Raw genomic sequence first — 288,358 nt, 5'->3', positions numbered from 1 at the left:
CTTATCTGATTGAGAATGGGTTTGATAAGTGTGATGGTGAACCCACACTCTACATAAAAGAGAATGACGGTAAGATTCTTATAGTTGTTTTATATGTAGATGATTTGATTTTTACTAGCAATGATGCTTCTCTCATTCCTAATTTTAAAGAAGTCATGAAAAGTGAATTTGAAATGACTGACTTGGGCTTTTTAAGATATTTTCTTGGAATTGAAGTAGACCAAAGTGAAAATGGTGTTTTCATTTCACAAGTTAAATATGTATAAGCAGTGTTGAAGAGATTTAACATGCAGAACAATAAGGCAGCTGTGACTCCAACTATAATGGGGTTGGAATTGACCAAAGAAGACAGTAGCAAAGATTTTGATCCAAAATTGTACAAGAGCATAGTTGGCAGTGTTATGTACTTAACTGCAACTAGGCCAGACATTATGCATGATGTAAGTTTAATCCCCAGATTTATGGAAAGACCGAAAGAAACTCATTGGTAGGCAGCCAAGAGGATTCTAAGGTATGTGAATGGAATGAAGGGGTTTGGTATTTTATACTCCTCTTCTGAAAGTTTCATGTTGACAGGTTACATTGACAGTGATTGGGCTGGAAGTATTGATGATATGAAAAGCACATCGGGATATGTGTTTTATATGGGATCGGGAGCCATCTCATGGGCTTCCAAGAAGCAACCAGTTGTGTCTTTGTCAACAGCAGAGGCAGAGTATGTGGCAGCAACAGTAGCAGCATGCCAAGCAGTGTGTTTGAGAAGAGTTCTGAGAGATTTGTGTCATGAACAAGAAAAGGGCACAACCATTTACTGTGACAATAGCTCGACAATAGCATTGTCTAAAAACTTTGTTTTTCATTAAAGGAAAAAGCACATAGACACCATATTTCACTTCATACGTGAATTGGTTAACAATGGTGAGATTTTTTTACAACACTGCAGAACAGAGGATCAATTAGTTGACATCTTGACAAAACCATTGGGAAAGAAAAGTTTTGATCATTTCAGGAAATGCCTGGGTATGCAGAAAAACCCAGCAGTTGAATTTAAAGGGGAGTGTTAGAATGATAATTTCAACCTGCCAGAAGCTGACAGTTGAACAACGACCCAGCTTATTCAGAAAATGGCCATTGGAGTTTCCCGGCGATGCGATATGGTCGCATATCGCATTTTTCCCTTGTTTCATTTTTTGTTACCTTTTGTTTTCTGTGATTGCGATCTTGCGATGCGATCAAATCCTGGATCGCAGATCGCAAACATTAAACTTCTGCGCGTTAAGCCCTTTGCTCCTTATCCGCCGATGCGATGGTGCGATACTGTGATAAGCCATGCATTAAATTTCGATAAGATATTTTCAGTCCTTTAATTAATGATATTTATTGCGGTTGGTAAATATAGGTAAGATATTTTTATTATCTTATCATTTTAAAATCAAATATGTTTTTAAACATATAAATGTAATGAACAACAGTTCCTTTTTCCAAAAAATGTTAGAAGAGTGAGAGAGAGTTTTGTGATTTCTGAAACAAACAACAGTGCTGAGATAGTGAAATCAGATGCTGGAACTAAAGCATTCCTGATGTAATCCCTCTGAGTAGAGGAAGACTATTTTGTAACAGTTTTTTTGTTATGATTCAGATCCTGTATAAAAACACAGCGTTGTTCTCTATGCAATTTCCTTTGTGTTTGAAATCAACAGAAATTTTCATCAATTTTTTAGCCAAGTCTATCACACAACTGTAGAATCTTTGTGTAGTTTGTATACAACTCATGAAAGATAGTGAAACCCCCTATGAATTCTTGAAAGGTTGTATAAAATCTTGGTTCATTTAAAATAGCCATCATAGTCATGTCGTTCATCCTCCATGCTTTGCATCTAGATTAGTAGGGTGGTCTTTGAAAATGCAAGTAAATAATGTATTTCCTTTTCCTATGATAATTTTAATATACCCATTATCAATTTCAATCACTTCCACCTCAATCCGTACTTATTCTCAATCAATTAAACTCTTATGGGTATAGTAAATTAACAACACATCAAATATCTGAACACTTGGTGTTTGACATATGTGTATTTAATTGTAGCTAACGTTTGAGAATGAGCACATTTATGGGCCGTTCCACTTGAAAGTTGTGAGGTAGGGTTTGTATACAGAACTCACGGCAATTTTTGGACTCTAGAAAACAAACAAAGATGCTTTGTCATTAATTTCAAATTTCAATGTAAAGAAACAATGCCAACTATCACATTGAATATTCAATTCATAAGATTAATTTAGAACTAACCTTCGTCTGGCATTCATGAAACTCATCATAGAACTAGATTCTATTTTCTACATTCGCAATGGCACTTGGGAACATGAATATAAACTTGTGATTTGTACGTGAAATTTTCACCTGTAAATGATTTCCGAAATAATTTCAAAGAACAAACCTGACTCCTTCTCCCAGTTGGCTTAACGTTTAATCAACCATGATACATGTAGCGTGAGGCATGAGTTTGCATGACTGCTCAAGCATTCAATTACAGGAAGTAATGTACTGTGAATACAACCTTGCCTGATTGTGTGCTACTGAGAATTTTATCTAGAAACAAATCGATATCATAGACTACCTAGTATGGGCTAACCTAGAATATTTGTCAAAAGATCATAAATATTAATGTAGTACGGATCCATGTAGCTTTCATCCCCTCCAAAAATAATTCATATTGGAAAACTTTGTTCTAGATGAGGGGGAAGGTGTGACCGCTTCTCAACATATGCCACAATCAAATCTGGAGTTTTTTCCACTTTAATTCCTTCATATAGAGCTAGTGACCGATAGGAACACAATCATCCATGATCATATGGATCAAACAAAACTAGGAAAACATTAAACCCTTTTTCTCCGATGCCATTGTGTCCATGACCAATAAACTGGGTACACCAACACTAAAACAATGTTATATATAGCTCCTTCCCACCATTGTATGCTGCCAAATAGTTAATCTCATCAACAGATCTATTGAAAGCACCTTCATACACAAGGTGCATAATTTGATCAGGTGGTGAGTGAGGCAGGTGCTATGGTTCCAAAAACTTATTTAGACCCGTAAAATACATCCTGTGAGCATATCATTCCACAATATAAACCACAAAAAACTATAATTCCCACACAACACATAAGGATCTAATGCCACCTTAAACCCTTCTTTGTAGATTAACCTCTACGTTATCCTGAAAACACTAGTGGATTTAAGAGGGGACCGATTATGGTAAGTTGTTTTGCACATGGCGGAATGAAATGCTCCAAATGATGCAACATGATCAGAAATGGGTTTTGTCAAAACAAGAATTCAGACCCCCTAGCTGTTAAAGATCATATGACCTTGGGGGGTCTGAAATGAAATAAGAACTGTTGATTTCATAGTGATAATCTCTGCCACTAAAATCTGCTTGACGTTAACCTTGCCCTTCCTTATCTCAAAGCACGTTTTTTATATTTGTCTTTGACTTATCCATTTCATCATAAAGGAAAAATACATTGAGGGATGTTCCCGTGCTTTGATGTCAAACTTAGAAATTGGGTGACAAGCCCAACAATTTTCCTTTTCAGATAATTTTTAACTTTAAATAAAAATAATTCTAATAAAAATACGATTTTATATTTTTAATACAATTACATATTTAAAATATTCAAAATTATTGGAAATTAGTTGAGAAACCATGTTTCCATGAAATTTTATATATGCCCAAAGATATTTAGCTAACTAGTAAACTGGATGTATTTAAAAATTTGTAATTTTCTGGGGGTTGGAAAAAGTTACAACAATAGTAACTCACACTCCCTCTCACCTATGCACAACTCTGAAATTGGTTACTCCTCACCTCCCAGACGTGAACATGAAATTTTGCATCAACACATCTGCTTGCTCCATCCCATAACTCGTTAGTTTTCCAAAGCAATCAGACTGATCCCAGGAATACAAGATCATCCTTATGCATCAAGGAAGCCAAAGACCACTCCCACAATAGTTGTTCTATCATCAGTCGAAGAAGCAGTTCTTGCCACGCTAGAAGGTCTCGTAAAATCTGTTGAGAACAGAGAGGACCCTCTAGTCTTTCGATGGGGAGAATAAGATACCCTCATGATCTTGGGCTCAGGCTCTGATACAAGAGATGGAGGGGAGGGAAATGAACGAGGTGGCGGTGAACCAATAGACTTAGAGCCGAAACCGTCAAATTCTTAAGAAGAGGAGGAGGATGAAGAAGTAGAAGACATGCTCGACAAAAAATTGGAATGCATGATTTAGGGACCATTGGCTCTCCTTGGTGCTTTGCATAAGATGCCAAAGCATTCGGAGAGGATGTTGACAAAGTATGACCCTCACAGAACAATGAAGGTGGGAGATGACTTGGACAACTTCTACCTGCAACTGCAGACACTCAAGGTACAACATGATGACTTTGTAGGCAGATTGTTTCTATGGAGCTTGGATGGCCTTGTAGAAGTATGGTATCACAGCCTTCCTGCTAATTCAATCCATAGATGGGGTATGTTAAAAATATTTTTTTTGGAAAATTTTGTTGATGATAAGACCCCTGCCATGTTTCTCAAAGAGTTGGGCAGTTTGAAGATGGAGTTAAAAGAGAAAGTGAAATATTTTAATCAAAGGTTTTTTTGCATATTGAAAAATTTTGTAGCAGACAAAAAACCTCATGACTCCTTCTCTGTACACTATTATACGTCTGCACTACCAACCAGTCTTGCGCAATTCGACAAGGGAGATGTGAAACCAGCATTACTAGAGAACTGCGAAGATGCGATCATTGTGGAAAAAGACCTGCATGTAATTACAGTCATCAAGGATGATAAACCAACAAAAGAATCCAAAGATGCAAGCGAGAAGCCCCAGGCTATAGCGAGCAAGCGTAAATAGGATGAAGTAGGTGAAATTTAAACACTTACTCATCTTGTCAAGAAATTGACAATAAAGGTGTCTGAGCTAAAACGATGAATGATCGAGACATATGCAAGCAACCAGCCTCCCGAACAACAGAAGGGGAGCATGTCATCAGGAAACAACCAATTCCTAGCTAAAATTGCGCAAATCTCTAGCTTAGTGTTCCAAACAAAACTGTGCGCGAACAAAGATTGTTTCTCATTCCATGAAGAGCTCCACCTGGAAGGGACTTGTCTAGAATGGAAACGAGTTATAGACTCGGTATGAAGATAATGAGGAAAATGTTGCATCTGATGAGGCACCTAGTACTGCGCATGTGATGAACATGTATCAATTCTCATAAGAAGCACAAAAAACGAACACCGACAAGCAACCCCCAAAGCAAAGTGGTCGATACAATCTCAAAATTCAAGGGGCTCCCCCTATGATTGGGGAGTTGAACAAATGAGTTGAATTATGAGCAAGACTATGTCCATGATCAATAAACTTCAAAACACTCCACTCGACAGTATGAACATGAGTCTAACCCTAGATATGAAGAATATTGTGGAAGATATGAAGAAAACTCGTGCAAACATCTCTTTGTTCTAGTTAACTAAGATCTAGGGTCAGAGGGATATCCTACTTTGCACATTGGGCCAAACATCCACAGACAACACAACCTCTACTAGCAAGGGAGCAAGCACATCTCCTGGTTCATGCACAACTGTGCTCAACATACTCCAAATGGAATAAGAAACTCTGTTTTCCCTCCATTCTTGCTTTCATTTGAAATTTTTAACTGCAATATTCACAATTGTTTGGTTGATTCCAGTGCATCATCCAACATCATTCCACTTTCCATTGCCAAGTGGATCATTGCGCAATGGATCAAGACATATACACACATCATCCAACTAGATCGAACATGTGTACCACCCATTGGTGAACTTCAGGACGTGATCATCTGATTATTTCATGATGACTGAGTTCACCAGTGCATCAACATTGTCATTGTGGACATACCGCAGGCATATGGCTTACTAACCAGTAGAGACTGGTCTAAGAAGCTGAATGGGTAATTTGCTATAGACTAGTCACACTTATGGCTTCCATATGAGGGAAAAAGAAATCAGATCTGGGTGTTATCTGAGAGGTACATCAGACACAATGTCACTCCCATCAATGGTGAGAACTATTGGCTTTCGCAGAACTCATGCTCGAAAACTCCCTCTTGGAAACACAACTGCGGTGTTATCATGCACAACCAGCTCCAATCCCACTAGACATTGAGTTGGGTATCCTTCCTTATGCAAGAGATGGAAATGAAACTTGTACCATACATTGTAACACTAGTAGCAGTAGGATTAGTAGTAGGAGTAGTAGTATTAATGGGTCAAGCAGTCTGTGTGCAGATGAGTTGTGGACCATGTATTTTACTGGATCAAAGACACATGATGGATCTCGAGTCCGGTGTGTCTTGATAGAACAAAAGAATAGGAAAAATTTGATCTCAATTCTCTTGTAGTTTGAGTGCATGAACAACACTACTGAATAGGAAGCACTCGTATTGGGCTTGCACAAGGCCATTAGCCTCAACGTTGCTTCGCTCAAAGTGGTAGGTGATTAAAAAATCGTGGTATGATAGGTTTGTAACACCATACGTTGTTTATCACCTCATCTCAAAAGTTACCAAGAAGATTTATGGTGACTAATCTCGAACTTCCAAGCATTCAATATCATTTCTATGCCAGGAATGCGTAATGAAGCTATCGATGCCTTAGAAAATACAACTACTAGGATGTCACTACTTAGGGATAGGTTTACTATTGAATTTTTTTACAGGGCTTCTATCCCTGATAGCATAACTAATCTACTTGTTTTTTATGACGATCAATAGGTACTTCACTTAATGGCCAACGTTGATGTCTTCAAGGACATAACGATTGACGAAGATGAGCACAAGCAGTCTCTATAAGCTGTAGCTGATGAAAAGAAAGGCAACCTCATACCCTTGATTGTGGTACATCTCCATAATCTTTATGACTTGTAGAACCTATTCCAAGGGTCAGGAAAAAACAAAACCCACATTTCCACAATGATGTACGAACAAGTCAACATAGGAGCAGGTCATGATCCAAAGTTCATCAGTCTTAGTATGTGTTGCACACCGTAGGAGCAACATGTTTTTGTCCACTTGTTCAAATAGTATTGGGATGTGTTCGCATGGACATATAATGATCTGAAAACATACAAGACACGAGTAATCTAACATGTGATTCCAATCAAAGAAGGGTTCAATCCATTGCAGTAGAAACTAAGGAAATTACATCCATCACTTGAAGCCCTTATAGAGAAACAACTAACTAAGTTGTTGGAAGCTCAGGTCACTTACAGAGTTCATCATTTTACATGGGTTTCTATTTTAATTTTTGTATGTAAGCAATCCAGGATGTCTGCTTATCCATTTATTTCCAAAACTTGAACCATGCCCTAGACAAAAAAATCACCCCATGCTATCAATGGAACCTATCTTACATGCAATATCTGGAGCAAGAATATTGTCTTTGCTCAGTGGTCTTTTGGGATACGACCAGGTTCTAGTAGTGGAACTGGATAGTTTGAAACTGTTTTAGAAAAATCTTGACCCACACACGTACCCTCTACAATCACTTGAAGGGAGGATTGAAAACCCCCCTGTCAACGACCAATATCTCAAACACTACTTTCAGTAAGTCAAGGCCGCGCCTCACACCATGTACATAATCTATTTACTGCTTGTTTCCTTTTTGCTTTTCTTTATTATTTTTGTTTTGTTTTGTCTTTTCTGCTCAGTATCATGTTATTTTTGGTTTGTCAATAACTCCTGTCCTCTATTGAGTTCTTTCTTTTGAATGAGTATGTGGCTGAGATCGAAAGAGTCTTGTGATAATGCAGCACTTGGCCAGTCCTACATCCATCTTCTCTATGCTTGGTTATAACCTTCGACTGATGAAGTCTTGACAAAAAATATAAGTTTTCCACAAGGGAAACTTGGGTTCAACCATGAACCTGTGTCCACACTCGGAAACCCCATGCCTATAGTCAACCTTCTTCTCTGTGTGTTCAAGCTCATCCAACTAGTAGAAATGGAGAAGGACAAAATCTAAATGAGAAAACCTATGTCAGAGGTCTTACATGCTTCTTTGAAGGAAAAAAACTCTTCTATTCTAAATACGTCATGATCCCTCTTCCGACCCAAAAATAAATAAGCTCCTATGCACAGTCCTCTTTTAAGATACAAAGGCAAAAGAATAGAAAGGCTTCATGTGTAGAGAGGTGAAACATGAAACTCCACCAAGGTATTGGCCAAGCTCACTAGATGATTTGAATTGGATCCATGAAGAATAATAAAAACACCGAGACTGTATCAAATCAGGAAAAAACTTCCAATTCAAGAGCACAGAGTGATCAGGAAGACCTCTTAACAGTGGTAGTTGGCAACCAACGAGGAACGATAAGGATGTTTGTCAAATCACGCTAACTGAGGCCCATGGAGACCGTGCAAGAGGCAAAACTAGCACCTGGGAAGCTCGGATCAGGAAAAGGAGGCAGTTTCTGATGCGCGATTAGCGTTTAGTGCTAATCGTGCATTGCTGGCAAAAAACCCTCAAGAAGGGGAGGCCCCAAGCACTCGGTCACATGAGAGTCGAGAAAACCATGGGGAAAGCGCTAAAGGCTAAAGGCAGGACCCGCGCTCCAAAACCGGTAGTATATCGGGGGCACCCTTGGGCGGTAAGTGGATTTGTAGAAAAACGAGCGATTCCACTCAGCGCCCAATGCATGGCAGGCGGAGGAGAGCGAAAACTGCCACTCATCGCGTGCTAATGCTTGAGCAAGTCAACCGCGCAAAATGAGCGAATGACGTCAGATCTAGGGGCTCGATATCTAATGGAGGGGAACACGCTTAATGAAAAAACCAAATTTGACACGGGATTGAGCCACGATGTAAGGATTTGAGGTCCGATTTGACCGCTAAGGTGGAGGACGAGTCATTTCCTGATGTAACCAAAGAACTGAATCGACAAAGAAAAGCTAGCGCAGTACGTAGGAGGACAAGTGGCCACTCCCTGTGAGCCGTTGATGAAGACGCAGAGATAGGGAACTCCAAGCGAGCAGTAGTGGGCAACCTGATGGGGGACTGAAGAGGAAGTGAGCAATCATGAGCTAGAGTGGCTTTAAATCCATGAACAGAGAACAAAAGACAGAGAGAGAACAAAGAGAGTGGACACCAAGAGGAAGAGACAGAAGAAGAAGAAGACAACGACAGAGAACGAAGAGACGGTAAAGCAAGAAGCAGAAAAATAGAGAGATGAGCTTACCTGTAGCATAAGGCAGCATCGAGCCATCCCTGAGAGGATCTGTCGGGGAACTGAGCACCACATTGGGCTCTTCCCATTAAAGACTAGAGAGGTCAAGAGCTGGTAAGGAAAAGAGTCTGTGCACTCTAGTAGCATGGGGAATCCAAGAACCACCCTGCTAAGCAATTTTGTTTCAAGAGACTCAGTTTGAGCTCCTCATTGTAATTCTCTCCTTTAAAGACACAATTAAATAAGCCACCACTAAAAGCTGGACCGGAGATGTAGCCCTGGAGGATAGGGTGAACTCCTTATTAATTGTTGTATTCTTGTTTTTTCTTACTGTGTTTCTCTGTTGTTTTTTATTTACAGTGTTTGTGTATTTTGCAATATGATCGGTCCATTGCCTAAAATAACATAGAGACACACCAGCGCATGAGTCTGTAATACCTTCATTCATTAATTAATTAACTTGGGTCACTCAAGGGTGATTTTCAGATGAAGTGGTATCAGAGCTCTAGGCTGTAAAGGTTAGACAAGCTTGTGTTGGTTTAGCTGTTGAATGCTCACTAGATCAAAGCTCAAGTTAGGAGAAGGAAAGTTGGTTGAAAGTAATTTTGAAATTGGGAGAGTCTATCCTTAGAATACAATGTTAGAACAAGGTTTTGTAGGACCAGACCTCAATTCATGGATAGTTTCCTAGCCATAAATTCCATGGTAGAAGAAATTTATAGGGAATTTAGAAAGCATAAGGAGGAAGATTCATCAGACTTCAAGCAAGACAAAGGAGAAGATGAGTCCCACTTCCATGACCACTCCAAAGGAGAACGTAAAGTGGAAAGCTTTCTCACACCTCCTAACAGCCCTGAACACAAAAAGAAAGCATCTTTGATCAAACTATGTTAAATTTGATTTACCTATATATGATGGAGAATTGAATGCAAAAAAGTTGAAAAATTGGATTAGACAAATTGATGTTTATTTCGGAGTGCAGAGTATTGATTCCGACAAGAGCTAGATTCAGCTGGAAAGCTTATGCCTAGGAGGCACTGCCTTGGTTTGGTGGGAAGGCAAGACCCAAGCTGATATGAAAAGACATGGTAAGAATATCTCTGTCTGGAGTGAATTTGTTTCTGCAATCAAAAAGCAGTTCTATCCATTGGCCTACATGAAACAAGCCATGATGAGTTGGCAAACTCTTCGACAATTGAAAGGGCAAAGTGTGCAAGGGTACACTCAAGAATTCAGAAAGAGAACATTGATTCTAGGCATCTCACTAGACTCACCAGAAACTCTTTTGAATTACATTGCTGGTCTACACAGCTACATGCGACATACCATCCTCATATTTAATCCCACTAGTATAGATGAGGTATTTGTAGAAGATACTCATCTAGAAGCTAGAGGAAAGAATGGAAATCGAGAAGTTGGGGGAGCATCCCAACCCATTGCAAGAAAGAATAAGGAGAAAATAAAGCAAAAATGGAAAGCAAGGAAGGCTAATACTGCACAGAAGAGAAAAGCTTCATGCACTCACTGTAAAAAGGATGGGCATGATGATGAGCACTATTGGATTCGACATCCAGAGCTGAGACCTAAGAAGTTCGAGGGCAAGAAGAAGAAGACTGCTGCAGCAATTCAGAAAGATTTGGGGTCAGACTCAAGAGATGAAACAACTATTGCAGCCACAGGTATGAAAGGTAAGAATTCTGAGGCATCTACTAGTAATTCTACACAATCTATTATTGATGAAGAAAATGAGAGAAAAAGACATGAGCTTTTCCATATTTGAGTTATTTCCAAACATCAAAATATTGATACTTTGTTGGATAGTGGCTCACAAGTAAATCTAATTTCTGAAGCAATTGTAAATAAATTGGGATTAGCAACTACACCTCACAAGAAACCATACCCATTGGAGGGTTGAATGATAAAGCACAACTACAAGTGACTAGACAGTGCAAACTCAAGTTTTCTTTTGGGTCAGCATTTGTAGATGAGGTTGAGTTAGACATAATTCCTTTGGATATATGTGGAATTATTTTAGGAAGTCCTTACTTATATGATAGAAAAGCTATTTTCTATAGAGCTGAGAACAAGTATCAACTTGTTAAAGATGGAATCAAATACTTTGTAAGAGCTCATAAGCTGAAGAATAATTATACTCTCATAAACTTAGGGCAGATGAAATGAATGATAAATTCATGTAAACAATTCTTACTGATGGTTGTAAAGGAAAAGGAACTTGATAAAACCAATGTATTTGAGGGCTGTAATGCTGAACAACAAGATAACTTAGAAAAGATTGTTTCAGAGTATGATATCTTGTTTCAAGAACCTAAAGGTTTGCCACCCAAAAAGGAAATAGTACATGATATTATTTTGCAGCAAGATGCTCCATTGCCTAACATTGGAATGTACAAGTTGTTTTCTTTAGAGAATGCTAAAATCAAGAAGCAGGTGCAGGAGTTGATCGAGAAAGGGTTCATGATGTACTTAGACCTTTTCTTGATGATTTTGTTATTGTGTATCTGGATCACATTCTGATTTTTAGTAAAACATCAGAAGAACACTTAAAGCATGTTAAGCAAATACTTGATGTTTTGAAAAGATAAAAACTTCATGTTAAACCCTCAAAATGTGAATTTGGAAAACATCTCTAAATTATTTGGGTCATATAGTATGGGGTGGTGAATTGAAAATAGATCCCTCTAAAGTGGCAGTCATTGTAAACTGGCCTAAACCCAAGTCTGCTACAGAAGTGAGAAGCTTCTTAGGGGTAGCAAAGTATTGGGGGAAGTTCATTTCTAACTTTTCCTCAATTGCAGCTCGCTTACATGCTTTGACAGGATTGAACAAGGTGTTTCAGTGGGGAGGCAAATAGCAGAAAGTCTTCGACACCTTGAAAGAAAAGATTAGTACAACACCTGTACTAGCGCTACCTGATCTTCAAAGAAAATTTGAGATCCAAATAGATACCAGTGACTATGCCATGGGATTAGTGTTGACACAACACGGTAAACCCATATGTTATCATTCTGAGACAATTAATTCTGCAGTAGTTAACTTTCTTACATATGATAAAGAATTGTATGCATTAGTTCAGAGTGTGAAAAAGTGGAAACATTACTTAATGGGAAAAGAGACAATAATACATATTGATCATCAACCACTTCAATATCTACACTCCCAAACTAAGTTGCAGCAATCAAGACACTACAGACGGATGGGTTTTCTACAACAGTTTCATTTAGTCATCAAATATAAAAAGAGCATACATAATAAAGTTGCAGACATGTTATCTAGACCCATTAAAAATGCATCTACTATACTTAAGCATAATTCTATGTTACAGGAAAGTTACATGGAAAGATATGCTCAAGACATAGACTTTAAAGATATATATGCAACTTTAAGTCAAGGAAAAAGAGTATAAGAACTCGATTATCATGTAAAGCACGGACTCTTATACCATTATGGGAAGTTATGCATTCCATAAACTGAAAGAGTAAAGATCATTCAAGAAGCACACACTTCTCTGATATCAGGTCACTTTGGGGTAAGTAAAACAATTGCACAGCTGCAAAGATTTTCTTATTGGCCAAAAATGAATGAGACAATTTCTAGATATGTAAGAGGGTGTACTATGTGTTCTAAAAGCAAGCCCAACAATAGAAAACTAGGCTTTTACACTCCATTAGCAGTTCCTTCTCACCCTTGGGAAAGTGTCTCCATGGATTTTGTTGGAGGACTGCCTAAATCTAGGAAAGGTCATGATTATCTATATGTTGTTGTGGATAGGTTCAGCAAAATGTGTATTTTGATACCTTGTAATAAATAGATTATAGCTAAACAAACTGCAAAATTGTTTTAAACATGTATGGGTTCATTTTGGACTACCCACTTCCATTGTCTCTGATCGAGACATCCGATTTGTGGGAAAGGTTTGGTCAAGTCTGTGGGAACTGATGGACACCAAACTGAAGAAGAGCACAACTTTTCATCCACAAACTAATGGCTAGACAAAAGTAGTTATCAGGATAGTGATCTAGTTACTTAGAGGATACTGCAGCAAACATCCTAAGCTTTGGGATGAACAATTGTGTTATGTGCAGCATGCTTACAATAGATAAAAACATTCTTCTACATAGAGATCTCCTTTTGAGACCTGTTTTGGTTTCACACCAAGGTCTCCTTTGGATTTTTTCTTTGGTAAAGATACCACAGTTGATGGACACAATGATGTGGATAAGGCAACTACGTTCATTAAACAAATCCAGGAGATCCGCCAAGTAGTACTGGAAAAGCTAGAGAAGAGCCAAGCCAAATACAAGGCAAGGCATGACAAGCATCGAATGGAGCATAGTTTCCAAGTTGGTGACCAAGTCTAGCTATACATTAGCGAGGATAGGATGTAAGGTGAAGGTAAGAAGTTAAAGCCTATCAGGTATGGACCTTTCAGGATACTTCAAAAGATTGGTGAGAATGCTTTTCACCTTCATCTACCAGCTTACATGCACATCTACTCAGCCGTAAATGCAGATTGCTTGAGATTGTTTGAAACCTGACTGATTGAGGATTCTGAAGAGCAAAGTCAATTGCCTTCTATTGATTACCTGCTACCTAAATATCTTAATTAATTATATGAAGACATAGTTTTAGACAGGAAGGTGGGAACAACACGCAAAGGAGATGTTCAGTACCTCAGAATTGGGCCGAAAGGTTCAAATCCAAGCAATGCAAAGTGGATAGAGATTGGACAAGTGAGACAATTGTACCCTCACTTAGTCGCTGCTTGAAAACCAACTTTTGGTGGTCCAAAAGCTTTTTAAGTGGGAAGGCCATGATCTGAATTGGATCCATGAAGAATAATCAAAACACCATGACTATATCAAATCAGGACAAAACTTTGAATTCAAGAGCACAGAGTGATCAGGAAGACCTTTGAACAGTGATAGTTGGTAGCCAGTGATGAACGACGAAGACCTCGGTCAAAGCGCACTAACCAAGGCCCATGGAGACCACGCAAGAGGCAAAACTAGCACCTCGGAAGCCTGGATCGAGAAAAGGAGGTAGCTTCTGAGGCAGAACCCATCGAGAAGGAGAGGCCCTGAGCGCTCGGTCGCATGAGAGCTGGGAAAACCATGGGGAAAGTGTTAAAGGCTAAAGGCGAGGCCCGTGCTCCAAAACCAGCAGTATATCGAGGGCACCCTTGGGCGGTAAGCGAATTTGGAGAAAAAATAGCGATTTCACTCAGCGCCCGATGCATGGCAGGTGAAGGAGAGAGAAAATTGCTGCTCATCATGCACTAACAGTTGAGCAAGTCAACCACGCGAAATTAACGAATGACGTTGGATCTGGGGGCTCTAGATCTAACAACTGAGAATGTGCTCAATGAAAGAACTAGATTTGATAGGATTTGAGGTCCGATCTGACCACTGAGGTGGCGGACGAGTCATTTCCCAACGTAACTAAAGAACCGAATCGACAAAGAAAAGCTAGCAGTTCATAGGAGGAAAATTGGCCACTCCCTATGAGCCATTGATGAAGACACAGAGATAGGGAACTCCAAGCGAGCAGCAGTAGGTGATTCGACAGGGGATGGAAGAGGAAGCGAGTAGTCATGAGCCAGAGTGGCTTTAAAGCCATGAACAGAGAAGAAAAGATAGAGAGAGAACAGAGAGAGAGGACACCGAGAGGAAGAACTAGAAGAAGAAGAAGATGAAGACAGAGAACGAAGAGACAGTAAAGAAAGAATTAGAAAAATAGATAATCGAGCTGACCCGCAGCATAAGGTAGCATCAAGCCATCCCCGAGAGGATCTGTAAGGGGAACTGAGCACCACATTGGCCTCCTCCCATTAAAGACCAGAGAGGTCAAGAGGTGGTAAGGAAAAGAGTCCGTGCACTCTAGTGTTTTGGGAATCCAAGAACCACCCTACCAAACAATTCTGTTTCAGGAGACTTAGTTTGAGCTCCTCATTGTAATTCTATGCTTTAAAGACACAATAAAAGAAGGCCACCACTGAAAGATGGACTGGAGACGTAGCCCTGGAGGATAGGGTGAACTCCTTATTAATTGTTGTGTTCTTGTTTTTGCTTATTGTGTTTCTCTACTATTTTCTATTTCCAGTGCCTGTGTATTTTGCAATCTGATTGATCCGTCGCCTAAAATAACATAGACACACACTAACACATGATTCTATAATACCTTCATTCATTAATTAATTAAATGAGGTCACTCAAGGGTGATTTTCAAATCACTAGAAATGAAGGAATGCATGTGTTCCTATGTAACTTGATGAGCCCCAAAAATGGGTAACTATATGGGCTCATTCTGCCTATTATTTTCATTTAATCCACCATTCGCCATAGTTTTGTGCATGTTTTTAAATATATTTATGTTAATAGAGTGAATGGAGATAGTCACTTTTCCACATAGTCTAATGAGTTTTTATTGTAGATTTTTGGACATTTTTGGACCAAGACCAGGCATTTATAAGTAGATTGGCAGCCAAACTCGCAGAAACAGGGCTGAGAATTTATAGGAGGGGTGTCTCCTGCATTAAATGACCCCTTCCTCGAGTTCTCCATCAACAGCTCCGAGTACAACAACCCACAAATGATGATTCTAAGGGGCAGCCAAGCAGGTCTAGTGAAGTTGTTATTTTCTACACTTTTAGGCAGCCGAGTTCCTAAAGTTTATGAGGACTGTTGGGAGTCCTCACTTGTATAAATAAGAAGGCTTCAAGCCTTAGTACGTTAGCCATTTCATAGTCTATTTTCGTACTTTAGTGCAGTCTTGTACTCAGCACATTTTCAAGCTCTTTTTGCAGACAGTTTGGTGATGTAGCTATTATTTTTTTATCAATGAAGATGAATCCAACTTTGAACCAGCACTGATATTTCCTGGAGGGATGTAGCTCTTGCGTTTGGGCCTAGCCCAAGTTCCCAACACCTCCTTTGTGTATTTATATGCTTTTTCTTACATTCATGAAATAATTTTTGTTGTTTAGGTTAAATCTTGCTTTGTTAATTAGGTTGCTTTTGATGATTAGAATAGTTGTTCTTACTTCAACGCGATTAGATAGTTTTCCACAATAAGAGAAAGAGATCCAAAAGGGCTACCAAGCATGCCTAGATCTCCTTTCTCCCTCCTTGGGACCATGGTTTGAGATCAAGGCACTCTTGCTGCCACCAAAACATTGTTTTTGCTTTCCAATGAAATTGCTAGTGTGAGATTTCGAGTTGGAGAAGTTGATATTAGTTGTATTTAAATGCTTGGATATGTTCTTACTCATTTACCATGGATTTGTTGTATAAATTCTTGTCCATCAAGTTCTGTTCAACACTTTTCTAGTTTTAGGTCAAAATTAGGTTAAAACACGTAAAACTCTGTTTTTTTAATTCTTGCTTGGGATAGTTTTGAAAAGCAACTATGCGACTCACTTGTAGAACACTCCATCTTATCATTCTCCCATCATAAAACCTGCTCCAGTCCATCTGTTGGTATCATCCCAAGACCCCTTTTTCCTCCTAAAAACATGTCATTTACCCATTCCTTTTCATCATATATTCCTTAGCATCCTTGAAAATTAATTATTAATAGTCTTATAGTTATTAAAATGCATTGGAATTGATTTAGGGATTTTATGTTGAAGAATTAGAAGTTTTTGGTGAAATGGTTACAGGAAGTTCCAACTTCCTGTAATGCGCTCATTGTTTGACATGTGTCACAGCAGCTGGACTAGAGCGAAAGGCATGGATGAAAAATAGAATGTCCAAGGATGGACAAACACCTATCTTACAGCCGGATCGACTCTCCTACATGCGTAGTCAACCCAGGTCAAAGCATGGCACACTGGCGATAAAGGCAGAAACAACAGCTCATCCTATCTTGATTTAGTTTTTGTTCTTTTTTATCAGTTAGGATAGAAACATTTTGAAAAGCTTGATGTAATAAAAGCAGCAACAACCAAAGTCCGAATGTACATTCATTAATGACATGGTTATGTAAATACAGTCAGAGTAATGGATAGAGGTTAATCGTTGTATCGTTCCAAAGACTCTGTTTTGAAACTTAATACTAAGAACCAGTTACAGTTCCGATTTGTGTTTCGTGCATTGATTTGATCTTCAGTCGATTATAGTCCAGTGTACCTCTGGAGTGCGGACGGGCCCTGCACTCAACCGGTATATTGTTCCTTCATTCTATTTGCACTTAGGTTATCGTGTGGTTTGATTTCGATTTCAATAGATATTAAACAGTTTGCACAACAGTTACAATTACTTGGGTTTTGATTTCCATAGTTTTTGACTTCCATTGAATGTATATGGTTTGCGCTTATGGTTCGTTTGTGTTTATGGTAATGCTGGACAATCACCACTGAGATCTGGAAGTGTGTCCTGTAAGGGATTTGATCCCTGTGTGTCTTTTCAAAGCACTGTCATAAACTTTATTTTTATTTCACAATTCATTGATGATCTCTGTATATTTTGATATTGTATAAATGTTAGCGAATGTTGGGTGTTTACTGAACAAGGATTTCATGTGTAATGTCTTTGTAAGAAGATTGAGATCATTGTTACAGTGATACGCAGTGTTTAGTTTCAGTGTGTGATTTGGTAAATGCATTTAATGATAGCATTGTAATCAGGTATATTAGCAGAGTGACCTGAGTGTTTGATGATAGGTGACATATTCCAGTCTTCCGTAAAGAAGCCCTGTGACCTACATCATAACCACTTAGCCAACAATCCTTTATGTCTATATATTTTAGACGCATGCCTCTAAGCTTACGCATCCTGGTCGATATTAAATTTAGTCTAGCCTAGTACCCTAGCTAGAACACTACATTTTGGCACCGTTGCCGGGGAGGCGTACTTAAAGGATTCAAACAAAAAGAAAAAAATTTCAACACACAAAAATAAACAAAAACACAGTTAGAAATCATGTTCATTTATGCCTAGATTTAGAGACAATCAAGGGAGATTTGTAAAAACCCCCCACCATCTAAAAACTAACCCATCATCATCAGGAGCAGACTCTCTAGGGAATACAACACCAGCTGAGGAAGTTATCCAGACATTGGCAGAAAAATTTTACTCAGGACAGAAACTTACTCTTATTGAGAGGGAAACTTTATTCACACATAAATCTTCTACACAAGGAAAAAGTAGTACAGTTACCGAACAATCTTCTTTTCTCCTTTTTCCACCAAGTGACACTGACACAGAGAGACCAATTAGAATGACTGAGGAAGGATCTGGATCAGTACCTCGCCAAGGAGATGAGGAGGAGTCCACCTTTAAGTTCCCTATACAAGAACCACAGGAGGATGAGGAGATCAAAATGAAAAATATACCCCCATCCGTGCTACCCAATTTCTATGGTATGGCTTCAGAGGATCCGGACTCTTTCTTGTTCGAGTTTGACATTGTATGTCGAACTTATGGCTATACAGATGATGCCCATCGGCTTAGATTGTTCCCAGCCACACTAAAGGCATCAACCTTGAGATGGTTCATGGGGCTTGGTGAGCATGCTATAGTTGATTGGGATGGTATGAGGAGAATATTTCTAAGGAAATATCAGCCTTATTGCAGATCCAAAGACTCTAAAGATGATATCTTTAGAATGAGTCAGCAAGAGGATGAAACCTTAGAGGAATATCTAGAACGGTTTGTCTACAACTTACAAAAATCTAAACACCGAACTATGCCTCCTGATCTGGTCCGCACAATATTCTTGAAAGGTATCCGAGAGGAATACATGGATGATCTCAACTTAATGGGCAAAGGTGACATTTATGCCTTACCCTTTGAAGAAATCGCTGAGTTGTGCGAAAAGTACTCAAGGAGTAAAGCTAAAATGGGAAAGAGAGGCCTGTCATTAAGGGTCACAAAATCAGCCTCTGCAAGTGTCACTAGGGCCGAAATAGGGAATCTTTTAGAAGAGTTTAAAACAGATTTGTTAAGCACTCTAGGGAACCAAATTCATACTTTAAAAGCCAAAAAGAAACAAGAAGATGAAGATCATATCATGGCTATTTTCTGCCCAAAGTGCCGAAAGAAGCATGCATTAAAAGATTGCCCTCTAGAGAATATCCAAGTTTGTGCTTTCTGTACTGAACATCATGATATGTTTAACTGTCCTAAAGTTAAAATTTTGCAGAACTGTAATATGGCAGCCAGTAAAGAGATGGAAAACGTGTATTATATGGGCACAAAGCGACCATGGCAGCCAAGGCAAGCACCCCAAGGTATGTTTCCTAATCAAAATCTGCAATTTCCTATGAATGATCAAATGTATGCACAAAACTCATGGAATGTACCCATGCCATGGCAGCATCAAAACCAACCACAAAATCAATGGAGACCGTCTCAACAGTACTCCCAATCTTATAATGCATATCCTCAATCATACCCACCTTACTCACAGCCATATCAACAGTACCAACAGCCATATCCATCACATTCTCAACCATATCAGGAGCATCCTCAGCAAGTTGTCTATCAGCCCCAACCTCCTCAACAAGCACTGCCTGCTCCTCCACCAATAAATGCACCACAGCTGCAATTTCCTGCTAACTCACAACCTCCTAGACCCACTCAAATTCCTGCTCAAACTGTCCCAAATCCGAATAATAGAGAAGAGAGGCCAGCCTATAACGTAGAGGAAGGAACCTCATATTCCACACTGCCTTTGCAAAACATTAATTTGAGGTCTGGTAGGGTGCTCCACAAGGATTCTCCAATAACAGATAAGCAAGAAGAAAACTCAGAAAAGGAAAATGAAATGACAAATCAAACAAAACCAAACAATGATACCAAAGACAAACAGATGCAACCACTGCATCCACCTTTTCCAGACCGATTGGTCCAAGTAAAACCACCACTGTCTATACCACAATTTGATGTCTTAGATGAGCTTAAAAATGTCTACATAAAAATCCCACTGCTGCAAGCTATCAAAGACATTCCTATCTATACCAAAGCCATTAAAGACATGTGCCTCAAGAAGCCTGCTAAGAGAAGACTTGATCCTCAAACCATTCATGTTTTAGGAAATTTAGCAGGCCTTATGACCAATACCATCTCCATGGAGAAGTATGTTGATCCTGGCATTCCCAAAGTGACCACCATCATTAACAACATACGGATTCCAAACACTTTGATAGATCTTGGAGCCGCAATCAATGCCATGACTCTTGAAACCATGAGAACACTCCAGCTCATGAATTTGCAACATACCACGATTGTTCTTGAACTAGCTAATAGATCCAAAGTCATTCCTGAAGGGATTTTGGAAGACATCATTGTCTCACTGGACTCTTGGGAGTATCCAGTGGATTTCCTAGTCCTTCAACCCAAATCCAATTTAGGAGGACACCTTATCATTCTAGGTAGACCATGGTTAGCGACTGCTGATGCATTTGTAGGATGTCGATCAGGAAACATGATCATTTCAAGGGGGACTGAAAGGAAACAACTCACCCTTTATCCATCGGCACAATCACCAGCAGTAACACATAACTTGTGGCTTGATGATAAATTTAATCATAAAGAAGAAGTACAATCTGTTTTTAGCATTGACCAAATCTATGATTTCCAGGAAGACAATAATGATTTGGTAGAATTATTTCTTTCTCAACTTGATATGTCTGAAAATTTGAGAAATGAACAATATCATGCTGCAGATTTACTTCTGGCTCAAAACTTTCACGAAACATGCTCTATCCAGTCATTGCAAACTACATTTCATGACATTTTTCCAGTTCAATCCATCACCAATACACAGAGTCAAATCATAGAGATCAGTCCAGGGAAAACTCTGAACATAGGCAACCACCTAGACTCATCTCAACAAGAGAAATTGATTAAACTCTTGAGAAAATACCAAAAAGCTTTTGCTTGGGACTATACCAACATGCATGGGATTCACCCCGACACATGCACTCACCACATCTATACAGATAGCACCATTAAACCAGTGAGGCAACCACAGAGAATAATGAACCCCATGCTCCAAGATATTGTCAGAGAGGAGTTGCAAAAACTTTTGAGAGTTAATTTTATATATCCTATCTCTGACAGTCAGTGGGTATCCCCATTGGTGATAGTGCCCAAGAAGAATGGTAAGTGGCGCATTTGTGTTGATTACAAACAGTTGAACAAAGCAACGCTCAAAGACTACTTCCCACTGCCATTTATTGATCAAGTGTTAGACACCCTAGCTGGCAAAACATCATTTTCTTTTCTTGATGGTTTCAGTGGCTATAACTAGATCAGGATAGCCTCTGAAGACCAGGACAAAACCACATTCACATGTCCTTGGAGGACCTATGCCTACAATGTTTTGCCATTTGGACTTTGTAACACACCAGCTACATTTCAGCGAGCTGTGTTAGCTATTTTCGCTTATTTAATTCATGATTGTGTTGAAGTCTACATGGATGATTTTTCAGTATATGGCAATTCATTTGAACATGCATTAGAAAATCTTGAAAGAGTTTTGAAAAGATGTATTGAAGCTAACCTGTCCCTCAGTATTGAAAAGTGCTTTATGATGTTAAACGAAGGGATAGTGCTAGGCCACTATATTTCTTTTTAAGGCATCCAGGTTGACCCAGCCAAGATCCAGATCATAGCTGATTTGCCAATCCCACAGAATCAAAGAGAGGTAAGAAGTTTTCTTGGGTATGCAAGCTATTACCGCAGATTTATTGAAAATTTTAGTAAGATAGCCTTACCTTTGTTTAAACTTCTAACCAAAGATGTACTTTTCTCTTGGAATGAGAACTGCCAACAAGCATTCGAACAACTCAAAAAGAAATTATCCACCGCACTAGTCTTGAGAGGGCCTAATTGGAGCCTACCATTTCATATCTTTACAGATGCATCCGACACTACAGTAGGTGCATCCTTAGGCCAAAAAGAGGAATCTTGTACTTATGCCATTTATTTCATTAGTAAAAATCTAACACCTGCAGAGCTCAACTACACAGTTACAGAAAAGGAAACACTTGCCATCATTTATGCTGTGAATAAATTCCGACATTACATAACTGGTTATGAAGTCTTTGTACATACTGATCATTCGGCCATTAGACATTTAATTAACAAACCAATAACCAGTGGCAGAGTTACCAGATGGTTACTATTGTTACAGGAATTTAACATCACAGTCTTAGATAGACCAGGCAAGGAGAACCAGGTGGCATATTTTCTCTCTAGACTACAAAATCCAGGTGAGGTTGTTCCAGTTGAAGATTCTTTTCCAGATGAAAACTTATTTGCAATTTCCATAGTAACTCCTTGGTATGCTGATTTGGCCAATTATTTGTCTACAGGAAGGACACCTCCACACTTTACTGCAAAGGAACGGAAGAGACTAGTCAAACAAAGTGCTAGATATTCATGGCTTAATGGCAACTTATTTTACACTGGTTTTGATATGATAATTAGGAGATGTGTAAGAAATGATGAGGTCATTGATATTTTAAAATCTTGCCATGATGAACCGTGTGGTGGGCATTTTGCAGCGAAGCGGACAGCATTCAAAGTTCTTACTCTTGGGTACTATTGGCCATCCATTTTCAAGGATGCCAAGAAGTATGTAAAGAGTTGTGACAGCTGCCAAAGAATGGGCAGGCCCACAGCTACCGATGAGATGCCCCTTCAGCCCCAAGTTCACTTAGAGCCATTTGAAAAATGGGCTCTAGACTTCATAGGACCCATCAACTCGACCTCTAATGGTAAGAAGTACATCTTAGTATGTACTGATTACATCACAAAGTGGGCTGAAGCAAAAGCACTGGTTAGAGCCACCGAGCACACAGTAGTGAATTTTCTTTTTGAAGAGATTTTTGTGAGGTATGGAGTACCAAGGGAAATTGTCACTGATCAAGGTACTCAGTTCACCTCAAAACTAGTGAAGGACATCACAGAAAAATACCAAATCAAGCATAGGAAAAGTACCCCTTACCATCCACAGGCCAATGGGCAGGTGGAATCAACAAACAAAACTTTGGAGGGGATCATTACCAAAACTGTTGCAATGAAAAGGAAAAACTGGGAAGAGAAACTGAAAGATGCACTCTGGGCTTACCGGATTACATGGAAAGATACCACAGGATTTACACCATACCAATTGGTGTACGATAAGGAGGTAATGTTTCCTATTGAATTCCAAATCCATACTTTTAAACTGGCTGCAGATTTACAAATTGATTTGGACCAAGAAAAAAAAGAAAGAATCCAGCAGTTGAACCAGCTGGATGAGATGAGGCAGCAAGCAGAAGAAACCACCATCCTCATGCAAAAACATAGGAAGCAGTGGCATGATGCATATATTAAGAAGAAGTAGTTTAAGGAAGGTGACTGGGCTTTGCTTTTTGACTCAAAATTCAGAGATCACAAAGCCAAGTTCACCACCCATTGGATGGGCCCCTATGAAATTGTTCAGGCTTATGACAATGGTTCAGTCAAGCTCAAAACTATTGATGGCGAATATCACTCCTTCACAGCCAATGGTCATCGCCTGAAACTCTACACCAAGCCCATCAGCAAGCAAGATTTTCTCCATACACTATCTCAGCAAAGAGAGGTTGAGGTACTGCAGCCCTCAGCTGCAGTATCACTGCCTTAGTTTCATTTCCTTTCAATTTCAAAGTTAAAAAGAAAAAAAATATAAAATATATATAAAACAAAAATTAAAAAAAATTAAAAAAAAAAAAAAAAATTAAAAAAAATAATAATGGGTTAGATGTGAAAACCAGTCTCTGGCACACTCTAACCTCGAATTCCTACTTGAAAACCAGTGTTTGGTGGGTATGAATTCTCTTTCTTTTGTTTACAGTTTGTTTTATCAGTTGAATCATGACTTGAGGACAAGTCAAAATTTTAGTCGGGGAGAGGCATCAGCGCTTTGTTCTTTTATCTCTCCATTGTAAATTCTTAAAGAATTCTTATTCTATATCTTCACTGTAAATTTCCAAAGAAGCTTGTTCTAGCATTCCAGACTTCAATAAATAAGTTGTTTTGTCATTGTTTTATCTCAAAGGGACCTGGTTATAAATATGATGCAGGGGGACCTGTTTTGTCCAGACAACTATGCTACCAACACCAGCAGTAAGGGACCTGTTTAAGACATTCAGAAGGGACCTGTTAAAGAAATTGACACCAAGGGCTACTTCAACAGAATTTCATCAAGTTTCTACAAGGATTTCGGCATCAAGACTCCATCAAAAGGCACAAGCTCAGTGAACCTGTATCAATATAAGGAGCTGCATGAACATTTTCAATTTCTCTCAAGGGACCTGTTACATTCAATCTTTCTCAAGGGACCTGTTACATTCAATTTTTTCTCAAAGGACCTGTGCATTCAATCTTCCTTAGAGGACCTGTTACAACAAGCAAAAGAACAGTCAAAAAGGGACTAGCTACTCAGCATGTCAATACAACAATGACCAACAAAAGAGTAATATGTTTATGTTCTTAAACATTTAATTACTTAGATTGATTTTTAATGTAATTTTGATGACTGTGAACTCTTATGATTGATTTCAAGGATATCTACATTTCCTATCATCCCTTATTCCACCGATTCTCATCATTCCCATAGCATCAACCCATTCATACTTCTAAAACCCATTATCAACATATCAACTTTTTCATACATCCCATAGTCATACCAACATCCTCCATCTGACCGAATACCAACTGAAATGGGACACGTGGCGGATTATGTTTTTAAATATAAAGGAAAGAGACAAATGTAAAAACGGCCTATCTATTTCATTCCACATAGCCAAATCATAGTTCCACCACCCAACGTACCCAATGATTCAAGGGACTTCCCGAAACCATACCCACCATTATATATACATGCTCCCAACGTTCTTGTGGTGACATCTGTGTAAGTGTACATCACTCCTCTGTTTTCAAATGAATGAATATGCTGTGAAGTGAGTACAGCCGGTTACCCCACAGTCATTCTCGCACTTGATTCCCATAATTTTCAAAGTATAATCGGGAGCAGTGAGCGCCGGAAGAAGCATTATCATTTGGGTCCGATTTACTCAACGAGGAATGGGAGCGGTGAGCACTTAAAGAGAAAGTATAACCACCCTGTTGCGATTTCCACTACAGTCATAATACAGTCGACCACTCGAGCATCATATTGAAGACTAAGGAAGCGGTATACCAGGTAACCAGTTTGAAATTTCTTTGTTAAAATTGTAAGAACATAAACAGAGAAGGGTTAGAAGCACGACCCTCTGCCACCATGACTAATAGGGTCGAACCGAGTGTGTTCGACAGTTCACAATATCATGAGGATTGCATCGAAATTCTTAGAGAAATACAGTGGTTACCATTCCTAGAGAAATTCCATGGAAGCAATGAGGAAGTTACCAAGCAATTTGCCTTCACCTTCAATGGAGAAAAACCCCTGATAGGTAACTTCTCATTCAGGGTTTCAGAGGATACTATAGCTCAGGCAATAGGGATTAGTCCAGAAGGGGAGAAGTATTTTAAAACCAAGCAATTTAAAGAAAAATCGTGGACACAGCTTATGTCTAGATCTAGAGTCTCATCAGTGAACTGGAAGAAGGGTGTTCCAAGAAGCTGGTTGATGCATCCTTGGGATGAGATGGTCTACATCCTTCAAAAATTCATAACTTGTGAAGGCCGCTACAGTATTGTCTATCTATACCACATTAAACTACTCCTCCATTTGAAGAAACAATGTGTTATCAGTATACCATATTTTCTGTTACAAAGTTTAACCAAGATGTCCAAGACTATCCAGAAGCAGAAGGGGAATGAAGACAAAAGCCTGTATCACTTTGGCTTAATCAAAATCCTTATTGAGCATGAATTTCAGAGAAGAGGGAAGCCATGGAAAGAATTTCTAGCTGTTAATCAAATTAGAGATGAGGAAGATAAAGAAGAAGTGCAAGAGGACTTAGGGTTCATGAAGGACATTGATGAAGAAATCCCAGTATCCAAAACCGGCAAGGCACCTCTACCTGTGGGTAGCATAAGGACCAGGAATGTGAAAAAGGAAGATGCTAAGAGGGCCAAGAAGGATAAAATTTTCACCACTTACTCACGAAGAACAAGGAGGACACCAAAAGCCCAGTTGCAAGAAGACCAGCTGGAATCCAATGCACCTGCACAAATGGATGTTGAGAGTGGTGACCACTCACTACCAGGACCAGAAGTTGACATAGAGGTAGAGGGCAATAACAAGCAGGAGAAATGTTCACCACCTCCCATCAAGAGATAGAAGAAACTGGAAAAACAAATTGAAGAATTAAAAGAAGAGCTCATGGAAGCTAATATGTTAGAAAAAGTTATCAAGAAGGAAAATGAAATGCTCCGGGCGCAGAGTAAAGAAACTCAGAAGAAGAATGAAAAGTTAAAGGAAAGAATCAATGAACTGGAGGCTGAGCTGACTGAGATCTCGAACTGGGCCACTAAGTGGTATAATCAGAAGAAGACCCTCAAAGAAAAATACAAAAAGTTAAAACAGGAGCTCAAGGGTAAAAAAGATAACCAGGTGAAAAAGAATGTGGACACCTTGCTCAAGGCAGCAGAGATCCAGTCAGGGACAGAGTTCAAGGGAAGCACTTCGGGGATAGCATGAGGACATGCTAATTCCTTAAGTCGGGGAGAGATGTTGGTATCATCCCAAGACCCCTTTTTCCTCCTAAAAACATGTCATTTACCCATTCCTTTTCATCATATATTCCTTAGAATCCTTGAAAATTAATTATTAATAGTCTTATAGTTATTAAAATGCATTGGAATTGATTTAGGGATTTTATGTTGAAGAATTGGAAGTTTTTGGTGAAATTGTTACAGGAAGTTCCAACATCCTGTAATGCGCTCATTGTTTGACATGTGTCACAGCAGCTGGACTAGAGCGAAAGGCATGGATGAAAAATAGAATGTCCAAGGATGGACAAACACCTATCTTACAGCCGGATCGACTCTCCTACATGCGCAGTCAACCCAGGTCAAAGCATGGCACACTGGCGATAAAGGCAGAAACAGCAGCTCATCCTATCTTGATTTAGTTTTTGTTCTTTTTTATCAGTTAGGATAGAAACATTTTGAAAAGCTTGATGTAATAAAAGCAGCAACAGCCAAAGTCCGAATGTACATTCATTAATGACATGGTTATGTAAATACAGTCGGAGTAATGGATAGAGGTTAATCGTTGTATCGTTCCAAAGACTCTGTTTTGAAACTTAATACTAAGAACCAGTTACAGTTCCGATTTTTGTTTCGTGCATTGATTTGATCTTCAGTCGATTATAGTCCAGTGTACCTCTGGAGTGCGGATGGGCCCTGCACTCAACTGGTATATTGTTCCTTCATTCTATTTGCACTTAGGTTATCGTGTGGTTTGATTTCGATTTCAATAGATATTAAAGAGTTTGCACAGCAGTTACAATTACTTGGGTTTTGATTTCCATAGTTTTTGACTTCCATTGAATGTATATGATTTGCACTTATGGTTGGTTTGTGTTTATGGTAATGCTGGACAGTCACCACTGAGATCTGGAAGTGCGTCCTGTAAGGGATTCGATCCCTGTGTGTCTTTTCAAACCACTGTCATAAACTTTATTTTTATTTCACAATTCATTGATGATCTCTGTATATTTTGATATTGTATAAATGTTAGCGAATGTTGGGTGTTTACTGAACAAGGATTTCATGTGTAATGTCTTTGTAAGAAGATTGAGATCATTGTTACAGTGATACGCAGTGTTTAGTTTCAATGTGTGATTTGGTAAATGCATTTAATGATAGCATTGTAATCAGGTATATTAGGAGAGTGACCTGAGTGTTTGATGATAGGTGACATATTCCAGTCTTCTGTAAAGAAGCCCTGTGACCTACATCATAACCACTTAGCCAACAATCCTTTATGTCTATATATTTTAGACGCATGCCTCTAAGCTTACGCATCCTGGTCGATATTAAATTTAGTCTAGCCTAGTACCCTAGCTAGAACACTACACCATCCCTCAACATTTCCCCCATTCATTTTCCATACTTTCCCAAACTGCCCTAATTTCTACAGTTTTGTGCAAAATTGCTTTCTTGACCTTCGAACAAATCCAACCATCTCCTTCATTCTTGATCTTCATTGACAAAGTCCTAGACCCCTTAACACCTCCATCCGACCTTCATTTCCCTTCTCCCACCATTTTTCCACCTTCAAACCTTCAAAAACAACTTTCGGCCTCTTCCTGTAGATCCCCTGTAGCCTCTTCTAGAAGTTCATGCGAGTGATTTTTCGAAGTCTGATCGCAGTGGAAGTCTCCAAAAAGGTACTAGGGACTGTTTTAGGTCCTCTCAACACCTTCCCAACCTCCTACAAAAGCCAAATCCATCCCCCTTTGCCACCAAACCTCTGGACAGTCGCAACTAGTTAAAACACAAGCATAATAATTCTACATGAAAATGCTCAAAAGTACAAAAAGATGATTTCTTCCCATTTCTCTTCAGAAGTAGCTTGAATACATGCATTTTACCTTTTAACTAATCAATGGCATCCATTTCAGTAGTTTCCATCTCTTTTCCTACAAAAGTAATTTTAGTGGGTAAAACTAGGGTTTGCTAGGTTTTGCATTTCATTTCAGTTTTCATCTTCTTTCTTCAAGTAGAACAACCTCTTTTGAGTTAGCTTTCTTCCATCATAGTTAAAAGCTTCTTCTGAGAACTCATAGAAGTTGGCTTAAGCTCCTAGCGAACTTGCGCTAGCTGATCAGGTGACAGCCTGCAGTAAGAGCTAGTACTTGTGCATATAGCACCATCACTTCCAAGTTTGTTAAGAACTACTGGGTTGATAAAAGTAAAGTAGGGAGCCCTAGGAGTTGCAGCATCATTGCTGCAATACTGGAGCTCACCATCTTTTTGGTGTTGTTGTCGAGGAAGCGTCAGAGTATTTTGTGATTACTGCTTTTCTTATATTTTCTACTGCAACCTTCTACTAAGTAGTTTATTTCAGTAAGAGTAGAGTAGTTATTTCATTTCCATTCTGCAATTTCATTTCAACAAGCGTAAATTAGATATTTCCTGCTTTCATTTCCATTCTGCAATTGCATTTTAGCAAGTATAAATTAGATGTTTCCTGCTTTCATTTCAATTCTCCAATTTCATTTCACCAAAATAGATTAGTCCTTTCTTGCTTTCGTTTCAATTTTGCAATTTTCATTTGAACAAGGTTTATTTTAGTTAGTTGTAATTTGCTGTTCAATCCATTTCAGTTTTTGCAGGTACAAGCAGAAGAAAAGCACAAAAAATCACCCAAAAAAAAAGAGATTTCCTTTCATACCTCGTAGGAATAGAGACAATTCAGGAAAATTCCTACCCAGCACCCCCGCCAAATCACTAAGTCACCCTTCTCTCTTCTTTGGTGGCAGTGATCCAGAAGAACCTCCAGAGATATACGAAGATCCTATAACAAAAGAAGAGCAAGAAACCATTCGTCCTGAGACCATGGCTGAAAACAAAAACGTTAGAGGAAATGGGGAAAGAATGGAAGGTGTAGTTCTTATCTGAGAGACCAATGGGGACACAAAGATGAAAAAAATAAGTCCCTCGGCCTTACCTCAATTCCATGGATTGACTACTGAAGACCCTGATACCTTCGTTTGAGTTTGTCGTCCTTTATCGAACCTATGACTATGCAGAAGATGAGAAAAAGTTGAAACTCTTTCCCTCTACCCTCAAGGATGTAGCATTACGTTGGTTCATGGGGTAACCTGGACACAATATCACAACTTGGGCTCAGATGCAGCAAGCCTTTAACAAAAAATACCAGGACTACTATAGGTCAAATAATACAAAGGAAGAAATATTTCGAATGACCATGGGAAGTGATGAATCTTTAGAAGACTATGAAGAGAGATTTCAACTCAGTTATAAAAGTGCCAGGTGCACACTTGACCCCGAATCTCTATAGTTGGCTCTGCTCAGAGGAGTCCCCGAATACCTTCTAGATACCCTCCATTTGCTAGCTGGAGTGGGACATCTACCAGCTACCTTATGATGACATAAAGACTATGTTTAGAAACCATTATAGGGCTGCCAGAAAGAGAGGTAGGGGAAGTCAAATTTTAGCCAGTACCCCCTTATCTAGTTCATCCCTTAAAAATGAATTTGCAAACTAGATGGAAGATTTCAAAAGTGAGATGAGGTAGACTATTGCCATGCAAATTGATACTTTTCTCAAGGGTAAAAAATATAACCAGGTGAAAAAGAATGTGGACACCTTGCTCAAAGCAGCAGAGATCCAGTCAGGGACGGAGTTGAAGGGAAGCACTTCGGGGATAGCATGAGGACATGCTAATTCCTTAAGTCGGGGAGATATGTTGGTATCATCCCAAGACCCCTTTTTCCTCCTAAAAACATGTCATTTACCCATTCCTTTTCATCATATATTCCTTAGAATCCTTGAAAATTAATTATTAATAGTCTTATAGTTATTAAAATGCATTGGAATTGATTTAGGGATTTTATGTTGAAGAATTAGAAGTTTTTGGTGAAATTGTTACAGGAAGTTCCAACATCCTGTAATGCGCTCATTGTTTGACATGTGTCACAGCAGCTGGACTAGAGCGAAAGGCATGGGTGAAAAATAGAATGTCCAAGGATGGACAAACACCTATCTTACAGCCGGATCGACTCTCCTACATGCGCAGTCAACCCAGGTCAAAGCATGGCACACTGGCGATAAAGGCAGAAACAACAGCTCATCCTATCTTGATTTAGTTTTTGTTCTTTTTTATCAGTTAGGATAGAAACATTTTGAAAAGCTTGATGTAATAAAAGCGGCAACAGCCAAAGTCTGAATGTACATTCATTAATGACATGGTTATGTAAATACAGTTGGAGTAATGGATAGAGGTTAATTGTTGTATCGTTCTAAAGACTCTGTTTTGAAACTTAATACTAAGAACCAGTTACAGTTCCGATTTGTGTTTCGTGCATTGATTTGATCTTCAGTCGATTATAGTCCAGTGTACCTCTGGAGTGCGGATGGGCCCTGCACTCAACCGGTATACTGTTCCTTCATTCTATTTGCACTTAGGTTATCGTGTGGTTTGATTTCGATTTCAATAGATATTAAAGAGTTTGCACAGCAGTTACAATTACTTGGGTTTTGATTTCCATAGTTTTTGACTTCCATTGAATGTATATGATTTGCACTTATGGTTGGTTTGTGTTTATGGTAATGCTGGACAGTCACCACTGAGATCTGGAAGTGCGTCCTGTAAGGGATTCGATCCCTGTGTGTCTTTTAAAAGCACTGTCATAAACTTTACTTTTATTTCACAATTCATTGATGATCTCTGTATATTTTGATATTGTATAAATGTTAGCGAATGCTGGGTGTTTACTGAACAAGGATTTCATGTGTAATGTCTTTGTAAGAAGATTGAGATCATCGTTACAGTGATACGCAGTGTTTAGTTTCAGTGTGTCATTTGGTAAATGCATTTAATGATAGCATTGTAATCAGGTATATTAGCAGAGTGACCTGAGTGTTTGATGATAGGTGACATATTCCAGTCTTCTGTAAAGAAGCCCTGTGACCTACATCATAACCACTTAGCCAACAATCCTTTATGTCTATATATTTTAGATGCATGCCTCTAAGCTTACGCATCCTGGTCGATATTAAATTTAGTCTAGCCTAGTACCCTAGCTAGAACACTACGCCATCCCTCAACATTTCCCCCATTCATTTTCCATACTTTCCCAAACTGCCCTAATTTCTACAGTTTTGTGCAAAATTGCTTTCTTGACCTTTGAACAAATCCAACCATCTCCTTCATTCTTGATCTTCATTGACAAAGTCCTAGACCCCTTAACACCTCCATCCGACCTTCATTTCCCTCCTCCCACCATTTTTCCACCTTCAAACCTTCAAAAACAACTTTCGGCCTCTTCCTGTAGATCCCCTGTAGCCTCTTCTAGAAGTTCATGCGAGTGATTTTTCGAAGTCTGATCGCAGTGGAAGTCTCCAAAAAGGTACTAGGGACTTTTTTAGGTCCTCTCAACACCTTCCCAACCTCCTACAAAAGCCAAATCCATCCCCCTTTGCCACCAAACCTCTGGACAGTCGCAACTAGTTAAAACACAAGCATAATAATTCTACATGAAAATGCTCAAAAGTACAAAAAGATGATTTCTTCCCATTTCTCTTCAGAAGTAGCTTGAATACATGCATTTTACCTTTTAACTAATCAATGACATCCATTTCAGTAGTTTCCATCTCTTTTCCTACAAAAGTATGGTTAGTGGGTAAAACTAGGGTTTGCTAGGTTTTGCATTTCATTTCAGTTTTCATCTTCTTTCTGCAAGTAGAACAACCTCTTTTGAGTTAGCTTTCTTCCATCATAGTTAAAAGCTTCTTCTGAGAACTCATAGAAGTTGGCTTAAGCTCCTAGCAAACTTGCGCTAGCTGATCAGGTGACAGCCTGCAGTAAGAGCTAGTACTTGTGCATATAGCACCATCACTTCCAAGTTTGTTAAGAACTACTGGGTTGATAAAATTAAAGTAGGGAGCCCTAGGAGTTGCAGCATCATTGCTGCAATACTGGAGCTCACCATCTTTTTGGTGTTGTTGTCGAGGAAGCATCAGAGTATTTTGTGATTACTGCTTTTCTTATATTTTCTACTGCAACCTTCTACTAAGTAGTTTATTTCAGCAAGAGTAGAGTAGTTATTTCATTTCCATTCTGCAATTTCATTTCAACAAGCGTAAATTAGATATTTCCTGCTTTCATTTCCATTCTGCAATTTCATTTTAGCAAGTGTAAATTAGATGTTTCCTGCTTTCATTTCAATTCTCCAATTTCATTTCACCAAAATAGATTAGTCCTTTCTTGCTTTCGTTTCAATTTTGCAATTTTCATTTGAACAAGGTTTATTTCAGTTAGTTGTAATTTGTTGTTCAATCCATTTCAGTTTTTGCAGGTACAAGCAGAAGAAAAGCACAAAAAATCACCCAAAAAAAAAAGAGATTTCCTTTCATACCTCGTAGGAATAGAGACAATTCAGGAAAATTCCTACCCAGCACCCCCACCAAATCACTAAGTCACCCTTCTCTCTTCTTTGGTGGCAGTGATCCAGAAAAACCTCCAGAGATATACGAAGATCCTATAACAAAAGAAGAGCAAGAAACCATTCGTCCTGAGACCATGGCTGAAAACAAAAACGTTAGAGGAAATGGGGAAAGAATGGAAGGTGTCGTTCTTATCTGAGAGACCAATGGGGACACAAAGATGAAAAAAATAAGTCCCTCGGCCTTACCTCAATTCCATGGATTGACTACTAAAGACCCTGATACCTTCGTTTGAGTTTGTCGTCCTTTATCGAACCTATGACTATGCAGAAGATGAGAAAAAGTTGAAACTCTTTCCCTCTACCCTCAAGGATGTAGCATTACGTTGGTTCATGGGGTAACCTGGAAACAATATCACAACTTGGGCTCAGATGCAGCAAGCCTTTAACAAAAAATACCAGGACTACTGTAGGTCAAAGAATACAAAGGAAGAAATATTTCGAATGACCATGGGAAGTGATGAATCTTTAGAAGACTATGAAGAGAGATTTCAACTCAGTTATAAAAGCGCCAGGTGCACACTTGACCCCGAATCTCTATAGTTGGCTCTGCTCAGAGGAGTCCCCGAATACCTTCTAGATACCCTCCATTTGCTGGCTGGGGTGGGACATCTACCAGCTACCTTATGATGACATAAAGACTATGTTTAGAAACCATTCTAGGGCTGCTAGAAAGAGAGGTAGGGGAAGTCAAATTTTAGCCAATACCCCCTTATCTAGTTCATCCCTTAAAAATGAATTTGCAAACTAGATGGAAGATTTCAAAAGTGAGATGAGGTAGACTATTGCCATGCAAATTGATACTTTACGAATCCAAAAGAAGCAAGAGGAAGCCGAGAGGGCATTGGCAATCTTTTGTCCCAGGTGCAAGCATCCTAGGAACAAATGGCGATTGTACTCCATAGAAGTGTTTTTTGTCTGTGAAGAAGACCATCCTAAAAATTAGTGTGCTTCCTTACTCGGATTTAAAGCCATGTACCAAGGGCCTGAAGTAGCTACTAAACCACTCTACTTCATGAACCGAAGGAGGCCACACAAACCGAGACCTTACTAGCAGGGAATGCAAGGAACATCCTAGACTTATTACAACCCCAATCAAGCCACTTCCATGCCTTCTTGGGGCCCCCCTGCTCATCCTTCCTAGTTAACACCCCCTCCTTGGTTGTATCCATCTCAATACCATACTCAACCAGCTGCTCATTCATTTCATTCTCACTTTCACTCACAACCTCAGTGGAATGCACCTCATAGGGGTGGAGGCCCCAATAAAACTCTGCTCCCACTCTTTTGCCTCCACCACCTGCTCAACCACAACCATTACCTCCTGCTCCTCCAAGACAACTCCAAATACCTTCTCAACTGAACCTAAACCCCAAAACCAAACAGGCCCAGCAAGTATATACTGGAGAAACTACATGTCCTACCTATGTTGTGGACAATTAGGAGATTAACCTACGATTTGGGAAGGTTCTCCCAGATAGCCAACCTCCTCCTAAGGAGGATGAGGAAGAGAAACATGAAAGTGAACCAAAAATCATCCCACCCTTTCCTGAGAGACTAACTAGAACCACTCAATCGACCCCAAAAGAAACTAAACTTCTGGGAGAACTAAAACAGTTATGTGTAAAAATACCACTTCTCGAAGCTATAAAAGATGTACCAATATACAACAATTTGATCAAAGAGAAGTGCTTCAGGCACCCAGGCAAGCACAAGAGAGATGTCCCAACTATCAATGTCATAGGACAACTGTCTGACTTGATTTTGGGGTAGGTAATCTGTCCAAAATATCTGGACCCTGAGAGTCATGTAGTCAATGTCCACATCAATGGCACCATAATCCCCCACACCTTGATTGATCTAGGGGCTGCCATTAACATAATGACCAGGGACACTATACTCAAACTTAACCTTCATGGTTTCCTAAGAAAGACCTCAACAGTATTGCAGTTAGCAGACCGCTCCACCGTGACTCCTGAGGGGATTGTGGAAGATGTCATGGTCTCCATTGATTCCTGGGAGTACGTTGCTAACTTATTGGTTCTTCAACCAAAGGCAAAGCTGACTAGGTATCCTCTCATCCTGGGAAGGCCTTGGTTAGCTACTGTAGATGCTTACATAAGTTGTCGAACTGGGAGCATGACCATCAAGAATGGGCATATGTCCAAACAGCTAGTCCTATATCCTCGTGCCCAACATCTGCTAGAACATGACTTACCTCTCTAGTTGGAGGAGGAAGATAAGGATGAAGTTTAATGCGCACCATTGTGCACAGTGGAAGCTACCAAGGGGGGTCCTCAAACTAAGGATGATCTTATTGAGAATTTGATTCAAAATCCACCCCCCAGTGTGTTGCCATTAGAAGAGTTGGTGGAAGAAACCCAAGTCAATGCTTTAGTTCGTCTCTGTGTGGCTGATTCAACCTCTCTCCAAGTTAAGAATGTGGAATTTGGCCTAGAATAAACCTTGAATATCAACTCATCCCTATCCACCTCTCAGGAGAAAGAACTGTGTAGCTTATTGAACAACCATTTGAATGCTTTTGCTTGGAGCTATAAGGAGATGAAGGAAGTCCACCCTTTAGTCTGTACTCATCACATTTACATTAAAGAAGATTGTAAACCAATAGGGTAGCCTCAAAGGAGGATGAATCTAGCCCTTAAGGACATTGTCAAAGAAGAACTACAAAAGTTGCTAGATGCAGGATTCATCTACCCCATCTCTGACAGCGAATGGGTTTCTCCTTTGGTGCTAGTGCCAAAGAAAAATAGGAAGTGGAGAATCTGTGTAGATTATCAAGAACTCAATAAGGCCACCAAGAAGTACCATTTCCCTTTGCCTTTCATAGATCAAGTGTTAGATGGCCTGGCAGTTAAGAAGTTCTTTTCCTTCCTAGATGGGTTTAGCGGGTACAACAAGATCCAAATCAACCCGGAAGACCAAGATAAGACCACTTTCACTTGTCCATGGGGTACCTTTTCCTACCGAGTCCTTCCCTTTGGGTTATGCAATCCTCCTACCACTTTCCAGAGAGCAGAACTGAGCATATTTTCTGAACTGGTTCATGATTCAATGGAAATCTATATGGATGACTTTACCCCTTATGGTTCTAACTTCCAAGAAGCTTTGACTAATCTGAGGAAAGTTTTAGTCAAGTGTATTGAAATGAACCTATCCCTCAGTCCTGATAAATGTGAATTCTTAATGACTGAAGGGACTTTGCTAGGTCATACAATTTCTCAGCAAGGATTACAAGTGGATGCCAACAGGATTGCTATCATCCAAAGGGTTCCACCTCCTAAAAAGGTAAGAGATGTTCAGAGTTTTCTAGGCTTAGTAGGGTATTACAAAAGATTCATTAAGGGTTTTAGTAAGATAGCCTCTCCATTGTTTGGTCTTTTGGGAAAAGATGCTGAGTTCATATGGACTGACAACTGTCAAGAGGCTATGGATGCCTTGAAAGGTATGTTGATAACTATCCCAATCTTAAGAGGTCCAAACTAGGCCCTACCTTTCCACATTCACACAAATGCCTTGAACAAAGCTATAAGAGCAACCTTAGGACAAGTTGAAGAGAAGCTACCATATGCCATATATTTTTTCGTAAAAGCTTGTCCAAGGCAGAATTAAACTACACTGTAACCGAAAAAGAGCTCCTGGCTGTAGTCCATTCCCTAAACAAGTTCAGAAACTACATCATTGGATATCAAACATTCATACATACTGATCATGTTGCAGTTAGGTATTTGATGAATAAACCTGATGTAAATGCTCTTATCATTAGATGGTTACTTTTACTGCAACAATTTGATTTGACCATTGTTGATAAGCCAAGTAAGGAAAATGTTGTTGCTGATTTTCTGTCTAGACTAAATCTGCCTACAGGTGAATAAGAAATGGTAGATGATCAAATACCATATGAACACCTATTTTCCATTTCAATACTCTCTCCATGGTTTGCTGATATAGCAAATTATTTAGTTTCAGCACAGTTTCCACCACACCTGTCATCAATCTTTTTAAACTTGGCCCAGATCAGATTTTGAGGCGATGTGTCTGGGAGGAGGAAGTTTTTGACATCCTCCTAACCTGTCATGATGGGCCCTATGGGGGCCACTTTGCAGCAAAGAGAACTGCCTTCAAAATTTTGCAGGTAGATTACTATTGGCCCACTCTTCATCAAGATGTCAAGAGATACATCAGCTAATGTGATTGATGTCAAAGGATGGGGAAACCTACTCCAAGGGATGAGATGCCCCTGTAGCCTCAAATGACTTTCAAGCCATTTGAGAAGTGGGGCATGGACTTTGTGGGTCCTATCAACCCTCCTTCAAAACAGAAGTCTTACATCATTGTGTGCATGGATTACCTGACAAAGTGGGCAGAAACAAAGGCAATCAAAGTAGCAACAGAAGAAAAAGTAGATGAGATTTTGAGGGAAAATATCTTCCACAAGTTTGGCTATCCAAGAGAATTAGTCACAAATCAAGGAAGTCAGTTTACCTCCAATCTGATTGAATACCTTCTCACACATCAAAATATTAAGCACAGAACTTCCACCCCTTATCATCCGCAAGAAAATTGATAGGTGGAAGTCACTAACAGAGCTTTGGAAGGGATTTTGACTAAGGTAGTGACCAGCAGTAGAAAAGATTGGGTAGACCGATTGGTTGAGGCCACCTGGGTCTATAACACTACTTGGAAAATCACCACAGGTTTCACACCCTATGAGCTGGTCTATGGGAAGAAGGCTTTGTTGTCCATAGAATTTGAATATAACACATTAAGGATGGCAGCTTAACTGGACCTAGATCTCATCCATACCCAAAAGGAAAGATTGCTTCAGCTAAATGGATTAGATGAATAGAATGCAGGCCCTTCTCCACTCAGAGGTAGTTCAACTTCAAAGGAAAATATGGCATGACCGACACCTCAAAGAAAAAAGTTCTAGCAAGGAGATTGGGCGCTGCTGTATGATTCGAGATACTAGGATTTCAAGGGCAAGCTGAGGACAAGATGGCTCGGACCATATGCAGTATAAAAATGCAATGACAATGGTTCAGTCCTTATCCGGACCATTGATGAAGAAGCCATCCCCATGCTCGTCAATGGGCACAGATTGAAGATCTATAGGAAGCCCCTTTCCAAGTAGGAGTTCATTGAGAATTTGGGTAAATCAGTGTTGGTAGTGGAGCAGGCTCCTTCCTCCACTCCACTCACACCCTGAACCAAAAAAAAAAAAAAAAAAATGATGAAAATAACAGAAAAAACAGAAAAAAAAAAAACAGAGAAAAAAGAAAATGGAATAAAAGATCCCTGGGTGAAAACCTCTTGGAGGCACCCAGGGCAAGCAGTGAGGTTAAAAACTTCCTGGAGGTGCCCCATCTACCTCAAAAAAAAATAGAAAAAAAAAAACCTAACTTCTTTTGAATAAATTACAGGTTGTAGGAGGATCATTGCAGGTTGCAGTAGGGTCACGCTATAAGAGAAAGACATGGCCATGTTGCATACACCCTTCACAATCCATCCCTCCATCACCGTTATCCTTTCCCAAGTCTTGGTCTTGTTTTTTTTGAAAATTTCGCATCCTACAGGAAACTCTGTGTATTCTACAAGAGGATCCTGTAGAACTTACAGAAAGGCCAAAATCAATCTCAGAGAAGGACCCGAGGGTTGGAAATTTGTCTATGAGGCCTATGAACCTCCCTACCACCATCCATCTTCCTATTTTGCCATTCCATCCCTGTACACCCTCATTTCCACTCTTTTTTTGTCCCTACACAACCACATACAAAAATTCTGTAAACCCAAAAAATTGATCACAAATAAAAGCAGCAGCGTCCTTACTCATTCCTACCTGATACCTTCCTGCTACTGTTTCTTTTTAGTCAAGACCTTATTCAACAGTTTTGTTAGTCCTTCTCAAGTATTAGCCTGAATTTCAAAAGGAGAAGCAGCTACAGGAAATCCTACAGGATTCTTGAAGCAGCTAATCCCTTTGAAAAACATACTCCAGAGAAAGGGTCAGTGCAGCAGGACGTATGAAACATGCAAGGAGAAATGTTTGAATGAGAGATCATCAGCATAAGCCCAAGGCCGATCATGTAGAGTGCTAGCAGCAACAACAATGAGGAAATGAAGTGCCAAAGTCCGAAACATGCACAACACAACAGCAACTGAGCAAGTAAGTGCCTAAACCTATTCCTCGGTTGCATGAATAATATTTCAAAACTATATGAACTATGGGAATTTTCATGATTAAGTGGAATCAGTGTCTAGCTAACTGGCCACCCTCATTCAGTTACATGCCCTCGTGGAATTCAAATGAACCCCATCAAATTCAAACTACCGATCAGATACGCAACCAGCATGTGTGGTATGTCAACTCGGGAAAAAGCATTCAGGACTGGTAGTGGCAGTGGCGTATAATGGGAGTAAGGGAGGTGATGGCAGCTAGGCGACATGCAGAACCATTATGATCGTGACGTAGGACCAATGGTCCAGATGGGGATAATGTACCCATTCGGCCACCTCACCTCCTCACCACGGATTATGCCAATAGTTAAAGGACAATGCGGCCTAAGCCTCTACCACCCTTTGTTTCATTCTCCATTCATGACATTCTCGACTGCAGTACTCACCTACCACCTTCAGAATAGCAAACCAGTTGTCTTCTGCTAGTTTTCTACCAGTTTTTCAAAACCATCCCACCTATCAAGTTCTACAGGAGCATTGTTGCATTCTACAGGAGTCAGAAGATTTCTACATGAAGATCTCTACAGCAAGGGTAGAGAGCATCTCTACAGAAGGAAAACCCAAAATTTTTGTCAAAATTAGAGCTTGAAACAAGGTAGGCTTGGTAAACCTCTCTGCATATGACCTATTTGTATAAGGTGGTGGACTAAAAACATAGCATTGGGTTGAAAGAAAGGAAAGTGAAACTTAAAAGTTTGCCTGCATATTTTCTCTAAGTTCTACATAGTTATTTGTTTTCTTCTCTACTTTCAAAGTCTGTCCTCTTATTTCTCACATTCTATTGTAAAAGAAAACACATGCAACCATAGAGACCAACCTGTGAAGGAAAAAACTGAATTTGCAAGTCTGTGTACTCTCTGAAAAAAACCCTGTGTTATTGATCCTCTATTCTATCAAAAAAAAAAATTCTTTCCAAAAATTGAGAATCAAATTCAGGATAAAAGCATTTTGAAACAGGGGAAATATTGCAATTTGATGTTGGAAGGAGAAATCACACAAAAAATTCCCTATCTGGTTTTAGAAAAAGACAAAATTCAACTATCCCTCTGTTTTCAGTTTTGCCTTCTTTCTCACCTGAGCATTTTTAAAAATCACTCAACACCATGCCAGGATGAGGAAAGAAGCTTTGAACTCCAACAAATTGTATGATCACCCTAAGGTGGTGACCCTCTTCACTAGGGAAAATTGGATACCCTTATTTGAAAGAATTCATGGATATGATTAGGAGGTGATTGAAGAATTTTTGATGTCCCTAAGACCCCATTCGAAAACTCATGCTACAGTCAGTTTTATGGGTCTGACCCTAAAGCTTACCCCTGATTTCATTAGCAGAATCACAGGTCTTCCACTTGGGCTCCCTTGGAGCAAGGAGGATAAAACATTGGGGCAGGTTGCTAAGAAGACATTTTTTCACCCTGAGGAGCATCCTGTAGAGCATAAAAATGGGGTCAGAAGGATAAGCTTGCTTCCTCCATGCAGTGAAGTCAGCTACCAAATAATGAAGTATATCACATCTGAAGGGAGGTTCAACATAATTATGGTTATCACTTCAGGTTATTGCATGAATTGAGATATGGGATGGACCTACCTCCAGCTAGAAAGCTCAGTCTCCTATATTTCCTCCTCCAGTCTTTGATAGAATGTGGCACCAAGCTAAATGGAGGGGTCCCAGACCAGTTGGCCGACCATGGGCTCATGAAATTGTTGGTAGAAGATTCCTTACACACATATACGATCCCCATAGCTTGGGAATTTGTTACGAATATGTCCAGAGAAGAGGACGTCAAAACTTTGACTGAGGAAATTAGTCCATCCAACAGTGAAGAGGAGGAGAAAACCGAGGAACTTGAGAAGAAAAATAATGAGGAAACACAAGACATTCAAACAGAGTGAAAAATAGAGGAGAAATAGAAAGAAGAGGAGAAATTTGAAAAAACTATTGCTGAGCCTAAGGCAGAACAGAAGACAACATGAAAAACAGAGAGAAGAAAAAGGACAAAGGCTGAGAAGAAAAATCCCAAGAAAGCCCAAAAGAAGACTGCCACAGGCAAGTCAGGGACCTAGCAAGAAAAGGAGAAGACATGACCAGAGACAGAAAAGACACAAGCAAAAATAGCAGACATAGGAAAGACTGCAGGAGATGAAGGAAAAGAACAGCTGGAAGAAACATCCCCTGAAACACTGGAAAGGGAAGTAGCAGCTGTGCTTGCTACATTAAACACTCCAACAAAACAAAAGGGAAAAAGAAAAAGGCAAACCTCTATGTATTTTAAAGCCAGAAGGAGCACCAGGATTAAGGTGGGCAAGCCCCAGCCACCATCAAAAGAACCAATTGTCATTGAGGATACACCTACTAAAAAGAAGGCAGAATCTCCCTCCAAGATCTCTATCACCTATGAGAGAGGAAGTCCCAAAACATCCACCTGGAAGGAAAGAATCAAGTTGATGGACTCCAAAGCAGTCCTACAAGAAGCTGAAACATCTCTACAGGAAACACTAGCCAAGCTGAAAGAAACTAAAAAATTAGAAGAGAAGGAAAAAGAACAGTCACAAGGGTAAGGCAAGGCCAAAGAAATACCTGAACCAAGACCTTAGCCTAATTTAGGCTCCTGTTACAATCTGCTAGAAGGTGGGAAGATCATCCCACAAAAATTTGTTGTGCCTCTTTTCTTTGAGTTAGAAAAAGAAAGTTTTTTTATATTTGTGGAAAAGCCTGTGAACAATTTTGAATCCAACGTTTCGGACTAGCTTAGTGAGTCCATCATCAAGGCAATGAGATTTGTATTTGGGAAGAGAGAGCGTGAAATTACAGAGCTTATTAATAGTTATTGAAAAAGATTTTAGATGTCTTCTTTTGTAGTCGGCTTAGAAATGATTAATTGATTAATAATTATTTTATTTCTTTATTTAAATAAGTATTTATTTTATCTATTATTTATTATTATTATTTATTTATTTAGTTTTATTTTATTTTATTATTGTTTATATATATATATATATATATATATATATATATATATATATATATATATATATATAATTTATTATTATTATTATTTTATTTACTTATTATTTTATTATTTTATTTTATTTTTTTTTATTTTTTATTTTTATTTTTTATTTTAATTTTATTATTATTATTATTATTATTATTATGATAATATATATATATATATATATATATATATATATATATATATATATATTTTGAAGTTTATATTACCTGTTTACTATCCTAATTATATGTTAATTGTTTTACTAGAATGTATATAATTTTAAAGATTAGTTTTGAATTTTTATGTTAGCTAATTTATTATGTGATCTTGTTAAATTTTATTTAAAGGATTAGATAGGGAGCTAGCTATGATAGGTTATATTTATCTATTTAATTAATTAAATAATTTTAATTTATTTATTAATATTAATATTAATATTTATTTATTTATTTTTATTTTTATTTTATTTTATTTATTTATTTATTTATTTTAATGAATGTGTGTAAATATTTTTTTATTGCTTTATTATTTTATTTAATAGGGGTTTCTAGGTGTTACTTAACTTTAGACCGTCGTCTCTATTCATGTTATTGGAGGATTTTTCGATTTCAATTGCTTCCTTTACCCTTCTTTTTAAATAATGGTCTTCCTTGTGAATTAATTTTGCTTGTTCTATGCAAATATAACATGAGGAAGAACATGCATGCTAAGCTAGACCTGATTTTTCTTACCTATTTCTTGAAATATCATTAATATGTTCTTTTAGCCTAATGCCAAAGGATCTCCTTGTTTCACCTATATATATTTTGCCACATAAGCAAGGAACCGAGTATACTCCTTTGTGATTTTTTGGGTCTATTGGGTCCTTGGCAGAATCTAGCATGTTTTTGATGGTGTTAGGGGGTGTGAAGGCAACCATAATGTTATGCTTGGTGAGAATTTTGGCAATGTTGTCTGTGGTTCCTTCAATATAGGGTAAGGAGATTCTGGGGTTTTCCAGAGTTTTTCTTTTTTGGGTATTGGTTGTTGATTCTTTAAATATTTTTTGGATAATGTTTTTGATAGCCATTGTTGATAATGACCTTGAAGAGATGGTTAAGTTCTTCTTCTAAATGTTCAGGGTCAGAGATTCTTGAAGCTCTGGTAGCTAGGGTTTTGATGACACCGACTTTTTGCTTCGAATGGTGGTGGGAATTTGAGTGAAGATATTTGTCAGTGTGATTTTGTTTTCTGAAGACTTGGTGGCTTAGTTTTCAATTTTTCTTGGTAAGGAGGACATCTAGGAAGGGGAGCGGGTTGTCTTTTTCAATCTCAATAGTGAATTTAATGTGTTTTGAGAGGCTGTTTTTTTTTTCCCCTAGGAAAAAGTCGTAATTTTATTCATATTGATAAAATTACATTTTGTAGATGCTTGAAGCATATGCATATGGCTGTTCCTGTGATGACAGGCAGCAAACAGAATAAAACATAAAAGGTCAAAAACTGTTCCTGTAAAAACAGGAATCCAACAGAAAAAGTTGTGTCTACAGGCCTATATTTTCCTTCCTTTTTTCTTTTCTACTTTGCGCCATATTCCTGCGTTGGGAGTGGGTGCAATTAAGGCAAGCTGGTTTTCCCCTGTATACACTGATTGTTCTTTGTCTGAGTCAGATCCTTCGGGGCTGTGTGCTCTTTTGGCTCCCTTATTTCTAGCTGTAGATCTTGCTGCCGTTCCAAGTTGTTTGGCTCCAATTTGGGTTCTTCGTTGTTTTCCTCCATCGCTTTGTCCTGTGGTCCTTGTAGATCTGTGGGTTCCATGTTCAGTGCTTCCTCCTCCAGTGGTTCTGTATGCTGCCAGCCCTTTGGTTTCTTCTGTTGTTTCTTGTTCCCTTTAGGTTCCTTACTGGACAGAGGACATGCATATTGTAGGTGCCCTGTCTGCATGTAGCTGCGGCATCTGAATGCCGTGTTCTCGTAATCAAGTTGTTGTGTCCACAATGAATTGTTGAAGTTTAGTGTGATGTGATCTGGAAGCCCTTGGCTTAGATCCACCTCGACACATATTCTGGCATATGTGAAGATTCCCCGGTTGGCTCTGTCCTCATCTATTTTAAGATGTTTTCCTAAGGAATTCCCAATGGTTGTTAATGCCTTCCGATGCCAGAAGTGCAGCGGGAGGTTATGAAGCCTTACCCAAACTGGCATTGTCGATACAACCATTTTGTTAGCATCAAAGTCCGAGAACCAGGGGGTGATAAAGAGGCCAGCATTGCCCCAAAACCAAGGCCCTTGGTTGATGATACTGTCTCGTTCTAGTCCTGTGTTGAATCTGACTATGAAGAAACCCTTAGGGCATAGATATATTTCACACTTGGGTGTCCATGAAGAAAAAACCCATTGATGTAGTGCATCAGCTTTGGGCCAGTAACCATTGAATCTGCAAATAACGACATTTTGCATTAAATCCGTATACAGATCTGTTACCTCAGGCAGTGATACAGTGAGCATGGGTGATTCTGGCCTCTGTTCCACGATATAGGGCCCTGGAAGCTCTGCTGTGGGTGTTGGTTTATGTTGTATTGGATCTTTCCCTTTGACTGCATCACGGAAAGAACCTGTGTTTTTTGAGGTAGTTCCCTTGCATCCTCCTCGGACTCTCAAGTTGAGGATGATAGTTGAATCATTAGCAACTCCATAATGCTGAAGGGTGTGTAGATCCTACAAGCAATGTCCTGAAAATAAAAGATTTTGGTGTGATATCGGAATGCCCAGTTTATTCTGGATCTATTTTTTTACCTCCAGAACCTCCATGCCTTCCTTGGATTGAATGAAATAGTGTTTGCCATCTACGGATCTGATGAATATTTTCAGATCTGTCGGATCTGCCTTACCCAAGCTCTTATTTGTCTGTTTATTGTCCGGATCTGGTGGATCGATGGCGGATCTGGGGATTACATACCCGTCTTCCGCATTGATGGGCTTTGTTTCTACTTCTGGAGGCGTCTGTGGTGGTTTTAGTGGCCGCCATGATAGATCTGGGGCACCCTCACTCATTACCATCCGGATCTCTGCCGTCGATGATCGATCCGTCGTATTTGGAAGCCAAATCCGTGGCACTGTGATCGATTTTGCAGATCTGAGCCTTGCTCTCACTGTTCCTTCGGCGTTATGCACTGATCCGGTGGCGTTGAAGGTTATGTTGGCTCTCACTGTCCAGATCTCTTCGAGCCGCAGGGCCGCAGCCATAACCGCTTTCGGCCCTAACAAAACTCCTTCCATCAGCGTAACAATTGATTGCTGCCTGGGTTCTAAGATCTGTCGTTTGTATGCGGCCTTCAGACTTTCTTTGCAAGCTGGAGGCAGGTCCTTCGAGCCCCGGTTGACCGCGTTCCTGGTGCGACCTTGCAGCGCCATTCGAAAACCCTCGTTCGCCGCAGAGCCTTTCCCTTCAGTCCCCTTTTGAGAGGCTGTTTGAGTGGGATAAGAATTCATTAATTTTATCTAAACCATGTCTCCATTTAGCGAAAATATCATCTACATATCTTTTCCATTCATCAGGGGTAAAGGGGAGAGATTTAAGGGCCATTTGTTCAAAATGTTCCATGTATAAATTGGCATTCAGTGGAGATAAAGGAGAACCCATGGCAACTCCATGAGTTTGCTCATAGATTTTACCTTTGAAACTGAAGTATGAAGATTTAAGGCAAATGCCTACTAGTTCTACAGTTTCATGGTCTGTAATGTTCTTCAAAACTTCTATGGCTTTATCTATTGGGATCATAGTGTAGAGAGACACTACGTCGAAGCTAACTAGGAGATCATTGTCACTAATTTCTAGGTTTTTAATCCATTCTATGAAAGAAGTGGAATCTTTGATATAAGAGGGAGTGTTACCTGATAAAGGTATAAGCTTGTTTGCAAGGTATTTTTGTAACCAGTAAGTGGGTGATCCTATGGTGTTAACAATGGGTCTCAGAGGAATTCTAGATTTATGGATTTTGGGTACACCATAAATTCTAGGGATGATGGCGCTATTGGGAATTAACCTATTTTTAATAGTAGAATCAAGAGAGGAGTTTTTGACTTAGTTACTAACTAGGCGGAGAATTTTGTTGCTAGGGTCCTTGTTAATAATTCTATAGCAGCCACTTTTGTTAAGTTGTTTTTCCATCTTATTATCATAATCTGTCCTATCCATAATAACAGTGGCATTTCCTTTGTCTACTTTTAAAATTAGGACGTCCTTGTTCTTCTTGATGTTTTTTAAGGCTATGGATTCTTCTTTGGAGATGTTGCTAGGAGGAGGTCTGGCATTTCTAAGAATTCTGGCGACGTCCTGTCTTATTTCTTCTGCAACATTTTGCTCAAGGTTAGAACCCACACCTGGATGCAAATTGCTAAATCTAAAGGAGTTGAAGATATAGGGCACATGGAGGACAAGCTGAAAGAGTTGAGAGGGGAGTTGGCGATGGTAAGGCACATAGAGAGCAGTAGAAGAGATCAACTATAGGAAGAAAATGAATTGTTGAAACAACAGTTACAACAACGGGAAATTCAAAAGGGAGACTTGCCAATATTGGAAGGGTAGCAATAGCAAAAAGGTCCCCTAACAGACAATGAAGCAACAGAGAAAAAACAGTAAGAGGAAAAGCCACAGACTGATGTTGAAAAGATAATGAAACAACTGCAAGAAAAAGAGTCTCAGGTAGCAGCTGAAGTGAAGATTTTGAAACAACACTTGCAGGAAAAAGAAGCCCAAATGGCCTGCATGGCCAGCTGGCCAATGGAGGCCTTGAATTGTAGACAACCAGCAACAATGTAAACTATGAAACGGGAACTATAAACTCAAAAGGAGAACTCTAGCCAAAAATCCCCTTAAAAACATCAAAAACAGTGCTAAAAACAAAAAGTGTTGATGCTGGAATAACACTTTTTTTTTCTAGGGTAAATTTTGAACATGTTTTAAAAATGGCGGTGAAAACCAATTTTTTATGCAAAAATTGTCCCAAAAACGCCTTCAAAACAAAAAGTGTTAACGTTGGGATAACACCTTTTTTTCCCTTTTTTTTTTCAAGGGTAATATTTCATCATTTCGAAATAATAGCGTAAAATATTTTATCATGACCCTAAAAAAGATTAAAATTTCAAACAAATAATGAAAACATTAAAAAAAAAAAAAAAAAAAAATTAAAACAATGAAAAAACACAAAACAAAAAAAGTTTAAAAATTAACCAAACATAAATTAAAGCATATACTAAAAAAAGAACATAAAAAAAAAAAAAACAAAAAAAAAAAATCAATCATAAAAATGTAAAAAAAAAACTAAATTAAAAAACTAAAAAACACTTGAAAATTATAAACAAATAAATAGTAAAAAAACATATTTAAAAAAATGGAAAAAATGGAAAAAATCAAAAATCAAAAATCAAAAATCTTGTAAACAATAAAAAAGTTGTCAAAAAAAAGCAAATATATATATATATATATATATATATGGAAAATAAAAAAATTTAAACAAACTATAAAATTTAGGTAAAAATAGAAAAATTTAAAAAACATAAAAATAGAAAAATCATCAAAAAATAAAAAATAAAAATGAAAATTAAAAACAAACTAAATTTAATAAAAACATAGAAAATTAACCAAAAAATAATAATTTAAGAACTACTAAAATTAAGATTAAAATGTTAATTACTTAAAAATATATATATATATATATTAAAAGACAAAAAAAAAAGTAAAAAAAAAATTATCTCATAAATCATAAAAGAATTAGGAAAAAAAAAAGAAGCAAAATTAAAATATAATATATATATATATATATATATATATATATATATATATTGAGTAAATAAAAATAGAAATAAAAACATTAAAAAAACCTAGGAAAAAAAATAAAAACAAACTAGATTTAAAAAAAAAAAAAAACATAAAAAATCCACAAAAAAAAATAAAAAACTAGTAAAATTAACATCAAAAACATTTAAAAAAAAACTAAAAAAAAAAAAAAAACACTAAAATTAAAACAAAAAAAACCCAAAAAGTTTAAAAAAATTTAAAAATATGCCTTTTCAAATTAAAAAAAAACAAAGAATTTAAAAAAATTTAAAATTTTTAAATAAACATTTATTTATCTATTTACGAAAAAAAGAAATTAATTTTTTTAATACATATTGTTTTTTTTATTTAAAAAAGTATATATTAAAAAATTTTAAATTAATTGATACACACGTTTGTTTTTTTTTATTATTATTTTAAAAAAAAACAACTATTAAATTTTTTTTTTTTTTTAAGCAACGATTTTTTTTTTTTTTTTTTATTAATTTAAAAAAAAACTAATTGTTAAATTTTTTTTTTTTAAAACAATGTTTTTTTTTTTTAAATTTAAAACGAAAATTTTTATTTAAAAAAAAAATACTTTTAAAATTTTTATTTAAAATTTTTTTTATTAAAAAATATGAATTTTTGGGGCGAGGGCGGAATGCGATTCCCGGAATCGCCCCTGCCCAAAAATTCATATTTTTTAATAAAAAAAATTTTAAATAAAAATTTTAAGTGTTTTTTTTTAAATAAAAATTTTCGTTTTAAATTAAAAAAAAAAACATTGTTTTAAAAAAAATAAATTTAACAATTACTTTTTTTTTTAAATAATAAAAAAAAAAAAAACAAAAAATCGTTGCTTAAAAAAATAATTTTTTTAATAAATGTTTTTTTTTTAATAAAAATAAAAAAAATGTGCTTATCAAATAAAAAAGGTGTTTAAAAAATTTTAAATAAAAAAGGTAAGTTTAAAAAATTTAAATTTTTTTTTTTTTTTTTTCTGTGTGTTTAATCAATTTTGTTTTTGATTTTTTAAATAGAAAATACATGATTCTTGAAAAATTTAATTTTTAATTTTAAATACATGTTTTTTTTATTTTTTATTTTTTTTTAAACAAATATTTCTAAAATTTCTATATTTTTTTAGTTTTTTTTTGTAAATTTCAGTGTATTTTTGGTTTTTTTTTTTTTTTTTAAATGTTTTTAATGTTAATTTTACTAGTTTTTTATTTTTATTTTTTTTAATTTTCTATTTTTTTTTTTAATCTAGTTTGTTTTCATTTATTTTTTTATTTTTTTTTCTTGTTTTTGTTAATGTTTTTTTAGTTTTTATATTTTGACTTACTATATATATATATATATATATATATATATATATATATATATATATATATATATATATTTTAAATTATGTTTTTTTTTTTACAAATTCTTTTATAGTGTATGAGATAATTTTTTTTTATTAACATTTTTTTTTGGGTCTTATTTTATATATATTTTTATATGACTTTCTTGAAGTAATCAACATTTAAAAAAATAAAAATAAAACAACTTAAAAATTCTTTAAGTAATCATAATTTAAAAAAACAACGGACATAATAAATTTTAAAGTGTGAAAAATAAGTCCTCTAAAAAAAAAGGTATGATGTATAACACGTTGCATCAACACGTTTCAAAATCAGCATAAAAATCACTAACATTTAAAAACGAATATTTATATTTGATACATGAGAATATTTAAATTGTCAAAAATATGCTCCAAAAAATAATTATTGTATTCTGCATCACCACTCTTCAAAATCGGGTCATGTTTCTACTACCTCTATGAAACGGATAATCGTATCGGTTATTTAAAGTGCCAAAAACTATGTTCTAAAAAAAATATGTGTATTCTGCATCGCTCCTTTTCAAAATCGGGTCAATTTTTTGCTATCTCTACGAAATGGGTAACAGTATCAATTCTCGTTTCATAGTTTACATTGTTCAGCTAGGTCCTATGCATTGTATCTTAAAGACCAATGGCTCCAATTCCAAATTAAAACATTGGCCCAAAGGGGCACAATCCCATTCCACAATTATAACCAGCTTATGCATTTATGTGATAGTAGCTCAGCTGAAAATAAAGCCAAGTTAGTAGAATTCTATTTACACAACCTAGTACTTCCTAGCATGAATCTATGGGATCCAAATGTTGCATTAGGAGACCTACAACTCATGGCTATAGATTCTTGATAGAGCCATGAGGAAAAGAGAGCAGTAGAAATTCAGAAGATTATGGCGAAGGAGCTGAGTGAGATCCTCATGATAAGTGCAGAACCAGAAGATCTCTCAACTCTCATATATGCCCACCAGCACCTTGCAAACAATCCCCATGTTGCCCCTGACTATGTTGAAAGGCAAGCACAGTGTATTGCCCACTTTGAAGATATGGAGAGACTGTTTGGTGATAACAGCCTTCATGCTTGCATAAGAAGATGGAATACATTGTCCCGTAGCCTAAATATAAGGGAGAATCACTCCCCAAATAGAATTAGGGAAGCTATGTGGAGAGTCCTCCTATACAAATAATCAATACAAACTTGAAATCCAACTGGAACGGTCTTAAGTTCAGTCCTCCACTACTGCTAGGACTATTGGAAGGGGTTAAGGAGGAGGAAGAACAGAAACAATGGGAGGAAGTGGACAGGAAAGGGTTTTCATGACAGAGAAGAGGACATCACCTTAGACGCCTAGGATGTTAGGGAAGCTGTTAAAGCTATCAAAGATGAAGAACTGGATTAGTTGCTCAGAGGATGAGCAACACATTCAGTAAGGGAGTGATGATGAGCCCCAGAAATGGGTAACTGTATGGGCTCATTCTGCCTATTATTTTCATTTAATCCACCATTCACCATAGTTTTATGCATTTTTTTGAATATATTTATCTCAATAAAGTGAATGGGGATAGTCACCTTGCCACATAGTCTAATGAGTGTTTATTGCAAATTTTTGGACATTTTTGGACTAAGACCAGGGATTTATTTTATTTTTATTTATTTATTATTTATTATTTATTTTTTTAATTTTATTATTATTATTATTATTATTATTATTATTATTTTGAAATTTATATTCCCTGTTTACTATCCTACTTATATGTTAATTGTTTTACTAGAATGTATATAATTTTAAAGATTAGTTTTGAATTTTTATGTTAGCTAATTTATTATGTGATCTTGTTAAATTTTATTTAAAGGATTAGATAGGGCGCTAGCTATGATAGGTTATATTTATCTATTTAATTAATTAAATAATTTTGTTTAGTTATTAATATTTATTTATTTATTTATTTTATTTTATTTTTATTTTATTTTATTTATTTATTTATTATATATATATATATATATATATATATATATATATATATTGAAATTTATATTACCTGTTTACTATCCTAATTATATGTTAATTGTTTTACTAGAATGTATATAATTTTAAAGATTAGTTTTGAATTTTTATGTTAGCTAATTTATTATGTGATCTTGTTAAATTTTATTTAAAGGATTAGATAGGGAGCTAGCTATGATAGGTTATATTTATCTATTTAATTAATTAAATAATTTTAATTTATTTATTAATATAAATATAAATATAAATATTTATTTATTTATTTATTTTTATTTTTATTTTATTTTATTTATTTATTTATTTATTTTAATGAATGTGTGTAAATATTTGTTTATTGCTTTATTATTTTATTTAATAGGGGTTTCTAGGTGTTACTTAACTTTAGACCGCCGTCTCTATTCATGTTATTGGAGGATTTTTCGATTTCAATTGCTTTCTTTACCCTTCTTTTTAAATAATGGTCTTCCTTGTGAATTAATTTTGCTTGTTCTATGCAAATATAACGTGAGGAAGAACATGCATGCTAAGCTAGACCTGAGTTTTCTTACCTATTTCTTGAAATATCATTAATATGTTCTTTTAGCCTAATGCCAAAGGATCTCCTTGTTTCACCTATATATATTTTTCCACATAAGCAAGGAACCGAGTATACTCCTTTGTGATTTTTTGGGTCTATTGGGTCCTTGGCAGAATCTAGCATGTTTTTGATGGTGTTAGGGGGTGTGAAGGCAACCGTAATGTTATGCTTGGTGAGAATTCTGGCAATGTTGTCTGTGGTTCCTTTAATATAGGGTAAGGAGATTCTGGGGTTTTCCAGAGTTTTTCTCTTTTGGGTATTGGTTGTGGATTCTTTAAATATTTTTTGGATAATGTTTTTGATAGCCATTGTTGATAATGACCTTGAAGAGATGGTTAAGTTCTTCTTCTAAATGTTCAGGGTCAAAGATTCTTGAAGCTCTGGTAGCTAGGGTTTTGATGACACCGACTTTTTGCTTCGAATGGTGGTGGGAATTTGAGTGAAGATATTTGTCAGTGTGAGTTTGTTTTCTGAAGACTTGGTGGCTTAGTTTTCCATTTTTCTTGGTAAGGAGGACATCTAGGAAGGGGAGCGGGTTGTCTTTTTCAATCTCAATAGTGAATTTAATGTGTTTTGAGAGGCTGTTTAAGTGGGATAAGAATTCATTAAGTTTATCTAAACCATGTCTCCATTTAGCGAAAATATCATCTACATATCTTTTCCATTCATCAGGGGTAAAGGGGAGAGATTTAAGGGCCATTTGTTCAAAATGTTCCATGTATAAATTGGCAATCAGTGGAGATAAAGGAGAACCCATGGAAACTCCATGAGTTTGCTCATAGATTTTACCTTTGAAACTGAAGTATGAAGATTTAAGGCAAATGCCTACTAGTTCTACAGTTTCATGGTCTGTAATGTTCTTCAAAACTTCTATGGCTTTATCTATTGGGATCATAGTGTAGAGAGACACTACGTCGAAGCTAACTAGGAGATCATTGTCACTAATTTCTAGGTTTTTAATCCATTCTATGAAAGAAGTGGAATCTTTGATATAAGAGGGAGTGTTACCTGATAAAGGTATAAGCTTGTTTGCAAGGTATTTTTGTAACCAGTAAGTGGGTGATCCTATGGTGTTAACAATGGGTCTCAGAGGAATTCTAGATTTATGGATTTTGGGTACACCATAAATTCTAGGGATGATGGCGCTATTGGGAATTAACCTATTTTTAATAGTAGAATCAAGAGAGGAGTTTTTGACTTAGTTACTAACTAGGCGGAGAATTTTGTTGCTAGGGTCCTTGTCAATAATTCTATAGCAGCCACTTTTGTTAAGTTGTTCTTCCATCTTATTATCATAATCTGTCCTATCCATAATAACAGTGGAATTTCCTTTGTCTGCTTTTAAAATTAGGATGTCCTTGTTCTTCTTGATGTTTTTTAAGGCTATGGATTCTTCTTTGGAGATGTTGCTAGGAGGAGGTCTGGCATTTCTAAGAATTTTGGCGACGTCCTGTCTTATTTCTTCTGCAACATTTTGGTCAAGGTTAGAACCCACACCTGGATGCAAATTGCTAAATCTAAAGGAGTTGAAGATATAGGGCACATGGAGGACAAGCTAAAAGAGTTGAGAGGGGAGTTGGCGATGGTAAGGCACATAGAGAGCAGTAGAATAGATCAACTATAGGAAGAAAATGAACTGTTGAAACAACAGTTACAGCAACGGGAAATTCAAAAGGGAGACTTGCCAATATTGGAAGGGTAGCAATAGAAAAAAGGTCCCCTAACAGACAATGAAGCAACAGAGAAAAAACAGTAAGAGGGAAAGCCACAGACTGATGTTGAAAAGATAATGAAACAGCTGCAAGAAAAAGAGTCTCAGGTAGCAGCTGAAGTGTAGATTTTGAAACAACACTTGCAGGAAAAAGAAGCCCAAATGGCCTGCATGGCCAGCTGGACAATGGAGGCCTTGAATTGCAGACAACCAGCTAGGTCCTATGCATTGTATCTTAAAGACCAATGGCTCCAATTCCAAATTAAAACATTGGCCCAAAGGGGCACAATCCCATTCCAGAATTATAACCAGCTTATGCATTTATGTGATAGTAGCTCAGCTGAAGATAAAGCCAAGTTAGTAGAATTCTATTTACACAACCTAGTACTTCCTAGCATGAATCTATGGGATCCAAATGTTGCATTAGGAGACCTACAACTCATGGCTATAGATTCTTGATAGAGCCATGAGGAAAAGAGAGCAGTAGAAATTCAGAAGATTATGGCGAAGGAGCTGAGTGAGATCCTCATGATAAGTGCAGAACCAGAAGATATCTCAACTCTCATATATGCCCACCAGCACCTTGCAAACAATCCCCATGTTGCCCCTGACTACGTTGAAAGGCAAGCACAGGCTATTGCCCACTTTGAAGATATGGAGAGACTGTTTGGTGATAACAACCTTCATGCTTGCATAAGAAGATGGAATACATTGTCCCGTAGCCTAAATATAAGGGAGAATCACTCCCCAAATAGAATTAGGGAAGCTATGTGGAGAGTCCCCCTATAAAATAATCAATACAAAACTTGAAATCCAACTGGAACGGTCTTAAGTTCAGTCCTCCACTACTGCTAGGACTATTGGAAGGGGTTAAGGAGGAGGAAGAACAGAAACAATGGGAGGAAGTGGACAGGAAAGCAGGTTTTCATGACAGAGAAGAGGACATCACCTTAGACGCCTAGGATGTTAGGGAAGCTGTTAAAGCTATCAAAGATGAAGAACTGGATTAGTTGCTCAGAGGATGATCAACACATTCAGTAAGGGGGTGATGATGAGCCCTAGAAATGGGTAACTGTATGGGCTCATTCTGCCTATTATTTTCATTTAATCCACCATTCACCATAGTTTTATGCATTTTTTTGAATATATTTATCTCAATAAAGTGAATGGGGATAGTCACCTTGCCACATAGTCTAATGAGTGTTTATTGCAGATTTTTGGACATTTTTGGACTAAGACCAGGGATTTATGAGTAGATTGGCAGCCAAAATAGAAGAAAAAAGGTTGAGGACTTATAGGATGGGTTTCTCTTGCACTAAATGACCCCTTCCTCGAGTTCTCCATCAACAGCTCGGAGTAGAATAACCCACAAATGATGATTCCAAGGGGCAGCCGAACAGGTCTAGTTAAGTTGCTATTATCTGCAGTTTTAGGCAACCGAGTTCCTAAAGTTTAGGACTGTTGGGAGTCCTAACTTGTATAAATAATAAGGCTTCAAGCCTCAGTAGGTTAGCCATTTGATAGTTTATTTTTTCACTTTAGTGTAGTCTTGTACTCAGCTTATTTTCGAGCTCTTTTTGCAGACAGTTTGGTGATGTAACTATTATTTTTTGATCAATGAAGATGAATCCAACTTTGAACAAGCACTGATCTTTCCTATAGGGCTACAGCTCTTGGGTTTGGGCCCAGCCCAACTTCCCAGCACCTCCTTTGTGTATTTATATGCTTTTTCTTACATTCGTGAAACAATTTATGTTGTTTAGGTTAAATCTTGCTTTGTTAATTAGGTTGCTTTCGATGATTAGAATAGTTGTTCTTGCTTCAAGCTGATTATATAGTTTTCTGCAATAATAGAAAAATATCCAAAAAGACTACCAAGCAAGCCTTGATCTCTTTTCTCCCTCCTTGGGACCATGATTTGAGATCAAGGCACTCTTGCTGCCACCGAAACACTATTTTTTCTTTCCAATGCAATTGTTAATGTGAGATTTCGAGTTGGAGAAGTTGATATCAGTTGTATTTACATGCTTAGATCTATTCTTATTCATTTACCATGGCTTTCTCTTATAGTTTCCTATCCATCAAGTTTTTTTCAACACTTTTATGGTTTTAGGTCATAATTAGGTTAAAATAGGTAAAACTTTGTTTTTTTAAGTTCTTGCTTGGGACAGTTTTGAAAAATAAGTGTGCAACTCACTTGTAGAACACTATAGCTTATCATTCTCCCATCACACAATGTGATACAGTCCATCCCTCAAGATTTCCCCCACTCATTCACCATACTTTCCCAAACTGCCCTAATTTCTATAGTTTTGTGAAAAATTTCTTTCTTGACCTTTAAACAAATCCAACCATCTCCTTCATTCCTGACCTTCATTGACAAAGTCCTATACCCCTTAACACCTCCATTTATCCTTCATTTCCCTTCTCCCACCGTTTTTCCACCTTCAAACCTTGAAAAACCACTTTCGGCCTCCTCCTATAGATCCTCCTGTAGAACCTCCTGTAAATCCCCTACAGCCTCTTGTAGAAGTTCATGCGAGTGATTTTTTAAATTTTGATCGTAGTGGAAGTCTCCAAAAGGGTACTAGGGACTTTTTAGGTCCTCTCCACACCTTCCCAACCTCCTGCAAAATCCAACTGCATCCCCGTTGGCCACCAAACCTCTGCACAGTCACAACTAGTTAAAACACAAGAATAATAATTCTACGTGAAAATGCTCAGAAATACAAAAATATGATTTCTTCCCATTTCTCTTCAGAAGTAGCTTGAATACATTTATTTTACCTTTTCAGTAATCAATGACATCCATTTCAGTAGTTTCCATCTCTTTTCCTGCAAAAGTAGGGTTAGTGGGTAAAACTAGGGTTTTTTAGGGTTTACGTTTCATTTGAGTTTTCATCTTCTTTCTACTAGTAGAATAGCCTCTTTTGAGTTAGCTTTCTTCCACCACAGTTAAAAGCTTCTTTTGAGAACTCATAGAAGTTGGCTTAAGCTCCTAGTGAACTTGTGTCAGCTGATCAAGTGACAGCCTATAGTAAGAGTTACTACTTGTGCATATAGCACCGTTGCTTCCAAGTTTGTTATGAACTACCGGGTTGATAAAAGTAAATTAAAGAGCCCCAGGAGTTGCAGCATCATTTCTGAAATACTGGAGCTCGATTCCTTTAGGATACTTTCCAGGACTACTCGCAGTAGAGAAAAACCAGACATAAAAACTTATACTCTAATTTTTTTTTTTAACTCAGGACCCAAACTACCCTTCCAGATTTTGAAACATTGTGATCAAGATGAAACTTATTGTTGTGTTTGACTGAGTTGGAAAAATGTAAACCATGTCTATCCATGTGGTAAGTGGGGAAGCCGAAGTAACCTGCACAATGATTGAATACTCCCTGATAGACGAAGGTCCTATGTTGTTAATGGACCAAAACATAGAAGTTGGTATTCAACCAGTGTGTTGCCAAGTGTTGTAGCAGCTACAACACCCTCCAAAATTTTGGTCTGCATCAAATTTCAGAGCCTTCCTTCGGCTTTTTCTTGATGTTTGCAAGCACTCGAGCTCATACCATGAGATTGCATCGATTCTTTGCACACTCCTCACTTGACTGTTCACCAGTCATTTTTTAGTATCTTAGTCACAATGTCATGCTTGCAGTCATGTTTTGGCTATGTTGACAGTCTGTCTTCATGTGTACAATTTTTATTCACTACGTAAGCATCTATTTCACTAACACACGAAGTTGTATGCCATGTTATGCAAGTGTCGTCACGGTCATTCAATGATCTATCTCAAGTGTCGCGCTTGTCGCTCGCACCCGTCGGTTAGTCACGCTAAGTGTATGTTGTCTTCATGGTTCGAGGTGTCTTGTCGTGGAGTCATGTTGATTGTGTGTTCACAAGGTCATGTATGCACAAGTTCACTTGTTCACACACTTAGTCATTTTTCTGAAATACTGTTGACTATACCACCCTCCACCAAACAGGTCTCCATTGAGCTGCACTATGTAGTCTCAACCCTCAGTGATCATGTATTGCTACCCAGAATTGCACACAGATTGAAACTTCCTCCTAGGCAGTCTACACTATGCAATCCTGGAATTGACCTGACTGACTATCACCCAGAGTAACACAGAAGTTACTAAGAAAGCCATCTCAATTTGCACTTCCCACAAGCAAATCTATCAAGCTTCTCATTGTTCAACTGGAGAATTTGGCTAGGCATTAACCCCAAGCTTCACTCCTCTAAAAAGTTGTACAGCAATTGCCAACATGTCTGTCTCAATTGACTAAATAAATTGCACAGACATGAAGGATAGGAACCCACTGCCTATCATTGCACTGTCCTCGAAATTTTCATAGTTTTGTCAGTTGGCTTAATACTCCTCCTGAAAACTATGTAGTTTTATTGTACTGTCCCCCCACTTCTTGACATCCCGCTCATCTCGGAAACTCCACATACATGTCCTACAAGTGACACCCCCAGTTCTACGTAGTTTTGGCCAACAAGCTCCTATAGCTTGCTACTATCCTCCCAAAGAATCTGGCAGTTTTGACGATCAGTGTCCTCCCTGCTACCCACACTACCTCCCTAGAAAATTTACACAGTTCTTCCCTCCAACTGAGCTAGATCCCAAAAATGGTCACTCCTTTTTTGGACTACTCATCCTAGCCTCCCAGTGACCGCTACGTAGTTTTCCTTAATAGTGGCCTAGAGCCCGCAACATGGCCTGAAATTTGCTCTCCCCAATTTCAGAGCCTTGTCCTCTCTCCTAGTCACCTGCACCTGAAAATGGAATATAATGCATCATGGTAGACTAGGAGACTTATGGATTTGATTTTTCTCGTCATTAGTGGTTGCAGATACAGGTACATGGATGAGACATGGTATGACGAAAAATGAGATGAAAAAGGAGCACATGCTAGAAGACTTGTTTGCAAATGGATGAACACATGAAGCATCCCATGTACTAGTGAAGGAGATACATGCATGCAAAATCAAGCGAATACCAAGACCATAAAAGGCTCTGCACAACTTTCCATCCATAGGTGAATCTGTGACACAGAAAAACCACACTCATCACTCGACAACACTGCAACTCAACATGGACACCACCATTAGCATGAACATACTAGCAGTATCGTATGAGTCATGTCATGTGTCATCTCGACCACATCACTACAGTGGGACGCACTGTTGTAATCAATATAATGTAACGTGGAATTCCAAGAGACCCAAATGTGAAGTTGAAGAGTCATGTAAGTCAAACAGTCATGACGGAGGTCAAACAGTCACAAGTGTCAGTTTCACCCTTGGCTATATATACCCCTCATTTGTACATGCAAATGACTTTTCACCTTGGCTCCTCCCACATAGCCTTGAGAGTCTGTAGTCTTTTCTTTGAGGAGTGAGCACTAGCTCCAACTCCCCGCTATCGCGGTTAGTGATGTATGGTGTAACGATGTGTCTTGGAACTTTTGCTTAATTTAGAAGCTTGATAATAGGCCATCATGGTTTCAGACATGCATTATATTCATTTGTAAGACTATTGTTTGGACACTTGTAATTCATGTTTCTTTAACCTGTATTAAGAGATTTGAACTATTTCAGTTGTTTTAGTACATATGCTATTGGAAATGTGTTGTATCAGTTGTTAACACTGTCTCGCCCATGTGGAATATTTCGCCAGACACTCGACAGATTCATTCTCATAAACTTGCTATAAGGATATCGCACTCGTATGGACTATTCCTCTAGGTTTTATATGTGCTATCTATTCATTGTGGTTTTGTGACTACTGCATCCATGTGGACTACTTCGCCAGAAGCTGCACATGTCCTGTTGGATTGTGTGTCTCTAATAGAGTTGGGACTATTCCCTTTTGACTTGAGACTCACTCTCACCCTCTCCCTCCACAGTGAAATAACCTTGACATAAGAGACACTAAGCACTCAGTAGGGACATGAACCTCATTGTTTAAAGTCAAAGTAAACCACTCTCATGTGCTGACAAGAAAGAGCTAATGCAAACCATTAATATAATGGCAACAGGGCCATCATACCAGATCGGAATCGCAAGCCAAACGACATGAGGTCTAGTTGGGACTTCATATCGGGGAGATCCCTTGAATGTTGGCATGTCCAACACCATCAATAGGTTAGTTACCAGATTTAATTTTTACCCCAAGGAGATCGATGTGAGTGTAATGAAAAGACTATTTAAATATCTGAACGAAACCATTGATTGTGGGCTATGGTGTTCAAGGAGTAAGGAATTCACTCTAATATCATACATAGATGTAGATTGGGTAGGAAATATTGACCACATAAAGAGAACAAGTGGTGTATCATTTTTTTTTTTAATTTCTTAGTGTCATGGCTGAGTAAAAGGCATAATTGTATCTCATTTTCTACATATCAAGCAAGGTACATAAGAATAGTTTCATGTTGTACTTAGGTCCTGCAGATGAAACAAACCTTTAAAACACCAAATTAGAATATTCTCATCCTATTCCAATCATGTGTGATAATACAAGTGTCATTAACATTTCCAAGAATCCATTCATGCATTCAAAGACTAGTCATATTCCTATTAAATATCATTTCCTTATAGATCAAGTATATGAACAAATTATCAATCTCGATTATATTACCACTAAAGAACAAATCAAAAATATATTCACCAAATGTGTTCTCAAGGAGCCATTTGAGTATCTAAGATAGACACTTAGAGTAATATCTCTCTCATCTCATCATCATTATAAGTATTGGTTATAATAGCTCGCCAACAAGTTTTGAGCTTTTAGAAAGTGAATTGTAGGAGAAGAATGATGAAATGAAAATTTCTTTAGAATTTTCATAATTGGTATAACTAGATTTGGTCCACTTGGCACACACATAATTGGTATCAAGGCTTGAAAATTTGTTATCAACACCCACATTAGTACCTGGTGTCCATACTCAGTATTTTTTATCAAATCATTTATTGGCATTAGTGAATTAGGAGTAATAGTTATTTTGTGCTCATGATCAAGGGGAGAGTTGGTAGTAAGGAGAAGCATATGTTAAAGGGAATTTTATATGAATACCCATGCATGATAATCATGTATAAAATATGAAAATATGGTATTTTGAACTATGAAATTGGTATGAATGATTAATTGACATTAGAAGTTGCAAATACAACCATTTTACATTGATTTCAAAGGGGCGAGGGACAATTAATATACTTTTGCATAGGAGCTATGAGTAAGGTACAAGGGTAGAGACTAGTAAATGAAGAAGATTTTTTACAATGGTATGGAGACAAACTTGGTACAGACCATTCGGTTTAGAGATTGGAACCATTGTTGTGACATTGGTTGTGAAATTGGTGCAAAGTACTTAGTTCATAACATAGTAGTTGGTATAGAGGAATGATGAAATGTTTAGACACTTAGTTGAAGTTGGAGATTGACTCAGTGTACTGGTAACAGATAATTGGTTCATAGTTGTAGGAGAGATCAACTGTTGGTTCAAATCCATAGATGAGATCAGCTACGGGTGTTGTATATAAACATTTATACAAAGTCTAGAAATTATATGTGAAAGATATTAGTGCAGATATTACATGAATTAGAGCTTTAATCACTTGTAGTTTAGAATCCCGTGCTCAAAGTGCACAGGGATGCTAGGGGTTGTCGGTGCGCCAAAGCTAGGGGTTTCCATCAACCACAAAGGGGAACATTTTTGATAGTGTTTTCATTGATTTGAAGGTAAGAAGCTCAAGAAGGTGAAGAAGATGGAAAATCCTATGTGGAGGTAAATCTTGTACATAGGTAAAATTTTTGTAGAGGAAAAACCTGAGCAAAGGCAAATATTGTGTATAGGAAAAGCATGTGTGGAGGTCAGTGTATGTTCCATTTCTCCAAACAATGTAGGTCCAAACTAGTCCAGTTGGTAGTGATGATGTAGAGTGTAAGGTGGTGAGAAGTGTTGACATGGCAAGAATAAAAAGTGACATGTGGCACTCATTTTTTGTGTTTTTGGGTGGCTAATTGGATAGGTGGCCCTTGGTGATTGACCCACAGTGGCATGCCATGATAGACTCATAGTCTTCAAGATTTGTTCCAACATCTTGCTTGGTAAGGCTTTTATGTGTTAAATACCTTGGTGTTAGGTTTAAATTAGAGCTTGAGAGAGATAAAGTGTGAAAATAAATGGGAACGGATAATGCCCAATGCCCAATTTCCGATATATGAGATGGTTCTAGGATGAGAACATATTTTGTAAAGGATTTTCCTATTAAGAATTTTTGTGCTTTGATCATTAAATAAGGGAAACGGTATGACAAAAAAATTTATAGTAATTGTGGGTCCCATTTTAGGATGGGGGTTATCAAGGCACCTTAGTGTTAAAGTGGAACAATAGTGGATTAACATGAGGACAAGGTCCCAAAGTAACATGAAATTTTATATCAACTCTGAAGTCTGAAATTTGGTGCTTGCACTTAACTAAGGGGATCGATGTCTCCTATATGCTGGTTCCAACAAAGATTGTAATAATTGGTGTTTCCTACTTCAATCAAATAATTAAAAGAATTTTTTTGATCTTATCTTTGATGGGTTTCCACATATATCTTTTGTTTAACGCTCTCAATGATTGGGACTATTTCAATAAAATTGTCTATCAGACAATTTCATCCATCATCGTGAAAGGAAAATACATGTTAGCATATAAAAAACAAAACATTCAATATTACTATAAACTTCATGATTTGTAGTACAAATGCATTTCATCGTGTTTCCCATCGAATTCCATCTTCCTTAATTTTTATATTGTCATTTTCAAACTCTTCCAACACCTCCCTCAAAGTGAATTTTTCCTCCTCATATGGACTTGTGTTATCTTATGACTTGTCATAAATATCCCCATTGAATGTCCACACATCACTTTCCTTTAGGGAATTTACTACATTTGATAAAGTTTCTAAAGGTTCTACCTCTAAGAGAGCGCACTTGAATATTTTAGTCTTTTTAGTGCCACAACCTAAGACACTTGGTAGTCTTATAAGATTTGTATTTTCCCATATTTTGTATCCCTCTAAAGGATCATCCCTAAAAACTACTAGATCCTCTTCCTTATTAGATCCTACTTTAAAAACCCTCTTAAACCCTAGCCCCACTTCATTCCTCAAATCATCATCTATAAAGTAGACCTCTAAATGTCTATCAACATATTGCATCTCTAATTTATAGTTATATCTCTCTATCTCTCTCAAATACACACACAAATTGAAACAATTAAAATGAAACATAAAATTTCTATAGTTTAGTAAATGATAACAACATTTATCAATAAAAGCATCATTGATGATTTAGAGTAAGAAAGTGCATTTAGAACTATATATGATAAAAATAAGGTGCATTTATAACTATATATGATAAAAATATCACTACATTTGTCATCTAGGTAACACATACATGTTATATTTAAAAAATATAATACATATAATAAATAATAATAATAGTATATTTTAGCACTAGAGAGATAAATACATAGAAAAAGATATATTTATATATGAAAGATAAGGATTTAATATGTACACCTAATATTACACTTGAGAGACATAAAAATTAAAAAAAAGCATGATTAAATATAAATAAATATTATGTATTTCATGCATGCATCAACATAGATCCATCTTAACTTTGGATTTACCAAGCACTGAGAGAGATTAAACCCATGAGTGCAAAAATTATGAAAATGTTTACACCTCGAGTGATATGATTTCTCTTTGTGCTTGATATATTTGGAGTTAAAAAGGATTCATGCTAGTCCTTAATAATATTATTAATATCTATACAAATTTGACATCATTATAACTAAAAATATTCATTTTTTTTTACTAAAAAATATTTTACATATACCTAAATTATATGTATTTGATATTTTTATTTTACGTGTTGTATAATTTTTTAAATTAAAATTATATATAGAGAGAAATAAAGTTAGTCTGATGAAATTATATATATTTGTAGTTAATTTAAAAAAAAATTGTAAATGTTAATTTTTTATATGTTTATTAAATATATATTTTGAAATATCATGATTATGAATATGGATCATAATTATTTAAATTTATTTTAATGTGACATGCATCTTACAATTTTTTTTTTTAATTCTATTAATAAAAACAAAGTAATTTTTAGTTTTTTTTGTAATGTTAGATGAATCCACAATTAGGGTAGCGGGTCATAGTCCAATGATAGGGGGTTAATTTGAAACACTACCACTATAACTCCTAAGTGGGTAAGTTTTGTTCTATTAGATTGTCACCTATTAAACAATAGTGGATTTCAACATGAGACCTTGTACTCATATTTACTCTACATTTTCATAGGCTTACTAAGCGACATTCCACATGAAATTCATTTTCACAAAACTCATTATCATATTCATTAAATTAAAATTATGATAAATAAATTTAGCAAAGTAAACAAATCCCTAATTTTATATAATTATCACCTTTTTCATATTAAACCATGAGAAATTCTAAATCACATTGGATTTTTTTTAAAATCAATTACACAACAGAAAAATAATAACATCTTGAAAGTAAAGTAGATGACAATAATTATTAACATTAAGAAAAGTAATAGCATATGACATATTAAATTATGAAAACAATTATAGATAAGAATTAAATAATTATATTTTAATACATTTAGTATTTAATTGTCTTATTAAATATCACATAAACTGAAAAAAATCAAATAGATTATATAGATAAAAGTATTTGTTAAATATTAAGTTTTAGGCATTGTGATAATATGTTATGATAATTATATATATTAAATATATAGTAAATGTTGGTAGGAATAAATCCATTATACACATCAAAATACTTACCCAAAAGTATATATAGCATTACTCAAATAAAATAAAAAAAACATAAAAATTAACTAAGTTATAAGTTTATTATAAATTAATATTATTATTATTTATAAAAATAACCAATATATGAGTTAAACAATATTCTTAATCACTAAGATTCATCTTACTTTGCCATGCAGATTTCTAACTTGTAAATAGCTTTTGGTACAATGCCATGACCAATACCACAGCTTAACAATACAACATATCAATATGACACATGTTGAAATGAAATTTTCTTTAATTAATTCATTATAGATAAATTAATTAAAAGAGTATAATCAACTTGGAGACAAATCTTTACCCTTGATGTGTGAATACTATTACCAATATTTAACATATTCTACAAAAGTTAGATTTAGACATCTAAAAGTTTACATTCACTTACAACTATTACAACAACTCCCCTTATAAAAGATACTGTTATTCATATCTTGAATTTGTTAGAAATCCGTTACACAAAGAAAAATTTAATTCTTTTTATACTTAGTAAAATAGAAATTAAAATTAATTTATATTCTTCAATAATATTTATCTAAATTAAAATATTTGATTTTCTGTTATTACTTTATTTATTTTATTAAAATATTTTAGTTGATATTGAATTAAAATAGTAAATATTTTATTATATAAAATTAATAAGTTTCCGTTAATCTTAATATATTTTATTGAAGTATTTTAATTGGTATTAAAAAAGAACGAAAGAAAAAAGATGGAGTAATTGGTTTTAGAAAAGGATTTAAATCTATCTTTATATTTGTGAGCACGCAATATGATATCTAAAAGGTTAGGTGAGTTTAACCATGAACTCCCTATAAGATTTTTACTTACCCTACATGTGAAAGCTGTTTCAAGTCGTTCTATAATGTTTTTGTTAAAGAATAGCAGGTTGTAGAAATTGCAAGAGGTATAGGTTATATATTTTTAATGATTTTTGCGTCCTTTCAATAAAATCAGCACTGATCTCAAAATAGAGGACGCTTCACTATGGACACCTCAAATTGCTCTACTTGTGGAAATGGTAGATAACGTACTATATATATTTTTATTCACTTTTAACCATTATAAAATCATCATCGATTCCCAAATATTCCTTAGTCAGAACCTGTGGAAAGTGCATTCAGAGTGCAATTTATACATTTTTTATTGACTTTTTTTCCATTGCCAAAATTATCATCGATTCCAAAATATTCTGAGGTACTAGGAACTTTATCACATAATTCCTGAAGGTTAAGACTTTTGGACTTATTAAACCACTATTGGAAGGAATAGGCTACCAGAATAGGCTACCACGTAACCCGTTCTTTCTTAAGGAACTCTGTGCTAGAGAATTTTTGTTGTTGTTCATATATCGTGTGGGTCTATTTATACTTAAAACTAATAAAAATACAGTATGTTTTAAATAAAATTAAAATTATATATTCTCATCATAAGGATGTTCAATTATGACCTAATCGAGACTTGCATCGAGTGTCTGAAATAATATGTATGGGAGTGATATAATTACCTTTTATCATGAAGTATTGTTTGTATGTATGATGAAATTCACAGAGAAGTCGAATGATATGATGATATTTCTTATTATAATATCTGTATCTATATATATATAATTAATGAAATGCATTGATAAGTCCAATTATAGGATCTTGCATCTGAAGGATATTTCTTGCCATCATGAAATATTGTTTGTTTATATATATATATATATATATATATATTGAAATGCATAGATCAGTCCAATAATATGATCTTTATCTGTGAGAGTGATATTTCCTGTTAGCATGAAATATTGTTTGTATATACGATCAAATGCATAAAGTCCAATTATATCATCTTCTTACATCACCTTCCATGACCACTGGCCTAAGTGAATGAGATGGTGCATGTGGATTGTCACAATCAGGATGATCGAGTCTAATTATCTTGTCATTAAGAGAATGTTCTGAGATTATTTGTTCCTGTTGGTAATATTTTATCGTTAATTTCACCTTTGAATTCAATGATACAGAATTAACTTGGGCAGTTCTAAACAAAATTACCTACAATAATTTCATTCGTTGAGAAAAAAATCATCCGACAGTGGAATCTGTGGACCAACTGCAGTACATAATTGACTGATGTGTCAGTATGAGGTGAAAGGTGCAGAGAATCACATGCTACTCTGAAACAGGCACATGGGTTTTCTTCCTGCTCAAGTCATGTTTTCCCAGTGTCCCAGGAAACTTGTTCGGCAATGCAGTGGGCTTAGATTTTGACATCTCAGCGATCAACCGCTGCCACTAATTGGAAAACATGTTGTGGCCCCTGCAATGCATCTATATATTTATGGGTAAATAAATTGAGACGATCATATGCGGAGTTTTTGCTGAACATTGTCGTTTAATACTACTGGTTCTGATACTAAAATATTCACTGTCAAGATGGTGTCGAGGAAAGAGAAGGTCCAGCATCACAAATTAAAGCCGCAGGTGGAACGCCTGATGAAAAGCAACAATATCATGTCTTTCAAGAGCACAATTAGAGGAGAAGACACCGGTATCGCCACTGGCCTCTTCCTGCTCGCCTGCATTGCACTGTCTAAGTAATCAATGCAGACATGGAAATCAGTAGATAGTCAACAAAATCAACAACACTTCAAATAATAGTTGTATCGGGTAAAATATTAGAGGTATTCAGTGTAGGAGGTTTGGGTTGTGTATTTTTTTGGTTCGCTAAATCTATTAGGATTTAAATTTTGAATTTGATAGATTATACAATAGTTCATAACAAGGCTATATTCTAAAAACCATTCAATATATGATTTTCTTTCTTCCAAACTGCTAGCAACTTTGTTATGCGTTCCCTATCCAGCATTTACCTGAGTCTGAACTTGGCTAGTGTTTTCCTAATCTGGGATATGATTTTTTTCAACATATTTATGTTTTCCTCATTATTTATTTTCTGTAGCGATCGTTAACGAAGTGTTTTGTGAGTATTTGCAGTTTCAAATTGTCATTGCAACGCCTTCAAATGAAAAAAAATTACTGTCTATACTTGTTTCATGCACTGTCCCATTCAAGTGTGCTAAATCGCAGATGAAACCTTTGTTTCGTAAGGTTCAAAGGAAGAAACCACTTATATCAATATTCATAAACAGGAACAGGCAATAATGGTAAAACTGTCTTATGCTTAACGCTTGCATTCAACTACAGTGTCCAATGGTGGTTTTATCCTCTGATAGATATAACTACAGTAGTTTGTCATCAACATCTCTAGTCTCACACCATCTTATTTTTGCAATGTTACATATAATTTTTCTTTGCATCAAACCATTTGAATTGAGTAGGGCACGTGCGCTGGTATTTTGGTAAATTAACGAAACAATCACCGCCACCCTTTTATGGAGTTATCTCTCCATTAATGCTCTGGAGTTATCTATCCATTAATATACTGGTTGAAAGAGAACAGTATATGTTACTGGTTGGATTTAAGAATAATACACTGGGACAGTATATGTGGTTAGTTAGATTTTGTACTTGCATAAATCTAACCAGTGGCATATACCGAGGAGTACTTGCTTAAATCTAACTGATGACATATACTGAGAGGTGTATTAATAATAAATAGTTCCAAAAATAGTAATAATCTGGAAATTGTAAATGCTTTTAACTTTAGGCTAAGCTTGAAAATTGAGGGCCGGGTTGTAAAATTCATATGAGCGTCAACAATTTCAATTAAACTCCATTTCAGGCGAGCAGTTATATATTTCACAACCTGTTAGCAGCAGCTAAAAAGGAAAAGCATCGATGAACCGTACGCATGGTTGGAGTGAATAAAAAAAGGCTAGGCTTGTCAGTGGCTACGAAGAGTAGGGTATAGGGAAATGGACAAAAGGAGTTTATGTACAATGTCTTTTTATCTAGATATATTAGGTGTTTACTGAATACATAGAAAACTATAAAGAAGGTCTGATAGTGTATGTGTTAGAAGTTTTGTAGGTTATTCTGGCTTATTATCTGACTTAATTTGCCAGAATTTGTCAGAGATTGGTTGGAATTTAAGTGTCTGTTACAGATTTATGAATTCGTTTCAATTCAAGTTTATGATTTTTTTACAATTCAAATATTTTAGTCTGTTAAATCTATAGATTAAAGACTAATTTAAACAACACAATTTAACATTTGATAAACTAATTTAAACCCCACAAATGAAGATTTCACACTTAATAAAACCTAACCTATCCAAAACTTCTAATAATTAAACAAAGTCCATAACATAATGTATTAGTTTCGTTGTCAGTGGCATTGATTCCACCGACTCCAGTGCGTGTTTTGTGTTTCTTTGGGGACGGGACTACACGTTTTGAAGATTGGACTATTTGTTTTGTCAATACAGGTTTTCTGTATTACATTTCACTGTCGGGTCAAAGGGGTTTGCGCTAGAATTGCTATTATCCCACTCGAATTTGACATATTTTATACTTCAGGATGTTCAAAGAATTTTATATGATAGGCTCCATGGAGAAAAAAAAAAAAAAAAAACGGTGCTGAATAGCCACTTCCTACACAGGTGTTATTATTATCTCACTAAAGTTTGACATGCGACATACTTGAAGATGGGCAAAGAATCTTACTGTATCTCATACGGAATGGTGTTGTCTAATCAGTTCCTACAAAATAAAATCAAATTATCATTCAAAAGGTAACTCATTCATGTCAATATTTCAATCAAACTTGTGGTAAAGCACTTTTCACAAATCCCAAACCAATATGGATGTGAAGGTTTCAATTTGGGGTGAAACTCTTGCTATAAATACCAAATCAATTTGGATATAAACATTTAGTCATAACTGTCCACATGTATCAATTTTCAGGTGATATTGTTCTTGTTACACATGCCAAATCAATTTGGATGGGAGGTTCTTAATCTGGCCGTACCTCATCAACGTTTTGTCATAAGCGGCAATATGATGAACATGTCACTTTCAAGTATATTCCATGACAACAGTTCCTGCCATGACTGTCAAATCAATTCGCGATGTGAATCTCTTGTCATAAATGCTAATATCAAGATGATAATTTGATACGCTGATTTATAGACATCAGTCAGATATGTTTGATATGTGATTTGTCTCTATTTCCTGGAATCTTGAAACCATAAATGCTAATATCAAGATGATAATTTGATACGCTGATTTATAGACATCAGTCAGATATGTTTGATATGTGATTTGTCTCTATTTCCTGGAATCTTGAAACCATGTGCAAAATTATTTTCACAAATACTTTTACATGTCGAAGGAGCTGCATGTAAACCAGGTACATTTTTATCTCTTCATTTGAAGATTTTCCTCTTTGTTTAAAGATTTTGTAAAGAAAACTACTCTACATTTATATCAATGACAAACACTTGAATGAGTATTTCATTTTTCTATGGGTAAGAAGAAACTTTAATTTCTTCTAGTTAGACGAATATCATAACAGTCCACGTTTAAATATTGTCAAAACTCAGCTTCTAAACCAAGCATCCTTAAGTGTATTGCAGATTCCCTAATATTAGGGAATCGATCTGACATGGGCAGAGCGCCTATGTCCATCCCATTCATATTAAGGGAATCTGCAATGGACTTAAGCTCAGGGTTATAAATTTCAATTTAAACTTATACAATTAAGATAAATGGAATTAAGCTCAGGGTTATAAACCTCAACTTATAGAATTAAGATAGATGGAGGGAGATGTTTAAATGATATTACCAAATATATAATTTTGTTTAAATGGTATTAACAAATATATATATTTTTTTGGGCATCGATGCCTTTCAAATCTATTGAAATTTGTTTTCTGATGAAGATGTTTGTTGTAATACTAGTTCCCGGTAGGCGTTTTTATATAGACCCCAGCTGGATGGGGTTGCCCTTTTTTCTTTTTCTTTTTTTAAATTTAATTTGGACTGGTGCGATTCAATCTGGGCGAATAAAACTGGAATATGCGTTCGTCTGAGTCTGAGATCTAAGGTTGTGGCACAAGGGAGAGCGAAGCGATGAATACAAATTTATTTAGTTTTGCGGCGTTGAACTCGTAAGGTAAGGTGGCGGTGTCCGTTCCGCTTCTTTTCGTTTGGGCTTAGAATGCCAGAGGTTTTTGTCCGGCATCTTTTCATTTGGGCTTAGCGTGCCAGACGTTTTTCAATGTGCCTCTAGCCTTCACTGATCTGCGCAACCTACGCACGGTCATCGCTTTCATGGGCACAATATTCTCAGGATCGGCTCATGTCTATCTGTTTATTTGATAATTAGGGTTACTCATGTTCATAGAAAATTACCTGCAACCTACGCACGGTCATCGCTTTCATCGGACCAATATTCTCAGGATCAGCTCATGTATGTTTGTTTATTTGATAATTAGGGTTACTTATGTTCATAGAAAATTGCCTTATAGATATTTCATGTTGTGATCATTTACTATTTTAGATGAAAAATTCAAAGAATTAGACTTCTCCACTGGAACTAACAATAAAAAGTTAATTGAAATTGGTTTCATCCAATTTTTCTTAATGCCAGAAAAATGCCCTCCTCCAATAACAGTTGCCACTAAGACATGTTCATTTACAAATTCCAATAGTGTCGATGATATATAATGTGTGGGGAATGCAAAGAAGCATCTTAAAGGTCTCGTTAAAATACAATGAACTTAAAGTCATCCTCGACCTGAAACTTTGGCGCAACTTCCTCAGGAGCCACCAGCGAGGAAAAAGCTGTGACCCTTTTTGGCCTTATAAGGTCACTGTTCAGAGCCCTAGACCAGTATTGTTTTTTCCAAAACCAGTATTCTGTGCTATAGGGGTCGCACGCTGACGGGTTTGAATTCAATAACATTTTCCTGGTGGGAGTTAAGCTTTGGGAAAATACCACATGGCATAGAATCGTTGTGACTGTGGCCATTCTATGGACCCTATGAACTGAGGTCGATGTAAACTTCGTTATAGTTTATAGATTACACTGATGTGAGAACCAAAATTTGTCTGACAGGGGGATGATTAATTTTCTGTAGCAAGATTTCCTTTGATAATGCCTTTGTGAACTATTTCCAGTAACAGCTCGATTGCATCAATGAACTTCGAATGCCTAGATCCTCGGTAAATTACAGACCTGATTGCAAACTCTTCACCATGTGATTGTATCATAAATGATTTCAATTCCAAAGTTCTCAAATATAGCGGAGGGCATATTCACATTTGAAGTTAAAATCTGTGCAATTTTCTACAAATGATAAAAATATCTAGAATATACGAAACCATAATTCTGACGGCCTTTCTGATGTGAGGTGACGGGAATTTCCGCAAGTCAAGCCGGCGAAAACTTTGCTCAAGAATGGAAATTAAAATTTTGCCAAATAATAAATCGTCAAGCTATATCGGGAAATCAATACTTTCATCCATCCCAATTAGGAATGCTTTTATGCATAGATTTTTGGCGTTATTATACGTTAATTTAATTGCACCTATACATATTATGGTTTGATACCCCGGAACAAAAACCATAAAGGCCATGTTGACTGAAAATCACAAGTTTCATAACGTAATATTACCAACCAACAACAATACAAGTGTAAATGTATATAACTTAAAGTCCCTCTGTTCTTTATAACATAACGCCCCTCTTTTATACTCAGTCCATCTTTTCATGGCCAACGTGTGCTGTGAAATTTTTTCATTCCTCGCCTTTCTGATTTTAGTCAAGTAGTTGTTGGGAAATTTGTAACCTGTAGAATTTTTTCCTTTAAATCTAGCTCATTCAAGCCAAGTGTTATATGTTGAGCTCTAAGATCATTTTGTAATACCTTTGGCCACCGGTCTTGCAATGCCACTTAATCAAAAGTAAAACTCATCAATTAAATTCATCAATATCTATACGTAAACACATAAGTTATAATTTCCATTATTAAACCCAAGCATTAAATTTATTAAGGACAACAATTGTAAGATAATAATATAGTGCACAATGGAATTGAGAGACTACATATATCTAAATTAGCCTTTTATGTAAAATACATGTAAACTCACAAATACGTACAAATTCTCAAAATCGCGAAACTAGGGCTTCCACACAAATTGCAATAATATGCATGGCACATAAAATTACCAAACCAAACTAGGATTTACAAGAAAGCTCCCTATAATTGTTAAATTAGGTACTCAAATACATAGCACAATGTAGTGCACAAAAAATTACAAACATCTAAGCATAGAACCATAAAACTATGGTTTTCAAAATACATCCATAATTTTGTAAAATATAACACATGAACACTTATCTACATAAATTATCCAACTTACTAGAGTCTCTCCACATTTTTCCCTGTCATGATGCGGTTCATGGATTTCAACCACGGGTCACCCTTGAGCGAGGGATGCAACTCTAGAGGCAATGGTAAACAAGAAACAACCATACCTATATGGCCAAGTCCCCAACCCCAACAGGCATGCTGCTCCAGGGCTCGAGACACCCTCAAGGCTAACTGCCAAGGTGCCAACCTAATAGGTATGCTACTACAAGGCTCCACGAACCCTCCATGCATCATCAATTACCAAAGTGCCAACCCAACAATCATGTTGCTACATGTCTCAAGGCACCCTCCAAGCTAACTGGAAAAGTGCCCACTCGACAATCGACCACATTTATTAATCACAAAAATTGTCTCAATATGATAATCATGGTGAGTGATGGTCAACCATGTTTTATAAAGTCAAAAATGGTCATCCTGGGTCAATCATGCTCAACCATTGTCAAACATCGCATTGTGACTAAAATTTTATTCATATGAAAATCAACCATGGCTAAGCATGGTCAAGTGTGATCCAGTGTCACATTGTCACAAGGATTGTCTCTATATGAAAATCAATGATGGTCAACCATGTTTATTTTAGTGTTTACAATATTTATCTTAGGGTTTATATACCTTCGGTTTATAATATTGGTCCCTTGGGTTTAATAATATTCCCTTGGTCAGATGTGGCATTGTGACAAAAGGTATCTTGATACGGAAATCAACCATGGTCAACCATTGTCAACCATGGTCCAATATCGCATTGTGACAAGGATTGTCTATATATGAAAATCAACCATGGTCAACCATGTTTATTTCAGTTTTTACAATATTTATCTCAAGGTTTATATACCTTGGGTTTATAATATTAGTCCCTATGGTCCAACGTCACATTGTGAAAACCATGGTCAACCTTCCTCCAATGTCGAATTCTAACACAAATCTTCTCAATATGAAAATCAACCATCATGAACCATCGTCAATGATTGTCAATCATGGTCCATATTCCTAGGGTTTATTGATATAAGGGTTCATATTCGTAGGGTTTAATATTATTCCTTTAGGTTTATTATCAATCATGGTCAACTATGGTAAACCATAGTGAACCATGGTTAAACATGGTCAATCATAGTCAACCATGGTCCAACATCACATTGTGATAAGGATTGTTTCAATATGAAAATCAGCCATGGTCAACAATGTTTATTTTAGTGTTTATAATATTTATCTTAGTGTTTATATACTTTGGCTTTATAATATTAGTCCATTTGGTTTAATATTATTCAATGAATGTTGACCATGTTTTATAAAATCAATTGTGTTGAACCTTGGTTAATCAGGGTCAACCATTGGCCAACGTCGTGTTGTGACAAAGATTGTTTCAATATGAAAATAAATCATTGTGTTAACCATGGTCCAATGTTGCATTATGACAAATATTGTCTCAATATGATAATCATGGTCAGTTATGGTCAATCATGGTCAACCTTAGTCAAGCATGGTCAACCATGTTTTATAAAGTCAAACATGGCCATGCATGGTCAATCATGCTCAACCATGGTTGAACGTCCCATTATGACAAACTTTTCTTGATATGAAAATCAGCCATGGTTAAGCATGGTCAACTATGGTTGTTATGAAAGCAGCTCAAGAAAAGATAGAAAAGATAGATCAATGCCTTAGAATTCAGCCTCTTCGAGGGGGCAACCTCCTTTACATTACATAAATGAACAATTCTTTGATGATTCAAATGACAAAACCTCCTTTCTATATATAGGAGTCTAAGGAGTCACAATATAATCCAGCCGACCTAACAATACTAATATAAAGCCACAAAAATAACAATAGAGGGATTCTATGGGGCACATAAATAACAATATGGGGGTAATAGGGGCACAACAATATAAATAAGCGGTATAACTATAATAGTAATGGGGTAATCACTAGTATTATAGGGACCCAACATGCCCCTCTCCTTCAAAAAAGTGTTGTCCTCAATGCTTGAGTAATTCTGGATACTTCTACATAAAATTCTCATCCTCCCATGTGGAATCTTCAGCGGATAAGTTCTTCCACTTGATAAGATACTCTGAAATTGATCGATTTCGTAGCTGTCAAGTTCTTGTTTCTGTGACTGCTTCCGGTTCCAATATAATTTTTCCTTCCTTGTCAAGTTCTGGCAATATTGTTTGAATTGGGAGCTTTCGCCTATAACCTTCTTTAAACATGAAACATGGAAAACTGGGTGCAATCGAGAAGCTGTAGGAAGCTCCAATTTGTATGCCATAGTACCAATCTTTTGCAACACCTTGTACGGACCATAATACTTTGGTGATAGTTTATTATCCTTCTTAGCTTGCTTTAGGGACATTTGCTTATATGGTTGTAGCCGTAGGAATACCCAATCACCTACATCAAAACTTCTTTCACTGCGATGTTGATCTGCCTGTTGTTTCATTCTATTTTGTGCCAACACGAGGTTATCCTTTAAGAGTTGGAGGACTTGTTGTTGACGTTCGATGTGATGTTCCACTGCCTGAACCTTAGAATTTTCTCTTAAATATGATGTGATGGATGGTGGTTGATACCCATAAAGTGCCATAAATGGGGTCATTTTTGTTGCTGTGTGGAAGGAAGTGTTATACCACCATTCAGCCAGAGGCAACCATTTGACCCATTGTGTCTGTTTATCAAATACAAAGAAACGAAGATATCCTTGCAAACATTTGTTTACTATCTCAGTTTGCCCATCAGATTGAGGATGATAAGATGAGCTATGAGCTAACTGAGTACCAAGACAAGAAAATAATTCTGTCCAAAAATTTCCAGTGAAAATGGGATCTCTGTCACTTACAATAATCTTTGGGTTTCCATGTAGCTTTTGAACTGTTTCCATAAATGCAGTAGAAACTGTACTGGCTTTAAATGGGTGTGATAATGCACAAAAGTGTGCATACTTGGTAAGTCTGTCAACTACCACCATGATGACACTCTTTCCCTCAGACTTGGGTAAACCTGTGATAAAATCCATTGAAACCTCCTCCCAACGTTGGCTTGGAATGGATAAAGGTTGTGATAGACCGGGTGTATTAATTGTTTCAACTTTATTTTGTTGGCAAACCAAACATTCTGCCACAAACTTTTGAATATCTGATTTAAGGCCATCCCAAAAAAATTCCTTCTTAACCCTGTGGTAAGTTTTTAAAAATCTTAAGCAAAAATTCCATAAGAATCTTTTGTTTTAGCTGGAAATTCTTATAGAGGTATAAGCGATCTTTGTACCATAACGAATCATTTTGCCAGCTAAATGTATCAAAAGTACTGGAATCTTGTTATAGCTTTCGAATAAGTGCCCACACTTCTTCTTCATTCTTCCATTCCTCCCTTGCTTCGTTTATCCAATCTGGTTGGATAATAGAAATGGCACACAACAATGCTTCCACATCCTCATCCTTTCTTGAGAGTGCATCTGCCACCACATTTTGCTTCCCTTTTTTGTAGATGATTTCAAAGTCATAACCGAACATCTTTGTGACCCACTTTTGTTGTTCTTCAGAGGATAATCTTTGTTCTAAAAAGTATTTAAGGCTATCATGATCCGTTTTTACCTTGAAGTGTATTCCCATCAGGTAGGGTCGCCATTTCTTAAGTGCATAGAGTATTGCCAACATTTCCTTCTCATAAATAGCTTTGCTTAAAAACTTTCCCTTGATTGGACGACTTTCAAAAGCAATGGGTCTTTCATCTTGCATTAGAACAACACCAATTCCATTTCCTGAAGCATCACATTCCACAATAAAGGTTTTTGTGAAGTCCGGTGTAGCTAAGACCAGTGCTTGGCACATTGCCTCTTTAAGATGTTCAAAGGCCTTTGTTGCTTCCGGAGTCCATGAAAATGAATCTTTCTTCAATAATGTTGTTAGAGGTGCTGCTATTCTCCCATAATTCTTAACAAACTTGCGATAATACCCTGTCAACCCAAGAAATCCTCGCAGATGCTTTATGGATGTGGGGATTTTCCATTCCTTAATGGCTTTAATTTTGCTAGGGTCTACCTTAACTCCTTCATGAGATACAATATGACCCAAATATTCCACCTCCTGGACTCCAAAGAAACATTTGGATCCTTTTGCATATAATTGTTTCTCCTCCAATAGTTGTAGCACCCTGTCAACATGTTCAACATGATCCTTCCAAGACTTGCTGTAGATTAGTATATCATCAAAAAATACTAACACAAATTTTCTAAGGAATGGTTTGAAAATTGAATTCATCAAACCTTGAAATGTTGAAGGTGCATTGGTAAGGCCAAAAGGCATGACCAAAAATTCATAATGACCCTCATGAGTTCTAAATGCCGTTTTCGGAATGTCTTCAATCTTCATTCTGATTTGATGATATCCCGAACGAAGATCCAACTTGGTGAAGTAAATTGATCCATGCAATTCATCCAGTAATTCATCAATGATAGGAATGGGGAACTTATCTTTAATAGTGAGCTTGTTGAGCTCCCTATAATCCGGACACATGCGCCATGATCCATCCTTCTTTTTTACCAATACTACTGGAGTTGAGAAAGAACTTTGACTTGGTTGAATTATACCATCCTCTAGCATTTCTGCAACCATACGTTGAATTTCACTTTTTTGGACATAGGGATATCTGTACGGCCTGATGTTTGGAGGAACACTTCCTGGAATCAGATGAATAGCATGATCATGATCACGCATAGGTGGGAGACCTTTGGGAGTCTCAAATACCTTGGAATGATTGTCCAGGACTTTTTGGAGATCTGGAGAAATAGATGATTCCAATGTGGAAACATCTAGCGAACATAATTGTTCAATTACACCTCTTTGCTCCTTTTTTAGAAGCTTAGTCATGCCATTAGAGCTGATTATCTTTCCTGGTTTCCCTACAATACCCGTTAATTCAACTTCCTTTCCTTCCGTAGAAAATTTGATGAAAAGTTCTTGAAAATTAAAAGCTATTATACCCAAGGATTGTAGCCATTGGACTCCTAGTACAACATCGGCACCTCCCATTGGAATGGAAAGCATTGGGCTAGTCAATACATATTCTCCCATGGATAGCTTGATATTATGGCACTTTCTTGAGCAATTTATTGTTCCTCCATTTGCAATCATCACTTGACACTCTGGTGCTGGATATAGGAAGCAATTCAATTCTTTTGCTACCATACAATGAATAAAATTGTGGGTGCTTCCTGAATCAATCAACACTATTACCTTTTTCTTCTTGATTTGTCCTTCTATCTTGATGGTTTGAGGAGTGGTAATTCCCGCCAATGCATTACAAGATATGGTCGGATTTATTTGTTCTTCATCTAGGCTTTGTTCCTGGAATATATCCTCTTCTTTTGACCTTTCTTGCTCCTTTTCTTCTTCCTCTTCACAATCTATGTAGAATAATTTCTTCTCAGCACACTTATGACCTTTTGTGTATTTTCTATCACAATTGTAACAAATCCCTTTTGCTCTTTTTTCTTCCAATTGTTGTGGTGTCAACCTTGTAGGTTGTGGAAGACTAGGGGCAACAACACTTCCATCTTTATAGTTGTGAGTGGTATGCTTCCTAGTTGCCATAATTTTGCTTTCCATTTTTCTTGCTAACCTGAATGCCTTCTCTAATGAATCAGGTACCCAAAGGTGGACATCATGTTGGATATTATCCTTTAAAGACCCTATGAACACATCAATCCTATGCTCCTCTGGAATATCTTTTACCCTTATGTTCAATTTTTGGAACTCCTCAATGTGCTCCATTATTGAACCCTTTTGTTTGAGACTTATCAATTGGCTAAAAAAAGTGTTGCTTTTTTTATCCTCATAATGTGCTATCAATTCTTCCGTAAAAATTGCCCAAGTGATAAATTGTTTACGAGAACAAAGCCATTGATACCATACAAACTGATTTGGTTCCAAATATACAGTTTCCATACGTACCTTTTGTGCGTTTTGCACATTATTGAGATCGAAGAATTGCTCCATTTGTAATATCCATGTGGCGGGATCCTTGCCATCAAACTTCCTCATATCGATTTTTGGAATATGGTGATTCTTTGATCCAACATTAGCATCTATGGAATCATGATTAACATTTCTTTTGTTCTCATCATGAGTTTCCTTTACTACCTTTTCACCATTAGTAAGTATTTCTTGTAGAAAATTTGTCAAATCTGTCTTCAAATCTGCCATGCCTGTCTTCAAATTTGTGTTCAAATCTATCTTCAAATTGTCCATCTTAGCTTCCATGCCATTCATCTTAGCTTCCATGCCATTCATCTTAGCTTCCACGCCATTTATCTTAGCTTCCATGCCATTTATCTTAGTATCTTTTAACTTTTGTGAGCGTGACATTTGTTGCACTTGTTCTTGTAATTTTGATATATCATGTAGCATTTCTTCCTCTTCTTCATGAGTCATGCTAGAGATTTCAGGTTCCTTAATAGGTGTTTGCATTTTCTTTCCTCAGGGCATCAGTTACCGATACTAATGCTCTACTATGCCCTTTGAATTCCTTCAAAATAAATTTTCAAACCAAGCTTAAGCAAAAATTAAAAAAAATCTACACACCTTTTTTCACTTTGTAGGAGCTCGATATTGCCTCTGATGTATCTCTGTACTTTCCAATCATCTAGTTCTAAATTTGTGAACTGTAGTAGCTCTCTGTGTCCTCTTTCCAATGCCACCAGTCTAATCCAAATTGGATTCTCCAAGAAAGAGTTATGCACAATCTCCCAAGATGGCCTGATTATAGACCTTTCCAAAAGAGCGAAGTTGTATGAAGTGTCACGTGTACAATTTTCGATATTTGGTTCTAAAAGAGACATACAAGAAACTAAAGTCCGTGCTCTTTCTGTACCTTCTTACGAAATTTCAATTTGATTCCCAGAGAGAAGTTATGATAATTTTCCCCAGGTCACCTGTTTTGAGTGTAATTCAGGAGTCTGCAAAAAGACCAAATTCCTCAGATCATATCTCCGAAAATATCACGCGAAAAGCTCTGAAATTCGGACCCAAGGTTCAGCGCAATTTCTTCTCAAATAGGGTTTCTTTTGCGGCTTCTGAAACCTCACAAAAAAAAGTTATAGCGAAAATGCCACGATGGCCTGTTTGGAGCAGCGAAACCCTAGAATCCAAAGCTCTGATACCAAATGTTATGAAACCAGCTCAAGAAAAGATAGAAAAGATAGATCAACACCTTAGAATTCAGCCTCTTCGAGGGGGAAACCTCCTTTACATTACATAAATGAAAAATTCTTTGATGATTCAAATGACAAAACCTCCTTTCTATATATAGGAGTCTAAGGAGTCACAATATAATCCAGCCGACCTAACAATAATAATAGAAAGCCACAAAAATAACAATAGAGGGATTCTATGGGGCACATAAATAACAATATGGGGGTAATAGGGGCACAACAATATAAATAAGGGGTATAACTATAATAGTAATGGGGTAATCACTAGTATTATAGGGACCTAACAGTGGTCCAACGTTGCATTGTGAGAAGGATTGTCTCTATATGAAAATCAACCATGGTCAATGATGTTTATTTTAGTTTTTACAATATTTTTCTTAGGTTTTATATACCTTGGGTTTATAATATCAATCACTCTCAACCATGGTCAATGATAGCCAACCATTTTCAATGATGGCAAACTGTGTTTATTTTAGTGTTTACAATATTTATCTTACTATTTATATACCTTGGGTTTAATAATATTCCCTTGGGTTCATAATCCCTTGGGGTTTTAGTATTAATTCCATGGGTTTATTATTCCCTTGGGTGTATAATAACAATCCCTTGGGTTTACAATATCAATCAAGGTCAACCATGGTCAATCATAGCCAACCATGGTCAACCATGGTCAACAATGTTTGTTTTAGTGTTTACAATATTTATCTTAGCGTTTATATACCTTGGGTTTATAATATTAGTCCTTATGGTCAGTCGCGGTTCAACGCGAACCATGGTCCAACATCACATTGTCACAAGGATTGTCTCTATATGAAAATAAACCATGGTCAATCATGTTTATTTTAGTGTTTACAATATTTATCTTAGGGTTTATATACCTTGGGTTCATAATCCCTTTGGGTTTTAGTAATAATCCCTTGGGTTTATTATTCCCATAGGTTTATAATAACAATCCCTTGGGTTTACAATATCAATCATAGTCAACCATTGTCAATCATAGCCAACCATGGTCAATCATGGTCAAACATGTTTATTTTATTGTTTACAATATTTATCTTAAGGTTCATATACCTTGGGTTTATAATATTAGTCCCTATGGTCCAACATCACATTGTGACAACCATGGTTAGCCTTGGTCCAACGTTCAATTCTAACACATATTTTCTCAATACGAAAATTAACCATCATCAACCATCATTAATCATGATCAACCATGGTGCATATTCCTAGCGTTTATTGATATAAGGGTTAATATTCTTAGGGTTTAATATTATTCCTTTAGGTTTATTATGAATCATGGTCAACTATGGTAAGCCATAGTCAACCATGGTTAAACATGGTCAATCATGGTCAACCATGGTCCAACGTCACCTTGTGACAAGGATTGTATGAATATGAAAATCAACCATGGTCAACCAAGTTTATTTTAGTGTGTATAATAGTTATCTTAGGTTTTATATACCTTTTCTTTATAATATTAGTCCCTTTGGTTTAATATTATTCAATGAAGGTTAGCCATGTTTTATAAAATCAATTGTCTTCAACCATGGTTAATCACAGTCAACCATCAGCGAACATCACATTGTGATAAAGATTGTTTCAATATGAAAATCAATCATTGTCTCAACCATGATCTAATGCGGCATTATGACAAAGATTCTCAATATGATAATCATGGTCAACCCTAGTCAATCATAGTCAACCATGTTTTATAAAGTCAAACATTGTCTTCCATGGTTAATCATGCTCAATCATGGTCAAACGTTGCATTGTGACAAAAATTGTCTTGATATGAAAATCAACCACGGTTAATCATGGTCAACCGTGGTCCAACATCACATTATGACAAGGATTGTCTCTATATGAAAATAAACCATGGTCAACCATGTTTATTTTAGTGTTTACAATATTTATCTTATGGTTTATTTACCTTGGGTTTATAATACTAGTCCCTTGGGTTTAATAATATTCTCTTGGGTTAATAAATCCTTGGAGTTTTAGTATTAATCCCTTGGGTTTATAATATCAATCGTGGTCAACCATAGTCAATCATAGCCAACCATGGTTAATCATGGTCAACCATGTTTATTTTAGTGTTTACAATATTTATGTTAGGGTTTATATACCTATGTTAGGGTTTATATACCTTGTGTTTATAATATTTATCCCTATGGTCCAACATCACATTGTGACAACCATGGTGAACCTTGGTCCAATGTCGAGTTCTGACATAGATTGTCTCAATATGAAAACCAACCATTGTGAACCATCATCAATCATGGTCCATATTCGTAGGGTTTATTGGTATATGGTTCATATTACTAAGGTTTAATATTATTGCTTTAGGTTTATTATCAATGATGGTCAACTACGGTAAGCCATACTCACCCACGTTAGTCATGGTCAATCATGGTCAACCATGTCCAACCATTTTCTACCATGTTTTATAAATTCACTCATGGTCAACCATGGTCCAACATTGCGCTCTGACAAATATTTCCTCAATATGAGAATCAAACATCGTCAACCATGGTCAAATATTGCATTGTGGAAAAGATTCTCTCGATTGGGAAATCAATCATGTTCAAGCACGTCAACCATGGTCCAATGTCACATTGTTACAAGGATTGTTTGAATATGAAAATCAACCATGGTCAACCATGGACAAATGTGTTTATTTTAGTGTTTATAATATTTATCATAGGTTTCATATACCTTGGCTTTCTAATATTAGTCCCTTTGGTTTAATATTATTCAACGAAGCTCCACCATGTTTTATAAAATCAATTGTATTGAACCTTGGTTAATTAGGCTCAACGACTATCCAACATCACATTATGCCAAATATTGTCACAATATGATAATCATGGTCAGCTATGGTTAATCATGGTCAACCTTGGTCAAACATGGTCAACAATGTTTTATAAATTCAAACATGGTCATCCATGGTAAATCATGCTCAACCATGGTTGAACATCACGTTGTGACAAAAATTCCCCTGATATGAAAACTAACCATTCTTAAGCATGATCAACCATAGTCCAACGTCACATTCTCACAAGGGTTGTCTCTATATAAAAATCAACCATGGTCAACCATGTTTATTTTAGTGTTTACAATATTTATCTTAGGGTTTATATACCTCGGGCTTATAATATTAATCCCTTAAGTTTAATAATATTCCCTTGGGTTCATAATCCCTTGTGGTTTTACCATTAATCCCTTGGGTTTATAATAACAAACCCTTAGTTTTATAATATCAATCATGGTCAACCATAGCCAACCATCGCCAATCATGGGAAACCATATTTAGTTTAGTGTTTACAAAATTTATCTTAGGATTTATATAACTTGGGTTTATAATATCAGTCCCTTGGGTTTAGTATTATTTGCTTGGGTTCATAATCCCTTGGGATTTTAGCATTAATCCATTGGGTTAACTATTCCCTTGGGTTTATAAAATCAATCCCTTGGGTTTATTATTCCCTTAGGTTTATAATATCTATCAAGGTCAACGATGGTTAATCATAGCCAATAATGGTCAACCATGGTCAATAACCATTGTCACATTGTGTCAAAGATTCTCTCATGGTCCAGCATCATGTTGTGACAACCATGGTCAACCTTGGTCCAACGTCGCATTCTGACACACGTTGTCTCAATATGAAAATCAACCATCGTGAACCATCGTCAATCGTGGTCAACCATGGTTAACCAAGGTCCAATGTCACATTGTGGGAGAGATTCTCTTGATTTGAAAATAAATCATGGTTAATCATAGTAAACCATCATACAATGTTACATTGTGACAAGAATTGTCTATCGACTTTCCATGACCCTCGGTCTAGGTTAGACTCTTAAAATCACTGATGCTACCAAACCAAGAATCTCAACCATAAACTACTTTGCACAATGGAAATATAAAGAAATAAATCACATATGCACAAATATACATGTCTTTTAACAAAAATGTACAATATGTACAATCCCAATCTTCGTTATATTAAACCAAATCTGAGTAATACAACATTCTATGGTATTTAAGATACAATGACGAACAACACTACAAGTTCTATGTCTTATCTTGTCCTGTTGGCCCTTCGCTCCCATTATGCTCACTAGTAGCGCCTTAGTCCATCAAGGCATCTACATGTCAAGACTACCGGAGGGCTACCTCCTATCACTCCTAGAAGTGACATCTGCTACAATGAACGTAAGCTCATCAAACTGCTCTCTAGGTTGGCCAATACCTGAGCTCCAATCTACCAATCTAGCAGTCACATTCCTCCATCAAAGTGCTACACATAAGGTTGCAATAGTTCACCCAAACATGAACCAACAATGTCCTTCTTGTCTACTACTCTAGGGTTACTTTGGGTAAGCAACACGCTTCCCTCCAATCATCTATATGGCATTGAATCACGTCACTGCAAGATCTACTCCTAGTTGGAGTTTGATAGCTCAAGATAACCCAACACATGGCTCAAACAGGATGTTGCAATCACAATCCAATCTTGTCACAAAATTTACCCAATATGCATCGCCAAAACATTTTTATCCTCTTCTTGCACTTGTTGTCACGATACCACTGGTTAGGTCACATAATGTTGTCCTCCACCCACACATAGTCAGTGATATAAGTCTATTAGGGTGGCAGACTTCCAAGGAGAGACTCTACACACCTATGCTGCCCCAAATCTAGGCTTATTCCTTCAACGCTGCCCTTTGAAACAACCGAACTACTAGCTATGGCCTGTGACCTAGCACAACAAATATTTTAGGCTTACGACCTCACTCAAATCACCCCAAACAACCATTAACACAATTTTGTCTTGTATTTTAGCCATGCGACCTTCACTGCCCAACCTTTCTGCACTAGACCAAACCTAAAACAACCCTTCCGAATATGCTTTAGCCCATAAAATAATCCTACAAAGAGTCTGAAATCTTGCCCAACAACTTAACCTCAAACGCAGGCCCTAAACATTTTTCCTTGGACTCCTTGCACACTTTCCCAAGTCCTCTTCTACTTTTGCTAGGTCTCTCCAAATTTTAGAGCTCTCTTAGAGATGTATTGCCACAAGATGGACACTCTAAAACACTCCAATACACCTTGTATTTATACACATACAAGGGCTCAACGAATTAATGAGGAGACCCATCTATTGGACTACTTTTAACCCAAGCCTACATGACTTCTTAACCAATCATTACCTTGTTAACTTCAAAAATTCATTTCTTTCTAATGACAACTCGAATTCACATGATTCTCAATGTGTTGGAATCATATCACTGAGAACTATCATCCTCATCCATAACATTCCATACTTCCATCACGATTTTGGTCCAAATCATGATAGGTACAAAACCCAACACTTGGGTTCCAAGCCCACAAGCTGCCCTTGTGGTGCTTTTCCCTCCAAACCCTGAACCCTAGGGCTTGGAGTACCTCCCAAGCTACATAAATAAACACTCTCTCTTAGTGAGGGAGATAGTTCTAAGACTAGGAAGTATCTTGTCATCATCATCACTGCTTGCAACACTTTCCCAAGTCCTGGCACTCACAATCTTCGCAATCCTTGTACGGTGAACTACACCCTTCTCGAAGTGTTGTTGTCACTATTGAAAGCAACCTACTTCTTCTTCTTATGTTGTAACATCTTCCACTCTTTCTGCGATTCATTATTGGTAGTTGTAGGAGAACCCTTTCTCAACACTAACTAATGAGACTCATTAATAGGTAAATTATATGGCCCTTAATGCCACTCTCCATCTTAGTAAGATCAAATTTTCTCACATTTCTTTACATATTTTATTATATTTTGCTTAGTAAGAAGGGTAAAGGTGACATGTTATGTAATGTGACCTAATGTGCATTAATTCGAGGATTTGGAGTAGTTTTGGGCTAATTTAAGTGCAAGAACTTGAAGTAGACAAGAAATAGGGATTTTATGAGATTGGTTCTCCATCCTTAACTACTCATTCACTCAAAGATACGACCACTAGATCTCATTAGCTTGGAGTTACAAGCAGCCAAGCCCACCGAGTTCATTGGTAGCCAAGTGAGTGATAGTTGAAGACAAGTCAATCTCGAGTTTGGGAGCCAAGCCTCCACAATTTTAATGAAGTTGTTGGTACCTTCAGTTGTATAAATAAGAAGGCCTAGTGCCTCGTTGGTATTTGACTTTTTATGGTAGCCAAGAGGCCATTTCGAGCTAAGATATTGTGATTGTTATTCTAATGTTATTTTTGACATTTTGATGATAATGAAAATGGTTTCTTTGATCCAGAACTGAGCTTACTCAAAGGATTGAAGCTCTTTGGTTAGGGCCCAACCCTAGTAGTAGAAGTTCCTCTTTTTATACATGTATTCTTATATTAGAATCATATATTAGTTGCTCAAGTTATCTCTTCTTTGTTTAATTTACAAGTCTTTGAATGATTGCTTTAATTTTCTTCCATTAGTTGGAGAAGTAGATCAGTTTTACAATAGTGAATGAAAAGACTTCAAAGAAGCTTGTGATAGTGGCCTCATCCTCATCTCCCTCATGGGATCATGGTTTGAGGGCCGCACTGTCACAGCCCCAAAAACATATTTATCTTTTGGTTATAACATAGCTTAGGATTTCCTGTTCATTATATCATTATTGATGATTTCTTAGAAGCACCTTCAATTATAATTTTAGTTTCTTGAGTTTGTTGTAGATTAGAACAGATTCCATTCCATAGATTTAAGCCATTAGGCATCAATAAATTAGTTTCTCAAATTAAACTCATCTTTTCCACATTTACATAAATTTGTGCATGAATGAATAAAGAAATATCTGTTGTTGCAGGGGTTGTTGATCTGCAGGGAGGAACTCATTACACCATCCTCATCTAAGTCTTCTCCACCCCTCACCCAATCCTACCAACTACTAATTCAGATTTCAATTTTGTAACCATCGGGGACAACCACCTTGAGCAAACCGAACCATCCTGAAGAGTTGGGTTGATCCTTGGGTAGTGTCCACCTTCTCGATACCTTGTTCCACCATCATACATGTTCCAAACACTTCATTTCACCTTCCATACCTTCCTACAAATTTCAGCTAAGTTTCCTGTAGTAAATCAGGACATCCTGCAGTAACTTCAGGAAATCCTGAAGCAACTACAGGAAACCCTGTAACACCCTATTTTAGAATTTTTTTGGAAGAAATGATTATCAGAGCCTAGGGTAGGCCTTTCACATGACCTCCATAACCCTCAATGCCATTTTGGACCAACTTTCGGATACCTTCCTCCCCTGCAAAAGATCAACTTGTTTAACTTAGAATTTACATTTCTAAATTGAAAACCAAAAGGCTATTTTCTGCAATATTTAGCTAGTGCATGCATACATCAGTCATAGCAATGTTAGGATAATTTCCATGTCTACGTAGTCCACATCACTAGATGATAGAATGTGAGGTTAAATTACGTATCTTCTGCAAAGTAATGTGTGTTAATTCTTTGCTAGGTAATTTCATGTCATTTCACAGCACTTCCCATTCAACACATTCATTTGCTTAAAATAGGCAAGCATTTACTTTCTACATCAAAGATAGCTTTTCATTCACTATCAGTAGTTAGCCTCCTTCTAGTCAATAGAAGACTGGTTTGAAAAACCCTAGTGGTCTATTCCCTAGTTGAGAAGTGACAAGAGTATATTGTTGCATCTAATGTGCATATAGCACTGTCACCTCCAAGTTTGTACAAACCCCAAGTTGCTAAAGTAAATTTGCTCACCCTAGGAGTTGCAGCATCCTTAATGCAATATTGGGGCTCATCACTTTTTGGCACTGTTGCCAAGGAGGATTCTAGGTAGATGTAATTTCTTCTTTCCTTTGTATTTTACATTCAATAATTAGATGCAATTCCTACTTTCCTTTTGTTTTGCATTGAATAGATAGTTGCAATTTCTTCTTTCTTTCCATTCTACAAGTGATGAGGCTCATCAAGGGGTAAATTATATGGACCTTAATGCACCTCCAACTTACTAAAATAAACTTTTCTCATAATTCTTTACATGTTTTAATTATATTTTTCTCAATGAGGAGAGTAAAGATGAGATGTCATGTCTAGTGGTCTAATTTGCATTGATTACAAGTTTTGGAGCATGTTTTGGCTAATTAAAGTGCAGGAACTTGAATAAAGACAAGCAAGAGGGATTCTAGGAGATAGGAGCTCCCTCCTTAACTCCTCGCTCACTTGAAGATTCCTCAATGAAATCTCATCAGCTCGGAGTTGCAAGTAGCTGAGTCATGAGGTTGATTGGCAACCAATCTGGTGACAGTTGAAAACCAGTTGATCTCGAGATTCAGAGCCAAGCCTCCCTAAAATTAAGGGAGTTGTTGGTAACTTCAGTTGTATAAATCAAGATGCCTAGTGCCTTATTAGGATTTAGATTTTTTGTTCAAGATATCTAAGAATCACTTTTGAGTTGAAGCATTGTAACCAGTCACTCTTGTGTATTTCTGATATTTTTAATGAAATTGAGAAGAATTTCGTTGATTCAGCACTAAGTTGACTAAGAGAGCTGAAGCTCTTTGGTTAGGGCCGAACCCTAGAAGCATAGGTTCCTCTTGTTATATATGTATCCTTAGATTATGCTCATAGTTAGTTGTTGAACTGATTTTGGTGTTGTTAATTTGCAAGTATTGGTAGGGTTAATTAGTTTTCTTCCATTTGTGGATCGTTCTAACAGTAGCATCATAGTGACAAGGAGATATTTTATAAAGGCTGGAAGCAATTGGTTTTCATGTCATTTCTCCCTTTCAGGGATCAGGGCTTGAGGAACACTTCCCATACAACCCAAAAGAATAGAATTCTTGTTTTCTATGTAATATAGGGTTTCATGCTAATTATGTCATTATCATTTAGTTTCATAGGATAAGCTGCAATTCGCATTTTTTAACTCTTAGGTTTTGCACTAATTTCATATCTCTTTTTTACTGGTTTCAAGGACTTCCATGCATGAACTTAGCAAATAAATAGTGACAACTCTACTTTCTTCTATTTCGAATAAACCCTTGTTGTTTTTAGATGAATTTATTGATAAATTCCAACAATGTTGTGTGTTGTTGTGGGAGTTTCCACATTTGAGGGAGACCTCATCTCATGAGACTCATCCAAGCCATATCAACCCATGATTTCCAAAAGTCACTAAGGTCTCAATTCAAATTCTTGTTTTATGACGAAAATGTTCCATTTCCATTGACCAAATCCAACCATCATAAAGATTTTTCTTGAGTTATGAGTAAGTTCCCACCACTTCCATGCCTTATTCCCTCCTTATTCACCTTTTCAAAGATCCATTCCACCTTCTAAAGCACTCCTCAGCCCGTTCCTATAGTAAAACAGGGGATCCTATAAGAGAACTAGTACATCTTGTAGACATCCTATAGGAAAACATATAATAGCCTATTTGAACTCGAATTAAGAAAAATCATAACTAAAGTGAGGATTAGGCCCCTACTTGACCTCCAAACCATCAAAACCATTGCACTAATCTTCCTCCACACCTGTTTCCCTTGCCAAAGAACAAAGAAATATTAGCATTTACATTTTTCAAGCAAAAAGATAAAAAAAAATGTATCCGTTTAAGTTTATTCATGCACACAACAGTTAGTACTCTCTAGATTAGATTTCATGCTTGGGTTAGTTAAAACCCCACATGTGTTAAAGTAGGGTTCTTTTGCAATCAAGGTATGCTAGCAAGTAGATAGATTATTTCATGATATTTTGCAAGCATTTCTTTCAATCTTTCATTCTTGCAATAGGAAACACTCATTTTCTCCCAAGTAGGGTTGATTCTCCCTCTCCAGTTGGTAATCAGACTTCTTTTAGTCAATTGAAGGTTGGTTTGAGAAACCCTAGTGTTCTATTGCCCTAGCTCAGTAGTGAAAAAGAGTAGACCAATAACATCTATTTGTGTATAGAACACTATCACCTCCAAATTTGTACGAACCTCGGGTGGATGAAGTAAAGTCGGTAGCCCTAGGAGTTGCAACATCCTTGCTGCAATACTGGTGCTCATAACTTTTTATCCTCATTGATAGGGAGATTTCTTAGTAGATGTGATTTCTTATTTCTTTCTTCATTTTATTATCTCTTTCATTCTATAATTAGTTCCATTCAGCAAATAGTTGCAATCTAGTTATGTTTTCTTTCAATTCTTAAAGCAATTTAAAACTCTAAAAAAAAAACACCTTCCTTTCATGCCATGTAGGAATGGGGATAACTTAGGAAAATTTCTACCAAATACCCCCACCACTTCAAACAGCCAACCTCCCCTCTTCGTTGGTGGATGTGAGCTAGAGGACCCCTTAGGCGAACAACCAAAGATTTTTGAAGAGCTTATAGGGGAAGAAGAAGATATCATTCCACCAACTGACACAATGGCTAAAAATAGAAATGAAAGAGGAGATAGGGAAAGATTTGAGGATAATTTTACCATCAGAGAAACTAATGGGGATGCTAAGATGAAAAACATAGGCCCCTCTGCTCTTCCACACGTCCATGCCCTGACCTCATAAGATCGATATACTTTTTTATTTGAATTTGTTGTCACGTGTAGAACTTACAATTACACCTATGATGATCAGAAGTTGAAATTATTCCCATCCACTCTCAAGGATGCATCCCTACACTAGTTCATGGGTTTACCTGAGGATGGTATAACCACTTGGGCTAAAATGCAATAATATTTCAACAACTAGTATAGGGACTAATGTATGTCCGGAAACTTTTAGAATGACCTTGGGACATGATGAGTCCTTAGAGGATTATGAGGAAAGATTCCAACTCAGCTACAAAAGGGCCAGGTGCATCCTTAACCCCGAATCACTTAAGTTAGTGCTTCTTAGGGGGATCAGGGATGATCTCCTAGAAACCCTAAACCTGTTTTTAGGAGGGGACATCTACTAGTTACCCTATGATGACATCAAGACATTTTCCATGAATCATTCTAGTGTAGCTAGGAAGAAGGGTAGGGCTATTCAAGTTGTGTCTAATTCACCCTCTTCAAATACATCCATAAAAAGTGAAATTGGGAACATGTTGGAAGGATTTAAGAGTGAAAAGTTGCAAACCCTTTCTCTCTAAATGGAAACTATGCAGATCAAAAGGAAGTAGGAGGAAGCAAAGAAAGAATTAACCATATTCTTCCCTAGATGCATAAGGAGGCACCCTAGGAATGAATTTCGATTGAACCTTATAAAGGTATACTCGATCTGTGACGAAAACCACTCCACAGACAGGTTCCCTTCTATTCCTGGACTGAAATCTGTGTCTGAGGGAACTGAAGGGGTGACTAAACAACTCTACTACATAAATCAAAGAAGGCCTCATGGAACTTGACCATACCAATAGGGCATGTGAGGGTCATCCTATTCATATTATAAACCTAATAAAATCATATCCATTCCACCTTAGTACCCCCTTTCTCATCCTTCTTGGTCTACAACTTCTCCCTGGTCTTCTGCACCTCAATACCATTTCCAATCGGGAAACCAACCATTTCAGCCATATGCTCCTCCACAACCTCAGTGGAATGCACCATCCTAAGGTTAGAGGCCCCCATACAACCAAGCTCTAGCTCTATTGCCTTCTCCTCCATCTCAACCACAGCTCCTACACCCTACTCCACCTAAAGAACCTTAGATTCTTGCCCAACCAAACCTGAATCCGAACAGGAGAGAGGTACAACATGTCTACAATGGAGAAACATCCTACCCTACCTATGTTGTGGAAATGCATGAAATTGACCATAGGTCTGGGAGAGTGCTCCCGAATAACCAATCTCCATCTCCACCTAGGGAGAATGAGGAGGAAAGAGAGTAAGGTGTACCTAGAGTGAATCCACCCCCCTTTCCTGAAAGGTTAACCTGTCCAATCCAACACACCCCAGAAGATACCAGACTTTTAGGTGAGCTAAAAAATTTGTGTGTCAAAATCCCTCTTCTCCAAGATATCAAATATGTCCCCATCTACAACAATTTGATCAAAGATAAGTGTTTCAAACATCCAAGAAGGTGAAATAAAGAAACTCCTACCATTAATTTCATTGGACAGGTGTCTGACTTAATGTTGGGGTGGGTAATTTTCCCAAAGTATCTAGATCCTAGGAGCCGTATAGTAGATGTACAAATATAAGGCACCATTATCCCCCATACCTTGATTGATCTTGGGGCTTCCATCAATGTGATGACTAAGGACACTATGGTCAAGATGAATCTTGAGGGATCATTAACAAAGACCATCATATTCTTGCAACCTGCAAACCGATCCAAAGTAGCTCCTGAGGGAATTGTTGAGGATGTGATGGTCTCCATTGATTCTTGGGAATACCCTGCTAACGTCTTAGTTCTTTAGCCTAAGACTAAATTCAATGGTTATCCTCCCATCCTTGGGAGGCCTTGGTTAGCCACTGTCAATGCCTATATAAGTTGTGGGGCTGGAAATATCACCATAATAAATGGGCATCTGTCTAAACAATTGGTATTGAATCGTCCTGCTCAACCATCCCTAGAGCATGACTTGCCTTTATGGCTAGAAGAGGAAGAAGAAGCTGAAGTCTACTCCTCCCAAATATATACCCTAGAAACTACCATAGGATGAGGACAGCCTAATGAAGATGAATTGATTGAGCACATCTTCCAAAATCAAACTCCCAACACCATGTCTTTGGAGGAAGTAGTGAAGGAAGCCAAAGAGAACCATTAGATTGATATATGCTCAGCTAACTCAAACCCTACTCATGTCAAGATGGTAGAATTTGGCCTTGAAAGAGCATTGAAAATGAACCCCTCTCTATGTATGCCAAGAAGAGGAGTTATGTAACATGCTAAGAGAGCATTTGGATGCCTTTGCTTGGAATTACAAAGAAATTATGGAAGTGAACCCTTTGGTGTGTACTCACAACATTTACATCAATGAAGGTTGTAAGCCAGTTCACCAACCCCAAAGGAGAATGAATCCGGCCCTCAAGGATATAGTCAAAGAGGAGTTGCAGAAGTTGTTGGATATGGGATTCATTTAGCCCATCTCGGACAGTGAGTGGGTGTCTCCTCTGGTGTTGGTTCCAAAGAGAAATGGAAAGTGGAGGATCTGTTGGGATTACTAGGAGCTAAGAAAAGCCATAAAGAAGGACCATTTCCCTCTACCTTTCATTGACCAGTATTAGATGGTCTGGTTGGAAAGCAATTCTTCTCTTTCTTGGATGGATTCAGCCAGTAGAATAAAATCCAGATCAACCCAGAGGACTAGGATAAAACCACCTTCACTTGCCCTTGGGGTACATTTTCTTATAGGGTCCTTCCTTTTTTTTTATGCAATTCTCCTACCACTTTCCAAAGAACAGTCTCGAGCATCTTTCAAGAGCTAGTTCATGATGCAGTGTAAATTTATATGGATGATTTCACCCCCTATGGGTGTGATTTCCAAGAAGATATATCTAACCTCGGAAACGTGTTAAATGAATGCATTGAAATGAACTTATCCCTTAGTCTCAAAAAAAGTGAATTCGTAATCACTGCAGGGACCATTCTAGGTCACTCAATATCCCAGGAAGGACTCAAGTACACCCAAATAAGATAGCCATCATAAAAAGGGTCCCTAATCCACAAAATCAGAGGGATGTCAGAAGTTTCTTAGGGTTAGTGGGATATTATAGGAGATTTATAAAATATTTCAGTAAGGTAGCCTCTCCCTTATTTGGATTATTGGCGAAAGACTCTGAATTTTTATGGTAAGAAAGTCAACAAGAGGCCCTAGAAATGCTAAAGGAAAAATTGACTACTGCTTATATTCTCTGAGGCCAAAACTGGGCTTTTCCTTTTCACATTCATGTTGATGCCTCTCATAGAGCTATAGGGGTGGTTCTAGGTGAGATACATGACGAGCTACCTTATTCCATTTACTTCATCAACAAGAATTTGTCAAAAGTTGAGTTAAACTACACAGTAACTGAAAAAGAGCTCCCAATTGTTTTCCATTGATTGAATAGATTTAGGCATTGCATTACTGGTTACCAGACATTTATACATACCGTCCATGCTGTAATTTAAGTATTTGATGAACCAACCTGATGCAAATGCCTAGATTATTACATGTTTACTTTTATTGCAACAATTTTATCTAACTATTATTGATAAGCTTTGAAAAGAGAATGTAGTTGCATATTTTTTTATCCGGATTGACTTTTCCTGCAGGTGACGAATGAATGATTGATGACGAGCTATCATATGAACATTTATCTGCCATTTTAGTTGTCTCTCCATGGTTTTCTAACATAGTAAACTACTTGGTATCTGCATAGTTCCCTCCAAATTTGTCCTCCAAGGAGAAAAGTAGAATCATAAGAAAAAGTGCCCCATTCACTTGGATTGGGGCAATCTCTTCAACTTGGGTCTAGATAAAATTCTCAGAAGATGTGTTAGGGAGGAGGAGGTTTCTTGACATCCTTCTGGCCTATCATGATGGGCCTTGTGGAGGTCACTTTACAACTAAAATAAAAACATTCAAGGTACTACAAGCTAGCTATTCCTGGCCCACTCTTCACCAAGATGAAAAAGGTATACTAGCCAGTGTGATCGGTGCCAAAGGATGGGGAAGTCTACACCTAGGGATGAAATTTCTCTACAACCTCAAGTGACTTTCAAGCCATTTGATAAGTGGGGCATGGATTTCATCGGGCCCATAGACCCTCCATCTAGATAGAAGAAGTACATCCTTGTGTGCACTGACTACTTAACAAGGTGGGTTGAAGCCAAAGCTATCAAGGTAGCAACAAAAGAAAAAGCGGTTGAATTCTTGAGGGAGAATGTGTCTTATAAGTTTGGGTACCCTAGAGAGTTGGTCACTGATCAAGGCAGTCAATCTATATCCAACACGATTGAAAATATGTTAAGCCAACATAAGGTCAAGCACATAAAGTCCACTCCTTACCACCCATAGGCTAATGGGCAAGTGGAAATAACCAGTTGAGCATTGGAAATATTTCTAACCAAAGTGATTAGTAGCAGTAGAAAATATTGGGTAGACAGATTGGTGGAGGCCATGTGGGCCTATAATACTACTGTGAATACCACCACAGGATTCAGTCCGTATGAGCTAGCTTATGGGAAGAAAGCCCCGTTCTCCATTGGATTTGAATACAACACCTTAAGGATGGTAGCACAACTAGATCTAGATGTCACAAGGGAAAAATAAGAAAGATTTCTCCAGCTGAATGGGTTAGATTAATTTAGGATGCTGTCCCTCCTGCACACAAAAGTGACTCAAGTATAAAGGAAAATATGGCATGACATAAATATCAAGGAAAAATTGTTTCAATAAGGTGATTGGGCCTTGCTGTATGAGTCTTGGTACAAAGATTTCAAAGGCAAGTTAATGACCAAATGGTTGGGACCATATGTGATAGAAAAGTGCCATGATAATGGCGTTGTTCAAATAACAACCTTCGATGCAGAAGGTATCCCTTTGCTTGTAAATGGGTACAGGTTAAAAGTCTACAAAAATACCTTATCAAAGCAAGAATTCATCAGTAGCATCAGCAAGGAAGTGATGGTGATTGAAGAGGTTTCGAATTCCACCTCCCAAAGTTCTTAGATAAAAGAAAAAAAAAAGAAAAAAAATAAAGAGACCCATGTGAAAACCTCCATGAGGCACCTGAGTCCAACTTTTGGGGTGAAAACCTCTTGAGGCAGCCCAAGCGTATTATAAAAATAAAATAAAAGATCTTTGGCTGAAAACCTCTTTTGACACACCTAGGGCAGGAAACAAGGATGAACACCTCCTTCGAGGTAGCCTAGTTGTCTTAAAAAAAAAAAACAATGAGAAAAGGATAAAAAAATAACAATTCTATTTTTGTAGGTTTGAAAGAATATGATGAACACAGGATACAGAGGAAAGCAAGCCCTACAACCAACTATGTTTTCCTTCCTCCATTTCATCTCCTCCATAATCCCCATGCTCTTCCATCCACACTCAACTCCAAATTCCAATTCCAAGCAATTTTGTGTTTTCTAGAGGATTCCCTATAATTACTACAGGAGTTTCTTGTAGGTATTACAAGAGGTCTTAAAAAAGTATAGGAAGGGAAGTCCAGTGGAAAAATGGTGACAGTGGCCTATTTTGGAATATGAAAATAGCCATTGACCTCACCACGCCTTAGCCAACATCCTTTATGACCATGTCACCCCTGTGTCCATGAGAGAAAAATCAAGTTAGAAAATATATATAAAAAAAGGAGAAGAACAAGAACAACAAAAAGGGGCATGCCAATAGAAGCCTACCTCCCTTGCCACTCCATAACCACATCTTCCACTCATTCCAATACCTATTCAACTTCAGAGCAAAGAAAAGATGTGGAAGTTCAAGAAAAAGGTAGCTAGAGGACATCCTCTAGACATTCTGTAGGAAATCTTGTAGCAACCTATTCGACAAAAAAGGCCACAACAACTCCAATCCACCTTCAGCACAAGTCCTACAGGAATAAGGAAGCTCCTGCAGAGATCAGTAGAAACAAGAAGCCTAGCAGCAACAAAAACCAACACTTGTACATCTGAAGGGATCAAACCATCAAGAAAAGAATATGTAGCTAGGTCAAAAACAACAAATTGCCACCACTCTCCAACATTCATTAGCAAGGAAAAGGACCAATAGGTATGTCATGTCACCAATACTCCATCATAGGTGTTGAGCCTCATCATTGGGTAATTATATGGGGCTTAATTCACCTCCTAGCTTAGTCAAACCAACTTTTCTCACAACTCATTACATGTTTTTTATTATATTTTGTTTATGAGATGAGTTAGAGTTGGATATTATGCCTAGTGGACTAATATGTATCAAATGCAGGATTGAAGGAGAAAATCAAGGATTTTTTTCAAATACTAAGGTTAAACTCGAATGGGACAAAGGCGAGGGATTGTAGGAGGTAAATCCTCCTCATTTAATTATCCCCCATTCGAATATTCCTCCATCCATCACACCAGCTCAGAGTGCAAGCAGCCAAGCCATGAGGATTAGGAGGCAGCCGAGCAAGTGAGAAACAAAGAGCTAGTTTATCTCGAGTTCAGGAGCCGAGCCTCCTCGATTTTAAGGACGTCATTGGGAACTTTAGTTGTGTAAGTAGAGAGGCCTAGAGCCTCATTAGGATTAGGATTTTTATTGTAAAACTCTAACCTATTTTCGAGCTCCAGATTTATTAAATTTCTATTGATGTAATTTGTTGTTTTGGTAATGAGAATGAGTTTTGTTTTCAGCCAACACTAAGTTGACTCCAAGGGCTGAAGCTTTTTGGTTGGGGACCAACCCTAGTAGCCAAGGCCCCTCTCTCTTGTATATGTATATTTAGTGTAGTTTCATAGCTTCATTGCTAATTATCTTTTAGATGCATTTCCATTACAAGTAGTGTAGATTAGATTGGTTGCTTATTATTTTGCTTCCATTTGTGCCTTACTTCAGTAGTAGTTTAGCAGGGATAAAAGGAGTACCATAAAGTTGTTAGCAGGTGTCTCGGCCTCACTTCCTCCCTCTGGGATCATGGCTTGAGGAATGGACCCTTAAGCAGCCCCAAAAACATAGATTTTGTATTTCTTTTATGAGCTTTGGAGTTTATTGTCTTTAAATTAGTATGTGGTTAATTTTGTAAAGTAGGATTCCATTGTCATCTTTTTTTCATCTTCATTTTTGCTGTAGATCTCATACATGCTTTCATTCCTTTCAGCAACATTCCTCGTGCATAATGTATGTAGTTAGTTCATTAATTCTACTTTTCTAGTTGATGAGAATGTCTCTTGTTTACATACCTTTTTGGAAGATATACATGGTTTATGTAGAGCAGGTGCTTCAAGAGGAGACTAAGAATTTATAGCCATCAGCCACCTTCCATTCCATCCACCTTAGCCATCCCTTGTTTTCACCATCACCTTCACTAGTTTTCATCAGTTTTGATAGCAATTATTCCGGGCAGATTGAGCGAATCCAACCATCTACTATCTTTGATGTTTACTTTTGAGTGATCATAGACCTTCCCCCGCTCCTTTCCACCCATCAAACACCTTTCCTAGTCCTTCCATCACCTCCAACAGCTCACATTTTTCTCTCGGCTGTATCCTGTAGGTTTACATGGAATCCTATAGGTTTCTAGTACATCTTGTAGGTTTTCCTGAAATGGCTTGTTTTGAGGCTGAATTGAGGAAAAACCTCTAGGAAGTCACCAAAAGCCTCCTGAGGGTCCCCCCACACCATCCAACCATCTCATAACCCTTCCAGCCATCCTCAAACATCCTTAATTCACATGCCACATCAATAGAAGAAATTAGTTTACATACTTGATTTTGCATGAAAAGACAAAAAGGCAAAAACAGATTTAGTTCAGTCTCTTTACTTACACATTAGTGATGTTTGATGCTTCTTACTTCTATAGCTTAGATTTTATCATTTGGTTCATGCTGATTTAGCACTTCTGCAAGGCATAGTTTCTTAGTAGTTAACTAGGAAATGGTGTGATTTGGTATTAAATTTCGACCTTCTCCATTATTGCAGTAGAGTAGCTCTCTTTTAGAGTAGATTTACCTTTCTTCAATTAAGAAATAAAGCTTCTTCTGACTCCATAGAAGTCTAGCTTGAAACCCCAGTGGTCTCTCGCCAGCTAAACAATGACAACAGGGAGAACCATCACTTTTACTTGTGCATACAACACTGTCACCTCCAAGTTTGTACGAACCCAAATTTGATAAAGTAAACTTGGTAGCCAAGGAGTTGCAACATCCTTGTTGCAATACTAACGTTCATCACTTTTTGGCACTGTTTCTAGGGAGGTGTCTAAGTAAAATGTGATTATTGCTTTCTTTTCTTCTATTTCTTGTCTTCAGTACTCTATTATTAGTTTGTTTCTTCAAAAGTAATTTAGTTGTTCCTTTTTTTTCCATTTTCCATTTTCTGTTTTCCTTTCCATTTTGCAAGCAAGATTTCAATTCAACAAGTAGCTTTTTCATTCAGTTAGTAGTTTTCATTCAATCAGCAATTTCAATTTTGCAAATTATTTTCCAAGTTTTGAAAAAAGAACACAAAACCAAACCAAAAACATTCCCTTTCATGCCTCGTATGAATAGGTACAACTTAGGGAAATTGTTGCCAAATATCCCCATTGCATCAAACAACCAACCTTCCCTCTTCTTCGATGGCTATGAACTGGAGGAACCCTTAGGTGACTAAGCTGAAATATTTCAACAACCTATAGAGGAAGAAGAAGAAGAACAACCCATTCCTACTGAACCACTGGCTGAAAACAAAAATGACAAATGGAATAGAGAGAGTTGAGGGTTTCTTCCCCATCAGGGAAACCAATGGGGACACTAAGATGAAAAATGTAGGCCCCTCTTCCCTACCTCATTTCCATGGTCTGACCACAGAGGACCCTGACACATTCCTATTTGAGTTTGTTGTTATCTACCAAACCTATGACTATACAGATGATGAGCAAAAGTTAAAAATATTTCCATCTACCCTCAAGGATGCATTATTGCATTGGTTCATGGGTTTACCTAGGGATAGCATCATAAATTGGGCTCGGATGCAGTAAGCCTTTAAAAAAAATATTGAGACCACTGTTCGTCAAAGGATACTAAAGAGGAAATTTTCAGGATGACCATAGGCAATGATGAATCCTTAGAGGATTATGAAGAAAGATTCCAGCTTAGTTACAAAAGGGCCAGGTGCACACTTGACCCTGAGTCACTAAAGCTGGTCCTCCTTAGGGGAGTAAGGGAAGATCTTCTGGATAACCGACACTTTTTAGTAGCAGGACATATCTTCCAATTACCCTATGAGGATATCAAGTCTGTCTTTAGAAACCATTCTAGGGAAGCTAGGAAGAAGGGTAGACGTAGTCAACCTATGGTCAGTACATCCTCTTCGAACTCATCCATCAACTGTGAAATTGGAAAAATGCTAGAAGATCTCAAAATTGAGATGCCGCAAACCCTTTCCTTGCAAATGGACACTATGCACATTAAGATAAAATGGGTGGAAGCATAGAGAGACTTTGCCATTTTTTGTCCTAGATGCACCAGGAGGAATCCTAGGAATGAATGTACATTGAATTCTATTGAAGTTTTCTGAGCCTGTGAAGAAAACCACTCCAGAGACAAGTTCCCTTCTTTGCCTGGACTCAAAGTTGTATATGAAAGAGCTGAAGGGGTCACTGAGCAGGTCTGCTACATAAACCAAATGAGGCCTCATGGGCCTAGACCATATCAATAGGGCATACAAAGGTCATCCCATGTATATTACAACCCCAACCAAACAATAGCCATACCTTCTTGGGGACCCCTTGCTCATCCTTCCTGGTCTACATGTCCTCCTTGGTCCTTTTCATCTTAGTATCATTCCCAACCATCCAACCAATCATTTCAACCTTATGCTTTGCCACAACCTCGATGGAATGCACCGCCCCAAGGGTGGAGGCCCCAATACAACAATGCTCCATATTTATTGCCTCCACCACCTGCCCAACCATAACTGCTACTCTCTACTCCATCGAGGCAACAATAGATGCTTGCCCAGCCGAATCCTAACCCAAACAATAGGCAGGCTCAACAAGTATGCAGTGGAGAGACATCATATCCAACTTATGCTATGGAAATCTAGGAGATTAACCTGAGATATGGGAGAATTCTCCCAGATAACTAACCTCCACCTCCACCTAGGGAGGTTGAGGAAGAAAGAGAGGAAATCATTCTGTTGAAGCCCCGAAAATCGGGTCTACAACAAGGGGGATACCCGCCCGGTCTAGACCTTGGTTGGTAGCTCCTTATCTGTTTGGTATAGCGGGTCTGACTGGGGATATGGGACCAGTTTCCCAATCTATGAGTGTGTGTGTGTAGAATTTGATGTTCTTGATCTAACAGTTCCTAATTGAGATATTCTAATTTTAACTTTAATCTAATGATATGCTATTGTAATCTAATAAGCAGCAACATCTAAGTCTATACTAACCCGGGATGTAATTCTTCTATTATGCGATCTAAAAAGATTTCAAATAACAACTGGTAATAAAGATCATTCAGCTATTATGAGAAAAGAAATCAATAAGGATGAACCACTTCGCATAAAAAGTTAGACAAAATAGTTGTGAAAAACATATCACATAATGAGCTATTCATACATTAAGCATAAATAAATAGCTATCACCATACAAAAGTGCCAAATGATAACTCAGGCATTCATGCAATAATACATAAACAACTAAAAATTGTATATCACTTTAACACAGAAGCAGATATGGTCAAGAGATAAAAGTACCATTTATGACTAGTCCTACTCATGAGCTTCAATCAACAATGACTTATCTCTCTTTGCTCTAACATCCACTAAGAGTACAGAAGTGCAACATCAGTAGCAGATATCAAATGCAAAAATCAACAAATCCTGTTCCATTCATTCATCAAAACCTCCTCGGAGGGTGAAAAAGTGCATGTTCTGAGGACAAGTTTTTGATAAATTTCCGACCCCTTCTCTATATGCATGAGAAGGGTTTAAATAATACTAACTAAATGTAAAAATAACTTATTTACAAAAATTCATGATGTAGTTTAAATGAACATCCAGTTTATAGGAAAATAAAACAAAATTAAAGCTAAAACTGAACCTAAAATTAAACTACTTTTGTACTTGGTCTTTAAAATTGCACGTATGCAGCATCTGTTTAAGGAGAGTCGGCTGGCTGACTTCTACTTTTAGCTAAGCTGAGAAAAAAAAATTGATGAGAGCTAGTGCCATTTTTTCGGCCACATTTCTAATGCACTTGACAGCCATCGACTGGCTATGTGGCTTCACTAAGTAGGCCCAGTAATACTCCTAGTTTAACTTGCTCAGCCCTTGAATGGCTTTTTCCTTTTCTTGCGATCTCTGTTTCCATTCTGCCTCTAGTTGTTGTGCATTCGGTAAATATCCTGGAGTGTTCTTTGCGATCAAATTTACCCTGTGCAAATTTTCATTTACACAATCGATAAGACTACTGGCTGCTGTTTCTGCCGCTTGTTCTGCCTCCCTGATTTCCTCGTCCCATTTGTTAAAAAGCATTTCTTTATGGTTTTCATTTATCCTTGGTGCACCTTCTCTTTTCCCCTCATCTTTATCTTGCCAAGCCAAGTACTCAGTCACCCGTTTATCAATCAGATCATAGTCACTTCATAAATCTACCACTTGATTAGTGGTCTTATCACTAATGTCAGAATAATAACTCCAATGTGATATATTTTGCCCAACACTTCTTGCTGCTGTAGTAATTGTTCAATCAAGGAAATAGACTCCATAATAAATTCTGTAAGCTTAGGGTTGTCTTTGTGCATCTCTTGTAAATCATGTAACTGCTTTCCTTTCTCATCCAAACTTTTTTGATATCCTATCTGCATTTGCTGGAAGTCCTGATGCAACCTTTCAAGCTGTTTTTGTGCTTCATTATTGGTGTTAGCTTGTTGCGACTGTTGTTGCAATACTTGTATCTAGTCTTCCCTTTATTTTAGCAACTGTTGTACCTCAGATGCTTTATCAATAGTCACAGAGGCATATGCTCCTGCGATCTGAGATAGTTTGGTGAGATTTTCAGTAGGATTGCTAGTGGGATCTTTCCACAAGATGTCTAATTGTTCTGCGTCTTGAGAGAGTGTATTTTCCAATTTCCTTTTCTTTCTCTATCTTCTTATCACTGCTTTATGTTGTGGGCTATAAAATATACCCAGAGGGGGAATTTATTCTATGTTGAGTATAAGCTCGGAAGATGGGGCAACAATAATATGCTCCATATCTGAGACATCGCTGACTGTTATTGTGACTACTTCTTGTGCTACCTGTGTATTGCTCACAGGTGTTTTTATGGCTTGTCCTTCAAGATTGATCAGTTCGTTGAAGGTTTCCCATTCTTTATATAATTCAGTTGTCATTGGCGGTGCTTGAATGATGAGAGGAGGAGGATCTCTTTGCAGGGAGGCAATAACCTGCCGATGTAGAAGTTCCATTGACTTGGGAGTATCCTTTACTGACCCTCCACTCTTATCCTGCTCATTTCCGGATCTTTTAGAGTGTTCGGGCATTTCTTGTTCAGACTTGGATTTAGATCCATTAGAGCTTGAACTCCCACTAAGACTAACACTTGGAGTTGGTTCTCTTGAGGGTAGGCGTAGTTTCTCTAGAGGAGTTCTGGCTAACCTTCCTTCTTTGTATATTGTGAACTTTTGGAAATATTCTGGAGGTAATTGCAATTGGGCTTCGCCCAAAATTTCTTCAAGTGTCCTTTTCTGTTGGAATATATCATCAAATAAATCCTTTTTCCCAAAGAACGCCTTTATCTTGACTGTAGTTGTGAAATTCTGGGCAACTTCATTAGGGTCAAATGGTCTTCCCGGGAATTTGAATAATTGTAAACACGTCATATGATGTACTTCGGTGAATGCGTGACCTACATCAAATAGCGAAAAGGCCCCACATGCTACAGGAAACTATGGCCATATAGCCTTCTTTTTATCCTTTAAGTCTTTAGTTAGACCACCTTCTCCACAGGTTTGATATGCAATCTCTCGAGCTAAGAGTTTATCATTGATGTACAAAGGTAGGACATGAGGGGGTGTAGTAATTCCAAATACCTTGACATAAGTAAACAATTCCTCCCCGAACCACCTTGCAACAAGGAGGATGTCTACCTCTGCTTCAGGCGAGCACCTCGGGGGGTCTTTATCATACAACATTCTGTACCAGGGCAGCATAATTCCATAACAAATTTGGTAGAAGTATGGAGTGAACTGAGAGTCCCACAATTCTTTATGATAGACATGGATGGGTAAGGGGTCTTGAGTTGTCCACTTCCAACCCATAACAGGAAAATTAGAAACATAACATATTGAATCCATAATATATGCAGATAGTTAAAATGGAGGGTAAATTCTCTGGGCCACAACTCTTTTGGACCGGTAATTGACAATGGCCGTAACTTGGTTATCAGATAAAATTTTGGCCCAATATACAATAGTGGAATTTGTGGCAGGATCCAATAATGGTAGCCATTCAGATGAAAATTTATTGATATCTGGCATTCCAAATATTCTACAGAGCATGGCAGCAGCAAAGCAATATGGGGAGGTTAGGGAACCAGTACTGTACATACCGTGTTTATCTTTCTTCAGTGGTTCGTCTCTCCTGGACCAGTCTTTGGTGGTTTCTGCCAAGTCCTGATTTTCCTTTACAAATTTCTCCAGCAGATGATACACGAGCTTTAAATCTTGCGTAGCGAATGAACTGATGAGTCCTGGACCATGAAATTTGAACTGTCTATTTCTGATTTCTGTACTATCTAGTATCCACTTGACCATGTCTGTGTATGGGACGATTTTTGGCCTTGCTGCAATCCGATGTAAGAATGAGCAAGCTAGCTCTGTTAGGGATGCTTCATAAGGACTCTGTGAGCCTGCAACAGCAGTAACTTCCATTACTCTGGGGTTCTCCTCTTCGAGCAGATTATACATGCCTTCCCACGTAGCTATTCCCGTGTCTCTGTTATAAGTCGTGTTTGTATACAAAGGTGCCATTTCCTTTTCTTCGGAGCTCAGGGCTTTGCTTTTCTTTCCCATTTCAACCTACATATTGCTTTGTATCATCCTTTGTTCTCTGTTCCTGCAATTCACAACTGAAGTAGAAATGAATGACAAACAAGGGTGATGGGAGAATTTTAAATGCCAGAGACATACCAAATACACCACCTTACATGAAATGATTCTTCGAAAAGCACGCACTCATATTCTATTAATAACTGACAACTAACTCCTTTATTAGCATTAAAGCGCATAACCATGTGTCAGCTTATGGAAAATACTTTTCTTGAATAACGTGCCTAAAAGATCTGCGATGGAGCGATTTTGCGATTTGCTTCACAACATTGCAGATCACAACATTGCAACATCGATACATCACAATATCACAAAATCGCAGAATCGCAAAAACACAACATCGCAGCGTTGATCTTGCCTGACGTCGCAACATTGCTTTATTGTGAAATCGCGATATCGCAATGTCGCAGATCGCAAGAGTTTAATGTATGAAAACTTTCGTTAACCTGTTTCTTGCGAGATGCGATCTTGCGATCGGCGTCATCTCATATTGGCAAATTGTGAAGTGTTTCGTGTAAGTTTTGCTGAATGCGACGCGATATTTCTTCATTGCCATGATCTCGCAAATGTTGGGATTGTACTCGAAAGGTGGCATCCTGATACCTTTTTACGATGCGATTTTAAAGATTTTTACCTTATCATAAACTTATATTTTAAGAATTTGAAAGGAGCTTCCTAAGCTTATGATGGTATCTTTATTTGCGGAAAGAAAATTTAAACACTACTTTATTTTTGTGTGGATTTTATAACTAAGGGTCCCCACACATTTAGCATTTTGAATGACACCAAATGAAGGGGGGGGCGGGTTGTTGCTGGCCACAACAATTGGCGATTTACCTAGAAGAACCAGTTATCTCTGTTTTTCTATTGAATTTTCTAAACTTCCAAAACAGATAAATTTTCAAAAAGTTAAACTTTATTATGGAAAGATAAAGTACATTACGCTCTTAACCTGTCAATGACACTTTGTTTCAACTATTTTCAACTTTGATTATTTTCTTCCTCAAGCTATTCCTTGTATTTACATTAGTCATTACTTGGTTTGTAAAGATAAAGAAAAGTCTTCTCTGTAAACCAGTTTTAAATATGCTCACTTGTCGTAGGTAGAGCCTTTGCTGCCACCAGGCATTTATAGCCTCGACAGGGTTACCTACTACCCATCAATTATCCTGTATCCTACTTAAAGGAACCTACAACTTTCAAAGAAGAATCCACCTCCACACTTATTGCTTTGATTTTCTTTTTATTCTTAAAGAACAATGTCTTGGTTTGATATCCAATTTATGACACAGTCATTCACTTGATTTATAACTTTGCTGAACAATCTGGCTCATGATGAGACCCCTTGTCTTTTGACTGCAGCAATCTTGAGTCATTGCCCTCTTGTGGTGTACAGTATTTGGAAAAGTCAGCAAGTTATAATAACTGTTATTATGATAAGCCAGGTCGTGATGAGACCTCTTATTCTTCAAGATGAAGTGTATCCTTGGGTCGTTCCTCCATTTCGACCTTCTCCATTATTGCAGTAGAGTAGCGCTCTTTTAGAGTAGATTTACCTTTCTTCAATTAAGAAATAGAGCTTCTTCTGACTCCATAGAAGTCTAGCTTGAAACCCCAGTGGTCTCTCGCCAGCTAAACAATGACAATAGGGAGAACCATCACTTTTACTTGTGCATACAACACTGTCACCTCCATGTTTGTACGAACCCAAATTTGATAAAGTAAAGTTGGTAGCCAAGGAGTTGCAACATCCTTGTTGCAATACTAACGTTCATCACTTTTTGGCATTGTTTCTAGGGAGGTGTCTAAGTAAAATGTGATTATTGCTTTCTTTTCTTCTATTTCTTGTCTTCAGTACTCTATTATTAGTTTGTTTCTACAAAAGTAATTTAGTTGTTCCTTTTTTTTCCATTTTGCATTTTCTGTTTTCCTTTCCATTTTGCAAGCAAGATTTCAATTCAACAAGTAGCTTTTTCATTCAGTTAGTAGTTTTCATTCAATCAACAATTTCAATTTTGCAAAGTATTTTCCAAGTTTTAAAAAAAGAACACAAAACCAAACCAAAAACATTCCCTTTCATGCCTCGTATGAATAGGTACAACTTAGGGAAATTGTTGCCAAATATCCCCATTGCATCAAACAACCAACCTTCCCTCTTCTTCGATGGCTATGAACTGGAGGAACCCTTAGGTGACTAAGCTGAAATATTTCAACAACCTATAGAGGAAGAAGAAGAAGAACAACCCATTCCTACTGAACCACTGGCTGAAAACAAAAATGACAAATGGAATAGAGAGAGTTGAGGGTTTCTTCCCCATCAAGGAAACCAATGGGGACACTAAGATGAAAAATGTAGGCCCCTCTTCCCTACCTCATTTCCATGGCCTGACCACAGAGGACCCTGACACATTCCTATTTGAGTTTGTTGTTATCTACCGAACCTATGACTATACAAATGATGAGCAGAAGTTAAAAATATTTCCATCTACCCTCAAGGATGCATTATTGCATTGGTTCATGGGTTTACCTAGGGATAGCATCATAAATTGGGCTCGGATGCAGTAAGCCTTTAAAAAAAAATATTGAGACTACTGTAGGTCAAAGGATACTAAAGATGAAATTTTCAGTATGACCATAGGCAATGATGAATCCTTAGAGGATTATGAAGAAAGATTCCAACTTAGTTACAAAAGGGCCAGGTGCACACTTGACCCTGAGTCACTAAAGCTGGTCCTCCTTAGGGGAGTAAGGGAAGATCTTCTGGATAACCGACACTTTTTAGTAGCAGGACATATCTTCCAATTACCCTATGAGGATATCAAGTATGTCTTTAGAAACCATTCTAGGGAAGCTAGGAAGAAGGGTAGACGTAGTCAACCTATGGTCAGTACATCCTCTTCGAACTCATCCATCAAGTGTGAAATTGGAAAAATGCTAGAAGATTTCAAAATTGAGATGCTGCAAACCCTTTCCTTGCAAATGGACACTATGCACATTAAGATAAACTAGGTGGAAGCATAGAGAGACTTTGCCATTTTTTGTCCTAGATGCACCAGGAGGAATCCTAGGAATGAATGTACATTGAATTCTATTGAAGTTTTCTGAGCCTGTGAAGAAAACCACTCCAGAGACAAGTTCCTTTCTTTGCCTGGACTCAAAGTTGTATATCAAAGAGCTGAAGGGTCACTGAGCAGGTCTGCTACATAAACCAAATGAGGCCTCATGGGCCTAGACCATACCAATAGGGCATACAAAGGTCATCCCATGTATATTACAACCCCAACCAAACAATAGCCATACCTTCTTGGGGACCCCCTGCTCATCCTTACTGCTCTACATGTCCTCCTTGGTCCTTTGCATGTTAGTATCATTCCCAGCCAGCCAACCAATCATTTCAACCTTATGCTCTGCCACAACCTCAATGGAATGCACCGCCCCAGGGGTGGAGGCCCCAATACAACAATGCTCCATATTTATTTCCTCCACCACCTGCCCAACCATAACTGCTACTCTCTACTCCATCGAAGCGACAATAGATGCTTGCCCAGCCAAATCCTAACCCAAACAATAGGCAGGCTCAACAAGTATGCAGTGGAGAGACATCATATCCAACTTATGCTACGGAAATCTAGGAGATTAACCTGAGATATGGGAGAATTCTCCCAGATAACTAACCTCCACCTCCACCTAGGGAGGTTGAGGAAGAAAGAGAGGAAATCATTCTATTGAAGCCCTGAAAATCGGGTCTACAACAAGGGGGATACCCGCCCGGTCTGGACCTTGGTTGGTAGCTCCTTATCCGTTTGGTATAGTGGGTCTGACTGGGGATATGGGACCAGTTTCCCAAGCTATGAGTGTGTGTGTGTAGAATTTGATGTTCTTGATCTAACAGTTCCTAATTGAGATATTCTAATTTTAACTTTAATCTAATGATATGCTATTGTAATCTAATAAGCAGCAACATCTAAGTCTATACTAACCCGGGATGTAATTCTTCTATTATGCGATCTAAAAATATTTCAAATAACAACTGGTAATAAAGATCATTCAACTATTATGAGAAAAGAAATCAATAAGGATGAACCACTTCGCATAAAATGTTAGAGAAAATAGTTGTGAAAAACATATCACATAATGAGCTATTCATACATTAAGCATAAATAAATAGCTATCACCATACAAAAGTGCCAAATGATAACTCAGGCATTCATGCAATAATACATAAACAACTAAAAATTGTATATCACTTTAACACAGAAGCAGATATGGTCAAGAGATAAAAGTACCATTTATGACTAGTCCTACTCATGAGCTTCAATCAACAATGATTTATCTCTCTTTGCTCTAACATCCACTAAGAGTACAGAAGTGCAACATCAGTAGCAGATATCAAATTCAAACATCAACAAATCCTGTTCCATTCATTCATCAAAACCTCCTCGGACGGTGAAAAAGTGCATGTTCCGAGGACAAGTTTTTGATAAATTTCCGACCCCTTCTCTATATGCATGAGAAGGGTTTAAATAATACTAACTAAATCTAAAAATAACTTATTTACAAAAATTCATGATGTAGTTTAAATGACTGTCCTGTTTATAGGAAAATAAAACAAAATTAAAGCTAAAACTGAACCTAAAATTAAACTACTTTTGTACTTGGTCTTTAAAATTGCACATATGCAGCATCTGTTTAAGGAGAGTCGGCTGACTGACTTCTACTTTTAGATAAGCTGAGAAAACAAAATTGATGAGAGCTAGTGCCATTTTTTCGGCCGCATTTCTGATGCACTTGACAGCCATCCACTGGCTATGTGGCTTCACCAAGTAGGCCCAGTAATACTCCTAGTTTAACTTGCTCAGCCCTTGAATGGCTTTTTCCTTTTCTTGCGATCTCTGTTTCCATTCTTCCTCTAGTTGCTGTGCATTCGGTAAATATCCTGGAGTGTTCTTTGCGATCAAATTTACCCTGTGCAAATTTTCATTTACACAATCGATAAGACTACTGGCTGCTGTTTCTGCCGCTTGTTCTGCCTCCCTGATTTCCTCGTCCCATTTGTTAAAAAGCATTTCTTTATGGTTTTCATTTATCCTTGGTGCACCTGCTCTTTTCCCCTCATATTTATCTTGCCAAGCCAAGTACTCAGTCACCCGTTTATCAATCAGATCATAGTCACTTCGTAAATCTACCACTTGATTAGTGGTCTTATCACTAATGTCACAATAATAACTCCAATGTGATATATTTTGCCCAACACTTCTTGCTGCTGTAGTAATTGTTCATTCAAGGAAATAGACTCCATAATAAATTCTGTAAGCTTAGGGTTGTCTTTGTGCATCTCTTGTAAATCATGTAACTGCTTTCCTTTCTCATCCAAACTTTTTTGATATCCTATCTGCATTTGCTGGAAGTCCTGATGCAACCTTTCAAGCTGTTTATGTGCTTCATTATTGGTGTTAGCTTGTTGCAACTGTTGTTGCAATACTTGTATCTAGTCTTCCGTTTATTTTAGCAACTGTTGTACCTCAGATGCTTTATCAATAGTCACAGAGGCATATGCTCCTGCGATCTGAGATAGTTTGGTGAGATTTTCAGTAGGATTGCTAGTGGGATCTTTCCACAAGACTTCTAATTGTTCTGCGTCTTGAGAGAGTGTATTTTCCAATTTCCTTTTCTTTCTCTATCTTCTTATCACTGCTTTATGTTGTGGGCTATAAAATATACCCAAAGGGGGAATTTATTCTATGTTGAGTATAAGCTCGGAAGATGGGGCAACAAGAATATGCTCCATATCTGAGACATCGCTGACTGTTATTGTGACTACTTCTTGTGCTACCTGTGTATTGCTCACAGGTGTTTTTATGGCTTGTCCTTCAATATTGATCAGTTCGTTGAAGGTTTCCCATTCTTTGTATAATTCGGTTGTGATTGGCGGTGCTTGAATGATGAGAGGAGGAGGATCTCTTTGTGGGGAGGCAATAACCTGCTGATGTAGAAGTTCCATTGACTTGGCAATATCCTTTAGTGACCCTCCGCTCTTATCTTGCTCATTTCCGGATCTTTTAGAGTGTTCGAGCATTTCTTGTTCAGACTTGGATTTAGATCCGTTAGAGCTTGAACTCCCACTAAGACTAACACTTGGAGTTGGTTCTCTTGAGGGTAGGTGTAGTTTCTCTAGAGGAATTCTGGCTAACCTTCTTTCTTTGTATATTGTGAACTTTTGGAAATATTCTGGAGGTAATTGCAATTGGGCTTCGCCCAAAATTTCTTCAAGTGTGCTTTTGTTTTGGAATATATCATCAAATAAATCCTTTTTCCCAAAGAACACCTTTATCTTGACTGTAGTTGTGAAATTCTGGGCAACTTCATTAGGGTCAAATGGTCTTCCCGGGAATTTGAATAATTGTAAACACGTCATATGATGTACTTCGGTGAATGCATGACCTACATCAAATAGCGAAAAGGCCCCACAGGCTACAAGAAACTATGGCCATATAGCCTTCTTTTTATCCTTTAAGTCTTTAGTTAGACCACCTTCTCCACAGGTTTGATATGCAATCTCTCGAGCTAAGAGTTTATCATGGATGTACAAAGGTAGGACATGAGGGGGTGCAGTAACTCCAAATACCTTGACATAAGTAAACAATTCCTCCCTGAACCACCTTGCAACAAGGAGGATCTCTACCTCTGCTTCAGGCGAGCACCTCGGGGGGTCTTTATCATACAACATTCTGTACCAGGGCAGCATAATTCCATAACAAATTTGGTAGAAGTATGGAGTGAACTGAGAGTCCCACAATTCTTTATGATAGACATGGATGGGTAAGGGGTCTTGAGTTGTCCACTTCCAACCCATAACAAGAAAATTAGAAACATAACATATTGAATCCATAATATATGCAGACAGTTAAAATGGAGGGTAAATTCTCTGGGCTGCAGCTCTTTTGGACCGGTAACTGACAATGGCCGTGACTTGGTTATCAGATAAAATTTTGGCCCAATATACAATAGTGGCATTTGTGGCAGGATCCAATAATGGTAGCCATTCAGATGAAAATTTATTGATATCTGGCATTCCAAATATTCTACAGAGCATGGCAGCAGCAAAGCAATATGGGGAGGTTAGGGAACCAGTACTGTACATACCGTGTTTATCTTTCTTCAGCGGTTCGTCTCTCCTGGACCAGTCTTTGGTGGTTTCTGCCAGGTCCTGATTTTCCTTTACAAATTTCTCGAGCAGATGATACATGAGCTTTAAATCTTGCGTAGCGAATGAACCGATGAGTCCTTGACCATGAAATTTGAACTGTCCATTTCTGATTTCTGTACTATCTAGTATGCACATGACCATGTTTGTGTATGGGATGATTTTTGGCCTTGCTGCAATCCGATGTAAGAATGAGCAAGCTAGCTCTGTTAGGGATGCTTCAGAAGGTCTATGTGAGCCTGCAACAACAGTAACTTCCATTACTCTAGGATTCTCCTCTTCGAGCAGATTATACATGCCATCCCATGTAGCTATTACCGTGTCTCTGTTACAAGCCATGTCTATATACAAAGGTGCCATTTCCTTTTCTTTGGAGCTCAGGGCTTTGCTTTTCTTTCCCATTTCAACCTGCATATTGCTTTGTATCGTCCTCTGTTCTCTGTTCCTGCAATTCACAACTGAAGTAGAAATGAATGACAAAGAAGGGTGATGGGAGAATTGTAAATGCCACAGACATACCAAATACACCACCTTACATGAAATGATTCTTCGAAAAGCACGCACTCATATTCTATTAATAACTGACAACTAACTCCTTTATTAGCATTAAAGTGCATAACCATGTGTCAGCTTATGGAAAATACTTTTCTTGAATAACGTGCCTGAAAGATCTGCGATGGAGCGATTTTGCGATTTGCTTCGCAACATCACAGATCACAACATTGCAACATCGATACATCACAACATCACAAAATTGCAGAATCGCAAAAACACAACATCGCAGTGTTGATCTGGCGTGACGTCGCAACATTGCTTTATTGTGAAATCGCAATATCGCAATGTCGCAGATCGCAAGAGTTTAATGTATGAAAAATTTCGTTAAACTGTTTCTTGCGAGATGCGATCTTGCGATCGGCGTCATCTCATATTGGCAAATTGTGAAGTGTTTTTTGTAAGTTTTGCTGAATGCGATGCGATATTTCTTCATTTCCATGATCTCGCAAATGTTGGGATTGTACTTGAAAGGTGGCATCCTGTTAACTTTTTACGATGCGATTTTAAAGATGTTTACCTTATCATAAACTTAGATTTTAAGAATTTGAAAGGAGCTTCCTAAGCTTATGATGGTAACTTTATTTGCGGAAAGAAAATTTAAACACTACTTTATTTTTGTGTGGATTTTATAACTAAGGGTCCCCACACATTTAGCATTTTGAATGACACCAAATGAAGGGGGGGGTTGTTGCTGGCCACAACAATTGGCGATTTACCTAGAAGAACCAGTTATCTCTGTTTTTCTATTGAATTTTCTAAACTTCCAAAACAGATAAATTTTCAAAAAGTTAAACTTTATTATGGAAAGATAAAGTACATTACGCTCTTAACCTGTCAATGACACTTTGTTTCAACTATTTTCAACTTTGATTATTTTCTTCCTCAAGCTATTCCTTGTATTTACATTAGTCATTACTTGGTTTGTAAAGATAAAACAAAGTCTTCTCTGTAAACCAGTTTTAAATATGCTCACTTGTTGTAGGTAGAGCCTCTGCTTCCAGGAGGCATTTATAGCCTCGACAGGGTTACCTGTTACCCAGCAATTATCCTGTATCCTACTTAAAGGAACCTACAACTTTCAAAGAAGAATCCACCTCCACACTTATTGCTTTGATTTGCTTTTTATTCTTAAAGAAAAATGTCTTGGTTTGATATCCAATTTATGACACAGTCATTAACTTGATTTATAACTTTGCTGAACAAGCTGGCTCATGATGAGACCCCTTGTCTTTTGACTGCAGAAATCTTGAGTCATTGCCCTGTTGTGGTGTACAGTATTTGGCAAAGTCAGCAAGTTATAATAACTGTGATTATGATAAGCCGGCTCGTGATGAGACCTCTTATTCTTCAAGATGAAGTGTATCCTTGGGTCGTTCCTCTGAAAGTTGTGATCTCCTTAGCAGGGAGGAAGTCATTGTTTCCTTAAGATAGCTTTGGACGACAATAGTAGAGTTTTTGAATACAACTGTTCTACAGAGAATCTTTATTTTTTTGTTGATACCTTTCATTATACTGACGTAAAACAATTTCTTCACTAAAGGTTGTTTTCATTAAACTTTATGAAGTTGAAACTAGTATCATATCTAGGCTACAGTATTTAACTGTATCTATCAATAATAAAGACCAATTTTCCAAAAGATTTGTTATTTATACAAGCGAGAAATCAAAATCTGAAAGATAATTGGTACCTCATTTGTAGATGCCTAATGTAGCTAACGACAATAGATTTTATTTGTGGAAGATATATTTAAAGAAGAAGAGAGGTAACTATTCCCTTGGATATTTATATGAAATGAAGAGGGCTAATTACTTCCTTTATTTTTGCCTGCAGACTGTTAAAAATAAACTATTAACATAACAAACTAACTAAATTAATTCTACTCCTATTTTAACTATATACATGAAATTGACTAGGTATAGTCATATTTCAAGTGTAACCATTTTCTCATTTTTGTTCCTGCACATATATACATTTCAAATATTAGTACTAGCAATAAAGTTTTTTCTGAACTGAAAACATTAAATGTGGAATTAGAATGCGGAACTATTGTTAGAATTTTACTCGAAATCTCCTTCTTATGAAATTTTCTTTCCAATTGAATACCTATTGGATCATAGAAATCTGGATGGATTTCCATTATGGATTGATAAATGTTAAATGGAAGAGATGACAGGCCAGATTGAGGATATGAATTTTTGGATTTAACAGCCTATATCATATTATTAATGTTATGTGTGAAAGTTAAGCCTTTGACAATTTCTAGTGAAGGAAAAGTTTCCAAATATATTTCTTTGAAACGATCAATGAAGAATGGATGGAAATCTTTCAAAGGAAAATTATCAATTAAATTGAATTGCTGGAAATTTTCTAAAAAAGCATCCTTTTGTTGATATTGTCTTGGATAAGATAGAAGCTTTTGAAAAAACATTGATATTGATTGAAATTGAAATTGAAACAGTTCAACGTTCTTTCGAAAAACTTCAACTTTCCAACAGGGTAATACATCACTTGAATGTATGATAATAAGGTGCTCAGTATGCTAGCGTAAGATATCAAAAGTCTGAAAATCAAAATCAATAAATAAATCTGGTTTTATACATAATGGGTGCAAATGGAATAAATTGAAATGACTATCTGTACAACTAGTGTTATAGCACAATTGGGATCGCATTGAAATATATTCTCTTTCACAAGGATTGGCCAGAATTATGAAATTCGAGTAATTTCAAAATCCATCTTGTGAATTAGAAAGCAAATTATGATTATGAATAGGCGTGAAGGCTTGATCATGATATGAATCATAGACTGGAATACTTTCTTGGATAGTGAAATCATGTAGATGATTTGCTGCTTTAGAATGAGAATCGGTTGAAATGATTTTTGAATTAAAATACCTCTCATTCTCAGATGTTATTTGAAGCTTTTGATTATTCTCTCGAGATAAATCAACATCTTCAATATCAAAGTAATTATCATAAATGACTTCACAAGATTCTCTAGATTTCCCTTCAGTTTCATCTAGTATATTCAAACAATCAGAGGCAAGCATTTCATGTTCATTAATGGTAAAAGAATGTTCTATAACTGCTTCTCTATCTTGAAAACTTAACGGTGATTCATTTAGATCAACCTCTGTATCTTCTGAAACATCATTAATATTGAGAGGGGAAAAATTACCGCCATTAAAAATATCAGGATAAAGAGAAAAATGTGACTCTAAAATAATGCATTTAGAAATATCTCTTTTTCAAAATTCTTGTGCATTATGTTCATCGTAGAGTTCAAGTTTTAGATCATACCTTTGTGTGCTCATGTTTTTGGAAGAAAATTAATTTTTTTTTCTAACCTTGGCATTTGCATTTGTCGGGTTGTGATCATATTTTTTGAATTTGCTTCAAAGTTGCTTCCTGATTCCAAGGCATCCTTTCTTCCAAAATTACCGCTTTCGTCTTCAGAAATATCCTCTAAGGTTTGGTAAACTTCTTTATCACAGTTAATTTGCACATTCAAATTGGATTTCTCATTTATGTTAGAAGGAAATTGAACAAAGCTTGGACTAATTTCAAATGGATCGGGAATAGGAGGCAGAGAATAATTATGATCAACATAATCTAGTGATTCTTCACTTATGGGTTCATTTTCAACATCAAATTTCAAATAGTTCAGATGAAATCGAATATTAAAATCTCTAACAGACTCATATTCTTTTCGTAGATACTCAATTTCATAATATACCTGATCATAATCATAGCAATCAAATTTACAAACGAAAACTGTGACAAATTGATCCGAGCTGTGAATTGAGGCAACCAGTTTCTAGCTTCTGCTACAAATGTGAGAGTAAAAATTCTGCATAAAATGCCTTCATCAATTCCTTGAAAATTAGAATTTAAAACATTTTGAATAAATTGAAGAGCATGATTAAAAGCAGAGAATTTCTCTTACCATTGAATTTTACCTGAGACAAGAGTCTTACCACTTCGGGTGGAGTGTTGAAGGATGCACGTACATGGATGCAACTCAAAAATGGAAGTTTAAGAGAGGCCATCGTAATTCTACTTTAAAATTGAAAACAAACCCCAACAGACAACATGTTTCAGCCCTCCTTCTAGTGCCAAATATGTTGAAGCCTTGAAAATCGGGTCTACAACAAGGGGGATACCCGCCCGGTCTGGACCTTGGTTGGCAGCTCCTTATCCGTTTGGTATAGCGGGTCCGACTAGGGATATGGGACCAGATTCCCAATCTATGAGTGTGTGTGTGTAGAATTTGATGTTCCTGATCTAACAGTTCCTAATTGAGATATTCTAATTTTAACTTTAATCTAATGCTATGCTATTGTAATCTAATAAGCAGCAACATCTAAGTCTATACTAACCCGAGATGTAATTCTTCTATTATGCGATCTAAAAAGATTTCAAATAACAACTGGTAATAAAGATCATTCAACTATTATGAGAAAAGAAATCAATAAGGATGAACCACTTCGCATAAAAAGTTAGACGAAACAATTGTGAAAAACATATCGCATAATGAGCTATTCATACATTAAGCATAAATAAATAGCTATCACCGTACAAAAGTGCCAAATGATAACTCAGGCATTCATGGAATAATACATCAACAACTAAAAACTGTATATCACCTTAACACATAAGCAGAAATGGTCAAGAGATAAAATTAGCATTTATGACTAGTCCTACTCATGAGCTTCAAGCAACAATGATTTATCTCTCTTTACTCTAACATCCACTAAGAGTACAGAAGTGTAACATCAGTAGCAGATATCAAATGCAAACATCAACAAATCTTGTTCCATTCATTCATCAAAACCTCCTCGGAGGTTGAAAAAGTGCGTGTTCTGAGGACAAGTTTTTGATAAATTTCTGGTCCCTTGTCTATATGCATGAGGATGGTTTAAATACTACTAACTAAATCTAAATATAACCTATTTACAAAAATTCAAGATGTGGTTTAAATGAGCATCATGTTTCTAGGAAAATAAAACAAAATTAAAGCTAAAAATGAACCTAAAATTAAACTACTTCTGTACTTGGTCTTTAAAATTGCACGTATGCAGCATCTGTTTAAGGAGAGTCGGCAGGTTGACTTCTGCTTTTAGCTGAGCTGAGAAAATAGAATCGACGAGAGCTGGTGCCATTTTTTCGGCTGCATTTATGATGCACTTGACAGCCATCCACTGGCTATGCGGCTTCACCAAGTATGCCCAGTAATATTCCCAGTTTATCTTGCTCGGCCCTTGAATGGCTTTTGCCTTTTCTTTTGATATCTGTTTCCATTCTGCCTCTAGTTGCTGTGCATTCGGTAAATATCCTAGAGTGGTCTCTGCAATCAAATTTTCCCTGTGAAAATTTTCATTTACACAATCGATAAGACTATTAGCTGCTGTTTCTGCTGCTTGTTCTACCTCCCTGATTTGCTCGTCCCATTTGTTAAAAAGAATTTCTTTATGGTTTTCATTTATCCTTGGTGCACCTCATCTTTTTCCCTCATCTTTATCTTGGCAAGCCAAGTACTCAGTCACCCGTTTATCAATCAGATCATAGTCACTTCGTAAATCTACCACTTGATTAGTGGTCTTATCACTAATGTCACAATAATAACTCCAATGTGATATCTTTTGGTCCAACACTTCTTATTGTTGTAGTAATTGTTCATTCAAGGAAATAGACTCCGTAATAAATTCTATAAGCTTAGGGTTGTCTTTGTGCATCTCTTGTAAATCCTGTAACTGCTTTCCTTTCTCATCCAAATTTTTCTGATATCCAATCTGCATTTGCTGGAAGTCCTGCTGCAACCTTCAAGTTATTTTTGTGCCTCATTATTGGTGTTAGCTTGTTGCAACTATTGTTGCAATACCGGTATCTGGTCTTCCCTTTCTTTTAACAACTGCTATACCTTAGATGCTTTATCAATAGTCACAGAGGCGTATGCTCCTACGATCTGAGATAGTTTGGTGAGATTTTCAGTAGGATTGCTAGTGGGATCTTTCCACAAGACGTCTAATTGTTCTGCGTCTTGAGAGAGTGTATTTTCCAATTTCCTTTTCTTTATTTGTCTTCTTAGCACTGCTTTATGCTGTGGGCTATAAAATATATCCAGAGGGAGAATTTCTTCTATGTTGAGTATAAGCTCGGAAGATGGGGCAATAGGAATATGCTCCATACCTGAGACATCGCTGACTGTTGTTGTGACTACTTCTTGTGCTACCTGTTTATTGCTCACATGTGTTTTTATGGCTTGTCCTTCAAGATTGATCAGTTCGTTGAAGGTTTCCCATTCTTTATCTAATTCGGTTGTGACTGGCGGTGCTTGAATGATGAGAGGAGGAGGATCTCTTTATGGGGAGGCAATAACCTGCTGATGTAGAAGTTCCATTGACTGGCCAGTATCTTTTACTGACCCTTCGCTGTTATCTTGCTCATTTCTAGATCTTTTAGAGTGTTCAAGCATTTCTTGTTCAGACTTGGATTTATATCCATTAGTGCTTGAACTCCCACTAAGACTAACACTTGGAGTTTGTTCTCTTGAGGGTAGGTGTAGTTTCTCTAGAGGAATACTGGCTAACCTTCTTTCTCTGTATATTTTGAACTTTTGGAAATCTTCTGGAGATAATTGCAATTGGGCTTCGCGAAAAATTTCTTCAAGTCTGCTTTTCTGTTGGAATATATCATCAAATAAATCCTTTTTCCTAAAGAACACCTTTATCTTGACTGTAGTTGTAAAATTCTGGGCAACTTCATTAGGATCAAATGGTCTTCCCAGGAATTTGAATAATTGTAAACACGTCATATTCTGTACTTCTGTGAATGCGTGACCTACATCAAATAGCGAAAAGGCCCCACAGCCTACAGGAAACTGTGGCCATATAGCCTTCTTTTTTTCCTTTAAGTCTTTAGTTAGACCACCTTCTCCACAGGTTTGATATGCAATCTCTTGAGCTAAGAGTTTATCAGGGATATAAAAAGGTAGGACATGAGGGAGTGTAGTACTTCCAAATACCCTGAAATAAGTAAACAATTCCTCCCCGAACCACCTTGTGATAGGGATGATGTCTACCTCTGCTTCAGGCGAGCACCTCGGGGGGTCTTTATCATTTAACATTCTATACAAGGGCAGCATAATTCCATGACAAATTTGGTAGAAGTATGGAGTGAACTGAGAGTCCCACAATTCTTTATGATAGACATGGATGGGTAAGGGGTCTTCAGTTGTCCACTTCCAACCCATAATAGGAAACTTAGAAACATAACATATTGAATCCATAATATATGCAGATAGGTAAAAAGGAGGGTAAATTCTCTGGGCCACAGCTCTTTTGGACCGGTAACTGACAATGGCCGTGACTAGGTTATCAGATAAAATTTTGGCCCAATCTACAATAGTGGCATTTGTGGTAGCATCCAATAATGGTAGTCATTCGGATGAAAATTTAATGATATATGGCATTCCAAATATTCTATAGAGCATGGCAGCAGCAAAGCAATATGGGGAGGTAAGTGAACCAGTACTGTACATACCATGTTTATCTTTCTTCAGTGGTTTGTCTCTCCTCGACCAGTCTTTGGTGGTTTCTGCCAGGTCCTGATTTTCCTTTACAAATTTCTCCATAAATTGCTTGTTATACGTTGCCTATGGCTCCTTCCCTTTCACAGCGAATGAACCGATGAGTCCTTGACCATGAGCTTTGAACTATCTATTTCTGATTTCTGCACTATCCAGTATCCACTTGACGATGTCTGTGTATGGGAGGATTTTTGGCCTTGCTGCAATCGGATGTAAGAATGAGCAAGCTAGCTCTATTAGGGATGCTTCAGAAGGACTCTGTGAGCCTGCAACAGCAGTAACATCTGTTACTATGGGGTTCTCCTCTTCGAGCAGATTATACATGCCTTCCCACATATCTATTCCTGCGTCTCTTTTACAAGTCGTGTCTGTATACAAAGGTGCCAATTCCTTTTCTTCGGAGCTCGGGGCTTTGCTTTTCTTTCCCATTTCAACCTGCGTATTGCTTTGTATCGTCCTCTATTCTCCATTCCTGTAATTCACAAGTGAAGTAGAAATGAATGACAAAGAAGGGTGATGGGAGAGTTTTAAATGCCGCAGACATACCAAATACACCACCTTATGTGAAATGATTCTTTGAAAAGCACGCGCTCATATTCTATTAATAACTGACAACTAACTCCTTTATTAGCATTTAAAGCGCATAACCATGTGTCAGCCTATGGAAAATACTTTTCTTGAATAACATGCCCAAAATATCTGCGATGGAGCGATTTTGCGATTTGCTTCGCAACATCGCAGATCGCAACATCGCAACATCGATACATCGCAACATCGCAAAATCGCAGAATCACAAAAACACATCGCAGCATTGATCTGGCCCGACGTCGCAACATTGCTTTATCGTGATATCGCAATGTCGCAGATCACAGGAGTTTAATGTATGACAAATTTCGTTAACTTGTTTCTTGCGAGATGCGATCTTGTGATCGACATCATCACGTATTGGCAAATTGTGAAGTGTTTCGTGTAAGTTTTGCTAAATGCGATGCGATATTTGTTCATTGCCACGATCTCGCAAATGTTGGGATTGTACTTGAAAGGTGGCATCCCGATACCTTTTTACGATGCGATTTTAAATATTTTTACCTTATCATAAACTTAGATTTTAAGAATTTCAAAGGAGCTTCCTAAGCTTATGATGGTAACTTTATTTGCGGAAAGAAAATTTAAACACTAGTTTATTTTTATGTGGATTTTATAACTAAGGGTCCCCACACATTTAGCATTTCAAATGACACCAAATGAAGGGGGGGGGGGGGGGGTTGTTGCTGGCCACAACACATTCTTAAAGTAAATCTACCCTTTAATGAGATATTAACCCAACCACTTCCTCCTATCCTAGAAGAAACTAAAGTTCTAGGAGAAAGAAAAATATATGTATAAAGATTCCACTTCTCCAAGTAATAAAAGATGTTTCTATTGAAAATATTATCATTAAGGAGAAGTGCTTCAAGCATCCAGGGAGGCAAAGAAGGGATGCCCCTACCATTAATGTCATTGGAAAACTGTCCAACTTGATGCTGGGGTAGCTAATATGTCAAAAATATTTGGACCTTGGAAGCCATGTAGTGGATGTGCACATTAATGGCACCATTGTCCCACATACTCTGCTCAATACTGGGCCTACCATTAATGTGATGACCAAGGACACGATGCTCAAGCTCAACCTCCAAGGTTCAGTGAGGAAAACCACAATAGTTCTACAACTTGCATACCACTCCACAGTAACCCCTGAGGGGATTGTTGAGGATGTGATGGTCCATTGACTCTTGGGAGTACCCTAGAGGTTTCCTAGTTCTCCAGCCTAAGGCTAAGCTTAGTAGTTACCCTCTCATCCTTGGGAGACCATGGTTGGCCACTATTGATGCTTACATTAGCTGCAGAGCTTGGAATATGACCATCAAGAATGGGAATAGGTTCAAGAAGTTAGTCCTATACCCTCCTGCTCAACCAGCTCTAGAGCATGATTTACCTGTATGGTTGGAGGAGGAGGAATAATATGAAGTTTACTCCACCCAACTTTATACTTTAGAAACAACCATGGGAGGAGGACAACAAGATGAGGATGATTTGATTGAACACCTACTCCAAATTCTAACTCCCAGTTCATTTCCCTTAGAAGATCTAGTAAAGGAAACCTAGATCAATCATCTGATTGACTTATGCTTGGCTGATTCCAACCCACTCCATGTCAAAACAATAGAATTCAGCCCTGAGAGAACCTTGAAAATAAATCCATCTCTTTCTACTCTCCAAAAAGAGAAGTTATGCAACATGCTAAAGGAAAATCTAGAAACCTTCACTTGGAGTTACAAAGAAATGAAGGGAGTGCACCCCTCAGTGTGTACTCACCACATATACATCAAAGAAGGTTGCAAGCCGGTCTAGCAACCCCAAAGGAAGATGAATCCAACTTTTAAAGATATAGTCAAAGAAGAACTGCAAAAACTGTTAGATGCAGGATTTATTTACCCTATCTCGGCAGTGAGTGGGTCTCTCCTTTGGTGTTAGTTCCAAATAAAAATGGTAAGTGGAGAATTTGTGTTGATTACATGGAGTTGAACAAAGCTATATAGAAGCACCATTTCCCTCTACCCTTCAATTATCAAGTGCTAGATGGCCTGGAAAGGAAAAGGTGTTTCTCTTTCCTAGATGGGCTCAGCAGGTACAACCAAATCTAGATCAGCCCAGAAGACTAGGATAAAACCACCTTCACTTGTCATTAGGGTACATTTTCCTATAGGGTCCTTCCTTTTTCCCTATGCAATTCTCCTGCTACTTTCCAGAGTGCATTCTGAGTATTTTTGCCAAATTAGTCCATGATGCGGTGGAAATTTATATGAATGTTTCTACACCTTATGGTTGTGATTTTCAAGAAGCTCTGTCCAACCTAGGTAAAGTAATGCACAAATTCATTGAAATGAACCTGTCTCTCAATCCCAAAAAATGTGAATTCTTGACGACTCAAGGGAACGTGCTAGGTCATTCAATATCTCAGCAAGGACAGCAAGTGAACTGAAACAAAATAGCTATCATCCGAAGGGTCCCACCTCCTCAAAAGCATAGAGATGTCAAAAGTTTCCTATGGTTAGCTGGATACTATCGAAGGTTCATAAAGGACTTCAGCAAGTTGGCCTCTCCTTTATTTGGTTAATTGTCCAAGGACTATGAGTTAATATGGTCAAAAGATGTTAAGAGGCCTTAGACATCCTAAAGGACAAGTTAACCACTCCACTGATTCTCTGAGGCCCAAATTGGGCCCTTCCCTTTCATATTCATGTTGATGCCTCACACAGATCCAAAAGAGCAGCCCTAGGTTAGATAGATGAAAAATTCCCTCATGCTATCTATTTTATCAGTAAGAATATGTCAAAGGCTAACCTAAATTACACAGTGACCAAAAGGGAACTCCGGGCTATTGTGCATTATATTACAGGCTATCAAACATTTGTGCATACTGACCATGCTACAATCAAATATTTAATGAATAAACCAGATGTGAATACTTGGATTATAAGATGGTTACTTTATTACAACAGTTTGATCTAACTATTGTTGATAAGCCTGGTAAGGAAAATGTCGTTGCAGACTTTTTGCCCAGATTAAATTTTCCTGTAGGTGAAGAAGGAATGGTTGATGACCAGTTACTATATGAGCACTTATTTTCTATTTCAGTTCTCTCTCCATGGTTTGCTAATATAGCAAGCTATTTGGTATTGGCACAGTTCCCACCGAGCTTGTCCTCCAAAGAAAAGAGTAAGATAGTCAAGAAAAGTGCCCCCTTCACTTGGATTTGGGGCAATCTCTTCAAAATTGGCCCAGATCAAATCTTGAGAGGGTATGTCAGGGAGGAGGAATTCTTTGACATCCTTCTTCCTTTCATGATGGGCCTTGTGGAGGTCACTTTATAGCAAAGAGGATAGAATTAAAAGTGTTACAAGTAGGCTATTATTGGCCCACTCTTCATCAGGATGTGAAAAGATATACTAGTCAGTGTGATCGATGCCAAAGGATGGGAAGGCCTACTCCAAGAGATGAAATGCCTCTGCAGCCTCAAGTGACTTTCAAGCCATTGGACAAGTGGGGCATGGACTTCATTACGCCTATTGACCCTCCTTCTATACAAAAAAAATACATCATTGTGTGCGTTGACTATTTGGCTAAGTGAGCTGAAACCAAGGAAATTATGGAAGCAACATAGGAGAATATGGTTGAGTTCCTAAGGGAGAATGGATTCTACAAATTTGGGTACCCTAAAGAGCTGGTCACAGACTAAGGCGACCATTTTACCTCTGACATGATTGAAGACTTCCTTAGCCATCATAGAATCAAGCATAGAACCTCCACTCCCTATCATCCGCAAGCTAATGGGCAAGTGGAGGTGACCAACAGAGTGCCGGAGGACATCCTGACCAAAGTGGCAAGCAGTAGTAGGAAGGATTGGGAAGATAAACTAGTTGAGGCCACCCAGGCCTATAATACCACATGGAAGGCCAGCACTGGATTCACACTCTATGAGCTGCTCTATGGGAAAAATGCCTAGCTGTCCATTGAATTTGACTATAACACATTAAGGATGGCAGCCCAACTAGATCTAGATCTCAGCAGTGCACAAAAATAGAAATTATTCCAGTTGAATGTTTTGGATGACTTTAGAATGCAGACCCTCCTACACAGAGGTAATTCAACTGTAGAGGAAGATCTGGCATGATAACAACATCAAGGAAAAACAATTCCAAGAAGGTGATTGGCCTTTATTATATGATTCTTGGTATAAAGAAATCAAGGGAAAGTTAAGAGCGAGATGGCTAGGACCTTATGTTGTAGAAAGATTCCATGATAATGGTTCAGTGCAGATCAAAACCATAGATGAAGAGACCATCCCTTTATTAGTTAATGAACACCGATTGAAAATCTACAAGAGACCTTTGTCAAGACAAGAGTTCATTGATGATATCAATAAAATAGTGATGATAGTGGAGGCAGTTTCATCTCTTGCCTCACCAAATCACTGAAAGAAAAGAAGAAAAAATAAGAGCTTAGGTGAAAACCTCCATGAGGCACCTGAGTCCCACTATTGGGTTGAAAACCTCTTCAGGCGGCCCAATAGTGTCAATAAAAAAAAAGTGAAAAGAAAATAAAAGGATGTCGAGTGAAAACCTCTCCTGAGGCACCTAGGGAAAATGGCTAGGATGAAAACCTCTTAGAGGAAGCCTAGTTGTTTTCAAAGAAGAAAAAAACAAACAAACGAACAAAAAGAAGAGAGAAAAATCATGAAAATTTCTATTGTTGTAGGTCAGCAAGAAGGATGATCAAGAAGCAAAGGAGGATCACCAAGAGACCTATTTCACTTACATTTTATTTTTTCACTCATTTTCATTCATCGCTCTACCATTTCTCTCATTTTTTCCACTCCTTTCCTTCACTTCACAAGGGGACTATGTTTTTTACAGGATCCCTTGTAAACCTACATGATCTTGTGAAAACCTACAGGATGATACTATAGGAATCACAGTGACCGAAAAATCATACAGGAAGCGACCTGAAAGAAAAACAATGACCTGCTATGTCAAGGAAATATCACCCCCTTCATCATCATTCCATCACCATACCTTACTCATCATCATTCCATCACCCCTGCATTCACCCTTAAAAGTAAAATCAGTTTCAAAAAAATAATTGACAGTCTTCGAAAAGAAGGGAAATGGGGAGGAATAGTGAGCATCACCTGAGTATTCCTCATTCTTCACACTCCTAGTCTCCCTCTCGATCCATGTCACCATCCTCACAACCCCAGAAAAGTGTATGATTAAGAATCCTAAGGGAGAGACAACTATAGGACATCCTATAGGAAATCCTGTCGCAGCCTATCCCACATAATACAAATCATAATAGTAGAAAGCCTCCATCATGATGACCCAAGGGTAGAAGAAGCACGAAAGTAGTAACATCGCCATGATCTCTGACAACAAGTCCCTGCAAAAATAAAGGGATCATCATAAAGCAACAAGAAGGGAAGAAGAATAGCATGCAGTGAATACACACAGCAAGCACCTCCAGTCTTCAACAACTTCAGCAAGGTATTGGAACGACAAGTAAGTATCCCTCTCACTCTATCATATGCATCATGTAGTCAAATAAATGTAAAAGTTACAATTAAGTTTGTTTATAAGCAAAAAGGTGGCCAGTTAACTTGGGCACCTTCGCTTAGTCAACAAAGACAAAACATCATGTTCTCTCACACGTGGCAACATTCAACTTAAAAATAGAGAAGGAGAAGGAGAAAGGTAGTTAAAGCTATGGATGCATAAGGTGGGAGCTAATTACGAGAAGCAGGGAGTGATGAGGTGGTAGTGGGGGCCAACGGTCCAGAAATGGAAATGTACCTCTACTGCCAGCACACCACCTCATGCCGAATGACCAGAAGAGGAAATAAACATTGTCCCCATGCATTCATGCATTCACTTCGTCAATGATCACTCTCACAGGTCACTCTCATACCTAGGCAACCTACTGAAAGCAAAACTCCATCATTTTACTACACAGGAATTCCTACAGGATCATGCATAAGAATTTCTACAGGATACATAGAGATAGTCTACAGGATAGGCCAAGAGGAGTTTCAAGGGGAAAATCTCGAGCGTTGACCATAGAAAACATGATGAAGAGGTAGGCTCTGTAATCACATTCATCTTTCCAAGCAAATTGAGAAAAAAAATCCTCTAGTTTGAAGTAAATTTGGTAGTTGTGCAAGAGAATTGTCAACAAGTCATCTCAATTTCTTACTTCTGCATTGTATCAACCATTACATCTCCTCAAGACATCACCAACCAAGATGACAAGAGGGTTTAATAAGAGGGAGCCCACAAACACTGTGAGAATCGAAAAACACGCTCAGGTACTAGAAATCCTAACCATGCATAATTGGATGGGGTTTTTCAAAGAATTCAGAGGGTATGATGATGAGGTGGCCCGAGATTTTTCTCTCTCCCTCATTCCACTCACCAAAATCCATGCCACTGTTGTGGTAAGAGCCCTCTCCATAGAACTCACTCCTGAGCTCATTAGCAGAGTTACCACACTTCCCCTAAGAATACCATGGAGGAAAGAAGACAATGAGATAGCTAGGTTGCTAAAAGGAAATTCTTTTTAGAAGGTGAGGAACCCACTGAGGACAAAAATGGAGTAAGGAGAGAAAGTCTTCCATATCCCTGGAATGATGTAGCCTACCAACTGATCAAATACATTTCATGTGACGATAGGTATAGTGTGGTCTATGGCTATGATTTTAGGCTTCTGAAAGAATTGAGATTTGGAGCAGAAACACCCCCTCACCATAGGCTCAGGTATACCATACTTCCTACTTCAATCACTAATAGACACAAGCATCAATGTGCAAGAGCGAAATTCCAAACAGTTAGCTCACCATGGGTTAATTAGGATCCTTATAGAAGATGCCCTCCAAAACCTTAGAATTCCTATAACATGGTTAGTTTTCAAAGACATGTAGGCAGAGGAAGACATCAATGATCTCACATATGATGTTAGTCCTACTGTCAGTGAAGAGGAAGAGGAAGAGACTAAAGCAGAGGAAGAAGAAGTAGAGAAATAAGAATAAAAAACAAAAGGATATGAAGATGAGATGGATAAAGAGGGAGATGAAACAAAAGAAGATGATATGGATGAAGAAGGAGATGAAACAAAAGAAAATGAGGAAGATGAAGAAGGAGATGAAACAAAAGAAAATGAGGAAGATGAAGAAGAAGAGGAGAAAGGGAAGGAGGATGGTGAAGAAATGAAGGACGATGTTAAGGAGGAAACTGATAAAGATGTTGAGGATCTACAAACGGAAGAAGAAAGGAAGGACATAGGTGAAGAAGGAAATGGAAAATAGGGGAAGGAAAACAAGGAGGATTCACCTAGCATGTCTCCAGAACCCATTGAGAGAGAGGCAGAAGCTTCCCTCACTATTCTTAGCACCCCCATCAAGCAAAAAGGAAAAGGACATAGGAAGACACCCTTATATTTCAAGACAATGAAAGACACAAGAATAAGACAGGGGAAACCCAAACACCAACCAGAATTCCTATTGTGATTGAAGACTCCCCTAAAAAAAAGGAGAAAATGCCTTCCCCTAAGTATCATATCACCTATGTTGGAGGGACTATGACTAGATCAACCTCCTCCAAGGGAAAAGAAATCCTACAAGATACACAATAGAATCTATAGGAAGCAGAAGTAGTCCTACAACATACTCTACTAAACCTAAAGGAGGCACAAAAATTGGAAATGGAGGTAGGAAAGTAGCAAGAAACTAAAGAAGAGGACCCATAGACAAAATAACCTAGCCCCCAACCTAACCTTGACTCCTACTACAACTTTATTGAAGGAGGCAAGGTCATACCTCAAAAAAAAAAATTCCACTATTCTTCGAGCTTGAGAAGGAGAGTGAGAGAACTCAACGATGGATGCAGATCACCAAATCAAAGGGAGCAGAAGACATTGGGCACATGGAGGAGAAGCTCAAGGAGATGGGAAGAGAGTTGAGTAGCTTGAGAGATAGATAGGCCATAATGAAAAATGAACTAGAGATAGAAAATGCATGGTTGAGAGGACAACTGCAGGAAAGACAAAATCAATTGGTATGTATGGCCAATCTCTCTTTGGAAGCAATCTAGTTTAGGATGCCACCTAAACCCTATGCACTATACCGTAGGGAATAATGGTTGCAGTTCCAGATCAAGACCCTAGCATAGAGAGGCACCATGCCATTTCAGGACTATAGGTAGTTCATTGATCTTTGTTATCATAGGACACTAGAATATAGGGCCATGATGGCTGAGTTTTATTTCCACAACATGACCCTAATAGATACCAATGTATGGGAACCTAATGCCAAGCTAGGAGATTTACGTTCAATTGATTTGGCATCATGGATGAACCATGAGGAGTCAAGGGCTGTAGATATGAATAAGATATTAGCAAGAGAGAAAATTGAACCTCTTATCATCAGAGATGAACAATCAGACCCCATGGCCCTCAACAATACCCATAATTTGATTGCAAATGATCCTTAGCTTGTACCTAGATATCTTGTTGCCCAAGAGAAAGCAATTTCACATTTTGAGGACATGTTCAGGCTATTAGGGGATGATAGCATACATGCTTACCTAAGGAGATGGAACACATTTCCATACAACTTAATGATAAGAGAGTACCACTCTCCTCAAAGATTTAGAGAACCACTAAACAGGACACCCATGTAGAAGCAATCTATGCAAAGGCTAAAAATCAATTAAATTGGCCTGAAACTCAGTTGTCCACCACTACTCTTAAGAATTCTAGAAGGAAGGAAGGAAGAAGAAGAAAGGAGGCAGTGGGAGGAGGTAGAAAGGAAAGCAGGCTTCTATGAACAAGAAGAGGAAACCACAACAGAGGCATGGGATGTTAGGGAGGCCACTAGAGCTATGAAGGATATGGATATTGATTGAGTTGCTCATAGGATGAGCAACACTTTTAGTAGGGGGGAGATGATGAGCCTCATCATTGGGTAACTATATGGGGCTTAATTCACATCCTAGCTTAGTCAGACCAACTTTTCTCACAACTTATTACATTTTTTTTATTATATTTTGTTTATGAGATGAGTTAGAGTTGGATATTACGCCTAGTGTACTAATATGCATCGAATGCAGGATTGAAGGAGAAAATCAAGGAATTTTTGCAAATACTAAGGTTAAAAATTGAATGGGACAAGGGAGAGGGATTGTAGGAGATAAATCCTCCTCATTTACTTATCCCCCATTCGAATGTTCCTCCATCAATCACACCAGATCAGAGTGCAAGCAGCCAAGCCATGAGGATTAGAAGGAAGCCGAGAAAGTGAGAGACAAAGATCTAGTTTATCTCGAGTTCGGGAGTCGAGCCTCCCTGATTTTAAGGAACTCATTGAGTACATTAGTTGTATAAGTAGAGAGGCCTAGATCCTCATTAGGATTTGGGCTTTTATTGTAAAACTCTAAGTTAACTTTGAGCTCCAGACTTGTGAAAGTTCTATTGATGTAATTTGTTGTTTTGGTAATAAGAATGAGTATTGTTTTGAGCTAGCACTGAGTTAACTGATAGCACTGAAGCTCTTGGGCTAGGGCTCAACCCTAGTAGCCAGGACCCATCTTTCTTGTATATGTATCTTTAGTGTAGTTTCATAACTTCATTGTTAATTTGCTTTTAGATGCATTTCCATTACAAGTAGTGTAGATTAGATTGGTTGTTTATTAGTTTGCTTCCATTAGTGCCTTAAATTAGTAGCAGGTTAGGAGGGATAAGAGGCGCACCATAATGTTGTCATTAGGTGTCTTGGCCTCACTTCCTCCCTCTAGGATCATGACTTGAGGAAGGGACCCTTAAGCAGCCTTAAAAACATAGATTTCTATTTCTTTTATGAGCTTTGGAGTTTGTTGTCTTTAAATTAGTATGTGGTTAGTTTTGAAAGGTGGGATTCCACTATCATCTTTTTTTCATGTTCATTTTTGCAATAGATCTCATCCATGCTTTCATTCCTTTCAGAAACTTTCCTCATGCATAATGTAGGTAGTTAGTTCATTAATTCTGCTTTTATAGTTTATGAGAATGTCTCTTGTTTACATAGGTTTTTGGAAGATATACATGGTTTATGCAGAGCAGGTGTTTCAAGAGGATACTAAGAGTTTATAGCCAACAGCCACCTTCAATTCCATCTACCTTAGCCATCCCTTGTTTTCACCTTTGCCTTCACTAGTTTTCATCATTTTCATACAAATTCTTCCAAGCACATTAAGTGAATCCAACCATCTAATATCTTTGATATTGACTTCTGAGTGATCCTAGACCTTATCCCACTCCATTTCACCCATCAAACACCTTTCCTATGCCTTCCATCACCTCCAACACCTCACATTTTTCTCTCGGTTGTATCCTATAGGTTTACATGGAATCTTATAGGTTTCTAGTACATCTTGTAGGTTTTCCTAAAATGGCCTGTTTTGAGGCCGAATTGAGGGAAAACGTCTAGAAAGTAACCAAATTCCTCGCAAGGGTCCCCCAAAACATCCAACCATATCATAACCCTTCCATCCATCCTCAAACATGCTTAATCACTTGCCACATCAACAGAAGAAATTAGTTTGCATACTTGATTTTACATGAAAAGACAAAAAGGAAAAAACAGATTTAGTTCAGTGCCTTTACTTGCACATTAGTGATGTTTGATGCTTCTTCCTTCTATAACTTAGTTAGTAGCATTTGGTTCATGTTGATTTAGCACTTCTGCAAGGCATATTTTTGTAGCAGTTAACTAGGAAATGGTGTGATTTAGTATTAAATTTTGACCTTCTCCATTATTGCAGTAGAGTAAGTCTCTTTTAGAGTAGATTTACCTTTCTTCCATCAAGAAATCAAGCTTCTTCTGACTGCATAGAAGTTTGGCTTGAAACCCAGTGGTCTCTCGCTAGCTGAACAATGACAATAGGTAGAACCTTAACTTTTATTTGTGTATACAACATTGTCACCTCCAAGTTTGTATGAACCCCAGGTTGATAAAGTAAAGCTAGTAGCCCGGGAGTTGCAACATCCTTGTTGCATACTGGCGCTCATCAATAGGAACGAATATGATTAAACTATAGGAATATGCAGGAAGTGGATTTTATAAGCGAAGGTGGCAAGTTAACTTGGCCACCCTCATTCAGATAACAAGAAGAAAAGGGGTTAGTCAATTGCACAAGTGGCATGGTCACATAAAAAAAGGGGGGAATGAATGGAAAAATTGGTTAAGTTACAAAGAATAAATGTGGGAAATGATCATAAGGTCAGGTTGTATGATGAAATTGTAGATGGTCCAACCATCCAAAATGAGGTATTCGTACTTGGCTAGCTATCACATCACCCAACGAAATCATCCACAAATAGAAATAAGCACTGACTCCCATGCAAAGTATTGGTTATTTCGAAAATATGAAGGTGGAGGTAATCTTGAGGAGTCAAAAAAGGAAGAATTTACTCTCGACCTCCATGGAGTTAGCACTTAAAACACATATTTCATTAAATTTGGAATTAAATGATGAATCTAGAATTTCAAAATAACCAAAAACCTCAATTCTATTGAAGTCATTGTAATAAAAAATTTCCAAATTTAATGAAATATGTGTTTTAAGGGAAACAATCAACACCTATAGAAAACAAGAGCACCTACAAGAAACTACAGGAAAGCTAGAGGATACAGGGAGAATTATCACATAGAGTTGTAAGTGGACACCGAGGGCCATCAATTCAGGAGTTCTCATCACCAGAGCATAGAAAAGGGAGGTTGGTGCCATACCTTATGTGTTTCTCATTTGTATAAAAATGGAAGAAATCCTCATTTCTCTTAAGTATTTGCAATACACATAAAGGTAGATAGCTTTATATGAAGGCCAATGAAGGATAAACTCTAAAACCTCATCACCTACAAAAGTTCTTAAACTTTAGCCACCCAAACCCTATTCAGAAAAAAACTGCAAGGAAAATATGACAGGAGGTTTCAACAAAAGAGAGCCCACTAGTACAACCAGAATACACCAGTATCCTCATGTGGTAGAAATATTTACAAGGCATCAATGGATGGGGTTCTTTAAGATACTGAGGGGATACAACGATGATGTTGCTATAGAATTTTCAATGTCACTCATACCTCTCATTAGAGCCAGTGCCACTATCGTAGTGAAGGGTTTTCTAGTAGAAATTACCCCTAAGAGTATTAGTATGATAAATACACTTTCCCTAGGATTGAAATGGAGAAAAGAGGACAAGACTAAAGACACTCTTTCCAAGAAGGGTTTTTTCTTGGAAGGAGAAGAATCAATTGAAGATAAAAATGGGGTTAGAAGGGAAAGCATTCCATATCCTTGGAATGAAGTAAGTTACCACATCATCAAGTATATTAACTATGAAAGGAGATACGATGTAGTGTATGGGTACCACTTTAGACTCCTCCATGAGCTAAGATTTGGGGGGGAGATAGCTCCTCGTAATAGACTTAGTGTACCATATTTTCCTGTTACAATCAATAATAGACATGAGCATCAAGGTACAAGTAGGAAAACATCAGCAACTAGCACATCATGGGTTGATCAAACATGTATCAAACTCATTCTGGAAGATGCTCTAAACAATTTACGAATCCCTATTGCATGGTCAAAATTTGTTGGCATGCAGGAAGAAGGTCCAATTCCAGCTATTGAGTATGACAAAAGGCCTACTCCTAGTGAGGGAGAAGAAGAAAGAGAGGATCAAAAATAAGAAGAAAGAGAGGATCAAAATAAGAAGAAAAAAGATGATGAAGAAGAAGATGAAAAGGAGGATGAAAAAGAGGATGAAGTATAGAAGGATGAAACAAAACTCTAAAAAATAGAGCAAGGAAGAAAAGAATCACAAAGAGTGTCTTTGGAGACTACAGAGAAGGAGGCAACAGTTGCTCTAACTTCCCCAACTACAACTTCCAAATCAAAGGGAAAAAGACAAAGGCAAACTCCCCTTTACTTTAGAATAAGGAAGAGCACATAGATTAAACAAGGGAGACCTCAAACCCCTACTAAGACTCAAATTATCATAGAGGAATCACCAAAATAACAAGAGAGGGTAGTCCCTTTAGAGAAGAAGAAGGTATAAGAAAGATCAAAACAAGCTTCTCCTAAGTCACCAATCACCTATGTTAGGAGACCTATCACCAAGTTAGCCTCAACAAAGAAAGTTAAACAATGTTTAACCCATTCACAAAAAGGGAAAGGTATCCTATAGGAAACACAGACATAACTACAAGAAGAAAAAATTGTCCTACAGGAAACCCTATCAAAGCCGCAAGAATCATAGAAAAAAGATCAGGAAAGGTTGAAAGGGAAAAGGGAAGGAAAAGAGGCAAAAATTACTCAAGAAAAAATAGAGGAAGAGGACCAGGAGCTGAGGGATCCTAGCCCATAGCCAAACCTCCGCTCCTACTATAGATTCATTGAATAAGGTAGGGTGATACCACACAAATTTTCCATTCCTTTATTCTTTGAACTTTAAAAAGAGAGGGAAAGAACACATTGGTGGATCAAAATTGCTAAATCAAAAGGAGTGGAGGATGTAGGCCACATGGAAGAGAAGCTACAAGAAATGGGTAGATAATTAAGTAGCAAAAGAAATATGGAAAAATGATGAAATCTTAATTAGAGGCTTAGAACACATGGCTAATAAAGCAACTATGGGAAAAGGAAGGCTAATTGGCAGCTATGGAATGTTTAACCGTGGAGGAAATTCAATGCAAGGTGCTATCAAAATCATATGCCTTATACCTCAAAGAACAATGGTTGTAGTTTCAGATAAAAACCCTAGAAAAAAGAGGAACCATGCCTTTCCAAGACTACAAGAAATTCATTGACCTCTTTGAGCAAAGCACCTTGGAAGATATAGAAAAGATATCTGAATTCTACGTACACAATTTAGCTCTGACAGATTTAAATATGTGGGATCCCAATCCAAAGCTAGGGGGACTTACAACTAATGGCCTTGGCATCTTGGATGAATCATGAGGAAGCCATAGCTACATAAATGAAAAGGGTAATGGCAAAGAGAAGAAGCAGAACCACTTTTCATCAGGGCAGAACAACCTAACTCAATGGTTCTCATCAACACTCACAACCTTATTTCAAATGATCCCAAGCTTGCACCATGATACCTTGCTATACAAGAACAAGCAGTCACTCATTTTGAAGACAAGTTGAGATTTCTAGGAGGCGTGAGCCAGCAAGACTGCCAAAGGAGATGGAACACCTTACCCTATAGCCTAAAGACCAAAGAATGTAATTCTCCTGATAGAATGAGGGATGCACTTGAAAGAGTCCAAATGTATAAGAAAACACTACAGAGACTCAAAGTCAACTGGATTGGATTGAAACTCAACCCAGCATTGCTTTTAGGTATGTTAGAGGGGTGAAAGGAAGAACAAGAAAGAAATCTGTGGGAGGAGATAGAGAGGAATGGAGGGTTTTATCCAGAAGAGGAGGAAACTACAGTAGAATCTTGGAAGGTCAAGGAGGCCACCAAAGCAATGAAAGACGTGGACATAGATTGAGCTTGTCAGAGGATGAGTGACATTTTCAGTAGCAGGGTGATGATGAGGTTCATAAATGGGTAAATTATATGGAACTTAATGCACCTCCATTTTACAAAAATCGATTTTTCTCATAATTATTTACATGTTTTAATTATATTTTGCTTAATGAGGAGAGTAAAGATGAGATGTCATGTCTAGTGGTCTAATGTGCATTGATTTAAGGTTTTGGAGCAGGTTTTGGAGAAGGTTTTGGCTAACTAAAAAGTAGGAACTCGAGTAAAGGCAAACAAGAGGGATTCTAGGGTATAGCATCTCCCCCCTTAACTCCTCACTCACTTGAAGATTTCTCAATCAAATCTCATCAGCTCGCAGTTACAAGCAGTCGAGTCGTGAGGTTTAGTAGAAGCCAAGCTAGTGACAGTTGAAGACCGATTGATCTAGAGATTGGGAGCCAAGCCTCCCTAAATTTAAAGAAGTTGTTGGTAACTTTAGTTATATAAATCAAGAGGCATAGAGCCTCCTTTCGATTATGATCCTTTGTTCAAGATAGCTAAGAATCGTTTTTGAGTTGAAGCATTGTAACCAAGCACTCTTGTGTATTTTTGATATTTTTAATGAAAATGAGAAGAATTACCCTGATCCAGCACTGAGTTGACTCAGAGGGTTGAAGCTCTTGGGTTAGGGACCAACCCTAGTAGAAGAGGTTCATCATTATGTATATGTATGCTTAGATTATGCTCATAGTTAGTTGCTGAATTGATTTTGGTGTTATTAATTTGCAAGTATTGGTAGGGCTAACTACTTTACTTCCATTTATGGACAGTTCTAACAATAGCATCATAGTGACAAGGATATATTCCAAAAAGCCTAGCAGCAAGTGGTTTTCACCACATTTCTCCCTTTCAAGGATCATGGCTTGAGGAACACTTCCCATACAACCCAAACAAACAAAATTCTTTCTTTTTGCGTAATCTAGGGTTTCCTGCTAATCAGGTCATTATCTTTTAGTTTCATGGGATAAGCTGCAATTGGAATTTCTTATCTCTTAGGTTTTGCACTCATTTCATATCATTTTTCTATTGGTTTCAAGAACTTTCATGCATGAAATTAGCAAATAATTGGTGGCAGCTCTGTTTTATTCTATATTGAATAAACCCTTCTTATTTTTAGATGAATTTAGGGATAAACTCCAACAATGATGTGTATTGTTGCAGGAGTTTCTACATTGCAGGAAACCTCATCTCATCAACCTCATACAAGCCATATCCACCCATGATTGCCAAAAGTCACTAAGGTCTCAATTCTAATTCTTGTTTTATGATGAAAACTTTCCATTTCCATTGAGCAAATTCAGCCACCATAAAGCTTTTTCTTGAGTTCTGAGTAAGTTTGTTCCACTTCCATGACTTATTGCCTCCTTATTCAACTTTACCAAGCTCCATCCCACCTTCTAGACCGCTCCGTAAGCTTTCATCCTGTTCCAGTAGTAAAATAAGGGATCCTGTAGGAGAACTAGTACATCCTATAGGAAAGCCTGTAGTAGCCTGTTTTGAGCCTGAATTGAGAAAAAACATCACTAAATCCAAGATTAGGCCCCTACATGACCTCCAAGCCATCAGAACCATTGCACTCCTCCTCCACACCTCTCTCCCCCGCCAAAGAACAAAAAAAGATTATCATTTACATTTTTCAAGCAAAAAAGGTAAAAAAATGAGTTATTTTATGTTTATTCATGCACACAGCAGTTAGTACTCTCTAGATCATATTTCATGCTTAGGTTAGTTAAAACCTCACATGTGATAAAGTAGGGTTGTTTTGCAAGCAAGGTATGTTAGCAAGTAGATAGAAGATTTCATGTTATTTTGCAAGAATTTCTTTCAGTCATTTATTCTTGCAGTAGGCATCATTCCTTTTCTCCCAATTAGGGTAAAATTTCCCTCTTGAGTTGGTAATTAGACTTCTTCTAGTCAATAGAAGGATGGTTTGATAAACCCTACTGGTTTATCGCCCCAGCTCAACTGTGACAAAGAGTAGACCAATTACATCTATTTGTGTATACAATACCATCACCTCCATGTTTTTATGAAGCCTAGGTTGATGAAGTAAAGTCAGTTGCCCCAGGAGTTGCAGCATCCTTGTTGCAATACTAGTGCTCATCAACAACTAGTTCTGAAAAAACCCTAAAAGGAAAAAGAAAATTTCTTTCATATGTTGTAGGAGTAGAGACAACGTAGGAAAAAAATTCCAAATACCCCCACACCATCAAACAACCAACCTTCCCTCTTCTCCGGTGGCTATGAGCTAGAGGACCGACCAGGCAAACAACCAAAGATCTTTGAAGAGCCTATTGGGGAGGAAGAAGAAAAAGAAACTATTCCACCAACCTACACCATGGCTGAAAATAGAAATGGGCTTGAAAAAAGAAATGAAGCTGAAAACAAAACTAAGGGTGCTTTTCCCATTAGCGAAAATAATGGAGATGCTAGGGTGAAAAACATAAGCCCCTGTGCCCTTCCTCGCTTCCATGGCTTAACCTCAGAGGACCCTGATACCTTTTTTTTTTAGTTTTTTGTCATCTGCATAACTTATGATTACACCCCTAACAACTAGAAGTTGAAGTTGTTCCAATCCAGCCTTAAGGATGCAACCTTGATTTGGTTCATGGGTTTACCTCGATACGTCATCACTACCTGGGTTCAAATGCAACAAGCCTTCAACAAGAAGTACATGGATTATTATAGGTCCAAAGACAATAAAGAGGAAATAGTTAGAATGGCCTTAGCACATGATGAACCTTTGGAAGATTATGAGGAAAGGTTCCAACTCAGCTACAAAAGGGCCAGATGCACCCTCAATCCTAAATAACTCAAGTTAGTCCTTCTTAGAGGGATCACAGAAGATCTCCTAGAAACCCTAAACATGTTGTTAGGAGGGGACATCTATGAGTTATCTTATGATGATATCAAGACAGTTTTCAAAAATCAATCTAGGGAAGCCAAAAAGAAGAGTAGGGTGAGCCAAGCTTTCGCCAGTTCATCCTCCTCCAACACATCCATCAAAAGTAAAATTGATAAAATGTTGGAAGACTTTAAGAGTGAGATGTTGCATACCCTTTCTCTGCAGATGGACACCATGCAGATTAAGAGGAAGAAAGAGGAAGCAAAAAGAGCCTTAGCTATATTTTTCCCTAGATGCACTAGGAGGCACCTTAGAGATGAATGCCCATCAAATATTATAGAGATACACTTGGTTTGTGAGGAAAACTGCTCTACATACAAGCGCCCCTCTCTTCTTGGATTGAAATATGTGTATCAAGGAGCTGAAGGTGTCACTGAATAACTCTGTTGTATGAACTAAATTAGGCCTCAAGGAACTCAACCATACTAGCATGACATTCAAGGGGCATCCTATTAATATTACAACCCCAACTAGAATGCATCCATTCCCCCTTGGTGTCCTATTGCTCATCCTTCATGGTACACACCTTCTCCTTAGAACTTTGCACCTCAATACCATTCCCAACCTTCCAATTAATCATTTCAGCCATATGCTCCCCCACAACCTCAATGGAATACACCATCGCAGGGATGGAAGCCCCCATACAACCAATCTCTGACCTTACTGCTGCCACCTCCATCTCAACCACAACTCCTTCACCTTGCTCCACCTAAGAAACCTTATATGCCTATGCAGTCAAACCCAAACCTGAACAACAAGAAGGAACAATAAGCCTATACTGGAGAGACATCTTACCCTGCCTATGTTGTGGAAATTAAAGAACTCAACCTTAGGTCTAGAAGATTTCTTCCAGATAATCAACCTCCATCTCCACTTGAACAACTTTAAGAGGAAGAGGAAGATAATTTTCCTCAAGAATATCCACCTCCTTTTCCTAAGAGATTAATCCATCCTAGCTAGTGCACCCCAGAAGAGACTGCACTTCTGGGTGAATTGAAAAACTTTTTTGTTAAAATTCCACTCCTCTATTCTATCAAGGATGTCCCCATCTACAAAAATTTAATCAAGGAGAAATGCTTCAAATATCCTAGGAGGAGAAAGAAATACACCCCTACTATTATTGTCATTGGACAACTGTTTGACTTATTGTCAGGGAGAGTGATTTTCCCGAAGTGTCTAGACCCTGGAAGTCATGTGGTAGATGTGCACATTGAGGGTATTATTGTCCCCGATACCTTCATTGATCTTGGGGATTCCATCAATGTGATGACTAAGGAGACCATTCTTAAACTCAATATCCAAGAATCATTAACGAAGCCCACAACAGTCTTGCAACTTGTAGAGAGATCCATAGTAGCTCCTGACGGAGTTGCTGAGGATGTGATGGTATCCATTGATTCCTAGGAATACCTTGTTGACTTCTTAGTTCTCCAACCTAAGGCCAAATTCAATGGTTATCCTCTCATCCTTGGAAGGCCATGGCTAGCCACTTCTAATGCTTACATAAGTTGCAGGGACGAGAATATGACCATTAAAAATGTGGATTTGTCCAAACAATTGGTCTTGTACCCTCCTTCTCAACCATATCTAGAGCATGAATTACCTTTATGGTTGGAAGAGGAGAAGGGAGATGAAGTCTATTTTTCCACATATTACCTAACCTGTACCCTAGATGCTACTATAGGAGGATCGAAACTTGATGAAGATGTCCTAATTTATCAAATCCTCTAGAGTCAACCCCCCAACACCATGTCTCTTGATGGGTTAATAAGGAAAGATGAAGACAACCCTTGGAATGATTTGTGCCTATCTGACTCAAGTCCTACTCCTGTAAAGATGATAGAATTTTTTCCAACAAAAACATTGAAAATCAACCCTTTCCTCTCTAGACATCAAGAAAAGGAGTTATGTGACATGCTAAGAGATCATCTAGATGCCTTTGCCTGGAGTTATAAGGAAATAAAGGGAGTGTAGCCTTCGGTGTGTAATCACCACATTTACATCAAGGAAGGATAAAATCCAGTGTGACAACCTTAGTGGAGAATGAACCCAACCCTCAAAGACATAGTTAAAGAAGGAATGCAAAAGTTATTGGATGGAGGGTTCATTTACCGCATATTAGATAGTAGGTGGGTGTCTCCTCTAGTTATGGTCCAAAATAAGAATGGAAAATGGAGGATCTGTGTGGACTATAGAGAGTTAAATAAAGCCACCAAAAAATGCCATTTACCTCTACCTTTCATTGATCAAGTCTTCGATGGTCTTGCAACAAAGAAGTTATTCATTTCCTGGATGGATTCAATGGTTACAATTAGATCCAGATTAGCCCAGAAGACCAAGATAATACCACCTTCACTTTTCCTTGTGGAACCTTTGCTTATAGGTGTTGGCATTATGATTCTGGTATGGCTCTATGATACAGATGTTGTACTTGATGGCAACACCCTCAAGTGGCAATGCTCTGATTAGGCTCTCAAAATGTTGGAAATTAAGAGGTACGCAGGAGAATAGTTCAAAAGGTGCGTACCCGCAGGTACGCCGTGAAGGGACTGCGGCCGCACACGGAGGTCACCCGTTCAGAAGATGCGTACCCCTAGTTCACTTACTTCAAGGCAGAGAAGCGCGCTCACGTGGGGTTTCTTATGTTTAGCCCGTGGTATTTAGCCCGCCGTTCTTGATTCTATGGTTTTGGCCCGTGGTATTGTTTATATTATTATTATTGTGCCCCATGTCTTTGGGCCCCTTGTGTTGGTTATCTATGGTATTGATCCGCGATTTTAGGAAGAGCTTGCCTATATAAAGCAAAGGAGATCACTTGGCTAAGTATCTTTTGCAAATTGAATATCTTAAGATCTGAAATATTGGGCTATTGTTTTAAAAGCTTGATCTATATAAAAGTGAAGTTGAAAGCGAATCTATGAAGGGTGATCTCTCGAGCGCATGATCAGATCTGGGCATCTGACGATCTGTAGCACACTGGTGGACTGCCAATTCAGCCCTAACCAGAGGTATGCAGGTGATTAACAGTGCAAGTGCGTGGGTACACAGAGCAGAAGAAGGCGCACTGTGTGGGTACGCAGAGCAGAAGAAGGCGCAGTGCGTGGGTACGCAGCGCGACAGAGGTTAAGGTGCGTAGGCATAGTGAAAGTATCCGACGCTTCAGAAGCCGCAGGTGCGTAAGTACGCACCGCGATAGCATCTATGGGTGCGTGGCTACAGCAGCAATACGCGGTGCGATAGCATCTGTGAGTGCGTACCTACAGTAACAGTACACGGTGTGATTGAAGAAACAGTACGTGGGTACGTGGTGCAGCAGAAGGCTCTCTGCGGGTATACGCAGGGGAGCAGAAGGTGAAGTGCGTAGCCACGCAGGCCAAAGAAAGAAAAACTGCATATCTGTATTAAGGCATTTATTTGACTGACTTTTCTCTGTTGATAAGGTGTTCTGGGTTTTGTTTACTGTTACTATTGATCTGGTTACTGCAGTTGACTGGGTGATTTACTTGTACTTTATGATCATTTGATGCTCATGGATCCAATTTGAAAATTTATGAAAAGTGGTCCTTGAAAGAAAAGAAGTAGGGGGTTGTAGCTCCCTTCCAGGAGAGACTGAAAACGAGAGAGAGTTGTAGCTCTCTACAGGTTGCAGCCTGCGTACTGGTAAAGGACTACACCAGTACAAAACCATTGTAAAAGGAGTTTCTAATTTGAAAGAAGATAGAGACATATTGCAGCAGGTGGTTTTCACCCACATTGGGTTTCCACCTTACATCTGGTGTTCTTTGGTGTGACTCTCTGTTTTCTTTGTTCATGCTCATTATTTTATGGTACTGACATGCAAAAATAATTCAATGTATAAATAAGGAATATTTATTAAAAGAAATTGATAATACTGATTCACCCCCCCTCTTAGTATTATTTCCAACAATAGGGTCCTTCCTTTTGGATTAGTAATTCCCCTACCACTTTTTAGAGGGAAGTTTTAAGCAACCATGCAGAGTTAGTCCATGACTCTGTAAAAATATACATGGACAATTTCACTCCCTATGGGTGTGATTTCCTAGAGGCTTTCTCTAGCTTAGGGAAACTGTTAAGTAAGTGCATTGAACTGGACCTATCCCTTAGTCCTGAGAAGTGTGATTTCTGGATGAATGCAGGGACTTTTATATGCTACTCAATATCCGAGGGAGCACTACAAGTGGACCCAAATAAAATTTCTATCATAAAGAGGGTCCCTACTCCTTAGCAGCAGAGGGATTTTAGAAGTTTCTTGGGCTTAGCTGGATACTATAGGAGATTCATAAAGGACTTCAACAGAGAAACCTCACCTTTGTTTGGACAATTGGCCAAGGACTTTGAATTTTGTTGGTGAGGAAGCTACCAATAGGTCCTAGAAACCTTAAAGGACAAGTTGACTATTGCACCCATAATCTAAGACCCAAATCATGCTCTTCCTATCCAAATACATGTTGATGACTATGATAAAGTGTTAGGAGAAGCTCTAGGAAAGATATATGAAAATTTTCCTTATGAATTTACTTTATTAGCAAAAAATTGTCCAAGGTTAAATTGAACTATATTGTGACTGAAGAAGAGCTTCGAGTTCTTATCCATTCCCTAAATAAATTTAGATAGTACATCACTAGTTACCAGACCTTTGTACATACTCACCATGTTGCTATTAAATATCTGATGAAAAAGCTTGATGTGAATTCTAGAATTATTAGATGGTCACTTTCATTAAAATAGTTTGATCTAACTATCGTGATAAGCCTGTTAGAGAAAATGTAGTTGTAGATTTTTTCTCAAGACTTGCTTTTCCTACAAGTGAGGAAGGAATGGTTTATGATCAGCTGTTAGATGGACATATATTTTCTATTTCAGTTCTCTCTCCATGGTTTCTTGACATGGTCAACTATCTAATGGCTTCGCAGTTCCCTCCAAATTTGTCCTCCAAGGAAGAAAGTAGAATTTTAAGAAAGAGCACCCCATTAATTTGGATTGGGGGCAATCTCTTTAAGCTAGGCCCAAATAAAATTTTGAGGATATCTGTGGGGGAGGAGGAAGTATTTAACATCCTTTTGGCCTATCATGATGGGCCTTATGGAGGTGAGTTTACAACCAAGAGGACAACCTTCAAGGTACTTCAAGTTGGATACTATTGGCCCACTCTCCACCAATATTGAAGAAGATACACCATTTGATGTGACCAGTACCAAAGAATGGGGAAACCTACTCCCAGGGATGAAGTTCCCTTGAAACCTCAAGTGACTCTTCAGCCATTTGAAAAGTGGGGCATGGATTTCATTGGGTCCATTGATCCACAATCAGGGAAGAAAATTACATAATTTTATGCACTGATTATTTGACAAAGTGGGCTGAAACAAAGGCTATTAAGGTAGCAACATAACAGAAATTGGTTGAGTTCTTAATGGAGAATGTATTTTACAAGTTTGGGTACCCGAGAGAGCTAGTCACTAATCAGGGAGATCAATTCGCCTCACACGTAATTGAGAATTTTTTGATGCAGCATAAGATCAAACACAGGAAGTCAAATTATTATCATCCTTAGGCCAATGGACAAGTAGAGGTTACTAACAGAGAATTGGAAGGAATTCTTAGCAAGGTTGTGAGAAGGATAAAAAAATATCGGGCAAACAAACTAGTGGAGGCCACTTGGGCATATAATACAACCTAGAGACAACCACTGGATTCACACCTTATGAATTGGTCCAAAGGAAGAAGGATATTCTCTCCATTGAGTTTGAGTACAACACTTTGAGAATGGTAGCATAGTTGGATTCGGATGTTACAAAGTCACAACAAGAGAGGCTTCTCCATCGCAATGGTTTATATGAATTTAGGATGCATTCCCTCCTACACATAGAATCAATTCAATTACAAAGAAAGGTTTGGCATGGAAAAAACATCAAAGACAAAGTTTTTCATGAAGGTGATTGGGCTCTGCTATATGACTCTAAGTTCAAGGTCTTCAAAGGAAAATTGATGACCAGGTGGCTAGGCCCATATTTGATAGAAAAGGGCCATGAAAATGGGGCTATGCAAATAAGGATCATTGGTGAAGAAGGTATCCCCTTGCCTGCCAATGTATACATATTGAAAGCATATAAAAGACCTCTATCAAGTGGAGGGTTAATTAGTACCATCAATAAGGAAGTGAGTGTGCTTGGAAGTGTCTCAACTTCTAGCTCAAAAAATTCTTGAATACTATTGTTTTTTTAAATGAAAAAAGAAAAAAACAATAAGGGACGTAGGTAAAAATCTCTATGAGTCATGTGAGGCCAACTTTTGGTTGAAAACCTCCTTGAGGCATCCCAAGGGTGGAAAAAAAGGAAAATAAAAACATCCCTAGGTGAAAACCTCCCTTGAGGCACCTATGGAAAGAAAATAGGTTGAAAACCTCCTTTAAGGTGAGTTGTGTGTCTTTCAAAAAAAAAGAGAGAAAAGAAAAAACAAAATGCCACAGGGAGGACCTCAAACCTGCCAACTAATAAAATTTTGTGATTTTTGTAGGTTTTTAAAGGAAACAAAGGACTCAAAGTTCAAGGGATAGCAAGCAAGAGTCACCCCATTCTTCTTCCATTCACTTCATATCTCCCATACCTACTATGTCTCCATCATCCATCCTCCCTTCGAGGCATCAAAACACCAATTTTTATGCAGTTTTCTGACTTCTACAGGATTTCCTGCAGTTACTATAGGAGTTCCTGTAGTACTACAAGTTGTCCTGAAAGACTACAAAAATGAAATATCGATTGGAAAATAATTATGCATGCTTGTTCTAGGTTGAAATAAGGGACCATACACCTCACCACCTCTCACCGAACACTAGCTAATGACCATACCAAACTCTGTGTCCATCAAAAACCACTTAGAAAAATGAAAAAAATTTAAAAAAAAAAAAGGAAAAAAAAAGTGAGTCCAAGAGTCATTCCATCATTGGCCTCACTCACCTACCACTGCATCTCCTCCATTTCCATCCTTCCACTTCTACATAACCACCCATTCCTCTTCCAAGTAAAAAAAAAAAAAGCAAAAAAATGATGAAGAAAGGAAACTAGAAGATTTCTTGTAGTAACTATAGGAAACATTGTAGCAGCCTATGTTATCACAACACCAGTTTCTCCATGAATTCTCCTTCACCATCCATACAATTAAAGAGCTCCAAGGCCCCTTTGGACATCATGACTCCTATCTAGATGTCAACAACAAGAGGAGAGACCAAGCACCTGCACACAACAATAAGGAAGACAACCACATCAAGAGGAATAAATAGACAAAAAGGTGACCAAGGAAAAGCACTTACCTAAACAAAAAGAAGTACAACAAAATCACTCTCCACCATGAATCAACCAAGCAAAGGAAGCCACAGGTATGGAACCTCATCCAAATTCTTCCCTAAGTATGATATCATAAAAGTGTAGGAATATGGAAAAGTTTGATTTTAAAAGATGGATGTGGCTAGTTAACTTGGTCACCCTTAGCTCGAAAACAAAAAGTGAACTCCTATTCAACATGCCACGTTCCAATTTCATATCAAGGAGAATGAGTCAAAAATGTGCTCGAGTTAAGTTTTGTGAGAGTGGGTGACGATTATGAGGGGAGGCTGCATGACAACTAACGATGTACCAACAATCCCAAAGAGGAAATCCCATACACTGCTAGCCAATACAACACTCAAAGGAATTGACCATAAATAGAAAACATTCCAAACTCTCATGAACCATTTGTTCGTTTCTAGATCAAAGAAGACTGGGACCACCTTGGAGATCCATTGAGGAAGCAAACTTGTTTCAACCACCCTACAGTAAACATAACTATAGGAACAACTACAAGAAATGAAGGGAGCTAGAGGAAGCATTGGAAATTCACAGAGAACGTTGAAGCGGGGTGCCTAGGGTCCCGGTTACTAAGAAATTCTCCTTACCCAAAGAATCACAATGAAGGGTAGGTTGACTATATATTCTTTGTTATGAATTGTTAGCGAGAAAAAGAAAAAATATGAGTTTTCTAAGTGATTGCAGTGAATCTAGGGTTTTAAACAAAATTTAGTGAAATTTAAAAGTTGTGTGGAGATAGAAAGAAATTGTAGACATCCACCAATACTCTAAACTCTCAATCACCCTAGAAACACTAAGGCTATCCTACCAAACTCCGTGCAACCAACCAACCAAAGAAGAGACATGACAAGAGGATTTAACAGAAGGGAACCCATAGAGACATCCAAGATACACCTCCAACCTCCTATGGTAGAAATATTTAGAAGGCATAACTGGTTGTGATTGTTTTAGTTTCTCAGAGGGTATGATGATGATGTAGCTCAAGAATTTTCAATGGAACTTAACCCTCAAGCTAGAATGAGTGATACTACTATGGTAAGGGGGCTGTCAATAACAATTACTCCTTAAGTAATTAGGTTAATCACTACACTTCCTAAAGAGATGCCATGGAGGAAGGAGGATAAGGCTGCCAGCAATTTTCAAAGAAAAAATTCTTCTTAAGGGATGAAGAGCCAATTGAGGGAAAAAATGGGATAAGAAGGGAAAGGCTCCCCTATCCTTCGAATGAGGTGATCTATCATATTCTCAAATATATCTCTTGTGAGGGGAGGCTAAGTATAATCTATGGTTAGCAATTTAGACTCCTCCATGAGTTAAGATCTGGAGAGGAGATACCCATTGACAAAAGAGTCAGTGTACCCTACTTTTTGCTGCAATCAATAATATACATCAGCCTAAAGGTCCAAGATGGAAAACATCACCAATTGGCACACCATGGTATTATTAAACTAATACTAGAGGATGCCTTGAGCCATTTAAGAATCCCTATTCAATGTTCCACATTTAGACACATGGACATATAGGCTGTGATTGAAGTACAAGCCCTTGAATATGATAGAGACAATACCTCTAGTGGAATAGAGGAGGTAAAAGAAGATGAAGAAGAACCTCAAGAGGAACAAGAAGAGCAAGAGGATGAAGAGGAGGAAGAAACAGAGAAAACAAAGGAAGAAGAAGGAAAAGAAGAAGGAGAGGAGGAGAAATGTGAAGAGGAAAGATATAAGGAAGAAACAAGCCTTGAAGAACATACCAAGGAAAGGGTGGAATCTCCAAGGTTGTCTCCTGAACCCAATGCAGCTACTACCTTGACTGATCTAAGAACACTTATGAAATCAAAAGGGAAAAGGCAGAGGCAGACTCCCCTCTACTTCAAAACAAGGAGGAACACCAAGATCAAACAAGGGAAACCATAAACACCCACGAGGACTCCAATCATAATTGAGGACTCACCAAAAGATCAAGAAAACCTAGTTTCGCTAGAAATAAACGGTGAATAGGGCACATCAAAACAAGTTTTCCCAATTTCTCCCATCACCTATGTTAGGAGGCGTGTCACTAGGTAAGAATCAATAAAGGAATATGAGGCACCTATGATGCCATTTCAGAAATAAAAGACCATTCTCCAAGATCCTCAGATAGTCTTATAGGAAACATTGTGAGCACTACAGTAAATACAAAAAACGCTACAGGGAGGATAGTAGGGACACAAAGAAGGCAAGGAAACAACAACACAAGTGCAGGAGGGGGCATCTTCTCCATAGACATTTGAGGGAGAGTTCCAAGAGATGCATGAGCCTAGGCCACCACCAAATTTAAGCTCTTATTATAGATTCATTAAGGGAGGAAGGGAAATAACATAGAAGTTTACCATCCCTCTCTTCTTTGAGCTTGAGAAAGAGAGAGGGAGGACATGTCACTGGATGCAAATTGCCAAATTACAAAAGGTAGAAGATGTGGGCCATATGGAAGAGAAACTACTAGAGATGGGTTGAGAGTTGAGTAAGATAAGAGACATGGAACAAATTATGAGATCTAAACTAGAGGTAGAAAACATGTGGCAACAGAAGTAGTTACATGAAAAAAAAAGCCAATTGGCCTCCATGGAGGAACTCGAGTGCAGGATGCCACCAAAATCATATGCCTTGTACCTCAAAGATCAATGGTTGCAATTTCATTTCAAGACACTAGAACAACATGGGACTGTGCCTTTCCAAGACTATAGTAAGTTCATTTAACTATGTGACAAGAGCACCCTACAGGGTAAGGCCAAGATATCTTAATTCTACTTGCACAACTTGGACTTAACGGACTTGAATGTGTGGGATCCCAATGGAAAGTTGGGGGACTTAGAACTAATGGCTCTTGCATCATGGATGAGTCATGAGGAGGCTAGGGCTAAGGAGTTGAAGATGGTGTTGGAAAGAGAAGAAAGGGAACCCATTTACATTAGAGAAGAATAGATAAATTAAATGGCTATCATTATCACCCACAACATCATCGCCAATGATCCCTAGCTTGCACTAAGATACCTAGCTACACAAGAGAAAGTAATCACACATTTTGAGAACACCTTGAGATTGATAGGTAAGGAAAGAAAATAAGCATGCCAAAGGAGATGGAACACCCTACCATACAACCTAAGGATCAGGGAGTATCATTCCCTTAGGAGGATGAGAGATGCACTAGAAAGGACCCCACTATATAACAATGCATTGCATAAACTCAAAATCAATGGAATTGGTTTGAAACTCAGTCTACCCTTGTTATTGGGTATGATAGAATGTAGAAAGGAGGAAAAGGAAATAAATCAGTGGGAGGAAATAGAGAAAAATGCAAGGTTTTATCCACAAGAGGAAACTCCATCAACACAGGCCTGGGATATCAGAGAGGCCACAAGAGCTATTAAAGATATTGCCATAGACTAAGTTGCACAAAGGATGAGAAACACTTTAAATATGGGGTTATGATGAGCCTCATCAATAGGCAAATTATATGGGCTTTAATGCCACTTTCCAACTTATTGAAATAAACGTTTCTCACATTTCCTTACATATTTTATTATATTTTTCTTAGTCAAAAGGGTAAAGGTGAGATGTTATGTCATATGGTCTAATGTGCATTAATTGCAGGATTTGGAGTAGTTTTGGGCTAATTTAAGTGCAAGAACTTGAAGTAAAGAAGAAAGAGGTATTTTAGGAGATTGCGTCTCCCTCCTTAACTCCTGAATCACTCGAAGATTCCTCCACTAGATCTCATCAAATCGCATTTTCAAGCAGCAAAGCCCACCCAATTCATTGGTAGCCAAGCAAGTGATACCTGAAGACAAGTCAATCTCAAGTTTGGAAGCCAAGCATCCCTGATTTTAAGGAACTTGTGGATAGCTTCAGTTGTATAAATAAGAAAGCCCATGACCTAATTAGGATTTGAATTTTTATGGTATCCAAGAGGCAATTTCGAGATAGGATATTGTGATTTTTATTCTCACGTTAATTTTGACATTTTGATGGTAATGAAAAGGGTTTCTTTGATCCAACACTCAGTTGACTCAGAGGGCTGAAGCTATTGGGTTAGGGCTCAACCCTAGCAGTAGCAGTTCCTCGTTTTGTACATGTATTCTTAGATTAGAATCATAGATTAGTTGCTGAATTTATCTTTGCTTTGTTTAATTTACAAGTCTTTGAATGATTGGTTAGTTTTTGTTTCATTAGTTGGAGAAGTATATCAATGTTATAATAGTGAAACAAAATACTTTAGAAAATATAGTGACAATGGCCTCACCCTCATCTCCCTCATGGGATCATGTTTTGAGGGCCCCACTCTCACAACTCCAAAAACGGATTTATCTTTTTGTTACTACATAGCTTAGGATTTCTTACTGAGTAGATCATTGTTGATGATTTATTAGAAGCACATGAAATTGTCATTTCGGTTTCTTGAGTTTGTTGTATATTATAAAGCATTCCATTCCATAGATTTAAGCCATTAGACGTCAATAAATCAGTTTATTAAATTTAACTCATCTTTTCCACATTTACATAAATTTGTGCACAAATAAAGAAAGCAATATATGTTGTTGCAGACGTTGTTTTTTTGTAGGTAGGAACTCATTCCACCAGCCTCATCTAAGTCTTCTCCACACCTCACCCAATCCTACCAACTACTAATTTAGATTTATGTTTTGTAACCACTGGCGACAACCACATTGAGCAAATCTAACCGTCCTGAAGAGTTGGGCCGATCCTTGGGTAGTGGGCAGAAATGATGATCAGAGCCTAGGGTAGGCCTTCAACTTGACCTCCATAACCCTCAATGCCATTTTGGACAAGTTTTCCAATACCTTCCTCCCCTGCTAAAGATCATCCTTTTTAGCTTAGAATTTACATTGTTAAACTGAAAACCAAAAGACTCTTTTTTGCAATATTTAGCTAGTGCATGCATGCATCAATCATAGAAATGTTAAGATAATTTCCATGTCTACTTAGTCCAAATCGCTAGATAATAGAATACAAGGTTAAATTAGATCTCTTCTACAAAGTAACGTGTTTTAATTCCTGTCTAGGTAATTTCATGTAATTTCATATCACTTTCAATTCAACGTTTTCATTTCTTCAAATAGGCAAGAACTTACTTTCTGCATCAAAGATAGCTTTACACTCACTATTAGTAGTCAACCTTATTCTAGTCAATAGAAGACTAACTGGAAAATCCATAGTGGTCTATCACCCCAATTGAGAAGTGACAAGAGTAGACTATTGCATTTGTTGTGCATATATCACTGTCACCTCCAGGTTTGTACAAACCCAGGGTTGATAAAGTAAAGATGGTCGCCCTAGGAGTTGCAACATCCTTGTTGCAATATTGGGGCTCATCACTAACCACATGGTCTTCTTGGTTTGCAAAGTTTCCCTCTAAATCTTCCAGATCCCTCTCAAACTAGACTCCCACTGAGTCTCTAGAACCTATACCTTCTGAGGAAAGTATACCTTCTTCTCGAAAACCTATACCTTCTCCTCTAAATGATCTAGTGGATCAAAATAATGCTCAAAATTTAAAATGTGCTAGAGAACTTGAAGCCTGTACGATTGGATAGATCTCGGAGATCTGAATCCAACACAAATCGTTTCACTCAAATCCAATATCTAATACTTCCAGAAACACATTCTGATCGTTTTTGGAAACAACTAAAAAAATTGGAGTTTGAGTTGCAGGGATGCCCACTTAGCAATTTGTATTACTGACCAGACATGAAATGGCATGCTGACTTGACTCCATTGGCCAATAGTAGGTCAACATGTGGCACAACATTTTGATTAGTTGATGACATGGATTTTTTTTTATTGGTTTATGTTTTTGGTGAAATGGCCAATGAGGGGATGCCATATGGGCCAACTAGTGGCTACCACGTGGCCTACTCAGGATGGCCAAAATTATGGTAATGATCAAGAAGCACCGTCGGAGGATTCAAAACCAAGACCTTGTTCCAACTAACCAAAGCCTTCAACTACGATGCTTAACTGAAGTGAAAATGGAAGGCCTGACCAACGAGGGGCTAGCCCAGGGTCATATGACCCCCACATGATAGCCGACATAGAAGAGGAAGAGGGACAACCACAAGGGGCTAGCCCACAGTCATTTCAATCTTGCATATAACTATGAGGATGCTAGGAGGAGGGCCCCAACCCAAGGATACATGTACAACATAAGACGAGGGGTGCGCCAGTGAAGGGGACTAGAGAAAAACCTTGGAATATTGGCCCCCTAAGCAATGATATGTTTTCCATGTGACTAAAATTTTTAGGACTAGGGCTTTAATGGTGCCCTTAATTGTCCTACTATTTTTACCTCTGAGACAGAATAGTGCCAAGTTTTGTGTGTTGATTTGACATTTGGGGCGCTCGAGCCAGGTTTTGGCCGAGTTGTAAGATGGTTCATTCCACACCTCATTCAACCTTGCAAGCATCAGGAAAACAACTTGCAAACAAATCAAATCTTCACAATAAACCTTTTTCTCTGATACAAAATGATCTGTATGTGAAACTTGAAGATTTCTTAAACAATTTGCAAGCTAAAGTTTTATGTGTTTTGGGTAGAGGATCATCTTACTAAACACATAAACATGTAAATTTAAACCAAATTTTACAGCCAAACAATGACAATTAAGCACATCTGAAATGCATCAGGCAGAAAATTATAAAGGAGTTCACCCTTCCCTTGGTCTACATCTCCTGTTCCAACTTCCAATGCATGGCCTCCTCCATTCTTCTCAAAAAAATGTGTTTACATCAAGTTATAATGCTCAAAATGATGAAACAATCACTTCAATGGCTCTAGAAAAGTAAAAAATATTTCCTTTGGTTCTTTCTACACCTCATTTGGCCATAAACTGAGAAATTTATGCCTCTTTCTCTCTTTTCCCCAGTTCTACAACTAACCATCCCATAATTTGGCCAAAACCTGGCTCAAGCACCCCAAATGCAGTACCGACGCACAAAACCTGGCACCATTCCTACTTGGTGAACAAAATTGTAGGATAGCTAAGGGTGCCACTAAGCCCCCATCCCAAACATTTCAGTCACATGGCAACTATTTGACCACTTAGGGGGTCAAGATTCGAGGGTTGTTGTCTGGCCCCCTTCGCTAGCGAGACCCCAGTCTTATGCTCTCCATGTGTCCTTAGGCTGGGCCCCTCCTCTGAGTGAACTTCTGGTTATGTGGGGGATTGAAATGACCCTGGGTTAGCCCCTTATGGCTGCCCCCCTTCCTCTTCCGCGCTGATGGTCAGGTGGGGGTCATATGACCATGGGCTGGCCCTTCCATTTCTGCTCTGGTTAAGTGAAGTGGTTTGGGGCTTTAGTTAGTTGGAACGATGTCTTGGTTTCAAATCTTACAAAGGTGTTGCTCAAACCTTACCAAAATGATGGCCACTCTGAGGAAGCCACTGGTTGGCCCACGTGGCACTCCCTCATTGGCCACTTCACAAAACAACAAGAAAATAAAAATAATTCCATGTCATCAACTAATCACATTGCTGCACCATGTGTTGACCTACAGTTGGCTAATAGAGTCATGTTAGCATGCCATGTCATGGTCCAATCAGAAGTACGAATTACTGACTGGGCATCCCTACAACTCAAATTCCAATCTTTTTAATTGTTTCCCAAAATGATCAAAAGGCATTTCTAGGAGCATATGATATTGGATTTGAGCGAAATGAGATATGTTTGATTCACATCATTGAGATCTATCCAATCATACAAGTTTCGAGCTCGTTGCACATTTTCAATTTTGGGCATTATTTTGATCCACGGGGTCACTCCTCCTCATTGGAAGCCTTTGGACCTCCAAAATCTCTTTATCAATGAAAACATACATGAGGGTACAACTCCCTCACCATTTTAGTCTCAACCCACTAAAATTTGCTTGAATTTGACATTTTGAAGTTTTGATGAGAATACATCATTTTCCATGATTTTGGAATCTTTTCACTGCTATCATAAATAACATTTTGCTATAATTTCCTAGAATATGCAGTATAGAAAATTTCCCTTGAATCAATAAACACAGTCCCTCCTTGGTCTCCAATCAAAGGAAGCTTAAAGATCTCAAATTCTTCTCACCTTGAACAATATCGTCATGACGATGTTTATCATGTCTAGCCTTGTACCTAGCTTGAATATTGATCAAATGTGATCTCCAGAACCACGCACCATCCCTTTTCAAAGCCAACACATTATGAAACCCAGAAGAATAATTTTTGGAACCAATGTCCTCTTTTTCAAATTTCCTTTTCACTTTCGGTTTCGTTCTTGCACCCTCTAACATGGGTATCTTGCTCACACCAATGTTCATCATTGACACATGCTACTACAAATTTAATTCATGTAGTTGACCTCTTTGAGAGGAAACATGTTAGTCTCCTGAAAAATATTATCACTTGCATTACAAACATATTTGGAATCAAATTTCAAACTTAAGTCATATCCCTTGAAGGTTTTACATTCATCAACATCTTCATGTTTGAGCATTAACAATGAAAAATTCAGACTAGCATTAATAATTCTCTTCATTTGTCCCACATTCACAAGAGATGCATTCAACTTCTTTTTGTGTGCTCTAAAAATTTACTCAATCCCATTATTGAACAAGTGATATTTGTTCTCATGGCAATGGAAAATAGCTCTCCTGGCATAAAGATATGGGATTCCCAAAGCTATACCACAAATATCAATAGGAATTACATCAAGTTCTACCTCATCTAAAAAATTTCCACCAAGTGAAAATTTTATTTTTCATCTTCTTGTTACCTATAGTTTTGCATTGTCACATATACAACATAGAGGGTAAGGTTTAGGATGTGGCATGGTTTCCAGGTTCAACTTTTTAACAATCTCTTCTGAGACTAGATTTGCTTCTGAACCACTATCAAATAGAGTATCTATCTTGGTATGTTTTGAAACAACTCTAATGTGGAAAAGCTCTATTCTTGTTTTTTCATATTGAGTTTCATTAAGACAATTTGAAGAACTAGTACTTGCTATGTCCTTACCTTTCAAACCCATAGTTGTGATCTTTGTTTGTTCTCTAGAATCTGAACCTAAATCATGTTGTCTAGTTACAGTTGTCTTCTCCTTCTCCTTATTCTTAAACTTTTTCGGTATCATTTATGGATGAAGTTTCAAACAATTATCTTCATCATGTCCATCTTTCGAACAATGTTTACATATGAGTTTTTCTTTCTCCATCTTGTTGGAATAATTCTTATTCCACTTTCCCTTGAACTTAACCTTTTCCTTCTTCTCTAGATTTGAAGGAACTCTTAGTAATTTCTTCATAAACATTTTTCCCTCTTGCCTGTAAATGAGTTTCCTTAACACAAAATTCATCTACGTTCATAGGGTTAAACATGAGAATAGTGTGTCTAAGGTAACTATGTAAACCTCCAATGTATTTGAGAAATGTGCCTTGAGATGAAAGATATACACCCAATATTAAGTCTCTCCTCTTAAAGTCTTGAGTATAAGACTGCACATTTTTCTCCTTAGATTGCCTAAAGTTCTGCCAATCCATAATATCTTTCTGCATATATGCTAATGAATAAAACTTCCTTCTTAATGAAGCAATAAAATCATTCCAAGAGGATAAATCCTTACCACGTTTCTTCATGTCCTCTTAAGTTTTGGCTTCCGACAAAATTAGTGTTGCACCTTCCAATCTAAGAGAAGTAAGTTAAATCTTGCTTTCATCATCTTTGACTCTTTGTATCCTACAATACACTTCAATCTAATGAATCCAATTATCTAATCTTTCTTTATTTACCTTTCCATTGTACATAGAAAATTCAAACTTAATATCAAGCGTAAGTAAAGGAGTTTTACCATGATCTCTTGGGGAGCTTGGAAGTGTTTCTGAAAGGATAGTGGCAATAGAGGAAGATGAGGTTGAATATGAAGATAACGATGATGATGAAGGTGAAGATGGTGGTTTTTGACCATTCCCTCCACTCCCCTTTGAAGCCTTGTCTCTTTTTTCTCCATGAGATTTTAAGCTCTCCCCATACAATATGGAATTCCTCTCCTCATATAAAACCTTAACCATCTCTTACATCTCAAATAATTCTTTTCTGAAGGTCTTATCATCTTCAAACATCTCTTCTCGACTTTCTTCATGTGTCATGACTATTGAAGCATCAGGAGTGCTTTTTCTACTTGAAACAATTTGAGATCTTGGCTCTACCAATTCTCCTTCTCCTCTTTTGAGCTTCAACCTTGTAAGCATTAGAAAAAAACTTCCAAAAAAATTGAATCTTCAAAAATAAACCTTTTGCTCTCATACAATGACCTATATGTGAAACTTGAAGATTTCTTAAACAATTTGCAAGTTAAATTTTTATGTGTTTTGGGTAGAGGATGAACTTAATAAACACATGAAAAAAAAATTTAAAACAAAATTTATAGCCAGAAAGTGACAAATAAGCACATTTGAAACACATAAGACAAAAAATGATAGAGGACTTTAGCCCTTTCTTGGATTACATCTGTTGGTCCAGCTTCCAATGTAGGGCCTCTTTCATTATGATAAAAAGCATGTGTTTACATCAAATTATAGTACTCAAGGTGCTAAAACAATGGCTCCAGAATAGTAAAAAACCATTGTTTTGGTTATTTGTACACCTCATTTGGACAAAAACCAAGAAAGTTATGCCTCTTTCTCTCTTTTCCCCAGTTCTATAGCTAACCATCTTACAATTCAGCCAAATCATGGCTTGAGTGCCCCAAATGCAAAACTGGCATGCAAAACATGACACTATTCCCACTCAGTGGGCGAAATTGTAAGATGGTTAAGGACACCATTAAGTACCTAGTGCTGAAACTTTTGTTCACATGGCAACTATTTGACCACTTACAGGGGCAAGATTTGAGGGATACTATCTGGCGCCCTATCCTGAGTGCACTCTTGGTTATATGGGGTGTTGAGATGACTATGGGATGGCCCCCTTCCTCTTCCAAATATGGGGAAAAAACTATATTTAAGTTTTAAGAGCGTGAAATATGGTGGATGGAGCTAACCCATAAGGGCCTAGCCCCAAGACAAATGTATTCCATATGCCCTTGATGGATGTGAAAGGTGCCAATCTGGAAGGTACTAAGCTTTAGCCCTAGCCATAGTCACATTCCACCCTCAAGCAACCAGGAGCACAGAGGGATAAAGTATTAAGTAAAAGGCACTTGCGGCAAGCGGGTCAGCCCCAAGTTCCATGAACACCATATGACCAAGCACAGAAGGAAAACGGACCTGGCAGGAAGGGCAAGATGTTAGCCCAGCCCTTGACTGCCTGGCCCATATGTCCACAATTTTCAGCCCTAAGGAGTTATATGGAAAGTTTATTATTCAAAAAAATTCATATGCGACAGGAGAATTTGTCACTCAATTAGTGATTATTTTGGGTGGATTTGTAGGACACTTAGCCAGAAAGTCCAAAATTGTAGGATGTTTAATAGGCAAGTTCATGGAGGAGCTTGTAGCTCATAATATTTTGCATTTTTCACTAAATTGAGCTCAGAAAGAGGCTATCTAGAAGCTTTTGGATACTCTGAATCCATTGGTGACCCATGTTTTGTGAATTGAGCACATATATATGGCCTTTTTTTAGGTTGGAGGCTAAGATATGTATGGATCAAGTAGAGTTTAGTACAATTTCCTGAGGGTACCAAACTTTAAGTTTCACATACAGGTCAATGAAGTCTACATCTGTACCTGCACCCGCTCCTGCTTCTCCAGACCCTACACCTACTCCACCTGCTTCTTTCCATGATACATAGGATTGTACGTCAACCTGTAGAAACCATGCTCTCTAACTCTGAGTATAATCCAGTCAAAATTAGAGCCTCTAAGCTTGAGTATTGCCATCCCATCCTGGAGAAAGGCTTCAAACAATTTCCTCTCGATCATCAAGACATGAATCAAACTATATCTGAGTCGTGGTACAAATAGTACATCCTTGACCCATAATCATACATCCTATATCCATCCTGAATGACACAAAACTCGATCCTCGAACCTCTAACTGACTCTTGTCACCCAACAACAAGTGCAACTTCGACTCCCATCAAGCTAGAGTCTCAAAAACCTCCTATGACTCTGGCATATACTTTGTAGCACCACTATCCATGTACCATCCATCCTCAATGATAATACCCTTCGAGAAATGAGAAATCATAGTAAATTTAGATCCTTCTAATCTCCTATAGATATCATCTATCTCTGCTGAATTGGTAACACCGGCATCCTACCTTCCTTTCTTCTTCTTATCATTTCCCTTCTTCTTCATCAGACATCTTCACGAAAAATGACCCATCTTGCCATAGTTGAAACACTTGAATTTACTGAAGTCCTTATTTTTATTACCCTTCATTCGTGATGAAAATTCCATGTCATCATATGGAGCCTTCTACTTCAGATGAAGGTCCTCATCTCACAACTCTTCCTGAATGAATTCATCCCACAACCTATTCGAGTTTAGCAACTTTTCTTGGCAACAATCCCTTTGATGAAGAGCTTCCATTCCTCGGTGAACCCTTTAAAGGAAATCCTTAACATATCTAAATCTGAGGTAGACACATCGATGGCATAAATCTCATCCTTGACCAGAGACAATATCGTCAGATACGAGGTCACATTTTCACCCTTTATCATCTTGGTGGACTTCAACATATCCTCCAATACTAGTACCTATTTCTCGTTCTTATTCTGGGAAAATTTTTGAGGAGCCATCCACATCTCATGTGCATTTTTCATCTTTGAAAGTGAGGTATTAGGGCATCCCTCACACCATATAGGATGATCAATACTATCCTCACATCCAAACCTTCATATATTTCCAGCTCCTTAGGGTCGGTTGGCTTCTCGATATCTTTCTCAGCGAACTCCTAAAGTCTGTTGACCTGTAAGACCAAATTGATCCTTTACTTCCGAGGGCTATAGTTGGACAACCCCTCCAACCTATCCTCATATTAGAGACCTGCCTGCAACTTTGGCATTGTAGTGAACCCTTCACTCACAATGTTACCAACACCCTCTCACGTTGTACATTGCTACACACAACTCTGATTTAATTACTTCCAAAGTAGCTCAAATCTCCCTCGGATACATTGTTGAGTTTCCATGACCTTGGGTCTAGGTTAGAGTCTTAAAATCATTGACACTACCAAACCAAGAATGTCAACCATAAACTATTTTTCACACAGAAATATAACGTAGTAAATCACATATGAATAAATATACAAGGTTTTTAACAAAATTGTACAACATGTACAATCCCAATCTTCGTTATATTAAACCAAATCTAAATAATACAAGAGTCTATGGTATACAAGATATAATGAAAAACGTTGTTGTAGCTTCTATGTCATATCTCATCCTGCGAGTCCTTCACTCCCGTTCTTCTCACTAGTAGTGGCTTAGTCCATCAAAGCATCTACACATCGACACTAAGGGGGTTTCCTTCTATCATTGATGCAAGTCACATCTGCTACAATGAACAGGAGCTCAACAAAATTCTCTTTAGGCTGGCCAATACCTGAGCTCCAATCTTCCAATCTACTAGTCACTTTTGTCCATCAAAGTGCTACACATAAGGCTGCAATACTTCACCAAAACATGCACTAACAACATCCTTCTTGTATTCTTCTCTAGGGCTACTTTGGCTAGCCAACACGCTTCCCTCGAATCAGCTCTACAGCACCAAATCACATCATAGGAAAATCTTCTCCTAGTTGGAGTATTATCGCTGAAGACAACCCAACACACAACTCCTACAAGTTACTACAATCGTGATCTAGTCTGGTCACAAACTTGACCCAATACACCTCTCCAAAATGTTGTTGTCCTCTTCTTTCACTTGATGTCACTGTACCACTGGTTAGGGTGCACAATGCTACTCTGCACCCACACACAACCAACAATATAAGTCTATTAAGGTTGTGGTCTTCCAAGGAGAGACTCTCCACACCTATGCTGCCCAAAATCTAGGCTCAATCCTTAAACATTGCCCTTAACAACAACCCAGTTGTTGTCTATGGTCTACGGCCTAGCACAATAACTATTGTAGGCTTACGACCTCCCTCAAGTCACCACAATAAACCCATAACATAACTTTTTTTTGTACCTTAGCCCTACGGCCTTCACTGCGCAACCTTTCTACACTAGACCACACTTCAAAAAACCCTTTTGGGCTTGGTTTAGCCCATGAAAAAATCTTGTAAAGAGTCTGAACTTCTTCCCAACAACTTAGCCTCAAACAAAGGCCCTTCATGTTCTTCTTTGTCCCCCTTACACATTGTCCCATGTCCTCTTCTACTGCGGCTAGGTCTATCCAAAGTTAAGAGTTCCCTTAGAGATGCATTGCCACAAGATGGATGCTCTACAACACTCCAATACACCTTGTATTTATACACATACAAGGGCTGGATGAATTTATGAGGAGATCCATCTATTGGACTAGTTCTATACCAAACCTACATGAATTGGTAGCAAATAATTACCTTATCAACTTCAAAAATTCATTTCTCTGTAACGACAACTTGGATTCGGATGATTCTCAATGCATTGGAATTGTATCACCAAGAACTAGCATCCTCATCCATCATGGTTTTGGCTCAAAGCATGATGGGTGTGAAACCCCACACCTGGGTTCCAAGCCCACAAGCTGCCCATATGGTGCGTTTCTCTCCAAACCTTCAACATTGGGGCTTGGAGTACCTACCAAGCTACATAAATAAACATTATCTCAATATGGATATAAATCATGGTCAACCATGTTTATTTTAATGTTTATAATATTTACCTTAGGGTTTATATACCTTGGCTTTACAATAATAGTCCCTTTGGTTTAATATTATTCAACGAAGGTTAACCATGTTTTATAAATTAATTGTGGTCAACCATTGGCCAACGTTGCATTGTGACAATGATTGTTTCAATATGAGAATCAATCATTGTCTCAACCATGGTCCGACCTCACATTATGACAAATATTGCCTCAATACGATAATTATGGTCAATGATGTCAATCATGATCAAGCATTGTCAACCATGTTTTATAAATTCAAACATGGTTTTCCATGGTCAATCATGCTCAGCCATAGTCAAACATCGCATTGTGACAAAAATTGTCTTAGTATGAAAATCAACCATGGTTAAGCATGGTCAATCATGGCCAAGCATTGTATTGTGACAAGGATTGTCTCTATATGAAAATCAACCATGGTGAACCATGTTGAGTTTCGTGTTTAAAATATTTATCTTAGGGTTTATATACCTTGGGTTTATAATATTAGTCCTCTGGGTTTAATAATATTCTCTTGTGTTCATAATCCCTTGGGTTTTAGTATAAATCCCTTGGGATTATTATTCCCATGGGTTTATAATAACAATCGCTTGGATTTATTATTCTCGTGGGTTTATAATAACAATCCCTTGGGTTTATAATATACATGATAGTCACTCATGGTCAATCATAGCCAACCATGGTCAAACATGGTTAACTATATTTATTTTAGTGTTTACAATATTTACCTTAAAGTTTATATACCTTGGGTTTATAATATTAGTCCTTAAGGTTCAACGCCACATTGTGAGAACCATGGTAAACCTTGGTCCAATGTCACATTTTGACACAGATTGTCTTAATATGAAAATGAACCATTGTGAACCATCGTCAATCATGTTCAACCATGGTCAAGCAGGGTCCAATGTTGCATTGTGAGAAAGCTTCTCTCGATTTGAAAATCAATCATGGTCAAGGATGGTTCAACATCACGTTGTGACAAGGATTGTCTTAATATGAAAGTCAATCATGGTCAACCATGTCTATTTTAGTGTTTATAATATTAATTTTAGGGTTTATATATCTTCGCTTTATAATATTAGTCCCTTTGGTTTAATATTATTCAATGAAGGTCAACCATGTTTTATGAAATCAATTGTGCTCAACCATGCTTTACTAGGGTCAAGCATTGGCCATCAAGAATTGTGACAAAGATTGTCTCAATATGATAATCATGGTCAATGATGGTCCATCATGGCCAACCTTGGTTAAGCATGGTCAACCATGTTTTATAAAGTCAAACATGGCCATCCATGGTCAATCATGCTAAACCATGGCCAAATGTGACATTGTGACAAAAATGTCTTGATATGAAAATCAACCATGGTTAAGCTTGGTCAGCCATGGTCCAACGTTACATTGTCACAAGGATTGTCTCTATATGAAAAACAACCATGGTCAACCACATTTATTTTAGTGTTTACAATATCTATCTTAGGGTTTATATACCTTCGGTTTATAATATTAGTCCCTTGGGATTAATAATATTCCCTTGTGTTGATAATCACTTGGGGTTTTAGTATTAATTCCATGGGTTTATTATTCCCTTGGGTTCATAATAATAATCCCTTTGGGTTTATAATATCAATCATGGTCAACCATGGTAAATCATAGCCAACCATGGTGAATCATGGTCAACAAAATTTATTTTAGCATTTACAATATTTATCTTAGGGTTTATATACCTTGGGTTTATAATATTGCCCCCTTGGGTTTAATATTTTTCGCCTGGGTTCATAATCCCTTGGGGTTTTAGTATTAATCTCATGGGTTTATTATTCCCTTTAGTTTATAATATCAATCCCTTGGGTTTATTATTCCCTTTGGTTTACAATATCTATCATGATCAACCAAGGTCAAATGGTGCATCTCAAAAAAGATTGTCTCAATTTGAAAATCAACCATGGTCAATAATCATGGTGACATTGTGTCAAAGATTGTCTCATGGTCAAACATCACATTGTGACAGCCATGGTCATACTTGGTCCAACGTCACATTCTCACAAAAATTCTCAATATGAAAATAAACCATCGTGAACCATTGTCAATCATGGTCAACCATGGTCAACCAGGGTCTAATCCCTTGGGCTTATTATTCCATTGGGTTTATAATAACAATCCCTTCGATTTATAATATCAACCATGGCCAACCATGGTCAATCATAGCCAAACATTTTAAATCATGGTCAACCATGATTTTTTTAGTGTATAATTTTTAATGATTAATAAATTCTTTATTTATATTTATTTATCAATAGTGAATGAATTAACTATTTAATAGTTAAATGAATTATTTATTATTTAAATAATTAACAATAAATCTGAGATTGTGGTCCTCATGATGAACCTAGATCTAGGTTCGAAACGAGTCGACCCTTTGTTCTCTATGTGATTTCTCCAGAAAATATGAACATTATATCATGAATCACAGAAGCATAAAATCTGAGAATATTTGTATTAATAAATATAATTAACAATATTTAATTATTAACAATATTAATATTAGCATTAGTACTAATAGTAATATATTAATTTTAATTTTAATTGTGCAATATTAATATATTAATTTAGCATATTAGATTTATAATATAACATATATTAAGTTAACGTTTACAGCCTAAATCAACTACATTTATAAATGTTGTTGTTCTAGAATAATTACATTAATAAATGTGGTTGATATATATCTTAAACATCAACTTATTTAAATGTGTAATAACAATAATAAACTTTGATTTAAATTCAAAATATTTTTAATGATTTATCTTTAAAAAAAAATATTAACACAAAAATATCATACAATACATTTATTTATTTATATTAAATTTAAAATACATTCACTTATTTATTTATAATTTTCATTATAATTTTAATTAAAATATTCTTATATTTATTTATAAAAATAATTTATAATTTGTTATTATTTAAATTTAATTAAAATATTTTATATTTATTTATAAAAATGATTTATAATTTGTTATATTTATAGCAATTTCTATACTTAAAAAATTCAATTAACAAAATTATCCTTTTATGGGCAACTGAACTCAACTCGTAGCATAAATTTCAAATTAATAAACGGTAAGAAAATGATAAATAGAATATATTAGTGTAATGCTGAGGAAGGCTGCTGTAAAGCTAATAAAACTGTATACGAGCAAGAAAGTAATCAGATGCGATGAGTGCACAGGTATACTTAATCTAGGTTGGCTTGTAATGTTTTCTGGACGATTCAAAACAACATGCAGTCAATGGCCCGAAGCGCTCTGCGCTCGAATTAGCCCATTCAAAATACAACGAAGTGCTTGAATTGGTCGAGGGTATGGATTTGTAAATTAATTAAACTATTTGATTTCAATGAGCTTAATTAGGGGTGGAATACATGATTTTTAAATTAAATTTGTTATATTTTTTATTTGAAATTGAAAATAATTATTTTTCATCTTATTCATTCTGTTAAGTATAGACTAAGAGTGCACGTGAGTGCATGATGTGACAGTCGGGGCGGTTGGTTTGCACACCCCCGGCCATGTTTGAATCCTGCGGGAGCTGCGCGATGCTGCAGCATATTTCTATCGGTGATGACATATATCTGCTTGCTTCGGCGATATTGTATCAGTGATGACGTACCCGCTCGCTTCGGCGATATGTGTTGTATGATGCTTCTTTAGCGGGGACGCACTTCCCCCCTGAAAAAAGAAGTATAAACTAAGAGTATTCTATTGAAATCAAATTTGGTTCTCTCATATATTTAAAAATCAAAATTCTTCAATCCAATTCCAATATACACCATTCCTACAGAGTAATTATATTCTTAAAAAAAAAATTGATATATCAAATTATGAAGATCAAAAATAATATGAGAAAAATAAATTTTTAATTATTTAATTGTGAAACAAAATGATAATGGAAAATAAATCTATATTTTAGAGTTAAAAAGGTTTCTTAATTATTTAGTTTCTAAAATTCAAGCTAACAACCATAACTATCTCAATCACTAAAGTGTGGATAAGTTATGTGAGCCAATGTCCCCAATGGGTGTGCCATTAAAGGCCTTTACGAAGAGAGTTTTCCACATGATTACCATGTGGGTGAAACGAATGAATGAGGAGGTGGCACTCGTTGAGGGGTGTGCTAATTATCACACTTGTCTATTCAAAAGCTCGGCATGGCGATTACTTAGCTCATTAAGGGAGGTTTAACCTAACCCAATCCCGTCATGGTAAATGTTCTCGTGGGATAGCAGTACAGGAACATCACGACTTTCGGTTATGTGCAGAGCAATATTGGTCGATGGTGGAGGCATTGGTTTACAAGGATTTTGTTTGAAAGTCTTTACAATGAATTCATTTATGGTCCCCTGTAACATGTAGAGAATGTGGGTTTCGATCAAAGTGCATCTTCTCACACCTGTCTCTGTTACAACCTAGCATGTGGAGAGATGGTTCATTTAAATTCCGCTATAGAGTGGTCACTACCCTATTACTGTTACATGGATAGTTTAGCAGGGTGGTGGCTTTGTAATTCTACATGGGGTGGCAATCACGTTTACTTACTATCAATTTCTTTGGGGCTTATGCATCAAGTGTATCGTATCCCTAATGGGGACAACTCTTATGCTGCGATTCAGTCTCAAAACACTCTCTTTCCTCGTTTTTTATTTGTAGAAAGATGGTTGTGTTGTTCAAGTGTTGGACCATCGACCGAGGGTCAATGTTTTTTGTATTATTTCCTCACCACACAAGTACTGAGCCTATTTTTCAGCTGGTGGAAGTACTCTCTACTATGTCCCTTTATGCACTGAACCTAGTGGGGGTTTCCTTCCCATGCTCAGTTCTTGTCTATGGGGTGTGGTATCCAGGAAATTTCTCAATTTGGTTATGAAGGCTTCATGTTCAGCACTTTCTCCTTTCTCTTGAATGGTATTTTTGTGCTCAAGCCACCTTGGTTTCTTAATTCAAATCATTGTCATTTTGATCTATTTGGACATATAATTGTAATTTTCATGGTCAATTATCCTAGTTATTCTGTAACTGTAGCTTACCTATCCCTTTTCATCATTCCATTACACTATAATATAAGGATTTGGTTGGAAGATGTCTTCATACGCACATGTCACCCCATCTATGTAGCTTCGTCCTACATCGGGTGGGTGAATATTCACTTGTCCTAAGTTTCTTCACTCATCACATATTATTGTCTAACATCACCTGGTCACTAGTCACCTAGTCATTGGTTCTTCATGCATATAGTATTTTCTATTCCTTCTCCTTCTATCGTAAAATTGCTTCGGGTCTTCTGTTTTCAAACCAACTTATTTTTTTTCATCGGATGGCTCCTTGAAATAGAATTCTCAGTCGCGAAGGGGGTTCATCAAGTTCATCCTCCCACAACCATCCTTTGCATGGTTGGGAATCAATGGCTAATTATTTGGTACAGTTCCTCCTAAGGTAAGGAAGGGAATCCTCCTTCTTCAATCCAAGGAGTTCAGAGATTAGGCTTACCTCCCTGATTGAGAAGTCGATGGTGCTTCTCTTAAGTGGGTTCTAGACTCGTGTAAATTTTGAAAGTGAAAACTTCACTTCCTACACTCGATCACAGTGCACCCGCAAATGTAAAATAACGTGCATATGGTTATCAGGGACAAACAAGTGGACATTAAAAATTATTCATGGTTAGGAGTACATCAAACAAATCCTTAAGGATATCTGCTACAACATAGATGATATCACCACACAACTTTCAAGGGTAGATAAATATGTTGCCTCAGAATCTAGCACTAAATCAGTGGAGGTCAATGATAATCCTGGTGTCATTAATGAACCTCGACTCAATGAGTATAGAGATCCTTACCCTACGAGCTACTATAATATATGTTCTCAACTTGATATCTATAAAGATAGATGGATCATCCATATCCAATTTGTTGTCCATCTACCATAGTAGACTCACTCATTCATATATGATGAGGGGGCCCTTTTAACTCAGCAGTAGAGTAACACCATGGTAAGGCGTAAGTCATCGGTTCAAGTCCGATAAAGGGATCATGTTTCCCACGAAGAAAGAGGCCTCGGGTGGGAGGTGATAGGATGGTATTTTGTGTTTCGAAATGACATAAATGCTAGGCGAGCGGTGGCTAAGATGCTTGCTTTGCTCCAGCTACTTTTGGGTCTTGATCTCGATGTGGTGCTGGTGGTGCTTTAACCCTTGTCTCTCCAACCTATGCCTTCGCTGTCTTTCTGCTGGATAAGCTGTAGGTGCTGTAGCCCTTGCATATGTCTTTCCTAGTAGCCTAGTAGAAGTGCGAGCCTTTGTCTCTGCATCTTTAGCAACTCGTGCTGGATCAACAGCTGGTTATAGGTAAGCTACCTCAGCCTCTCCTACCTTTGCTTGTGCTGCTCCTGCCTATGCTTTGACTGGTGCTTTCCCTTAGTAAACTACAACTGCTTCTTAAGCTGCTATTCGTGATAGTGACAACCCACTGTAGGAATATTGGCAAATTGAATCATTCCGTGGTTAATAACATAGAAGGCAATATGAAATTGCTCTCTACGTACACTAGTTATAAAGAAAATGCCAGGAATAAATATTATGTAAGTCCGTACGATTGATGATCATCCCCAAAATTAGGCAGGAAGTGGGAATCTTGCCTATCCTACCTGTGGACCCGTTTGTGCGCCCAATAAGTAATGAATTGACTGTCTCATGTGCTACACCTTCCCACTCCCAAAGAAGTAAGTAAGTAGAACTGCGCCTTCCCACTTCAAGAAGGGGAGGGGAGGGAGGTAGTATCTTTCTTACTTGGTAAGAGGTAGTTGGATATGCATGCTAGGTGGGCGTACATGGGTATGTATGGGTATACCTTCCTTGAATCAGGGTGGGTAGGTGAGTCTAGGTAGGTTTTATGCCTGCCTGGGTATGCATGGGCCTACCTGGATATTAGGAGTTATGCCGATGCTGGGAAGGAAACGAAACACTCTTTCTCTACTGCTTGATCACTTTGCCTTTATATAACTTACTTCTTTCTGGGCTTACATAGCCTACCTAATTTATTATCTCCTTAACTTCGATCGACGAAAGAAATGGCAGGCTCTAAGTTAACCACCTATCGATTAGCAACGAAGATGGATGCTATGCAAATTGAAACAGCAAGTTAGCACCATCTCTAGGCATAACTTGTCTCCATTTGCTTTATATAAGCTCAGCCTGGAGTTTCCAGTATAGCCATCCTTACCCTCTCTATCAATCCCACGGGCCTAACATGACGATAGAGCCATAAAAGAGATGGAAGGACTCACAAACATATTTCAGCAAATGCTCATAGGCATAACTTGTCTCCATTTGCTTCGTATCAGCTCAGCGCGGAGTTTCCAGTATAGCGATCCTTACCCTATGAGCTACTATAATATATGTTCTCAACTTGATATCTATAAAGATAGATGGATCATCCATATCCAATTTGTTGTCCATCTACCATAGTAGACTCACTCATTCATATATGATGAGGGGGCCCTTTTAACTTAGCGGTAGAGTAACGACATAGTAAGGCATAAGTCATCGGTTCAAGTTCGAGAAAGGGCTCATGGAAGTAAATAACCTTGCATTTATTGTTGTTCTACTGTTCCTTGAAGTTCCTACTGCTTTTCTACTTATCCCTTGCATCAAAACAACCAGTGCAAGCAGTGGAAGCAATTGATTTTGGTGAAAATCAATTGATTGCTGATCACTAGATAGATCTTTATGATCCAGATCATAAGTATAAAATAGGTTATGAGATCTTTTGTATTACAACGATATAGGGTAGGGTGGATCTATTGTATTACAATAATACAGGGTAGGGACTGCTTTTAATTTTTTTTGAAAAGAAAAAAAGTAGTACGGAGGAAAAGAATATCTAACCTTTTCTTCTGTACTACACCTTCTTTTACACCCATATATGGATAAATATATCTTAATTGTACTTATCCATATATTCTAAATGTAGGATGAAGGACCTCGTACCATAAAATAGCAGAGCTGATAGTTCATTCCCTGTGAATAGAAACAAATATTAAAAAACTTGATTAGATCCAGAACCAGAATAAATGCACAGAGGTACCTATCAGAAATTTTATCCGGGTTGCCCGGGACTCAAACCCGGAGCTTGTCGGATGGAGTGGATGATCTTCTCCTTCAGTATCAGTAAGAGCGAGAAATCACTCCCCAAACTGTGCTTGCAATTCTCATTGTACACGACTTTCCCCATGTAATGTATCTATTTACTAATCATTTTAGTTCTCGGATAGAAAAATAAAAATGATTCTGAATCAAGGAAATTACTCAAAGAGAATTTCATTGGTAAAATATGTTTTCTATTTTCAGATCCTCTATCTTTTGCCAGGAATTAGCTACGGGATTTATCTGGGGAATATCAGAATGCCAAATTCGTTCTCTCTGCGAACGGGCCACCGCTTTTGATGAAAATAGTCAGATCGAAAGAAAGACGGAGAACAAATTAGATCCATTTCCTTTATGGTTGCATTTAGCATACATCTCATACTATACTTAAAGGACGAAAGAATGACTTGAAAGGACAAAAGATTCGATCTGTCCATGGGATTCCCATATCTCAGCGACATAGCCAAGTGGTAAGGCAGAGGACTGCAAATCCTCCATCCCTAGTTTGAATCCAGGTGTCGCCTTCTTGAGGTAAGTAAATGGAGGGAAAAGTCTGTATTTCCATTACAGAACCTCTGGAGACATATTGGTACATATTACCAATATAGATAGTGAGTTACGTACATTTGATCCCGATTCCGTCGTGAATGTACGACCCTCGAGTTAGTTATAGTAACTTGTTGGTCAATGAACAAATCAATTTATTGATCTCTCATATCAGCTCGAACGTCAGTAACGTTCATAATGAAAAGGTGGACAAGCTCCAATAAGATCCGCATGCTTCATTGGCTCATATTGCTCCAGAAAGAGTACCTATGGTTGAAAGAGAAAAACTAAGACCAATCGCACGATAACTCCAATGATCTAATTGTTTAATAAATTGACATTTACGATAATTCGTTGATGAAAAATCAACAGTGTATTGCTAATCACTTTTTTGCTTTTCATGTGAATAAAAATTTTCATTTGGAAGAATGGATCGGGAAAACAAATTGTCCATCACACCAAAAAGAACTTGTCTATTTACTCCAGACATAATCACTAAAAGAGCTATGGATGCTAGGGATCCACATAAAAGGGTTGCATAGCTGAACAATATCATACTTACATGCATCATTGACCAATGATATTGTAGCGCGGGTACTAACAATCCAGATCATTGCATTTCCTCCGGAAGACCTAAAGTAGCAAAACCATGAGTTAACATAGCACTTGGCGCAGTGATTACACCTAACCACCGATCATCTCGACTCCGTACTTCTAGAAGTTTATGGAACACGAATGAACTCCAGGAAAGGAACATGAATGATTCATACAAATTAATCAACGGTAAATGTCCTGAATAAAGCCAACGATTAAATAATAATCCCGTTGTACAAAGAAAATTATCTATCATGCCCTTTCCTCTCGAAGTACTTAGTGCTTCAATTCGATAAACTAAGGTTCCCCAATAAATGAGAGTGACAACCAAAATGAGACAAAAAGAGATGTGAGCCAATATATGTTCTAAAGTTATGAATATCATAATAAACTCATTTATTCAATTTATTCCCGAATGAGATCTATGATGGAAACATACGATTGATCCATCACAATGAAAATAGATTGAACATATATTGTTACATAGGAATAAGTAATTGATGAGATCTTCCTGGAAAAATACTGCCACTCGGATTTGAACTGAGATGCTCTCGCACTGCTTCCTAAGAGTAGTGTGTCTACCAATTTCACCATGGCGGCTTCGTAGGGACAATACTAGCTTATTTACACCAGATCGTCAATGTTATGGAACGTGTCTAGCAGAGGGAGTGATTTGTGAATATAATATAAGTCCAAATAAGATCTAAGTTTGGGCATTAACATTTGAATCAATTTTATGTTGGTTGACAATTATAACGGAGCATGGCGCAGCTTGGTAGCGCACCATCTTGGGGTGATGGAGGTCATGGGTTCAGATCTCGCTGTTCCAAAAGAGAATGGGAAATAGTCACATGCGTTATCGTGCAAAGAATATATGTAAATTTTCACTTATTTTTCTTACGATGGGAAGAATCGGAACATCTAGATTCCAAACAATAAATGGTTATACCATCACTTTATAATTTTTTTGATTGGATGGTTTGATTATATACATATCTAGAATGAAACTATGTTTATGTCCATGATCTCCCATATGATTATTATCATATTACACTTTGCAATTTTAGGGGAGACATCCAAATATATTTATAGCTCCCAATAATATTACATACAGGCTAATGTTACCATATATACAGTGTTAATGAATGAATTGATCCTATTTTGAGCTACTAAGATGTAGAAGGGGGTTTCATCAATAGGATCAAATTGCACTAGATTAGTTAGCTCTTTTTATGTATCTCTGTCACAATGGTTTGGGGAAATCGTGGACACTTTTCCATATTTTTTATCTGGGGTACTTAATTTCTTCTGCTGTTATAGGTTTTGGTGGTATTTATCATGCACTCATAGGAACCAAAACTTTAGAAGAATCTTTTCCATTCTTTGGCTATGTATGGAAAGATAGAAACAAAATGACCATAATTTTCGGTATTCACCTAATCTTGCTAGGTGTTGGTGCTTTTCTTCCAGTGCTAAAAGCTTTGTATTTTGGAGGTGTATATGATACTTGGGCTCCCGACAATGGAGATGTAATAAAAATTACGAATCCGACACTTAACCCAAGTGTTATATTTGGTTATTTACTGAAATCTCCTTTCACAGGAGAAGGATGGATCGTTAGCATGGACAATCTAAAAGATGTAATTGGAGGACATGTATGGTTAGGTTCCATTTGTATCTTTGGTGGTATCTGGCATATCTTAGCTAAACCTTTTGCATGTGCTCGTTGTGCATTCACATGGTTCATTAACTACCTACCACAATGCTACTAATGAAGAGCTAATGCAATACCTATTGCTAAAGCACTACCTGTTGGATAAGGCTTGGATGACAGAGATAGAATGAAACTGAACCCTTGGCTTTGGATAAGTTGACTTCCACTGGTACTCCTTCGACTGGTAGTACTTTCTTCCCTACTAATGGAAAGATTATGATTCGATATTACATGTGTAATATCAATAGGTCGAGTGAATAGGTTGAGTGAATAGGTCCAGTGTAGCTATCTCTATCTCCCAATTCTATCTCTATCTTGCTCTCCTAATGATCCAGTGCCACCTATAAGAAAAATGAATTGGCACACCATGTCTCCCAAACTCCATGTTTCCTGAACTAACTCCGACCTTACGTTAAAGGATTGATGGGAGGCTCAACTTAGTTACTTGAGAAAGGGGTGGGTCGACGGGTGGAGGTTGAGGTCATTCATGTACTCGGCCAATCAAGGTAGGGTAGAGAGGGAATTGGTTGAATTGAAGGAGCAAGAGTTAGTGGCAGAGGAAGGCGATATATGTCCAAAATCATGGACTCAAGGAAGATAGGTCCACTCCGAATCAATGTGATATGGTTCTGAATATTCGTTGTTGGAACAAATATTTGAAACTAGACCGAACCAATTCAATATAGGTAAATGCATGATCGCTCGATCTCGAGTTTACAGAGTTCCTATCTGATCCTCAAATCACCTATTGAATAACATCGATGGAACAATTTAAGGGGAGGGAAGTGAGCTTTTTGCCTTCCATTGACCATATTCTATTCACAATATATATTCCATTCAATATTTTTTATTGATTCCATCTTGAACCTTCTGCAATGCAACAAAATGAAAAGGAGTATTTCTATTCTCTCTCATCCATCTCTATGTATACTACATCGTGGTCCAATACAAATGAGTCTACGGGTAGGAACGAGTCGATTTTTTCATAACTCATAGAGCTAAATGAAATGACTCCAAAGTTCTTCTCCTTCTATAGCAAGAAGTTATATATTGAACCATTGTGATCCAAAAGTGAAACCCTTTTTTTCCCTTTTGTTTTCTTTTTTAACATCTTAATTTCGATCCATTTCTCACTGGTGTAATCACCATATGGTACATTCATATGAAAACATTTAGTACATCGTAACAGAATCACATATTTTATTTGTGCATCAATTTCGTCTAAACAGAGAAAATATGTTGTCTATAATTCAGCTCGGAATGGACTTACTTCAGATCTATATCTCTTTCTGTCCAGGGAAGGGAGAAGAGATCATAAAAATAGATCCGACGAAACATTCAATCAACAACGAAATAGGAAGTTCGATCAACTAAATAAGATCAATTAATTTTGGATAGGAAAGGTCCACTTTCCAAATCTCCATCAAATTTCAATACCAGAGTAGCTTATATATTCATAAGCCAATGGGTCAAGTTCACTTACTTCTCCTCCATTTTTTCCACTTCTTTTGAAGACTAGTAATATGAAATTACCAGGTATCCATAATACCTCTGATATGTTCAAAATTGACAAAGATCGAGTAAACTATATACTGATCCTATAGTAGTAGGATGAAGAAGACTATTATTGATAAAAATAGAATGCTCCTCCCCCCATATTAGTTGTGAGACTCCGTCGTAGCAAATGTTTTGCCTGAAACCAATCATGACAGATAATTTTTGTCCCTGAAAAAGGGTTTTCATCTTGAAAAGATGTGGATCATATGATGAGAAATGGACACCCGAGCATTCTTTCTTCATGGGAAAAATGAGCCCTTTATCGAACTTGAATTGATGACTTACGCCTTACCATGGCATTACTCTACCGCTGAGTTAAAAGGGCCCCCTCATCATATATGAATGAGTGAGTCTACTATGGTAGATGGACAACAAATTGGATATGGATGATCCATCTATCTTTATAGATATCAAGTTGAGAACATATATTATAGTAGCTTGTAGGGTAAGGATCACTATACTGGAAACTCCGGGCTGAGTTGATACGAAGCGAATGGAGACATTTTATGCCTGAGAGCATTTGCTGAAATATGTTCGTGAGTCCTTCCATCTCTTTTATGGCTCTATCGTCATGTTAGGCCTTTGGGATTGACAAAGAGGGTAGGGATGGTATACTGGAAACTCCAGGCTAAGCTTATATAAAGCAAATGGAGAAAAGTTATGCCTAGAGATGATGCTGAATCAGCCTTGTCCACAAGGGAGCTATAAGTAATGCAAACTATGAATCTCATGGAGAGTTCGATCCTGGCTCAGGATGAATGTTGGCGGCATGCTGAACACATGCAAGTCAAATGGGAAGTGGTGTTTCTAGTGGTGGATAGGTGAGTAACGCATAAGAACCTGCCCTTGGGAGGGGAACAACAGCTGGAAACACCTGCTAATACCCCATAGGCTGAAGAGCAAAAGGAGGAATCCACCCCAAGAGGGGCTTGCGTCTGATTAGCTAGTTGGTGAGGCAATAGCTTACCAAGGCGACGACCAGTAGCTGGTCCAAGAGGATGATTAGCCACACTAGGACTGAGACATGGCCCAGACTCCTACGGGAGGCAGCAATGGGGAATTTTCTGCAATGGGCGAAAGCCTGATGGAGCAATGCCGTGTGAAGGTAGAAGGCCCACGGGTCATGAACTTCTTTTCTTAGAGAAGAAAAAATGATGGTATCTGAGGAATAAGCATCGACTAACTCTGTGCCAGCAGCCACGGTAAGACAGAGGATGCAAGTGTTATCCAAAATGATTGGGCATAAAGCGTCTGTAGGTGGATTTTCAAGTCTATCATCAAATCCCAGGGCGCAACCCTCGACAGGTGGTGGAAACTACAAGGCTGGAGTATGGTAGGGGCAGAGGGAATTTCCAGTGGAGCGGTGAAATGCGTTGAGATCAGAAAGAACACCAACAGTGAAAGCACTCTACTGGGTCGACACTGACACTGAGAGACGAAAGCTAGCGGAGCAAATGGGATTAGATACCCTAGTAGTCCTAGCCGTAAACGATGGATACTAAGTGTTGTGCGTATTGACCCCGTATAGTGCTGTAGCTATCGTGTTAAATATCCCACCTAGGGAGTATGTTTGCAAGAATGAAACTCAAAGGAATTGACGGGGGCCCGTATAAACAGGGGAGCATGTGGTTCAATTCAATGCAAAGCAAAGAACCTTACGAGGGCTTGACATGCTGTGAATCCTCCTGAAAGAGAGGAGTGCCTTCGGGAACACGTACACAGGTGGTGCATGGCTGTTGTCATCTCGTGACATAGGGTGTTGGGTTAAGTCCCACAATGAGCGCAACCCTCATGTTTAGTTTCCAGCATTTAGTTTGGAACCCTGAACAGACTGTCAGTGATAAGCCGGAGGAAGGTGAGGATGACGTCAAGTCATCATGCCCCTTATGCCCTTGGCGACACACGTGCTACAGTGACCGGGACAAAGGGTTGCGACCCTGCGAGGGCAAGCTAACCTCAAAAACCCAGCCTCAGTTTGGATTGCAGGTTGCAACTCACCTACATGAAGCTGGAATCGCTAGTAATTGTCGGTTAGCCATACGGCGGTCAATCCGTTCCCAGGCCTTGTACACATCGCCCATCACACTATGGGAGCTGGCCATGCCCCAAGTCATTACCTTAAGCACAAGTAGGGGGCTGCAAAAGGTTGGTCTAGTGATTGGAGTGAAGTCGTAACAAGGAATACCATCTTGAGAAGTTCATTTAATATCCAAGAACTGCTCAGCCACAATTGGACAAGTGGGTAATATCACTGCAAACAATAGAAGTTTCTATAAAGCCGGAGCTAAACGTTGGTTGGGTAAGTGTTATGAGCTAAGAGGAGTAGCTATGAACCTTGTAGACCATCCTCATGGAGGTGGGGAAGGAAGAACCCCAATTGGTAGGAAAAAATCTGTGACCCCTTGGGGCTATAGTGCACTTGGAAAGAAAAGTCAGAAGAGAAATAGATATAGTGATGCTTCAATCCTTCGTCGACGTGAGTAAGAATGGTTGGATATCCATAAAAAAAAAAGGAAAGAAAGGTAATTGATCATGGCAAGTTCACTGAAAAAAATCCTTTTGTGGCTAATCATTCATTGAGGAAAATTAAAAATCTAAACATAAAAGAAGAAAAGAAGGTAATAGTTACTTGGTCTCGGGCATCTGTCATTGTACCTGCAATGATAGGTCATACAATTGCTGTTCATAATGAGAGGGAACATTTACCCATTTATGTAACAGATCGTATGGTAGACCAGAAATTGGGGTAATTTGCACCTACGCTAATTTTTCACGGACATGCATGAAACGATAAGAAATCTGATCGTTAATTGAGAAAGGCTTGTCATTCATTAGGGAGCATGGAGTCAATGGGAAACAATAGTCCAGGTCATTTCGAGGCCAGATTTGGTTTGCTAGGCCTCGCTGCCTTCGTCAAGACTGGGTAGGTAGACCTTTCAGGACCTGTCCTCTACTATATAGATAGGAGCTGCTGCAACATGAATATTGGTAACATCTGATTCTTCAGTTGCATCTAGTGCTTCTCCAAGGGTATCCACCACTCAGCGGCATCAACGGCTTTGGCAAGCCCTTATTTATATAGAACAGACTTGAAGTTTACCTTTTCCCCTTTCCTCTCTATATAGGCAGCGCCGGACCTATGAAGCCATAAAGTGGCTATGAGTGCTCCCCAATAGCAGGGAATGATTCAAACCTATGAGGCCCAAAAAATGCCCTATTTCATGCCCCCTGCTACGATCCTCAGTTCCAAAGGGTTCCTCCTGTGCACCTAGATCAAAGGGGAGGCCCGAGGATGAGTCACAAATAACATGAGTCTTGAGAGCAAATGCTAAAATGGACATGTTGGGGGCGAGAGGCAGAGTTCCTAACTGCCTTAATGAAGGAAGTCTTACAGAGCAGTTCAGGCCTAAGTGTCTGACCTGCGGTTGGACACAACCAAACATGAGGCTGATCGAGTGGGCTTTCAAGACTTTGCTGAATGAGCAATAGCAGGTGGTTCAAAAGGTCCTCAACCAGGAGGAGCAGACAGACATAGCTATTTTGAATGGGGTTTCACGTTTAAGAAACAGGTTTTTCCAATAGGGGCTATGTTGCCCTCCTCTCGGTATGGGGTATATATGTTAACTCCACCTGTTGACATATCTATCAATGGTTCCGATCGTTATACAGTGCACAAGTTCAATACCATTACAAAACCTTCAGATCCATTTCTATTTCATAGATAGGCCCAACAACATGACTTTATATATTTGGGAGATAATGCGAACGACTACTTCAACTAGAGTGGGCACTATCACATTGATTCAGAGTGGACCTATCTTCCTTGAGTCCACAATTTTGGACATATGTCGCCTTTCTCCACCACTAACTCTTACTCCTTCAATTCAACCAATTCCCTCTTTACCCTACCTTGATTGGCCGAGTACATGAATGACCTCGACCTCCACCCGCCGACCCACCCCTTTCTCAAGTAACTAAGTTGAGCCTCCCATCAATCCTTTTCCGTCAGGTCGGAGTTAGTTTGGGAAACATGGAGTTTGGGAGACATGGTGTGCCAATTCATTTTTCTTATAGGTGAGACCAGATCATTAGGAATACGAGATAGAGATATAGATAGCATTGGGAGATAGAGGTAGCTACACTCGACCTATTCACTCGACCTATTGATATTACATATGTAATATCGAATCATAATCTTTCCATTAGTAGGGAAGAAAGTACTACCAATCGAAGGAGTAGCAGTGGAAGTCAACTTATCCAAAGCTAAGGGTTCAGTCTCATTCTATCTCTATCATCCAAGCCTTATCCAACAAGTACTGCTTTAGCTCTTAGCATTAGTAGCATTGCGGTAGGTAGTTAATGAACCATACGAATGCACGACAAGCACATACAAAAGGTTTGTTTAAGATATGCTAGATACCACCAAATATGCAAATGGAAACTAACCATACAAGTCCTCCAATTACATCTTCTAGATTGTCCATGCTAACGATCCATCCTTCTCCTCCGAAAGGAGATTTTAGTAAATAACCAAATATAGCACTTGGGTTAAGTGTCGGGCTCATAATTTTTCTTACATCTCCACCGCCGGGAGCCCAAGTATCATATACACCTCCCAAAATACAAAGCTTTTAGCACTGGAAGAAAAGCACCAACACCTAGCAAGATTAGGTGAATACCCAAAATTGTGGTCATTTTGTTTCTATCTTTCCATACATAGCCAAAGAATGGAAAAGGTTCTTCTAAAGTTTCGGGTCCTATAAGTGCATGATAAATACCACACTTCCTGTTGAAATATTCTTACTTTTGGTACCACTATGAACTATACCACTGAGGAGCTTTGCCAATACGATTCAGAATACACCACATTCTAGGAAAGAATACACCTACCTACCTTTCACATAAATGCCTACACCTTCTAGTTAGTTACCCACCAGACTACCTCAAACTACCTATCCCTGTACACTTGCCTCATCCATGCTTAGTTGCTACTACTCCATTAATGAAGATAGACAACATTGCTAGGAAAGAAACTTTAGATCCCTACCTTGCCTGTCATTTTAGTGCTTGCTAACCGGGTACCCACCCTATCCATTCACCTATAGCTTCCAGGAATACTTTGTTGGTGAGAGGCACTAGTCTATGAACTACCCTATCCTTTCCTTACCTTAGAAATTCTTATGGGTGGGTGGTACCACTATCCAACTTCTGGGTATATAACCTATTCCGCCGAATAACCTATACTCTTCATCCATTAGAACCCGCTTGAACCAAGTTTCATGGATCATACAATACTAGTGATTATGGAAAGATAGTATCCTATTACTAGTGTGTTACTTGTAGTGAGCTTATACATGTGGAATACTAGTGAGAAGCATAGTGATTACCATTACCTATACTTGATTCTTGTATTAACCTTGACATATGACTATTGTGTACAAGCACTGTTCAAGCTATGAGTATTGTACTAGTTATACCAGTTCCATTGAGTGAATACACGTACTATCTCCTTTGTTTAAATCATCAATACTATGAGTGTAATACAAGTAGTGATGCTCATTATGAATAGTAACAAGCAAGAAGCTCCATAACTCTTACCAGCTTTCATTACGGTTGGGTAAGTAGTACTAGTAAGGATAGTGAAATGGAGACTATTGTAGACATGTAAGTTCATCCCATTAGTTGTATCCCTTATATATCAGTAATAAATACCACTTAAATGTCACTTATACAGGTATAGATGTAATTAATCATAGTATCTAAGAGCTATGATTAGGCTTCTTCATGCCTTTGATATGTAATGGACTTACTTCATCTTATATGACTAGCTTGACTATACTATCTGCCTAATTAAGATACCATGTATAGCTGCTCTTATCCAGGTTATGATGACGTTATATCCATAATATGAAACTAGTATCTATATCAATGTATCCAAGCCATTCAATTCAAGGTAATGAATAGTTAAGCTGACCTGTAATCTCACACCAATTAGCTAGCATTGGAACTAAGCTTTGTACTATTCATATTGGTTTACTAACCTGGTAAGTTTGGATCAATATGGTTACGATTAGGTCATATCTAAGCTACCTGTTATCGACCATGGGTCTCAAAGCAGGACATATGACCCACCTGCGGTATCTAGTAAGTCCAATCACAATATAAGGATATGATTTCTATCAGAATCAACACGCTTAACTAACATATGGGATTAGATTACTCATACATAGTGTGCTTGATAGATACAGATCACTTATAGTTAACCTATTAGATAAGTTCAAGTGGGTATTAAGGTGTTATGGATCTACTTGTTCAAACTTACTTACATGATTGATTAGGTGATTACAGTACTACTTATACAGATATGCCTTAATTTCCCTTATTGTGGGATGTATGTGAATATAATATACATCCAGAAAGCTGTATGCCCTGAGAGAGGCTTGTACAGTTTGGGAAGGGATTTTTATTCATCGGAATAAGATTCTACTTCAACCAATATGTCCTTAGGCACGACTATACACAACATAGAAATAACACTTGGAAAGGGTGGACAATTGGCTAGAGCGGCAAGTGCTGTAGCAGAATTAATCACAAAGGAAGATCGATCGGCCACATTAAGATTACCATCGGAGAAGTTCGTTTAATATCTAAGAACTGCTCAACCACAATTAGACAAGTGGGTAATATCACTGCAAACAATAGAAGCTTCAGTAAAGCCGGAGCTAAATGTTGGTTGGTTAAGCATTTTGAGGTAAGAGGAGTAGCTATGAACCCTGTCGACCATCCTCATGGAGGTGGGGAAGGAAGAACCCCAATTGGCAGGACAAAACCTGTGACCTCCTCGGCCTATAGTGCACTTGGAAAGAAAAGTCGGAAGATAAATATATACAGTGATGCTTGAATCCTTCATCAACACGAGTAAGAATGGTTGGATATCCATACAAAAAAAAGAAAGGAAAGGTAATTGATCATGGCATGTTCACTAAAAAAAATCCTTTTGTGGCTAATCATTCATTGAGGAAAATTAAAAATCTAAACATAAAAGAAGAAAAGAAGATAATAGTTACTTGGTCTCGGGCATCTGTCATTGTACCCGCAATGATCAGTCATACAATTGTTGTTCATAATGGGAGGGAAAATTTACCCATTTATGTAACAGATCGTATGGTAGACCATAAATTGGGGGAATTTCCACCTGCCCTACCTTTTCAGGGACATGCAAGAAACGATAAGAAATCTCGTCGTTAATTGAGAAAGAATTGTCATTCATTAGGGAGGATGGAGTTAATGGGAAATAATAGTCCAAGTCCAAAGATATGAGCTTTGGCGAGAAATATACATATGTCTGCTCATAAAGCGCGTAGAGTAATTAATCAAATTCGTGGTCATTCATATGGACAAGCACTTATGATATTGTAACTGATGCCTTATGGGGCCTGTTATCCCACATCACAATTAATTCATTCTGCGACGGCGAATGAAAATCACAATATGGGTTTGAACAAATCCAATTTACTCATTGGTAGAGTCGAAGTGAATGAGGGTGTTGTTTTTAAAAGGATTCAAACTAGAGCTCAGGGACACGGTTATCCAATACAGAAACCCACTTGTCATATAACTATTGTATCGGAGGAAATCTCCAGATCGAATGATCCGATTATGTCAATATAATCCCGAAAAAAAGGATATGTATGGCACAGAAAATAAATCCACTTGGTTTTAGACTTGGTGTAACTCAATATGAGTGTTCCCATTGGTTCGCACAACAAAGGAATTATTCCAAAGATCTCCGAGAAGATCAAAAAATACGTACTTGCATTGAAAACTATGTACAGACGCATGTAAATAGCTGCTCGAATTATGGAGGAATTGCACATGTAGAGATTCGCAAAAACATCAATTTGATTAAGGTCAAAATCTATATTGGATTTCCCAAATTGTTATTAATAGAAGGTAGGGGTCAAGGAATTGAAAAATTAAGAAATGATGTGCTAAATATGCTCGATTCTGTGGACCGAAAACTTCACATTGCGATAGAAAAAGTTGCGAAGCCCTATAGAAAACCTAATATTCTTACAGAGTATATTGCCCTACAGCTAGAGAAGAGAGTTCCATTCAGAAAAACAATGAAGAAAGCTATTGAACTAGTTGAACAGGAAGAGGTAGAAGGTATACAGATCCAAATTGTAGGACATCTTGATGGAAAGGAAATTGCTCGGGTCGAATGGGACAGGGGAGGTAGGGTTCCCCTCCAGACAATTCGGGCTAAGATTGATTATTGCTATTATCCGGTTAAAACCATCTATGGAGTTTTTGGGATAAAAATTTGGATTTTAGAAGAGTAGGAATAATTGGTCTTTTCTTTCCAATCTGCCCGATCATGGATCATCAATTCTATCAGATCGAATAGAAATTAGATTTACCATTTGGAACCGTGCTATGCTTAGTGTGCGACTCGTTGGAATCGAGCTTTTCATTCTTTTCCAAAGTTATGTTATGGAGAACTCGAAGTAAGAACGATTGGTCTCTATAAATAAACTAGAGACTAACTCATTGCTTCATATTGCCAAGATCCAATAACTACGGGTAAATACTATCACCTCGTAAATACTTTCTTCCATTAGAGAAAAAATGATATTTTGATCTCTTGTGAAGCGAGAAAGGTGTTTGGTAATGTGGAAAAAGAAGAAAAAAGATAAATATTCTCCCAATATTGTATGGTTCATTAAATACCCTCCAAAAAGCAATGTGATAAAGCATAAGAATCATCCTGATTCATTCAAGCAAGATTGAAGGAATTCAGTTTATGAAGGAGAAAGAGCTTCGAGTCGATGGAAACAAAGGAAATTGATTCCGTAACAGATTAAAAGAAAGCTCCATTACGGAGGGAAGACCTGGGCATTTAGATAGAAGCTATGGAATGACGGAACCTATGACTGCATAAGAGCATATAGGAATTTTAATCATTCATCGGATAGGATGGCGAAATAAACCAAAAGCCAATTAATCTCATTGGAGTCTATAGGTAAGTCGACCCCATGGAGAAAATACTGGAAGAGTAAATATTCGCCTATGAAATTCTTTATTAAGACATTGGATGGAAATGTAAGAGTTATTGGCCCTATAAATTAGATTCTATATACACTAAACTATACCCACCACGATCTGATTGTAACATATGGATCGATCTTTTGTCCAACCAGTAGGAAGATGAGGAGTTATCAATAAACCTCTATTGAAAGTTTATATCAATCATTACCTCATTTTCATCATTACAATGAGCCATCTCCGGAGATGGCTCGTTGTAATTATAGATTACCTTTGCGAATTGCTGATAAAACAATAACTAAAGCGCCCGATACAACCATCAGAGTCAGAACAGTGAGTTGCACAATAACTTCTAGATCCATTTGGTTTTCTTTCACCCTCCATCGACTGAATGTATGAATAAAATGTTGTCGGGATCAATCACTTTTCTTCTATTTTGTCTTCTTCGGACTCCGACCCATTGGTGTAGTTTCGATCAGGAACCTATGGCCTCGAGCAACTGATATCTTTACAATACTACATAAAATAGATAGAGAACCCTTCAATATCTAGATAATAAAATTTGATACTGTAGAGAAATAAATGGACTAATCGATGTAACACATTTAATCAAACTGATTGGGGAGGGAATGAAGATATTGTAATAGAGGTTCAATTTTTGATAGCTTTTTTTCTTGCTTCTACAACAGGTATTCTAGCTCTCAAATTAGTTCACTACAGATCTATATATGATCATAATATGGAATGGATCAGCTAATCCGTCTTAAATTATTGATTAGGCGATCCAAATACGTCATATTAACTAGGATGATTGAGGATTTCCTAAAATAAGAGGAAGTTGTAAAAATTTCCTTTCATATTTCTTGGGGGGATTGAATCATTACCTTATTTATTTTCTATTTATTTTCGAAAGATTGAACTGTTCGTACCCAAACAAAAAGAATTCATTTCATAAGGAAGTTGCTATTGACTTATTTTATTAATTAGAACCAAGAGATCTCATAGGAAAGATGGCTGAGCGGTTCAAGGCGTAGCACAGATTAGCATCATTGACCATGATGAACCACTAACACCCACCTTCCTTGTTGGGCCATTCACTGGAAAGATGCTCCAGCGATGTTATCCCTTACCCTTCGCTCGCTATGCTCAGGCTAAGTTCCTTATCAGGATTATTTTCGAGCCTGAGGCTCTGATCGATCGCTAGTTACGAAACTATTCAAGGTCCACTGGTCTCGAGAAGGCTTATCACAATCAGGTGCAGGGCAATTTCCCCCCTATATGACAATAAGAATAGGGGTGGGGCAAGATGAACCAAGGTTTTGTTCGCCACGGCTCCCCCATTCACTTGTCCGGTGAAGATAGTGGGGCTAAAAAGCCAAAACTACCTTCGTCATTAAGGTTTCCCCTTCCATCCACATACCCTGCCTTGCCCCTCCCTATTTATTAGGCTAGACATATTGAAAGCTAGTACGTAAGTCGATTGTGTATAGGCATAACCCCCTTGATTTCCAATAATCTAATTAATAATATGTGAAACAAACATACATCTTGATTGAGAGTTGCGCATAATTCTATTTCACCGAGTGGGTGGGCTTGCCTATTTATATTGAGATTTATATCAATATTTCTATTTATAAGTACGTGTCCCTATTTTTATATAGATATGTATATTTCAATTTCTATTTATATAAGTACGCATCCCTATTTTGAAGTAGCTAGCTCGGAAGCGGGAGCAGAAAAAATAGATTGATCGCTGGCTATTCCAGGAATCCCACTTTTCTTTGTCAGTAATATTAGACCGTAAATTTAAGCTTATACATTTGCGGAGGTTCATAATTTGCGAATGCACTATAGATCTATAGTGCCTACAAAAATTCTGTTCCGCCTTTATAAGTGGCGCCCACCCCATTTTGATCATATCATGTAGTAGCAGATCTCGCTCAACAAGTGAGAGAATGGGAACTAGGGAGGGGTCTAGAGCAAAAAGCGCTATGCAGCATCAGTAATACCTCTTGGTTAGACCTATAGTAGCGAGGGGTATAACCTTGCGGCGAGGATAACTGGGGAAGGGATAACCCCTCGCGGAGGGTTCTTTCAGTCAACTGAGTTCTATCTGGACGAATCAGCTTGTTGTCCAACTAGTAATGGCTCAATCTATAGATAGAGAGCCTTATGATGGGAAACTATCACATTAGGTTTGGAGAGAGAAAGATGGTCTGGGGGAGCAGGAGCAAACTTGTCCAAAGTACGGCCTGCCTGAATGACTATGGGATCATCAGTCTACTCTACCTCAATTCACCATTTTGAACCCCATACAGAAGGTTTTTCTGTAACAGCTTCTTCTACCCATACCGTAGTTGAAGCACCTAAAGGAGAATTTGGTGTGTTTCTGGTCAGTAATGGAAGCAATCATCCCTATCGTTCTAGAATAAGAGAACCTGGCTCTACGCATTTACAAGGACTTGATTCTTTGTCCAAACATCACATGCCAACAGATGTGGTCACCATAATTGGTACTCAAGATATTGTGTTTGGAGAGGTAGATAGATAGGACAGACTATTAGTTGCTGGGCCCTAGCTTTATTGTGAGCCAGAAACAACCTCACCTCCCTCAAAGATGGATGCGTATGTAAGTATTTAGGGGGAAATTAAATAATACATAACGTATTTCAAGCTAGGCATAGCATATTTCAAGCTAGGCCATAAGTATATTGAAAGCTAGGAGTCACTAATGTCTTAGACAGGCTAGGCTACACGTATTGAAAGCCGGTAAGTAAGTCGACCAAGTAAGCCGCGTAAGTGAACAACGGGAATTGAACCCACGTGTGGTGGATTCACAATCCACTACCTTGGTCCACTTGGTTACGTCCGCCCCAGAAAAACCCAATTTATCTATCTATAGTCATTTCTTCCAAGAACAAAAACGAGCTTACGATTGCTTTTATGTGGGTCGGTGACCTCTGATAGGGGATCAAAGCAAGATCGATGACTAACTCTCAACTCTCACACAAGTTGTATGGCTTATTATAAAATATGTAACAAATATGAAGTATTTCGTATTTCTCCCGGAGAAATATGCCGATCCCATCTTCCCTCCGTTCTTTTGAACGTGAAAGAAGAATCTTTCTTCTTTCGTATCAATCCTTTGTCTATTCACTCATGGGCGAACCTTGGAGAATAGTGATGCAAAATCGTTTTCTTTGGGTACTCCCAAGGGTGGTCGTATGAAAAGGACACGATCATTCATTAGTTCCACTACAGTACTTTCCTTTAGCCAATCTGGATAAATGGGGAATTTATAAACCATTCTTATATCCATTTTGCCTTCCCACTAGAAAGGGATTAGAGTTAATACTTTTTTTTTTAAGGATCCCGAATGAACTTTAGCATTACCATTATGCTACTGGAAATGTAGCATAATCTTATCAACATCCCAATCCATCCATTCCAATCCAAAACTAGGATTAATTTATTATTATTTATAATTAAAGGCACATAACCTATGGAATCACGCATGGGGATGATATTATTTAATTATGGAATTGCTCGTGCATTTTGTAATAGATCCGCGTTATTGCTTTATGGAGAATACTTACTATAGTTTCAGATATCTTGATTCATTCCTCTTCTATTTCTGCTCCTCCCAATGATTCATCCCCCTATTGGGACCCATTTTTTTCCCTCCTTTATGGTTGGATAAAAAGAGGTTCTCAATCCTTTAGGAGAACTAAAAGTAATCATCTTTCTTTGTATCTCTACCATTTATAATGCGTAATGCCCAAACCATTGTGACAGAGATACATAAAAAGAGCTAACTAATCTAGTGCAATTTGATCCTATTGATGAAACCCCCTTCTACATCTTAGTAGCGCTTCCAGATAGGTGTTCTACACCATCTATGCACTTGACTGGAGGGGAACAACATTGATTGCACTCGGCCGATTCAAGAAGGTTTGGAAGGACAAGATCCACCTATACCTATCGAAAGGGGTTTATGCTTGATCGAAGTTTCCCTGGGAAAGCAAAAAATTCCTCTCCTTATTAGTCAATCCCCTAACGGACCTCCATTGTGAGCCTATCAAACTCTCTACGTATGGGAGAGGTACGAACGCTCGACTGTTAAGGCCACCATCGCTTGACCAATGGGAGAGGTCCATTAAGGTGCATAAGCAGACTCGACTAATAGTTTCCATTGGCTCGACTGATAAGGAGAGGTACGTTAAGTGACTCGAACAATGGGAGAGGTACGTTAGTGACTCGACTGGTAAGGAGAGGTACGTTAATGACTTGAACAACGGGAGAGGAACGAGAAGAACTAAAAGGCCACCATCACTTGAATGTTAAGGAGAGGAACTTGAGTTGCTCAACCATTTTGGTGGGGCCGCCATCATGAGTAAGCGAACTCTCAACCAGCGCCCCACCAAATAATTAGGGGACCTTCTAGCAATTTGAAGGGAAGAAATATAAATAAGAAGAGTTATTAGGAATGAAAAGAGAAGGAACAAGGAAAGAAGAAGTGACTGATGAGTGAGTGGGAGCGCTACAAAGAGCACAAAGCTATAGTTTTGAATAAAAACCTCTAATATGATGAGAAAACCAAAGCACTTGGGAAAAACGATGGAGCAAGATCACATAGAGTAATAAGTTATTGCGGATAGGAGTTTCAGATCCATAATCTTTGTACAAAGCATTCAGGAGGAACATGAGCAATCAGAGTGGAAAAGAAATAGGGAGAAGAACAAATATTTCGTCCATTGCCGACCAATCCATAATAATACCTCTGTAACCACGACAGATGATAAGGGTAATAAAAAAAACTGGGGAATCCCTCTTTACGGTATTTCATAGATATCTCTATGAAATTTGAAAGATTTGAAATGATCAAATCATTCAACATTTGTGGGAACTCAAATTGGTTTATTGTTCCATGGAGTGCTCCATTAAGGAATGGATCATACATTTCAGTAAAAGAATCCCCCTTAGAATTTCAGAATTTCACTCTCTTTTCTATAACATTTTCAGCTGGAGATCCATGGCTTAGAGCTTTCACTCGATCTGAAAATTCATTCCCTAAAGAATCTCTTTTTCTTTTCATGGTATGATTCCCTCTATAATAAGGATCCTCAGATGAGCAAGAAGTACATAAAAAATCTCTATATTCACCGAGCGTTTCCCCAAGGACCAATACACTAGGTAAAAACGTAAAAGAGATTTCTTTTTTTCCATCACTTGAGTATGCGCCCAAAAAATATTGAGAGACTTCGGTCCTCACACGACCTAGGCAAGTAAATGGGCTATTTCCAATATATTGTATCAGTTGATAAACCATATTATGATCAAAGAACATAATGGGCCATGGTTGCTGGAAGAACTTTTCTTCTTTTACAAGTTCTTGAAGTTTTTGTGGATCTATAGCCACAAAGCTTTTATTTCTAGCCATAGCCACGGAGAAGTCATATCTAGCCATAGTCATAGAGCAGCCATTGTTGTCTTAATCATTTTTACCTTTAAGAAGAGGTAATGTGGCTCGAGAATAATCCAATTTATCTTACTTCGAAACAAAAAAAAATTGAATGAGAAGTTGTATGAGGTGCAAATGTCATGTACGGTTTTGTAGAGTGACAGTGAAGAAAACTTTTCTATCAACTTTTCCACTATCACCCCCAAAAAACCAAACACTGCCTTACGTATAGTTTCCAGAGTACGATTAACCTCTGGATTTGAAATCACTGCTTATATACTTGGTATTGACCATAATTTACAAGAACATTATGTAGTATTAGTAAGAGGAGGAAGGGTTAAAGATTTACCCGGTGTGAGATATCACATTATTTGAGGAACCCTAGATGCCACAACTCCCATCATATGAAATGGATTCAAGGTCCAATTATGAAAACCTTGAAAGAAGAGGATAAAATTGAAAATAGCTTCTACACCAAAACTAGGTGTGAAAAACCAATCGGACTGTCCCAATGGATAGATCAAAAATACAGAAACAAAGACATCAATTGGAGCAGAGAATGCAATTGCATTATAAGGTCACAATTGTACAGATCGAGCAAGTTCAAATTGATGTAACATGAAACCTAGTAGACCGAAAGCACCATGAAGAGCAACGAAGGTCCATAGACCTCCTAATTGACACCAACGAGTCAAATCTTCGTGTGCTTCGGGACCCCATAATAGCAGCAAAGAATGTGCTAAACTATTAGCAGGAGTAGAAACTACGGTAGTTAGGAAATTACAACCTTCCAGATAGGAACTGGCCAATCTATGAGTATACCATGAAGTCGTAAAGGTTGTACCCGTGAACCATCCACCTAAGGAAAAATAGGCAGAAGGAAAGAGCAATAGACAAGACCAACCCACAAAAACGAAACGGTCTCTGCGTAGCGAGTCATCCATAGTATCAAATAAAGTTTTTTCTTCTTTAGAAGACTCTCCAAGGGCTATAGTCATAGCGATCCTCCTATTTCACTATTTCGACCATTTCCAGGCACCCTATATGATCAAAAGGTATACGATGAATTGGGGACAATTTTTCATCCATCATCCTTTCAAAAACAAATAGGGTTCTGAAGGCTCGTTGTTGGAACAAATATTTGAAACTGGACCGAACCGATTCAATATATGTAAATACATGATCGCTCGATCCTGAGTTTTCAGAGTTCCTATCTGATCCTTGAATCACCTATTGAATAACATCGATGGAACAATTTAAGGGGAGGGAAGTGCGCTTTTTGCCTTCCATTGACCAAATTCTATTCACAATATATATTCCATTCAATATTTTTTATTCATTCTCATCTTCAACCATCTGCAATGCAACAAAATGAAAAGGAGTATTTCTATTCTCTCTCATCCATCTCTATGTATACTACATCATGGTCCGATACGATTAAGTCTACGGGCAAGAATGAGTCAATTTTCTCATAACTCATAAAGCTAATTGAAATGACTCCAAAGTTCTTCTCCTTGTATAGCAAGAAGTTATAGATTGAACCATTGTGATCCAAAAGTGAAACCGCTTTTTTCCCTTTTGTTTTCTCTTTTAATATCTTAATTTCGATCCGTTTCTCACCGGTGTAATTACCATATGGTACATTCATATGAAAATATTTAGTACATCATAACAGAATCACATATTTTATTTGTGTATCAATTTCGTCTAAACAGAGAAAACACGTTGTCCGTAATTTTGCTGGGAATGGACTTACTTCAGTATCTATATCTCCTTCTGTCCAGGGAACGGATAAGAGATCACAAAAATTGATCTGACGAAACATTCAATCAACAACCAAATAGGGAGTTCGATCAACTAAATAAGATCGATTAATTATGCTAAAATTAAGAAGTTATGGGCTCAATGCGATAATTGTGAGAACTTGCTATATATCGGATTCTTGAGAGAGAATCAAAGTGTTTGTAAAGAATGTGGATATTATCTGAAAATGAATAGTTCATATAGAATAGAACTTCCAATTGATCGTGACACTTGGTGTCCTATGGATGAAGACATGTGCAGTCTAGATGTTCTTCAATTTTATTATGAAAATGAACCTTTTCATTCTGATAATCTTAATTCTGAGGATGAACCTTATAAGGATCATATCACTTTCTATCAAATAGAGACAAGTTTAACTGATGCTACTCAAACAGGCATAGGTCAATTAAATGGTCTTACTATCGCACTCGGAGTTATGGATTTTCAGTTCATGGGAGGTAGTATGGGCTCTGTAGTAGGTGAGAAAAAAACCCGTATGATCATGTGAAAACCATTAGTTTGATGGATTGCTAGTCTTCTACCTCCCTTAGTTCACTGGATCAATCAAGGGACAGAGTCAATCACTATTCATATGGTGAGGGTGCATTAGTACACTCGACTGTCAAGGCCACCATCGATTTCTCGCTCGACTGTTAAGGAGAGGACCAGATGGTTGAGTGAGAAATCGATGGCGGCCTTATCAGTCGAGCCCCTACCAGTGATGGCGACCTTATCAGTTGAGCAACTCAAGTTCCTCTCCCTAACAGTCAAGCGTTCGTACCTCACCTTGCCGGTCCTCTCCTTAACAGTCGACCCTGCTGTAGCATCCTTATGGTTGAGCAACTAAAGTTCCTCTCCCTAACAGTCGAGCCGATGGTGGCCTTAACTGTCAAGCATGCTTACGCAACCTGCCAGTGATGGCGGCCTTATTAGTCGAGCAACTCAAGTTCCTCTCCCTAACAGTTGAGCCGATGGCGGCCTTAACAGTCGAGCATTCGTACCTCACCCTGCCAGTCCTCTCCTTAACAGTCGAGACTCTTGTAGCATCCTTATGCTTGAGCAACTCAAGTTCCTTAAAAACCTGTGGATATTGAGGTTCCACAGTCTGTGCTTCAAAATACCCTATTTCAAGCAGTTTTTAAGATCCCCTATGATATGCAGATGAAACAAGTTCTTGCTAATGGCAAGAAAGGGGCTTTAAATGTAGGATTTGTTCTAATTTTACCCGAGGGCTTTGAATTAGCCCCTCTGGATCGTATTTCCCCTGAGATTAGACAAAAGACCGGTAATCTTTATTTTCAGAACTATCGTCCCAATAAAAAAACATTATTATAATAGGTCCTATTCCCGGTCAAAAATATAGTGAACTTGTGTTCCCCATCCTTTCACGAGATCCTTCTACTGATAAAGAAGCTCACTTCCTAAAATATCCCATATATGTGGGTGGTAATAGAGGAAGAGGAAACATTTATCTCGACGGGAGTAAGAGAAAAAATATGGTCTATAATGCTTCAGCAACATGAAGAGTGAGCAAAATTTTACGTAAAGAAAAGGGTGGATATGAGATAACTATCTATAATACATCAGATAGTGGGCAAGTGGTTGACATTGTACCTCCAAGACCAGAGCTTCTTATTTCAGAAGGCGAATTGATCAAGGTCGATCAGCTGTTAATGAATAACCCTAATTTGGGTGGATTTGGTCAAGGAGATGCAGAGATAGTACTTCAAGATCCATTACGTGTTAAAGGTCTTTTATTATTCTTAGCATCTGTCATTCTAGCATAGATATTTTTGGTCCTTAAGAAGAAACAATTTCAAAAAGTTCAATTGGCCGAGATGAATCTTTAGGTCCATAAATTTTTGAACATGAAGTTTACTTATTGATTCAAAAATTAATACCCCTTCGGAGCCTTTTATCCTTCTTATCCCTTATATATTCTTGATAAAATGTTCATTTAGATATATCTAAATTGGAATAAAATTGAAATAGGGCCCCCACATGTCGAGTTTTCCATCATGTAGAGGTTTTTGTTTGAAACATCTGACTTCCAAATTGATTAAAGATTTATTTACAAACATATTTAAATCTATTAGACATTAGAGTTATATTATGTTATTTCAATGAAAACAATTCCAATTAAAATACTATTTATAAGTATTAGTTAAAATTTGAAATTACCAAAAGAATAGACTTAAATGTTTTTGGGTTTGATGTACGCGAATTTGAAAGCTTTGTCCATATTGTCATCCATGTTAACTAATATTATAAGACTTGTAACAACGGTTAATCCATGTTAATTAACATTATAAGATTTCTAGAAAAGGTTAATTATGGGTGTCTTTTTACAATGGGTTTTTCATTGCCTTTCCATGTCCACAAATTTTGTAGAAATTTACCATACGCAATGGTTCAAAAATATAAAGAATTTGTGTGGGGAAATTCAGAAAGACTTGAACTTCAAACATTTCCCACTATTTCTATATTTCTCACTTATACTGAGATATTGTAAAATCACAATGTTATGTTATATTATTTTTATTTCAAATTGAAAATTAAAACAATAATAATAATTATTAATTAAAAATTCATTAAATATTATTTTAAAATTACTTGTTAACTATTCTTTTTAAGCAAAAATCAACTGGCACAATATCCAAATAATATACTTGTCAATTTAGAAGACATATTGTGGAGAAGGGTCATTTCTTCAAATGACAAATTGATCATTGTGAGGAAATAACTACAACTTTGTTGTTTCAAAAAGAAATGATGATGCTTAATTTGAACATGCATGTTCTTTTTACTCCACACCACATGTCATAAACGTCTTGTGAATATCATTTATGGCTTCAAATAAGAGTTTCATATCCCTTGTGCCTTCAAATTATATCCTTAGCCATTCTTTTGTTTGGATTTATACATTCCATATAGTTGTGATGGCATTTTTATCTTTTAAATGTTTAGCTATTTTAAAAATACATTTACAATTCAACCTGCACCACATATTACAATTTTTCTTATTATCAAACATGTTAATTAGTATCCCATATATTTTAAGAAAGGAATGCAATTTTGGGTGCAGTTTAATCCTCGAGTAGATTTGTTTTTGCACAACCTATTGGAAAATTCGATAATAAAGATCATGGTTAAGAAAATATCTTCTTTGATACTTCACTTGAGCTCTAAGTTGAGCTTTCGACGACATTTCAGATTTCCACCATTGAAGTCCCAGAAGAAGAAAGACTTCAACGTTCTATAGAAGCCTTAGTTCTCTAAAATAATTGATCCAACGTTGTTTGAGTGTCCATAGTAAGAGTGTCAAGAATTTTTGGATCCAATATGTAGACCATTCCTTTCTCAGATTTATTTCTTCCTTCAACTTGCTTTCAATTTTCAGCTCTTCCATCGTAATTCTTTCTTTAGGCTCCAAATCAATTTTGTACTTACCCTGTATAACCTGAAGTGTATGAAATGGGTTTGATTTACTAAAGAAATAATAAAAATAAAGAGAAGGAAGGCCTTGTGTGACTATTATATGTTTTGGAGTTTTTGGTTGGATTTGGGTAAAATAAGTTTTCATCAAATCATGATTTTTTGTTGTTTAAAATGTGTTTTCACTGTATATATGGATTCAATTTCATGAAAAGAATTTGGGCATGCCAATTGTGGATAGGTCACAAATGAAACTTTTGATTCCAATAAATCCCAAATTTGACCACGAAATATGCCGAAAAAAACTCCAAAACATATAATAGTTAAATCACCACTTAAAAAAACAAAGCATATTGAAATATTATGAAAGAAAGGTTAGTATAAAGAATATAAATAAACATAATAAAGTGAGATAATGTAAACTTACCTCAATCACCATATTTTGTATTTCCTTTGGAGCTTGATTTCCTATGGTTATACATGACTCTAGTGGTGTGGAAATAATAGAGATGTCTCCTATTGCCAAATCTAGTACAAAATCTATAGGATTCATTGGAATATTTGGTGTAAATCCCCTACTACTAAAATATCCCATGCCATCTGTTGCTTGACCTAAGAAAAAAGGTCATTCTTCTAATAACACGAAGAGTCTATCGAACATATGAAAAGACTTACTACTCGTCTGATGTATTTTTGTAATTATGGTGGTGCCACTTTGCACATAATTCAAATTGCATGTCATCATTTTGTCTAGGTGGTTGTTAAGAAGCAAAAGTAACAAATATGCTCCTTACATGTCCATAAGAACCTTCAAATATTTCAGTTGCAAGCAACATCAAATATGCATTAGTGTACCCTAGCAATGTTATTAAGAACTTGTAGTAGCTTGAGTGATGTAGATGAATCAATCCCTGATGCGGGTTCATCTAACAATAGAATGGATGGATCCACAAGTATTTCATAGGGAAGAAAAGTCCTCTTCTTCTTGCCTCCAGAGACACCACGCAAAAAGTCTCCACCAACTATTTTATTTTGGTATCTCGCCAATATTAAACAGAAAAAATGTCAAGGTGCAATGTAAATATCATCTCTCAAAATCTCTACACATGTAGATTTTATTTTTGTCTATTCAAAGATAATGTTACATTTATATTTGTTTCTTTTACATTCAATTCTAATCCCATTTATCATGTTTAGCCTCTACACATATAAACAGAGTATACCTTTCCAAGCCAAGACTTTGAAGTGTTGCTTCTACTTTCAAAAGGTTTTTTGTTTGCTCATATGGCTCGGAAGCCTCAACTTGGTAGAAAAAACAAGTGTTTCATAAACTGTTAACTTATCATAAAGTATGTCCTCTTGTGTTAGAAATCCTATGCTACAAAAATAAAGTTTTTGATTAGGTTAATCATATATATAGTTGTAACTCTTCAACGAACTATTTTGTTTTAGCAGATTAGCCTATTTTTTTAAGAAGATTATATTAAAAGCATAGTGGTAAACCCAAAAAAAGGTCATCTTTATTTTGATTTCATATTTCAGAATACTTTGAAAACATGATGGAAAGGAACAAAGTCAATTGTTTGACTTCACTACAATCCATCATAATTCTGAAATATTACTAAACCTGCAATCGCGTTAAGTTCAACATCCAAACACTTAGTAAATTTATACTCTTGTTGAACTATGACAAACCTTCGACTACTCGAATTTATGGATTTCTAAATGTATTTGTCATATTAATGAATCTTACGAGGACATTGAGTCTAAATCTCATTTTGAAAACCCATTTGTAATGAATGGAAAAGAAACACTTTATTCATGAAACTATTGAATTACTACAAAGATCATATATGTCCAAGATAATTTTATTAATATAATAAATAATCACAAAGTTAAGTTCACGGTACACAATGGTATAGTTTGAAAGTTCAAAAGCAATTCCTAAATAGATAATAAAACCATACAAATAACTTGTGCTTAATTCTAAATTATCTATGTTGATTCAAACTACAATCTAAGCTTTTCTAAAAAGTTCCAATATATGAATAACATTTAAATTCTTATTGACCTTCTCTTCAAGGCATTTGTGTAAGCGGCCTCATTGTATGTCAAAGAACTTGTAAATTTTCCTTGAACTCTTCCTCCAATAATTTTGAACAAAGTTGTTTTCCCACTGCCTGACAGCCCCATCAAAGCCATAATTTGTTTTGATGTTTCATAATTGGTTATTCAACTCAAGATCTTCTTCCAATTCACATCGATTTTTACCACCCTTGTAATCTTAGTTATGGGATTCCATTGGAAACTCTGTGTAGCTAAATACTGCACAGTGTATTCCAAGTCTGTAGATTGCAAAACAACTTCATGGTTAGGCCAATCAGGAAGTTCTCTACATCACATGTCATATATACTAATGGTTTGAAAAAGGATTATATGTCCTAGATAGATCTAAAACTTTCAAGACAAGACTCAAAGAGCTATATACTACCTTAATAGAGATTGGAAGTAGGGAATTCATAGCTAATTCCCCTTCTTCATTGCTTATTAATGAAGTGTGTGTGTCTTCTACAATGCTCATGCATGAAGTGTCTTTCTTTGAATATAAACAGGTAAGATATTTAATTTTTTGAAAGGGATGTTACCAAAATTACACATAGAAGTGTATGGAGAATGTATCATCATAAAGAGACACTTGGAAAAAAAAACTAACAAAATGAAAAAGGACTTTACCGTGTCATAAGTGGGCCACATTTTGGGTATTCACAGGGGTGATATCTGGTACAAGCATCCTTGATACTAGATTCAAACAAAGATGTTGTTTCAATAACTTGGGCGATCGAAATATAATCGAATAGGAAGTGCCCACGTGGTCATAACCTGTCACTAACAATAAAGTAAGTCTCATCAATAACTCTTTAAGTGATAGAACCATACAATTCAGAACTATTATAGGAAAACCTAAAATAGAAGTGCAATCATACTATGGTGATGATGTCAATAAAAAATATCAACTCTTCTTAAAAATAAGTTATTTTCTAAATTCTTGACTCTATTGAAAAGCAAGTGATTTTGCAGATTCTTGACTTTGAAACCCTTCAACTACTTCTCTCGTTATCAAAAAAATTCCCTCCTGGAATGTATATGTGAGTTTATTTTTGTTTGCTGCTCCTGATTTTGAAATAGGAAATTTAGAGCCTTTCGTATATAGTTTAACCTCCAATGAATAGGTTCCATCCTAAGCCATCAATAATACAATATAATTTCCTCATCTAGAATCTCACTTTTGGGCTCAAAGAAAACATGTTTTCTCGCTAAACCTTAATTTGTTCAAACAAAAATTCATCGGGTTGCTACATATTTATATTCAAAACAACCCTCATAAATATTTTGTGACCTAGAAATAAGCCAAAACCTATGTTTTGCTGAAATATTATCATTCATTTGAACTTAAGTTTCCAAGGTCAGATCTAAGTTTAAGATGCCCATGTTCCTCTAGATTTTTCGTGATCATTAAGTATAATGTGTGATGATTTTCACAGTGGGTTATCAGGAAACTACAAGATATGACATGAAACTATCTCGAAATGCTTTTTATTTATGTGCAACACAACCTTGATAAACATGCCGAGCCCTGAGAATAAAGCAAGTGCTACATTATACTAAAAATTTGTCATTCCTTTAAACTGAAAGATTATAAGATCAAAACTGAGTTTAAAAAGTCTGTGATCCACTCTCTTAGCCATAAAATCCATTTTCATGCAACCCATCTATTGCACCAAGACAAGGGAAGTGCTTTTACAGCCTCAAGTGGAAGACATGTCAAGTGGAGGACATGTCAACTCTTTCACATATTTTTTTTTTTTTTTAAGTCTCAATTAAGAATAAATAAATTCGTTATTGAGATATTATAGATCCTTTTTAATGTTTAATAGGTATAGGTTAAGATAGGTTTATACTAAACTTTGTGAAATAGATAAATACGTTAGTGTTCAAATTTGCCATTGGAAATCAAACTGAAAGTATCACAATGATGCATTGAATTGTAAATGCGTAATACCTATAGATATTCAAAGCATTAATTAGGAAGTACAACCAAAACTTTGATAAGGAGATCCTAAAAATACTAATGAACTTGATTGAATTCGAAGTTAGAAAAAGTTTCATTGCAGAGGCATAAGAACCAAAAATAATGAAAATCACTAAATAAATGTGTTAGATGTTAGTGAGGAAAACAAAGTCTTTGAATAAATTAAATAAAGTGAGCAATGAGACCTATAGATGTTATAAGGTCCCAAGTAGGAAGCAGAGCCAAAACTATGAAGAGGATAAAGTAGCTCGAAACTATCAACATGATGAAAGATTCATGTATAAGTCTAAACAACTAATTTTGAACTTCTCAAGAAAAGTGGTTGATCCACTAAAAATAATCAGTACTTAGAAAATCCTAATGAACTCAAATACAATCTACAAAAAGTTCATGAAATTAGTGTTCAGATAGACACCAATCCATCCTATTGGAGCGTGTGGATCACTAATTGCTACAAACTTTGAGTTAAAAGAGGAATTGATGCTCCATACAAAAATCATTCTTAAAATATTTGACCTCAAATAGAATGAGCAATCATAAAGAGTCACTTAAGTAAGAATTGCACACCATCTCTCTAAATCTAAACTCGATGGATGTAGATGATGACAATGGATGTGATAGATAATGGGAAAATTATGAAGTTACTAGTTGAAGTTGATGACAATGTAAAACAATGATCCAGAAAAAACTAGAAACTGGCCAAATATAAAGCCTACTGTACTAATTTGAAGGAGGTAAACAATTGATGATTCTCTAAAAATATTTTCATAACGGGCCTAAAATACAATACCTAAGATTCAAAACAAAAGTATCGAGAATAAACATAATGATAAACCACCATGTTTAATATGAATCCTTACACATAATATTGTGATAGATACCATTATAAAAGTGAGATATCATTTTTCTTAATTATCCATCCTAGAACACAAATAAAAAAGTATAAAAGAAATGCCATGGAAATGAAATTGCATGCTCACCTCAAATAAGACAAGTTAGGAAAGCTTCATTGAAAAAACTCACCATCCCACTTCAAAATATGGAGCATGAAAAATATTAAAAGAAGGCTCCCAAAAGTAACGTGAAGATTGATCACCGTGAAAAATGTTTTCAAGGTAGGAAATCCGTAGTTAGTGATAGAATGCTACCCATATTTAATATTAGAACACTGCCTAAGTTTTTATCTAACTCACGAAATACTCCAAGCCATGGAGCATGAAGAAAAAAAGGCTTCTAAAAATAACGTGAACATATATTACCGTGACCAAGGTTTTGAATGCAGGAAATCCATCTTTAGTGATAGAGCACTACACATATTTAGTGATAGGATACTACCACATGGAAATTAGGTTGTTGGGGGTGGCTTTCATCCTTGTCCGTGCTCTTAGGTGCTAAGGTTCAAATCACATGAAAATTATAGGCACCCTTTAAAACGTCATAAAAGGATTGTTATTACTCACCACCACAATGCACGTCTAATTTCCCACTATGTGGTGGTCATTTAAACACCAACAACCAAGTTTTTCGAAGAGTCACCTTTATGAAGCACCTCATAACTTCACCACCCTCAAAATTATACAAATAATTCACGAAGCTCTAATGCATGAAAGCTAATACATCAGCCAAACTCAACATAGAATATAATTTCACAATTAAACCATGTAACCTCGAATAGAAATCACTTGATCAACATTCCAAAGAAATTAAGTACAATTCACAAGTCTAGAGGTCAAATTTTCAACCAAAATGAGTTTTGAATGCGAAGAAATTCTTACCCCAATGTTGATGGCGAAATCACTACATTTCAGATTTCGGGTTTTAAGAACTTCATTTTCAATGCCATAATTTTTTTTATATGTGATATAATATAAGTGGATACTTATTATATATCGCATAAAAATACGTGTGATACTTAGAAGGTTTTAGAGTCGAGTACAAGTTGACGAGTCCATCCTCATGGAGTAGATCTAGATGGTTTAAGGGAGTAATTATAACAAGTGTAGAACTTTAATTCACCCATATTAAAGTGGAACCGAGCTAGGGAGAGTAGAAAAAAAGATTGGCTCAAAGAAATTTTAAGGATTACATTAAGCATTGGGAATGTAATGGACTACATTTGGCTAGGAATTTCTCTTTTAAATATAGAAACAAGGAAACTATAAATAATGTTTAGGAAGTAACCATAAAGTAGGATATTGGAAGGAGAATCCAAATGATTAATTTTTCATTAGACAACCGAAAGTAGACCACCACCATTTATGATGGAAGTGGAAAGTAAACTTCTAGCCAAAAATATTTCTATTTTATTAGACCTAGTATTTATGTTAAGTCACATTTGAGTTATGTTAGAAAATTGTAAGCTATGGAAACGTTAACAAAAAAATATTGGTTGGTATAACTAGCCATAAGGGAAAGAAGGAAATTTATTGAGTTCATACTAAAATACTCCATAGTTATGGGTAATCTTCAGACTAAAGCCACTTATGTTTTTCTTTTGCAATCTTATCATATTATTATTGGGATGGACTAGCTTGAATACATAAAGACATCATAAATTTTTTAGAGATAACTTTCACCCATGAAGATGATGAAAGAAGGAATCAAGTAGTCAAATTTATTCCAATACTACTGACTATTAGACATATAATGGAAGTGTTATTAAATAATTGTGTAAGTAAAGTGTGTCAAATATATGCAATACAACTTCTTGATTTGTTGACTGAAAACTAGAAAACAACTTTGGACGACTATGGAGTTCTCGAAAAATATTAGGATATCTCTCTGGAAGAAATTATGGAACTACCTCCAAAGAGACACATAGATTTTACCATAGATTTAATGCCTCAAGTACTACCATGTTGTAAACTACCTTACAGAATGAGTGCCCTAGAGTTAAGAAAGCTAAAAATACAACTTCAAGAAATGTTGGAAAAGAGATATATTTTACCTGTTGTGTCACCGTGGGGAGCACTAGTTTTCTTTGTTAAGAAGAAATATGGTATATACAAACTTTGTATTGAGTATTACCAACTTGACAAGATGACAGATAAAAATAACTACCCCTTGTTTAGAATAGATTACTTATTTGATGAGGTGAAAGGTGCAAATTTGTTTTCCAAAATTGACATTAGATCAAGATACGATCACATCAAAGTTAAGGATGAATATTTCCATAAGACAACTTTTAGAACAAGGTATGAACACTACAATTTTGTTTTGTTACCATTTGGACTTACTAATGCTCATTCCACTTTCATGTGCATAACGAACAACATATTTTGTAAGTACATAGAAAGAATTATTATAATCTTGTTAGGTATTACAGACAGTTAGGGAGTGTTAGTTATATGTTATGTTTCCAAAGTGCACCTTTTATCATGTAACACACCCCATACTAGCCCTAGCTCCTTGTAAGGGTAGGAGTAGATGGTTACTAAAATGACCAGACCTTCAAATTTAGAGTTATGGAGATGGGGTTTAAAAATTTCAACCTTATTAGAACTCTTCAAAATTTAAAAAGAGAAATACAATTGCGTTCGTCTCGTTGAGACCTTTCCAACAATATAGATAAAATCTTGATCTGACATCCAAATCAAAAGATAAGAGTCTTCAAAGATTTGGCCTAATAATTTTATCCAAGTCAATGTAGCCAGCCATGTGGCCTCCACGTGGGCATCCAAGTCGTAGTCCAAACATCAGTTTTGAACTTGTTCATGGTAATAATATAATAGATACAAGCACCCAAAAGTTATGTCCCCTCGTGCGCGTGCACGCACACAAAAATATATATAACTATATTGGAGTCCTCCACTTATATATATATATATATCTATCTCTATATATATATATATATATATATATATATATATATATATATATATATATATATATATATATATATATATATTCATTCCTGAGGTTGTTAGCAGATGATGCAATGTCGGTTTTCTTTACAGATAAGTTTGATTTTGAAGGAGGAAGTATGCAAGATATTGAGGAAGAGATAAACGTAGCATGTGTTTCCATTAGAAGAAGCTATATTGTTGCACTGATGATGATGATGACTTGTACAACTTCGACAATTCTTTGTTCTGCCTATGTCATAAAACCCTGCAAAAAAACATTTTCCAAAGCTTAAAACCCTAAACCATCAAAACTATCCCAAAATTCGTTATTTATGGCATTGGTGATGAGAGTTCTAGTCCAGCTATGCACAATCTCATGTACCACAACTTGCCCACCACTCAAATTGCATGCAACGATAGTGGGGGATTAAGGATACCAACATGTGATTATCCATTCCTCTAGATGGGAGACTCACGAACAACACAAGGACATTGAATTTCTCCCATTCATATTCACTAAAGAGATTTCTGCCCCTTCTTAATTATCTCCTATGTGTTTATGAATTCTTGTTTTGCAACATCCAAAATTGAACAAGGTATATAATATATTACCTTTCGAGTTCGTGAATTTGCGTTCTACGGCTTCTAGAACATGACAAGGTCCAGAATATATCTGAGTCCTAAGACCAAACTCCTTGTAAACAATATTACCCACTACAAATGCAAACATAAATGAAGATTTTTTCTAACAGTGGGCATGACTAGTGCTACAACCTGACCATTAATGTTTTTTTCTGGTCATGGAGACCTTGCATGCATGACCAGATTAGGAGACATGTAAAAAAACACATGTACAGATTTCAGAGTTCGATCTTGCAACGAAGCAACCAACTGTGACAAGAACAGAGGTTAAGGCATTGCTCAGATGTGTAGTGACATGTGTTGAGCACTACATGCCATTTTTTCATTGGAAATAGGAGGACAAAAATAATCACTTCTTATTGGCTAGATCTTCCAAGTCAAACCCCGTAGAGGAATGCCTACCAACGTAATAAACATAATTTGATATCAAGTTTACACAAAAATGAAGTAGTTAAAAGTTTAAAAAGAACTATATATACTTTATATAAAGAAATTGATAAAAAAAAATTGAAAGCTAAAACATTTTAAACAGTCTATCTATTTTATGGAGAAGTAAATTTTGTTGCATTTTATACATTTAAAAATGCAATATAAACAATGAAAATTATGAGTGGTCTCTCTCTATATATAAAGCAAATCAAATTTGTAGAGGTGCAAACATTTTATTCAAAATTTTCATTCTCAAAGAAGTTTTCACCTCAAGAGATTCGCTCTCGCCCTTTCTAGATTTTGTGGTTAAAATAGATATATACTGGTCACCAATACAATATTAAAAGATTATTTAATTAGTTTTAATTTCAAAAACTCAATTTGCATATAAAATTATGTATGTTTCCTTGCATAGAGAAAATACTTTCTTTAAAGTATCATACTAATCTTTAATATGGAGAAGGTGCAAAGATGTTTTTCAAATTTGACTCAACACAACTGATGGTCACCATTTATGAGTAGGATCATCGCTCGCCAAGGAAAATTATGACTCCTCACAAGTGGCATGAAGCATTCATACAAGAAAAGCATGTTGAGTGAATCCATGAACCCATTTTCCGTGTTGGCTATTGAAATATCAAGCAATGATGTTGAGCATTGCCACCTATGACTAACCCTAAAATTTTCAACTTGACACTAAATGCTCAATGATCCTAACTTCTTTTGATCTTTTTAGAGTGTTTAGCAAAGACAAAAACATCATGAAATATGACAACTTAAGTAAAATCATTAATTGATATATTATTTTCCATAGCTCTAAATAATTTAGACATGGACAAATTACATTCTCGCCCTAAATGCTCATGATGAACTTATTTTAAATTTATAATATATTTAATAATTTTTTTTAATAGTATTATAGTTAATAATAATGGAATACTATATATTATTAAAAAAGTAATAGCTTTTACCAGTTACATTTTATTTTCAATTGGGTTAACGAATACAAACATTTTAATATTATTTTTTATTTTAAATATATCACATCACTTTTTTAAAATATTAAAAATCGGTAATAATGATAAATGTTAATGAATTTTAAAAAAATTGTTATTATAATAAATGTTAATTAAATTGATTTAAAATAAATAATGATTTTAGTTGTTTAAGTTTTAAAAATGTTGATTTTAATAGTTTTTTAAAATTCATTTCATATTTTTTAACTGTCAATATAATATTAAGAGAAAATATCTAACATATATCCACTATAACATTTTATTAATGTTTTGTACTAGCAATATTATTTCTCAACCTTGATTTCTTTTAATATTTTAGCCTTTTTATTCTCATTAATAAGTCAACGGCACAAGCCTGTGAACTTAAATTTAACTTTATTCCATTTCAATCTTCAATTTAGTTAAATTTTTTCAATTTAGTTAAACATTTCTTACCGCTGAGAACATTTTTTTTACATCGTCTTTAACATGTTTTTTTTTTTTTCCGAAGGTGGTAAAACCTATCAACTCAGGTGTCAAACCAACAGTGAGGACAGCCATCTCTGGCTGCTATCCGCGAATGCTGGGTTTGACTCATCACTGTTAAATAGGAAAACCACGCCACCTGGCATAACCCTGCTGGTGGTCCGTAATCGGGAGCAGGCTCTCACTCCTGCTAGATGCCTCTGGGTCTTGGGCCGTTAACCTGTTTCCTTACGTCCGAGGAAGACGAGCTCTTAGCCAAGCAGAAGCAGTTTTATTTTATGTTTACCCAATAGCGATTGTGTTTCAAATGATTATATAAATAGTGTTATTTTTTATTTATTATCATAATATTATTTCATATTTTAGTGGATTTTATTTTTTATATAGCATTTTTTTAATATTTTAGGACTTCATTACAATGTTTTTCTTCGAGTTTATAATATTGAAGTACAAATTAGTTCTTAATTGCAATATATATATTTATTTATTTTGCATTAGAGCGGCATTTGCACTCAAGGATGATTTTGAAGTGTTTATATGTAATTGATGCCCATGCTAACCATTACATTTTGAAGACAACGATTCAAGAATATAGATCTCAATGCACACTTTGGAAAATGTGACATTTAAGAGTATTTTGCTAATAATGGTCAAAAAGGCTGAGTTACATATGGCATTAAATAATTTCACTAGATTCTTTTAATGTTTAAAAGGATTAAAAATGTGAACTTTTTGATGTTCCCCATATTCTAGCATGCATAGAGTGAGTAAGATAGTATGCATTGACATTTACAATAATGAGAAATAATTGGTCTTTAAATATAAATACACGTGCAAGTCTAATCTTTATAATATCGGCTGACGGCCTGTATAAACATTTGCCAGGGTGTATCGTGGGCATGCGCCTTCTCAACATGAAGGATAATGGGGTTCTATGTACTACATTAATTTTTAAGAGAAAGACGTATCCTATGATTAATGGCTGCTTTGGATTCATTGAACAATATTCACTTTTGAGGCTCCAAACCAATTTGCACAGTTTCTGGAAAGCCATGGTCTCATAACACTGCGATGACACTGCAACACAAAGTTGATTGACACTGCGATTAACCTGCAACACAAAGTTGATTGACGTGTTAGCAAGACGTGAAGAGGCTACCCGAGTTCACATGCTCCTCTGAAACAGGCACATGGTTGGCGCCCGAACACGAATCTTGCCATTACAATGAATCCTATTCAGCATTGCAATCATTTAGATTTGATGGCAAAGTTTGGACATGTGATAAGTTCATGCATTATCCCCTGCCAAAACCCAAATGTACGACCGGCTGTGATCCTTCCAATGTGTCTCTGTATTCATCATACGATATATATGAATTAGTATGATTATCCATTCTCATGTCTTATGTGTGTCGGTTCTTACCAGTAAAAAGTGTGCGGAGATGGTTTCCAGGAGATCAATATACGGGAAGGAGGAGCCCAAATTCAAGAAAAAGGTGGAAAGCATAATCAAATGCAACAACATGACAACATTCAAGAGTACAGTGTGGGGAGAAGAATCGACTACTACGGGTATTTTGCTGCTCGCTTGCATTGTTTTCTCTGTATAAGCAATCCAGGCTGTTCATTTATCTCAATCAGCACATCCCCATCATAATCAAAACCATTTCAAATATTGTTTGTCTGCTACTCGATCGATGTTTCTGTTAATATAATGTTTATTAGATTCATTAAGCTGTGTATGTTTTGGATTCTTCAGCCATGTTTTTGATGTACACTGTTGCATGCACGCAGAGGCTTCTGCTGCAGCAGCTAGTAATTTGAGATTTCGGATCTTTTCTTAAAGAAACAGTTAATATAAATTTTATTTAAGACAAACAAATGCTTGTTTTGTGATGTGCTCCTTGCATTTGTCTAGACATTAAAGTCGGGATCTCTTTTCATAATCTTCGATATGGTTTTGTGAAGGAACTCCTCCCTTTCTCACTGTCCTAATATCTTTTAGTCGCTCGTAGGAATCGTTAATGTAACGATGTGGATATTTCTAATTTCTGAAATGTTATTACAGCTTTTCAGATACATAGATTTTCCCATGTGTATCTGTTTCATGCACTGTCCCTTCAACTCGAGTGTCTTATGATAGTCATGTCTAACGAAAGAGATAACTCTGGTGGTTTGTCCTCCGCAGCGCAGTAGTTTTATATCAACGTCAACTCCTGTGGCTATTTGTCCCTATAAAATCATTTCACTGTTGCTCCTGTGGTAGGATTCTGGTAAATGTGAATGCAATAACCGGCAGCCTGCCCTGGAAATGGCAGAAGGATTTAAGCTCAGGCTAAGCCTGAAATTTAAGACCTTGGCTTGAAAATGCATATTACAATCTCAAATCGTCCGATGCACTCAACCGCATAAACATTTTTATAGTTGACATCCAAGTTTTCACTGTAGTAATAAGAAAAGCCATTACTTTCCATATGTAATGAGAAAAAAACAAGTCTTATTGGCCTCTTGAATTTTGGTACTTGGAATCTATTTACAGTAGTATTTCCCTGTGAACGCTTGAACCTTACTCCCCATAGTGTAGCCTTTCCCTTTGAAGGCTTGAACGCGTCAACCATACTCCCCATAATGTAACCTTTGTAACCTTTCCCTTTGAAGGTTTGAACCATATTCCCCATAGTGAAAAAAGATACCAGCAACATAAAAATAAGTTTCTAAATTTTTTGGTGTGTGGAATTAATAATGAAGTGATATTACAGATTTAGATAATATTGTTTTTCAAATAGGAAGAAAATTATTCAAAACTTGTAATAATTCAAAACTTGATTTATTATTATAAGTCTAGATTTATATTTACTCTGGATCTATCAAGCATCTAAAGGATCAAATATCTGGAGGTGAAAACCCTTTTTTTGAGTGAAAAATTTGAGGAAATGTTTGCACCACTAGATATTTGATCCCTCTCTGTCCTTGATAGATTACGAGATAATATTGATCTACACTCGTTATATAATACTCTAAAATATTTATATTTGTATCTATATGTCTCTTTATTATCGGTTCTCTCTATCTCACCCCACAAACATACACACTCACTCTCAATATCTAGCGATCTTTCTCTTCCTCCCTCTTCCTCTCTCTCCCTCTCTCTTCTCCTTCTCTCACACTCTCTTCCCCTTCGCTCCCTCTTTCATTCTCTCCTTCTCTCTCTCTTACCTCCCACTGTCCCCTCTCTCACAATCTCTCCATATCTTCTTTATCATTCCCTCTCTCTCTCCACCTTTCTCCCTCTATGTCTTTCTTCTTCCCTCCGTCCCTCCCCCTCTCTCTATTGAGTGCTCTCTCTCTTCCTTCCTCTCTCTCTTCTTTCGTCTCTTATGAGTCTTATCTCTCTTCCTTCCTCTCTCTCCCTTTCTCTCCCACCTCACTCTATCTCTCCCATTCTCTCTTCCCTCACTATCTCCCTCCTCCTTCTCTCTCTCCCTTCAATCTCTATGTCTTTCCCTCTCTCTCTCTTCCCCTTCTCTCCTTACCTCTCTCCTCCCCTCTTCTCTCTCTTGTTAAAGAATGACAGTAATTAATGTTAACAATGTAATTATCTAAGTAAATTTAGTTTTACTGTTCAAAAAGATGTGTAAATATAGGGAGTTATGTAATGAATTCCTTGTATTAAAAGGGTGATTGCCTGAGAGGCTTGATGTAAATTAGAGATTCATTTGTTTTTTACCTCGAGCAATAAGAATTCCAAACCCTTTTCTCGTTGAGAGGGTTTTCAGAGTTTTACCATGTAAAATTTGTGTTTCCTGTTGTGTGATTTAGTTTCCTATTCTTTGTGCATTTCTTTCTCAATTAAATGTTCATGAGCTCCAAATATAGGTTTCCTTGACACACTTAAATTTTTTGTTTTTCCTTAACACACTATGATTTAGTTTCCTATTCTTTGTGCATTTATTTCTCAATTAAATATTAATGGGCTCCAAATACCAACACCTTTTACCCCCTCTCCTCTCTCCCTCACTCCATCTCTCCCTTGCCACACCCTCTCTCTCTATCCTCCTCTCTCTATGTATTTATTCTCTCCCTCCCTCTCTCAAGCTCTATCACTTTCTCCCTCACTCTCTCGAGCTCTATAGCTAATCGCATTGTATTGTGTTTAAGAAAGTATATAAATTTTAAAAACTCAATTGGTTGTAAAATATTAAAACTATATTTTTGATCAATCATGTGAAAAAGAATACAGTAATGAAAAACATAGAATCATGCATAATCTTTCCTCTATTATTGTTAGTCACTTTGTTTTCTCTCATCTCATTGATCCTTAGTTAATATTTATTTTGTTGGTTCTTAATAATATTATTTATATTATATAAATTTCATTTCATTATCATTTTTTTATTTTATTAAAACCTTGATTTAATTTCTATGGGAATATTTTTAATAGTAGTGAGGATATATGTTTAGATTTATCTCAAAGTAATTATAACATTTTTGCTTTTATATTTAATATATATATATATATATATATATATATATATATATATATATATTCTGATTGTGAAATAAGTTATGGTTTGTGGGCATGTGGTATTAATAAGCCATTGTATTGTAACAATGTTTATTTTCAAGTTAGTAATATACATGGTAAATGGGTGTGAATATCATGGTCAAAAATCTAGTCCTATTGTAAAAAATCCTATTTATCCGTTAGTATTACCCGTGGTAAAGTGGGAGTGAATATCAATGGTTAACAATATTGTCTTGATAAGTTATGGTTTTTGGGCATGTGGTATTGATAAGCCATGGTATTGTAACAAAGTTTATTTTCAAGTTAATAATATACATGGTAAATGGGTGTGAATATCATGGTTAAAAATCTTGTCCTATTGTTATAAAATATTTTTAGTGTAAAATAAGTTATGTTTTTTCGGCATGTGATATTGATAACTCATGATAATGGCTCATTGTATTGTAAAAAATCCTATTTACCTATTAATATTACCCGTGGTAAAGTGGGAGTGAATATCAATGGTTAACAATCTTGTCATGATAATGGCTCATTGTATTGTAAAAAATCCTATTTACCTATTAATATTACCCGTGGTAAAGTGGGAGTGAATATCAATGGTTAACAATCTTGTCTTGATAATCCATCATTTGGCAAATGGTATTGTAACAACAAAATCAAAATATGACAAATTGAATTTATTATTTTTATTAAATGTTTACACTCATTACGATATTGATACTGAGTTTATATTATTTTTAACTTTTTGTTTTACATACTTACATTACGCCTACACATCTACCCTATACTGATATTGAGTTTATATTATTTTTAACTTTTTGTTTTACATACGCCTACACATCTACCCTATACTATTGTTTACATACTTACATTACACCTACACATCTACCCTATACTGGATTGTAGATCACCTATACATCTACCCTATACTATTTTTTACATACTTACATTACACTTACACATCTACCATATACTATTGTTTACACACTTACATTACATGTACACATCTACTTTATTTTAAAGCTTCTCAAAGCAATAATCATATCAATTAAATAAGAGTGATTAGGTATCTACATCTCAAATAAATTAATTTATTAGATAAAGATTTGGAATTTTAAGTTCCACTGAACATTTTTTTCGGAGGCTTTTAGATGTATTTTACCATTAATAAAAATCTAAATAGGGATGGACGAAAACAATGTAAAAATTTAACATAAATATGTAGTTCAATTGACTGATTCGGGATAAAACAGTTCTCTTTTTAACTAAGCAATGACCTATTTAACGAAAATTATTCTCCTTTTAACTAAGAAATGACATATTCAAAGAAAATGCATGAAAAGCAAGTAAACACCGTATTTTTTCTCTTTTTAACAAAGCAATGACCTATTTAACGAAAATGCCTGATTTTTTTTCTAACATGACAGGCCGAACAAATTTCAAATTCCAGCCTTGGTTAGATAAATAGAGATGTTGGGTTAGATAAATGGAGTTATTATGATTTGAAATACATTATTGCGAAGTATCAATACCCTACAGGCTTGTACAGAATTACAAACATGTTCTAACAACATAATTAACTAAATGTAGTAGACGGTCGACATCGCGGCGTATGACAGCGTTAACAAGAGGCCTAGTCAAATCCTAACAGCATTAAATAGAAATGAAGTTAAAGTTGTTCAATGTGATTGCTTATTATATCTTTAACTTGTTATTAAGTTTGTTTAGCTATTAGTTTTGATAGTGTATTGCATTTTTGCAATAATGAGTTAGATGGTATCAAACAAGGGTTTGATTTGAATCCAAAAATTAGTTTTATATATTTTTTATATAATTATTTTTTGATTTATTTTTTATGTGGTGTTTCAATGTGGCATCTAAAATTTATGAAGCTTAATTGGTTTTTGAATCTAGGTAAGTATGTGTTTCATTTTTCTTAAATTCCTTATAGTACCAGAGTTATAGCTCTATGCATCAAGTTGGAGATAGCTTCAAAAAGGGGGCTGGCTTGAATTTTTTTTTCCAACCACACAATTAGGGTGCAGTTGCTATTATTTATTATTTTTGCAGGGGCCACCATTTCTATTGTAATAGTCGACAAAGAATTGTTAATAAAGGGGCAACTGTCAAATTTAAAAAAACACAACCTTGAGACGATTGTTGTAAGCTATCTTGTTGAGTTCATAGGGAAAAATCCCAATGCTAGTATTCCTATAACAACCCACATTGTTTCAGGAGACCCAAAAAAATACTATAGCATAATCCTGCCATCAATAGTGAGCCATAAATTCCATGTTGTCATCAAGGGACTAAGTAGTTTCCTTATAAAGAAAAAAAAAAAAAAAAACAAACAAATAATGATATACCAGTATAAATCCCATTTGAAGTCTGATAGGGATAAACACTATTCATGTGAATGTTTCGTTATGGTTCTAAGAGCCACCATTATAAGTATGATCCTCTCAGGCAAGTTTTGAATACTTTCTTAAGGGTTTAATTGAGTTGAAATTGGGGAGATGCCCCCCTATCCATAATACTACGGAATTGTATATAATTGTTCTATAACCTAGTTACATCTTTCACCAACAATGAGAATAAAAAGGTTCCTATACTGAAAGGTATAAATTATGCAGTATGAGAAATTAAAAATAAATTTTTTTTTGAAGATTTTGGATTGTTGGGAAGGAGTAGTCACAAAATATGAAGAACCCTAATGTGTAAACTTAACAACAATGTCAATTTCTCAAAGAAATGATAAAGTTGAGAGAAAAAGAAAGGATTTGAGAGCACTATCGAATCTACACAATGGAGTTGAATACTCCATATTCCATGGGAATGCAATAGAAAGTAGTGCTCATCAAGATTTGGAATTTTTGAAAATATCATACCAAGGCACCAATAAGGTCAAGAATGCAAATCTTAAGATACCGAGGAAGAAGTTTGGAACTTTGCAAATGAGAGGTACTAAAACAATAAATAAATTTATGACTAAGGTGATGGAGGCAAAAAATCAACTTAGAACTCATGGAGAGGATGTCATTCATCAATAGTGGTTCTGAAAATTCTCAAAAGTCACTCAACTTCATTTGAAATGTTTTTGGAAGCCATAAAACAAAGTAAATATCTAACCAAAATATCAATTAAAGAATTGATAGGATCAATGTTAAATCATGACTCAAGAATTAAAGGTAGAAATGACTCATTAGAAAATTCCTTTCAAGCTCAAGCCACAATAAGTAGAGGAAGAGATAGAGCTAATAGAAGCAAAGTAAGAAGAGGAAAAAAATATTTTAGCAATAGGGAATCAAGTGAACCTGAGAAAGCATAGGATCAACCTCATATTTGAACATTCTATAAAACTTGATGAAGGTACAACATTTTTTATTCTTTTTGAACACCACAAAAAAATAGAATTGAATATATTTGGTTACTAGAAAATGGTTGCGGTAATCATATGACATGTAGCAATGATGTTTATTCATGTTTTGAAGAAATAACTAAATCTTAGATTAATTCGGGTGGTCATAATATTGTTAATTCCTTAGGAAAAGGTATTTTCATAGTTATAAACAAGCATAATGGAAAGAAAGACATCCATGATGTATATTATGTCAAAAGTCTGAAATACAATCTATTAGGTGTAGGGCAAATGAGTGAAAATGGTTTTGAATTCAAGTTTAAAGTTCATACCCATACAAGTGTTGACAAGGCACCCAATGAAAGGTCATAGAAAGGATCCAAATGACCAAAAACAGGATGTTTCCACTAGTCATGAGAAATGTAAATCAATCATTTTCATATGTTTAGTTTATAACAAGTTGTGATGAATGGTTATAGCATCTTGGATATGGCCATTTAGCTTTTAATACTTTTGATATTTTGAAAAATAAGTCTATGGTTCTAGGTCTAGCTATCATAGATTTCCATCATAATCCATGTGAAATCTGCGATTTCAACAAAATGACATGGGTCTTATTCATCAAAATAGCTAATATATTTAAAAAAATTCAAGCAAATCAATCCCATTGCAGATAATCAATGTGACAAGAAAACTAAAGTATTGGAATTATATTTTGGAAGCTTGTATGATTTGAAATAATTTGCAGCATATTGTAGAGATCAAGGTATGAAAAGGGAGTTTATAAGAAGGTACACTGACCAAAAAAATGTAGCAAAAACGAAAAATCATATCATCATGATAATGTAAAAGAGAATTTTGAACTCAAAGAATTTGCCAAATTATTTTTGCGTAAAATAAGTAGAATGCTTAGTTTATATTTTGAATATATCTATAGCCTAAAGAATCAAGGAAAAAGTTCCATTATAATATTAGAGTGGTATGAAGATAAGTGTATAATCACATTTAAAAATCATTGGTTGTGTAGCGTATTGACATGTTGAAGAAGAAATGAGAAGGGAATTGGAAGACATAAGTGAAGATATTATTTCAAAAGATGTTAAATTATTTGAAGATCAATCAGGGAATGATCAAGATAATATGGTAAATAGAAATCATGTTTCTCCACATGCATTAAAACAACATTAAGAAACAATAGTGTAACAACAAATACAAGTACTCCTACAACTACACACTCTACCTAAAGGGTAAAATCAAGGAGGACATTATGCACACATTCCATCATAAAGCAACGAATTTGAGCCCAAAGTTTTGTAGAAAACAATAAATTTGAGAGAAAGTTATGAACAATTAAATAATGACCAAGTACATTTTTCCTTATTTTTTTGTCAACCAACATATTTTGAAGAAGCAATAAAAAAAAGAGGGTTGAATATATAAATGAAAAAATTACAAAAATAGAGAAGAATGACAAATAGAGTCTTGTAGATCTACCAGTAAGAGTAACAAATATTAGATTCAAATGGGTTTTGTAAGACCATGGTTAATGAAAATTGAAAAATTGAAAAATAAAGCTATATTGGTAGAGAAAGGTTTTACACAATAGCGTAGATTAGATTATGAAGAAACCTTTCCTCCCATACGAAAGTTAGATATGGGTGGAACAATATTTGTAATAGTAAAAAAATCAGTAGTTACTTTACCAAATGGATGGGAAATCAATATTTTTACATCAGATCTCGAAGGAAGATTTTTATGTAGATTAGCTTCCACTATATGAAGGTAAGGATTAACATATAGAAGTTTACAATTGAAAAAATATCTAGAAGAAAATCAACCTAAAAAAAGTTAAGAAAATACCTTCTATGGTTTAAGACAAGCCCCGAATGGTACAACATAATTGATTTTTATCTGCTCAACAAAAGATTCAAACACAACATTGATGAACATATTCTCTATACAAAAATAGATTTTCAAGGTAATATTTTGATTGGTTGTATTTATGTTGACGATCTACTTTACATAGGAAATATTCACATTGAATATTTAAAAAAAGCTATAACACTTTCAATAAATCCTGTGTTTTATCACAAAAGTAAACACATTAACACTCATGTTCTCTTATCTAAGATCTACTCAACAATGGTGAAGTCAATCCTTAGTTTTTCAATTCAAAAACAAGACTTTGGAATTGTATGTGCTGAAAAATGTAATGAAGATGAAGTCAAAACTAATGGCATGTGTTTAATGTAATTGTTGACTACATCTTCCAATTGTTAGGTAGTTAGTCAATAATTGTGATAGTCTATTGCATTAATGCACAAGCATGCAATGGTTTGGAATAATAAGTTTGACCATTTTAAACAAGTTGTTAGATTGAGTAAAAAAAAAAGTAGTTTTATATATTCTCTATATAATTAATTATTAGTGTGTAGTGGTATTTTAATGACAGGAGAGCTCTCATATTTCATAGGTTTTGTGTTTTACTCTTTTTTTTTTCACCATTTCTCTATTCTTATAAAAGCGATCAGAGAAATATTCTTATAAAAGCGATCAAATATCTTATATTGTACATAAATATAATATAGTATATTTTGAGTATGCTCTTATCACAATTCATAGAGAAACACTCTTATGACATGGCTGGACTACGTAAACACTGAGAAGAGAATATGAAGGATAACATTGTCACAAAAATAATGCTCCAACCACCAATAAATAAAGACATTATACTAAAGAAAATATTCAACAAATTTAGGTAAGTGAGCTTGTAGGTGGTTCAAATAAGATTGAGAAATAAATAATAATATCTACCATTTCTTACCATTAGCATCATTTATAATACGTCTGGATAATGATGTGTTTTACTTATTTCATTCTTTTATATATATATTAAAATAAAAGAAAAGCTAATTTAAATTAACCATTAAAAAACAATGTTTATCATGGTAAACTTTTATCGATTAACTCTGTTTTGTTAATCTTTTGATCACATAACAAAATATCATCACCTTTATCTGTCCATACTAACACTATATTAAGCAATAAAAGAAATAGTGATTCATAAAATTTATTCATGAGATTTTTTGCTGGCTTGATATTCACTATTCACAAACAACATTCACCATTTTCTACCAATATTAGCGCACTGGTGAAAAAAAAAAGAGGAGATTGATACAAAGCTTTCATATATTTTCATGATTTGTGGTAAAATGTTTATGGATAAAAATTAACTCAATGAAGTAAATTTAAATGTTTCAATTTTTTATTTATTTAGATATTTTAATTATTTATTTATTTAGAGATGATGGTTTGATCATTTATTTTATTCAAAATATTCTAAAATAAAAATTAGTTAACAAAATTTTATTTTATTTTGACCATATAGGATTTGAATTTTAAAACTTATTTTTTACATAATACTTTATAACATGGTGATTTCCAGTTGAGTTTCTAATATATATAATTCATTTTTTTGAGTTAAAATCAATTAAAAAACAAACTAAATGATTCAATATGACCATAAGCATAAATATTTTTTAAGAAAAATGAGGAAAAACAACATTTTTAATCATAGATTTGTACATATCTCCTCATAAATTTATGCAAATATCAAATGTAATCACTTGTTGAATATGGAATTTAGTTCCGCATCCAATAAATACATTTTCTACCTACTTTTGCTAGAGAAATAAAAAAATACATAGAATAACATGTTTTATCTTTATACTCATTTTTCATGTATATATCATATTTGGTCTATCAAAATCCTATTATAGTAGGATGAAAAATATCTAAAAAATACCTAAACTCGAAATTTGAATAAAATTATTAAAAATAATCAAAATATGATTTAAAAAACAATTTTATTTTTCTCTATTTTGAAAATAGTTTATTATTTTAACTATTCTATTATTTTCATTAAAAAATCTATTTTATAGCTTAAATTTTCTCATACTTAAAAAAAAAATATCGATATAAATTATCCCAAACGATGTATCTTAAATTACATGAACATTTAAATGAAATATTGATGCTTAGAATAACATTGTAAAATATGTATAACCCATTTTTAAAAACTGGCCTAATGTGAACATTATGTTTAGAAGAACACCTTTTTTTTTAATTAGGTATTTCTTAGGTTTTTGTAGTGTAAATAAATTTCTATAGAATAATCCTTTAAGTAGAAGTATTAGTTTACATAATATAATCCTTTAGGTAGAAGTATTAGTTTACATAATTTTTGTTTGTTTGTTTTAAATTAGGTATTTCTTAGGTTTTTGTATTGTAAATAAATTTCTATAGAATAATCCTTTAGGTAGAAGTATTAGTCTAATTTAGATGGTAGCATAAATCTTATAGAGAAAAGTAATAATATAAAATTTAAACTATATATTTGTTATTCATGTTTATAAGACATGAACATGGTCACAATATCTAGCAATGAGAAAGGGATTAGCTTTAAAGAAACATAATTCTTTGGGTAGCTAATGATATTTATATAAGTTTATAATTAACAATAACTTATTATATAATATAATAAATAGATTATAGGGAATAAACAAAAACAAAGAAAAAAATTAGGTTTTAACAATCTAAGATATTTATGTACAAATACTAATGACTAGAGGGAAAGAGAAAAAATCATCTATAGAAGTGTGATAAAATAGATAAATGTAGTAGTACTAAAAATTGGCATGGAGATAAAACTGAAGATATTACAATGATGCATTGAATTATAAAGGAATGATACCTATGGAGATTCAAAGAATCAATTATGAAGTATGACCAAAACTTTGATAAGGAGAGCCAACAAATACAAATGAACTTGGTTGAATTCAAAATTAGAAAAGGCTTGATTGAAGAGGCATAAGAACAAAAAATAATGAAAACCACTAAATAAATTTGTTAGATGTTAGTCAGGAAAACAAAATCTTTGAATAAATCCAATAAAGTGACAATGAGACCTATAAATGTTGAAATCTACAAGTAGGAAGTAGATCCAAAATTATGAAGAGGATCAAGAAATGTGGTTGATCCACTAAAACTAATAAGTACTTGGAAAATCCTAATGAACTCATATATAATCTATAAAAAAAATCATAAAATTAGTGTTCATATGGAAACCAATCCATATTATTGGAGTGTATGGATCATTAATTGCTACAACCTTTAAGTTAAACTAGGAATTTATGCTCCATACAAAAATCATTCTTAAAATACTTGACCTCAAATAGAATGATCAATCATAAAGAATCACTTAATTAGGAACCGCACACCATCTCCATAAAGCTAAACTAGGAGGATGTAGATGACGACAATGGATGTGTTAGATAATGGGAAAATTATGGAGGTACTAGTTGAATTTTTTGAAAATGTTAAACAATGATGCAAAAAAACTAGAAATCAGAAAACTATAAGGATTACCATACAAATTCAGAGAAGGTAAATAATTGATGACTCTCTAAGAATATTTTGATAATTGGCCTAAAATAAAATACCTAAGCTGCAAAAAAAAATATCCAAAACAAATACACTCATGTACAACAATCCTTAATATTAAGCCTCACATATAATGTTGTGATAAATATGATTATAAAAGTAAGATATCAATTTTCTTAATTATCCATCCTAGGAAAAAAATATAAAAACAACATCGTTGAAATGAAATTGAATGCTCACCTCAAATATGACAAAATAGGGCAGCTTCAGTTAAAAAAATCGCCATCCACGCCAAACCATGGAGCATGGAAAAATTCAAAAGAAGACTTCCAAAAATAATGTGGAGATGGATCAAATAACATGAAGCTAGATCATTGTGACAAAGATTTTCAATGTAGGAAATCCATACCTAGTGATCTAATAGTATACATATTTAATGTTAGAATATTACCTAGGTTTTCGTCTAACCCAAGATCCACTCCAAACCATGGAGCATGAAAAAAATAAATGAAGGCTTCTAAAAATAATGTCAAGATGGATCCCCGTGACCAAGGTTGTGAACCTAGGGAATCCATATTTAGTGATAGAGTACTACACATATTTAGTGATAAAATACTACCACATGTAAATTAGGTGGTAGGGGATGGCTTTCATCCTTGTCTTTTCTTTAAGGTGTTAAGGCTCAAATCACATGAAAATTACAACCTCGTTTTAAAAGTCATTAGGGGAATTTTGAGGTCTAAAATGGACCTCCTAAGAAAATTGTACAACCAAAATGAAATTTATAAGAACCAATAGGATTCAAGATGATGATGTCGACCATGGGGGATGATTCACCATTTTTGGAGGAAAAAGGTATAAAGATTAAAAAATAATAAAACAATAAAACTACCTTTTAAACTCATATTTTAAACTTATCTCCCTAAGGTTTTACTAAAATTTCGAGTGGAATTAAGCATTGTACGAAAAAATTAATTCCTCATCCAAGGAGTACGCATGCTGCATACCTTCAATGGACCCTGCTACACAAAAAATGGGAAATACATGAAAAAACGTGATTGGAATCACATTTTTCATGTATTTCTCATTTTTTGTGTAGTAGAGTCTATGAAATGTATACAACATGGGTACTCCTTGGATGAGGAATTGAATTTTACATCCAACAAAGACCCCCACTTGAAATTTCAGTTTAACCTTAGGGAGATAAGTTGAAAATACGAGTTGAAAAAGTAGCTTTTTAGTTTTTCCCTCTAAAATTTGATGATGTAATCTAATCTTATTTTATTATTTCCACTATTATTTTATAATTTCCTTAGGAGGCCAATTCTATACCTCAAAATTCCCCTAATGCATATCCTCCCTGAACTCTGGTTATTACTCACCATGACAATGCAAGCCTAATTTCCCACTATATGGTGGTCATTTAAACACAAAAAAAGTCTCCTCGCCTTCACCAAATTTATCGAAGGGTCACCTTTATGAAGCACATATTAGCTTAACCACCTTCAAAGCTATTAATAATTATTATTAAAGGAAGCTCTAATGTAGGAATACTAATACGAGAGACAAAGTCAAAATATAACATAATTTCACACCTAAACCATGCAACCTTTAATAGAAATCACTCGATCAACATTCCAAAGCAATTAAGTTCAATTCCCAAGTCTAGGGGTCAAAGTTTCAACGAAAATGAGTTTTGAATGTGTAAGAAATTCTTAACTCATTGTTGATGAAGAAATCACTACATTTGAGATTTCGTGTTTTAAGAATTTCATTTTCAATGCCATAAATTTTTCTATGTGCTATATATATTTATAATATAAGTGGATACTTATTATATATAGTAATAAAAATAAATGTGATATTTATAGGGTTTTTAGAGTTTGGTAGAAGTTGAGGATCCCGTCTGCATGGAGTAGATCTAGATGGTTTCAAGGGAGTAATTATAACAAGTATACAACTTCATAGTTTACTACAGCTTAAAGTGAAACTGAGATAGTGAAAGTACAAAAAAAATTAGCTCAACGCAACTCTAGGGATCCCATTAAGTATTGGGAATGTAATGAACCACATTTGGCCAGGAATTTACCTTTTGAATATAGAGACAAGGAAAATGTAGATAATCTTCATGAAGTAACCATAGTGTAGGACATCGGAAGGATCATATAAAGGATTAATGTTGCATAAGACAACCTACAAGTAGATCACCAACCATATATGATGGAAGTGCAAAACTTCTAACCACAAATATTTCTATTTTATTAGACCTAGGATTTACATTAAGTTACATTTGAGTTGTGTTAGTAGAAAATTAGAACTTATGGAAAACAAAACACAAAATTTCTTGCCTCATACAACTAGCCACACGGGCAAGAAGGAAAGTTATTGAGTTAGTACCAAACTACTCCATAGTTATGGGTAATATTTAGACCAAAGCTACCTCAAATGTACTTCCTTTGGAATCTTATGATCATTTTATGGTGATGGACTAGCTAGAATATCATAAAGACATCCTAAATTGCTTAGAGAGAACTTTCATCTATGAATATGATAAAATAAGGGCTAGAGTAGTTAAAGTTATTCAAATATTAGTGACTATTAGACAGATAAGAGAAGTTCTATTAAATAATTGTATAAGAAAAGTGTGCGAAATATATGCAATACGAATTCTGGATTTGTTGACTGAAAAATAGAAAAGAAGTTTGGACTACTATGGAGTTCTCAAATAATTTTAGGATGTCTCTCTTGATGAAATTATGGGGTTGCCTCCAATAGACACATAGATTTTACCATAGATTTAATGCCTCAAGTAGTTCCATGTTCTAAAGCACCTTACAAAATGAGTGTTTTAGACTTAAGAAATTGCTAAAAATACAACCTCAAGAAATATTGCAAAAGAGGTATATTCCACATGGATTATCAACATGGGGAACATCAATTTTCTTTGTTAAGAAGAAATACGTTACATACAAAGTTTGTATTGACTATTTCCAACTTAACAAAGTGACAGTTAAAAATAGTACCCTTTGTTCAGAATAGATGACTTATCCGAATAGGTGAAAGTTTCCAAGGTATTTCCAAAAATTTACCTTAAATCAAGATACCATCAGATCAAAGCTAAGCATGAATATTTCCATAAGACAAATTTTATGATAAGGTATGAAAACTACAAGTTTGTGGTGTTACCGTTCGGACTTACTAATGCTGCTTCAACTTTCATGTGCATAATGAACATCATATTTAGCAGGCACCTAAGAAAATATTATAATGTTATTGGGTATTACAAACGGTTAGGGAGAATTAGTTATATGATATGTTTAGGAAGTGAACCTTTTATCATGTGACACACCTACTACTAGTTGTATCTCCTAGTAAGGTTAGGAGTAGGTGGTTACTAAAATGACAAGACCTTAAAATTTATAGCTATGGAGATGGGGTCTAAAAAATTCAACCTTCTTATAACTCCTCAGAACTTAAAAATGAAAATACCAATGTGTTCATCTCAATGAGACCTTTCCAGCAGTATAAATTTAATGCCGATCTAACCTCCAGAACAAAGGATAAGAGTCTTCAAATATTTGGTTTATTAATTTCAGCCAAGTCAATCTACCCAGCCACATGGCACCTACATGACCTTCATGTGGGCATCGAATTTGTAGTCCACACGTCAGTTTCCAACTTTTTCATGGCAATAATATAATAGATATGGGCACCCAAAAGTTATATACCTGCATATGCACACACAAAAATATATATAGCTATATTATAATCCTCCCCTTATATATGTGTGTGTATGTGTGTGTGTGTAATGTAGACCACGAGGGCCCCTTTGTTGTCACCTAACGTTGGAAGAAAATCCATGGACATTTCTCTTAGTGCTTGAAAAAAATAAGCTCGGGAACCCCCTCCTAACATTATTAGGTTTGTGTGGAGGTTCCACAACAATATTCCTCCTATCATCCTCACAAAACATGTGATAGAATATCCATCTAATGCTACCTCACCTTAGAAGAAATTTTCTTAAGGTTTCCACTGCATGCATCCAAAAATATCTAGGTTAATCCCCTCATGACACTGTAAGGGTTTTATCGATGGTCCCGCCATATCCTTCTCCCTTACTATTATATTAACATTGTATGGTGTTACCGGGAAAAGTGTCTATTTAGAACTGCTCTATCCCACTAAGGTGTGACAGATGCCTTAGAAACAAACAGAGAAAAACTACTTTTGTATTTCCTTTATGAACTATAGATAGAGAGGAATAGAAAGAACCAACCTGTGTCTTGCGCTAATCCTTTGATCCAATCCCTCTCTTCTTTGACAGCCTCCAGCTACCTGCTCCCTTACTTTCCCAGCTTCACCAAGTACCTGTAAGATCACAGAAGAGGAACACTATACAAAGACATGGATCTATATTCATAAACAACTTACGATCAGATTTAAGTTAACCATACAAAAGTAACAAGCATCAATGATACAAAAGCATGGAGGAAAAACTCAAATAATTTTATTGATAAACAAGAATAGATCCAGGAGGAGTTACAACCGATGGTTCCTAACCCATCATCAACCTCCCAGCAAAGAAGCCCCTCTTCACCTCCAACAAAGCATAGATCACCCAATACTCTGATGTTTGTCTCAAAACCAACAACAATTCCTTACAATGTGCAAAATTCCAGCCTTCGAATCTCTGGGATGAGGGATCCATATATAGATATGTGTAAGGAGGATGAGTCAGCTTGTGATTTGATTAGTGTCTTCTCTCTGTCAGTTGTTGCTTCAACTTGGAGACTGAAGGCCTCTTACTCATCCTTGGTCGAATTCAGTGAGGCGAGTGTCATAGGAGAAGATTTTGGAATCTTCCATTGTCTCTCCACCTCGCGGAATGACACTGCCATTTGTCATTTCTCTCCCAACGCACCCTCATAGTGCATTTAGGTGCGTTGAAACACACCTAGCCAGTGTATTTAGGTGCAATGCAACACACTTAGCCAGTGGCGCAGCTGAAATGATCCTGTTTTGACTTATTCTGAGCAGTTTCTGGTGGAGAACTTCTAGGAGAAGGTGTAATTTGTTGACCTTGTTCCTTTAGGGGTTAGAACAACACTTTTAGGGACTTAGGAGCCCTTGGTTTATGGACATTTCATGCTTGGAGTTGTAAGGCACAAAAATGTCTATAACAGTTGCCCCCTAAAGTATGAGGCCGTTAACCTTTTGGTGTCGGGTGAAATGCTTTGTTATGAGGATCCGAAGTTCTTTCAATTCTGGGAGGAGACCTATAATAAGATACAATACAATACATTATCTTCATACTATTTTTCATGATCTAGCTGGTAGAGGGAAAAACTCCCATAGGGCCTTTTGGGTGAAACCCTAGCAGACTGAAAGTTGTCTATTCAAAGAAACATGCATTCATACAGCCATTATGCTATTATAAGCAAATTCTATGATAAGGGTACGTACCTTTATTCCTACGTTTAAGAAGGCCTTTAGGGTCCAAACCCTTCTTGGAGTTCCCTTCTTCTCTTTTGTCCTACAAAACAAACAATTCAAAGAACACAACAGTACATGGACAAAAACGTATAAAGAAACCATCTTCATGTTACAAAGAAAGGTAGTTAGTTATGAAATCCAAACAACCATTTACACATGAATTCAAAAAATGAATATCATTAACATAAAGAGGATTCAATTCGGGAACCAAGACATGTGTTTCTTTTATTATAGACAAATAAAGTACATAAAAAGGAATACGTTCACCTGAGTCACCTTCAGCAGGCTCCAAGCAAAGCTTCCTTCCGGATCCGTTCCAGCCTCAAGCCTCTAACAAAACTCCTTCCATGACTCTCTCCATGATGTCATAAATGGTGGATGAACATCAACACACAAGGAAACAAAGGTTTCCTGTACAAAATAGGGGAAGTGCAGAAGGCACAAGGGACTTCAGACCTGGTCAAGGGGAAAATCTCAGCATAATAACCTTTCTCTCTATTCTCCCCTCCTTTAGGCCTTCCCTTTGAGGTCTTTTTATACCATCTCCAAAGTAGTTTTTTAGTTAGGAGTTGGTTGGGAATAGTTGGTCCACGGGCACTAACAGGTGATCAGCAGGTAAAACCCGCGATCTCCGCCTAAAAAGAAGGAATTTTATATTTTTTTAAGTGTTTTAATACATACACGTGGGTGGGATATACACAGACCCGCGTATACACACGTTTAACTCAGGGCAATGTCACGTATAAGGAATAAAACACAGTTTTTTAAATTTTAGGACCAGGTCTGGAAGGAGGGGTTGCCCTAGGCCATGAGTATAGCATCACAAACCATAAGAGTGAGATTTGGAGCTATAACAAATGCCCCCTAATATATGAGGTCAGAAGGGGTACATGATGGCCGAAATATATTATGCGAGTACATGGAAAGGAAGTCTGTCAAAAACAAGGAGGACTTCACCAGAATTCAGCCTGCCAAGCCACCAAAGGAGATCAGAAAGAAACACTGTCTGAGGCGGGCATACCCATGCTCAGAAAAAGTAAAGCATGTCCGCATATCAAGTACAAGTGGATCCACTAAGTATACAAGTATAAATGACTGAAAAATACATAATGGATCATCTGATCATAATGAGCAAGTACATGTCTGAATATCACATATAAGACTGTCAATGATGCTGAAAGATGCAACGGATCACTGATATCAAGGACTGATCCCAAAAGGTACCAACTGAACATGATGGAATAGGATGGTACTACACTGCAAACTCAGGTGCCAGCATATAGAATGTCGCCCTGACTAACTGCAACATATAAAGTGGGGTGGTATCAAGTAGCAGCAACAGGAGCAACTGTCAAGTGAAACAATGAATGCTAATACAACTTGAGGTCTTCACCGACCGCCGTGGTACATTTCTACACCATGGGAATAAATGATCTGAATTCGACCATGTGAGAAATTGTTTGATTACCGGTCATTGATGTATACCGTTAACAAACACGAGACTACTCACCGTTAATGATAATGAGCGTCAAGGTACCCAGTACAATCTAACAAGTGTGAATAGATGGGCTGGAGTCGAACACCTGTAAGAATCTATCGATCAGGAGACAATGATGGTTTCCCACTGTCGATAGTGAAGGATCTGCCACTAATGACTGCAAACCCCAAGGTACTGCCAAATGGACTCTAGATCTTTGCCCCAGAGCAATGAGTTGAAGTCGATAGGGAAAGATCCGCTAGAAGGAAGGCATTAAGGAATCCTCCATCAATCTAGCGCGAGTGTAACCCGTAGGCCAATAATGTGGAAGGAATCAGATGAAAAAGATGTAGTAACCCAACCGAAGTACGTTTCTGGCGTACACAAGATGTGGCTAGCGCACGACAGAAACCCTCTGAACCAACCAATAATGAAAGCCGACACAGAGGCGAAGTATCCACCAATAGGGTCAAATGGAAACCAAGGTACTGCACGAATCCCAATGTGTGATAATGTAGGCTGATGTCGAACACAAGGGAAACCACTCAGTCAAAGACCCATGATACTGATCGATGCTGAGCACAAGGTGACCTATTAATAATGAAAATAGGGCTAGGTTGCGGCTCTAGGCCTGTCCTCAGAGCAAGGTGTCGTCGTCGATAAGGACAAGACCCACCAGCAAGAAGTCAATGGGGACCTTCTCAAACCGGCACGAGTAAAGGACCAATATAGCTGATGTGATGATAGATATGACATTGACAACCAGGGATGGCCGACTGAAAAATGAGTCAAGAGACACCGCAGAGAGGCCGACTCAGGCTAACTTCCCTTGAACAAAAGCACGACTCAATGTGACTATGTGGCAACATATGATGACTCTGTATAAGTTTGCCATGCAGGAGGCACGAACGAACCCTCCATATGATTGGAAGAGATAACCAATCGGGGGAGAACTGACTCAATAACAAGGTTATGGCGTACCTAAGTCAAACTAAATCCCACCCATGCGGAGGAGACTTTGTTTTGAGTGCTTGTTCAAGGGCGACACGACTGACTCTAGCTGCCAACAATAAATGGAAATAATGTCCTTGTTCCCGCTCTTTTTGGAATATTTAATTTTTTTGTCTTTTTCTGCTAATTCGGAAAAAGAATAAAAGAATGCTATGGTACAGTGGAAAGAACGAGTGTCGGTGAAACAGATGATCTAGTTCCCGGAACAGGAACGTTTCTATGCTCAATGCAGGGAGGTGAACACTGGTCAGTGACACTCAAAGGTATGCTCCTTCCACGGGTCAAGGTGTGTCAAGCTGTAGAAGTCAAAGGTATGCAAGGTTGATTTTGCAGACGTCATGGTCAAAAGTTGGCTTAAACACGAGTCCAAGTGAAGCCGGCTCTAGGCCAAAAGGTGCAAGTGGTCAACATGCAATGCAGTAGTACAACTTAGCACAAAGGAGCCTCTAGGGTATAAGGCCAGAACAAAGCGGAGAAGCTAAGAGGAATGAGTCTTCAACGCATAAGTCATGGCGGGACTACAGAGGACTCCCGAGCCTACTCAAATCGGAGCAGCATGGGCAACAAATGTCAGTGAGGTGCTAACTAGGATGCGGATGGCTCTACCATCGTGTCATGATTTAAAAATTCGGCGAGTGAAGATGGCTTGTGAACCATAACACGATGGGATTGACCCTATGGTAGATGTATCAGTCAAATGGAGGGTAGTATGCATAATGCAACGGAAAAATGGTGTCCCTAACCTATATGCCAGTGAGAACACGATACCTGCCATGACGGGTCAGCAGTCATGGAACCGTCTCGAACTGTCGAAAAACGTCCAAAATGTCCTGAAAAACAAACCAATCTCGACATTCCAAGCTCCCAAGTTAAAAGTCACATGAGGCCAAACAAAATAAAATTTTGAAAAAATTTTGTATTTTCAAAACTTATAAAAAGCATTTTGGACTCACCATTTTTACCATTTGAGTTTGAGAGCAAAAGATTTGGAGCAAAAGGAGCAATCTTCCGACAGCCAGATTCAATCGTTCAAATTCGTCGAATACCTCCAGGTAACCCTTATACTTAGCTTGCAATTGATTGTGATAGTTTTTAATATTTATGATTGAGGTTTCACCGTTGAAATTTTGTCAAAAATTCGCTTGCGGCATATACGCGGGTTGGTAATATTGAACCCGCGTAGACGCGAGCCCTACACGCGACTGTGTGCAAAGGAACCCGCGTATACGCCGCGAATCATTTTAAACAAAAACTAACGGTTTAAACTCAATTTTTTCTCAGGATGCCTATCACGTGGCGTGAAGGAGAACATGCAGTGGTAGACAATGAAGTTATGAACAGTCTCGAAGCATTGGATGCACTTCGGGGATGCGGTTTGCTTAAATTTTTCAAATTGCCAAATATGAAAGCGAACACGCGATTGCTCGAGATGCTCATTGATTATTGGGATGTCGATGAGGAAGCTTTTATGATCGATCAGATGCCACTTAGGGTAGAAGTGGAGGACATCTATTTTATCACGAGCCTTTCCCAAAGGGGAGAGGTAGTACAGTCCTGGGGCAGGTCACGGAGTGCCCTCTCTATAGAGGACTATGTACAGATATACTGCCCTGGACATCCCAAGAAGGTTGGGAGCCAGATTTCCATTACACATGTGGTGAGTTTGTCACTTAGGATAATCCTATTTACCATGGCTCAGGTGAATGGATCATCCTCTCTGCATCAGGCGTCACGGCAAAACATGAGCGTGGCAGTTGACTGTCTTACTACTGTGTTTGACTGGTGTACTCCTCTTCTGGCCAACATGAAGAGCCAGCTCACTTCTATCAAGAGGGGTCAGACTAAAAACTTTGGCTATGGAAGCATCTTGTGCACTTTCTTTTTCGAGAAGGTTCCTGCACTCCGCCCTAGGGTATCAAATTCCATCAGCACCCCACGTGATCCACGCATGGGCCAGTGGGCTGATCTGATGAAACGTCTGGGGGGTGGGGAGGTCCCAAGGACTGCATTTGATGATGACTTCTTCACCTGGTGGGATCAGCAGATCATCGCCGTGGACGACTACCCCTATGCTGGATTGGATTTCCGAGGAGATCCTGATTTAGCGTTGCCACCAAATGCAGCATGGGGCGAGATCGGTAAGATTTTTTGATTTTATGATTTTTTTGGATTTTTTCAAATATAATGATGAATTTTAAAAAATATTTTTTGATGAGATTCAAATGACTGATATGATGATCATGTTCCAGACATTGGGCCTGTACGACCAGATGGATTCCCGCGGCATGGACGGCGTGGCCGAGGAGCCGAAGAGGCGACTGCTGATACAGAACGGACTCTAAACAACGTCCAGCGACACTTGGCGAGACTGAGCTGCCGAGTACCGATGGCCTGTCATAGAGGACCTTCCTCCGGATATGCAGCGTCATGTGGTTGGCATGCCACGTGACTGGGTTCGCATCTTTCGGTGTGTGGCCACTGCTATAGTGACATACTTAGATGCTCATCCTGAGCCGAGGCATTAGATATGCCGGACATGATTATGGGCATTTGAGTCCCAATTTTGTATATTTTTGGACACACATATGTACACTCGAGACGCTTTACGATATATATATATATATATATATATATATATATATATATATATATACAGTTTGACTTTTTGATGCGTGATTTTATTGTGATGAATGATTAATATGCCAGCCTAATGCTTGATTAGCGATAGAATCAGCTAACCAATTATGAGATCTTGGAATATGCAAATAATTAATATAAGTAAATGATCTTTGCAACAACATCACCCTTAAATACTGGTGATATAAAGATGGATCCCGTACCCGATAAATGTTATTTAATTGAGACACTATCAATTGAGAATCAAGATAAACTACCAACGAGTCGATCCCATGAGAGATTGCCTCGGATAATAAATTAATAACAGCAGTATACTCGGCCATATTGTTTGAAGCAGGACCGATGCACATGCCTCTTGATACCATCAACTGACCAGTTGGATAATAGAGTACCAAAGCTGTGGAAGCAAGATTCCGAGTGTGCCGACTAGCACCAACGGCGAACCCAAAATAAACCAAATCATCCATCAACACCTGCCAAAGCAGACCAAAAAGTGCTGATATCAGAAAACTCTCGATGATATATGTACAAATATACATAAAATACAAAGAAGCCATTGCCTGGTAAATCTAAGCAAAGTACTTCTTGAGGTAGAGCCCGTCAGGGGGCTCCGCCAACTTACTCCTAGGGATGTTTATAGGTACGACGATCGAACCAATCAATATACTCTCTTCGGCAAATGAATGTGTTGGAGCCAAAGGGACCGTACAAACATCACTAGTCGAACTGGAGGATCGAGATTCAACTTCATGCACAGGGGAATGAAAGTGTAACAGATGATGTAAATCTTCAAAAGGTCGATCTACGGCCATCATTGCTTCGAATACCGCTTCATCCGATGGAAAAACAATATCAAAGCAATCCGATGCAGAGGTGGAATCAAGGGTCCGAAAATGAGCCACATCACCATCTATCTCCTTCCCTGAGGAAGAAGTAGAATAGTTATCTGCAGAGTTATCTATAGATTCATATCTAAGCTCTACTACAGATATAAGAGATTCTATTCCACCCACCTCGTCATCACCTGATGTGGTCACAGATGAAGCTAAGGTTCCAGGATTCGAAGAATAAGGAGTTTGGACAAACTCCCTCCGTAAAGGATCCCTGGAGGATGAAATTGTATCTATACCAGCTGTAGGAGGGGGAAGATTAAACGTACCCATCAATGAAGAGTACATCCCAAATCCTAGACTCTTGGTAGGTGGACGGGGGTTACCCACTAAAGGAATAGTAGAGTCAGAGTTTGCTTGAGGATCAACTGGACAATAGTCCAATTGGTCAACCTTAACGATTTTCCCCTCATGAGGAAAGCAAATGACACGAAACAGAGTCGAAACCACGGCATCCATCTCGTATACCTAGTTCCTTCCTAATAGGAGATTATAGTCTAGGTTAGTGTCTATGACCTCTACTTCAATATTAACAACCTTTCCTCCAACACATACAGGAAAAGCCAGGATAATCCCGTATGGCCTATGAGAATGACCATCAAATGCTGTCAATAGGGTGGGTGAAGGAACAACCGACGGTGATCCAATGGCCTTCCAGCATGACATAGACATGACACACGTGGAAGCTCCCTCATCTACAACCGTCCGAAAAATATTCGTTTTTTGGTAGGTAGACTTTATCTGGAAAGCCATGTGATGAGGAAGTCTCTTTTTGACATCCACTGCCCCCATTGCCGATAGCAAGGCACTTCGTTGAGCAGGACATGACTGGAGAACCTCTAACGCGGACATAGCACATGGACTCTGGGCCAGATCCTCAAAAATGGAGTAATTCTGGGCTGCCCTAATAAGAGGTTTATAGTCGCGCGTTTTGCAGAACCTTTCGGTACCCGAGGTATAGTCTCAACAGAAGGTCGCTCAATATGAAGCGGGTTGTTAGTTTCGGGAACTGATTTACCCTTAGAAGTCTCACCTTCACCATAATCACGTGACCGTGTGGTCACATTAGCGTGAGCGCCCATCATGAAAACATTTGATGACTTGTCCCCTTCCTGGTTGCCCCCTGCGGAGGTACCAGGGTTTGAACTCGTGCCAGCAAGAAGTTGCTGCCCTTGGGGAAAAGGGTTGGTAAACACAGCTTGAGAACTAGAAGTTCCTTGCTGCCCTAACAAGCGCTGAGCGTCTTGAATCTTAGGGTAGAGATGAGTTAGATGGTCTCCACTGCACAAATTGCATGGAAACTTGACTTTCTTTCTCGACTCATTTCTACCAACACCAGCATTGTTGCCATATTTATTTGCATCAGGCTTCCCATCCTGGTTCTTTTTCTTACCTCGTCCTTTCTTTTTCGCATTGGAATTTTGGTTTCCTTTGGGATTATCAGATTGGACGGCATTTATTGAAGAAGTTTGGGAAGCGGGGGGATTAGACGATGTGACTTGGTTGTTAGAAGCAGTTTGCAAGGACAACTGCTGCAATTGATTCAACAAGTTTACGGTAGTATTGTCTACTGACCCGACGATACCATCCGCGTGCGGACCTGGCTTCGACTTAGCTACATCAACCTTAGATCCAGGAGCATCTGGAAAGTACTTTTGTAGGATCCCAGACTGAGAGTAGATCAATTCTAATTGCTGGGCCCTAAAAATGGCTTGCTCCTCATAATAGACCCCAGACATGGAGACATACTTGGAGATCTCGGTTGTAAAGACTTCAAAAACCACTCGAGACGGTACTCTGGAGGGATTTCGGCTTTAATGAGCCTCTTTCTCCATCTCCATTCCTGAATATGGTCAGAAATGTGGGTTGCCTTATCCTGACGAAAGGTGGCCAGAAGTTCAGTTCCGGCATCATAGTGGATAGGCAACTGGAAGTGATTTAAAAAAATATTGGCTAAGTCAGCGAACGATGTAAAGCTACCCCCTGGCAACTCTATATACCATTTGGCCGCATTACCAGTCAAGGTGCGCTGAAAGAGTCTCAACCTAATCGAGTCATCGATAAGGGAGTTAGATGAGCACCACAAATGGAATGTGGTTACATGGTCGCCTGGGTCTTCACCACTCTTCCCTTCGAATTTCGGAATGTCCGAAGGGAGTTTGGTTGGGACCGGAGGCCAGGCCGAATTATACCAGATTGGGTAATTTGTTAACTTAGTGAGATCTGGCAAGTTTAACGTTGCCAGAAACAGAAGCCTAGGAGGACCTTGGGGATTCCACCCATACTGGGCAGAACTCCCAAAGCTCTGAAAAGATTGTCCTGGAATTTGGGAGGCACCAGGCTGCCCGAAGTGACCAGTAGAACCGGCTGAACCAAAAGGCAGGCCTTGTGGTCCAGCAAAATTCGGAGTTTGACCAACTCCGGTCGTATAACCTCCATAACCAGCAAAGTTTCCTCCTAGAGGATTGTAGGGAGTTGATAACCCCTGATACGGATTCCAAGCCGAAGCAAGGGGAGGAATACTTTGAAACATGCTAACCATGGAGTACGGCCTATTCCCTTGTTGGCCGATAAACGCATTCCCAGTTCCCAGGCTACTAACCCCAAGGTTATTCCAACCTTGGAAAGGATTGCTGCTTTGTCCTACAGAAGAAAAAGGCATGGATCCTACCGTCAGGTTGGAATGTGGTATATGACCACTTCCGAAAGGAAAACCCTGGAATGAAGCCGATCCGCCCATCATGGACATAGCGGCACTAAACGGAACCGATGGAATACCCTGTGATTGGGTGCCAAAAGGGAAGAGTCCAGTACCCAAAGCATTGGTTTGGACATTTCCGCTCATGGACGGAATGGAGGTAGACCCAACTAAAGATGAGCTAGCAAAAGATCCGAACAAGGAAGCGGAGGGGATGGAAATGGTTCCTCCCCCTTGCACCGATGTTGGGGTTTGCATAGTCGTAGCACTCGTAGAAGCCATGCTTCCAGTAGTGGTCATCGATGGTAAGCGCGTAGCGTAACTTGGACTTGACGGTCTATGCGTCGGAGTCCCAACGTATTGTAATACGTTTGGATGACTAGATGGTAGTGGAGAATTTGGAGCCACTAATGACTCTGAAAGTTCTTCTACCTCTATGTTATTCTCCGCTTGAAAGCGAACTCGAGAAAGGACTAGAGTGTCCCTCTCCTGCTCAGAAGTGCCAGGCCTTGCTTGGCCGCTAATGCCCTTGAGAGGAGGATCAATCCCCGATGCGTCAACCGGCGTGGGACGGAACCCACTGGTAGTATTGCCTCTGCGCCTTCTAGGAGAAGGCTCTAAACTTGGTGGCGAGAGACCACGAAGTCTTCGAGACCGTCTTGGAGATCGGTCAGCCACTTTGAATTTTTTGTTATGATCTAACTAAAGACTCAAAAAATTGAAAGCTAAGCCAACTAGGAGCACAGAGCACACACTATAAAGTCCCTAAACATACAGCCAGTCAAACAACTTCCAAGTATTTCTGCTCCGGGTGATTAAGACCGGACACAAAATACGAGAAAGTGAAATAAGGGGCCTTCCGAAGATAGTCTGGAATGATGAGGGCCCAGTCCTATCTGCAAAGGTGTCAGAGGAAGTTACACTGACCTCCTAACAACAGCCTGCGCCGGTGCAAGCCCCCAAGCTTCGCAAGGGTACCCTCCAGTAGTACTGTCGAGAGTGATGCAATGTCGACCTCAGGTGCCACGGGATTCCCCTCCGTAGCCACCTGTGTAGTTCCCTAGGAGAAGCAACTATGGATACCAACTCGTCGCAGAAGCCAGGCGGAACAGTCGTGAGGTAAGTTCGGACAAGTAGGAGAGGGGGTATCTCTCTTCCCTGTCTTCACAGACCCTCGTGCTTAACTCCCAGATCTGGAGCTTTCCTTGTCTTCCTAACGCTATTGGATTTTCTCTCGTTATTCAGACTCCTACGTTTGACGTTTATATGGCCTTGGAGAGTTAACTCTCCACTCGCCTAATCCAAGGCCCTAAAATCCTAATCTTGTTGGTGTAACTGACTAAAACAAAAAGTTCTAGTGAGTTTTAGTTAGCGCTTGATTTTATTAGGCTGTTATTTAAGTCACAAGGTAACAGAAGTGAAACTAGTGGTGTTTTTTGATGCAAAGGAAATTAATAAAAACTTAACTACATGCACATGCACTTTTTGTTTTTCGATGAAGAGCAATTTCTATAGGGTTCAGAGGTACTTCCAATAAAACAAATTTTCCTTTTCTTTTCGTTAATGCACACTTTACACTCACAAAAGGGGATGCAAATCTATCCTAATGCAACAACTATATGTGGATGCAAGATTCAAAACTACTCTAAAAACAAAAATGAAAGTTGCTTGTTTATCAAACTTTATCTTGCCACTTAAGATGCCTAGATGGAATATGAGATGTTTCCATTCATTTCGTTTAAACACTAAAAACAAGTTCTAAGACAAACATAAAGCACTTTCACTTCTCTAAAAGGAAACCAAATGAAAAACAAGTTCAAGAAAGCAAAACTAAGATTTTCAAAAGATTTTCTCCAAAGCAACAAACAAAAAGTCTTTTCAAAAAATGCTCTCAACAACACTGAAACTTGTGATTGAAGAATAGGCAATTAAACACTTTTGCGAATCAACACCACTTAATGGATGAAAACCCAACAAAAATACATGTGTTTGAAATCGCTCTTCACAATCAAAAGCAGCAATGAAAGCCTTGGCAATGAAAAACCAAAAAGATCAAAAAGACAAATTCCAAGAAAGTGTCAAACAACAACTTTCATGAAACAAAGAAGCAGATGGTCACAAAAAGCGATTTTGTCAAGCAAACAAAAAAGTCACCAAAAGCAAGATTAACACAAAGATTTAATTCAATCTTCCTACCCTGATGAAACAGAGCAGTCAAGATTCCTAGGCAGAAATCTTGCTTGCCTTAGCGAAAATGATGACGCTTGCAATCAACAAAAACCATAACCAACACTCCTTATAATCAGAGAGAATTCAGAACGAGATGCCTGCTGTGAAACAAATAACTGACACTGGAAAATAACTGTTTTAGACTGACTCATACCACCAGACAAACCTTCAGAGGCCAAAAATATTTACAAATCTTGAAAATTAGAATATATACGCGATTGTACTGTAGTACAGATTGCATGTATACGCGACTGTGTTTGAGGAAACTTGCGTATACGCAGGTTCACTAAAAGAAACAAGCGTATATACGCTTCTGTATCTAAGAAAAACAACGTATATGAAAAGCTTGAAGAAAAATAAAAAAGACAAACAGAAGAAACTGGCAAAGCTTAAAGTTCAAGTACAGACTAGACAGTAACAGCAAGCAGACAAGGCAGCTGAGCCCTGATTGGCTTGGAAAACACCCAAACGAGGAACAACAAGAGTGTTGTCCCCAGTGGAGTCGCCAATTCTAGTAGAGGGAAAAACTCCCCTAGGGCTTTTTGGGTGAAACCCTAGCAGACTGAAAGTTGTCTATTCAAAGAAACATGCATTCATATAGCCATTATGCTATTATAAGAAAATTCTATGATAAGGGTACGTACCTTTAGTCCTACGTTTGAGAAGGCCTTTAGGGTCCAAACCCTTCTTGGAGTTCCCTTCTTCTCTTTTGTCCTGCAAAACAAACAATTCAAAGAACACAGCAGTACATGGACAAAAACTTATAAAGAAACCATCTTCATGTTACAAAGAAAGGTAGTTAGTTATGAGATCCAAACAACCATTTACACATGAATTCAAAACATGAATATCATTAACATAAAGAGGATTCAATTCGGGATCCAAGACATGTGTTTCTTTTATTATAGACAAATAAAGTACATAAAAAGGAATATGTTCACCTGAGTCACCTTCAGCAGGCTCCAAGCAAAGCTTCCTTCCGGATCTGTTCCAGCCTCAAGCCTCTAACAAAACTCCTTCCATGACTCTCTCCATGATGTCATAAATGGTGGATGAACATCAACACACAAGGAAACAAAGGTTTCCTGTACAAAATGGTGGAAGTGCAGAAGGCACAAGGGACTTCAGACCTGGTCAAGGGGAAAATCTCAGCATAATAACCTTTCTCTCTATTCTCTCCTCCTTTAGGCCTTCCCTTTGAGGTCTTTTTATACCATCTCCAAAGTAGTTTTCTAGTTAGGAGTTGGTTGGGAACAGTTGGGCCACGGGCACTAACAGGTGATCAGCAGGTAAAACCCGCGATCTCCGCCCGAAAAGAAGGAATTTTATATTTTTTTTAAGTGTTTTCATACATACACGCGGGTTGGATATACACAGACCCGCGTATACACGCGTTTAACTCAGGGCAATGTCACGTATAAGGAATAAAACACTGTTTTTTAAATTTTAGGACCAGGTCTGGAAGGAGGGGTTGCCCTAGGCCATGAGTACAGCATCACAAACCATAAGAGTGAGATTTGGAGCTATAACACTAGCTGAGGCGGGCATTCCCATGCTCAGCTTTATAAATTCATTTTCATGTACATAGGACAGACAATCGTCTGATTGTAGACTGATGATTCTGATAGAGCCATCATCCTTTTGGTAGGAGGATTATCTGTGCTGCAGTGCTTGTACATTTAATGTCTTTATTTCCCTGAATATATATCGCAGCCCGGATGGATGAAATTAGATCCGGGGTCTTCAATCTCGTCCGATCTTCACTCGAAGTACAAGTCGATCCATGTGAGAAATGTTTTGAAGTCGAACATGGAAAGACATCACTTGATTACCAGTCATTGATGTAAACTGTTAACAAGCGCGAGAGGAATCACCGATAATGATAATGACCCTCAAGGTACTACAGTACAATTCATGTGGTGTGAATAAAGGACTTGGCGTCGAACACCACGCAAAATCTTTCGGTCGAAGGCCATTGATGTAAACCTGTCGCCGGAAGTGAGAAACTTGCCATTAAAGCATGCAAGCTTCAAAGTACTGAATGGGGTGTTCCTAGACCAACTTCTTGGATAATGAGCTGATGTCGACAAGAAGTGATCCGTCAAAGGAGGGCCCTAAGGAATCCCACATCAATGACATGGAACGGAGAAAATGATTTTGATGGAGGTGAAAACGATCTGATGATATACGGTTCAGGGTGGTGATCATGAAAGAATGGAGTATAATGTATGGTAGTGGGTGAGACACAGGTGGCTTCTCTGGATGACTTCTCTTGAACATGTCGGCGACACTGATGTGATGGATTGGTAGCATTAACCCCAAATGTGGATGGTATGGTGTGACCATGGCAATGTGACCGGTGAATGAAACAACCCAACCCGACTCGGACACGGAGTGGAAGTGTCATGTTCAAGAGCGACTTGCTACCAATAAAGATTCTTTGAGTTTTCTTCCCAATTTTTCCCCAGTCATTGCTGACCAGTACCTCTTTATTTTTGTCAAGCTTGAGGAGGATAACATATGCTTGTTCTATAATTTTCCCTTCGGGCAAACCCATCGCTATGTTTTAACGAGTCTAGCGATAGTGAAACTCATTCTCGTCTAAAGACAAGTTTGTCGCTATTAATCTTTTTAACGAGTTTAACGACAAAGATAACTCGGTCCTTTTCATTTTTAGAGAGTTTGAAAAGGTACGTAAAGGTAACTCCAAAACTCCTTTTTCGTCATCTAATCCCTTAAGTCCGAAAAATTATAAAACAATACAGAAGGGATGAATTTTCGATAGTTTTAACGAGTTGAACAAAACAAGCGCTCGATCTTTTTGTGCAATAATCCCTCAGGTCCAAAAAGATTAAAATCTAGAGGAGGGATAGCACTTCCTGTCCCTTTAACGAGCTGGAAGGCCAAGGACTCGGCATTCTTTTCATATTTTACGAGTCAGTTGAAAAGAGCTTAAAGAAGACTCGTCTTTTGAGGAACGAGTGATAAAATGGGTAGCAGCTGATTCTAGGTAAGGTTTAGAATTTTCCAATCATGGCAGTGTCACAAGGATGGCTAGTGAAATCACTCTTCGCAGTTGTTCCTTAAAATGGGTAAACAATCAAGTGGAGGTGAATGATCGGCCAATGATAAAGTGGAGGTGACGGTGCAAACACGACCAAGGCTTTATGGTTGAAGTACTACATTCACGGTGGTTATTTACCGGGGAATAGTTCATTTTTAATGAGCTTAAACGCGGGTGGAAACATTTGCTCATGTCTTATGTTTATTTTTTAACGAGCTTGAACTATGTGCTAAAAATGCTCGATTAATCTAGTCGTATGATAAGAATGTTTCATATAAAACGACGATTTTTAGAGTTTTTCCCCACATCCTTTCTTTATGCAAGTTAGGAAACGACTAATCCAAAAAAACAGATAAATAATCGCTCTTTGCTTGCACTCCAAAAGGTTTGCATGCCCCTAGGTATAAAACAGAGTTTCAATGTTACCTCTACTTCTCTCCGCCAAAACATTTGTTTTACCAAGAGAGGCGTACCTCTTACAGGTTACCCAAAGATTGTTCTATTCACAGCACAAACAAAACACTTCTTTGGCAATGTCTACTGAAATAAACAAAGGTGAACGGATGGTATAGTCTGACCATCCCTGACATAACTTTGACAAGAGGATCTTGTTCCAGTCCAACTCCCTCTTCCAATCACGGACGAGAGTACAGAGGTCATATTCTCTCGCGGAAACCTACCTTATACCCGAAGTTTTCCTGCCAAAGCAGACCAAGATGCATGCCCCTTGGGTTTCAGTCATATCCCTCCAAATTACTCGCACTCATCGGGAGGACGGACTGGAGATTGAGACATTTCTTGCATGAAAATACCATTCAGGGATGGTATATGACTATTTGATATGATCCGAAATGAAATGGTCTACGAGCTTGACCACTCTACCTTCGTGCGGAAAACACATTACTCTAAAGAGTGAGGAGACAATGGCTCCTATGCAATAAATATTGTCTCGTCCAAGGAGTAGATTGTAATCCAAGGGTCCTTGAACTACCATTATGTTCATGTGAATTGTTTTCCTTCTCAATGTTATGGGCACATCGGGAAGGATCCCTAAAGGTCGACTGGTTCCTTTATCAAAGCCTGTCAGATTTCTCATCTCAGGAAAAAGCGATGGTGAACCAAGCGCTTTCCAAGCAGTTGGGGAAAGGATACTCACAGAAGCCCCCTCATCTATGATGGTACCAGCCATAACCATTCTATATATTTGAACGATAATTCGGAATGGTATGCTTGCTGGTAAATGGGGTCTGCCTAGTTGATCCCAGTCGAAGGAGACAACTAGGTTGCTTGGTAAAGGAATGGGTAAATTGCCCCCTTCTTCGTCGGAGTCTGCGTTTATGAAGAGAATTTGGACTGTGTCATCCTTGTTCTCTTCAGTGACTGTATCATCAGAAGATGAAACCTCTGAAGGCAAGACCGGGTCAACTGCCGCCTCGACCTTTCGAATTTTGTTTGGTATGGATCCAGATGGTTTTTCTTCAATAATAGGTGCTTCAGCCGACCACTTGAGGGGGCCAGCCGGATTTTCAACTAGTGACGGACTCGGCAAGAGTTTTTTATATCCAGGAGGAAGTCATAACGGTGAAACCTGACGATCATCCAAAACTGTTTTAGCTTCATCTAAGAAGGGACAACGGTGGATAGCATGATCACCTTTGCACAATTTACAAGGAAACCTACATTTCCCTTTTTGTTCTGGGGCTTCACTTTCACTAGTTGACGGTGTGCTTTCAACATGATCATCAGAGGTTGACGACACCTGGTTGTGCAAACGAGGAGACCAGTCCCTTAATATCCGAGGGATGCAAGGACAATCTCTGTAAAAGTGGTCTCCTTTGCAAATGACACATGGTGATTTAGGCCTGGTCGGTGCAGTGTGTGGATTTTCGTTAGACGACACTCGTTTTCCCCCATTCACCTTTGGCTCCTTCTTCTTCTTCTCTTTCTTCTTCTTTTCCTTCTTCTCCTTAGGAACTTGACTTTTGGCTTTACCAGCCCCATCAAGCGAAGAGGAAGGAGGAGAGGAAGAATTAGAGGAAGTAGAAGGTTGGTGGGCAACTCTGGACTCGTCTAATTGCTGATTCGATTGTTCAGGAATAGTGGTGTTCTGAATGACAGAGGTTGAGAAGAGCCATACAGGCAAACCAATTGTCAGTCTTGGAAGCGACAATGTGGCCATATGGGGCGCACCAACATCTCCCCAAGAGGAGGAGGGACTAGGATTTCCTCCAAGGGGAATTCCTTGGTTGGTAGACTCCATTTTCTCAACCCAAGATCAACGTAGGAAAGGGTAATGAATATTCCGTTTAAAATAAATTTTTATACGCTTGGACACAACTTGTTTTTTTAGTTTTTAAGAGTCAAGAAAAAACAAAAGATGACTCTAGTCTCCTTCGATTTTTAATGAGCCTAAAGTGACAATTGCTCAGATGGACCTTTTCCGTTAAGGAGTCTGAAAAGGAACGAAAGGGACTGCTCTGGAGATCTAGGTAGAGGGAATACCAAAACAATCACAAAACTGTAGAATACTTTTTACGGTACGGCAACCAATCTTCCCGAATGCTGTGTTCAGTGCATTGCGATCGATAGGGCGGCAGACACAGCTTCCTATGGATAAAGGATTTAAGCCTATAGGGGTCTCCCAGAATATACTCGACGGTATGTGGGAGCACAAGTCCGTACTGGCACTTATCGTCTCAAAGTGGAGGAATCACCCAACCATCAATGAGGACAGGGACAACAGTTACCAGGCTTTACGACACCAGAATACGTCTCTAGCCTAGACCTCTAAATGTTGTGCGTTAAGTTCCAAAGCGTTGTTAGATTCATTGAATTTATTTTAAGTTGATCTTGCTTATGAAGTTTGCCTTTTGGGTTCACCACGAGATGTAGATGTAATTCCTAAAATGCAATCTAAAGATGATAGACAAACTTTTATCTCTTTTGTGCAATGAAAATCCTAGCTACTAGAGGAAAAGAAAGGCACAATCTTTTCACAAAGAGCAAAGAGCACACTGTAAATGCACTTTCCTAAATCAAGCCAAATAGACTGTCAATATGCAAATGCACATGCATGTATTTGTTTTCGACTTTCTTAGTATTGATGCTAAAAAGAAAGTTGATGTACAAATCTGAATTTGCTTTCAAGCGACAAACACAAACAAGCTTCTTTTCGAAATCAAAAGATAGAGACGATTATGACACCTTGCGATTTTGAAATGAACACTTGTACTTGACACTAGAAAATCACAAATTCAGACCAAAGGAAATAGTAAAAGTATAATCGACCATCAACAGCAATCAAACTTTCTCCTATGATTGAAATTGACACTTGCGACAGATCCAAATCAAAGGGCGACAGTACGACTATTCTACTTTTGCAATGGAAAACTGTAAACGACTCAACAAACACACAAAAAACATCTACAGTTCTTTTGTACAAAGGAGGCGGAATAACAACAAGGAAAAGGGGTTTTAAACAGACACATATACTGACCACAGGCAACAAAATTCAGAGATAGAATTGGAGAAAACGAAGCACAAGAACCACAACTGCACAGGGCTAGTCTGATTAGCGCACCTGTAACACAGAGAAACTGCACTGCAGCGCAGGTTGCCCTTTCAGGAAGTGTGCTGAAATTTAGGATCTCTTAAGAGTACCTGCGCTGGGCCAGAAACGAGAATCTGTCCGGGTTCTGGGTCACAGTTTGCAGTTCAGTCTTTGGTTTTTAGCCAAGTAAGAGCAATCAGTAATGCACAATCAGGGGTAGATCTAAGGAGGGTCTAAGAGCTATCACAAGGGCAATCATATCATTTGTGAATCATTTGTTCAAATCATAAACAAATCCAGTGAATGGATTGAAGCAGCGGATGTCTACTTTGCATTTGTTATGGCAAATGCAGTTCGGATGCTACTTATAAGTTTATGAAACAAACAACAAAGAGATACACAAACAAACTAATTAGACATTCTCCCCAGTGGAGTTGCCATTTTGTTACCGGGAAAAGTGTCTATTTAGAACTGCTCTATCCCACTAAGGTGTGACAACTGCCTTAGAAGCAAACAGAGAAAAATTACTTTTGTATTTCCTTCATGAACTATAGATAGAGAGGAATAGAAAGAGCCAACTTGTGTCTTGCGCTAATCCTTTGATCTAATCCCTCTCTTCTTTGACAGCCTCCAGCTACCTGCTCCCTTACTTGCCCAGCTTCAACAAGTACCTATAAGATCACAGAAGAGGAACACTATACAAAGACATGGATCTATATTCATAAACAACTTAGGATCATATTTAAGTTAACCATACAAATGTAACAAGCATCAATGATACAAAATCATGGAGGAAAAACTCAAATAATTTTATTGATAAACAAGAATAGATCCAGGAGGAGTTACAACCGATGGTTCCTGACCCAGCATCAACCTCCCAGCAAAGAAGCCCCTCTTCACCTCCAACAAAGCATAGATCACCCAATACTCTAATGTTTGTCTCAAAACCAACAACAATTCCTTACAATGTGAAAAATTCCAGCCTTCGGATCTCTGGGATGAGGGATCCATATATAGATATGTGTAAGGAGGATGAGTCAGCTTGTGATTTGATTAGTGTCTTCTCTCTGTCAGTTCTTGCTTCCACTTGGAGACTGAAGGCCTCTTACTCATCCTTGGTCGAATTCAGTGAGGCAAGTGTCACAGGAGAAGATTTTGGAAGCTTCCATTGTCTCTCCACCTTGCGGAATGACACTGCCATTTGTCATTTCTCAGCCAACGCACCCTCATAGTGCATTTAGGTGCATTGCAATGCACCTAGCCAATGTATTTAGGTGCAATGCAATGCACCTAGCCAGTGGAGCAGATGAAATGATCCCGTTTTGGCTTATTCTGAGTAGTTTCTGGTGGAGAACTTCTGGAAGAAGCTGTAATTTGTTGACCTTGTTCCTTTAGGGGTTAGAACAACACTTTTAGGGACTTAGGAGCCCTTGGTTTATGGACATTTCGTGCTTGGAGTTGTAAGGCACAAAAATGTCTATAACATATGGGTACTTCCTCTTCTAAATATATATCACCCCAGGAGTCAAATCGTGAAGGTTTTCCTTTTTCTGCATCTAAGAAGGTTAAAGCTACCACATTCTATTGTTACCAAGGTTACATGAATGGCCCCACTTCCTTTTGCCTCCTACTATCTTGGCATGACATTGCGTGGGCCTTCATCCTTTCTTGCCACATCAACCTAGGAGTTTAATCTTGGGATTTCATTTAAACTGATCAAACAAAAACATCAGGGTACAAGAGTAGGATAGAAATTCCCTTTTTCCTCTACAACCACTCTTTTCTATCATTTTTCTTCATCTGGGGATGGAGAGTCCGTAAATGTTTAAGTGTAAGCCTCCTTTGGAAAATTCCAGGGTGAAATCATTATGGGGTGACATCCCCCACCCTCCCACAACCTTTTCACAATGGCTCTTCGATGGGTGTTAACAACTTACTACCCCATATGGGGTTTCTTAGGCCACATTGTCCCAAGAATAAAATACCACACTTTTCCACCTATTCTCCACTTAAAACCTCCAGGTGTCATACATTTGCGGTCATCCAATGGCGTAAATATCTTGATGAGATCAATGGACCTGACATCACCTTCATATTTCTTTTAATCATGCACCTAGCCACATGGGCATATAAGGTTCAAGGCCTATCTCCTCCAAGGCCTAAGGTTTCAACTCCTAAAAAATGATAAATTAATTCTTATCTAAGTATGCATATAGAGAGCCTCTTCCTAGCCTCCAAGTCCAGAACACAGGCAAAGTTGTGGGTGCCCCTATTAGTTATTCCTCCTGAGCTTTTCAATGTCTTAGCCAAACTATAAAATTGTAGGCTTAACAGACAAATGCAGTTAACATAGATTTATTTGGCTACCTCATGCTCAATTCATCCAGACCAGTTGCACACTCCGAGAAAGCATAAAAACCACACAATTATGGGAAGAATTGGGAAGGGATTCATCCCCTCACTTCCACATGGGAAAGAGAATCCATTATTGATAATCAAGCCAATTATAAACATAGCTAACACAAAGTGATTTGTAATGATAATATAAGAAATTTTTTAGGTATTTAACTTACAATTGCAGGGCATAATTAAATAAACAAAACCATAAACTAATCAAGATTTTAGTCAATAATGTTCATGCACTAACATCATACTACCATGAAACATCATTCATAACTACATACATTCACATAGAATTTCTTTAATTCCATATCTCTCATCTTAGAGAATTTCATTAATAATTCCGAAATAGGGAAAACAAAAGGTGGGACTTCAATTTTCTGCCCAAACATAGACCTCTTCTGGCTAGGATTACTTACAATAGTGATCCTCAAGCCAGATCCACCATCTAAGTTGAATTTTCCTTTCAACGACCTTAGCAGAAATACATATTCAATGCATAGGGGATAGGAAATAGATATAACAGTGGATGGTTTGTGAGCTAGTCAAGGACTACATAATTCATACTAATGGATTCTCTATTAGCTAGGCAAGCACTCCTTCAATGTTTTATTAGCCCCCAGCAAGAACCTTGGTAGGATTATCAATTGTGTCAAGCACTCAATAAGTGGTTTACTAGCCCACAATAAGAACCCTTCTCCATGAGGTTTATTATCCCTTGCAAGCAGCCTAAGCGGCTTCTCATCCAGTCCATTAGCAAGCACTCATTTCATTTCCTTTTCATTCTCTTACTCTTATGGTCATAAATTTATCTTTTAGGGGATCCCATTCCCTCAGTTCATGTATATTCCCAACTTTTCTCATGAGCTCCACCAAAAAGAGGCCCCACCACAAATTTCTTGAGGGGTATTTTCATCTCCCTCATTGACTCTTCCTCTTCCTTTTTCTCGTTAATTATAATATAAAATTAATGCAAGATGCTAACAAAACCCACTTGGTTTAACTTTGATCTTCCATCTCAAATCATGAATTTTTAGTCTCACACTTCTGGCCATTATGTCACTACATTAAAAAAATCAAGGGAAACATATCAGGGGTGTCACAAACCCCAAACCCTTAAAGCTAACATCATCATTGATGTTCGTATTAGCATGAAAATAAATAAGAACTAAGTTTTATACACAACTCTTACATTTTCGCTATTTAGTAACCAAATACGAGTATTGTGCCCTGATTTGCTCAGTTGTCACCCATGTGGCCCCATTATGTCCAAAGTGCTTCCATTGCACCTTGACCTAGTATATTGTTGTATTCCATAGTGTGATTTTCCTATGATACAGGACGCACAATGGTTCTAGTTCGAAATCTCCCTCTGGTTTCACCAATAGGATGGACTAGTCAACAACATGATTAACATGATGAACATATTTTTTAAGAAAGCATATATCAAAAACATTGTGAGCTTTCACTATGGGAGGCAAGGCCAATATATAGGCCACTTACCCCACTCTTTCTAAGATCTCATATGGTCCACTTTATCCGGAAGCCAACTTGGCTCATGATCCCATTTTTAATATGATTTTCTTTGGGTTAATATGGAGATGAACATGCACCTCACTGGAAAATATTTGTGAGTTCTTTACTGGTTTGCATAACTTTTCTACCTACCTTAGGATGCCTTTGAATTTTTCCTAGTCGTTATTGTTTCATGCTCCGATTCTTTCAGCAAATTTGATGCAAAAATTACTTTATTTCTTTGATCATATCAACTAATAGGGGAGTTACAGTTTATGCCATAAAGTACCTCAAAGGGACATGTTCCCAATTACTCTTTATAACCATTGTTGTATGCAAATTCTACCAGTAGAAGATAGTCTTCCCACTTCCTTGGCTGATGCATTATGTACATCCTCAGCATGTCTTCCAATATTTTGTTCACTCGCTCTGCTTGAACATCAATCTAAGGATGGTATGTAGTGTTGAAGGTCAAATGGGTTCCAAAACCATGAAACAAGCATTTGCAAAAGTTTTATGTGAATTTAGCATCCATGTCTCGTATTATTTTATTAGGAATCCCATGAAACCTAAATATCTCAATAACAAAAATATAGTCTTTATCAACTACTTGATGAGTACTTTTAACGGTTATAAAGTGAGCCACATTGCTCAAATTATCCACTACCACCATGATAGCATCATGATATCTAACATTACTAGGCATAACTGTAATGATGTCCTTATATAGGAAGTCCAATTTCCATTCCATAATTGGTATTAGTTGTAGTAGTCTAGTTGGGCTCCTACACTGTACCTTTACTGGTGGATATTCCAAATATTTAGCAAGGTATTCAATAATATCCCTCCTCGTTCCAAGCCAAAAATATGGAATATTTATGGTTGTCATAATATTTTGATATCCAAGATCACCCATGTAAGGTCTTGTTGAGGGCAAAAAATGACCGAAATCAACATTAGGGAGAGCACCCAATTAGAGCCCCAATTGAGATCTGCCCCATTTGGTTTGGTGGTTCCAACTAGTGCTAATGGCTCTAGTTAGCACCTCACTCTCCCTCCTAACTTTTGATATCTCGAATTACCATCAATAAGAAGAGAGAAATCATATTTAACATCATGGAGTCCACATGAAAGAGATAAATCCTTAAGTTCACATGAGGGCTCAGTGAAGCCAAAAATGAAGTTGCTTCATTGTAAGGAAACTTCTAAAATGAAATGGATTTATTCTAAATGAATATCTACTCTAGGATGCAAGCAATAAAAAATAAATCCTAAATCTATCTCGATTGAAAGAAGGGTTAGTCCCACTCTCAATCAAGAGAAAGGTAAAAGGAAGTTCAGATTAGGACCTATCACTTATTCACACAAATAAGCACATATAGCCATCTAATAAGTAGTTATCAGATGTTTATTACACACATATCCAAATTCAAATAAAATGAATTGAAAATCGGTGACATGACTGCATTAAGGAAATAGTTCTCACAAAACATTCATGATTAAAACAAGCAGACACTTGTCATCGATATGCAAAATAGTTAACAATGATAACACATGCATCTATTTGAATTCATTGATCAATTTTGATTAAAATTTGATCCATCATAAAAACCATAGATATCCAATGATTTGAACAAGCATATAATTAAATGAATTTACAATAGTCGAAAACTGAAGAAAAATATACTTATATGGATTAATAATTACCACAAAATTGAATTAAATTGAAGCTAATAATCAATCTTTAACTATGACAATAGTGTACAAAAATTGTATATCTCATCAAAGCTTTTGAGTACAAGATTTCTCATAAAAAAAAACATGATAGCATCAAACTTTAGCAGCTGAAACACATCTCTCCAAATGTCACCCAAAACTACTCAATCATCTACAAATTGAGTCCTTTACAATAGTGCAAAAAACTCTCTTTTTGTATAAGATCGGAATATTTTTCATTCTCCCAAATCTTATTTATAAATTAAAAAAAAAAATCTAAAAATGGGAGATGTTTAAAGGAGTTTAGATCCATAAATTTTGGAGTTGCAAATCCTCTACTCTATTCTTTGTTGTTCCTATTTCATTCCTCTGAACCCGTGGCCTCATTTCCTTCAACTAATGCCCTACAAAAGAAACAAATTAAAAACAATTAAAATAGAGAGAAAATTTTAGTTTTCTAAAATTATGAAACAAATTAACGAATTCAAAACTAAAATTGATAATCGAAACTAATTTGCAACAACAACCCATTTTTGGAAAACTTGAAATTCTTCAAAACAAATTTTGAAATTGATATTTTTTGTTGCAATTTCATAGCCTTCATCTCTGCTAATTTTTAGGCATAGTAAATCTATAAATTTTCTTAATTTAATGCTTCTATAATGTTCTCCATAAAATTAGCTTTCTAACACTTCATTTGACTTAATAAAACTCAAATTACGAGCACTCAAAATCTAGTTTTCAAAACTCTCAAAATTTTAAAAAATCCATATAAACAATTTATTAAACTTTTTTACCATTTATTAATATTTATCTTTAATAAAATTTTATATTTTTAGTATGAATTTAAAATATTAAAACATTAGAATAAAGCCATAATAACATAATATATAAAACAATATGTAAATAAATAAAATTAAATATTGTAAAATATAAGTAAAACAAGCATCAATTAAGACAAAAGAAATCAAATAAAATTAAAAAGTGGGTTGGTGTTTAGTAAATGAAGGTTATATCGGAGGTAAAATAAAGAGGTGGCAGAGACCCACATGGCTGGGAAGCTACCTCCATTACACCATAATATCAAAAGCCTCCTCTTTAAAGGCTTTGTATGTTATGTAAAATCCCCGGCTCTTTATAATAGGGATTCTTTAAAAAAATGCTACTTCATGATGTAAAATAATCATGAAGCATAGGGATTCTTTGTTTAGATATTTTTTTTTTTTTTTTTGAATTTATCCCTTTGGAAAGTAATGATCCTGAGTGGAGTGAGAAAGGTTTTCCATGAAATGTGAGGTTGGTTTGACATAATATTTGTGAAGAGGTAATTTTTTGACAAAAAGCAAGGAATACCCATCTTTCTTCTAAACAAAATGGATTGAAACCATAATTAATTAGACTTTCTTGATAAGTGTAGGCCAAATATCCTAAATGAATAAGCCCTTGGTGTCTAATGATTTGATCTCCAAATTTATTCTTGAATAAATTATGACTGTAAGTCAAAATTGATTAAATTTAAAAAAAGTTTTTTCGGTCATTAGAAACTGAACTAGTAAGTTTATATAAATTAGTATAGTGGTGTAGTTGAGATCCATGTAAAGTTAAATCAACCAATTCTAATAATTTTTTCATCATTTTATTATTTCTTTTCAAAATTTGATCTTGGATAGAGCTTAATTATACATTGTAACGACTAAGATGTCTCTATCTTAATTACCACAATCCTTTTTAGTGTATCATTTTTATTATTATAAATTTATTAACAACTTTCGCATCAAATTAACATATGATTTCCTCGTAATAACATTAGGACATCGAAACTTTATAATATCATAATTATTTATTTTTGCCTCTTCATTAAAAAAACTTGTTATCATTAAACACTATTTTATATTTTTTTGTTTTAATAAATGATCCACCAAAATCAAACTATTATTGAACTTAAGAACAAATAATGTATTCTTCACATGTCTACACTCTTATTACTAATATGCCAACAAAAATATACATCTAAATATATCATATTCAAATACCTCTAAGTATATTCAAATTTATATTTCTTTAATCAATATAGTTTATTATTATTGATATGTTTATGTTTGAACGCCCTTCAACTAATGTACGGAGGACCCCGCGTTGAAGACACCTCGAATAAGTTGAATTTACAATTGGATTAAGGATTTCTTCCCTGTTCAATCATGGCATAATATTTAAGTGTCATTGAAATCATTATGTTAAGTTGAATTTAGAATATGTTTAAGGATTTCTTCTATGTTCAATCATGGCATAATATTTAAGTGTCATTCAAAACATTGAAATCTTATGAATTAGTTATCATTCTGATGATCATTGATGAGATTTTCTGTTAATTAAATTTGGGGAAAATATCATGAATGTGACAACAATAGGATTTGTTACTAAATTAACTCCATTTATTCTTGATGAGGAGTTATTGCATCCTATATTTGTTGTGAGTGAATTTATGATTTATTTTTCTACTTCTAGCTCTAAAAATGTAAGCCCGTAGAGGATATGTGTGATGAGAAGGTGTGAGGAAAAAGAATTCCAAATGTGCAAATCTATTGTTGTAATCTCCTATTGTGTAATAAGATTGTTGATGCCTTTGTTTGGTGGAATAGCCCAGATTGGTTGGGTGAACAATGTTAAACTTGCTGTCTTATGATATCTATTGTGCGTGTGTAATTTATTTCGTTTTTTGCTATGCATACTCTGACAGTTGGTATTAGAGCAGGTTGAGCTACCTGTTGCAGTGATTCAAGCTGACAACGTTTTCAAAGATAGTCGATGGTGCAATCCAAGGGACTATGAATGTTCTAAAATTGTGCAATAGAGCACAAAGCGTTCGACGTGTCGTGTTCACTTCATCTTTACGCGCAGCTATCTCCACAGACGAGTATCTACTCCTTATTAATGAATCTTGGTGGACTTCATTGGACATCATAAGGCAAACAAAGGACAATGGTCAGTTCTACGCAGAGGCAAAAACATTTGCAGAGAAAGTTGCATTGCAGTCTAGAAAGGAAAACCCTCCTCTTGCTATGGTGAGCATTGTGCTGCCGATTGTTGTGGGTCCTTGAATGATGAGCACAACCCCTTTAAGCATACATATGGCACTGTGTACGATTACAGGCTGAAGTGAGATCTGCGTATTGAAGACCAGAGCTATGCAAAGTGGAGTTTGGAGAAACTGTTGACTGGTGTTGAACTGAAGCAACGGTGAAAGGTGCACTGCACTGTGATTTCACAGTGATTTTGTTTTGCTTTTAGTTGCGATTCAAATTGACTGGTGAATTTGCAGTGGTGAAAGGTGAGCTGCATAGTGTGTTCAAGTTTTTCTGTTACATTGATTATTGAAATGCCACGTTGAACCACTGAAAAATGGATATTTGATTTGGAACATTTTTGAAAGGGGCCTTTAAAAAAATGATTTCAAATGGGTCTCCTATTTACATAAAAAAAATCAATTTCAAGGATTTTATAAAGCTGTTATGAAATGCCTTATTTAACAAAAAAAAATGATTTTTATTATATATGATATTATATCAATATCATATTTCGTTCTTTAAATGGTAATATGCCATGTTATTATAAGGCAAGGGCTTTCTTAATCAACACTAATTCCTTTTGAAATTCGAGAGTTTTTTGACACGAGCTACTCAACATGGCAAAAACACAAAGCGCTCAGTTTGAGATCGAGAAGTTCAATGGCAAAAACAACTTCGAGATCTGGAAAGTGAAGATGTATGATCTACTCGTGCAACAAGGTGTGGGAAAGGAACTATTGGGAAAATCCAAACAGCCTTACACCATGACAGATGATGAATGGAGTGACCTGGATGAAAGAGCGCTGAGCGTCATTCAACTGTGTTTGGCTGATGATGTTTTGTTTAACATCGTGTCTGAGAAAACTGCTGCTGGTTTGTGGACAATTCTTGAAAAGTTGTAAATGAAAAAATCCTTAACCAATAGGATTCTTCTGAAGCGACACTTGTACAGTTTGTGCATGAAGGAAGGTACATCTATTACTGATCATTTGAATACCTTTAATACTCCCTTGGTGCAATTAGAAAGTATAGAAGTAAAATTTGAATCAGAAGATAAAGCTATAACTTTATTATGCTCATTGCCCGAGTCATGGGATCATTTTGTTACTTCTATAAGTATTAGCTCATCAGAAACCCTTGAATTTGATGATGGTTTTGGAGCTCTATTGTCCGAAGAAACAAGGAAGAGGTCAAATTTAGAAACCTCTACATCAGAAGCGATGATAGTCGGAGGTCGTTCTAAAGAAAGATGCTTCAGTAAGCACAACAACTTGCGTTCAAAATCAAAAGGGAAGAAGAGTAAGGTAAGGTGCTGGTTTTGTGGCAAATTGGGACATTTGAAGAAGGACTATTGGAAGATACAACAAGCATTCAAAGAAGAATATTCGACAAAGAGGAAAGAAGCAAACACGACAGATACAGGTTCGACATCCATTTAAAGTATGAGTGATGAAGTGTTATCAATTAGTTTGTCTAATCATGATCAACATTAGCTGTTAGATTCTGGTGCGTCAAATCACATGTCCATTCATAGAGAATGGTTTAAAACTTATAAATCAATCAATGATGGAGTAGTTTACATGGGAAATGATGTCACCTATAACATCGTGGGAATTGGTAGTATCCAGATTAAAACGTTTGATGGGACAAATAAAATTCTAACTGATGTAAGACATGTACCTGAACTAAGAAAAATCCTCATTTCATTAGGAGTACTAGACACTAATGTATATAAAACCTTTATTCAAGGTGCAGTAACGAAAGCAAAGAAGGTTGGAAATATTTTTCAGTTAGAAGGAAGAAAAGAGTCAGATCATGCTTCTACAATATCTGAAAACAAAAGTAATTCTATTCATTTATGGCATCAAAGGTTCGGCCATATGAATGAAAAAGGATTAAATTTTTTATCTGATTGTAAGTTACTTCCTAGTTTAAAATCTTCTAAGTTAGATTTCTACAAACATTGTCTATTTGGGAAACAAAGTAAGCAGAAATTTAAAACTAGAAAACGTACTAGTAAGGGAATCCTTGATTATATCCACTTTGATGTTTGGGGTCCATCTCCTACAACCTCATATGGAGGATCGTCATATTTTGTATCTTTTATTGATGATTTCTCTAGAAAAGAGTGGGTCTACATGTTAAAGAAGAAGTCTAATGTATTCATAGTTTTCAAACAGTTTAGAGCATTAGTTGGAAACATCATTGGAAGAACCATTAAATTTTTAAGAACTGACAATGGTGGTGAGTTTACTTCAAAGGAATTTGATAATTGTTGCAAGGACGCTGGGATCGAAAGACATAAAACCACTGTATATACTCCTCAGCAAAATGGAGTTGCTGAACGCATGAACAAGACTCTTTTAGAGAGAGAAAGAAGTATGATTAGTAACACCAATTTGCAGAAGGAATTTTGGACAGAAGCGGTTTCTACAACTTTTTATTTGATAAATCGATCACCATCAACTGCAATAGGATGCAAAATTCCTCAAGAGGTATGGAAAGGTCATCCTTGCGATTATTCTAAACTGAAAGTTTTTGGTTGTGATGCATATGCTCTAGTTCCGAAACATCAGCGTTCTAAATTAGATCCTAAATCAAAAAGATATATCTTTGATGGATATGGTGATGGGACTAAGTGATACAGGTTGTGGGATCCTGCTACTCACAAGATCATCATTAACAGAGATGTTAAATTTAATGAATCTTCACTTGAAAATCCTGATGTAGATGATAAATTGAAATAGGATAATGTATCTAAGCTTCAACACATTTAGTTTGACCCCAGTTCAAATACTGATGATAGTCCAGATGAACAAGTTTCAGATTCAGATCATGAACAAGTTTCAGATGCAGATCATGAACGTGTTTCAGATGCTGATCATGAAGAAGGTCCTACAGATAATAATCAACAAATTATGGAAGTACCAGAAACATCTTTAAGGAGGTCCACGAGAATCAAACGTCCTCCTAAAAGGTATGATGATTATGTTACTTCAGTTGCTTTAACCACTAATGATGATGAAGCTTTGTGCTATCAGGAAGCTGTAGAAGTTTCTAAAAGTGAAAAGTGGAAAGAAGCTATGAAGGACGAGATGATGGCATTAGTCAAGAATGCCACATGGGATCTGGTAGAACTTCCTAAAGACAGGAAAAATGTGGGATGTAAATGGGTTTACAAATTTAAAAGGGGTGTTGATGATATAGAGGACAGGTATAAAGCAAGGTTGGTCGTAAAAGGTTTTTCTCAGAGAGCAAGCATTGACTTTCATGAGATATTTTCACCAGTTGTAAAAATTGTTTCAATTCGGATTTTGTTAGCATTAGTTGCTTTACTTGATTTAGAATTACAGCAACTAGATGTTAAAACTACATTTTTACATGGAGATTTAGATGAGGAGATTTACACGGAACAACTGGAAGGTTTTGTTCAAAATCGCAACAACAAATTTGTCTGCAAACTCAAGAAATCATTGTATGGTCTGAAGAAGTCTCCTTGACAATCATACAAGAAATTTGATTCTTTCATTATGAGTCAAAACTATATAAGAAGTGAATATGATCATTGTGTTTACTTTAAGAAATTAAGTAATGGCATGTTCATTATCCTAGTGTTGTATGTTGACGATATGCTTTTAGCAAGCAAAAGCATAACAGAGATCAATAGATTAAAGGCTTAAATGGCTACGACGTTTGATATGAAAGATCTAGGAGCAGCAAGACAAATTTTGGGCATCGAGATTTTTAGAGACAGGAGTAATGGTAAGCTGTGGCTATCACAATAGAAGTATATTGAGAAAATACTCTTGAGGTTTGGTATGAACAATGCGAAGCCTGTTTTAGTCCCTTTTGCTTCCCATTTTAAACTTTCTTCAAGTTTATGTCCTAATACAAATGAAGAAAAAGAATATATGTCTCGAATTCCATATGCCGATGTAGTAGGTTGTTTGATGTATGCGATGGTTTGTACTTGACTAGATATTTCACATGCAGTTGGGGTTGTCAGCAGGTATATGACAAATCTAGGAAAAGAACACTGGTCAGTAGTGAAATGGGTGCTTCGGTATTTGAGAGGCACAAGTAATTATTGTATCACTTATAACAAAATTAGTGAATTTGTTTGCAGATATCTTGATTCCAATTTTGCAGGTGATTTGGATAAGATAAGGTCAACTTCAAGGTATGTCTTTACTCTTGCAGGTGGAGTTATTAGCTGGATGTGAAAGCCACAGAATATTGTTGCTTTATCCACTACTGAAGCAGAATACAAAGCTGCTTCACATGCTTGTAAAGAAGCGGTTTGGTGAATTTGGTAGGTTACATGACAACATCAAGTTATTTTGTGATAGTTGAAGTGCAATTCATTTGGCTAAGAATCTAGCCTATCATAGTAAATCAAAGAATATACCTATCAAGTACCATTTTGTAAGACAGGTTAGCACTGAAAGGGGAGTCTGTCTTGAAAAAGTGCATACAAAGGAAAACTGTGCAGACATATTCATGAAACCAGTTTTGTTAGAGAAGCTACAATGGTGTTTGGCTTCTCTTGGCTTGTAGAAAAGATAAAAATAATAACGGAACAGGGTAGTAGGCTAATTGTTGTGAAGGTGGAGATTGGTATCAGAGTATGCATAGTAGAAATCATAAGACAACAAGTTTAACGTGGTTCACCCAACTAATCTGGGCTACGTCCACCAAATAGAGGCATCGGCAATCTTATTACACAACAGGAAATTACAACAACAGATTTGCACATCTGGAATTCTTTTTCCTCACACCTTCTCATCGCACATATCCTCTACGGACTTACATTTTTATCACTGGGAGTAAAAAACTGAATCATAAATTCACTCACAACAAATATAGGATGCAATAACTCTTCATGAGGAGTAAATGGAGTTAATTTAGCAACAAATCTTATTGTTGTTACATTCATGAGATTTTTTCCAAATTTAATTAATAGAAAATCTCAACAATCATAGTAAAATTATTTTATGTTTTTTATAAATAAATTTATTTTCTATTTTATAATTAGTTTTTTATATTTTTAATCTTATTATAATTTTATTTTCAATTTAAATTAATAATAATCCTATTGTAAATATTTTAATGCATCATTCCTATTTATTTTATGTTAGAATACATACCAATTTACAATTAATCTTGACTCGGAAGTGTAAATATGTAGTTTCACACCAATGCTAACCTAGCTTATGTCGTCTTCAAAACAAATCAAGAATTAGATTTCGATGCTGATATCAACGCACACTTGGAAAAATGTGAGATTAAAGAGTGTTTTGACAATAAATTCTTAAAAATGTTGAGAATACATGATCTCTATGCCAGTTATTTGATTAAATAAATGTATTAAAACATTTCAATCTTTAATATGAATGAAAAGAATTGTTTAATGTTCCCCATATTCACACTTTCATAGACTAAAAAAGTATGTATTGAAGTTTAGAGTTTTTCCATAATTGCTTGTCTGCTATGAAGAACACATACAAGTCCAATTATAATCTTATTATACACCATTTAAGTCGCATTGGACAGAGTGCATCGTGACTCTGTTGCTTGTCACGGTGAAGGATGGTACAATTATATGTACTTAATTAATTGTTAAGAGGAGGACGTGGTCTATGATATCAGGGTTTTTTTCTTATAAATGCACCAGCACGAGTCTGTTTGATTGATTATCGAACGCATTAACGTTAGGATAAAATAAAAAAATAAAAATAAAATTGGTATTTGATTTTTTTAAAATTAAAAGGTGAGGGGTAAATGATTTTTCAAAATTTATATTTATAATGTTTTTTAAATAGTAAAAGTATTTATTATTTCATTACTTTTCCCAAAATTTTTGGAAGAGAGACTTATTAAGAGCATTGTGAAACAGGGGAATAGTTTAGAGCAATATAACTGATTCGGAAATCAGAAGCTGAAAGCTATAGTGATTAGTTCAAAATCTTGCATTGTAAAAAATTTATTTATTTTTGTTTATTTTATTAATAATTTTTTTTTACAATTTCTATTAATGTCTAATTAAAAGAGAGGTCATTTGCAATATGGACATAGTCGGAGCACTGTGGAGCAGAAAAATATTTTGGACTGCACAAAGATCAGAATTTAAAAGCTATATTTATACACTCAAACTGTTGATAGCAAACAAATTAAATTTTACTATTAATTTTATCTTAATTTTTTTTACAATTTTTGTTAAATTTATTCAGAATTCATAAAAAATAATAATTAAAAACCTTGTATAATAAAAAAATTACTATTGATTTTACTAGTAATATATTTATGATCTCTCTTCTTATTTAAATTTAATTGGAATTCAGAAGGAGAAAAAAATAAATAAGAAAACCAATAATTATTTTAAACCTGCAATTAGGATTTAACTCCTTCCATCACTTCATATACTAGGTTTTTTCATTTTAAGCATTTTAGATTTAATGATATTATGTACTTACTATATGTAGGACGTTTGGCATGTAAAGTAGGAGGATCATTTATTGAATTAGATTTGAACCATGTCATCCCAATCCATTTAAAAAAATGGATATATGATTCATGTGCATCCTCTGTAATATAACACACTAGTGCACTTTGTGTAGTATAACACACCGATATATTATGACATTGTCGTTTTCATCAAGTTTGTTCATCGTTTCTCTCAGTGTAATATAACTCACGGATGCTCCTATGCCAAATATCATTATTAAGTAATTGCGGTGTGTTTATTGTTACAAAGCACACCATTATAATTTAAAATTATTTTAAACAATTAATTCATTGACAGTGCCAAACAATTAAATGCGGGGTGCATTTAACAGAATAAATGCACCGGTTACCAAAGCCTTTTTTGGTTGAAAATTATTTGATTTATGTATAAAATATATAGTATATTTTTATTGAATGGTACATGTTTTATATTGATAAAAAATGTTTACGAAGTTGTTAAGTAACAAAAATACTGATATAATATTGAAAAAAATAGTGAAGGTAAGTTATTTTTAAATTCTTTACAAAATTAATATGTTTGAAATATATGCAAGTTTAACTAATATGTATTGGTTAATGTGTGTCATGCAGAGCCACAAAATGAAGAAGGCTAATCATATTATTTCTAATCTAAGTGTAGAGGAGCGTAAAATATTTATAGGAAAATTGCAGAATGATGAATCAAGTGAATGTAAAAATACTATTCAATGTGATTTTTTTTTTAATTTTCATTATTAATATACTTAAAAACATTAGTTAACATATTTCAAATAATCTATTAATTCATATATTTAATGTTCTACAAGGAGAAATAACTAAGGAAAGTATCAATTTCATTCTAAGAAAAGAAAAATTATAAAATGTGTAAATGACAATGAATTGGTCCTTAGCTCATTTGGAGTGGTGCCGAAGATTAATGAAAGGGGATATTTTTTTACAAAACTATGAGGGATCTAATGGAAATAACATATACACGTATTTCCCACTTATAATGAAATAAACAATCAAATGATTCTAGGAACAAAATTATTTATAAACTACAAGAAGCGTTTCTAGAGAAATGCTCAATGAAACATGCTAGACTTGAAGTAGAAAAAACTTAAAACAACAAAAATGAATTATTCAAAGAGTAATGTTCATAATTAAAATGATTTTGTAGGATTATATGTATATATTACTACAAACCATTCATTTATTAATATCGATTTTGCTATATTATTTATTTTTCTTATATCAATGTAAAAATATTTTATTATGTTTTTGAGGAAGATTATGAAAAACCAAAATGGTTAATGAGTTGATAAGTTAAACATGCCAGTAGGAATGCCCAAAAATGTGTACAATGAGCTAGTCAAGGAAATTAACATAATTGCATCATAAGAGGAGCTATCTCAATAAAAATGTGCTTCAAATGTATGTGATAATGATTGACTTTGTACATATAAAAAATTAATTTATCAATAAATATTAATTTTCAAGTATTTTCTTGCACAAAATAAAATAAAATGGAAATCATTCAAGACTTAAAATAGGAAGACAAGGAAGAAAATGGTTGATATTCAATGTTTGTGAGTAATTATTAATATTTCCTTATAAGAACACAAGGTTTCATCTTTTGTAGATTTTAAATTGTTTTACAACAACTATCTTTGAATGTATGCAAATAGGTGCTAACATGCAAAGAAGAGTCATAAAAAGAATTGATTGACATTGGGTTAAATATGGGATGTGAGTATATGTTTACATACCAAAAATTAATTGTGGAAGTTGTAAGTATCTAAGTTGTTTTACTTCTATAAGCTTATAATTAATAGAACAAAAAACTTCTTTATATTAAACCTATAATTTATAATGGGGTTTAAAATGTGCAAGAAACAATTTATGGAACTACCCCTGTAGAAGAGTTGTTGCAACAAGGCATGAGATTCGGTTTTGAAGCCATGTACATAGTCTATGAGTCAATTCTTGTTATGGTAAATTTCTATTCGATTTACATAGTTGTATATTATTTATTTCAATTTTCATTATTCTCATCATTATAGATACACTCATTACACTTCATTTTTATGTTTGCATATGCAACAAGATGAAGAAGATGAAAGCAATCAACCCAATCAACAAAATATTCCTCCAAATAACTTAAGTTATGAATGTAGCTCAAGCACTAACAACAGTGCTAGCGAAGAATGATGATGTATTTGGATATCAATGCAACATATTGTATCTTGTGAAATAATTGTTTATGAAAATCAAACATTTTGTTTAATGTAATCTACATAGTGTCCCAATTGAAAGAGAAGGGTTACCAATAACAATATCATTTTTATAACAATGAGCCTCTTATTGATATACAATAATAATACTAACAAATTATTCCATTTTGTTATCCAATGTTGCTGTGAAATGTTACACCATCGATTAAATATTATAATTAAGAGATGCAAAATATGATAATATAACAAATTAATATGAACATCATATACAAATTCATTAATTAAATTTCAATTTATATGAATATTTTTATAAGACATATGTTGATTTTTCGTTGAATAATGGATTTTAAAAATTACAATAATTGCACACTCATAGGTTGATATTTCGAAAAAAGAGAAAATGTCATACAAAAAACTAGTGCATCCATAACATACAAATGCATCGGTGCATTATGTTTTATAAAACACAATGATGAAATCTATTTTGCATGACCAGTGTCTTTTCCAAAATTGACAACATTGGAGAATTTAGTTCTTTAAGCACCAATATTGTTTGCAATTAATGACCTGATGCATTGTAATTCATAATGCACGAGTGCTCTCATAGAACTAAAACATCGGTCCTACAAAATTTTATTTCCAGCCCCAGTCCATTATTAAAATTAACAAAACTGGTACTTTTATATCCCTAACGCACCAATGGGTTTATACCAATAATACGCATCAACTTTATGAGTTTAAACCAAATAACAATGACTACAATTTTTTTTTTCATACCACGGGTTGTTTCTTAAAAGAACACCTTGGGGCATTTTTTTATAGATAAGCATCAGGACAATATACATTTCAGATAGCAATGCTCCTTGCATTGAATGCCTCGGTGCTTTTATTTATGTGTGCAATGCAGTGGTTTTATATATTAAGTGCATCAATGGTGCTTGTTCCATGAAGCATGCCACAAAAAAGAAACATTCACCAAAAGCTCTAGTCACACAATATTTTTCAGTTGCAATGAAGTTCTATTATAATCTCCGCTAAAACATCTGCTAGCACAAACACGTGTTTTAGCATATTTTTTTGAAATTTTTTGCTAGTTTTATAACACTAAAAACCTCTATTATAACCTCCGCTAGAAGATATTTTCTTTATAGTGTTATTTGGGATTGTTCCATGAGGAAATAAGTTTGACAATTAAAAAAATGTATACCTCATGTCTTAGCACATCTGATCCATGTGGATATTGGTGGTCACCCGCTTATTCCACTTAGACTCCCAACATTGTCTCTTTTAGTTTTTTGTTTTCATTAATTGTAGCACAATTTACTATTTTTGGCATTTTTTGGGTTGTGAACTTCCAGAGCCTTTTTGAGGCCCTAAACAAAGTTTTTAGGGAAAACAGAGAGACTGAAAATGTATTGAAGAAGATATGTAAATTTGTTTTGGCCTCTTCCTTGAGATCTTCAAATAAAGGTATTATGATAACCAAATAGAGATCGTATGCCAAAGTTACGACCCCAGGAAGTTGATGTACCAATTTACCCAAACCAAACCCACAGTTTTGGTGCTTCATCTCCTAGGGTTAGGTTTTTGGATGTTTAGGGTTTTCCATTGTTTCTCAATAATAAATAGACCTTTGAGCCTCATTGTAGCATAGTTCAGAGGCATGTAACCACCACATATGTTCTTAGAGATAAGTTATCATCCACCGGGCTAGTTTATTTCCACAGGCATATTTCAATATTCTGATATTAATGAAATGAAGTTTAATTTCTATTGAAATTCTATATTTATGGTTATATGTGTAATTTGTTGTGTTCCTATTTAAGTTCAGATTAATAGTATTAAAGAGGTAGGCTCTTTCTTTATTTTTCTTTGCATGTCCCCAATGAGCTCAGGGTATAATGATTTAGTGCTCGATCTAGTTGAACCTTTGCAAGACCAACCTTGAAAAGCCCAACGATCTCCAAGTGTGAAAGAAAATAAAGATGAGGGGCCAAGAGATACTTTCAAAATATTGCTCGAGGAATCCCTCGAACAATACATGATCACGATGATGGATGAATTTTCCCAGATCCTTCGACGACTACCCACAAGCAATGCATCCTCATCTAGCAACAACTCTGAAGGTGCCACTCCTTTTAAAGCATAATTTAACTTTAATATTCCCATATTTGAGGGCTAGATAGATGAAAATGTCATAGATAAATGGTTGAATTTGTTAGAATTATATTTTTTAGTTCATGACTTTTCCAATCAGGAAAATATTACTTTAACACTACTCAAAGCTACCCCACACATCAAGGACTTGTGGGAAACCTACTATGAACAAAATGATGAGAGGGAATCCTCATTGTTTTCAGCTACACCCACTTGTGATTCTTTCCAATATGCCATAAAGGAACAATATTAGCCTATTGGGAGCTATGAAGATAAATACATAAAGTGGACCATGCCATGGCAGAGAAGGGACCAAAACGTGGCAAAGTTCACAAATGTTTTCCATACCCTCCACACGAAGTTGGGTATGAAGGATTTTGAGCAGCATTTGTTACTCAAGTATCGTGGCTGTTTACACAACTACATCAAGGATGAGATGGAATTCCTAGACATCTCCTTTCTCGGCATGGGATACCGATATGCTGTCAAGATTGAATAGACGTTTAAACATAAGAAGCGAGACTTTGGATCTGTGAATCTCAAGGAAGGAAAAGGCGCCCCCAAACCATAGGGAAAAGTCCAAAGCTAAAGCAGGGTGACTCAGGACAACCCGTCGAATCCGCAAGAAAATAACAACACCGTGAAGACAAAGAGGGACATGTGAAAATGATGTGAGTTCAATAAGAGCTCCACTCACAACACAAGTGAGTGTTGGGCCAAGCAGTCACTCGTGGCTAAGTGGAAGGATTCAGAATCAGATGCATATTTTGACTCTGAGTCAGAACCCAACAAGGGGAATGACAAAGGGAAGTGTTGAGATTGCAACAAGATGATGGAGCTTAGTGAAAAGAGTCGTCTTCACTAAGTGGGCCCGCAGGAAAATTATGGCGCAAGTTCTATTTTTGATCCGAGCAGGGATTATCACAGTGTGGGTGACCACAATATGAGTGATCACAGTGTGGGTGACCACAGTGTGAGTGATTACAGTATGAGTGATCAAAGTCTATTTTTAGACTAGCTGTCAAAAATAGAAAAGTCAAATATTATTGTCTCATAATAATATTTGGACTATAAACTCGATCTTATTCTCTAGGAGAACTTTAGTTTGAGCTACAGATGTGGCCCATGCAGCTGTCAGAAGGAAGTACGCTTTTCTTATGAGTCAGTTGAGTTGTTGCATGCATGACTTCAGCTAGAACTCAATCAGTTGAGTTTGGTGGAGTTGATGGAGTTGTGTTTAGTTTGACTTGGTTAAACTAGTTGTAGTTAGTCTAACTGCAAATAGACTAATGATGAGTTGTTAAACTAATTATTAAATCATAATAAAACTACAGAATACATCAGTTAACTCAGTTGCATGTCAGTGCATGTTCAGTTCAGCAGGGATAGGTGTTAGAGAATCAGATTGCTATCAGTTGTGACTATAGTTGTGCATCAGATCTTGCACAATCAAGGGATTGAGTATGCCAATGAGTTTGCTCATGTATTTTCGCAGTATTATAGCCTCTGCTCACGTCTTACATAGTGTGAGTGATTCTTTGGAGGTGAAATATGAGTTTGGTAAACCATTCTCATTCATTCTTGTGCAGGTATTGAGCAGTGGAGGCAGGCAAGCAGTGGAATAGATTTGGAGATCAGATCTTAGTTATATTGTGTGTAACAGGTGGAGCTGGTAGTGGATTGCTTGTGATAAGCATTGTACTTTGTAATGTTACATGGTCTCAATCATTAATATACAGATAGTGTGGGGTTTTTAGCGAGATGCTTTCCCCGGGTTACATACTGTGTTAATGTGTGAATGCTCTTGATGCTTTATTGTTATTGATGCTGCTATATTGATGATCAACATAGAGGAGCTTATGTATTGTGTATGTATTCCGCAATAGTACATGATCAGGATAATTTCTGTTGAATGTGTGTTAAATTATTCAAAATTTCTACATGGTATCGGAGCGAGCTAGATAATTGTAGAAATTTTTTTACATGGTATCAGAGCTGTTGATCATCAGATCTACTATTCAAGAAGTGTTTACATTCTATTTCTTCAGGCAGAGTCTGTAATCGGGCCAGGTAGCCTCTGGATTCATCCTTCCTTTGGAAGGTGAGGTATCCGGTGAATGCCCATACAGTCAATCTCTGTACGAGAAATATTGTGTTCTCACGAATCTTAGATCCGAGGCGGTTGAGTTGGTTGCTAGTGGAATTCAAATTTGCAGCAGTGTTTTCTTGGTGACAACGCAACAATGTCTTTCAATGGATTGTGATTGGAGTATGCTCTTGAGGGCAGCTTATACTATATTGCATGGAAGGACAAGATGGAGGTAGTATTGGATGATAACGGGCTGAAGGAGTTCATAGAGACGGATGTCCCAAAGCCTACTGATGCTTGGCAAAAGAAGACCGCAAAATGTCGAAGGATTCTATTGGAGGGCTTGAAGGATCACATTGTTTCCAGCCTCCATGGAAAGGCTACTCCATATTTGATGTGGAAATCATTAACAAAATTATTCCAAAGCAAGAGCGATCAGAGGAAGCTGGCGCTCAAAGATAAACTCAGAAACATCAAATGCGAGAAGGGTGAGAGTATACCCAAGTATCTCACGAAATTCACTCAATTTCGAGATGAGCTGGGAAGTGTGGGGGTTACTGTCGATGATGAGGACTTGCTGAGCTTGGCTCTCCTTGGTCTTTCGAAGAGTTGGAATTGCTATCAAGACTCTGTCAATGGTCGGGAGAAATTGTCAGGATGGGAAAGACTATGGTCAGATCATGTGCACGAGGAGATTAGGAGGAGTATGAGGGACGGATCTTCGTCAAAGGGAGCTGATGAAGAGAATTGTGCTTTGGCTGCCAAAGTAAAGAAAGGGAAGAGAAAGAAAGCTTCTTAGTCTGGTGCGAAAGGTAAGAAGCAGGATATGTCAAAGGTGAAATATTTTCATTGTCACCAGCACGGACACTATGCCACTAATTGCCCGCAGAAGAAGAAGAACAAGCAAGCTACTGGATCTTCAGCAGGAGAGGCTCTAGCCTCACAGTTTGAGCTTGATTTTTCATTGATCGCATGCTTGGTTTCAAGTGTGATGGGATCGATGTGGTTCTTGGACAGTGGTGCGTCTTTTCACATGGCAGGAGATAGAGATTTGTTCTCTGATCTGGAGGACAAAGATCTTGGAGTGCACATCGAGATGGGCGATGATGGTAGATATACTGTGAATGGTATCGGTACCATTTCCTTTGAGAGGGAGTCTGGTAAACCCTTTCTATTGAAGGAAGTCATGCATGTTCCAGGATTGAAGAAGAATCTCATCTCAGTGGTGATGTTAGAAGGCAAGGGGTATGATGTTGTTTTCAGTGAGGGAAAGGCTTTCCTTCCCAGCAAGACAACTGGTGAGACCCGAAAGATAGGGGTTCGAGTGAGGAACCTTTATCAGTTGCATGTAGATGGATGCGCAGCAATGGCGGGCAAGGCAGAAGGATTGGTGAGCCGAGACGATGGCGAGTTGTGGCACAGGAGATTGGGTCACCTTTACCATGGAGCCTTGAAGATACTGTAGCAGATCACTACAGGGCTTCCTAAAGGCACACTTGCGCAGTCAAATCAGTGCAAGGGGTGTACTTTGGGGAAGTTTGTGAAAGCCACCTTTCACGAGAAGGATAGTCGCGCCATGACGATCCTTGAGAGAATTCACACAGATGTGTGTGGACCTTTCTCAGTTGCTTCAACAGCAAAACACAGCTATTATGTGATTTTTGTTGATGATTTCTCTCGTAAGTGCTGGATCTTCTTCATGTAGAAGAAGAGCGAGACTTTTTCAAAGTTCTGTGAATTCAAAGCACTGGTCGAGAAGGAGTCGGGGAAGAAGGTGAAGGCTCTTAGGAGCGATAATGGTGGTGAATACATCTCGGACGAGTTCAAGGATTTCTGCAAGGTAGAAGGGATTCATAGAGAGCTCATAACTCCCCATAACCCACATCAGAACGGGGTAGCCGAGCGGAAGAACAAAATAATTGTGGGTGCTGCACGGGCAATGTTGCATGATCAGGGCCTACCCCTTCACTTGTGGGTGGAAGCATGCAATACAACATTTTATGTGCAGAACCGTTGTCCTCATAGGATACATGACATGAGTACACCCGAGGAGACTTATTCTGGTAAGAAGCCTGATCTTTCTCATCGGAGGATTTTTGGTGCTAACGTTTACATGCATGTGACGAAGGATGCCAAGAAGAAGTTGGAACAGATCGCAGAGGTTGGGATATTTGTGGGGTACACTGATACGCCCCATAACTATCGTGTGTATTTTCCAGACTGTGGTAAAACTGTTATGCGACGGGATATAAAATTTCAGGAGGAGAAAGCCATGAAGTGTTCGCTTGAGAGTGAGCTACACTTGCATGCAGATGAGGAGCTATTAGTTCCTAAGGATGAGCTTCAGGACGTGGATCAGCCACAGGACGAGGTTCATGGAGTGGAAGAGACCACTCATGCAACACCAACCATCAGAGGGCGAAAGCACTTGACAGAAGCTAAGCGACTGGCTCAAGATGTAGAGAAAGTTGTAGGACCACCTACAGCCCAACAGAGGCAGAGACAGTCACCTGATCGGTACACTGGATACATGGCTCTGATGAGCAAGTGTGTTGTGACTGGGCCATCCTCTTTAGAGGAAGCTGTGGAGGATCACGCATGGGTAGACGCCATGGTGGAAGAGTATGATTCTATTGTCAGAAACAGTGCATGGGAGATTGTTCCTAGACCGGAAGGGAAATCAGTGGTGGGTTCGAGATGGATCTACAAGGTCAAGCAGGCAGCTGACGGGAGTGTGGAGAAGTACAAGGCAAGATTTATTGCCTGAGGCTTTCCACAGATAGAGGGGATCGATTATGCGGAGACCTTTGCACCTATCGCAAGGTATTCTTCCATATGGACGACTCTTGCTCTCGCAGCGCAGATGGGATGGCAAATTCATTAGATGGATGTGAAGACTACGTTCCTCAATAGAGTCATTGAAGAGGAGGTGTACATTGAGTAGGCCGAAGGGTTTGAGGTCTTCAGCAGCGAGTCGCATGTGTGCAGGCTCAAGAGAGCGCTGTATGGGTTGAAGCAAGCACCACGTGCTTGGTACACACGGATAGACAGCTATTTCACAAGACTTGGATTCTCCAAGAGCGAGGCGGATCCTAACCTATACCAGATTGTGGTGGAGGGTAAGTTGCTTATCATTGTACTGTATGTTGATGATTTGATTCTAACGGGTGATGAGCTGTTGATACTGTCATGCAAGAAGGATCTTGCTACAGAGTTTGAGATGAAGGACTTGGGCCTCCTTGACTATTTCCTAGGATTGGAAATATCGCAGCACAGTGGTGGACTGTTTGTTTCTCAGGGTAAGCATGCTTGGGAGATACTGGAGAAGTTCAACATGCATGGTTGCAAGCCTGTTGATACTCCTCTTCCTGGAGGTTGGAGGAAGGAGGATGCCACTTCAGGAGAAGAAGTGGATGCCACTGTTTATCGACAGTTGGTGGGGTCGCTAATGTATTTGGTCAATACACGACCCGATATATGCTATGCAGTTAACTAGCTTTCACAAGCTATGGTTAAGCCTACCAAGCTCTTCTGGAAGGCGGGAAAGCATGTATCGCGCTACTTGACAGGCACATCGGGATATGGTTTGTGGTACAGAAAAGAGGATGAAGTGAAGCTATGTGGCTTCACAGAAGCAGATTGGGCAGGGAGCCCAACAGATAGAAAGAGCACATCAGGAGGGGTCTTCAGTATTGGATCGACAGCAATTTCTTGGTACAGTAGGAAGCAGAGATCCGTGGCACTCAGTTCAGTAGAGGCCGAGTATATGGCAGCAAGTTTGGCTGCATGCGAGGCTATATGGATGAGGAAGATCCTGGTTGGTTTGTTTGGTTCTCATTTGGATCCTACTGTGATTTACTGTGATAACTAGAGTTGCATTAAACTCTCGGCTAATCCTGTATTTCATGATAGATCTAAGCATATTGACATCAGGTACCATCATATCAGAGATTGTGTGCAGTGAAGGATCATGTTGCTTTCATACATTCCAACGGAGGATCAGGATGCTAATATTCTGATGAAGGCTCTCACCAGGAGCAAATTCGAGTACCACCGAGGTAGGATAGGGGTTGCTGATAATCCATATCTTGTCGAGAGGGAGTGTTGAGATTGCAACAAGATGATGGAGCCTAGTGAAAAGAGTCGCCTTCACTAAGTGGGCCCGCAGGAAAATTATGGCGCAAGTTCTATTTTTTATCCCAGCAGGGATGATCACAGTGTGGGTGACCGCAGTATGAGTGATCAGAGTGTGGGTGACCACATTGTGAGTGATCACAGTATGAGTGATCAAAGTCTATTGTTAGACTGGCTGTCAAAAATAGAAAAGTCAAATATTATTGTCTCATAATAATATTTGGACTATAAACTTGATCTTATTCTCTTGGAGCACTTCAGCTTGAGCTACAGATGTGGCCCATGCAACTGTCAGAAGGAGGTACACTTTTCTTATGAGTCAGTTGAGTTGTTGCATGCATGACTTCAGTTAGAACTCAATCAGTTGAGTTTGGTGGAGTTGATTGTGGAGTTGATGGAGTTGTGTTTAGTTTGACTTGGTTAAACTAGTTGTAGTTAGTCTAGCTACAAATAGACTAATGATGAGTTGTTAAACTAATTATTAACTCATTATACAACTATAGAATACATCAGGTAACTCAGTTGCATGTCAGTACATGTTCAGTTCAGCAGGGACAGGTGTTAGAGAATCAGATTGCTATCAGTCGTGACTATAGTTGTGCATCAGATCTTGCACAATCAAGGGATTCAGTATGCCAATGAGTTTGCTCATGTATTTGCCTAGTATTATAGCCTCTGACTACGTCTTACACAGTGTGAGTGATTCTTTGGAGGTGAAATACGAGTTTGGTAAAACATTCTCATTCATTCTTGAGCAGTGGATGCAGACAAGCAGTGGAATAGATTTGGAGATCAGATCTTAGTTGTATTGTGTGTAACAGGTGGAGCTGGTACTGGATTGCTTGTGATAAGCATTGTACTTTGTAATGTTACATGGTCTCAATCATTAATATACAGATAGTGTGGGGTTTTTAGCGAGATGCTTTCCCCGGGTTACATATTGTGTTAATGTGTGAATGCTCTTGATGTTTCATTGTTATTGATGCTGCTATATTGATGATCAACGTAGAGGAGCTTATGTATTGTGTATGTATTCCGCAATATTACATGATCAGTATAATCTCTGTCGAATATGTGTTAAATTATTCAAAATTTCTACAGGAAGTAGATCATTGATGCAGAGCCCAGTGCTGCCATGGCCACCACCAAGATCTAGAAGAATGAGCTTGAAGATCTAGAGGAGGGGGAATGCCTCTTCCACTCACAAATGTGGGTGAAAGGTTCTACACTGTAGTTCACTGTCGACAGTGGGAGCCAAAAGATTATCATTTCAGCATAGGTCGTGAAGCAGTTGGTCCTATCGATGACAACACATCCACAACCATACACCATCAAGTGGCTTCACGAAGGATGAGATCTCCATGTCAGCCAGCAGTGTCGCCTTCTCTATTGCATCCATCGCTTCACATATGAGGTATTGTGTGATGTTTATCCTCTTGAATTTTCTGATGTATTATTAGGACAACCATAGTTGTGGAAGTTGCATGCTGTATATGAGTGTAGACATTTCTCTGTGATTATTACTTTCAGTAATTAGTTATACAAGATACTGGAGGTAGACCCACCTACTGCCATCTCTTGGATGAGTACAAATAAATGTAGCAAGATCATTTCTCTGCCAAGGAAAATTGTTTTCCTTATGATTTTCCCTCAGGGAAAGAAGAAAATTGTCACCATGGATTCTAGATAGGGCTCCTCCACACAGCAGCAGTAGATGGACAAGGTCATGGATGAGTACAGGGACATTTTTTCCTCACCTACAGGGGTACCTCTACACTATCAAGTCAAGCACTCCATCGATTTCACCCTAGGTGCTCACTACCCAATGGACCGATCTATCGAGGTTGTCTTTTGGAGAGTGATTAGACCAAGAGGTAGATTCTGGAGTTGTTGTAGAAAGGGCACATCAGGCCAAGCTGATCACCCTATGGGAGCCCAATTATATTGGTACAAAAGAAGGATAGAACTTGGACACTTTGTATTGACTATCGAGTGTTGAGCAAGATCAATGTCCAAAATGGGTACCCAATCCCACGAATTGATGACCTTTTGGACCATCTCAAGGGGGCTATATATTTCATCAAGATTGAATCTATGTTTAGTTGTCGCTAGGTTCCTATCAAACCCTTCGATGTGTAGAAGACTACCTTTAGATCAAAGGAGGGCCTTTTCGAATGGTTGGTCATGCCTTTCGGGTTGATGAATGCCCCTGCAACCTTCATGAGATTGATGGACGACATCATGTGACCCTTCACCAATGCATTCATGGTGGTGTATTTAGATGACATATTGAGCTTCAGCTAGATTTGGGAAGAGAAATTCTGCCATATTCAACAAGTCCTTCAAACCCTAAGACAACACAAGTTGTGTGCCAATTTGGAGAAATGCACTTTTGGCATGAACCAGGTTCAATGTCAGGGTACATCACTGATGAGAAGGTTGTGCATGTGGACCCCTCCAAGAAGCAAGCCACTGAGGATTAGCCAACCCCAACCACTCTAACATAGCTTTGCAGCTTTCTAGGTCTTACCAATTTCTACTGAAGGTTCATGTTGCGGTTCTCTCATATCACTTGGCCTTTAAGTCAAGTCACCAAGGGCAGAGCGAACGAAAATTATTTTTTGTCTTAAACCAAACAGAAGGATTTTTTTCAGTTGAAGCCTTGCCTATACTCTGCACCAGTGCTTACATTACCAGAACTGCATTAACCATTTGAGATTGAGACAAGCATCTCCAACTATGGTATTGGTGCAGTTCTTACTTAGTAGGGGCATCCAGTGGTTTACCACAGTGAGACACTTTTAGACACAATATGAAAGTTTTCCACTTATTAAAAAGAAATGTATTCCATTGTGCAAGCGTGTCATCAATGGAATCACTACATTATGGGGAATGAAACGATCATTGACACAGACCACAAACCCCTACAATTCATACAAACACAAGAGAATTTTTAGAATGATTGTCATCAGAAATGGTCCACATACCTAGAAAAATTATACGTGAACATTAACTACAACAAGAGCATCACCAATAATGTTGCAAACTACCTAATCTAACCACGAGTCGTGGAGCTTATCATTGTGCTCAACTCCCGTGGGCACGAGAATTCGGGGTGGCCACATCTTTACAAGATCAATCAAAAATTTGACAGCACGTACTAGACAGTCCTAGAAGGTAAGAAAGTTCAATATTTTCACCTCTAGGATCCACTATTATGCCACTTGGGACATATATGTGTTCCTTCAAGTGAGTGTGCTAAGATGATTTGGGAGGCACACTACAATCGGGTCATTGGATGCTTCAAAGTAGAGAAAATAGTGGGTGTACTAAAGAAGTATTTTTTTGGCCAAAACTTCATCAAGATGTTGGGAGGTAAATTAAATCCTACACTCCCTACACCATTTCCAAACAAACCATCAAGAAGCAATGCCTAAATAGTCCTTTGACTACTCCTAGTTGACCTTGGGAATCCATCTCCATCAATTACATGTCGTGTATTCCTTCTACAAAATACGAAAATGACTATGTTTTCATGGTCGTCGACTCATTCTCTAAGATGACCATTATGGAGGCCTACAAGAAGAGAATCACAGTAAAAGCCACTACTAAGCTCTTCTTTGAGCGAGTTTCAGTACACTTTGGGATCCCATAGTCCATTTTCTATGATTGGGACAACATATTCCTAAGTGCATTTTGGTCAAGTCTCTGGTCGATGCTAGATACTAAACCCACCAAGTCCACAAATTTCCATCCCCAAATTGCTGGTTAAACATAAGTCATGAGTAGGATGATCGTACACATTTTGCACATGTACAACTCAAGTTATCCACGCACATGGGATGAAAGCCTACCCTTTATCCAGCATAGATACAACAAAGCTCTCCACAGCTCAACATGACATAGCGCCTTTCAGGTAGTGCTAGATTTTCCTCCGTTATGTCCCATTGATTTGGACATACCATTTGCAACTACTCAGAAAATTTGGCTCATCTCTAGTCTGAAGCTAACAGGGCTAATAGCTTCATTGAGTGCATTCAACAAATCTGCCAGTAGGTCCATGATATATTGAACAAATCCAATTCTATGTACAAACAATGTCATGATCAACATCCATGTGGGTGACAACGTTTGGCAACATTTACATATGGAGGGTCTTGCTAGACCCCACGCAACCCTCGCCTGCTCCAATATGGGCCATATGCCATCAGCAAGGTTATAAGGGACAATGCCTTCGAGTGCAGCATTCTATTGGTCCTTGGTCTGCAATTAGTGTTCAATGTAGACCACCTTCGACCATATTTTCCACCATTTTTGGACACATCCCACATTGCAGAGCAACTCAAACCGACAGAGCTAAACCCACACTGCATGGAATATACCATAATTGATCGGATCATGGACACACGGTTCAAGAAAAATCAGCAACAGAATATCCAAATATATTAGGTTGTCAAGGCTAGCCAACTCCTTCACCAAGGCAAGTGGCTCATCATGAACCAAGTTCAGTAGAAGTTTCCCAACCTCCTCGAGGCACTCAATGCAATGGGGGGCATTTCCTCCTAAGGGGGGTGGAATGATCCATATGGATATTGGTTGTTTCCCATGATATTCATAATCACCTGCCTATTCCACTTCGACCCCCAACACTGTCTCTTTTAGTTTTTTGGTTTCCTTAATTGTAGCACAAATTACTATTTTTGGTAGTTTTTTGGGTCTTGAACTTTCGGATCTGTTTCGAGGCCCTAAATGACGTATTTAGGTAAAAATGAGAGAAAAAATGTCCCAATCTAGATTTGCTATTTTTTTTTTTCGGCCTCCTCTTCGACATCTTCGAAATGAGGTATTACGATAGTCGAATGGAAGTCATATGCTAATGTTACGATCCCTGGAATTTGATGTACCAATTTACCAAAAAGGGGCCCACAAATTTGGTGCTTCATATACTAGGGTTAGGTTTTTGGATGTTTAGGGTTTCCATTATTTCTTAATAGTAAACAGGAATTTGAGCCTCATTGTAACACATTTTAGAGGCATGCAACAACCACATCTCTTCTCAAAGATAAGCTACCATCACACGAGATGGTTTATTTCCATTATCTCTGTAAGGATATTTCAGTATTGTAATATCAATGAAATGAAGTGTTATTCCTCTTAAATTTATGTATTTATGGTTATATGTGTAATTTGTTGCATTCTTATTTAAGTTCAAATCAACATCGATGTCTCATTTATTGGATTTTCATGTGGTTTGATATTATTACATAAATGTGAAATTTCTTTTAATTAAAACTCCAGGTAAAACAAAATTCTTTTCCAATTGAAACATTGAATAATTACGTCATAATGAATATGTTGACTATTCAATCTCATTCAGCATATTTCCAAAACTATTTTTATGATATCTTACATTAAGTTAATATAATCGTTAACAAACTATGAAATTTGGTTAAGTCATTGTAATAAAAAATTTCCAAATTTAATGAAGTATATATCCATAGCAATTCATTCCATACGTATCTATTACCATTTTTACTCACTTATTCTTAAATAACGCACCCCTTCTTAGCACACTAATGCTTCATTTAATGCTTATCTATTCAAATTTGTATCCAGAATATAACAAATGGACCTTATCTAAGGTTAAACCATGGAATAATAGGAAATAAATGAGATATGAAATTGATTTTCTAGCTTGATTCATTCGGATAAATCACCCGAGCTTACTATGAGGGAGTAGTTAATGAACCTCTTGATAGTGGAATCCATCTCTTCAGCGCCAGATCTAGCAATTAGTGTGAATTTTAGTTCCTCTGAGTTTGGATCGAACTTGGGAGTGGTTAGTTGATAGAGAGGTTATAGTTTGGATGGCCTATGGTTTGTTGGAGAATTGAATTCCTTCCTTTAGCTTCCATCTACTTCAAAATATATAGATAAGTGTACCTATTAATGCATGTGAAACTATAGGTTGTGATATTTATTATTGTGCTTATGATTCATGTTTAATGAGATATGTTTATGAATGAATGTGTGAGACTCATTGTTATGTTAAACATCTACTAGTTGTCCTGTATGTTTGTGCCAATAAGTGTTCTTATTTCAACTCATGGTGAATGAGGCTTGGGGATTTTTAATTTTTTAAAAATTGAATGTAAAGGATTTGATATTTGAGGAATATTCTTCATTTGATAAAATCTTCTATGGTGTTGATTTCATTTACCCATTTCATCTTACCCACCACATTTTATTTAATAATAATTTTAATTCAATTCATTCATAATGTGTGCATAGTGATTGAGGTAATTGAAATGATTTTATTCACCTTCTTTCATTCCCTTAGATTTCATTCATTCGCTATCATTTCATTTCTTTCAGCCTCCATTGATTAGTTTCCTTCAATATTTTGAACCATGTGTCCATGCTAGTAGTGAGTACTGATGTGAGTTGATGCAACACCATGCTTCCATTCCAAGATGAGTGGGCTGATTTCTAGGTTTCAAATTGATGTCATTACGGTTTAAGATTTTAATAATTAAATGGGCATGTCTTTTAATTTTCACAACATTATCGTTAGAATATCCAATACATAAATTCAGTAAACCTGGTAGTATTGAAAAGAAAGATTTTGTAAATTCATTAACATAGGCCATTGTATGAAATTTAGGATTTGAATTTAACAACTATTTAAATCAAGGAATTTCAAAGAAATAGGTATTATCAGTACTTAAATAACAATCGATTGAACCTAAACTAACCCATTGGCTCTCTAAATCATAAATACAATAATTAGAATATTATTTGTAATCAGTTTCAGGTTCAGAAACCAAATTTGTATATTAAATTATGTATGTTTCCTTGCATGCAACAAATCCTTTCATTAAAATATCATATTCTTCTTTAATATGTGCAGGTTGTGAAGGTGTTTTTAAATTTGAATCAATAGAAGCATTGGCCATGATTTACAAGGATCATCGTTGACTGAGGAAAATTATGAGTATTCACAAGTTGCATGAAACATTCATACCAGGAAAACATAGAGAGTGAACACATTTTCTCTGCAGGTGTTATTGAAATATCAAGTAGTAATTCCAAAACAATGCTACCTATGGTGAGCCCTGATATCGTAGACTTGGAACTAAATCCTCACATGTATTAAACTTCATTGCATGTTTTTTGAATGTTAAGCACAAGACAAAAACGTCATGAACTATGACGATCTAAGTGAAATGATTAATTCATATATTGTTTCCTATAGCTCCAAATAATTTTGACATGGACAAATTATCTTATCATGATAAAATTTCTGCTCAATGCTCATGATGATATTATTTTAAAATATATAACATATTTATTTTATTAATTTTTGAAATTTTTTAAATCTTAATTTTAAAAAAATATTCTTCATCTATACAATTCACTATGAAATATACTACAACATATTAGAACTAATAATAATGAAATACTATATATTATTAAAAATGTAATAGCTCATCAAAATTAATTACCATTTACATTTCATTTTCAATTTTGTTAACACATACAAACAAAAATAAATAAATACATAACTACAGACATTTTAATATTATTTTTTATTATATATAACATTATTTTTTTGAATATTAAAGAATTGTTATAATGATAAATGCTATTTAAATTAATTTAAAAGAATTAATGATTTTGGCTATTCATGTTCCAAGAATGCTGATTCCAATAGTTTTTTAAAATCCACTTTATATTTTTCAACTCTCAATCTAATGGTTAAAAGGGAATATAGCTATCAATATATATCGATAACATTTTATTAATGTGATTGTGTTCATTATAACTGCAAACTGCATGCTTGAATTATGTAGTTAACTACTCGATGCATGATTAGAGGATAGATTAAACGTTATTGTTGATTGCCTAAATTTTACTATAAAAATTGATATTGAGAAACTACCTTACAAGTTTATAATTGCGTTAATTCCTTGAATTACAAATATTTTTCCCATACTTATGAACCGTAGTTATATTGTCCATTTATAGTGGAAATGAAGTGTTAGGATGTAATGGTTAATGCCGTTTTCATGATGGAAGTGAAAAAAAATATATCCATACTTCCTTTTTTTGTATATGAAAATCTTGATTCATAAATAATGGATCACCCTAGTTATTGTTCTATATTCAATATATGCATATGTATCTAATTGGGGAAATCCCACAATTCTCATATTAAATCATGACTATGGATTGGGGCTATATTGTATGCAATGTCATTGACACTTTCCTAACTCTCTAAATCCACCACTCATGCAAATAGCCTTACTTTTGGAAAATATACCAGTAAATGGTTCTAAGCATAATTGTCCATATGATTAACCATTTGACCTCAACCCAAAAGCCAAAAGGCACTAGCATGTCAGAAGATGTTCTTGTTCTTCTAAGTCAACACGGTGAATAAGTCAATGATGATCATGGTACTATATGATACCAAAGTTGTCATGAAAGGATTCATTTGTTCAACTCATTAACTGACAAGTATTCTCACCACACACCACCAAGTTGTGTAGTACATTATTAGTCCATGCAATAAGCCAACAATATATCTCTCAGTCTCATTGTAGCTTTTTTATGGAACCCTGCAACCACTAACTTCTAACAACCATGTCTTTATGTGATTGCAGAATATCGTCATCTGGTAAATAGATGGTTGAGTTTAATTATACGGGGTGCCTTATAGTTTATGTTTAATGAGGGAAGGGTGCATAGTTAGTATTAGTGCCAAACCACATCTCCCTGATCAATGATTGAGAGTGACTGTAGACCCCAATCCTCCGAGAATTCTTACCATCACCTGGGGGTGGGTGCATAATTCCAATTGTTTTCATGGAAGTGGTTTCCATGCTAAACCAGTTGTAGTTCTACCATGGAAACCATATACAATGGAAGATTTCCCACCTCATAATGTGTAACCTATTAACTTATAACAAGTGACAGTATGAGGAATAAGATTGACCCAAAATCCTTATAATTAGAAAAACTTCATAAAAAATAAGTAGGAAGCCTTGCGGGGCTTCCGATCATGATGACATGGTAGTGACCACATGAATGCCATGTAGGAACATAAGATAATTTTAAATTGCACCATGATGACATACAAGTCCCATGTTCATGCAATGTGGCAGTATAACAATTGCTTGGACCCATGTGAAGTTGAAATTGGTTTATAATGTTGGGTGACATTTGGATGCCACATGGTAGCCCAATGTTGATGTGGGATAACCTGGTTGGTCAAAACTTAGGAGGGCATATCATTAAATGCAAAGGTTTGATTGAGATAAAATTTATATCATTTGAATGCTCTCGATAAACTAAACTTGATTCCACATACATGTAAGAATAAGGATTTTACTAACACTATTTTCATAATGAACCATGGAGATCAGCTTAACCAACATGTAACACCTTCCCCATCCTATGAATCCTTAAGGTGGTGGAAGGAAGATGGTTGCAATATTGGCTTAGTCAACTTATGCTATATTTCTAGCTTTATTGCTATATTTAATAATACCTTTAACCTCACTAGATATTGATAATAGAATCCCAAAATATTTGTGTTGAAACCCCCCCATTGATACATCCTTCATATAAAAAAACCCATATATTTTTATAGTTATCTTTTTTCTCACAAATACCATTTTTATAAACCCCCAGAACCTATAGAATCCCCCTACGACACATCATCCCTCTCAAAACCTATAATATATTTACTATATTTTCACAATTTTAAAACCTGGTTTTTGACTGAATGGGGTAAGGTATTCATTGACAAGGTGAAATTCTAACACTGTGTGTGTGTGTTTCTACTTATAAGATGACAGCTTAGTCATGGTTCTCTGGATAGTAAAGTCAACTAACATAAATAATTTCTTGCTATTTTGTTCCTTCCCTTTAAAAGTGATTAAGTGTATTATCTTAAAATAGTAAGATTCATCTAGCTCAAAATGTATACTATGAAAAATAAGCTTGATATATCATAATTGCCACAATTTAAGTCTATTAGCATTAGCATCATGCTTTCACCAAAAATCCTCACATCAATTTGATATATATATTTTTTCCTCGTGGGATTGTAACACCACAAGTCAAAAAAATTTCTTGTGGGTGTGTGCTATCATATTTTTATTTTTATTTTTAAATAAATGGATAGGACTTGATCTCATAGGAGGATTCTTGATTAGATAAACCCTTCTCCAATCGTGATTTAATTTACCCATTTCATCTTTCTTGTTCCATTTTATTTAATAGTAATTTTAATTTGATTCAACTACCATGTGTGTGCTATGGAACCAACTCACAAAATAAAAGAAAAGATAGATCAATGACTTAGAAATGAGCCTCTTTGAGGGGGAAACATCCTTTACATTGCATAAATAAAAACTTATTATATGATACAAATGATAAGATATCCTTGTTATATATATGAGTCTAAGGGGTCACAATATAACTAGAGCCCACATAACAATAATAGTGTAAGGGAAAAACAATAAAGTAGTGAGATTATATGGGGAACCACAATAACAACATGGGGATACATGGGAACAAAAATAACAATATGGGGCTACACTAACAATAACAATAAGGGGAATACACTAGTATTATAGATACCTAACATGACACTCTCCTTTAAAACATTATTTCCCTCAATGCTTGAGTAGTTCTAGATGATTCTGTATAAAATTATCATCCTCCCATGTGGAATTTTGAGTGAGTAAGTTCTTCCACTTAATGAGATACTCTAAAATTAATCGATTCTATAGTTGTCGAATTCTTGTTTCAGTGATTTCTTCAAACTCAAATATGATTTTTCCTTCTTCGTCAAGTTCTGGAAACACTGTCTGAACTGGAAGCATGTCACCACTAACCTTATTTAAGTATGAAACATGGAAAATGCGGTGTACTTGAGAAGATGCAAACAACTACAATTTGTATGTCATAGTACTAATCTTTGCAACACCTCATGAGAACCATAATACTTGGGTGATAATTTATTATCCTTCTCATCTTGCTTGAGGTACATTTGTTTGTATGGTTGTGGCTGTAGAAATACCCAATCGCTTCCATCAAAACTACATTCACTATGATGTTGATTTTCCTGTTGTTCCATTTGATTCTGCGCCAGAGTGAGGTTATCGTTTAAGAGTTGGAGAACTTGTTGCTGATGATTGATGTCATCTTCCATTGCTTGAACCTTATAATTTTATCTTAAAGTTGATGTGATGGATCATGGATGATATCCATAAAGTGCTATAAATGGGGTCATTTTTTCTGGAGTTTGGAAGGAAGTGTTATACCATCATTCGTCTAGAGGTAACCACTTGACCCATTGTGTCTGTTTATTAGATACAAAGAAACATTGATATCCTTCCAAACAAAAATTCACTATCTCAGTTTTCCCATCAAATTGAGGATGATAAGATGAACTATGAGCTAATTGAGTAACAAGAAAAGAAAATAAATCCATCTGAAAATTTCTAGTGAAAATGGGATCTATGCCACTTAAAATAATCTTTGGGTTTCCATGTAGCTTTTGAATTGTTTCCATAAATGTAGTAGCAACTGTACTAGATTTAAAAGGATGAGATAATGCACAAGATTGTGGATACTTGGTATGTCTATTGACTACCGCCATGACAACACTCTTTTCATTAGACTTGGGTAAAACTGTGATAAAATCCATTGATACATCCTCCCAACACTGACTTGGAATGGATAAAGGTTGTAACAGAACTGGGATCTTAATTGTCTCAACTTTATTTTGTTGGAAAACCACACATTCTACCACAAACCTCTGAATATCCTATTTAAGGCGATCCAAAAAAAATCCTTCATGACCCTTTGGTAATATTTTGAAAATACTGAGTTCTGTCCTAAGGGGGAGGTGTGAAATTCCAAAATAATATTTTACTTTAGTTGGAAATTATTACAAAGATATAAGAAATGTTTGTACGATAATGAATCATTTTACAGCCTATTGTATCAGATGTATTGGGATCTTGCTACAACTATTGAATGACATTCTACACCTATTTGCCATTCTTCTTTTCATCCCTTGCTTCTGTTATCCAATTAGGTAGGATAATAGAAATGGCACAAAGTAATGCTTCCACATCCTCATCCTTTCTTGAGAGTGCATCTGCAACACCATTTTGCTTTCCCTTCCTTTTTTATGATTTCAAAGTCATAAACCAACATCTTTGTGACCCATTTTTGATTCTTGTCTGAAGATAACCTTTGTTCAAAAAATTATTTAAGACTATAATGATTTTTTCTTACCTTGAAGTGTCTTCCGATCAGGTAAGGTCTTGATTGCTTTAGTGCATAGAGTATTGCTAACATTTCCTTCTCATAAATAGGATTTTGTAAATACTTTCCTTTGAGTGGAGGACTTTAAAAAGTAATAGGTATTCCTTCTTACATTATAACAACACTAATTACATTTCTTGAGGCATCATATTCCACAATAAAAGGTTTTTGTGAAGTATGGCATGGTTAAGACTAGTTCTTGGCACATTGCCTCTTTAAGCTATTCAACGGCCTTAGTTTCTTATAGAGTCCAAGAAAATGCATCTTTCTTCAATAATGTTGCTAAAGGTGCTGCTATTCTTGTTGTTGGGAAAAGTATCCAATACGGAATGACCCTATCCCACTCTAAGGGTGATAGTTCCTTAGCAACAGTCAAAGCAAAGCTATCTAAGATTACTTCTTTATGAGATGTAAAAGAGGGGAGAAAGAGATCCACTAACCGATGTCTTTCGCTAATGGTTGATCCAATCTTCTCTCCTTGCTGCTTGCCCCCAGCTCCTTGCTCTTTCACTAGCCCAGCTACACCAAGATCCTGCAAAATGGCAAGAGAGGGAAACTACAAGAAGCATACATTCATAATTGATTCAAGGATTAGAATAAATCAAATACACAAGTATAACAATACACCATTGAGACACATGCATATAGAAGAACCTCAAATGCTTTATTAATGGAAGAATTAAGATTCAGGAAGTGATACAACCATAAGAGGCCCAATCCAGCATCACCTTCCCGGCAGAAAAAAATCTCCTCTTCACCTCCTTCAAAGCAAATCACCCAATAGTTCTAAACTCAAACCAACAGTAATTCTTTACATTCACAAGATTCCAGCCCCTGGATCTCATGGGAGAGAGATCCATATATAGGAGTTTGGAGAGAGGATGAGTCAGCCTGAGATGTGACTAGTGTCCTCTCCCACTCCAGTTCTTCTTCAGTTCTTGAGTCCACTTGGAGGTTCTTGCTTCCACTTGGAGATCTAGAACCTCTTACTCATCACCAGTCGAATTCCTTCATCCAAGTGTCATTTTGGAAGCTTCCTGGGCATTGACTCATTGAGGAATGAGACTTCCACATGTCAAAACTCGCTCAACGCAGGTAGCCTTTGTTGGAGTTGACATTCAACGCAGGTGGTCCATGGAGCAGTTGACATTCAGCGCAGATGCTCAATGGAGCAGTTGACATGATCCAGAATTGCCTTGTTTTTGAGTAATTTTCAGTGGAGAACTTGTTTGGATTGCTGTGGTTTGCTGACCTTGTTCCCCTAGGGGTAGGAACAACATGTTTAGGGACTTTGGATCCCTTAGATTATGGACATTTCATGCTTCATGCTGTAAGGCACAAAAATGTCTATAACAGTTGCCCCCTAAAGTATGAGGTCGTTTATCGGGTGAAATGCTTTATCAGGAGGATCCGAAGTTCATTCAATCGCTGAGAGGTGACCTGTAATAAGATACAATACAATACATTATTTTTCATACTGCTTTCATGATCTAGCTGAGGCGGGCATTCCCATGCTCAGCTTTATAAATACATTTTTCGTGTACATAGAACAGACAATCGTCTGATGGTAGACTGATAATTCTCTGTTGAAATTATCATCCTTTGAGTAGGATGATCATCTGCTACACATGTCAATGTCTTTATTTCCTGAATATATATCGCAGCCCGGATGGATGAAACTAGATCCGGGGTCTTCAAACTCGTCCGATCTTCACTCTAAGTACAAGTCGATCCATGTGAGAATTTCTTGGAGTCGAACATGGAAAGACATCGCTTGATTACCAGTCAATGATGTAAACTGTTAACAAGCGCGAGAGGAATCACCGATAATGATGATGACCCTCAAGCTACGGCAGTACAATCCACATGGTGTGAATAAAGGACTTGGCGTCGAACACCACGCAGAATCTTTCGGTCGAAGGTCATTGATGTATACCTGTCGCCGGAAGTGAGAAACTTGCCATTGAGGCATGCAAGCTTCAAAGTACTGAGGGGGTTGTTCCTAGATCAACTTCCTGGATAATGAGCTGAAGTCGACAAGAAGCGATCCGTCAAAGGAGGGCCTTAATGAATCCCACACCAGTGACACGGAACGGAGCTAATGATTGTGATGAAGGTGAAAACGATCTGTGAAATATGATTCAGGGTGGCGGTCATGAAAGGATGAAAGATGATGTATGGTAGTGGATGGGACACGGTTGACTCTTTCTGAACAACATCTCTTGAACATATAACGAAACTGATGCGATGGATCGGTAGCATTACCCCAAATGTGGATGGTTTGGCGAGACCATGGTGATGAGACCGGTGAATGAAACAACCCAACCCGATGTGGTACGGAGGAAAAGTGTCATGTTCAAGAGCGACTTGCTACCATTAAAGCTTTGAGGTTCTCCCAATTTTTCCCCAGTCATTTCCGACCAGTACCTCTTTATTTTTCTCAAGCTTGAGGAGGATAACATATGCTTGTTCTATAACCTGCCCTTCGGGCAAGCCCATCGCTATGTTTTAACGAGCCTAGCAATAGGGAAACTCGTTCTCGTCTAAAGACAAGTTTGTCGCTATTTAATGCTTTTTAACGAGTCTAGCGACAAAGACAACTCGGTCCTTTTCATTTTTAGAGAGTCTGAAAAGGTACTTAAAGTTAACTCCAAAGGTCCTTTTTCGTCATCTAATCCCTTAAGTCCGAAAAAGTATAAAACAATACAGAAGGGATGAATGTTCGATAGTTTTATCGAGCCGAACCAAACAAGCGCTCGATCTTTTTGTGCAATAATCCCTCAGGTCCAAAAAGATTAAAATCTAGAGGAGGGATAGCTCTTCCGGTCATTTTAACGAGCTGGAAGGCCAAAACTCGGCAAACTTTTCATATTTTACGAGTCAGAAGAAAAGAGCTCAAAGAAGACTCGTATTTTGAGGAACGAGTGATAAACAGGGATAGCAGTAGATTCCAGGTACAGGTTGGAATTTTCCAATCACGGCAGTGTCACAAGGATGGCTAGGTGAAATCACTTTTCACAGCTGTTCCTCAAAATAGGTAAACAATCAAGTGGAGGTGAATGATCAGCCAAATGAAAAGTGGAGGCGACGGTGCAAACACGACCAAGGCTTTTATGGCTGATGATTTTATGGTCTCAAATGGTTATTTACCGGTTCATTTTTTCTGGATGAGCTTGAACTCTGGGGGGAAGCTTGCTCACAGGTGCATTTATTTTTTAACGAGCATGAACTCTTGCTAAAACTGCTCAATTGTGCGTTTATTTTTTAACGAGCATGAACTTTGCTAAAACTGCTCGTATATATAGTCAAATTTTGATTTTTACCATAAATAGCTTTTCTCTTTTCAAGGATAGTACTGCATTCTCAATTGCTGCAACAAACTTTGTTAGAAATGAATAATATTTGCATGAAAATGAGATTATAACCCTAATATTTCGCTTTGAACTACGTAAAAAGCCATTAAAAGGTGTTTTTACCTCTCATTTTACCATTTCATTTGAATTTTGTTTGTTGGAGCTCTGGAGGTGCCTCTTCCCCCTTGATTTTCATCAGCTGATTCCGGGAGATTCTGCGGACGATTTTCAGCGCCGTCTGGACCAGGTAGGAGCTAAACCTTAGCTCTTTCTTTTCATGGTTTCCTTTCTTCATTCTGTGCCTGTTTTCTAGTCTTTCTGAGCCTCAGGGGTTTTGCCAGGGCGCCCTAACTTCAGCGCAGGTTGCCCATTCGAAACCTGCGTTGAATGTCAAGCTGTCTTAAGGCAGCCTGACCTTCAACGCAGGTAGGACACTCTCTGCCTGCGTTGGGCTCAGAAAACTGAGTTTTTAGCACATTTTGTGATGAATTTTCGCCAGTTTCTCATCAAACTCAGGAACTTACTCTTTCTCTTGTTTGTTTTGCAGGGATCTTTGAACAAAATGTCCCTTACATGGCGAGAACGAGAACATGAAGAGGAGGACATGATTGCCCTCCATGACCCTGTCACGGTAAACGCGCTGCGGAACTGTGGCCTGCTGAAGTTTTTCCGTATCTCGAGCATGAGAGCACAGATCACTTTGCTGCAGTATATGCTTGATGCTTGGGATCCTATTAACCAAGTATTCCAGATTAGGGGAAAATCCATCCCCTTGAACGTAGAGGACATTTACTTCTTGACTGGATTGTCAAGGCGAGGTGCCCCCATTTCTTTGTCCGGTTCGGCCCGGGGGACCGACTCCGTGAGAGATTATGTCCGCCAGTATTGCAGGGAAGGTTCCCAGCCGAGCAGAGACGGCAAGGTTGTTATCCGTGAGATTACTGACAGGTCTCTCAGGTCCATTCTGTATACCATTGGTAGGATGGCCGGTAGCGCAGCTCTACATGTTGCCAACAGATCTTATGTGCAGCACGCCTTGGAGTGTCTTCAACCGAAAGTATTCAACTGGTGTGATGCAGTACTTGTTCAGATGAAAAGTCAGATGACCAAGGTAAAGGACGGGAAGCTGAAGAACTTTGGATTTGGTTCTATTTTGACTGCCTTCGCCTTGGAGAAAATCCCACTGATGCAGCCTCAGTATATTGTACTCAACTTGCCTTCTCCGACCGAGCCACGCATGGAGAGGTGGGTCGATCACATGTCTAGGCATGCTGGTCAACCTTAGATTACTTTCACTGATGCCTTCTTCAGGTGGTTCGAGCGCTAGGAGATGGTCTTTTTCGAGTATCCATATGTGGGTATGGATTTCTGAGGTGATCCAGATTTGGTGTTACCAGCTGGCGAATAGTGGGGCGCTATTGGTAAAATTTTTGACCATATCACTGTTTACCGTTTTTATTCATAATGTTGTTGTGCTTTATTCTATCAAGACTTTTAATCATACTCTTGGATGTATGCAGATGTTGGTCCTGTTCGTCCAGCAGTTCGTCCGAGACCGCCAGTTGCTGCCCCGGCAGTGGAGCCTGCTGGGAGAGTTATTCTTCGCGACCTTGACGATACTGAGACCCTTACAGCTGTGCAGGAGCAGGTTGAGAGCCTTACTCTCGGTATTCTGGATGTACGGATCGACGAGTTACCTTTACAGTTGCAGCGGCATACTACTGGTGTGCCTAGACGATGGACTCGTCTCTTGCGCATGATTGCACAGGCCGTGACGTGCTATCATGAGCACCACTAGGCTAGGGTATCCCCTAGCACTTTTTGAGTTTTAGGTCATATGACAAATTTTTTTCTTGGTTACAGAACATTATGTATGAACTATAAACAGCTTATATATATTTTGATTTTCGAGTTTTATTCTGGTTGAGTTATATGATCCATATGTACAATCATTGATGATGTGTCTCTTTTATAAATGTCGCAAATGTCTATCTAACACATAATTTGCTAATGAGTCGGTTAATGTGTTTAAGTTTATGGAAATATGCTGATATTGAATTGAATCAAATTGTCTTTCCAAAATCTTAACCCTTAGGAACATGCGATAAATAGCTGGATTGCGAACGAATATATACCATTGAGTTGTAGTATTACGAGCTGTGAGTCTAGCCTGACAATTAGTCGGCATATGCCACGTGTGATGGCATCAGAGAGTAGTTCTATCAACGCGCTATACTCAGCGATGTTATTCGTTGATTGCCCAATACACACACCTCTGAAACTTACTAACTCACCGCTTGGATCAAAAATGGCCCAGGCTGCGGAGGATAGGTTCTGCGAACTACAACTCGCTCCGTTTGCATATCCAACACATGTCTCCAGAAGGTTCGACATCTGCAACAAATGAAAAAGGGATCACTTGACCAGAACAAATACTTTAGCGAAAACAAAATACAACAAAAGCATGCAGGTTACTATTTAAGCATAGTAACGCTTGAGGTACAACCCGTTGCGGGGCTGCGCCAGTGGAATTCCGTCATAATCCATTAACTCGTAGGCTCCTTTTGCTAACACCCTTTTAACAATATAGGGGCCCATCCATAAGGACTTGAATTTACCTGCTCCCAATTTATCGGATTCTTGGTCATAAAGCAAGACCAAATCACCTTCTGAGAAGACACGGGGTTTGACATTTTTGTCGAACTGAGCCTTGACTCGTTTCTTATGGGCTTCGTTAGCCAGAGCGGCATCACGACGGGTTTCATCCAACTGGATTAATTCCAAGAAACGAGCCTCTTCCTCTGAAGTTCCGTGGAGGAGATCAATTGCGAGTTTAAGCGACGAAATTTCGCACTGGATTGGCAAGACTGCTTCCAGGCCATACACCAGTTGAAAAGGTGTGAACCCGGTCGCGTTCTTTACCGACGTTCGGTAAGCCCACAAGGCTGAGTACAGGGTTAGGTGCCACCTTCTTTTATGAACCCCAATCATCCTTTGCAACATACGCTTCAGGACCTTATTGATTGCTTCAACTTGTCCATTGGCCTGCGGATAATACGGTGTAGAGCTGTCGTGAGATAGCCCTAGCTTGGCAGCTAATTCGACCGTCATGTGATTGCGAAAATGCGATCCATGATCTGTAACTATAGCTTGTGGTACGCCGAACCTGGCGACTACATGATTGAAAAAGAAAAGGGCAGCTGTTTCACCAGTGTTATCCAATGTAGGCATCGCCTCGGCCCATTTGGTAAAATAGTCAACAACGACTATAATATACCCATGCCCCCCGGTCGAGGTGGGGTTACATTGCATGAAATCGATGCCCCATTTGGCGAAAGGCCCAACAGCAACTATTGGCTGTAAAGGTGCGGGTGGTCTTCAGGTTTTGCTATCAAAAATTTGACAAGCATGGCAACTTCTGACTGCGATTATGCAATCTTTGAACATGGTTGGCCAGAAGTATCCTGCTCGTAAGATTTTTTGTGCTGTTGCATATCCAGATTGATGTCCCCTACACGCGCCTGAATGACACTCATTCAGGGCTTTTTCGGCCTCCTCATGGGTAAGGCACCTCCTCAGAACTGTATCGATACCACGACGGTAAAGTGTATCACCGACGATCATGTAGTCTTTTGCTTGGTACTGTATACGTTTCTGTTCAGAGTGAGAGGTGTTAGGCCTGAATTTTTGGGTTTGGAGATAAACTATGATATCTCCGTACCACTCATCGCTTGCAGATATCAGAAACAAACTTTCGTCCACGATTGACTCTTCTGATGTTTCATCGTTGGACGACGATGGGAGATCGCATAATAATTCTGCGAAAACTAGAGCTTTCTTTGATTTGGATTTTACAAATTCCAGATCAAACTCTTGAAGGATCGCTATCCATTTTGAATATTTGCCCCCCAGCAACTGTCGCGACAGTATATAAGTCATGGGGTTGCAATCTGACAAAATAGTAGTTTTCCGAAAGAGGACATAATGTCGAAACCTTTGAATCGCTTGAACAGCTGCAAGCGCTAGTTTTTCAACATAAGAATATTTACTTTCTGTATCATTTAAGTTTTTACTTAAATAATATATAGGATGTTCAATTCCATCGACTTCTTGAACTAAAACCATCGCAATGGTCGTATCCGCTGCAGCCAAATACAGGTTAAAATCTCTTTGATAGTCCGGGGCGTACATTAATGATGCTTTTACTAGACAATCTTTCAGAGCATCAAAGGAAGCTTGCACCACCTGGTCCCAGACGAAAGGTACATCCTTTTTCAAAAGACGAGTATAACCTTTAGCAAGTTCTGCGTAATTTGGAATGAACCTCCTCAGAAAGTTTGCTTTCCCTTGGAGTTTCTGAATCTGAAGCAAATTTGAAGGTGGAGGCAAATTAATGATTACCTGAACCTTGCAAGGGTCGAGACGAATCCCATCCTTAGAGACTACAAAGCCAAGTAAACGACCAGAACCGACACAAAACACACATTTGTGTGGATTGAGTCTTATCTTGTAGTGTCGGCAACGTAGAAATATCGCTCTTAAATGCTGCGGATGATCGTTCCGCTTTCGCGAATGAGCCGGAAGGTCGTCGAGATAAGGTTGAACAATGTTCTTGATGTCATGGAAGGCATAATTCATTGCCCTCTGAAACGTCGCCCCTGCGTTCTTCAAACCAAAGGGTAATTTTCGATAAGCGAATGTGCCCCATGGACAAATAAATGCAGTCTTTGACTGGTCCTGTGGGCGGATATTTATTTGATTATACCCGGAAAATCCATTTATAAATGAAAAGATTTCACATCCGACGCATTCATCAATTATCTGGTCGATGAAGGGTGTAGGGTAGTTGTCCTTCGGACAAGCTTGGTTTACATCCCTATAATCGACACACACTCTAATCGTCCCTTGTTTCTTCATAATAGGGACAATATTCGATACCCAATCGGTTAGAGGAACCGGGTAGATGAATCCAACATGGAGAAGTTTTTCGACTTCCGCCTTAATGGCAGCGGCTTTCTTGGGGTGCACCTGCCGAAGCCGTTGTCTTACTGGTTTGACATCAGGATACATTTTAATTTCATGTTCAACGATACTCGAGTCAATGCCTGGCATTTCATCATATGACCAAGCAAAGACATCTCTAAATTCGCGAAAAAGAGCGTTATATATTTCCAGTTCTGAAGGGGAACAACCTTTGCCGACATAAATATTCTCTACAACATCTGTTTTAGTCGAGATATTTATGGCTATAGTCTCTTCAATATTGGATAAGTTTTGCTCGGAATCCACCGTATTTACAGTATTTGTTAGGAATTCAAAAACTTAAGGGTGATAAAGGTCACGTTGAGTATCTTCTTCATATTCCGGAAGAAGGGAACGATGGTGGTGATCATTCCATGGTGTCCCCTCAATCAATATTGACTGTAAGATTCCTTCGTCTGTCCCATGTACTTTCGACCAAGGATCTAATGGGGTTCCACATTCTCTAGACCTATCTACCCAAACGCTTGACGAGCGTTGATTTGGGATCGCCTCCCATGCTTGAAACATTGATTGCTACAATATTTCTAAAGGGCTTGGGGGCAAAACAATTGCATGATCCATGTCGACACTGTCTTTTGCGACCTTCGAGGAAGATATCATGTTGCAAGTTGCTATAAACGGTATATTTCCTATGTAAATAGGAGGTGGTAGCACGAAAGTTCCCATCATGGTGGGGTCTTTCAATAATCCTACTCCGATATCTTGAAGCGAATGGTTGCTCTCATGGATCATGGGAATGCTTCCTGTAACTTGTGAACCATTAGGGAGGAAGTTTTGTTGGTCGACGACCGTAATCCCTCCTTCAAACGGGAATGCGATCTTCCTAAAATAAGTCGACACAACAGCTGCCATGGCATAAATCCATGGTCTACCCAGTAGGATGTTGTAGTCAAGATTTCCATCGATGACCTCAACATCAATTTCTACTGTTTTTCCTCCTAGTTCAACCTTCAAGTTATTAAGGATACCGTACGGGGTATAAGTCCTTCCGTCGAAAGCTTTTAATGTCGTCGAAGATCGCGACAAGGTTGGAGATCCTAAAGTTTTCCAGCAACTCATCGACATAATACATGTTGATGCTCCCTCATCAATAATTGTTCTGTGAACAGTTTTGTTCAGGGCTTTCACTTGAATAAGGAAAGCTAGTTGAGCTGGTAACTGAGGATCGTATCCTTTGTGATCAAAGGATACAAGATTGGAATCCTTAGGATCAACCCCACCAATTGCTGATAACAACGCCTGCCTTTGGGATGGACAATTTTGTTGTACCTCAAGAGTCGACATAGCGGATGGCGATTGTGCCAAATCTTCCACTATGTTATAATGCTGCGCTGCTCTGGCGCGAGGATTAAATGTCGACTTGTGTACTACACCCTTTGGCGGTTTTATTGTTAATTCAGGAATGATGGGTGGGACAACCTCGGTTGAAGTTGTTGTCGAACTACTTGGTTGATCTTTACCTTTGTCGTTCGACAGTTGCGGATTCCCGTAATCTTTGTTCCTTGTCGAAATCAAAGCATCATTTTGCTGCTTGGAGATCGACAACATTAGCACTTGCGACGGGGAAGCATTTCCATTTTCAACCAGATTTTGACCTTGGTTGGGAAACGGATCAGTCAACACAGCCGAGGTTTGTGAACTTTTAAAGAACCTTCTAAGCTCAGCTTTGTATGGACAATCCCTTGTCCAGTGATCCTCTTCGTCACATATCATA

Source organism: Pinus tabuliformis, chromosome 8, assembly GCF_031772625.1.
Source record: "Pinus tabuliformis cultivar Carrire ecotype Pingquan chromosome 8, CPIR1, whole genome shotgun sequence".
Taxonomy (NCBI): Eukaryota; Viridiplantae; Streptophyta; class Pinopsida; order Pinales; family Pinaceae; genus Pinus; species Pinus tabuliformis.
This window is presented reverse-complemented; position numbering follows the sequence as displayed.